This window comes from Leopardus geoffroyi, chromosome A2, assembly GCF_018350155.1.
Source record: "Leopardus geoffroyi isolate Oge1 chromosome A2, O.geoffroyi_Oge1_pat1.0, whole genome shotgun sequence".
In the NCBI taxonomy this organism is placed as follows: domain Eukaryota; kingdom Metazoa; phylum Chordata; class Mammalia; order Carnivora; family Felidae; genus Leopardus; species Leopardus geoffroyi.
The window spans coordinates 114,750,095-115,027,547 of NC_059331.1; the positions used below are offsets into that span (position 1 = coordinate 114,750,095).

The 277,453-nt window shown below is 41.0% G+C and overlaps 1 protein-coding gene across 2 annotated transcripts; it reads right to left on the minus strand.

Annotated features, from left to right (window-relative positions):
• Positions 1–2,076: 2,076 nt before the first annotated feature.
• Positions 2,077–235,856, minus strand: RAPGEF5 (Rap guanine nucleotide exchange factor 5). 2 transcript variants are annotated; one of them, XM_045495057.1, is made up of 26 exons: positions 235,512–235,856; positions 197,347–197,397; positions 195,279–195,385; positions 189,703–189,824; positions 187,879–188,047; positions 171,147–171,213; positions 143,078–143,126; positions 117,832–117,905; positions 104,521–104,646; positions 76,484–76,611; positions 75,950–76,038; positions 51,078–51,156; positions 45,944–46,088; positions 44,668–44,765; positions 42,488–42,518; positions 41,444–41,522; positions 38,965–39,114; positions 34,924–35,021; positions 31,619–31,741; positions 29,224–29,402; positions 23,804–23,894; positions 21,617–21,667; positions 20,733–20,820; positions 15,273–15,337; positions 10,066–10,120; positions 2,077–6,160 (listed from the first exon to the last, which is right to left on the minus strand). In XM_045495057.1, the coding sequence occupies exons 1-26, from the start codon at positions 235,740–235,742 to the stop codon at positions 6,042–6,044; spliced, it is 2,664 nt and encodes an 887-aa protein (XP_045351013.1). In that variant the 5' UTR covers positions 235,743–235,856; the 3' UTR covers positions 2,077–6,041. The 2 variants fall into 2 exon arrangements, with proteins under 2 accessions (XP_045351013.1, XP_045351014.1); XM_045495058.1 differs by lacking the exons at positions 104,521–104,646; positions 117,832–117,905; positions 143,078–143,126; ... (4 more) ...; positions 197,347–197,397; positions 235,512–235,856 and adding exons at positions 83,012–83,014; positions 85,057–85,062.
• Between the last annotated feature and the right edge of the window lie 41,597 nt (positions 235,857–277,453).

Here is a 277,453-nt window from a genome sequence, read left to right on the forward strand (position 1 = left end):
GACAGTGTGGAGCCTGCTTGGGATGCTGTCTCTCCCTCTTTCTCTGCCCCTCCCATGCTTGCTCTGTCTCTCTCTCAAAACAAATAAACTTAAAAAAAAAAAAAATAAGAAAAACTTTTTTAAGAAAGAGAAAATTGAAAGGTGCAGTTGGACCCTGGGTGTGGCTGGAGGAGGGATCTCAGCTCATATCCCCAGGACGGACTTCATGCTTCTGATAGTGCCTCTGTCTTGCTTATTGGGTGTGCCTTTCTTGTGCTGGGAAAGGATGCAGACTGCTCTCGGCTAAGAGATAACTGCAATGCCTTCTTGAACAGGAATACTTTACTAAAGAACATTAGCAAGTCTAAAGCTTTAGGAATCTTGTTTGTTTCAAGTAGTAAATGGAAAACAAACACACTGGGCAGCTCAAGTGGGGATCCGGAAGATCTCAGAGGAGAACCAAACCAGCCATGGAGCTCTCTCCCAGTCCCTAAAATAGGACTTTGTAGCTAGCACACTAGGACCAAGACCAGAAATTTCATTCCCAAGTTTGCTAATTTGGGGGCACCTGGGTGGCTCAGTCGGTTGAGAGTCCGACTTTAGCCCAGGTCATGTTCTTGTGGTTTGTGAGTTCAAACCCTGCATTGGGCTCTCTGCTATCAGCACAGAGCCCACCTTGGATCCTCTCTCTCCCTCTCTCTGCCCCTCCCCCGCTTGCACTCTCCCAAAAATAAATAAATAAATAAATAAATAGGAACCTTGACAAAAAAAAAAGTTTGCTAATTTGAACAGGAGGCTTGTTCCTCTTCCCAGTATGGGCGATCCTGGTAAAGAGAATTTCCCAACTATCTGGAGCAACGGGAATTTGGCTTTCTTCTGTTCCCTTCTGAAGCTGGAGCCTGGGGCTTCCGTTCTCCCTTCCTCTGCTGCTTTGCTCCAGATGTAGGCCTGCCCCACAGAGGAAGTGATTATAGATGAGGACACAGGCCCTACAACCCAGTGGTCTTCCTCTCTCTGCTCCCTGGTTCTCTCAGAGGCAGTGCCTATGCTCTCACCTCTCATTTTCCCTTGTCACTCAGAACTGCCACTTCTGGGTGACAAGAGCCTGAAAAAATCATCTTCCGGTCTTTACCTTTTCCCATATAAAGACAAGGTCTTTTCATGGATGTGTGACAACAGGTAGCTTCATCCATCAGGTACTCTGCAAAGCCAATACTACTGCCCACACGGACTGAGGGAAAGGGCAGTTTATCAAGAAAGAAGTGCCTTGGGAGACTTTATTAGCTTAGGCTAAATTCTTCTGAGGTAACAGCCCCAAATACCAGTGGCTTCTAATGATGATGTTCCGTGTCCTTCCCAAGCTGGAGACTCAGGTGGATGGAAACACCTTTTCCCGGAACATTGTAGGCCTTGTGGCAGAAGTGACATGCCAGCATCCGCTCCCTTGTAAAGCTTTAGTTTACAAGCTGCACAGGTCACTTCTCCCCATTTTTCACTGGATGCAGCAGGACATTTGACCACTCCTGAGTTCAACATGGTGAGATATACAATCCTCTTGCGGGAAGGGATTAATTACCACGTGCCAAAAACCAGGCTTGACATCAATGAGCAGGATGTGTCATCCTCCCATAAGAAGGGGTAGAGATTTTGAACAATGACGTGGTCTAGTTTTTCCACTTTCGAGGAACATCAGTATTACCCTGCTTTACCATCCCGCCCGCACCTCTTCTGGGGTCAGGGCCTCCCTTTGAGACCTAGAGCACTGTCGCCAGGGCCGTGAGCTTCCCTCAGTATCTGGGCTGATAAGGCAGAGTGGCTGATCCCAGTTGAGTATGGTGGGGGGGGGGGGGAGGGTGTGGGGAGGACAGAATCGGAGAATCCTGATGTGATTTCCTACCCAGGGTCCTTAGGTTCTCCAATGGCTCAGGGGCAGCATAAGTGATTCAGAGCTTCAGCGGCTGCCTGGGAATCCCTTCACCTGCCTGTAGCTCTCTCGGTGAGCAAATGAGTTCCACACAGTGAGAACATGCTGCCAGACATAGGCTATGGAGCCCACGAACATCACAGACACAGCAAGAAGCTATGAGGCATCAACAGTATCTTTAACATAATCTTATATTTGGAAAAGCAGTTTAAAAAAAAAACACTTGAAAATACAAGGTAAGGTAACAGTGACTTATAGAAGTGTTCACCTTATATTGCTTGGCCATTTTTTACATATAAATTATTGCTTACTAGCTTCGATAAATACACAGCACAGTCCTATATACAGAAGCAGAAAGCATGACATGGGAGAAAGAAAATACTGTTAATGGCAATTCTGGTAATTCCACAAATGTTTCATATTTACCAGCTCTTATAAATGGTGGAAAACTACGAAGTGTAGTCCCTGAGAAGTTAGGTAGACACCCTGATTGTGGGTTTTCTATCTTCTAATTGTTAACGCAAGCTGACAATGTCACAGCAGTCCTAATTAATGATACATAAAAAGGCAAGAGTCCTTGCTTCAGGGCATCAATTTCATCCCAGTATTTAATAACCGTGTAATACGAATACAATAAATAGGCTATGCAAATAAATATTCCTCTGCTAAAAAACGTTTAGTATATACAGCTTTGCTTTATACAGTAGTACATTTTCATCTAACTTTTTGGCAATTTTTAAAAACCTTTCTTCCCCCTACTACTTTTAAGCACAATGGCCCGCTCATTAATGAGCAGGCTGAAATTTTAAGGACATGTCTTTGAAGCATTTAAAAAGAACGCTGTGTTAGATAACTGCAGTGGACCTGATCTTCCCCCTTTTTAATGTTTCTGTCTAGTTTCTTGAGCAGCTTGGATCAGCTGTGCCATTTCAGAACACGAGGTTTGAGATCTGCGATGTGACAGCCATAACGAGCCAAAGGGGCTGGGGCTGGGGCAGCGGTGAAGCCCAGCTCCGGGCATCAGAAATCACCAACCCCCTCTTCCCTGCAACTGTCTCTCCCTACCCAGAGGCTAGCCTCCAGGATGCAACTCCTTCTGCCTGCCAACTGGGACGGCTGGCTTTTTCCTTTATCCTCATTATTCTGAATTCAATGCACGCTCCACCCAACTTGCCTGTGGATATGGGTCTAGGGAAATGCATTAATCTAAATAGAATTAATGATACTAAAATAAAGTGAACGTGGGTCATAATACTTAGCACTGTAACCATTTGGCAATTGTACAGATGATAACAAAAAGTGAACTTAAAACACTGTAGCCTTTGGAGCATCTGGAAATACGTATGAAAAAAATGTTCAGGAAGGTTGCAGTTTTGCCCACAAAACTGGTCCTGTGCTACCTTGTAAGCAGGGCCGGTTTGCCGGGATGCGGACGAATCCATGAACCCACAGGACTGCCTGAGGGTGGTGCCGTAGCAGAAAGGACCCACTGAGAAGTGCTGGGGCACCACTTGCTGGGGAAGTTGGCAGATTAGAGATTTTCAGAGTGAATGGAGATTTTATGGAATCGCAACACTCTTAGAGCGGGAAAGGAGCTTCGACATCTTGGTCCACCCTTCTAGCCAGAACAAAATCTATTTCAAAGAGGCCTTGGCGAATGTTTGGAAAGGGAATCCCTATTCACAGGGAGCCTCACGGCCAGACAGCTCAGCTTTGTTCAGGAAAGTTTCATGCGGAGCTAAAGCCATTCCCAGTTCTGTCTTCAATTCTTGAGTTCCTGATTTACGTCTTCACAGGGCTTCTGAAACTTTTGAGTTGCTGACGCTTGGGAAATCTCTGAAGACGGTTGTTAAATTTCACATAGATTTGGAGATTCTGACATTCGGGAGACAGGAATGAAAAAGCAAATGTAAACTAAACCAAACCCTCCCTTCCCTTTGCTGCCCTGAGAGCCACATGGCCATGGCTGGAGGAGACTGGGCGAGCCCCACATCGTCCCTGGCTTGTTTCTATCCACGACATGTGGAATACTGACTACACCATCAGAATGAGTTTAAACATGATGTACGTGTGGATTCATTTGGTTGTGTACATATTTGGATTGGGATCTAAGCAGCAGGTGCTATGTTGAAATAGTCCTCCACTGAAAATTAGTCCTCGAGAGGTCATGTTCTGGTTGGAGTAATGGAGATCTCCTGTGAACAGACACTTAAATTGTAAAACGTGGAGACAATGTCAAAATGGCCTTACATGATTAGACTGACCAAATGATCCTCCCCAGCACAGAGAAAAGGTGAGAACATGGGCTTGTGCTGTACGCCCATGCTGTCCCCAATAATTGCCAAGGGGAGAGCTTCTCCAGTGTTTGATCAGCCATGAGACGAACCGGTTTTTCCTAGTCCTGATGGCTCTGGTCTCCTCCAGGGGGTCTCTGTCCATTCCCAGTAGCCTGGAGCTTTTCTTTGAGTGGACCATCCCCGGATGGTCCCTTTCTGTAAAACTCTGTTAGTTTTCAGGATTGAAGTTTACACGTGCTGGGACAGACCAAATCTCTTTGAAAGTCCTACCCAAAATTTCCTCCACATGGTACCTTCCAGCACTCTCTCAAGCTCAGTGTGGTTCAGGAAACAGCACTGCTAACAGGGTATCAGAAAGCATTGGATACCCACAGTAATAAGGTGTTAATGGGCCAAAAGGGAGCAGTTCTGTGCAGACACCCAAGAGATGAACAGGCAGGAGAGAACTCACACGTGTAGAAGATGAATGGACTGAATTCATGAAGGAGGGCCCTTGTATTTTAGCAATGCCCACAGGCTTTTTTTGTTCATTTTAAGCTCGGGGGAAATTCTCTAACCAGTTCTTGAGAATAGCATGAGGTTTTCTCTACTGTAGGAGCCCCCGTCTCTAAAAATGGGAATAAAAAGTAGACTCGAAGACTCTGAGACTCTGGGGGATAAAAGACAAATTACAGAAGAGCTCTGGGCCTTGATTAGGAGTGGACTGCAGGACTTTGAAGTGTCCAACATAATCACACATTTGGGTATTTTGGGGGTTCTTGGCATTTGCTGAGAGATAGGCAGTCACTACTAAATACCTTGCTCTTCTCTAGGGAGTGCTAAGAGCTTCACACACCAAATCCCACTTCACCTCCCCGTGTTGGCTGTTACCGTTCTCTGCTGTGGGCAAAGGAGCCTGCTGGAGGATGCCAAACACTAGGGCATCGCCAGGCACAAGAATGTAGACCTCTGGGACTCTGTTCCCTTGATAAACAGTTACTGAGTGCCTATAATCTATCAGGCGCTGTGCTTTTTCAAAAATCGTATTGTTCCCGTAAGAAATGCGAATCTTCTTGCACACGTAAAGAAAATCTCCAGAAACTGAGCAACGAGTCCACTTCTTAAAGATTACTATTTTTCCTTACTGGTAAAGCAACGTACTCTAACTGGCCTATAGTTGCAAATTGGTTGTGCAGAAACGAATTTCACCTGCAAGCCTACATTGATAAGTGATTGTGGATGCAAAGAAATGCATGCCTTGACATTTCCCTTTTGGAAATCAGAGCATGGATGCCAGCTGCAGTCCTAATTTCCTAGACACAAGTGGCTTTTGGTGATGTCACAGTTTGTACTGACAGCGGCCACTCCTTCTCCCTGGAAATCTAGAGATGCCATCACTGTCTTTAGGTGTTCAGATGAGCTGCTTCTTTGACAGCCTATAAATAGTAATCTGTCACCAGGCAACATAAAACTCCCGTTTCGTGCACACTCGTACTGAAATATTGGGTCACTGTAGGACAAGACACGCTCTCGTCTTGACGCGGGCACATCTCAAGTTGAAAACTGGGTTGGATCAACAATGCAGTCATAAGAAACCAGACTTCTCCATTTCAAGAATGCTTCTGACGCTTTCTTTGCCTTCTCATTCTGAGAGCAGCTAGGAGAGGCCTCTCCCCATGTCTGGTGGCTGACATCAACTTCCTGAACACGCTTTGCTGGGCTTTCCGGTGGGTGTCTTAGGATATACTGATAAAACTCAGCAACTTCTTTTCTCACAGGAAAGCAACGTGCTCAGCACTGACATTCCCATAGCTCAAAGTGCTGCAAGTTACAGGGGAGGCGAGGCGGTGGGCTGCTGGGGCTCACACCCGAGGCTCGATCCTGTGTGACAACTCAAACAGGGCCTGCTGGCTGTCAATGACATACAGGTGGTTAACGTAGGATTTTAACTCTTGGTGTTCCTTTGGAGACATGTCACCTCCTGGTTTTTGGAAGAAAAAAGTCTCATGAGAGCAGAAATGCTACTTCTTTTTTTTAAGTATACAATTTTTTTCAAGCATAGAATTTAGTGATTCGTCACTTATGTATCAGACCCAGTGCTCATCCCAACCAGTGTCCTCCCTAATGCCGTTCACCCCTTTAGCCCTTCCCCCCGCCCCCAACATCCCACCAGCCACCCTCAGTTTGTTCTCTGTATTTAAGAGTCTTTTATGGTTTGTTTCCCTCTCTGTTTCTATCTTATTTGTGCAGAAGTGCTATTTCTGAATACCAGTGACATCTCTCATTAAGGCTTAGAGTAAATCTAGCAGGGGGATTCTTATTAGTCAGCATCCCAGAGAGGGGATCTTTGTCCTAACAGTGGAGATACTTCTCCAGCTCAGACTAGGGCCTCAGGTCAGGTCATTAGACTACAAAGGTGTTTGTTTTATTAACATTTATGTAACATTTATTACCTAATGTTATCTAGTATTTAGTGACTGTGTTAGTATCCCCCCACTACAGAGTCGGAAATAGCACAGACACACAGCAAGGGAGTGGCAGAACAGGTCCGGCACCCAGACCATGTGATTCCTGAGTCCATGTCTGAGGTCCCATGTCACAGCAACGGCCATTTAAATAGCTTTCACTGGCTCTTATATCTCAGTCTGGAATTGTCAGAAACCACTGCTAATGTGGTCAGTGCACAGACGAAATGGTTTGTTTTTAGAATTTGTATAATTCTTTGGTGTCCTTAGTTTTTGAAAAGGTAAAAAAATTAAGGAAGCATTTGAATGAACAGATATCACAGAACTGAACTTAAGGTATACTTAACAGGCAAACAAGTTCCAGAAGCATGTGGCTGGGCTAACATCTACCCAGCAAAGGACAAGGCAAGGTGGTTTTCCACTCCCAAATCCAGGGTGGTTACAAAACTGAAGGGCCACAAGAAGCTTTTAGTGCCCTGTGAACACATATGTGCCATGCTGGTGACAAGTCTGATAAGGAGCCTGATAAAGTAGCCTGGACAATGGGGCAAGCCCACTTCCCATAGGCAAAAACAAACACAATCCAAAAAAAAAAAAAAAAAAAAAAAAAATCCTCCCAAACCTCAAGGCACTGGGAGCCTGGCTAAACTGCTATAGAGGGACAATGTCAATGTGAGAGATGGTGACGTCACATCCTCTTGCTTCACGGAATTTTGGATGGGAGCAGCAGGTTTCAGCTTGAGTAGAGGGGACCAAAGGAAGCTAAGCATTTCAATGCAGCAATTTCTTCTCTTGGTGAAATCCATTTTTTCCTCCTCTGTGACAAATGTGTTTTATAACTTAAGGCTTGCATGTCACGGGCTTGTAATTCTTAGGCTTAATAGCAAATAAGGCTTCCTGGTTTCAAAAGGCAAAAATACCAGGAATTTAAGTTTTTACCATCCCACTTGTTTGGAAGTGACCAAAAAGTTGTATTATTCTAGAACACCTTCTCTGTAAGACACTGAGAGACTGACTGCTTTTGGTTTAGCAAATACTGGTTTCGAAAACATAATCGTACAAAGATAATTTTTTTAATTTTTTAACCTTAAGAAGATGGCAGAATGAGTGGTTCCAACCATGACAAGTGACACCTGCATGGCACTTCCAAAAAAAAAAAAAAAAAAAAAAATATATATATATATATATATATATATACACACACACACACACACATATATATGTTTTAATGTTTATTTTTGAGAGAAAGAGTGAGCGAGTGAGCAAGGGAGGGGCAGAGAGAGAGAGGGAGACACAGAATCTGAGGCAGGCTCCAGGCTCAGAGCTGTCAGCACAGAGTCTGACGCAGAGCTTGAACCCATGAACCACAAGATCATGACCTGAGCAGAAGTTGGATGCTTAATGGACTGAGCCACCCAGGGGCCCCTTTTTATATTTTATTTTAGAGAGAGACAGCATGAGTGGGATAGAGGCAGAGGGAGAGGGAGAGAGAATCTCAAGCAGGCTCCATGCTCTGCACAGAGCCCGATGCGGGCCCTGATCCCACAAACCTGGGATCATGACCTGTGCTGAAATCAATAGTCAGACATTCAACCAACTGAGCCACCCAGACTCCCCAGAACTTCATAATTTTTAAGTGGCTTGATTAACATTATCTTATTTTATCCCAAATGCTGACATTGGTTTACTATTCCTATATAAGCTATCAAAATGGATTTCACTAATTTCACTAATAGAACACAAAGAGTTATGCTTTGTGCTACGAGGACTTACTCTCTAGTGATGAGAGGTTCAAGACAGTGTTAAGGCCACCAGGCCAGTATAACCTTCCTGTCCACACTTGCAGAGTCTCCTGTCAGTGAGACCAATATCTTAGAATCGGGTGAGTGTGCATAAATACTTGGGAAGCAAAGGTGGATAAGAGAAATATGAACCCAATACTCAGCAGCATTATGCTTGCACATCTGAATGAATCTCCGTGACAATATTATCACTGTTTCTACTATAAGCACACTGTACTTGTGTTCCTAATGGAGAAATACATAAGCACATATCAGGTGGTAGTAAGTGATGTAAATATTTAAAACCTTAGGTCCTGGGATGCCTGCGTGGTTCAGTTGGTTGAGTGTCTGATTCTTGATTTTGGCTCAGGTCATGATCTCATGGTTCATGAGACTGAGCCACTCACAGGGCTCTGCTCTGATGACATGGAACCTGCTTGGGATTCTCTGTCCCTCCCTTGTTCATGCTCTCCCTCTCTCTCTCTCAAAATAAATAAACATTAAAAAAAAAAAAAAACTTAGGTCCTGTATTTATAACTCTCCCTTTCAAGCACAAACTTTGTAATTCATACAGAAGTTCCGTTGCTCCGTAGGGGACAATACTGCCAGCCAAAACTAGCCAAACCGAAAAAACTTTCTTAAGAATATGCACTAATCCTTAAGGAGTAGGACTTTGATCTTTGTACTTTATACATACTTCCGTATTGTTGAAAAAATTATTTTACAAGGAGGATATATAAAGCAAGTTTTATTTAGTGGTCAGCTTTGATTGATTTATAATTACTGAACTCAACTTTCTTTTTCTTTTTTTTTTTTTCTTTACTGCCCTTTATATCTATAGAATCTGCACAAGGCAAAGAAAAGAGTATGGGTCAGGAAATCAGGCAGGCTTGGTCTGAATAATGGCTGAATGGGTTAACTCTCTGAGTCTCAGTTTTCTGCTCTGCACCACAGGGTTAATGATCTCCATGCACCAGTCACCAATACTGGTATCAGGATGCCACTGCCCGTGTGAATGCTCCTTGGACTCAATAAAGCTGATTTCCTTCCTTCCTGCAATGTTTTAACACTATTTAAACATGGTGTAAATTATGCCTGAGGTTTAAAAAGGAACAAATATTCCTACTTATGTTAATCTCAGCAGGGAATCCACAAAAGTGCTCAGAAAAATACCTATTCAGTGAAAGGCAGCTCTGGACAGGAAGTTTTTGTTGGAGAGGAGTAAAGATTCTGGAAGGCTGCTTCAGGCACTTTTACAAACCATATTCCAATTCCAGGAAGGCTCTAAGCAAGAAGTTTAGGGACAGGGTCACCCCTGATAAACCCACTGGTAATTCTGAGCCAAGGGGCAAGCAAACAGACTTTCAGGCTCAGGGGTGTGGGGGTGTGGGGGGGGCCCTCTGCTCATCGAAAGTCACTCTGCACAGTGTAAACTTGCTGCCAAGAGAGGATAAAAAAACTGCCATATCTTGTTTTCCTTTGCATCCCAAATATGCAGTGAAACTAAGAAAGAATATAGTAAATGCATATAAGACTTTATAATCTGTTTCAGTTTCTTACCACCAAATACTTGTGATAAGGTCACAGTCTGTACCAATGTAGGGTGAATTTACATTCCCTGGCCAACTTCAATTACTCACCAAACTGGTTAGTCCTGCAGTGCCTCAGGGTCCGGACAGTGTCTGCAATCATATGCTGGAAGGCAGAGCAGAAAATGTATCGGTGGAAGGGTCATTTAGGGTGTTTCTGAAGTATGCCTACTGGGATGAAAGCAGGGTGCACCCTTGGGTGCAAACGGAATTGCTGCATTTGGAACTGGACTTGACTTCCACTGAGAATACTGAGCTTGGATTACAAAACGATATTCAGTCTTCATCTGTCAAAACAGTGCCCCCAAACCTGGCTGCACAGATTCTAACTGGGTTTCCTCATGCCACGGGGTCTAACAGCCCACCGTTTACACACCGTAAAGAGGTACGGCATTCCCACCCCATCTGCCTGTCCAAACCTGCTTAGGCTTTTCCCTTCCAGGGATGTTTTGCCTGCTCTCGGTGAAGCCTTTCTGAGATTTCCCTTCTGAACTTGGGAGGCTCCCTTGTACAGTACACACTGGCCTCGTGTGGTTGGCGCTGCTCTGGATCTTTGCGCCTCTTCCAGGCCGGGTGCCACTAGAGGGCTCCGCATGCCCAGCACCTGCCATATGTCACACAGTGATTCCGGTACTTGCTGAATACAGATAGGAACTCTGGTGGCATCAAAGACTCAAGTATGCAAATCGCGACAGGAAATGACACAGTCACAAAAGGCAAACATTTTCTAAAACGCCAATATCTTTAAAGAGACCGTTTTTGGTTTGGTTTATATTCTCTCCTACGGTCTTCAGGATTCTGCTTTAATCTGTTTCTTCGAAGTTCTCACTGATCTCTAGGCAAAAGTCTTCTTAACTTACAGCTGCCTTTGACAAGATCCCATTAGCTCATACTTGGGTACCTTCAAGAGTCTTCTAGCTCTATCATTTCTAGTTTCCCGTGACGAAGAAGAAAGACAGCATTTAGGACAACACCATTTTCCACTCCTGTTTCTCCCCTACTGTTGCCAGAATCATCTCCAAACACTGCTGCCATTGTGTTACAGTCCTCTGGAAAATCCACGTTGACTTTCTAATTTGTTTCATATCAAAATCCAAACATCGCCCAACTATTCAAGAAATCAACATTATTCATTATCTGCTCCTCCAAACTTCCCCAAACGTGTCAACATCTTTCACATCCCACATGTACACACCAGTCAAAGGCTCATCCATACACAGCAAGCCCTCGGTGAATTATTGCTACAAGAATAATTTTGGCGTGAAAAAAATTTTTTTCACTTAAAATCTGTCAGAACTATAGAAACTTTATTTGAATGTGACCTACTTATTAAATTGTTCTCAACTGTATTTCCAATGTATTTCTATTCAATAGTGGAAAATTAAACAGGACAGTGATTATAGCAGGACCTCAAGTTGCATTTGTAAAGGAAATGAGATGTGACTCACGTCTGTGAAAGTATTGTTATGTTTCCTTCCCCAAATATTACCACTACTCCCAGGGCAGCTCTCTCGTTCTAAGCTATGGCGTCACACAGATTTCTATCCTCTGCCATTTAGGCAGCTCACGGGAGCCTTGAGCTGATGCAGGGTTGAGGGCTGAGTGTGGCAGTGAAACCTGAATCCTCCCCATCTTCAGGTTTTCTGAAGGGGGGAGGGGGAAAATGTGGTAAAGGATGAGGCTCTCAACACTGAGGAGTAAAGAGAAGAAAGAGGGAAAGCATTTGTTTCTTCATTATTTAATAGTTCGCGACTGAAATGTTTAGAGCTGCTGAGACAGCAGAGGGAACAATGGAAATCTTATTAGACCCAATGAGTGCTTCTGGGCCTTCGTGTCATCTGACTTAATGTGTCGGCCTGTATCAGCCAGATAAAGAGAATACACTGAATGATTTGCTAGCTGGCTTAAGCTAATATCCATCATGAGGCATTGGCTTCTCCCAAGTTAATTCAGTTAGGTTCTATTGGTTCATTATTGTGAAAGATGATCCTGTTTTAGCTTAAGTGAAACTCTGTCCCTTGCTAAGAAACATTCCTTGAAAACGCTGACTTTATTAGGAAATTCAGTCTCATTCTCCAGCATCCAAGTATAACGTAGGGCTATGTACATTGTATAATAGGTTTTTGTCCTTTGAAAAAATTTGAACTCACCCTGTCTTCTCTGTGCAAGGAGGGGGTCAGCAGTAGGTGTGCTCCATACCCAGAGCCATCTACTGTGTGAGGACCAGGAACTCGCTCATGTTACAGAACCTGATCTGTCTAGAAATGGTGGGCTAGCCGGCGTCTGATGGATGTATGTGGGTGTTATGGCCCGCTGTGTACATGCATAACTGCATTTAGCTTCTAGTTGTCTTTTTAAAATAAAGTTCTCTTTGGGAATTTACAACTTAAAAGAGAATATTATTACTTATTTATGCCATGTTATTTCCTTAAGGCATCTTAAAGGATTAAGGGGGCACAGTTATTGACACTAAAAGAAGTACTATTTGTTAGACTACGTTTTGCTCCCAGAGGTTAATCTGAATTTTTTTTTTTTTTTTTTGAGAGAGAGAGAGAGAGCCTATGTGTGTGCACCAGCAGGGAAGGGTGGGAAGGGGGAAGAGGAGAGAGAGAGAATCTTAAGCAGGCTCCACACCACCCAGTGTGAAGCCCAATTCAGGGTTCCATCTCATGACCCTGGGATCACGACCTGAGTCCCAATCAAGAGTCAGATGCTTAACTGACTGAGCCACCCAGGTGCCTCAGTCTGAAGTCCTGACACATCTGAAAGCAAGACCCTAGACAACATTAGCTGTTATCCAAAGGCATCCACTGGATTGTTGGAGAAAGTAGCAGAAGCCCAGAAATGCTGGTCAGAATGAGAGACAGGGATGTGGGGATCTTTCCATGGCTTTTTCCCATTTGTGCCTTTATCGAATCTTTCTCTGACTTCAGTAGCACTATCAGAGGGGCAGTAACACAAGGAACTTGACCAAACCACTGGCTCACCTGGGGGAGAAGGTCAACTGCTGGCCTGCTCTTAACAACAGACAACAGTTAGCTTTATAACAAGCGCAACTGTTCTCCCGTGTTCCGTCTAAGTTAGTCAGAGGGTAACTCACTAGACCTTTGTGCTGAATTCTACTTAGAGTGACACCCCTCCTCCCGCATCTCCACACATGCTCTCCAAAGCTTGTTAGGCATTCTTAACCAGATGTGCTGGCCAGGATTTGAAGTAGATATTGACCAAAGGCTTCATCTGCCTGAAATCATTTCATTAATATCCAACACTGGAGATTAACCTACACAAAGTCTAGAACGTTAGTGCCTATAGTCTTCGGTTGCAAACAGGTACCCTGGGATCTTCAGAACATGATACAGTGAGGGGCACCTGCCTGGGTGGCTCAGTCAGTTGAGTGTCTGATTTTGGCTCAGGTCATGATTCGTGGTTTGTGAGTTGGAATCCCACATCAGGCTCTGTGCTGACAGCTCAGAGCCTGGAGCCTGCTTCAGATTCTGTGTCTCCCTCTCTCTGCCCCGTCCCAGCTCACACTTGGTCTCTGTCTCAAAAATAAATAAACATTAAAAAACATTACAATTATCTTTAAAAAAATAGAACATGACACAGTGATACAGAACAAGTCTCTAAAGAGTACGTACAAAAAAACCTCACTCTGAATATCTACTTCTAGCTGTGCTGGTTTGACTGTAGCGTCTAAAATAACTAAGCTCTGGAAAGCCTGCTTGGCTCAGTCAGTTGTCAGTTGAGTGTCTGACTCTTGGTTTTGGCTCAGGTCAGGACATGATCTCACAGTTTTGTGAGTTCCAGCCCCGTGTCAGGCTCTGTGCTGGCAGCACAGAGCCTGTTTAGGATTCTCTCTCTCCCTCTCTCTCTGCCCCTCCCCTGCTTGTGCTGTCTCTGTCTCTCTCAAAATAAATAAATAAACTTAAAACTTTTTAAAATAGCTGAGCTCTGGTTCCAAAGCACTTAGCACAGGGGGATTTAAAGAGTATAGGCACATCCACTTTAAAAACAACTTAACCAGATGTGCTGGCCAGGATTTGAAGTCAAATCAGTCATTCTCAAGTGATTAAAATGGAGCTACGGCAGGATATCCCAAGACGTCTCTCTCCCAGATTCTAGGTGCTTGGATTTTCAAGTGGCACAGCGGTCCTCTGTCATCTCACCCCATGTGTGGTGAGTTAACCTGACGATTACAGCTGGGCACTTATGAGGCAAAGGTCAGATGCCAAACCCCGCTCGGACTCATCAGTTTGTACCGTTCTTTGGTCATGGTCTGCAACCCCCGCCTCACTCAACCTTCTCTCACATGCCTGACCCAGTCTCACAGGGAACCGGGGGTCAGTTCCTGAAAGAGTTCATACAAATCCATTACCATTACTGAAAAGGTCACTCAAAGGTCAGGATCTACGGACAGGGGTCACTGGTATCATCTTTAACCATGAAGGACAGTCTAATTTATAACACTCAAGTTCATTTGGGGACAGATCCATTCTTGCAGTCCACGGGGCCTCTCTGGAGCACGCCTCGTTTACACTTGCTCAGTTCTCCCTAGCAGCTCCTCCTCTGCCCTAGGCCAGTCTGAAAGGCTAGGAGGAGCTCACTACAGGAGGAAGTACCTGGGAAGGTCTTAGAAATACTTCAGGAAGGAGAATTTCAGTAACTCTTAAGGGAGGACTGATTGGGAACCTTTCACTTGAGAGCAGGGAGTGCACTCTGAGCTGCTGTCTCCACAGTCCACTGTGCTCCACAGGCGGACAGAGGGGTCGTGCTTCCTCTCAGGCACAGCCTGCGAATTCCAACTTCGCATCCAGTGGGGAGCACTGAAGATGAACGCATCTCCCCAGAAGCAGAGCTTTTTCCTGGGTCCTGGAAGCAGTATACACTGAGACGCAGAGCGATGCCTTTCAAGCAGTAAAGCTTAACCTCCTGAGTGTGAACTCTTAGTGACAGAACCTTACAGGTTTTATTTCCGGTTTAGTAACACACACACAACCACTGATATTAATTGAATGAAGTCCCATTTTCAAAAATAAAAAGCAGACTTTCATAGTTGGTCCTCAAAACCTTGCTAGCACACTTATTTTTCACTGGAATACATTTTATTGACAATGCTGAACGTGCAGCAAATAAGCTCCTGGAAACCACCATGTATTCACAGGAGAAAAATACTTAAACCATTTGTTTCTTAGAACAAGAAGGAAAAGCATGCACTTTCCTGACAGTGGGAAAAGGGAGAAATAATGAAATGTACGTACCAGTTTTTCAAAATTGACAAGATTATCCAAAAATGTTTTATTTCCTTCATGAATAAATGTTACATCTGAAAATTAAAAACAAAAAGACATATGTGCCATTAGGAATGGATCATGAGTCAGGGCTAAGGAGGTCTAGAGGCAATGCAACTTATTAATTTTTCTTAAACATCATGCATTACTCCATGCATTTGACAAGGCAACTTGAACCTGAATCTGTATGGTATTCGATGTGAAAAGGCATAATTTATAAGTGAGGGGGAGGAGAGAATATTATAACATTAATGCAGTTATATATTTTGCACTTCAACGTGCTTGATAGAAGCTAACACTATTCTATAACTTAACCAGTCCATTATGTTTTTTTGACCAGAACACTGAGCAGGAAAGAAATAAATACCCAGAAACAAAGGAATTTTCATATTTATGTGTTTACTTTTTAACAATCCCTGGCAAAGTGTATGTGGCCTGCTTTATCTACATCAGAAGATTTAGATTTAGATGTTAAAATGTAGATTTTTCGGTCTCAAAGCCAGTGCCTGATTGTGTATCAGAAATGAGGAAAGGGATGGGTTAGAAAATGGCAGTTTCTGGCCCTACTCAATGGGTGGAAAGCATCACTGATGAAAAGAACATACGGAAATTAGGAAGAAGGTACATTTTCAGAGGAAGGGAAAGTTACATTTGGTTTGAGCCTCACCTGCACGGGAAGTGACAGAAGATACTCAAAGAAAAGCCTCCTTTTGGTTGCAAAAAACCTGAATGCCTCCTCCAGAGAAAGGGATTTGGGAATTAGTTACAATAAAGACAGCAGCTGAAGCTCAGTGAGTGGATGACTCAGAAACTCAGATCAGAGGGTCAAAGACAGAGCACTAGGGAATCTTCACAGATAAGAATCAAAGAGCCTGCAAATAATCATGTCGGATCACAAACATGGAGGATAAACCAAATGAAAATTATCTTGTTGAAATAACCTGACATAAAAGAGGCAAAAGAACAGCTTAAGATTCCTATAAATAGAAAGGGAAAGCATTTGCATTTAATCAAGACTTTCATCCTGCTGGTCCCTCTGGGGCAATTACGAGGTAGGTGCTGGAAACCTGCCTGCAAGACACTTGGCTGCTGAGCTCTGACTGCCCACCAGGGGACGACACCAGCCACAGACCTACATGATCCCCTGATCCAAACCTTTCCTCAAGGAACCCCTTATAGACAGCTTCTAGCACCGACTGCAAAGTTTTCCTAAGCTTTTTCCCCCTTTACTAAAACTGATGTTCTAATAGGAAAATAATTTACAATTACACAGTTGTCTGAAAGACTCTGGTTATTTTGTCTTTCATGACTTTGCTTTCAAAAAAGAACCATAAGCTTTCATTCTGTGACACGATACTTAGAGTAGTCGGCGCATGAGCTTTTCCTTTTTTTTGTGTGTAGCAAATAAGCGCGTGTGCACTCTACCTACATTACACACCACCTAAAAGCCCAGTCTCCCCTAACTCCCTGAGACCTTGGGTTACAAATGCCCTCTCTGAGTCACTTGGGCCATTTCCCCAATGTTACATTATTGTCCTCTTCTCCCTATGTTCCCGAGGATGATGATGAGGGGTGATGACAATAATGGCACTTATCTCTATTAACAGCATCAGAAAGGGCATTAACAGAAGACTGTAAGGTAAAGCCTTAGCAGGACAGAATGTGAAGAAACTGTGAGCCAAAGAACATGCACAGCTGGCCCAGGATCACAGCTCTGCTCCTCCCAGCCAGGGCTCAAACCCAGGGAGCCTGCTTCCTCTTCCCCACTGTGCCTCTCTGGGAGCTCACATTGAAAGGACTTGGACATTTCTTACAGCCCGTTACAGTCGCCTGGCTAGATTTATGGCATATGGGGTGTGTCTGCAACTTTTCAAATCTTTCCTTTGGTGGCTCCCTCTCTTTCCTCCAACCTAAGGTCTCTTCACTTCTTGGGTGGTCTCAACCCCCACCCTTAGGGCTTGGAGGTCAGGCTGATGAGCATGAGAATAAGGCAGGGAAGGTGCTTGGGGCCGGGTGGAAAGGGCAGAGAGGCTGGAGGGGCTGCCACTCAGGAGAGGGGGTTCAAGTGGCTGAAGGTTTTGATGCAGTTGAATGGCAGGTGATGCAGTCAGAAGGGAAGGGAAGGAAGGGGGGGAGGGAAGAAAGAAAGTTGGGAGGGAAGGGGACAGAGAGAAAGAAACCTGGGACCTCAGAACTTAAGTCGGGGGAGGGGAGGGGAGGGGAGGGGAGGGGAGGGGAGGGGAGGGGAGGCGAGGGGAGGGGAGGGGAGGCGAGGGGAGGGGAGGGGAGGGAAGGGAAGGGAAGGGAAGGGAAGGGAAGGGAAGGGAAGGGAAGGGAAGGGAAGGGAAGAAAAGAAAGTTGGGAGAGAAGGGGACAGAGAGAGAGAAAGAAACCTGGGATCTCAGAACTTAAGTCATGGGCTGTGAAGCAATTCTGGGTACCCACCAGGCTGAGTGTGTGAAATGAGTACCTTTCATCTGGAGACACCTGAACACTCTCCAAACACTTCATATAACAGAAGTGCCAGACAAAATGACTCCACTTGCTGATGGCAATTAAAAGAGGAGGAAGAAACACCAGTTTTCCTTTTATTTAAATACACTCGCAAACCTGCAATAATCATCTCTTCTCTAAAATACATACACAACCCACCAGAGGACTTCAGTTAATCTTCAAACACCTGTTGATTATTGACTCTACTGGAAAGGACTACCATCTTCAAAACGCTGAATGAAACAGACTATTTGGCTGCTTTGGACTTTAGCTTAGCTGGATCCTTTCTCCTACACTTATTTAGGGTTTCCTATTCATCTGTTTTCTGAACAGATTCCACACCACAGTATGGGGGCAACTAAATCAAAAGGCAAGAATTCAACTGGGAAACAGGAAAGCTGAGGCCTGGAAGGATCCTCAGATTACCTGATAATCTCCATGCTTACTGGGAACTGTCTCAACAAAAAAAAGAAAGAAAGAAAGAAACATGGGAGGCCTAATCCTTCTTAACATCCAAGGGGTTCAATTTGGTCCTTTTTCTCTAACTAATAGCAACCCAAAGCGGGAGGCACAAGGGGCAGAACGAGTTTTCATTAATAAGGTGGTTGTTCTAAAGTAGTTTATTACAACTTAAAAAATTTTTTGCAATTAAAAAAACCCCCAAATTAATGTTATTATTTTTTTTAACGTTTATTTATTATCGAAAGACAGAGAGAGACAGAGCATGAGCATGAGAGGGGCAGAGAGAGGAGGAGACAAAGAATCTGAAGCTGTTAGCACAGAGCCCGATGTGGGGCTCTAACTCACAAACCTCAAGACCATGACCTGAGCCGAAGTCAGAAGCTTAACCGACTGAGCCACCCAGGCATCCCAATGTTATTTTTTCCAAAATGTTTTGTTCCAGGCATGATATATACATATTTTAAATTTCACATTATATTCCTTTGGAAATTATTTCAGACAAAATGATAATTTTATTAAATTTTTTTTTTTAATTTTTATTTTTCAGAGAGAGAGAGAGAGAGAGAGAGAGAAAGTATGAGTGGGGGAGGAGCAGCAAGAGAGGGAGACACAGAATCCAAAACAGGCTCCAGGCTCTATCAGCACAGAGCCTGATGCGGGGCTCGAACCCACGAACTGTGAGATCATGACCTTAGCCGGCATCAGACGTTTAACTGACTGAGCCACCGAGGCATCCCAGAAAAAAATGATAATTTTAAATAAAGTGTTAATGATGTTTATTTTTATAATCACAAAATATTTAAAAGGGAAAACTGCTTAAACTCAAGAAAGCCTCTAATAAAAAAAGAAAAAAATGTTTAATTTACTAGAGTGAATGAATGTATTTTCAGTAGAAAAAAAGGGAAATTCGTTTTGCTGCCAACAAAGAGGTGTAGATAAACTCAGTAGAGCAGAAAATTGCATCTAAGCTAAGATATAAGTGTGAGACACTTGGCTGCATTAAATATTTTTTGGGGGGAAATCAAGAATATACAGCAAAAAACACTGCTCATATTTAAATAAGCTAAAGGGACATTGTCCACTAACTTCTCATTACCTTACAAATTTTGTTTCAAATTGTTTTCTGCTTAAAATCAATTCCTTTCCCAGATCTGTCTTCATTTCCTGCTTCCTATTTGTGTCTAAATGATTCTAAGTGTTATGTCCTACCTGCCACCCACACTGTCCAGGTGAAGGTGTTTTATTTTGCAAATAAAAATCATAAGCCTGAATAAACATTTAAATTGCTATTTTGGCATTACAATCCCCCCTTATTTCACCCATTTACATTTAGCAGAATCTTTTCAGCTTGAATGCAGCATCTATATGCCTCTCAGTTGTGCTAACACAGTATTGTTTCACAAAGATTCTTGCTCGATACTAGATGCAGGCTAGATGAGGAGCTGCAGGGAATCACAGCGACTCAGAAATTCTCCAAGCTCGGGTTGTTCTGGAGAGAAGCTGAGGAAGGAAGATCAGCTTTATTGTCAGTGGGGGTAGCAATGGGGGGAGAGGAGGCAGGGAGCCTGGCCAGGCCATCCAACAACACAGTTACTAGGTAACTCATTTCCAGAATCACATTTACGAGTCCAGCTACTGGGGCCAGACCTAGCAGAAGTTACATGCCTCTGAAGGGCACAGGCTATACAAAAGAGTATGCCTATAAAATCCCTTGGGAAGAATCAAAATATGGCCAAAAAAAAAAAAAAAGACCAAATCCCTTTTCCCTGGAAAGCACCTAGGTAGAATATATACTGAATGTTAGCAGAATAGGCCAGTATAAAAAGAACTTCCTTTTAATTAAACCTCTTGGTTTGAAAGAGACCACTGAGATCTCATTAACAAATGTAACTAACATGTTTCAGGATGAATTATTTGGTGCTCTATAGGAGAAGTCAGGGGACTAGCTTGCAGCTGTAACATATTTTCCCAAATGGATTCCATTACTGGAAAAAGAAAGTATGTCCTCCACCAATAATTTTCATCCACTATATTGCCTGTGTTGACCACAGGTATTTCTCACACAGCAGCAGCCAGTCAGGGAGCTCCCTGAAATTTAAGTTGCAAATGTAGAGAGCATGATCACTGTTTGGTTTCTTTATCCCAGCCTTATTCTTGGTTGAATTAAGTGGACGGTAAACTCTAAGAAACTAAGACCATGCTTAGAAGCAGAGCAAAATAAAAACACATGTTTCCAGTCCCAAATTTTGGAAGTCAGGTGAAAATGCTTTATCTCTCGAGTACAATTAAGTATTTCTGGTACCTCAGAAATAATTGAGCATTTGAAAAACAATCACAAGCAAACACAGGTGTAATGTCAAAATTAGTCTCACAAAATACACCTAGAGTCCCCCCCCCCTTTTTTTTTCAGCCCCTCATAGTTAGAATGACACATTTCTGAAGATGGAATTGCACAACATAAAACAAAATTGTTACCTTTAAGCAACAGGGGCATGAATGGGATTTTGGGTGGTTTCATCTTTTTGAAAGCATCTCTGTAGGCTTTGTGATTCAGGGAAGGATCCTGCCAAACCAAGCAGATGACAAAGAGAAAGAAAAATCAATGTGCTACAGAAACAATTCTAAATCCACTTTTGCTATACAATTTGAACATGATTTAGATATTGAGAGGTTCTTCTCAGAACAAAGTAGATAAGGGTTTGCTAGGAGAATAAACTCGCTAAATTAGGGCAAGAAATGTAGGCAATGAACGAAAGTCAACTTATTGGTTTACAATAATGGGAAATGACTGCAAAAGAGAGGCACCTTTTGATTGCCCTATTATTTTCCTCAAATAGGTTTCTTAAGTACAGTTTCCTCTGCATAATTTCTATCATGAGGTAACCCCAAAGTCTTTTGTTAGGTACACTGCAAAGAAACACCTCCCTTATAATGCACAGACAATGCACAGAAAGTAAGAGCACATTGTTTTATTGTGTTCTGAAAAGAAACATTAAAAAAAAAAACCCTAAATCTAAGAAATGGTAGAAAGGAGAAAAAGGAGAAAACAGTAATGCATAAGACACTGACCACACACTCCATTTATACCAGTTAATTCTGTAAGCTTTGAAATGGACTAGGTACTTAAAAATCTTCATTGTCCAAATGAGGTCAAAAGGACCATTCTCACTACCTTCTTCCATGGAGAGGAAGAGGCATTAACTGTCCATTCCTTCATTCCTTAATAAGCAAAGCTACATTTTCATACACAAGTGATGTAGGCTAAGCTACTGGACAACGTGCTGGCCATTACAATCTAGAAGGAAATTTGTTACGATCCATTAATTTGAAGAGTAAGTCCCCTTTGGCTCGCTACTTACTGTTAAACTTTCGAGTTCAGAGAAAAGTTTCTTAAACTTCCCAGGGATTTTCTAAAATCAAACAAACGAAATACAAAAAGGAAAAGGTCAAAGAAGTCAGTTATTTTCAGAGGCACTAGGGGGAACTTTTCCTAAGCTGTGCTGGCATGTGTCCCATTTCTGAGCATAAATACCTCTATCATTTGATTCTACGCCACTTGCTTCTCACTAGGCAATCTTCATCATTCCTTAATGTGACATTCTTTGGGAATGTTGCTCAAGACAGTTTAAAATAATGCACAGCTACATGACTCAGGAATCTAGCTGGTCACACATTCCACACACGGGTGATTTTTTAATACAAACTTGAATTTCAGCTCCATATCCCACCTTCGGCGAATGCTCTGGTCTTCTTATAGAGTCTTGCTGAGTGGGAAATAATATTGGCTGACATTTTTTGTCTAAATGATAGAACTGTGTTTCACAGCAGAGGGCTAAATGGTGAAAGGCCATAAAAACCCTAAGTGATGAAGCCTGCACGTCAGTGGGAAGGAACTACTGAATAGTAAAGAGCAACCACATCAACATCATAGAGGGTAGAAACATATGCCATCCTCCCCAATAAAAATTTGGGCCCAAGCAAGAAGCACCTGGGATTTTCCAGCCTAGCTCTGACACGATTAAGGGAAATACTGGATACCTTCCATACTGACTTAGTAGTGAGTTAGTCTGAATTTGAATTCCGACTCTGCCCCTTTCTAGCTGCGTGGTTTGCTGTGAGTCCCCACTTGCCCTTCTGTGGTCCAAGTGGAGCCGGTCCAAGACCTTCTTCTCGTTTGCCCGGCCCATTATCTACCAGCCACGGCACTAATGAGTGCCCTGTACATGGTAGGCAGTCAACATGTGCATGAAACGCATGCTGTTGGAACTTAATTATTTCTCCTCTCAATTTCTGCAAATCAAAGCTTCTTTCCAGGTTTAATTCAAATTCCACTTTCTTCTGACCCTTGCTGGCCTTTTCCCTCCTGCTCTGATTGACTGTGGCCTTTGTTGGCCATCTCCTTTCATCTCACAATGTGTGTGCAGGTCGTGTTTGCTTAACCAGGGACGGCAGGCCTTTCGTTTCTTTTCTTTTGCACTCCTTTAAGGGGCGGTGACCCTGACCCTCAGGTCACCACCATGCATTCCAATGAAGTATGGCCCCTGAAGCAAAGACAGTGAATCCCCGTTATTCAGAGCTCTGAGCTGAGATCTAACGTAAGAAAAAGCTAGCTGGCCTAGGTTGTAGGAGTTTGAATCAGGGGACCATCAGAATGGAGTAGTGACAGGAGCTGAATCAGAGAGGGCTGGAGAGAAACTGAGACCACAGGAGTCACATGGAGCTCAGGGTCATAAGGGAGAAAGAAGCCTGAATGGTTAAAGAGAAAAAGATGAGGGAGAGAAAAGGTGCATGCAGTGCGGTAGACAGTCAGTAGGGAACAGAGAGGCAGAGAAAGAAACAAAAGTCCAAAAAGAAGGTGATGGGGCCCGGGGAGAGGCTGAGAGCCCTGTATCTGTGCCTAGACACATTTAGGGGCATCTCGGTTTCAGTTCTTTTCTCATAGGCCCATTATAGTCTGCGGTTCAGAACTTGGACTAACTTGAGTGGGCCTCTCCACCTTAGAACCGGAATGGCCATTATCACACAACACTGACAGAGGCAGAGCCCTGACTTGTGAAGCCTGAAACATACTACTTTGCGGGCCCCTCTTTGGAAAAAAGAATACAACATTACTTTATGTCTGCAAATTTTACAAAGATACACATCCTCCACTGAACACAATGCCAGGGGCAATGCAAGAGAAAGGACCAGAAGCTTAAATTCATTAGCATCTCAACAAATCTGCTCTGGACATATGTCATCACTTCGAAAGGACTAGCATGGGACTGTAACCACACTATCATGGCAGCAGGGCAGAAAACAAATATGCATGTGTGTACAATTTATGTTCTATTATATATATAATAGAACCATCCTGAAGACCATGTGATCAAAATAGTTCTACTTGACACATTCATTTTTAACATTTTTTTTGAGTGGTACTTAACCTCATTTAAACCATTTAAGTCAATGTATTTTAAATAAAGGCCTTTTGTTGGCATGTTTCCCCTTCAGTTTTATTTGTCCCTATCCCACTTCCCCCTTTCATGTGGGCCCCCAAGGCTCACCTCCCAGGTCTGCGACAGCCGACTCACAGAAGCAGTGTTGAGACCCATCACAATAGCAAAGAAAGAATTCAGGTTTCTCTGGGCTTTGCAGCTATGGAATAAAAGAAAGTACAAGGTACTTGGAGCAACGTGCTTTTGCCAGAAGGCCACAAAAGATAAAGCCCAAAAGACTGTCCTAGGCCACAGAGTTCAATGTCCAGGGCAGGGCTGAACTCTGCCCCATGGCCAACACACATTGACCGCCCCTATGGATGGGGAGTGGTATCCCCTCCACTGTTCCTAAAACAGGGGACAGATTCCAAATGTTTGGGCTTATCCTTACCTCTAGGGAAAGATCTGTGCTCCTGACGCCCCCTAGACGCCTCAAAAGATTCCTCCTTTTAAAATATCTATTTTGGATGACGCATTTAAAATTTCAACTGAAAACTCATGAATTCGTGTTTCTTTATATATAGCAAACTCTCATTATAACAGCTCTCTTGTCCATCTCTTTAATCAGGATGCAGTCTTTATGTTTTGACAGACAAGCCCCTCCCACCTCAGTGGTCCAAGCTTCCCCTCCCATGACATTCAGATGCATTTTCCTTGCTATCAACAAAATAGCTACTGTATTACATATCTATATAAAACATGGCATGTATCATGGGGGATACTGTCCCACATTTCTCATTTAGAGAAAAAAAGGAGGAAAAAACGCAAAATAAAATCACATTGAGCTCCATTCACTCTGTAAGCTTATCTGTTCTGCATAACGTCAGTCATGCCCTTCAACCTAATTGGTTAAAATTCCACTAACTCTCAAAACCCCCAGAGGGGGCTTGGTCTCCCAGTTCAGCCAGGACAGCCTGCGAGTTGCGGACACTCCTTTTTCTGGGGTGCATTAAAAAAACACTTCTCTGAGACTAGTTTTTAAAATTAAGAAATCACTCTGATTTGATAAATATGAAGAAATATGAAAATGCTCAACAGTAAGCCAGTGCATAAAAACTACCTGGTGTATAATAACTTAGCTTGTACCAGATGCTGTCTCTCCCATCACATCTTCACCAATATCTTAGATGGAACTTGGGAACAGTGTATATATAACTCTGTATCCGGCTTCTTCAATTATACTCTGATACAGTATATATTATGAATTCTTCCCTATCATCAATGGTTCTATAACTTCATCAAAAATATATTTCATGATGTGTTTACTTATTGCCCTATTATTGACATTTAAGTTATTCTCAATTCAATACAGAATGCAACAATGAGTATCCCTGTGTATAAAATTTTCAACTGTATTTATAGGTTTTTTGTTGTTGTTGTTGTTGTTGCTGTTGTTGTTTTTGTTTTGAGAGAGAGAGAGAGCATGTGCACAGGCAGGAGAAGGGTGGAGAGAGAGGGGAGAGAGAATCCCAAGCAGGCTCCAAGTTCTGTGTTGAGCCTGATGCAGGGCTTGATTTCATGACCTCACTGAAATCAAGAGTTGGATGCTTAACCAACTGAGCCTCCCAGGTGCCCCTATCTATCGTTTTTTTTTTTCAATATATGAAATTTATTGTCAAATTGGTTTCCATACAACACCCAGTGCTCATCCCAAAAGGTACCCTCCTCAATACCCATCACCCACCTATCGTTCTTTTAATTAAGTTAGACTTCCAGTCATTACATGATTGGTCAAAAGCTATCCTTGAACTTAAAGGTTCTGGTAAAAACTGTCCCCAGAAACTGTACTGCTTTCCAGTGACACAGACTGGGTATAAAAGTATCTAGTTTAGAACCAGAAGAATGCTTGGGGTTGTGGCAGGACCCCCATGGGGTTGTGTATGTGGGGCACATACACAGCTGCGTGTGCCCTGGCAGGTCCTCCCTAAGTGGCCTGCTCCTAGTCCCAGCCCCATGGGCTAGATACTGCCCAATATAGCTGTGCCTGGGCTCCAGGGCAGAGAAGGTCAATCGGGGAGCATTTCGAAGTTCTATCCCCATTAATTGTGGAACCTGGAAAGGTGCTGCTGTCTCCATACCTAGGGTCCAGAATATGTGGGGTGGACACATTCCTGCAGGACCCCCCACTGCTGGGTCTCCATCGGCCCAGTGCCTGCAGTTAGAGGGGAGGCAAGAGGACTCAAGACTCAGTCTGATTGGTCACTTCATCCGGTTTCTGCCACCATTCTCCTGGGTGAACGCTATTTGGTATATTCCATGATAAACAAATAAAGATGCCTTCTGGTCAATGATTTAGAAATCCACCTGTTTTTGTAAATCATTGGTGACTAAAGGCATCAATACTTTGACTCTGCTTCCCTTCTGTCATCCACTTCCCTCAGTCTACCCTTTCTGTTTCATCACACCCCTGGAAAGTTCACACCAGCCAGGACAGACTTGAGTCAGCTCCATTCCTCTCTCTCGCTTTTTAAAGATTTAAGTAATCTCTACAGCCAACGTGGGGCTCAAACTTACAACCCTGAGATCAAGAGATCAAGAGTATGCTCTATCAACTGAGTTAGCCAGGCATACCCCCTTCTTTTTCAGTCAGCTCATCTCTTGAAGTGTTGATTTGAGGTGAGAGGCTCCTGTGGTCAGCAAGAACTCTCCAGCCCCTACATCACAGCACGTCAGCTGGAGGCTCTTGCTTACTCCCAGGTCCTCTCACATTCCCAGGCTCCACGGTTCTGTGATTCCTCACTAGACATTAAGTTCCTTATGGCTTGAGTATGTACGTATTTCATTTTTATATTCTGCCCGTCACTGGAAAGCCTTGTAGACAGGCAGCTTTTCACACAGCACTTTCTGGAGGTGAAAACAAGACTCTTGGGGGAAATGGTTTTATCGTTATTCATTATAAAAAGGTTTATTGTTCCTCATTTTATTCAACACCATTTATCTATCTGCAATCTTAGATAGAATTCTCATCTTTTTATCTTTAGCTCCCATAAACAATTGTCTTCTTTTTAAGTCATCCTTACAATAATAATTTTAAAAAAAGCACATATAACTAATGTCTGAACCTATAAGTAGAAAAAATGATTTCTCTAGAAGACAAATTGATACAGTACCAACGTTGGATACCAATCCAGTCTGGAATCCTTTGTTACCCAGGTTCATTCATTCCATGATGAGAATAGACTGACACTGAAACATTCCAGTTTAGCAAACATTCCTTTGTCTGTGTGAGGAAATAAACTCCACTCAAACCACAGAAGTGGGGGATGGGGTTGGTGAGAAGGAAGGGAAACATGAATATGCAAATAGATGCCTTAGGCAGGGGAGACACTTCATGATCATGGAAATTACTGTTTTCCCTTGGTTATTCCTACTAGTGTGATTATGAGGAATTTAACTTTATGTTTCTGTTGGCATTCTATTCCATAGGCTGGGGACAGAGAGACCAGTACAGTAAATAATTCAAGAGCATGGGGCCATAAGGAGAAGATGTGAATATATTTCATTTCCCTGAGGATAGATATAATCTTATACTGGAACTAAGCTGTGTGGTGTCATTTTACTCCTTGGGACATTAACATCCCGTTTCTCCAAGTAACTGGCATTTATAAGAAAGCTTTTGATCCAAAAGAGCCTCACCTTTATGAATTGCACAGGCTGTTTGGAATACACTGGCCAAATCAAAAAAAGGAACTTTCACCATAAAAACCATCCAAGATGTAGGCGTCTCTGTTATTTCTCTCTCCTCCCATTCTCAGTAACACCAAACACCAGGCTAGGTACTTCCATCATCTCTTGCTGGGTGAACAAAATATCATGCCTGTGGGGTCTCTTTGCCTACGGTTCAGTCTATGTGCTACTTCCAGATCAACCTTCCTGGGGGACAGCTCTGCTCCTATGGGTCTCTTGCACAGACACTTGGTAATGAATCCCTGTCTTCTCAGTTCAGTCCAAACTCTTTGACCTGAAATTCAACATCCTTCACAGTTTGGTTTTATCTTCCTTTGCAGATCAACCTCCTGCTCTCCCACACCTTTCTTACAAATACCCCTCCACTCTGGCCAAAGTGGATGAGGTTCCTTTCCTTGACCATATGTGGTCTGCCTCCAGTGAGCCCCTCTAACACCCTCTTCCAGTGAGGTTCACCTCCATGGAGAGTGTGAACTGTTGGCATCTTATCTGTCCAGTTCACCCAGATTTCAAATACAGACTTGAATGCTACTTTCTTCATGAATGTTTTTCCAATCTTCCTTTTCCACATTGTTGGCCTAAGAGCTTCCCTTCCTCTAAGGCCCCCAACAGAACTTGATCTTGGAACAGGGCACCCCCCCCCCCCTTCTCTTCTGCACATTAGCCATTTTAATTCTCAAAGCATCCTTTCCAGCACATTGCAGACTCCTCGAAGCCAGGGATTGTGCACAGGGTCAGTGCAGCATGGATCTGCACATGTAATGAATGATCAATATATAGTTCCTGAACGCATTACAGGACATATACTCCAAAACGGTGTGATGTAAAAACTATTTTCGGAGACAAAGGAGAAATAAGATGGGAGGCAGAGGGAACTGGGCAAGATTCTGATTCATGCTGCCTACTTCTGTTGGAATCTGCCTCAAGAGCAGTCTCAAGATACGAACCTGGTATTTGAAGAGATGCTCCCAGCAAGTTACTCAAATGTCATTCAACTAACCTTTACTGAGTCACTGCTATTTACCAAGTTCTGCCCCAGACATCTCAGGTACAATGTTTGCTTAGCAATGGTCCCTGCCCTCTGGAGGCTAACCCAGCCAAGTGAAGGGATTCTACCTAAACACAGAAGTTAAAAAATGTAATAAAGAAGCTAAAAGCGAAGAAGCATGTGTGTGAGGGAGAGTGGGATAGGGAATGGCTGATCCTGCATTTGAAAGTCAGGGATGACTTCAGGAAGGAAGCAACATTTGACCTAGGTCTTAGGAATGGCAGCCATTTGTAGGGTGGAAGGGGTCATTCTGGCTGAGCCAACAACACATGTCCAGGTTTGGAGGATGGTGTGTATGGGATAGACAGCCATTCACAGTGGCTGCACCCAGGGGGTGCGGCTCAGAGGTCAGGTGGGACTGACCAGTGCAGGGCCTGCTAAAGAGTTCGCCAAGTTCACACCATGGGCATCAAGCAGTCAAGAGCAGAATCCTCAAATGCACCTCATTTGCAATGATTCTCCCTGCTCACATCACCTTCCCCGTTGTCCCAGGATGGAGCATGTGGGCGCTGTGCTGCCTGCTTAATCATCCTGCAGCACAGAGCAGACTGCTTTAGGCCGGTGTTTTGACACTGTACAGCAGGAATACTTCAAATGCAAAGACATAAATATTCAAGAAGAGACCTTTTCCATTATTTGGTCACTTAACTCAGTATTATACGTTTACCTCCTAACCCTTCTTATCATCACAAGGAAAAAAATGTACTCTCTCAAGGAGACGAGAGGAATTATGCTTTTCAGCGCCAGAACTCACTGCGCAGCGATTTTGATGAATTTCTTCACCAGCTGCACTCGCTTGCCCAGCTGGCCGCAGAGCAGAATCTCCGTGGCCACCCACAGCTGGACTTCATTGCATCTCTGAAGCAGAAGGCTGAGGTTCACGGTGTGCTCCCCGCTTCCTTGTCGGCTGAACGTGAAGTAGATCAGCTCTTGCTGAAAGACGGATTCGTACCAGCATTTATTTTTAGCACAAACACAAGTTGATACAAAAGTTAGTTCATTTTTCAGAGCTACTTCAGGTAGCAGCTCTCACAGCATCACAGGTCTTGAGAATAATAACAATATATTCAATTTGAAACAACGGAGTTTTAGAGAGATCAACAACGTAGTTTTAGAGAGATCTTATTAAATAATGTTCACCTGGAATCTGCCCATAAATGTTATTTTTAGAATGTGCAGATGATGCCTTTTTACATGAAAATCTAGTAAGTTCTAAAGTTTAAATCATAGGCTGAATCAAATCCAAACTTCCTGAACTCGCTCTATCGGCAAAAACAAGGGAAATGTTTGTCACTAGTATTTGTTAAGATGCACATTAAACTCTCACAGGTAGAGTCTTCTGACAAGGTTCTCAAATTTTAGTGTGAATCAGACACCTAGAGGTCTGTTAAAGCAGATGGTTGGGCCCATCCTCTAAATTTTCTGATTCAGTATGTCTGTGGTAGGGCCAAAACCCTGCATTTATAACAAGTTCCCATGTGGGGCTGATGATGTTGGTCTGGGTACCCACTCTTTGAGAACCACGGATATAAGATATAGTAAAATCATATACATAAAGAGAATGATAAGATGACGGCAACGTCCAAAATTTACAAAACTGAGTTAAAACCAGCAACTATTTATAGAGACTGACCATGTGCAGAGGAACAGGGAGATTTCCCTGCAGGGAAAGGAACAGGGATGCAGAGAGAAACAGGGGTGCGTCTGCACTGTGTGTTTTGCAGAAGTAAGGCCAGTTCTCACACTGAGTAAGCAGTACAAGCAGGGACATGTCCTATTCTATTAACATTTCCAAAGGCACAAATCATTTAGCTTGAATGAGTTCACTACTTGCTCAAACTTAAATCATAGGGGCACCTGGGTGGCTCAATCAGTTAAGTGCCTGACTCTTGATTCTGGCTCAGGTTATGGTCTCACAGGTTGTGGGTTCGAGCCCTGCATCGGGCCCTGCACTGACGTGTGGAGCCTGCTTGAGATTGATTCTCTGTCTCCCTCTCTCTCTCGCTCTGCCCCTCCCCTGCTCACGTGCGTGCACAGGTGCACGTTCTCTCTCGCATGCGCGCAAAATAAAATTTAGATGACAATAATGTTGGAATTGTTTTTAACGAGAAAATATGAAGACATTTAAAAGACATTCCAAAATGAAAGTGAAGCTCAAGTCCTCAAGTTGCGCTAGTTTCCTCAGAAGGAAAGGCTGTTTTGTAATGAAACATTTTACTACATGGCAAAGCAAATGCAACATATGGTTGCAGAGGGCTGTCTCATTTTTCATCTCCTGATTCCTGTGAGCCTTTTCCACTGGCTACATTTATTCCTTAATTGTCAGTAACATTTTGCCCCTACTATTTTATAAATGTTTAAGCTGTCTTTTAAAGGGAGGGTTGATGAACATAAAAATTTGAAATATATCTCAAAGTTTTCAAGAAAGTACTTTATGTCCTGTAGCATAATCTAAATTTATAGAATGTTTTTGAGTAAAAGAATGGCTGTATGTGTATGTAGGTAAGTACATAAATATGGTTCTTGTATACATACAGTCGACTTTACAGAAAAAATAAAAGGATCAGTATTAAAGTCATCAAATGTAAAATGGCTCTTCAACCCCCTTAGAGCTTCATAAACATGCAAAGACATATATATCCATACATATAAAAACATAGCATATTTATACTACAGTACACGTATGGTTATATAAGGAACAAATAAAGCATGATCATGTATTCTGATTTTCCTAGGTTTCTGTCAGTCTTTCAGTATATTTAAAGTCCCCACTGGGGCACCTGGGTGGCGCAGTCGGTTAAGCGTCCGACTTCAGCCAGGTCACGATCTCGCGGTCCGTGAGTTCAAGCCCTGCGTCGGGCTCTGGGCTGATGGCTCAGAGCCTGGAGCCTGTTTCCGATTCTGTGTCTCCCTCTCTCTCTGCCCCTCCCCCATTCATGCTCTGTCTCTCTCTGTCCCAAAAATAAATAAACGTTGGAAAAAAAAAAAAAAAAAGTCCCCAGATATCTCTGGGCTATGGTATCCTAAGCATAACTGCATCACCAGATGATGGATCTTCTTGAAACCTAGCCACACACAAATATTCTCCGAAGAAGAATTCACAGTGAAATAAAACTACCATTTATTTTATCTTTTCACTACTCACTTACCTCATGGATTGAATTGAAGAGACTCCAATCAAAATTCATTAATTCCAGAGCAAGATCCCAAGTGTTCATTCCCAAAATCCTCATCGACCTTTGCTGTGATTCCTCATTTTCTGCAAATGGGTTCTAAACCAACAGACAGAAGCAAAAGGACCCTCAGCAATTCCCAAATGTTTGGCACTGAACTGGCTGGCCACAGAAAGGCACTAGAAACCCAGATTGGGAAAGGCATCTTGTCTGGGTACACTTAATATTTTCCCTAGTCTGTTCATCTTTGGTAAGATGCAACCAAATTGGGAAACAGCCTTGGAAACAGTAGAATGTGATCAATGATACTTCACTGAGTTAGCCTGCCCCTCCCCCCTGACACACACACATACACACATACACACACACGCGCACACACGCACATGCGCACGCATCTACAAATCTGATTATAAAACACTGCCCCAGCAGACAGCATAATGAAAGCGAAAGCCCTGAAATCACTTTGGCTTCTGGTAAGAATTAATGTGCCAGCAGGTTAGTATAAAAACAAACAAAAGAAATGTCATGGTGCACTTCAATAAAGACAGACATGGCTTTTACAGGAAATATGTTTAACAAGCCTCATCCCAGACACACATTTACAAGTTTTATTAAAATGCCTGTGGAAAGCGATACAAATTTAAACAAGAAATAAAAAAATAAATGTTACTTCATTTACACCCCATGGTAGATGATTATTTTAAGGATCTGTTGCTTTCCCTACACAAATAGGTATGAGTCTGGTAATACTGTTTCCTTAAAATCTGGCATGAAATTATTAAATGCCACCACAACTTTAAATCTTTGGACACTGTTAAATTTATTAAAAGTTATTTGGCATCTTTTCAAAATATTTGATATTTTCTAAATAAAATGTAAATTCTCCAGGGGCATCTTGGCCGGCTCAGTCAGTACGACATGTGATCTCATCAGGGTCGTGAGTTTGAGCCCCATGTTGGGGTTAGAGTTTACTTAAAAAAAACACACAATTTGAATAGCTAATGATGTTAAAATTGTTAATGACTTGGGAAAAAAAAGAATGGGACTTTGCAAAATTTAAGGACATGACAGGACGAAGGGAATTCAGATTGTAAACATTAATTCCTATTTAAAAACTGCAAAATTATTGGCATTTTACAAGGTTTACTGTTAGGAAAAGGTTTCCTAATTTGAAAAAAAAAAACAAATGACAAACGACTTTCAGAGAGCTTTTCCACAGATGTGATTCTCTTCAGAGCAGGGCAAGGTTCAAATTGTGCCCGTAGGCCAGAGCGGGACACAGCGTGGTACTTGATGAGGGCGGACTGAGAAAATGCATGCAAATACTGAGGTGCTGAGAGAGGGAAGCCCACCTTTCTCAGGGCCTGATTAGTCTGGAATCAGCCAGATGCCACGCTACACTGTAGGCATTCACAGGGAGAGCCAAGAGCTGGGAAATAACATAAATCTCGGCATACTAATTTGGAGATTTGGCTTTTTATTCCTCCTCCTTCCTCCCTAAATGCATCCCTCACCCTGGTACTGCCCTCTCGTTGCCCAAGGCTGTCCACAGCCCTCTCCAAGAAACACTTTCTATTTCTCTATCCCACTCATTCAGGGCTCTAACTCCTGCTCTCCAAGAAGATTAATCAATATGTAAACATAGTGCATGCTAGTGGCTCCACATGTTATCCTACCCTTATTAATATTCCGTTTCAACTGAACTCTTTTGGGGATAAAATGCTGAAAGCTGGGGTTCCGACAGGGCAATTTTAGGTGGTGCACAGAGGTGGTGGTGGGAAACATGAGGGCAAGATGGCACCTGGCTCATCTCGGAACATACTTCAGAGTGAGCACCCACTTATTCCACTAAGACATTGCTCAGGCCTGCCTCCCACTCTTCTGAAGCTGGCTCTGGCCCATGGTGGGAGACAGCTCTAGGTGTGCATGGCAGGGAACTGCAGCCAAGTCTATGGGGAGCACGAGGAAGAAGGGCATGGGAGACAGGGTGTAGGTCTCCTTCGTCACCAGGAGCTCCACAGCAGCCGCAGGGTAGATGGTCCTCCTTTACAGTGAGGACTAAAGTCAAGCCAATCTCATTATCTACTCAAGGATGCTGTGCAGCATTGTGTTTGTCACAGTTCATTGACAGAATTACATCATGTACAGACACAGGACCCGCGACCTGCTGAAGGACACTCAGAAGTGGAAAGACCCTAGTAAGACAAAAGTTTTCCTTTCCTTTGCTCCCTCACCACCTACAAAGGAAAGGCATGTGTAATAGCTTCAGAGCCAAATATAACTGGAGTCCTAGCACTTTCCCTTCCTTGGCTGTAGGAAGTGAGAGTAAGTTACTCAGCCTCTCTGAATGTCACAGGATTATTGACAATGTTACATGAGATACTGTATGTAAACTACTCAGCACCTGTCTGGTACTATGTGCAAAAACTATGATTAATATTATGGTAGGTTGATACTTGTAGGTAATTTCACATAAAATATTTCTATTATAAGCAGTTTTGGTTAACCAATATGGTATATACATTCCTCAATTATACATACAACAGGAGTCAGCTAGAAAGAACCAGCTTAGTGATGGCTCCTTGAAGTAGACTGAGACCAAGAGTCTAGATGATACCACCACAGTCTGGCAGAGCCTGTCTTTTATGGGTGATGGATCCGAGGCCTGATCCTACCATGCAGAAAGCAACCATAACACTGAGGGTTTTAGGAACATAACGACAAATCATCTGCTTAGGCATAAATGTGCTTAAGTTTGAAATGAAAATAACTTACAGAGTGGGTTCTACGTTTCTTCAAACTCTTACTCCTCATCTATATCCAAAGTACCATTGTTAGGAGCCTACCTTACATGGGGAAGGCTGATAATCTACCTTTTCTTCCAGGAAAGGGTACACTCAAAGTGCACCAAATGGACTGAAACAAGGATATGGAGTCTCTTTCTCCTTAAATCTGCACAGGGTACATTTCTCAGCCTAATCTCCACATACCCACCCAAAAAGAAGAAATAGAATTAAGATTCTGTTGGAGAGGAGGGTCACTTCTTTCATATCCCTTGTTTCAGGGGCCCAGAGAGAAGCAGGGTTTGACTTCAGAAGGGTTTAGGATTCCTGAAGTTGTACTTGCCTTGGATTTGCAAAAGCAGTGTTATTTGACAAGTGTATTGTTGGCCAGGGGAGGGGGTGGTTCAATGCACTTTTATAACATGTATTACAAACATACAAAAAAATATGATTTCAGTGTGCCATTTGTGTTTCAAGTAAAAGGCTCAAAGTCCTTACCAAAGTGTCAGCCAGGTCTTTCCGGTAGACATATATCCGACCAGATGCTTCAAGGGATTTGGAGATGGCCAAGTCATTTGGCTGAAGTTCATGTTTTTCTTTATTAAAAAAAGAGGGAGAGAGATTAGACACACAAGAACAGTGGTAGGCATACACAGTATATCTAAAAAGTGAAAACTGCCAAAGAAAAATATTTAAAAGCAAACAATATAGATTTAATTCAGTTCTGCATATTCTGTGCAATGGCACCAATGGGAGCATGGACATCACTGCTCACCTTCCATAAAGTGGAAACCTCTTATCATTCCTTCTTATAATTTTCAGTCATTCTTTAAATACAGACCAGTTTAGGGAAGAAAAAGTAAAATTCACTCATAATCCCATCACTCTGAGATAACCATATAAAGGCTATTTTGATAACACTTGGGTCTATTTTTGTTCTGATCTTCACATAAATGTGTATAACCAATACCCACACACATATATAATTGCAATTATTTATACATATGTGTTCAAAATTAGTATGGATACATACACACATATACATTTATAATTATTCTATATCTGGCTTTATATTCTGATTTTGCTATAAGCACTTACTATAACCACTTGTCAAAAATATTTAGGTATGTCATGTTTAATTGGTATATAACAGTCCATTATACCATCATTTCATCTTTCCTCTATTGTTGACCAATTTAATAGTTTTCAATATTTTTGTTATATAAATTAGATGGCAAGATATATGTAAATACTGGCACAGGGTGTGGCACATAACAAGGGCTTGATAAATGGGATCTATTATTATAGCAGTCATATACTCCTAAAGTCAACATCCTTATGCATAAATTTTTGGCTGCTTATAGATGATTGTTTAAAGATAGATTGCCAGTAATGGAATTACTAAATCAAAGGGAATGAATATTTTTTAAAGTTGCTGATACAGGGGCGCTCGGGTGGCTCAGTCAGTTAAACGTCCAACTTTAGCTGAGATCATGATTTCATGGTTCTTGCGTATCGGGCTCTGCACTGACAGCACAGGGCCTGCTTGGGATTCTGTCTCCCTCTCTCTCTGCCCCTCTCCACCTCAAAATAAATAAACTTAAGAAAAAATAAAGTTTCTGATACAAACTGCCCAATGGCTTTTGAATTCTTACACACTGATCAACACTGATCATTACTGGTGTTAAGTCTGCTATTCAGCTAAAACCAAAACTAGATTCTCAGTTTATTTTGTATTTCTTGACTACTAGTAAAGTGGAGTATTTTTCATATTTCCCTTATTACAAACTGTTCCTGTCCTTCAGTCATGTTTCTACCATCACTGGAGCTCTCTTATAACACAAAAGCCTTCTTCATAGAAAAAAGTCCTCCTCGTAACTACAAATTACAGATGGGAATTGACTAAGCCAATCTTCGAGTTCAGTGCACTTAAACATAATCAGCTTCTAAGTCAGCCTTTTCGTTACCAGCACGGTGGGGGAATGCAATATTCCACATACGTTTTTCTAGATAACTTAATCAGTTCAAAGGCCAAATTTTGTTTTGAACATTTCTGCTTAATACAGAGTACACAAATGATAATCCAATATATTCTTTATGGCCCAGCATTATAAAGATCAATAGCACTTTCATGTCAGGCTGCTGACGAGCGTGGTAAATGGTCCCACTTGGCTGGCCTCTCAAGTTCTTCTGTCTCCCTCTTCCTCCGGCTGCAGTTTCTTACAACCTGTGTGTTCCTATGTCCACCTTATATCTGGATTTATGAGAGCCATTCTGCACTTGCTACGGAGTCAAATGCCATGGCTTTCTGATAGTAACTTTTCCATTTCCTGAGAAATATTTTTTTTTCTTATTTTCAGGTTTGTCACTATACTATAAAAGATTAAGGGTCACAGAATTTTAAGCTCTGAATAACTAGGTAGGCAGATTTCTGTTACTACATACATATACCTTTCTCTAGGTACAAAATGACCCTGAAAGCTAGGAGGATAACAGCACTAGTCTTTTTAGAAAAATCCACAAAACCTACAACATTGCAACGTTTTTAAACTTCTTTTGACAAAAGAAAGTAAGAGTAGATCTCATTGTCATTTCATTTTGAAGTAGCGTTTAAAACAGTATTCACTGGGGCGCCTGGGTGGCGCAGTCGGTTAAGCATCCGACTTCAGCCAGGTCACGATCTCGCGGTCCGTGAGTTCGAGCCCCACGTCGGGCTCTGGGCTGATGGCTCAGAGCCTGGAGCCTGTTTCCGATTCTGTGTCTCCCTCTCTCTCTGCCCCTCCCCCGTTCATGCTCTGTCTCTCTCTGTCCCAAAAATAAATAAACGTTGAAAAAAAAAAAAATTTTAAAACAGTATTCACTGAAAATCAGGGAACTAGAGCAAGGAATATATTAAACTCTTCCCCCCTGCTTTTTCATAAAGCATTATTGTTTGGAGAATATTAAGCTACAGGCAGAAAGGTTCTTAACAGACAAAAGTACTAACTGATGGAAAATGATGGCACAGTTCCACATCTGTGGGATAACTCAAGAGATAAGCTGATATTTCTAGCGAAGATTAGCACTGAGTCTATACACATTACGACGACACTGGCCTCCCTGATGAATCTAATTTAATAGAGTGTAAAAATGGTATTTCATGGCCATCAAATAGATACTGAGTATTCAAAGAGCTACTCATTACTTCCCAGATTCACGTGTGGCCCTGGGTTGACTGTGAGTCACCCCCAAGGGAGATGGGTCTCAGTTGTGCTACCAAGTTCCTTCAGGGTCCTTCCTCCTGCAGAACGGGGACCTGGTGACTACTTTCTGTAATGGTACTGTCTTGAGGGAAGCTCAATACTGTCTGGAATAATTTAATATTTTTGGTCATTTAAAATGAAACATAATACACATTTATCACATCTATCTGGAATGCCTGAAATATTTTATTAAAAATTCGACCACTCTCCGATTAAAGTTCATGTAGTCCAGATGTTTCTCCCCCTTTTGCTCTTTTTCTCTAGATAATGTTTTGATGATGGGATGCACAATGAGGGCCCCTTGAGAGGGAAGGAGAGACTCTCATTAGGCCCAGGCAGAAGGCTATATTGGTTCGCATATGTAATCCACTAGCTTGTAGGACCATTTTACCTGCTTCTGAGTAACAAAGCAATAGAAGATTCTGTCACAGCAATGCTGTAACACCAGGTTAAACTCTGACATTCTTGTCTTTCCTCTAGGATGATAACAAAGGGTAAACAGGAATGCCAGTTATCTGCTCCCCCTCTCCCTCCGGCCCTATCTCTGGCTGATTAGTTCACAGAGTACTTCCATTTTTCAACTACTGATGCTAAGTCACTTTCTTTTTATTTTTCTCAGGGTTAATGAGATATTAAATAAAGACTGTAAGCCAGATAGGGGGCCAGCAACATCGAGATCTGACCGGCCCCAGTGAAAATGGAGGGGTCTGTTCAGGTCACGTAGATCGATAGTGTGAGCTTGTAATCTCTGTGATCTTATTCAAAACAGACAATAAACCATTCTCTGAGGATAAATAAGGCCCAACAGAAGGAAAAGCTATAACCAGACCTCACTCCCCACGTCCACCTGAAGGAACATTGCCTGGGAGCTTTCAGCTTAGTGTGGGTTTTATTTCCTTCAACAGGGAGTCTTTTTAAGTATTAAACTGTCAGCCAGCAATATGACTAGGCTGTCTTTCTTTTTCCTTCCTAAAGTAATTTCATCCTTTAGCAATTTCCCAAGTTAATTTAAATATGAAAATAGAAGGCTTATCTAGAGTATAAAATATGAAAAGCTTTATATTTCACAACAGTGGCATGCCTCTTTATTCAGTTCTTGGGGAGGAAATTCAGTATCCAACAGTACCCCACCGTTGTCATGGAAACACCTCTGGTAGGCGGCTTCTTATTGTTACTGTGGTCATCCAGCTGCGGACCCAGAAGGGGCAAGCTGCACACTCACTCTATAAAAATGTCGACTCTCCTTTCAGAGGAGATCCAGGGAAAGATTAACATTCCAGGACATGAAATCGTTTACCCCCAGAGAATGCGACGGCCACCAGAGCCAGATCCTCTTCTGCGTGCTGGATCTTTTCTGCCACAACTTTCAGGATCTCATGTGCTGTACTGGAAACTTTTGCCTTCACACTTACGTAGGAGTGCTCTGTTATATACACATGGCAAAAAACTGCACACAACAAAAGAAGGGTTAGTAAACAGATAACTGTAGTCAGGTACAGACTTTTTTCAAGTGAAGTCATCTACCTTACTATTCTCTTTGGTAGCAAACATACAGAACTAGATTTACATATTTATGTCTGCACCCAAGTGCCTGAAGGCATACATATATAAATGTGTGCTTGCACACACATGAGATGCAGACGTCATCAAGACCTGGTAAATGGACTTAGGCTTCCCAAACTGTCATGAGAGACCCATGTGATACAAGTGTGTGCTCATGGTGGAGATGGCCTGACCCCAGCACAGTAGCATTTGTGGTACACAAAGTGTAATTTCTTTCAGCACTACTGAGCTTTCCCAAAGCAATATATTAAGGTACCTAACTAATAAATTTTTATGTGACATTCCACTTGTGGATAGTCACAGTGGCTCAATCGGGAATACTGCATTTTGCTGTTAGACTTCTCACAAGCTTATCGAAAAAAATCTGCCGGCTTGCCATGGTTTTTGTGCTCAGGTTTCTTGAGCAGTTAATAAGGATGTCCCTGAGCAAGATGGTGATGAGTATGGTTTCCAAACAGAAGTCCGGTTTGTAGCCCTTTAAGTTTCATTTTATTGTCTGCAGTGCAAATAATTATTACTAGGACATCATCACTATCAAGGTGAATCAGGGTCCTGGAAAAAAATTTCTTTATGATTTGATAGCAGAAATTGCTTAATAATAGTGGAGATAATTGATACATTATTTGCTTCTTATCCCAGCTCTGAATGTATAAAACACTAGCTTCTTTCAAAAAGATAATACACTTAGGTATTCTTCTCTACCACTTTGCAAATTATTTCCACCATATTGCATATTATTTCTCATTTTATGTAAAAAAAATAAAGGGGGAGGGTGCGTTTCCTAGAGAAATCTTATAAGCAATTTAAATGGCTCCACAAAAATAAACCCAGGATTGTTTCCACAGAAATGCAAATGAAGCAAAAACAAACAAACAAACAAACAACTATGAGTTTATGTGTATAAACCTCAAAGTAAATACGCCGCCAGAAGGCACTGACAACATTTTGGTTTGGGTTCTGTTGGGTAGGTCACTAAAACAATAGCATCTAACAAATAGCTGTTTTATATATGTTGTCAACAGACTTGTGAGAGACACAAAGCTTTTTGCTTTCACAGAAAAATAAAATTTTTGAACCAGACAAAATCCTGCAAAACTGCTACATATGAGCAAAGTTTACAGCTTACTTATTAATAAACTGACAAACAAAAAGAGGCTGGGGGTCTGGAAATACTTAACGCTCTTTGAAACTCAGTTTGGGAAATTTTACGATTAAATTGTAAGACAAACAAGCATGGAGGGCCTGCAACTAAGGAATTAGGAGGTAAGCTAATTTTTTTTAAGCTTCCACTTGTTATAGACCATACTTCTTATGCCCCATTACCAGCAGCATTATATACTAACACTACATAGCACAAGAAGCATCCATGTGACGTTTTGTTGTGTGTTGGAGAAGCTGAGCAGATATTAAATGTGCACACATAGAATTTCAGCACATACTGAGAAGTGGGCTAAAAGAGAAAGTCTCCCAGTCACTATAGCATGAATGTTTCAATTATGTTTCCCCAGGTTCTGTACTTCACTCAACCTTGGTGCAAACGGGAGGAAACCATTTCCTGTTCTGTTACAAGAGAGTAACACAGAATAGTGTGTAAGCACCTTCTGGGGGCTGCAAGGCTGTCTCCCCTGATGCTGAGCGAGCAGCTGCCTTCAGGGTGGGTCACAAGCCCTCTCACTGACCCTCTCACTGAGCAGCGCTGGCACAGGGCGCACGGGGCATGCGGCACTGCCCGGCACAGTCTGGCCACGCAGGGATTTCAGTGCATTTCCTTTCCTTCGCTATGCTCGCCAAGAGTTTCTTCTCTAAATCCCAGGGAATGACTCCGCCAATTCCCTGCACGGTAGCTTTAGTGGACCTTCTAGTCAGTCACAGGCAGTGGGCTGACAGATTATGGGAGAAAGCGGCTAAGAGGAAAAGGAAAATTCCCGGCAATTTTGCGCCTCTCCCTAAGAAAGTTGGGAAGCTCTTTTGCAGGCTCCTTTCCTTCCTTCTCAAATTGAAAATGTCCTTGGCCCCTGGGACACTGCTGTATGGTCAAGACAACTGTAACACTCAAAGCAAGAAAATAAAAACCATCCTGTGGGGTCCTAAGGTGCTTGTCACAGGGTGTGACTGTTGGAAACGCTAAGGGCAGGCCGATGCATTACTGCTGGAGAGTGAGGGTGACTGACCTCTGCTCCACCCACCCCAAACCCTCACAAAATCATACTCACTTTCCTCTGTTTCAGTCACAGTTCCTCTATGCTGGAGCCAGTTCTCCTTAAGACTGAATTGGTGGAAAAGGGCTTTATTCTGTGAGAAGTGAGAAAGAGAACAATGAATGAATGCATTCCTGCCCTTTGGAAAAACCACAGCTGCTTACAGCATGTTCCAGAAGAGCTAGCCAATTTTTCTTTCCTTCTTTCTTTTTTTTTTTCTTTTTAATATGAAACCCACCCATCCAATCTTAGAGGAATAAATAGGGAGTTGCCTCTATTAACGCATGTGGAGGTGGAGATTCTGAGCAACAAGACAGATCCGGCCAAAGCCAGAAGCAGGCAAAAAGCCCCTATAATTATTCTAGCAACATGCTGGAGAGGGGTGGCATGATTTTCAAACTTTGGCTGCTGCAAAAATCCATGTATACTTCTCTAGACATCCCAACATCAACCGTGCTTGTGGATCAAGGAGTTCTGGATAAAGCAGGGGACAAAGTTGCATACTTCTGCTGTGGCACTATGACTTGCTTAAGGGAAATAAGTAGATTATTCATTGTAATTCTCCACTTGATAGATCAGCTTCTACAAAACCTGTGCCCGACAGTTCTTGGTGCATTTCCCCTTCAAGGTGAATAGGAAACACGTTCTTTCTTGCTACCATTTCTCCTTTTGTTGGGTTGAAAAGGGCAAAGCTTTTGCTTACTCGACTTCCTCATGCTTGCAGTCAAGATTCTTGCCTGCATTTTTTTTCTTTTTTCTTTTCCCATCAATAGTTCAAATTCAAATTTGTATGATTCTGGGAACAGTGGGGCAACTCTAAGACTCCAAAAATACTCAGAACGACAAGTCAAGGGCATATGGGTACAACTGGATCTGTACTAGCACAGGGAAACTGAAGTGAAGCAGGAAGGTGCTCGCAAGGTCTAGCCCCAGGCTTCCCTGCCTGCCCCTGTTCTGCTGGAGGCAGCACTCATTTTCATTATGAAGAAATGCCAGTGAGGCAAGGCAAGGTCTCCAAGCTTGATGGCCCCATTTCAGAGAGAGAGAGGTCTGCCTCACCTTCCTTTGTGGTGAATATTCATCTACAGTGCTGAAAGGAAAAAGGACAAGAAGTCAGTCTTTGTCCCAAACCCTGTGTAATGCAATGACTGTCACAGAAGACTACTTTTCAGGTACTGGGCAGAGGTTTTCTGCTTTTCAAAGAGATAAAACCCAGTATTCATTAGGTCACTAGGTAGAACACCCTTGACATTGGGCTCTGGATTTTAAGCGAACCAGGAAGAAAAGATGCCATCTACTCCACAGGCATATTTTACTTTCTACCCACAGAAAGTGAATGCTGAGGGAAGAACTGGATTTATTCAGTCCACAGAAACTCTTAAGTTTTCTCATATACTGATGGATTTTAAGTGAAATTATTGTGCTTCAGATAGTTAAGTCAACGCAAGGAGCATCTTTTCCAGAATGTTTCCCTGTGTGGTGGACATCCAGCAGGTCCCCAGCTCAAATCTTCTCCCAGAATTAAGAGATCATCTTCTACCAAAGAGGCAAGAGTCATACCTTATATCGTTTTCTTATTTTAATTAATTATTTCACATTTTATGTAAGTTTTTTTAATGGGATATATCGAGTTCCATTAGTACATCTAATGCATGTAAATGTATTAAGCCATGAATTAAAGTTTCTCAAGGGTAACAAGGCCTGTCTTGCAGCAAAGAACAGCTTCCATGTGGAGGATTATTCTGATGTAAAGGTTCTTTTTCTTTTCTGTTTCATGTGTTTGTTCACAATCTCATACTGCTCTTAGGTGATGGGGGCTTCTTGTGGTGTAGACTGTGACAAAGGAAGACCACCCAAATTTACAACACGTGTTTCTAACACCGTCCTAAACTGCATCTCATTTCTGAATTTCTAAGTGTGATTTTCACGATTGAGGACGAAAACTTCCACGTGATTTGTTTGTGCCCTAAAATTAATTTATATAGACACTTAATTTGCAACAGGATCTCTCTTTACTAAAATTAGGTCAGGCTTTAAATTTCAAATTAGTCATCTGAGAGGCCTGAATTAACATTTTCTCTGAGAAGTGCCTTTGTGACTTCTGAAATCTTAATAGAAGTTTCTCACAACTTGACACACATGTATTTCATGTTTACTATGTACAAACTACACTGTAAATCAGAGAACAGTTTTTCCCTTCAGATTAACGTTGCAGCTGTATCTGAAAACTGAATAATGACTTGATGCTTTCATTTACCAAAATTAATAAGGAGGGTCAGTGGTTAAGTCAGGTATTGGCAACTTGAAAGACTAATGATAGATACCTCAGGGATACTTACACATGCCAAAAGTCATTGAGTAAATGTTTTTTTTTTTTAAATCTTTCTAAACTGATAAAGAAACCTCAGGGAATCCATAAAATGGAGCTTTAAACATGCTTCGTGACTTGCTGAAACCTGCCTATAAAATTTTTTTCCTTATTCCATCAGACATAGCTGTGAGCCCCCAAAACATCAAGTTAAATATTTATATTTTTAACATTAAATAACTTATTAAATAATTGCTTTTATGTACGAAGGTTGTTATGGTTTCTATCGTATTAAAGAGGGTTAAACAACATAGTCAACCACCTTAATTTTGTGTTCATTTTGATATAAAAACAAAATACACAATTTACTATAGAAAAGCTAAGGAATCAAGAAGGAATCCTGATTCAGAATGTTCAAGATGAATTTTAATGTTTTTTTAATGTTTATTTATTTTAGAGAGGTGGGGAAGGGGCAGAGAGAGAGGGAGACACAGAATCCGAAGCAGGCTCCAGGTTGTGAGCTGTCAGCACAGAGCCCGATGCGGGGCCCAAACACACGAACCATGAGATCATGACCTGAGCCTAAGTCGGATCCTTAAGCGACTGAGCCACCCAGGCATCCCTCAAGATGACCTTTTTAAGACATCCAGGGTGCCTGGGTGGCTCAGCTGGTTAAGCATCTGACTTCGGCTCAGGTCATGATCTCATAGTTCGTGGGTTTGAGCCCCACATCGGGCTCTGTGCTGACAGCTCAGAGCCTGGAGCCTGCTTCGGATTCTGTGTCTGCCTCCCTCTCTGCCCCTCCCCTTCTCGTTCCCTGTCTCTGTCTCTCAAAAATAAATAAATGTTTAAAAAATTTCTAAAACATCCAAATTTGATCACACTTGCTGCTTTCTTTTATTAATGGCAATACAGAAAATTAAATACTCACTGACGACGGTGCATTCCAAGTATCTTTTGAAATTCTTTCAGTTCTTTTTCAAGTATTGGATATTCATACACATCATCCAGTACATTCCTGTATATGGTCTGGGGGGGAAGAAAAGTGGCAGCTGAAATGCCTATTCTGTAAGGATTAAGACTGAGACCATGGTTACCCTGCTGAGGGAACAGGTGGAAAGCAGGGTTATACAGGGGGTTAAACCAGACATCTGTGAGATGCTACGTGGGATTCTACCTCCTAGCCCCTCACTCAATTGTGTGGCTCCCTCACAGCTTTCAGGGGCTTTAAGTAATCAATGCTGGAAACTTACAGGTCTCTGGAAGGCTACTCAAGAGTTCCGTGCCTATTCTATATTTAAAAAAATAATATCCACATCGTCATTTAGGAGGGAAAAAAATCGATTAAATTCTATTACCTAGTTGTTTTGAAAATAACATTAGTTTAGGCAGAGTTGGTTAAACCAATTTTTAAGTGGATGTCTAAATGACATCTGAATTTTGAAATCAAAGTGATTTCCTTCATGAGAGGCAAAATCAGTTTGAACACTTGTCTGAAATAGACCTGCTCCCTGCTCGAATTTCCATTCTACTCCTTCTCTGTGTTAGCCTGTACAGCTAATATGGCTTTGGTGGCCAAGGAATCCAATGGTCTACATATTGTCTCCAGAGAATCATCTGTGTGGAAAAGATATGGCAGCCTATGAACAATTAGAAAAATATATACATTTATCTAATTCCAAATGTAAGTCTAGGTTAGTACCCATTTTGCAAATTATTAGTGCATAAAATTCTCAAAATACACCATGGTCTGAAAAACTTTCATAATGCATGTATTGTCAATAGAGTTTTTAAATGATAGATAATTTTTCTTATCCAAATATTGTATATGTGGGACTGGTTAGTTCAAACTTAGAGTAAATCTCAACGTGTTAATACGGTCAAGTTTTCAAGTATGTTTTATTTTACCTACCTTAATTATTTCATCTGGAATCAAAATTCCCATGAATCATATAAAATAAACTTAAATGAGTGAATGTAAAACTAGCCCTTTCCATTTTTTCATAATGAATTCTTCACCATTAAAAAAATTTCTATGTGCAAAATACCAGGCCTCAAAAATCAAGACATTAATATTTTGAGTCACAGCTTGAACATTACATAAAAGTTGAATGACTACAATCTACAAATGAGATTTTTTGAAATGCATAAATGAAAATAAAATCAGTCATTTGGCATCAAAGAATATCTGGAAGTCACCAGATTACCTTTAAGAACATTTTGGAATGTTCGTCTTCATGTAACCAGTCTTTGTACAGAGCAATCCACTGGGACACGAGATGTAAGACCTTACGTTTCCGACAAGGAACATCTGAGTTTTCTTCTTTGCCTTGATACTTCTTAGCAGAATAGGTGCAAATGGTTAAGAAAGAATATTGCGTTCTTGGAAGTAAAAATATAAAGAGATCTATCTACTGTTCTCTCAAAATATGCTAAAGCGTTTTCCAAAGAATCTACAAGTATCTAAGCATGCCAGAGGAAAAGTATATGTGTAGGAAGAGCAAAAGTTATGCACTGGAAAGAGCTAAAGTAAGTAAACCCAGGAAATGATTTCTATGCGCTTGGTGGCAGGTCGTGAAGGTTAATTAGATGATTTGCACTGATAGCTGCTGACACAGTTCCATACAGAAGCATGGGTCAATGTCACCATGAAGAGATTCTAAGAGACCAATGAATTTCTTTTTTTTTTTATTTAAAAATTTTTAATGTTTATTTATTTTTGAGAGGGACAGAGACAGAATGCGAGTGGGTTAGAGAGAGGGAGACACAGAATCCAAAGCAGGCTCCAGGCTCTGAGCTGTCAGCACAGAGCCCGATGCGGGGCTCGAACTCACGAACTGTGAGATCATGACCTGAGCCGAAGTTGGACGCTCAATCGACTGAGCCACCCAGGCGCCCCCTTTAAAAAAAAAATTTTTTTAATGTTTATTTATTTTTGAGAGAGACAAAGACAGAATGCGAGTGGGTTGGGGCAGAGAGAGAGAGAGAGAGACCAATGAATTTCAAGAGTGGCTCCAAGAGATCTGGTGTCACTACATAGGTAGACACTTGCCATAAAAGTTGGATCAGAACTAGACCAGGTATCCTCTGATCTTCAGAAATCCACAATTTATAAAACCAGTTACTTCTCAAGTAGTCCCAAATGAGCACAAAGTTCTGGAGCATAATTTGTGATATGATTTAAATGCCCAACCCCAGGAATTTTCTTGGAAAAAAGGGACTGGATAAATGTGCAGACACAATTAAAAAGGACTGCTGATTTTCATTTTCACTGGAATGAAAAAAAATACAACAAGAACAAACTAAATGCTTCAAACTCTGTGGATAGTTAACTAAATTATCACATATGCATTAATAGGCTATTCTACAGCCATAAAACTGATGACCTTATAGTGCATTTACTGACAGTGGATGTTCACAATGTATTGTTGGGCGCTTGGGTGGCTCAGTCAGTTAAGTGTCCATCCGGTTTCAGCTCAGGTCATGATCTCACTGTTCGTGAGTTCAAACCTGGCATCAGGTTCTGCACTGACAGTGTAAAGCCTGCTTGGGATTCTCTCTCTCCTTCTCTCTCTGCCCCTCCCCCACTTGCTCTGTCTCTCTCTCAAAATAAATTAAAAAAATTAAAAAACAAAAAACACACCATGTATTGTTGAGTACGAAAGCAAGTGAGAAAATATGATGGGATGATCCATTTCTGTTAACTATGCTTATTTATATGAAAATTTTCATTACCTGGAATAATATATATTGAAAGTTAACAGTGGCTTCTCAAGGTAATGAGATATCAGAGTACCTTAATTTTTATTATACTCATAAATATTTCCTAATTTGTATACAGTGACCGACCATGTGTTAACTATGCTGTTAAAATTGTATAAAAAGAACAACCTCAAAAGCAACGTGTTTAAGCCACAGGAATGAGACAGAAGCTTCGCATTTTCCAAACCAATCTAGTGTTTTTATTCTCCAAATGATCATTTATGACTATCTTGAATACAATGGAAAGTTAAATCAGAATAGGAAATGCTATGATTCCAAGGACAGATAGGCTTTGGGGTTGCTAGACAGGAATCTACACTCTTTAATGCTGATACATAATTGCAAAATAGAAACATCTATTTCAGCCTTTGTAAATATTTTAAAACATATTTCAGCCACTGTCTCCCAAGTCTGCAAAAACACATTAAGGACATTTGATTTTTTTTTTTATTTCTATCTGTGAAATAAACTCAGGCAAACACACAACCAGTTAAAGCTTCTATTTTTTCCTGGTTTTTCCCTAAAAAGGCAAAATATAATGATTTATATCCTTCATTATTTTCACTTGTACAGATATCAGGTTCTTCTTTTATTGTGACTATCATGGCCTGACTAATATAAAGAAAACCTAGAAAATTAGGAAGTACTAACAGCTTCTTTCTTTTAGGTCAGCATGTGTAGTCAAGAGATGAGCTTTTTAGTACCACTGCATCTATGTTCTACAATTATGGACTTGGAGGACAAAGCAAGTTCAGGGACTGACAGTTCAGCTGCTCCTCTCCATTCACAGTTACTACCACTTATTTGCTTAATCTTGTTCTTTCTGCAAGATATATCTATATCTATATCTATATCTATATCTATATCTATATCTATATCTGTCTAGATATAGACATAGATAGATAGATTTTTTTTAATGCTTATTTTTCACAGAAAGAGAACAAGCAGGGGAAAGGCAGAGAGAGAGGTGACGGAGGAGCTGAAGCAGGCTCTACTGGGACAGCAGAGAGCCCGAAACAGGACTCGAACCCACAAATCATAAGATCATGACCTAAGCCCAAGTCAGACACTTAACTGACTGAGCCACCCAGATGCCCCAAGATATATTTTTAAAAATGTTTACCGATTAAATTTAACATTTGGATTATTCTGTTTTCTGTATCAGGGTATATTACTCTTACACATTTTTCCCATGCTAGATTATATTGATTTATAAATGTAGCTGGAGGAAGGGAATAGTGGGAAGGCACTGGATAAGATTTACTTTCAGTGTAATGCACTGACCATTAGCTAGACTAAACCTGTGAGTTCACATAATGCCCTTGATGATGATAAAACCTGAAAAGTATAAAATTCTATCACTGTAAAAGTACCCATCTAAGATATCCAAAAACAGTATAAATGGCTCTAATCTGTAAATAATAGTTAAAAAACATGGGGGACAAACAAAATATAATTCAGACCACTCTTAGAAGGTGATAGGAGGATATATAAGATATCTTCACTAAGGTGTACCAAAAAATCTCTTAAATTAAATATGGATGCCATACTTTTGTTTGTGGTTCGTATTATTTCACAAAAAGCAGAGTCTGCAAGTATACTGAAATAGTCATGTAGGAAGACTCCTGACTTTAAAATGTTATGGATTTCATAAGTTTTGATAATTAGTAACAAGACTGCTAAGAATCTGAACTAAAGTTTCATATACAATGTCTTAGTGACCTCTGGGTAGCTCAGCTGGTCACGCGTCCGACTCTTGATTTGGGCTCAGGTCATGATCTCATGGTCGTGAGATCGATCCCTGCATCGGGCTCCTCGCTGAGTATGGAGCCTGCTTAAGATTCTCTTTCCCTCTCCTTCTGCCACTCCCTGGGGCACACAGTTTCTCTCTCTCTCAAAAAATGTCTGTCAAAGACTCAAAACATGCTTATGGTAAAGTTTTAGAGATTCTTCAGAGAAATTTTATGATGCATTATATTACTTAGTAACAATCACAAATTATATTAGGATCATATTTAAAAACAATGATTTGAAGGCATTTATTTGCTATAAAACAAACTATGTTGTTTAATAGATGGTAATACTTTTGGGAAAATGTTAGCATTAAAATGTAAAAGAAACTAGCTCATTGATATTTTCCTAAAACACTTTTAATAATTTTTTTAATGTTTATTTATTTTTGAAAGAGGGCAAGCAGGGAAGGGGCAGAGAGAGGAGGACAGAGAACCCAAAGCTGTGCGCTAAACAGCTGTGAGCCTGATGTGGGGTTCGAACTCATGAACCACGAGATCATGACCTGGGCTGAAGACGCTCAACTGACTGAGCCACCCAGGTGCCCCTAAAACACTTTTAAAGTGTAATTCTGAAATTATTACAGAATTTCTTAGTAATACCCACTTGAGAGCTGTGGAAGAAATCTGGTTTAGAAATTTTCCAAATTCAAAACTGCTAATTTTTCAAGATCAGTTTTATGAACTAGTTCTATAAAGTTCCACAAGATCTGTAGCTTTGTGTGCTCTTATGATAACAAAGCACTAAAAACGAACCACCATTTCTAGTTAACGTATTATTAAGAGAGATTTTATTTCAATTATGCCCTTTATGGAGTTTGAAGGTATTCTCTTAAGCAGGAAAAGGCTGTAAAGTAGGGGAGAAATAGAACAATTATTTAACAGGAAAAGAATATTGCTAAGACCATTACCATCGAGGGCTCAATAAAACCTAGGTATACACACACACACACACACACACACACACACACACACACACACACACAAATCTGTCTTTCCGAAAATGTTCACATGGGCTCAAGTGGAATCTTCAGTTTAGTTTGGTAAAAATCTGACAGTTACCAGGCTTCTTAAATGCTTCTGAAGCACCTTCCTTGAACATTGTGAGTCAAGAGGCCTGTGTGGAAACTCTTGAGTAAATTTACTTGGCTTGGCTTTTTGGCCTTTCCTCTGTTGCATCCCTTCTAGTTAATGCATCAAATCATAAAGCTTCCTTAACTGGTCATTAACCTTCTAATCCCATCCATCATTCTAACAGCACATGTCTTCACAAAGCTCTGAAGAGACAGCAGTTGATTCCAGGGCGTAGTTTAGACCTCCCACATGGGGGACAGCTGGTCTGATCCCGGACTTGTGGAGAAACGTGCCATCATGTGTGTACATTCTCTTGCACAAGTCCTCTGGCACTAACCGCTGGTACGAACCTCTGGCATGAACTCACAAGTTCACTTACTGCCAATCCGCTCAGCCTCTTGACTCTGGGGTACACCCACTATGCTAAACTTACCTCCAGTTCTCTAAAGTCTTGAGACCTATGTTGGAAGAAAACATAATACAAACAGTACAATTTACCCATGACCTAGAAGGTGAAAACAGCAGCCCTGCTTTCCAGCTCCCCCTGTCAATTCTGTCTTGTGTCGTCTTTTACCTTGGATATCATTACATTAATATTTAACATATCCACACTCTACAGAGGGGCTGAGGAAATTAGGAAAGGCAGTTAATTACTAATGCGAGACATCGGTCTGAAGGGAAGCCGACACAGCATCCTGAAGTTAATGAAGGATATTGCCTTAGTAGCGCCTGGCACAGGTCATCAGTTGTCATGAAGACCGTGTATGTGAGAAGGAAGTCATCAAGGAGGGTCTCTGAGAAGCAAGAAAAACAAACACAAGGTAAGCAAACCAGTGATAAGAGGGACAACTGCTTCTCCAGCCTCTAAAACAGTGTGTGGCAGAAACATGATACGTGGTGGTGGGTGTGGGAGGGGTTAGGACAGGAGAATTTTAGCCACAAAATACATCATTTATTCAAGTTAAGATTTTTTAAACTCCTTACACAGAATACCTCAAGCTATGAGGTAATTTTTTTTGCAAGGCTCTCTAAACATACTTTTGTCATCTTTTTTTACTCCCTAAAACATCATTTACTTCTGTGGGTAAAGACGTTATGGAAAACCAATACATAATAAAGTCTTTTGAAAAATAAATTTTACAATATTTCTGGGGTATATACTCCAATCCTACAGGAAATGAAGCCTGCATGTTTTAATAAATTAAGGTTTTCTATTACCTAAGTCTAGGGCAAGAACAATGGATAATAAATTGGATAATAAACTTAGAGAACACAGATCAGGTTCCAAGACCATTCACCTTTCTCTTTCAAAGGCATCTGTAAGAAGTTGGGAAAGTGGCAGGTGATGTTGTTACTGCTATGGAGAGAGAGACAGAGTTAAGTCTCACTAAAAATGGGAACAGGTATAATGTATCACAATATGCTCCTTCCCAATCCCTTTCCTACCTCCTCAACCAATAAAAACAAGTTTGATTTGTTTTTCTCTCTTGCCTCTTGGCCGTGAGTGTTCTAAGAAAAGTGCAGCTTACATGTCATATGGAATACCTAAACAGGCAAACTCTCATCCCCCAATATCACTTCCAAATTGATAGAAAAAAGATTACATGTAGAATGCAAAGTAGGGCTCTGGCCATAATAGTCTTTATCCACCCTCCTTAACTTAAAATTCATTTTACTATATGATTTCATTTTCATGTCCGTTACATTCTGGCCATCAAATTTCTAGATAATTGAAATAGCATTAAGTTGTGAGACTAATGAGCCTGTATACTCAATAGCATTTAAGCTCTCTAACTGCTACTCTTAAGTATGTAAGTAGAAAGAATTGCCCAGTATAGAGCCCTGTAGCTCTATGTTGAAGACTGGAAAAATTCCAGAATTTTTATAAATAACCAATAACATTTACTGTAAAAGTTGATCCATGTGAAACAACAAAGTTTACGAACACAAAACTCTGCTATAAAGAGGTAGTAAATGACATCTACAGTCCTATATCAGTTGTCCCTGCTTCACTAATTCTGTTTTGTTTGGTTGCAGAACATCAAGATAATCCTGATTTACACAAATAAGTGGCAAATGGTAATGTTTAAAAAAAAAAAAAAAAAAACAAGCTTGCTTTCTAATTGCAAAATGCCCTTAAGTGAAATGAACCATAGATGTTAAGGAAAAGTATTAAGAAAGGTTTTTTTCAAAGATATTTATTTACTTATACTAAGTAACACTATTCTTTATTAAAAAATGAGTTTGACAAATGGCGCCTATACAGTAAAATAAGCCTACACTTATAATGTTGTATCACACTGCAGTATGTTAACAATCACTGTTCCAACTTACTATTTCCTGTAAAAGTAAGTTCTCAAACAGATGTGTCTGGGCCTCAGTAGGCCTAAATTAAGATCTATACACTGTAAGTGTGTAAGGGGAAAGAACAGCCCAGTATAGAGCTTTACAGGCAACTGTGGCGATGTGGCTGGTTGGACGATTTAGTGTGAGCGCACACACACATCCTATATTCACAGAAGAGCCAGGAGCTCTCCACTAGAGCGCCTGCTTACAAAAGTCACTGGCAAACTCTGACTTTCAATGTAATTTCCAAATTCACAGAAGAGATTCCATCTCTACACGTGCATCTACGCATACACAACAAAGGCGGGAGAAGGTTTACTCTAAGACCTGCCCCAAAACTAGTTAGTCTGGCAGCGTAAGTTCATTGCTTGGTTATCCTAATGGAAAGTTTGAAATATACTTTTGAAACTCTGCGTCCTTTATCACGGTTTTTAAAATAGTTTCAATAGGGGCGTCTGGGTGGCTTAGTCAGTTAAGTGTCTGACTCTTGATTTCAAGCTCAGGTCATGATCTCATGGTTTGTGAGTTCGAGCCCTGTGTCTGGGTTTGTACTGACAATATGGAGTCTGCTTGGGATTCTCTCCCTCTCTCTTGGCCTCTCCCCTGCTTGTGCTCTCTCTCTTAAAAATAAACAAACTTAAACAAAATAGTTTAATGGCATAATGTCTGAACCCTAGGATATTTTGAAATACAACTTGAGAACTATCGTATCACTCTGGGACACTATTGAACAGGGATGTTCCCAAAGTCTAACACTGCTTTGTACTAAATGTAGTTGATGAAAATCCTCAATGTCTTTGGTCTAATTAGAAATGGGAGTCTTTTTTTGCATACAATGTTAGATACAGGCAGCAAGAATCACAGAGTAGCCTAGAATCTATTTTAGGGTTCTCTGTGGGCCCTTATAGATCAGAGCCAACAATATACAGAAAGCACTGGGTGAGGCCCTGAGAACCTCATACACTCAGCATTCAAAATGCAGGTTCAGTCTCTCTGGGATGTTCTTACACTTAGCTAATTTAAGGAGGCTGGAACTATTCTCTAATCAAAATTTACTCCACTAGCAACTGAAATTAGAATGAATGCCATTAAACTTTGACATAACCAATCATTCCATTCTGGAACAGCCTTAGATAATGAACTGAGTGACTCTAAGATTCTGGTTGTATGGTGGCGAAACCATTTGGCATTCAATTCAACTAATCAGCTCACACATGACAATATTTTGTTAAGGGCTTTGACCCAGAAATGCTTTCCCCTAAGCTTCTGCTATATTTAATATTCAACAGCATTTACCTAATTATCTCCTTGCCATAGAAATATTAATTAAAATAAAAACAATGAGGCTACATGAAAACATCTCTGGTTAAAACCCTACTAAATAGCTAAAAATCCTAATGAATACAACAGTTTCTCAATACCCTTGATTCACATCTTTCCCTACATAACATATTGTTATGAAATTTTTTTTTATGTATAAAGATCTTTCCCTTCTTTTTCAGCATTGGTATTTTTTGCTGCACATGAAAGTAAATGAATGATATAATCAAAAGGACACACTTCAGATAAAAATGCATTTTATAACAGCCATGTTTCAAAAAAGGCTGTCCCATGGCATTTAGGGCTATTTTTAGAACCACAATGGCTACATAAATGATCCCCTGAAGACTATTAGCCAACAATAGCCATTTAGAAAGAGTAGCAAATCCACTGGCATCGACATTAAAACACTATAATTATCTATTATATTATATAATGCTTAATTAATAGTAATTTAAGACTTAGGCAGAAAAGCACCTTTGTGTATAAAAATATCTCTCATTTAAACAATTTCATAGTTGCCATATACACTAACATTCTGAATAAAAAGATATATTCATTTTGCTTTCCAACTCTGTGAATACCTAGGTATTAATACACAAAAAGCTTTCCTTTGAAATTCTAATCATTAAATCAATCACTAAACCGAATCCCAAATTCTTAACTCATCACTGACAAAAATATTCAGCCATCCTTTTTGGAATACTACCCCCCCACACAACATCCCTCCCCCCAAATAAAAGAATATTTATGTTGTGGCTTTTTTAAATATAGGAAGTACTCTTGCAGTATAAAAGAAACATACTGATAACATACTTATGTTATGTACTTATCATAAGTATGTATGTACTTATCATACTTATCATACTTATTGCTGGAAAGCAAATACTATTGCAGTTTTAAACACTATGTTCACTTGAAATAAAATATGTCAATGTGTGGTCAAAATCTAAAGCTTTGATAGAAATGTCTCTAATATTCATGTCTATTATTCACCATAATGATGTTAATATGGGACTTTATCATCTGTTACTGTTTTCATTTTAAGGTGTAAGACAAGAATTGTCTGTTTCTATTTGATCTTATTTGAATTTATTTTTTTCTTTTAAATTTTTTAAATGTTTATTTATTTTTAAGAGAGAGACAGAGAGACAGAGTGTGATTGGGGGAGGGGCAGAGAGATAAAGAGATACAGAATCCGAAGCAGGCTCCAGGCTCTGAGCCATCAGCACAGAGCCTGATGTGGGGCTGGAACTCAGAACCACGAGATCATGACCTGAGCCGAAGTCGGTTGCTTAACTGACTGAGCCACCCAGGTGCCCCATGAATGTACTTTTCTTTTATGCAAAAATTAAAGTATTTTCTCATTCTCATTTTAAGTGTATCAAGCACTCAAAATTTTCACTTCTGTAAAACATAAATGTTTCTAGAGCACCCTAAGACTTGTGTCAGGTGGACTAGTGATCAGTTTGGTACAGATCCTTTTTACAGGGTTCTGTTATGTAAATGTAGTCAAATAAGAGAAACTGATCTAAATGTCTCAAAAAGGTCTAAGCTTAATGTTTTTTTCTGGGGGTGGGGGGTGGGTATAAGTGAATAGCCAAGAAAGCAAATGATAAAAATTTTGACAGACAACTGCCTTTAGTAGCTATTTAATCTAAGTATGGTAATGTGAATATTCAACATTTCTATACTAACCCATATTCCCTAAGTACTATTAGCAGTTTTGTTTCACATGTATTTCTACTTCAGATGCAATGGAATTTAAGGCACTTTAAATATGTTCTACTTTAACCTTGATTTCAAGAAGCCAAAAAAACTTTGTACATAAAAGGTCTCATTTCTGGCCCTGGAATGCTACAACTTGCCATTATTTTTTGAGAAGCAGTGCCAAAATGTACCATGTAATTTGATTAAGCACAAGTTAAAAAAAAAAAAAAACTAATGTTCATGATTGAATCACAGGTTAAAGTGCTATGCTGTTAAAAATATGCTTCTCTCTCAATGAATTTTCCATTTCTGAAAGCGATATTAATGACCTCAAATGCAGCTGTTTACCACAGCTTCTAAACTCACTCAATTCCTATATACTTTTACAGTTCTACCAGAGTATTCCTTAACTATTCTAAAGCCACCAAATCTTGAGCTCTAATTTTAGTTTTCAATATTGATCACACAAGAAACGCTTATTCACTTAATGCTGTTTCTATATCGAATCTGTCTGAAAAGTCACCTCTTTAATGACAGGAGCTTCCTCCAGACAGAACTTGGGTGGCACTCTTCAAGTAACGAAATCTATTTTACCTTGTAAAATTTGGTTTTGGAATCCCATCATTCTTTCCTAAGGAAAGAGTATACCAAAAATTATGTTCTTAACTGTATTACATTGCACATGCTGCCTTTTACAAATGTCACTAAAAGGAGCATGGACTAATCAACACAGGGCTTGCCTACCTTCTCCACACCAAGGGCCATGTTTGCAGGTCACCGTGGGGGTAAGGGAGGTGACAGGTCCCATGAGCTCCTACTGGTTCAGCCCTCAGCTGCTCTCAGTGTCCAGGCACAATTATAATTATAACCCATTTGTGGCTTGTGCATGCATGTGTCTGCTAAGCCTGCTGGGAGCTTAGAAAACAGTGTGAAAAATACAAAGGGAATCGGAGAGCTGAATTTCTACCCACTGTATGGCCTTAGGCATTGTACTTAACCTCTCAGGGCCTTAGTTAAGGCAGCTGTAAACTGGGTATCACACCCACACCTAGCAGAACTGCAGCCAGGATGAAACCGAATAATTTATCTAAAGCATCTGGCAGAGAACCTGAATACATCAGGCACTCAGTAAGTCCTGTCTGTTCTTTACTGTCATAAAATAGTATTTAGATCCTGTCCCAGTTCTCCAAACGCCACCCATCAACCAAGAAAAACCAAGTATTGAGAACTGACTATATATAAGACATTTGTTAAGAAGGGACTAGAGGGTAAGAGACAGGACAACACAAGAATGACCCACGGTTTCATGCTCATAATGAGTTAGGGAGTTGAGACATGTATCCCCAGGAAGTAAATTTAAAAGGTAACATTTCAACAGGGCAGCACAAATCATAAATGTTGCAGGGGACGAAGGAGACTCCAATATCCCAGGGAAGGTTTTACCAAACAGGTAGCATATGGGATGACCTCTGCACGTGTAAGAAGTATGGAGAAAGAGGTGAAATAAACATAAGCACGGAAGTGACTGGGGGTGGATCTGTGGCTGAGTCACAATCTTATGGTCTCTGCGCCTTCTCTAGCCCTTAAAGATGTTTTTTTGTTGTGTGACAGTATTTAAAAATCAGAAGATCTGGCAACACCAGGTCTGCATGTCCTACAGCAACCATGCTTTAGAGCTGAGTTGCCTTTTTCATGCTGGGCGTACCAGTTTATCATGGCTCTGCCCTCACTGGCTTCACTTATTCATATTAGCTGTCTGTGGACAGGCAAGTTCCTAAGTCTTGGTCTGGGGTATAGTTGTGAAACAGTAATGGAAGAGATCACATGGCCTAACTGAGAAATAAAGCTAGAAAGTAGGTTGGAGCCAATTCTGGAGGGTGTTTGAGCCTTAGAATAAGAAGCCTGGGGCTTGTTTTATAGAAAAGGGGAAATGAATGGAAATTTTCAAGAGGAGAAGTGACAAGAGATAGAGATTACACTTGCTCTATCAGGACAGTCAGGACAGTCACACTGGATAAAGGAAGAATAAGGAGAGGGAAGTTTACTTTAAATGCACTGAGTTTGAGTACTCTAAGGCTACTTTAAACGTTTATTTAATTTTGAGGGAGAGAGAAGGTGCACACGTGCATAAGAACCCGAGAGGGGCACAGAGAGGGGGATAGAAGATCCGAAGCTGGCTCAGCACTGACAGCAGTGAGCCTGATGTGGGGCTTGAACTCACAAACCATGAGATGGTGACCTGAGCTGAAGTCGAACACACAACCAACTGAACCACCCAGATGCCCCTACGGCTACTTTAAAGTGAAGATACTGGGTAAAAACATCAAAGACCAGAGCTTGCTAAAGAGGTCTGGATGATTATGAGAGCTACGGTAGGAAAAGAGTGGCTGGGATGACATTAAGTGTCATGTCAGATCCAGTGCGAGGGAGTTGTAAGCAGGGGTTTGAGGTGAGCTGGGGTGGATGTTCACATTTGGGCAATGCTAAGAGAATTCAGGAAGGAGGAAGAGAAGAAAGACACAAACAGGAGAACAGGGAGACATAAATGTCATAGAAGCCAAAAAGAAAGGACAAGTGGAAGAGAGCACAATGTGAGTGTCAAAAGTTGCTGGAGGGAGATTCATCAGCCTGACCATTCAAAGGTCACTGGATTTGGTGTGTAAATGGTCCCGGTCTGGGACACAGGGAGAGATGCCCCTTGGAAAACAGTAGGGGCATGCCCTTTTAGTCCTTTAGACTGAAAGGAACTACGGATAGTCAGATAATCAGCCCTCATACCATCTATCACACTGTTTTCCCCCAAAGACTCTTCTCGCAGTTATAGCTCATTGATCAGTAACAGCAGTTGCTCTCACAAATAAGCCGGGAGGAAAAATTTCTTCATGACCAATCCAAGTATCATTTTATTTAACACTATAGATTAGAACGTGGAAGTACCATGGGCATGGAGCTTTCAATACCTATCTGCCAGCATCTACCAACAAAAATTAATATCTAGTTGCAAGATGCACTCAGTCTAACATAGTCAACTGTTGGAGGTGCTCCATCTCCTATGATTAACATCACACAATACATTCTTAAAGATACAATCTAGGTTACTAAGTGCTTGTCAACTCAACATTCCAAAATTTCATGAGACAAAGAAAACACTAATTTAAACATTAAATCTTAAATTACAAGTCTGGGGCCTGGTTATTTCAAGCAATAACTCTAATACTGGATTCAACTTAGGACAAGGTATGATTTTTTATCTCCCAAGCACCAAGAAGAATCTCTATTACCAGCTTTCTTCCCAAACTTGAAATATATCACCATTCTGGATGTTAATTTTTCCACTCTGGAAATCAGAGGAGTAAAATTTTATTTATTTTTTTGTTTCTGCTTAACAAAAACTCTAGAGATACGAGAGAGAGAGCAAGAAAGAGAGAGGAGACAGAGAGAGAGAGAGAGAGAGAGAGAGAGAGAGCAGGGGAGGGGCAGAGAGAGGGAGACACAGAATCTGAAGCAGGCTCCAGGCTCTGAGCTGTCAGCACAAAGCCTAATGCGGGACTTGAACCCACGAACCACGAGAGCTGACCTGAGCCGAAGTCGGACGCTTCACTGACTGAGCACCCAGGCACCCCCAAAAATATGATCTTTAAGAAATTAAACACAATTAAACATAACTAAGCCTCTTTCTAAACAATCTGGCACAAGATCTTATATAAATTGAAAATGTCTAATATAAGAAAATTTACTTTACTCTAAAATTTCCTTTACGGTTTAGTCCATGTTTAAAAATGTTCCTAAGACAAATATTTCAACCAGTGACTGACAGCAGGGACACCTGTGTGCTCTGGGTTCCAGACCAGCCAGTGGAGCTCTTTTCAGTAACATATGGCTGCTTTCTTTCTCACTCCAGTGAAAGGGAGACTGGTGCATTACGGTCACCAAGGAAGGTTTGGTCACAACTGTTGAGTGAACACCTATGGCTTGGGGTTGAGCACTGTGCTCGCTGCTATGAAGAAGGCCCAGTTTTAAGGCCTCAACTTTCACAGGGTTTGGAATTTAATCAGTGACATCATAAAAGGACCACATAAGGCAGCCCACTAGCAGCAGATGAATATCCCATTCATGGGAATGTCTGACCAAACCTCCACCCTCTCTCCCATCATCCCCCACCCCCATCCAACACACGTTTTAGCCCTAGAGAACCCCAAATTTGCTTTGAACCTCACCTATTCCTTAGTGTGCCCCAGGAAGCCAAGGGTAGCATCTTTCTATGGGCAATGAGGAAAAGTAGGGAAGAGAAGATAGCTGTTCTGTTTCAACATAATGAAACAACCACCCTCGACTGACCACATACTGGGGGCTGTACCATGAGCTTTACCCACATGATCTGTGCTCCTCAAATTCTTTCTAGGAGGCAGGTCTTGTACTCTCTTTTGCAGAATGATGACATCGAGTCTGAGGTAAGTAAGGTGAAAAACTACTAAGTTGTTTCAAGTTAATATCAGAAGTCCCAAGGCAGGCTGATCCCCAGCACAGGATTTCACTGAACTCTGCTCTTCTGAGGCGTGAATCCAAATGGTCCATACTGGGGGTAAGGGAAATGGATGCACATGAACATCCACTGGACAGATGGACAGACATAGGAACTTGGCCTTTTTATTGGCCTTGAATTGCCAAAAATGCCCCTATAAAGTCATTTTCCATCTATGTGCCAGTATGCTGGAGTTCCTTTATGCCTACCCGAAATTTATTTTGTTTTTATTTTTTTTTTTTTTATTTTTTTTTTTTTAAATTTTTTTTTTTCAACGTTTATTTATTTTTGGGACAGAGAGAGACAGCATGAACAGGGGAGGGGCAGAGACAGAGGGAGACACAGAATCGGAAACAGGCTCCAGGCTCTGAGCCACCAGCCCAGAGCCTGACGCGGGGCTCGAACTCACGGAACGCGAGATCGTGACCTGGCTGAAGTCGGACGCTTAACCGACTGCGCCACCCAGGCGCCCCTTGTTTTTATTTTCTAGTGAACACCTGACAAACAGCAAATAGCTATATGGGATCAGCCAATTTCCTTTTCTAAAGGCAGAACTGACAATCACACGGGAGAATTAAGATAGTCCACAAACTTGGGGCGCCTGGGTGGCGCAGTCGGTTAAGCGTCCGACTTCAGCCAGGTCACGATCTCGCGGTCCGTGAGTTCGAGCCCCGCGTCGGGCTCTGGGCTGATGGCTCAGAGCCCGGAGCCTGTTTCCGATTCTGTGTCTCCCTCTCTCTCTGCCCCTCCCCCGTTCATGCTCTGTCTCTCTCTGTCCCAAAAATAAATAAACGTTGAAAAAAAAAAAATTAAAAAAAAAAAAAAAAAGATAGTCCACAAACTCCTAATGTTCTTAAGATGTTTTAATGGCCATTTACACATAATTCTATTTTAAAAGGTTGAAATGTAAAGGCAGAAACTGAAACAATGTTTTAAAATGGTCAAACCATAGGGGCGCCTGGGTGGCTCAGTCAGTTAAATGCCGACTTAGGCTCAGGTCATGATCTCACGGTTTGTGGGTTCAAGCCCTCCGTCAGGCTCTGTGCTGACAGCTCAGGGCCTGGAGCCTGCTTGGGATTCTGTGTCTCCCTCCCTCCTGCCCTTCCCCCATTCACACTCTGTCTCTCTCTCTTTCTCTCAAAAATAAAATAAACATTAAAAAAAATTTTTTTTAAAGGTCACACCATAAAACTCTTCCTTTCTTTCTAGATGAACTTTTCCATATTAAACATTACAAATACTGAGAATCATTAGTCACATTTTATTTTGTCCTTTCTTTCTTAAAAGAAAAGAACTGACTTCCACATCAAAGTCTTGGCTGTTCCTCACCTCTGTGACCACCTCTGCCTATCCCTCCAACATCTGGGTAAATAAGCCATTAAACATGTACTAACTGCCACTGGTTAAGATATTTTTGTCTTTCAGCTAAAGGCACTCATATAAATTCCTTTGTCTAAAATGGTTCTAATAAGTTAGTTTTATTTAGAAGTAAATATACTACTCACACATCTAAGAACACCCTTAGGCCTTTCTCACAGCATTGGAATCACAAGATTCATGGTGATCTGACCCACATCGAGCAGTTATGTTACAGGCACATAAGAGTCCTGAAATATCACCAAGAATATAGTAATACATACTATAAGCTATCTTTAGGAGAAGAAATTTAATGTGTGCTATTGTTAAACTTCATTGAAACCATAATATGTGAAATTTTTTTAATATATGTTTCATATGCTTTGTGAAAAATATTTCTAACAACTTGTAGGGAGAATTTTGGTGTGAAAGATGTAGAATTCTCAAACATGAATTCAGTGGCTCAAATCAGATACGAGAAAGGTACTTACTATTAAGTACTCTTTGCACGTTAATAATACATGAGATCACTGTCAATAGTCAGTGTTGAGAAGAGTACAAGAGCAAATCCAAACTATTTTATAAGCTTTAAAAAATGATCACACAGTGCTTTAAATCACAATACATTTATATTCCTTTGAAGAGAAGAAATATATAATCATGGGTGCACCTGGGTGGCTCAGTCAGTTAAGCGTCCGACTCTTGATTTTGGTTCAGGTGCTGATCACACGGTTCTGAGATCAAGTCCCCCATGGAGCTCTGTGCTGACAGCACGGAGCCTGCTTGGGATTCTCTGTTTCTCCCTCTACCCCTACACCCTGCTCATGCATGCACTCTCTTTCTCTCTCTCTCTCTCTCAAAATAAATAAACTTTAAGAAAAAAATATATATAATCATGGCCTGGGATCTAAAGTATCAAAACAAACTAACATAAGCTTCCATTTATTTATTTATTTATTATTTAAAACAATTTTTTTTAATGTTTATTTATTTTTGAGAGAGAGACATACACAGAATGCAAGCAGGGGAGGGGCAGAGAGAGAGGGAGACACAGAATCCAAAGCAGGCTCCAGGCTCTGAGCTGTCAGCACAGAGCCCAATGCGGGGCTCGAATCCACGAACTGTGAGATCATGACCCAAGCCAAAGTCGGACGTTCAACCAAATGAACCACCCAGGCACCCCCATAAGCTACCCCTTATAAAAATTACATACCACTTTTCATTTCTTTAGGAATCAAACTTTGATTTTTCTTGGCCATATTGCTCCCCAGATATTTTAAAACCAAACAACATATTCCTAGCTTCACCTGCAGCTAGATGTGGCTATGACTAAGATAAAAGCAGAAGCCGTGTGTGATGGGCACATGTCTTCTTGACCTGCTCCATCCTGCTATCTGGACTGGGATGCTAGCATCCCTCTTGATTTTAGGACATAAAGGCCAGACTCCAGGGACACTGGAGCGAAGAGCTGGAAGGAGTCTCAGTCCTGGCTGATTTCAGAGTGGCCTCACTAGTTCTACCAGCTCTATACTGCACTTATTTTTATTTTCACATGAGAGAGAAGTACCTTCCACCTTAAGTTACCATCCATCAGTTTTTCTGTTACATACAGCCTTCCTAATAACAAATAATAAATTAACAAATCATATACACACAAAGAGCATTTTCAGGAACTCAAACACATGATAAGCAGTGCTTCTCACGTTTCTCTATTATCAAAGCAGGAAAAGCACATTTAAGGAGAGATAAGTATTGTGAATTTATCCTGACCTCACTACCGTGGATTTCTAGAATATGCTGATGAAGAACACATTTGCCTTGCATGTTTTCCCCCCCCAAAAGAACAAACACACTCCCTAGGAGACTATAATAGAGCAAATCGTCATAACAATTCTGAGATGTGTGCTAGCATTATGCCAGTCAGCACTGGCAGAACTTGAGCTAACTAAAGAATTTTAAGGAAGTCAACGCAGCGGTAAACAAAATGGCTTGCAATGCCTTTAAATTCAGATCAAATTGCAACAAGACACAAGAGGGTTCATTTTCTATGTCCAACTCTGGAGAAGAGATTCAAAATTAGCGCGAAAAACTCTTCATCATGTTCCTTATTTTTTCTTGACAAAACACGTTACACTATATTGACGGTATCTATATCGATATCAAGCAAGACAAGAAAATTTAGGGGCAAGAATTTAACTCGCTTTAAGTACTAAGCAAATCTCTCTTTATAACAAGTATATTAATTTAAGGCACACTGAAAGGCACGTAATTACTGAAGGAATAGACCAGGTGCTTTAATATTAGAACTGCTACCTATCATGAGTCCTGATACATGTAGCCCTTGCACCAAAAACGACATTCACTTAAGGCTGAGAACTTAAGTAGAGATACCCAGCCAAGTATGCAATAGGCAATTTTAACGTATACTTTTCATCTTCACTCTAAGTGAAACTCATTTACAGGATTAAAGGATTTAAAAGATTCATAAAGTATCCTGTATGAAGACAACAGACAAGAACAGTTAAGTCTGAAGCAGAAAAAGATACAGAATTGCTCTAAATATAATTTTCTATCACTATTCAGATTACAATAAGATATTTGGGGGATTACAAGATATTTTAGTTTTCTACATTTTCTGTTCACTCATATTTAACCATTCCCTCTAATTTCATATTTATTGAAAGATTTGGGGGAAGGCCTGCCAGCCAAGAAGCAGCGTTATGTGTAAGGCAAAAAGCTGCAAACAGAATGAAAAGAATGGTTTCAATTGTAGAGCAAGAAAGCCCCAAGGGCAGAAAATGAGGATAATGGGAAATGGGAGGGGAAGGTTATAATGAGAAAGACTGCAAAGAGAAATGAGAAAAAGCTCAATTATAGGTATGTTAAAGGCAAAAATTCTCCTGCTCAAAGAATATCCCTTTCAGACATGTGGTTGTCAATTACAGCAATTCTGTGGCACTGCACCCTTTCAATGAAGCAATAATTCGATTGAAACATGCTGTGAGATTAACATGCGGTGATTATAATCAACAAATTGCCATTCACTAACATTTCTCCCTCACACTTAGGAGACTACCTCAAGTACACACTCTTATACAGAAAAATCACTTAGAATTTTTTTTTTCTGATAGAATGCTAGTTTCACTTGAGGAAGATGGCATAGCATTTTATGATTAGTTTTTTAATGTTTATTTATCTTGAGAGAGAGCAGGGGAGGGGTAAGAAAGAAGGGAGAAGGGGAGAGGGGGAGAGGGAGAGAGAGACACAGAGAGAAAATTCCAAGCAGGCTCCATGCTGCCAGGGCAGAGCCTGATGTGGGGCTCAACCTCACAACTGTGAGATCATGACCTGAGCAGAAATCAACAGTCAGTCGCTTAACCATCAGAGCCACCCAGGCGCGCCGACACAGCATTTCAAATAACACAAGGACATCGTATGATCTCACTTCAAATCTTTCAAATGTCTGGGGAGGTGACACACAAGATCTCTGAGAGAGAGAGAGAGAGAGAGCGAGAGAGAGCGTGAGAGACACGGAGAAAGAGAAAAGAGGTTTTTTCATCCTTTGACATTGACTTAGACTCCAGTTGGTGATGTTACAGTAAAACTATGGCCTTGCTAAAATTACTAGATTGCCAATTCTATTGACACGGTATATTTTATCTCCATGAATTTTAGAATCTGTTGCTCCTTCCAATTTGCTACTCCAAACACGCCTGTGTTATACCACACATTTAAACAAGTATCTGGAAATTCAGGGGGACACCAACAAAATCATAAGTGTCTGCAGTGCAGTATTAAATATACCCAAAGACCCACAACTAAGAAAATATGTTAATTTTACAAACTTGGGAGATTTGGGAAAAGCATCACTTTTTTAAAGGAATAGAAATCCATTTTCTTTTTAAAACAACAACAAAAAGGAAACAACAAAATATAAGAACAAAAATCAGTACCGAACTAACTGAAAATCTGTACTATAGAGATTCTTACTAGGTACATATTAGGGAGACAGAATATGAGAACTAAACAAGCTGTTACCTTTCTCAAACTTATTTTTATGAGAGAAAATTCAAGTTATACTGAGGATCTGTGTTTCAAAAGCAACCTGCATCCTGTATCAAAGAGACTAGATAGATTTAAGACAGTATTTTCTTCCTGTAATAATAAAGCTGAAGACTCTCAGGGCTTCATGATTCTACATGAACTTTGTGTCTTATCAGACAGGGCCTTTTATATAATTTATATTTCAAAATAGATTGTAATTTTATATATTCAGATTCTTTGAAAACTGACAATTTATGTACCAGAGTATTTTATTATTTGTAATAATTTATCCTCCAGCCATTCTAGGAAATTAGAAATTTACTCAACTGTAAAGAAATACCTCAGGTTCCTAACGGTGTCATCAAATTGGGCATCTGAGGTGAAGGGAAAGCAAATAAAATGTGAATAAGGAAAATAAAGCAAATAAAACATGCAGCAGTGAATGAAAGAGAAAGCCCATTCATTTCTACATCTCTCACACTGGCTGCAGTTTACACAGAAAACCCCTCATGGTTCACGGTTTGAGAACATCACCATCAGGACTGACTTTACAGAAACAGCAGTCCCATGTGAATTTCATTTAGAATTCGTGTGAAGGAAACTCTGAAAGACCCTCTGCTTCACCTCCAGGCTCTAGGATAAGAACTTCACTCAAACCATCAGAAAGTGGTGATATTTTCCTTAAAAGTATTCAAAGAAGAAAATCTAGAAGCTTGTTGAGATGTCCAGGTTTTTCAACATCCTTAGACTCAAGAGGCTTAAGACTTAACGTGTCAGGTAATTGTTGCTCCATATGTATTTCATTTTCCCTTTCTTATCTTCAGATCCTCTTGAAATTAATTTTCCATAGCCTACGATATTTTAGTTTGCTTCTAGTGTGCTATAGACTATAGCTGAACACAAAATATGGGAAGAGGTTGTGTGGATTCAACATGAAAACGATGCAAATTAAAAAAATGCGTTCCAGTGATCTGTTCGCATTCTAAATATGAATTGTATGCCTGGAAAGTATGCTGTACTCCTACTTATATCTTCATCCATTACACACCTTCCTTTGCCCATTGGTTATGCGGTAATGAAACGTTCACATTTCCATTATTAATCAGTGTATGTTAATGACCTTATGCTTCAGCTCTGTCTCACTTCATTTCACCTTGCTTCATTACCAACAAGAGTATTAATTAACCCACGATCTACTGGCAGCGTAAAAGCATCAATTCCCTTGTTATCATACATAATATCACATGTTTAAAGGTGGTGTGAATAGATTAGATCAGATGATGAGTACCTCAAATGAAATCCACGGTCAAAATATGATTTTTAAAAAAATTTTTTTTTTCAACGTTTATTTATTTTTGGGACAGAGAGAGACAGAGCATGAACGGGGGAGGGGCAGAGAGAGAGGGAGACACAGAATCGGAAACAGGCTCCAGGCTCCGAGCCATCAGCCCAGAGCCCGACGTGGGGCTCGAACTCACGGACCGCGAGATCGTGACCTGGCTGAAGTCGGACGCTTAACCGACTGCGCCACCCAGGCGCCCCCAAAATATGATTTTTAATCACTTCTCATGTGAATGTTCTGACATAGCATCAGCTAGTATTAGGGTCTCTTCCTTCCCTTCTTTTGTAACCTTCTTGAAGCCCTTAGCTCACCCAGTGGCCATCCCGCTCACAGCTGGAAACGAAGAAGCAGGTCTTTGTGCGGAGATTAGAGCACTCTTAAGTAGCTACTGAAGCACCTGATTTGGGGTTTATAGCTAGAGTTGAATGGTATGTTTTTACTTCCATTATGCCTTTTATCCATGACTCTATTCACTAGAAAAAAATGATCTCTGAAATAAAGCTAGGGATACACCTGGGTTCATTTCCAGATTCAAATGATCATTCTCTGTAGCAGTTTAGTTAACTTCTACCTTACCTTCTATGTCCATGAGATGGGGATAATTATCCTGTAAAAAGATCCATCTGCAGGGCACCTGAGTGGTTCAGTTGGTTGAGCATCCAACTCTTGATTTCAGCTCAGGTCATGATCCCCAGGTCATGAGATTGAGCCCCACATCGGGCTCCACACTGAGCATGGAGCCTGCTTAAGATTTTCTCTCTCTCTCTCTCTCTCTCTCTCTCTCTGTCTCTGTCTCTCTCTCTCCCCCCCTTCCCTCCCTCCTCTACTTGTGCATGCTTGCTCTTTCTCAAATAAAAAATAAAAAGTTTATGAATAAAATAATCCATCTGATGGAGAGGATGTTTGGATAAATGGAGGGCTATCTTGAGTAATTTCTAAATCCTGGCTCCCTAATCTGGAAGGGACCTCAAACATCACATAGCCTAAGTCCTCTGCTTTCGTTAATGAGGCAACTGAGAAGAAAACTTCTACATAATTCTAATTATCTCATTATTTGTCAACATTAATTTACAAAGTCTCCCAATGCTTCAATTATGGTCTCCGTAATAATTCTGCATATTAGTAACAGGGAGGGAAGTTAAGGGAATTGCCCCCAAACCAAACCAAAACAAAACCCACAGTACAGAGTATACAGCAGAGCAGAAACTATATTTTCCCATGAACACTTTTACCTCCAGCTTTGTCTCAACAGCACTTTGGGGATTTTCATGGTAACTGTGGATAGCTATCTCAAGCCTTGGCTTTATCTGGCAAAGTAAGCCTTCACTGAGCAGCGATGCTCAGCATCTCAGGCATACCCACGGGGGCTGGAGTTGGTGCTAATGAATTTATTCTGCTGTTGACTTTTTTATTAAAGCATGTATGCAAACAAAATTAACCTCATATTTAAATATGGCAGTTTCATAAAGCTGAAAAAGACCTCAAATGGCAGCCTATCTAGTTATATGTGTATGAAAAAGTTATTTTCATAGGTGAAGATGTTAAAAGATGGTATCAAACATTTCCGTGGATGCAGATTCTACGGCTTGTATTTCCAGCTACTACCATCTGGGGACACCTATACCTATTTCAAATTTCTTTCTTTCTTTCTTTTTTAATCTTTATTTTTGAGAGCTAGAGACAGAGCATGAGCAGGGGAGGGGCAGAGAGAGAGAGGGAGACAGAGAATCGGAAGCAGGCTCCAGGCTCCGAGCTTTCGGCACACAGCCTGATGTGGGGTTCAAACCCATGGACCGTGAGATCATGACCTGAGCCAAAGTCAGTCACCCAACTGGCTGAGCCACCCAGGTACCCCATCTTCTTCTTCTTTTTTTTTATTTTTTTCTTTTTAACGTTTATTTATTTTTGAGACAGAGAGAGACAGAGCATGAACGGGGGAGGGGCAGAGAGAGAGGGAGACACAGAATCGGAAGCAGGCTCCAGGCTCTGGGGCTCGAACTCACGGACCGCGAGATCATGACCTGAGCTGAAGTCGGACGCTTAACCGACTGAGCCACCCAGGCGCCCCTGTCTTCTTCTTTTTTATTAATGTTTATTTTTGAGAGAGCAAGAGAGCTTGTGCACACCCGTGGAGGAGGGGAAGGGAGACAGGGAGACAAAGGATCCAAAGAGGGCTCTGCATTGACAGCCTGACAGCACCAAGCCGGACGTGTGGCTCGAACTCAGGAACCGTGAGATCATGACCTGAGCCAAGAGTCAGACCCTCAACAGACTGAGCCACCCAGGCACCCCTCAAATGTCTTCCTTTCTCTTTTTTCTTCAATTAAGTCTATGTCCTTTGGTTCTGAACTTTGTTGAAAATAACCAATAGTTTCACGTTAATTCTCTAAAATACTTTAATACATCAAAATTTCCTCTAGCTTATTTTTAAAGACATGTGGATATAGTGATCCTAAAATAGTGCCTGTAATGATACTGGTTAACATTTAATATCCACTATTTTCCTATTTGCTTTTTTGTCTGAATCCTCCCACTGGAATATAAACCCCATGAAGGTAAGGAGTTTGTTTACAACTGCATCCCCCACATCTAGGACATAAAGAAGTTAAAGATATTTGCAAAATGAAGGAATTAATTATTCCTAAGGTATTCATTCATGGGCATACGGAAATTGAGTAATTAAAAATGCACGGTTATATTTTATCACAGAATTAGTGTATAAAGTTAAAAGTAAATTATGGGGATGGCTAGTATAAAAGATAGGATGTAGTATATTTCACCACTGGGGCAAAACTGCCACTTTTCCTTGGCAACAGACTATTTCTGAATATCCCAAGATGGCTTGGTAATAAAATTCTATAAATGGATTTTACTAGTAGGTGATAAATCAAAGCCATTCTTTGGAAATGTTATAGTATATAAATTCTCAAAGGAACTTAAAAAGTTTCCCACTGAGCAAGGTTATACACAAACACACACAAATCACCACCAGGTATGGCCACTGAGCATGGGTTCCAAGCTTCCTCCCCCATCAACATTCTAACTGCTTTGAGTCCAAAGACAGGCAGCAATAATAGAATATGAAGGTAGACTAAATAGCTAACATCCTTGTACAATGGGTAAGTGATAGTGATTTCAGCGTAAAGTGACCACAAGCTTCCGGAAACTGTCTGCATGAATTCTAGGGTCTCTCCTCCAGATCTGGAATTCTATGGTTCTGTGACATTTGGAAAGATGTTCATTAGATCCTTTTGAGTGAAGGTGTTTTAGTGATGAAAGATATCTCAAAGACCATCTTTCGTATGGTTTGCTCAAGGTCTCAGGAGCCCAGATCTGGGGGGGACCCCAGACTTCAGAATCTCAATTTAGTAGCCTTTCTACTCTGCCATGTGCAGAGTTTTTCTGCTTCCTAAAACCACTATTTCTTGCAGAAGTAAGCATCTTGGCTGTGAGACATAAGGGCCACCCAGGGATTTTTATGGTGTGACAGAATCCTGCCAAAAATCCAAGTGGGTTTGGTTCACTCTATCATCACCTCCTCATTCCAAACACTGAGAAGTCGAATAAACAGCTGTGTGTCCAGGACCTCCGTCTCCCCCGATTCTTTTCCTTTTTTAAAAACATCACTTCAGGAGCGCCTGGGTGGCGCAGTCGGTTAAGCGTCCGACTTCAGCCAGGTCACGATCTCGCGGTCCGTGAGTTCGAGCCCCGCGTCGGGCTCTGGGCTGATGGCTCAGAGCCTGGAGCCTGTTTCCGATTCTGTGTCTCCCTCTCTCTCTGCCCCTCCCCCGTTCATGCTCTGTCTCTCTCTGTCCCAAAAATAAATAAACGTTGAAAAAAAAAAAAAAAATTTAAAAAAAAAAAAAATAAATAAAAACATCACTTCAGTGGATGGACCAATTGGGTAGGTTTGTAAATTGTGAAATTCTTAGGCTGCAGAGGCTCAGGGACAGAGACTAGTGGACATGAGGCTGACCAGTGGACATAAAGCCCCGAAGAGGGGTTGGAGAGTAGAGGGGAAGTGGAGGAAAGGGGAAATGATGCCCCTCACTCCGAGGCAAATATATATTTGAAACTATTAGAAACTTGGAATAAATCTTAAAAAGCTGCTGGGGGTGGGGCGGTAATGAGACAAGGTCAATGTTCTATTTCCGTGGCTCTCATATCTGGCTGCATATCAGCATCACTTGGGGAGCTTTTAAAGCCAGTAAAGTTTAGGTCCCATCTCAGGCCTACTGAATCAGAATCGCTGGGGTGGGACCCAGGTGTACCACCATCTAAGAATTTTCTATGCCTAGTCTCAACAAGTTTTAGTTCTGCAAAAGCTATGCTTCACAGTTATTACTGTCTTCTTCTTCTTCCCAGAGGCAGCCTGGCACAGAAGTAACAAAAATCTTTCCAGAAATCCTAAAAGGTAAGGGAATCAAGGAAGAAGTTCACCTAAATTATCTCCTCTCTTTCCAATGACCGGGAGAAAGGCATTCTTAATTTTTCTTCCCAAGAAATATGCATCAAGTGCTTATGACAGGCTTGGTGCTAGCCAGGAAGAAGATTAAAAGAGTTAATAAAAAATGAAGTGCCTGCCCTAGCTTTCCTCAAGGTTCTACCAGTGCATTGCCCTAAAAAAAGCCATTAAGCTGGCAATGCAGATTAACTTCTGGACTCTATCGATGGGAGTGAGACACCCCTAAATACAAGCCAGGTACTTTCATTGTTGCCTCACTACAAAGATAAGGGACTCAGTTCCTCAATGATGTGCTCAACCTCCTAGGTGCTGCTGAAAGCATAGCACCAACACTGAGGCAAGAGTAGGCATTTGCACACCGAGTATCCGACCACAGACTATGTGAGTTACTTGTCAAGTAACCAAACCAGCCACACTCTGAAGAAAGCAGGTCAAGCCTAATAGGATTGAGCTGGTCCCAACCATCCTATTCTCTGTTCGCTTTTCTTAAAAACCTGTAACCTTGAGTGCGTTTGCTTCAAAAGGACGCATAAAGAATAAGGAAATGGAAAAAAAGAGGGGAGCAAATAATGTATTTCCCCTTGTGTTCTCCCTGAGGTAGATTTGTCATAATGCAGATTCAGAAAGAAAAATCAATAAGAAGGTTTTTCTTGATGTAATCCATCCAATACATAATTTCCCCCCTACTTTGAACCAGAAGCCATTATTCCCAACAGTAGCATCCCTAAACAAAACATATTGTATCCTTTCCAGGGAGGGCAAAGAATTAACTAGGAGCAGGAACCCTGTAGACCTTATAGACCAGGGCTGGCTGGGGGGTGGAGGGGGTGGGAGGACTCGCTCTTCTATCCCTCCAGCCTCTACTCACAATTCCTTGTTTTTCTTTCTCCTTGCCTGCTTTGTCATTGTCCTGGGCTGAGAATGCTCAGTGATGTCTACCCTCTGGGAAGATGAAAGACAGAGCTGCTTGATTTTTCCCTGTCATTCCAAATGTTTAAGTCAGAACCTGAACCTTGACAGAAAAGGTAATCTTTGAAAGCTGCTTCTGTCACTTTCCATGTTCAGAAATAGATATCCAGTGGCCGGTTTTTCCATCTGGAACAAGGAAGAATCATTCATTCATTCATTCTTCATTCTACAGATAATCGTGCAAAGAGCCCTTATGCCTAGTTCTGCAAGGGAGGAAAGGCACACATAGAGGGGATTATGAGAAAACACACATGCTATGTGTTGTGTGGAACTAACCATTTAGGGAAATCATTAGTAGGCTGCTTTTAAAGAAGCATCTCTGACATTATTTTTGCTTTTAAAACTCAGTTTGACTTCATTCATACGGTGATAGAACACTATATATTGTTTTCTATTCTGGACTCAGGTAACAACAGGAATACATTAGGTCAACAGCTCTGCCATTCTCTTTCCTAGTCCATTCAATTAAGTCAACGTTTTTCCACTTGCACGTTAACATCAATTAGTAATCACTTCAACTGCTCCTCTGTGAGTGCAGAAGGTCTTTTATTGGGCCTTGCACTTACATTTTCACAACCAAGTAACTTTTGTGGCAGAGGGAGGGGAAATTCCATCTCTTGCACCATTATTTTCCCCAACCTCTGGTGGGTGCAGGAATGTAAGAACCCAGAACAGACTTATCCCAGTCTCCAGGAGCACTTTCGCCCTCCCACCTGCCCTTTCCTCCTCATTGCCATCAAGGCCATGTGGACGACCACCATATGGCCCCAGCTGGCCCCATATGGCTCCCTCTCTCTAAAAGGGGTGCTCAAGAACATAAAAACGCTGCTGTATACTTTTATTGCAGCCCCTTCTCATTTTCCTCCATCTGTCTTCCATATGTTTATACGATGCTATTAGGCTCTTGCACACATAGGCCTTTTATGATAAGGGTTGCCAGCCTGGCCAAAATAACTAAAATTCACCTCTGTTGGTAACAAGAGGCCTCGGTTACTTTCAATATGAGATTCATCTAGTATTCAAACTAGAACAAACTAACAACCACTATTCTTCAATTTGCCCACGAAATTTATTTTATTTATATATATATATATATATATATATATGATATTTCTTTTTCATTTTAGCAACAAAAACCACATGCTGGCTTTTCTGTTGTATTTTCTCCAAGTGCTGTATGTGAAGTTTTGAAGAACCACATGGGACTTCACTTAGGCCTCCCTATTACACACCCATCAATCTCATAGGTTTGACTTTTCATTTTCATAAAGTTCTCCTTGAATTTGAGGAAAAGTTGCTACTATGCTTTCTTCAAGTGTCACTACAAAAATCTGAAGTCTCATGCATCCTCTGAAAACTCTGAGGAAATGCGTAAAAATGAGGAGAGGCTGAACTTGACAGGGGTCTTCTTGCCTGGCTTAGGACAAGCCACTGAGCTCTGGTCCTCTTTGCTTTGCTTTGCTTTGCTGAGCACACGGCTAAAGTGACATATTTGACCCCAGTGTTGGTATAACAGTCACTAGACACCACGCACAACATCATTTCCAGCAGTGGCCAACTCCTAGCATTAGTAATCAGAGTGATTTCTCATTCCCAGTGTTAAACAGTGGGAACTTGTTAGTTGCCACCTAGGCCGTCTTTATCAAAAACCCAATGGGGATTAGAAAGAAAGAAAAAGGAAATCAAATTAGGATTAACACTGGCTGTAATAGTTTTTACACTTATCGGGGAGCCTGGGTGGCTCAGTCAGTTAAGCGTCCCACTTCGGCTCAGGTCACCATCTCGCGGTCCGTGGGTTCAAGCCCCGCGTCGGGCTCTGTGCTGACAGCTCAGAGTCTGAAGCCTGCTTGGGATTCTGTGTCTCCCTCTCTCTCTGCCCCTCCCCTGCCTGCACTCTGTCTGTCTCACTCTCTCAAAAATAAATAAACTAAAAAAAATTTGTAAATAATTTTTACACTTACTAATATGACCTAGACACAAATTCTCACATTATAGAGAACTGTGGGTACTATTAAAAAGAAGCAAGCATTCAATCTCCCCAAATATGTATCCACATTGAAAGGTGTCTTTTTGCAGATTATTTCCTATAACCTAGTCCAAACCACCTGTGTAAACCAGTATGGTAATCAGTACATGGAAAATTATGCCCAGTTCCATGATGATTGTATCTGCTATATATAGAACATGGGAATAGTGCTCAAATGCACAAAATATCAATCAATAGACATGCAAAAACAAATGCCAGCAAGTGCCATGAGAATGTTTTTCTTTCAGCCTGTGTATAAATGACAACTAGTGATCCCCCCACCCCCTGCCAAACATATGCAAAATAAAGTGTCTATTTGAATACTGAGATCAAAGTGTAACATTACTGTAGGATAGGAGATTAGGTCATTTTCCTTTTCTTGTTTTTAACTCACTTACACATTTCACACAACTTTGTTTCTTGTAATGTCCTTCACAATGCAATTTAGAGCCAGACATCAGGTTCGGACAAAAGGAGAAGAGAAAAACAAAACAAAACAAAACTACTGGGACCTAAGGAAACTTGCTCCCACCTACGCTGTCATTTTACAATCTTTCCTACAAGGGAAAAACCTAAGGTGTTACCCTGCAGGAATTCAACCTACAAACACTTTTTATTGATGCAGTCAGTATACTGTAAACTGTGGGTATCCCAAGTGCTGTGATAACAGCAAAAAGTGCATTTTAGTCAGGAGATCAAGTTATAGACAGAGGCCTATTCATTGGAATGATGTTCCATGCTGGAACAAATTACAAATTTGTTAAGAGAATTTTGGTTAAAGGAAGTACGTACTTGCCCTTTGGTGATAAAGGAAGCATGATTAGGTTATTTTGTAAATGCAAATGATAGTGTTTCCCAAAATGCAAGGGTGACAAAGCTAAATGGGTATTTTGCTCCCAGATTAAAGAGAAAGGACAAGAAGTCTGATCAATAAGCCTTCAGTGAATTATAGTTTCTGGTCTGCCAAGCTATGAGGATGGTATTCTGCACAGCAGGGCTTGCTCTGAGCAGTTTGTAAATCACCTGGAAAAAGGCAGAAGTTGCTGCGAGGCTTATAGTTGCTGAGTAGTTGCATTAATTGTTGACGTTTCTGCAGGGAGGCTGCTCCCCTCAGCTCAGCACTTCCCACAGGCCAGGTGGATGCTTGTCGCTTGTATTTCTTCCCAAGGAACACTGGCTATTAAGATGCTGGCCTCTTGCCAACTGCCTTTAGGTAAGATTCGGTAAAAATTGCCAAAGATACAAGAACATCTGCCTTCTTACCGTTTTCTTTGTACAGCGACTTCCCAGGCAGCCGCTTGGATCTACATGTGTCCATTTACTGGATTGAAACAAAACAGCACGAGGCCAAGGGGGGAGGCGCACAAAGCATATGCTGTTTCTGCCCATGCTGATTTAGGCTACAGTGGGAGCCTTGCCCCTAAGGATACTGACAAGGGCAGCCACAGCTGTGAGTCTGGAAGCTGGAGACACCCCCCCCCCCTTACCTGTTTCTTTGTCCTGGACTTCTTCCAGGTGCAAGTCATTCAAAAGGTGCTCCAAAATCTTCTCGGGGGTCCCGGACACGACCACGTATCTGTCAGAGAGCAGAGAGTCCACGGAGTCATCCTCGGTGGAAGACTGCGAGCGGCTGCTCCATTCATCGTCCTCATCCTCCTCGTCAATGTATTTGAAATAAGGCACATCGAAGGTAGGCAAGGGCAGCTCTCGGTCTGAGAGCGCTGCGGATTCCTTCCTCTCTAGATGAGGGTCAAAGACCCTCAGCCGGGAGCTGCCCATTGTGAACGACTACTAACAAAGGCATCCCCTAAGAGCTAAAAGATCTTGCCATCTCTGTCCTTTCGCTGGGAACTGAGTCCATCTGGCTGCCAAGAGCTCTGCAGTCAGCTAGAACGCTCGAGAGGCGGAGAGAAAAGAGGGAGGGAGGGACGGGAGGCAGCGGGAGCGAGTGAGATGGAGCGAGAGAAGGGGAGGCAGGCAGGGCCGAGGAAACAGGAGCGCGTGCCGCGGTGCGAACTCACCTCCAATCACTCTCGGCGCTGCCGCTGCCGCTGGCCAGGGGGGCTGGGCCACAGCACTGCACCTTCTTCAGCACCAGGACGTTCCTCTCCTGCTCCTTCACCTGGACCGTGGCCACTTCCTCATCCAGCTTGTTTGGGGATGGAGCGATGGATGGGAGGAAAAAGGGAGAGAAAATTACACAGGCAAAAAAACAAAACAAAAAAAACCAACACAAACAGAACAAAACAACCCCCCCACCCCCACCCTAGAAAAAACAGGAGTAAACTGAAGCTGGGTTTTCTCAAGTTGCTTTCCACCATGATTTCTTTAAAGATTCTGTAAAAAAGAGAAGTCTGCTCAGGAATCTCCCTCTAATGGTAGAGTGTCCAGGTTCAAGTTCTATGGACACATAAAGCATTTGGGAGACATAGATACTGTAAAGGAAAAGGGAAAAAGTAAATAAAGTGGGGCTTGGATTCAGAGAGTTCACTTTTAAAACTACCTGAATGATTTGAATTAAGGAATCCAAAGTTCAAAGTTTCAGAAAAACACAACATATTAATTGCACGTGTCTTCTCTTTTGTCTTGTCAATGCTTATTAAACATTCGCCATATTAAAACTGGCAAGTCATAAATCATTTAAACACTAAAACAATGAGCAAGCTATTTAGTAGTTATAGTGAACACATACTATATTCATTTACGTCACAGCCTTACTTTAAAAGGTGGGCCAAAAACTGCCCATTCTATCATTTCGTTCATTATTTCCCCCCCCCCGGACATAAGATGGTCTTCAAATTTATCATGTACCAGTTTTGCGGGAATACAAGCAAAAATGGATCTCTAGTTAAAATCTCATCTAGGCTGAAATTCGCATGTCATGGGTGAGTGCACTGACTTTCTTCACCTCAGTCCCTTTTAAAAAGGAGAGAAGGCTGAACAATCACTCATTTCTGCACACACAGCTTCCACAGCCCAGAGCCTGCATGGCCCGCTGACGCGGCTCTCTGTTGGAGTCCGGCTCACTGCTGACCCAGCAGTGTAGAGCCCGACCCTGAGGGATGAACACTTCCAGAGCACATCGTGTGAAATTCTCCCAGTGTGTGACACCCAGCAAGGGGAAGGTAGTCCAGGAAAAAAAGAACTGTAAAATGCATGTCAGAAAACCTAGCTTCTGTATTTCTGAGGATTTGAGCAAAAGATTCAAGCAAGAAAAGTTGATAGTAAGTAGGCTTCACCTTAAAAATGATGTCACCTCTTTCAAAAGGGAAACTTGCCCCAGAGTTCCTACCATGTTTCTGCCGCTGGCAGAACCTAAAATTAGGTGCAAACATTAAAAACAAAATTTTCCCCAATGGGTAAAAATGTACTAAGTCTGCTATACTTTATTAATCAGCGCCATAGATCTAACAGGGATGTCAATGTATTTTATTCACCTTTCATAAGGATACAAAGGCACTTATCTTGCCTTAAGTGTCAACCAAATCATTGATAAAATTATGGTTTCAACTGTTGATGTCCTGATTCCCAAGAAAATGTAGAGACAAAAATAAAAAAATACGGGTCACTGTAAACATTTTATGATAATTAAAAATATCTTTTAGCAGCAAATAATTTTACTATGTAAAACTGGTGTATTACATTTCAGCAAGGTCAGACGCTCAGTTACTGTGGCAATTAATGTTGGATATTCATTGTTAAACTCCCTGAGGACGGCAGTGTGACTCCTGTAACATGAATACCAATGTGTAATTGCTATCTTTCATTTCTCCAAAGGGGTTCTTTTGTTATCCATGTAGTTGAAGTGAAATAAGGTGGCTGGAGAGAGGGGCATATATTGACCAAAAGAGAAAAAAAAAAAAAAAAAAAAGGCACAATATGGGTCTGAGATACCGAGACAAGGAAACAAATAATTCACTCAACAGTAGATCTGAAAGGACAAAAATCTTTCCCTGGTTTTCCTCTCATCGTAAGCCAATATTCATTTTATATGAGCCTGCTGTCATTCTGAAGTACATTTTACATTCTACATGCACGTGATATATGGCATTATTAACTTCCATGGGTCCCGCACATACATATGGATGGGAAGGGCTTCTCTAATGTCTGTGTAACTAATATGTATTACAGGGCTGTGCACAGAGCAGCCACACTCTGCTGGGCAGGGAAATAGCTGAATCATATTGATGTACTATCAAGAGCATCTTATGTCATAGTGATAGCTTCCATTTTGAAAACCTGTTAAAAAATAAAGGAAAAAGCAGAAAAATCGATGTATAAAGGGAGATGTAAGTTATCTAAAATTGCCATGAAAACATAAAAATCCTATGTATTATATCTGGCTTTCAAAAAAGAAGAGACTATTAATGCCTCATGACCCATGCACTCTTACCTAATTGCTCTTCCTGAAAAAGAGCAGAAGTACCATGATTGAGGTTCTGAGGATGAAACTTCCTTCTGGTGCTTGCTTGGTCAAGGATAAAAGTATTTGGAAGGTCTAATGATGGAAAATTGATCAATGACAAATAGTTGGTCAAGTGTATGTAAAGGATTAAAATGGTTAATTTATAGTCAGTCATTCAACAAATAGAGGGTCTCCTATGGACAAGGCAGTGGGCTGGATACCGAGTGGCAGGCAGAGATGAGTAAGCCAAGTCCCTTCCTCTTAACTAACAAGTTAACAGGGTCCCTAACAACATAACTGTAACTTTATAAGCACCCTAAGATGAGGCCAAATACAAGAACACACAAAGATCGAATACATGGGGTGTGATAGTCCAAGATGACTCTGGGTGACAGGGAATGGGAATGCCATGAAATGGGACAAAAATGCAGAGAGAAATGGGTTCTGGTGCGACTCGTGAATCTAGTTTCAGCTAAGTGATGTTTCAGAACTGATAATACATCATGCTATAGATACTTAGCAGGTAGATACTTAGAAATAATGAACCAGGCTTCTGGTAGAGGTCAAGGGCAGAGACAAATTTGTGATTTATTCAAGTTTTGGGAGTGGATGAGATTGTGAAGGGAGAAAAGGAAAAAAGGGAAGTATAAAGATGGGGCTAGGGGAAGAAAAAAACACAACGTAGGGGAAGAGGTGGAGGGTCAGAGTCTTGAGGAAAGCTAGTTATAGAGATTATGAAGAAGTAAAACCAAGATGAGCCCGAAAATCTGAAGGGCATGGTCTCAAGAGACTCAAGAAAAAAGGTGGTCTGTTGCTGTAAAGTTTACAAAGATATGTCTAAGAAAAAGAGATGACAAGATCAGTTTGGTCCAGGGGTGAGAAGAAAGTGTTAAGGTGTGAGTGAACAGGGAGGAGGTACACGCACGTACACACACACACACACACACACACACACACACACACACACACACACGAAAGAACACTTCCTGGGAACTGAATTATAAAGGGAGGGGGTCAGATTGCAGAGGCTGTGTGGCTGGGGAAGGAAGCAAGGAGGGGGATACAGGAAAGAGGGGACAAGATCAGGAACACAGTGGTGGGGTTAGGCTATAAGAGGATTGGCATTTCTTCCCCTCAGAGAAGTTCAAGGGAAGAAGCATGGATGGGGACTTAGAAAAAAATAAAGTAGGGAAAAGAAGGAAGTCAAAGTAGAGCATACGAGGTGACATCTATCTTCTTAGCAGAGTGGGAACTGAGATTGTCTTCTGGAAGGAGGGGGTTCAGCCTAAACTTGGTGAAAACATGGCAGACAGCAGGACAGACAACAGGGGGAAAACAAGTTATGAAAAAGAGGGTTGTCAGGCAGCTTTGTAGACCATTACGGTAGAAGCACATGTTTATGGTCATGTGCCTTTCTGCTGAAGTACTCAAAGACAGAGGGGAACAGCCAATGATGGGGCACACCTGAAGAATGTGCTGGCCAACAAAACAACAGGAGGTGACAAGAGAAGGGATTCGGGGTGCTGGTCAGCATACCATGAATGCAGTTCATCACCCCATAGTATCTGTCTGGCCAGGGAAAGGAGCTGATAAACTGAGAAAACATGGAGGGGCTGAGGATAAGTCCCCAGAGAGCTAAGGGAGCAGGGAGGTGGTGGGTGAGGAAGCAGGTGGCAGTTTTGATCAAGGAGGCAAATATGTAAAGTGGAGCAGTTCAGAGTGGTAAAGACTGAGAGAGAGAAAAGCAGCCTCCAATATTCGGGAGCTGGCCTGGCACTCACAGTTCAGCTTGGGGTTCTCCTGTGAGCATCAGTGACTATGCAGAAAATCGACATCGGACAAGGCCACTCTGTGACTGTGATGGAACAAACACAAGGCCACAGGGTACACACATCTGAGCGCAGACAAAGCGTGAATGTTGGCCAAGCCGGGGGGGGGGGGGGGGGAGCCCAGATAACGAGCAACTGCTGTTTCTTTTCCAATTACCACTTTAGTTTTGCTCTAGTCTGCCTTCCCTGTAGATAAGACTTAAGATATCCAGTTAGAGAGTTACCCCATTTCCTGACTGTGAAGCCCTGCTTCTTTAAACCCTCCCCCAAATCACTGGACACAAACCCAAGTCCTAGTAGGAGTCCTTTCTCCTAACCCCTAACCTCCCCTCCCCCCTTCACACTGAGTTACCCCACAGCTCCCTCTGGTGTGAGGTCTCCGCCTCAGCAACAAGCAACAGACCCAGCTTGTCCGCCTACAGGTGTGTCCCTGGTGGTCTCTGGTTAGAGGACACAGACAAGCGTTAGAAGATGCTGCCTTGCCACTGATCTGGAGTGGTGTGGAGATGGTGGTTACCGGATTCAAGGACAAAAAACCAGAAACAAACATGTCCTTGTCAGGGTCATGAGAGAGTCATACACCGGAGTGTTCCTGAAAGTGGGAAGAGACTGCAGGGAACAGGGCTCATGACATGGTAAGGTAGGAGACAGGTAATAAAGCTACTGAGGAAAGTGGGGGAGCGTGTGCAGTGAAGGAAAGATGACCTGCGCAAGTGGCACAGGCCTCAGGAGAGAAGGGGCTTCCGCAGGTGCCACAAGATATGGGAGGGGAAGAGCGGCAGAGGGTGGATTCCCAGAGGGCACCAGGCTCCTTCATGCCTTTGCTTGTGGTGGTCAGCCCTGGGTTGTACATGGTCAGTGAAAATGTCCACCTCTTCCCAAAATGCACTTGAGCCTCCAGATGAGCAGAAAAGAGTTCTTTCCCTACTCTTCTGAATTGATGATGGGAAGAACAAACTCCAAAAACTGAGCCAGATGGATTCTTCACAGCTGTGCCTATGGGATGCAGTTTGGGAAGAACAGGGAGGTGGGGAAACGGTGTGTGTGGGGGGTTCAGGGCAGATAAATGATTACAGGGAAGGCTTATTGATCACAGAATTATAGGACCAGTGAATAGAGCCCATCAGGGTCATGAACACAGAGGAGGGCTTTCCAAGTTTTCCCTGCTCCTCACCTTTGTTCCACTCTTTGGACAAATAGCTCTGATTTATTTCCTTTTTCTGGCGACACTGCTATCTTGCCTATGAATTCTGAAAGAATTATAGAACCAGTACCTTTGACTTACTTTAGATTACCTTCCTTGATCATGATCAGCTTCTGCACTTCTAAATCAAACCTTTTCTTTCATTTATTCCTATGAAAGATTTATTTTTAAGATGAAAATACCTGGTAAATAATAAAAGTATTGATTTTTAAAAAATAAGGTAAAGAATTGATGCTCACAGTGTAGCGGGTCTTAACATATTATTCTGAACTAAGTTTCTGATTGTATTTATATTTTCACTTATCACCAGCCCTAGCAAGAAAAAGTGATTACTAAGGGATTTCTCAGGCCTGCTGCAATTGTCACAACTACACTTGATTTTTCCATTATCACAGATAATGGAAAATGGCGTTCTCCCAAATACTTACATAAAGCATCCACTGGTGTTATCCCTGGTGTCATGTCCCTGCTGCTCTATGAGCATAACCTCTTACAAGAGTGCTTAATTGGGGGGTTCATGGATGGGCTTTAGGGTCTCAGAGAACCCTCTGAAAGCATGTAAAATTTTTATGTGTAGGCACACTTTTCCAGGCTGAGTCCAGAGTCCTCAGTCTCCTTCAAGTCTATGAACCCCATAGAGTGCAAACCATTCCATATGATGGAACATCTATTTCTCACCTCACCTAGTAAGCCTTCTTTGCAAGCCCTGCCACTAACACCCTCCATCCAGATGAGGTGCCCAAAGAACCCTGTCATGATGCCCATCACACTGACCTCTAATCATCTGTCCTGTGTTCTCCACTAAATGATGACATCTTGAGGGCAGGGACTGTGACTTCTATTTCTCTTTCTAACACACAGCTCAGAGCATGTGATAATCACTTGATAAAGGTTTGCTGAATATGCAAATTAATGAACCAGCAACAGAGCAGAGCAAGTGAATTGCCTTTAAAAGGCAGAATCCCTGCTCAGGTCATGATCTCAAGGTTTGTGAGTTTGAGCCCCACATCGGGCTTGCTGCTATCAGCCTGTCAGTACAGAGCCTGCTTCAGATCCTGTGCCCCCCACCACCACCTCTCTGCCCCTCCCCCGCTCATGTGCATGCACGCACGTGCTCTCTCTCTAAAAATAATTTTAAAAACATTTTAAAAGGCAGAATTCTATGTTGCAAGGCTCAAAGGTTATTCTTACTGTGAGGTTTCCCTCCCTCTCCACTTAGTCACATTCCTATTTTACAATGCTCATCACAGGAGCTAGTTGTGTTTCAAATTTGAATGTTATAATTATTTATTCTCTCTACCAAACTAAGCCTCCATGCAACTAACATATAAGAGACCATGTAACTAACACAGCACTAGGAAGGCATTCACTAAATGGTATTGTCCTTGGGTCTAGGGCACATAAAAAGGGGGTGGGCATGAAGAGATCAAATTGTGGGCTAAATTATGAACTGGGCAAGATGTATATTTTGTACTGTCTAATCTCTTCCTGCTCGGCCCTAATCGAGATCTTCAGCAACTTCTCATGGCCCAGTGTTTCATCATCAAACCTGTCTGAAGCAGGCAGCATCAGATAAACTTTCAGATGGAGAAAACAAAGAATCACCAGGCTTGATGCCATGGCATTCAAGAAGTCATACAAGCAGCACAAATTGTAATGCTGTTGCCCCTCAAGTTTTTGAAAATAGTACTTAAAGATCTTAACTTATTTATAGGAAGGCATTTGCTATGGACTGAATGTGCCCCCCTCCCAAAATTCCTATGTTGAAACCTAATCCCCAGTGGGAAGGTATCTAGAGGTGGGACCTTTGGGAGGTGATTAGGTCATGAGGGTGGAGCCCTCATGAATGGAATTGGTGCCGTTCTAAAAGAGCCCCCAGAAAGTTCCTTTGCCTCTCCCACCACCTGAGGACACAATGAAATGATGGCTATGAACCAGAAAGCAACCTCTCATTACACCGTGAATTTGCCAAAGCCTTGATCTTGAACTTCTAGCCTCCAGAACTGTGACAAAAAAAAAATCTCCATTGTTTATAAGCCACTCGGTGTGTTGTGTCCTGTCATAACAGCCTGCATGGACTAAGACAGCATGCAGAGCCAAGAGCTTGTTAGGGCTCCTTCATCGCACGGCCTTCTTGGTCTAACCTTGAGCCTATCAGGCCCAGGCAGCTAATGCACTGGAACTCTAACCTAACTGTTGGAGGGGACATGGTTTACCCTCATGCTGGTAGCCAAAGCAGGCCAAACTGCTTGGTGGGTCACACAACAGGTGTGTCTAAGTTTTGGTGAGGCTCAAAACTACTAGGGTAGCCAGTTTTCAGTCCTAGATGGTCTGTGTGGTTTGGAAAAGCCATCAAGGGTCAGAATTAAAAGAGAAGGGGGTTGGGAAGGGCTGAGCATTGTATCAGGACCACAGCTAAACCAGCTCAGGCCGAGGCAAAGCTCAAGAAGCAGCAAAGGAAAAATGAAGTGCTGGCAGGAACAGAGTTAAACATGGCAGGGATCAGAGGAGTCGGTGAGACTGTGGGCACCTGTGCCCACCCAACTTGGGTACACAGAGACAGGCAGGTTAAGGCTTGTGGGACTTCTAGTGCATTAGCTGACTGGGCCTGATAGGCTCAAGCACTGGGCAGATACTGAATTGTATTCTTTAAAATGTGAATTTTACCTCAAAAACCAACCAACCCACCCCCAAACCGGGCTGTGATAAGCCTGTGGGCACAGGATTTTGCTGACTAGGGTACACAGGGCCCTATGCCAAGGAGCTACAAAGAGTTTTGAGAAACATGCCCTGGGAGGTATAGTTCATGTAGCTGGAATGTCTAAGAAAGAAAAGCTCAGGAGAATGAAATCCTGGTAGGTAATTTCCATTCTCTGAGCTACCCTTCCTGTGGGAGAGCAAGCCATAGGATTACTCATGATGTTCTGGAAAGGTGACCTTCCATTAATGGGTGGCCAGATAAAAGAGGCTGATTGTGTTTCAATTTAAGGAAGTACTGACAACAGATACGGAATGAGCTTTCCCTTAAGCTAGAGCAGAGCCTGTCAACAGTATTATGCAACAAGGGAAGATGGTTCTTCAGTTAGAGTGGGTCCAGACAAGATGACCTTGGTGTCTTATCCGATACTAAGATTCCACAAAATTCACTGTTTTGACTTCAGTTTTCTCACAAAAGCCCAAAGTATTAGCTCTCCTAAATAGCAAAGACGCACATGATTTAGCAGTTAGGTATCTCTTCATCTTGTGCTATGGAAATTCACACACAGCTTTGAAAACCAAACCACCAATGCCCACATCTATTCTTGTACCGTAAATGTGGGTATGGCAGAATTAAAATACTTATCAGAAAAAAAATCTCCCCAGCCAGAAACAATTTTGTCTGAAAACAACCTTCACAGAATTTGCTGACAATGTATCTCATGATTCTTTTTTCTCATGGAGAAAAAGTAAAAGTCTGATGAAGAGAATACACTAAGAAAAAGATTAAGTAAGCAGATGTGTGTCAAGGAGAGCAGTGGTTTAGACTTCCTGGACCACGAAGCACTGACCTGACAATTACATCTTTGCACAGGCTACTCTGGCACAAAGAGTAAATAATGATAACTGGTTCCTTTTTTTTTTTTTTTTTTCCCAATCCCACACATACTGAGATTAAAACTCAACCAAAAGCCTAAAGAGAACTAATAGGATTCATCATCCCCAAACTCACAAAATCCAGGTACAGTCTGCTTTTCCATAGGTATAAAAGCAAACACAAAGTTGTTAGTGAATATGACCAAACTCTCACAGGATCCCGGTAAACATGTCTGGATGGAAAGCTGTGGCTGCTAGAGAAGAACGGTATTTATTAAATTTCATTGCCTCTAGTAATTATTATTATGTACAACAAGTTGTCTAAGGATCCTAATATCAGGGCAAGCCTAGGAATTTTATCCCGAGGTCAACTTCAGCAAGTCAACCTAATGAACAACTGAGAAGAAGAAATAGGAATAGGCTGAAATATCTTGAAATATAAAGTCATTATCTTTTCATCCCAACTATACTGCAATACGCTGTATTAGCTTGATTGATTACTCTGGCAAAAAAGGAGAGGCACACTCAGCTAGAGTTCTGCAAGTGTTTAATGAAGGGATTACTTACAGAAGTGCAGGTAGCCTGGAGGAAATTAACCAGAAAATGGTGACATAACCAGCAAAGAGGGAGATCTTAACCACCCTTGGGCTTTCAAGCAAGAGGAGGTAACAGTGAGGGCTGGATCCCACCGGGAGCTGGGGATGTCAATGAGAGGCTCCCAGGGAGGAGCTATAGTCATGGAGGGGTGCAGTCATGGCCACAACTGTGGGAGGAAGCAGGACAGAGGTGGGAAGAACCACCACCCTGACCTTCCTTCCCTTCTGTGCTCTGATCTCCTGTGGGGGCCCCCAATGGCCACATCTCATTTGGAGGTGGCATCTAAGAGAGCCTGGGTGATACAGTTCACAGGAGTCAGGACTCACTGGCCCACCAGCACAGAGCAGAGGTACAAATGGAGGAGAGGATGTAATGTAGATGGTGTAGCATGTCTGGCCTTTCCATTTTCAGAGAAACTTGGGTCAACTTACCATTAACTTAGATGCTTCCACATAGGTCATGGAGTCCATCATCTCGTTGTCAGGAAAGCAACTCAAAAATCTAAGAGCTTTAGAGTAGCGTATGTTAGTATTCCCCTACCTGACTTCATCTAATCCCTGCATGCTTTAGCATCTTAATAGTCTTCCTACATGGGTTTACTACAATTCAGATTCCCCCTTGCTCCATATCCAACATTCCCTATGTGATCCCTGAGAGCTGTTAAACAATAAAGATGTCATTTTTATCATAAAAGCTTAAATTTTTTAGTTTATTTATTTTGAGAGAGAGAGAGAAAGAACATGAGTAGGGCAAGGTCGTCTAGAAGAAGAGACAGAATCCCAAGCAGGCTCCACACTATCAGTAAAAGCTTATATTTTGTTAAGTATTTCCCAGCAAGTCCTCCTCTGGTTCCAGTATAAAAGTTCTTGGTTGAGGACCAGATTTGGGGGTGAGGATGAAGGGGAGAAAGGAGAGGGGAAATGGCAAGACAAGTTCTACTCTGATATTAGCTGCATGAGAACAGGGGCTTGGTTTTGTTCTCTGTGCTGTTGTTACCATTCGGAACAACAGTGCCTGTAAATCAATGATGGGCCTGGTGAATTATGGATAAGTGGACAGATACTGTCCATCAGAATGGCCCAAGATTAAGGACAGAGAGATAGGGGCAAGGAGGCAGGGGTTCAGCCACACAGGAATTCAGTCCAGATAGCAGACTAGGGCAGAAAGGAGAAATTCAAGTTATAAGCCTACAGAACAAAAGGACAAGATCTAGATCGCCTGTAGCTAGGAACTGATGCCCCAAAGTCAGATGTAGGCAAAAAGTCTGAGTAATGGACACAGCTCACCCATATGAGAAACGAAGCTTGATTCTGACTCCGAGACCTTGTGAGCCACTTCTCATCCAGGGACGGCCCTGTCCTCACAGTGAGTCTGGGTTCACAGCTGCAGAGGCAGCCGCAAACTATCCTGAGTGGAGAGAAGTTACAGGGTTTGCCTTATCTAAAGTAAAATCCCACAACCATTTAATAGCTGTGTTCTGGGAGGAAAATGTACTCCCCAAATCCCAAAATGTCATTTGAAATATGAGGATTTATGCTTCTCAGAAGGTTCTTAGGCACTAAAAAAGACTGTGTATGCAAAAGGCCTAGCATCGTACCACCAAACTACCTTTATCACCACCAATTCCCAGATAAAATAATTTGCTGAACAATCAACACACCTTACTAAGCTCCCTTCCACCAGACCCCATGCCAGAGATATGGTCCATTTGTATTTCATTGGTAATAACCAATTCTTAGCACAAAAATCAAACTCAGATGATGGCAGCCCTTCAAAGAACCTATGACCTGAATTCAGTTAAACTGATAGTCACCAAAGTGAAGACAGACCTGCCTGAGTTCAAATCCTAGATTTGCTGAGTGGTCTTAACGGGGCTGTTCAATCTCTCTCAGCAACAGTTTTCCTTCCTGTGAAATGCGATAATACCAACCTTACTGACCTACTTATGAGTGCTGGGCATAGAGAAAGCACTCAATAAATGGATGCAGAACAACATAAAACTATACCGTAAGTGTATGCCATCCAAGCATATGAAGGACAAAATGTTACAAACTGAATTTTTATCAGGGCCTTGCTACAATTTTGTTCACATGTATGTGTTTAAATATCATCCATATTTCAAGAAACACAAATAATGTTATCAAACTTTTTCAGTTGCATTGAAAACTACTCCGTCTGGTGCTGTATCTACCACAGAGAGCCAGAGGCCATCACGACAAGTTAATTACAGAGCTCACTGAACTTGGAGGAAAGAAGGCTGGATGCCCTCTGTTAGAGAACTGGGATGGGGATTGAGAAACTTCATTTTCATGGGAGTGCAAGATAGTTTCTCTCTGGCATCTACCTCACCCCTCAAGCCTAAGTCTCTCTCACCAAAAAGCCATATACTTCTAGAAGCTAAAATCTAAAAGAAGGGAGACAATGAATTTCAGTGGTCTCTGACTTTTACATTTTTCAAATAAAATTTGAAGCTTTTTTTTTTAAGGAGCTTTATGAGCTCCTCGTCTTTGGGAGGGGTTCCTGACTATCTGTAAGGGAGGAGTCAGCATCTTTTAGCACGAGCAAGTCTAATGTGTAAACACGAGAAAACATCAGCAGCAATCAACAACCTGTGATATCAGCCATTGTCACTGGGGTCAGGCCACTGAATCCCCCTGCTTCTGTCGATTTTCTGCCCCAGACATGATGGTCATTTCCTTCTGAGACTCATGAGTTACATACACTCACCCTTGTTAGTGGACCCAAGGAAATAAATATACAAAGGATCAGCTGGGAATCACCCAAGTCTCACCTCTTAGCTTCTCTGGAATTAAGACGTCTAGGTCAAAAGGCAATTGAGGACATTGCCTTGTGCATATATGACCTGATAGAAGCCTACCTGAAGGTAATTCAGAAGATAGGAGGATGCTTCAAATCCTAGATCTGTAAGCATTTCCTAACATGCAGAAGAACAAAGGGGAAAAAATTCAACGACCAGGGTCCCTGGAGAAAAACTGTCAATATTTTGCAAATGTGAATTCCGTCAATACGTGGCATCCACGCAGACGGATACACTTGCGACGTATCTGTGAAAACCTGAGATGATTTAGTGCCGACAACAGCTCTTATTTCTGTCTCTCATTACTGGTTTATCCTGACGGCCCTCAAAATACAATACGTGTGTTACCGGAGACAGAAAAAAAAAAAATCTGAAATCTTGTTTCCTAGATTTTACAAACGTGACAAATATAAATGTTATCTAGAAATATCTTCTAGTTTCCAAGTATTCTCAAATAATTTCAACCGCGTGTGTGTGTCCCTGCATGTGTGTGTGACATACTTGCAAAGTTATTCTAAAGGGAAAATATCTTGACACTCTCCCCAAGCAGCCGAGAGATGGGATGAAAACCTATGCTAAATTATGACTCAAAGTTTCCACATTTTAGTTGTAGATATCCTTGTCACTTGGGGTTTGAATAAGGCACAGTAGTTTTATAGAAGCCTTTAAAATCTGAGTAACAAGAGGACAGTAGGGATTTTTAGCACAGTACTTGATAAGCTAGCCCTGACTGTTCCCTATAGCTTTGGCTTCTCCTTCCAAATTCCTCCTGTAGGAAATTCAGTTATTTGAAAATACTTTGCCATTAAGTGAAAACCTAATTATCAACTGAAATTACTTGAAAAAGCTAGCTCTGAACAGACTCAGAAGTATTATTCAAATTTACAAAGTTGTGAATACTTGAAATTTGCTACGAGTAGATCTAAAGTGTTCTCACCACACACAGACATACACATATCATGTGACTGTGAGGTACGGATATGTTAATTACCTTGATTGGGATAATCACTCCAATGTATGCATACATCAAAACATCCCATTGTACACTTCATATGTGGTTTTTATTTGTCAATGATATCTCAGTAAAGCCAGAAAACAAGTTTTAATAAAAAGTAAAGAAAGTATAAAGTAATATGCTTGGAAAATGGGAAGGCTCCAAGTCAAGGAACTCTGTAACTCTTCCCAAATCTCTTTTGCGTTTATGTAAATGTGTGTTTACATGTGTGTGTCTGCATGTGTGCACACATATGCATGCATTTTTAACTTTAGAGAGGGCAAAGCAGTAATAAAAGAGGCAGCCTGAGTACTTACGCAAGTTAGGGAATGAAAAATTCCTAGTTAGCGTACCAACTGCTAGATCATATGGCATGGAGACAAGGAAACACAAGCAACTGAAAATATTCTTGTTTTTTCATGTTTTGTACATTCCTTGGTGTTTTTAGAGAGGCACACCTTTGGTCTCCGCAGTAAACATCTCAAAAACCTCATTCCCCAGCTTGAAAGCAGACTGGGAGAAAGAAAGATTGTATTACTCTTGGTTCATTGCAAAAGTATAGAAAGTTGGTATTAAAATAGGTCAAGAGAATTTAAAAAGCAATGAAATATTGCTAAAACTATGTGAGAGGCATACAAACAAAATTAGAAGGTAAAAAAAAAGAGAGAGACATGGTTAAAATAAGACAAAAATAAATTTGGTTGCATAGTATTGGTCTTTCTCCCTCTTTTTCTGGGGTGGGGGATGGGTGTGTGTGAAGAAAAGATACACTGGAAAGAAATGGAAGTACTTCAATGATACAATATAGATAAAAATACTTTCTATTTTTCTGAATATTAACTTGTACTTGGGTGCCAAAGAGGATCGAAATCATCATAGACAAACCTGCCTAGGGTAAAATCCTTGCTCCGTAAACTGTGACTCAAGATTCAAAGCTTTTGTCTACTTTTTACCAAGTATGAATTCTCCCAAAGGCTTGTCTACACTTACAAACTGACTGTTCGTGATGAATCTCCCGGTCTTTTCTGCCCGCTTTTTCAGGTAAATTCCCTATAGTACAAAATCTTTCATTGAAAGCTGAAAATCTCCATAGAACTGGAAACCTGGATCTGGTAAAACTTCGGATTTGTACAGATTTGGTTTGGTTGAACTTGGGAAAAACATCTCAAACCACCTACAAATGCCTTCTCTGTTGGATTCAAACATTGATTGAAAGCCTAGCGCTAGACACTGGGGATGAAAGTCCAAATAAAAATGGGGATTGCCCTCAAAGAGTAAATTCTTTATAGGAGAGCTATAAATCTGCATTTTTTTTTAAAGGAGTAGTTTGGAGCTAGGCTGTGGATAGTGGTTAGTTAATGAACTTATTAGCCAGTATAAACAGCTAGTCCACTTCCTTGTTATTTCTAAGAGTTCAAGGCAGTAAGATCTAACATTTTTTTGGTTTGTTATTATTTGGGAATTGCATTTCTCAATCCTCTTCAGGACATTCTGAACTCAGGAAAACAATTCCAAGTATTTAATGACTTGACATGAAATATAACTATAATACCCTGATAGCAGAGGTACTTGTAGCTGGATATGCTCGATCAGCCATCTGTCCCATATCAACACTATTTCACAGAGAGTAAATTTTTAGAAGTTCTATCCACAGGAGTATTTTTAGAACATAAAAGAACAGAATGATTCTTGGCATTGATAGACATGTTCCATCATAGTAGAAAATGCCTACTGAAAGCCTCCTGGGTAATCAATTGTTATCTGCTATAAAATGGCAACAATTTCCCAAGAAGTACCAACACTCAAAAGTAAGGATGCTGATGAATTTGGGGGAGGGGTGGTGTCTTCAAGTTAAGAAAAGAATTTCAGAGGTAGAAGAAATCTTAGAGCACTCATCTCCTAACTTTATAGATGAGAAAACTGAAGCTCAAAGAGGTAATGTGACTCACTCCATTTGTACTCAATATATTTAATTTGGAGGAAATTTGTTAACAGAATTTTAATTCCTCCAGAATAAAATGGATTTTTTAAACACTGGTAACAAAATAGTAAATCAACTGAAGACAGAAGTGAAAAGTTCAATTCTAGAAGAAATAGAAGAAAATAAAATTGAGTATCTGGCCACAGAATGGGGAAGGACTTTTTCATTTTCACGGTATTTTTAAAAATTAAAAAATGTGAATCAACTGTTTTGCTCATATACATATAAAAATAAGTAAACAAGAAACAAATGGGAGAAAACTACATACAGCAAATAGGATGCATATGCTTAATATATAAAGAACTTATTCAAATCAATGAGAAAAATTCCAATGGAAAAATGGGCAAAGGAGGTAAACAGGTTATTTATAGAAGAAAGATAATGGATTGATATAAATTGCAAATATCCAACCTCATAAGAAATTTGAATTTGAACTAGGTAATACTTTCCCCCCATCAACCAAAAAAAATAATTAATTTTTCCCCCTGAGAATCACAATGTTCAATGAGGGTAAGGGTGAGGACATTACAAAACAAGTACTTTCACGTATCACTGATGTAAGTGAAAACTGGCACAAGCTTTATGGAAAGTAACTGAGCAAAAACATAAAAGAGATGAACATTTCATACCTGTAAGTAGAAATTACTAAGCTAGGAGTTTATCCTTAAGAAACATAAAATTAGGGCGCCTAGGTGGCTCAGTCGGTTAAGTATGAGACTCTTGGTTTTGGCTCACATCATGATCTTGTGGTTCATGAGTTTCCAGGTCCAGCTCCATGATGACAGTGCAGAGCCTGCTTGGAATTTTCCTCTCGCTCTGTCTCTACCCCTCCTCTGCTCACACACACACATACACACACACACACACACTCTCTCTCTCTCTCTCTCTCTCTCTCTCTCTCAAAATAAATCAAACTTTATTTTAAAAATTTAGGTAAAAAATTTTCTAGAGTTGTACATGTCAGATCATTTATAACAGCAAAATTTGTAAACATATTTGTGCCCAAACTGAAGGGTGATTAAGTAAAGTACGCCACGAAAACATAAGGCAAGACTCATAATGTATATACTGACACACTGGGCAAGGTGAGGGACAATCATGGTTGCCCACTAAATTTTTCTTCCTGTAGCTTTCTAATATTTCTAAATTTTCTGCAAAAGCCGTGTATTACTTTTGCAATCAGTAGAACAATTTTAAACCAAAAAAAAAAAAAAAAAATCTTTCACAGAAATGTGCTATAAACTCCAGCAAGATGCCTAATACCTTGCTGTCGATTGTTAAAACACCTATAACCTCTTCAAGAAACTTGTTTTCAGAAGGAAATTCAATCAGTAAAACAGGCCCCAAACTATAAACAGTATACTATTTTAAAAAGTGTATTTCGTAGCTAGCACATGGGAAGAGGGGAAAACAGCAAATGCCAACAATATGTAACTTTCTTTAGATTTGAGAAGTATGACCTTTGCCTTTTGTGATTTATGTCCTTTCCCGGTCCTAACCCAGGAAGTACAAAATGATGCTGAATTTAGCAAATGCCTCACAGGAATGTGAAGTAACAATTTTCTGGAAACAAATACCTTATTCAAAGTATGCCCCTTTCTTCGGTGTGTAGGGTGGTCCTCTTCAGTCTCCTATCTTTGTTCTCTCCCTCCGTAGAGAGGGGAGGGGGCCTTTGAGGCTCAAATCAGATCTTGCTCATTCCCGTCTCTGCTCTGTTTTGTGTGGTGCCTGGGTCAAAGGTGCTCAACAAATGTTTTTCTTAATGAATGAAGGCAAGACTGAATTAATCTTAGCCAGGTATTTGAAAAATCTGCTCTATATATGAAAAGGAGAAAGTTCTACTGAGCTTAAAAATTGGGCCCTCAACCAAGTTAATTTTATGTGTAATGGCTGAATGATCACTACTGGCAGCAGCAAGCTGAATAGCTATTTGGCTGCCACCCATCCTCACCTACCAGGATTCTTTCTCATCATGTCTCTGAGCTCAGGCTTGGGAATCCGAGATAAGCTGCTAATGGTAGACAAACTCAATGTCTGATGAGGGATGCTGGCTTCTGTCTGAAGATCTCAGCGCAGTTAGGTAAGTGACCGAATTCTCCAGCGTTGGCAGGTCACCACATTCAACCAAGGAATGCACTGTAAATTCCCTCCGGGTCTCCCATGAGCCTGTGTTACCCAGCTCTTCTCTTTAGGGCCCCTCAGACTGCTATGCCTGCAGCCTGCCATCCTCTGTCACTCAGAAGGAAGAGACACCATTTCTGGCTTTTCTCTTCCGGATTGAAGGAGTCTCAAAAACTTAGGTTTAGGCCAAAATGGACTAGCAAAATTTCTTCCACCATATTCTTCACCAGAGGTTCTGGAGTCACCAGATGTGATACGTAAGAGTAGAGATCAGGGCAAAGATGCCAAAGTGGCAAGCCTTGCAGAGGCGTGGGGGGTGTACAACAAGAGAAACAACAGCTGCAGGTGTTGAATACACCTAGGGCTCTCTGATCTTTATGAACAAGGATTTTTCCAGGGTGTGGTGAACTTTCCTCAGGTCTGTGCAGATCTCTGCTCTATGCCAAGATTATGAATAATACTGAAGGACAGGAATCTGAGATTTACCGAGTTGGGACGGAAATGTGATCTACTTAAAATTGAGATAAAGTCAGGCTTGATTGCCAAATTATAATGGAAATGGCATTTAATAGTTCAACAAGTCATGAAACGTTTCTGTCCACAAGCATCTGGCATTCAAGTATATTCCTCAGAAGACAATCAGAATAAAATTGGCTCTCTGCTTCGTTCCAAGATTTCTTCTCTTGGATTTTAAGGTTAGTCAGAATTCTGCCTCACCCACACTCAAAATCTTCCCTTTACCACCTTGGTTGGCTTATCCCTTAACCTCAAACCTGTTGCTCTAAATCAGCACCAACTGGGGCCATGTGTGCTACCTGTCTCTGCCATTTTTATATTTTGTAGTTCTGTTCACTTACATCTTTTAAAGTTCCAGTCATACAAATTACTAGAGGACACAGTATTATCTCCATGGCTTCAATTACCCTCTTGGTTCCCATGTTTTTAGAGTTATCTCTGAGTATTGTTTTAATACTGAGATAATTTTTTAGAGCTCTGCCTCCCTATGGCTATTTGATGAAAAGCACTGAATGATCCCATTTATTTTTTGTGGACAAAATTGCTTGTGCCTGCTTTTGGGAGTTGCTGGGTTAATTTTCTGATAGGGAAACTGGTAATAAATAGGGGAGAAGCAGTTCATCAGAAATGTTTTATGGGGACAAAGGTCATTTCAATCAAGCTAGCCTCACTTTACGTCCCCACAAACTCCATTTTTAGGAACACAGATAAAAACACCAAGATTGAATTATAACTTTCTCTAACAAACCTAAAAGATCTCTAGTAATTATTATTTTTATTGATTTTTTGCTTCTGATTACAGACATTAAAAGGTATCTATTTTTACAAGAAGAATATCATTAATGGACATATTTCTAACCTTTTCTTGTGATTAACAAACTTCCAACAGAATTAATGGACTGTATAGTATTTATTGCCCATTTTAGAGGAACACTTTATAATCCTATTTAGCAGGTGCCAGTTTTTGATTGAAAGTTTTTCTTACCCAAACAATCAGGACACAGGATATCTCAAGTTCTTCCCACTGGCTATGACTCTCAGAGGAAAACTCCAGGATACTCAGACTGATTGCAAAAAATAACGCATCATCACAATCCCCCAATTTGTAATAACAGTAAGTTCAATGAGCAGCAAGAAAGTGATAGCATCCATCAAGCATAAAATTCAGTTTAGGATTTTATTATGCATTGCACCATTTGGGGATCATTAGACTTCTGTATTCATAAGAGTGTCAATATGAAGCTTGTTTTACCTCTATAAATCCTAGCCAAGGCAAGATCATGAAAGGTTTAGGGACTCATCTGTCTGAAGTACCATTCTCTCTCCTCATTGACTGCAGAGGGCCAAAATTTTACCTTATTTCTATCCTACCCCCACTTTTGCAATCACCAAGATATGCTCTTATGACTCATTAAGTTTTCATGAGCCTCCCTACAAATCCCTACCCCCAAGCCACTTCCTGCCATCTTAATTGTCTTATTATCACCATTAGTCTCTCCCTCTATGTGTTTCTTGGATCTCGAGGAGCCCCTAATCCTTTATTCTGACTCAGCTTGCCTCAATCATGCCCAGCCATTCCTGGAACCTGAACAAAGAGGACATTTACAAGGGCTTCTTAAAATTGTTGAGCCTTGTTCACTTAATTATGGACAAATGTACAGTAAATGAATCTACATGCCATACCTTATTTCTCCATTTTTTTTTTTAATATAGGAGGGAAATCCTGGAAAACAACAACCACCAGAAAAATTAAGAAATCTATTCCAGGTAAACCTAAGGGCTGTAGCATCAACTTCTACAGAAAAAAAAAAACAAACCTTTCCTGCTTGAGTAATGGAATGGACTTTTTTTTTTTTAATTGAAGACAAATTTTTATGTAATGAAAAATAAGAACATGGTCATGTTTTAAGTAAAATGTGGGTATTTAACATGATTTATCAGAGAAATATGTACTGCACACTTGGCCGCAGTCTGTTATGTTCTGTTATGGTATTTTAAGCAGTCTTCTATTTTTGCTATCTTAAGACAACATTTAGGGCTGTTGTATGCCAGATGGAATCCTCCTTCAATCCATTTCCCATTGCAAAAGGAAAAAAAAATTCTTTCCATCTTATATGGAAATCTTTTATACATTTCTTTTCCTCATCTTTATCAACTGAAGTATTTGAATCACTCAGAAATCACCAAACTTTGGCTGAATCAATATGAGGCAAACATTATACCACAGAGTAAGTATTTTTAAAGTGAACATATAAGCTTATGTCATTAACAGAAAGTATTCACATGACACGCAAGCGCAAAATTCATTTCTATAAAAACAGGACTGAATCACAGCCAGCGTTTTCAAGAAAATGATAGTGTCGTGGTGTATTTTAGGGTAAAGCTAAAGAATCAGAATTGAGCTATAATTGGACATTCTGCCTTCCCAGGGACTTTAGCTCAAGTTCACGGACTGGAGCTCCTCACACGAAATCCTTAGTTTATGCTGGTGACTGCTTCTGTAAAACCAACAGAGAAGCCTGTGAAAAAAGGAAGCGAGTGGGACCCATCTTCCTGCAAACCCATTCTGGCGCTGCAGCAGAGGAGTCTCAAAAATTCAACTGTAAATCACCTTCTTCTCTCTTGCTTATAAAATTCTTCACGAGAGCTCAAAGCTATCTGGCTAGGAGCACACAATTTTTGGCTAAGCCTGTAAGGTTCTGCATCCTCTGGCCCCCGTGGCCCTCCCCCTGCGGCCATGCCCCAGCCACTTGGTTCTGCCCCCAGGGCTGCAGCATCATCTCTTGGCATGAGCCGTTCACAATGTCATCCTCACTCGTGTTCCCTCATCTGCCAGCAATGCCTGTCTTTCCTCAGTTCTCCTAGTGATGCCTCTGGCCCTTCCGATTCTCTCTTCCTCAGGGACGTATGCATGTCTCCCTAGACCCCTGTGACAAACTTCCATAGCACTCTGCAGAACACTTACCACACAGAGAACTGTGAATTCAGCCTCTGAATTTCTTGCAGTGTAAGCTCTCTACAGGCTTTGATGTATCAGGACCTTCCACAGGAATGAAAGCACTTTATAAGTTGGTACCTAGGTCTTCCTTCTCCCTGGGATCTCTTCATGTTCTTATTTCTCCAAGCCTCAGTGGTACACAGTTGTCATGAAATACTGTCCATCTGTCTGTGAAGGACTGTCCATCTGTCTGTGCATCTTTTCCCTACCTTTTGGTGTTAAGGCATCCATTATGAACAAAAAATGAAACCAAACTACCAAAGATTTCTAGTGTTACCTAATCAGACAACAATCTAGAAGGTAATGATATTGTTATATTATTAGCAATAATGCAGATCAGGCCTTGATGGGGGTAGAAAGGAAAATAATGCAAGGTTGTCCAGGGTCTGGAGTAACATATACCACTGAGGCAGGGGGTGGAGGGGGGTGGGTGAGGGCATAAACAAAAGAAAAATAACCTGATTCTCAATATCTCATTTTAATGATTTCTCAGACGTTTTATTTAAAAAAATTTTTCTAATGTTTATTTATTTTTGAGAGAAAGAGAGAGGCAGACAGAGAGGGAGACACAGAATCTGAAGCAGACTCCAGGCTCTGAGCTGTCAGCACAGAGCCCGATGTGGGGCTTGAACTCATGGATCAGGAGATCATGACCTGAGCTGAAGCCAGACGCTTAACCAACTGAGCCACCCAGGTGCCCCTATCAGACATTTTAGAGACGATACAACTACTTTAATTTTATAAGAGTAAGAACTTCATCAACCTAGGGAGCAGCATCTGTCCCATGGGGAATACAAGATCTTTGAGAACATGATCTTGATAAATCTAACTGAGCCAGTATCACTTTTCTTAACTGGGCTTTTTAAAATAAACTTGAGTATTTAAAAAAACAAATGCCATAATGACAAATTTCTCTCTTTAAAAACGTTGAAACTCATTAAAAAAAAAAAATCAGTGTCGGGACTTGCAATGGGCTTCTTGTGAGAACTTAAAAACAGAGCTAATGAGCAGATGGCTCCACCAGACAGCATGAGCACGCCGCTTTCACTGGCAGCTCAGCTGCCATTTTCCTGGCAAATAAACAAATAAATAAATAATTGCAACAAACCAGAATTTAAAGAGCACGGGAAGCGAACCACACTTGTAAGCCTTGCTGTGGAATGCAGAGGAGCATGGGCTGCTGCAGTTGTGAAATGTGTTTATCAGGGGTGTTTCCCTCTCTCAATGTCTGTCACAGTAGTAAAACACTTGAATAAATACCGTCTTGGAGACTACTTGTTTCCATGTGTGAATTTCCACCCCCCCCCCCCAACTCACTTGTAAACTTCTGGGAGGCATGAACCATCTTCTACCATTTTTTGTGTTACTCTGTGGCCATATTAATCCTGATCAAAAATGAACTAGAATCATTCATTCAAATAAGTCTCCTTCCTATGAAAGGGGACCTTAGCATGAAACCAACGCAAAGTCAAGTTTTTGTTATTAAGAAAAACATCATCATGTCTACACAGTGGTTTGTCAGGCAGGCAACTTAACATATTATGAATTGCCCATTATATGTACCTGAATTCTGGCTTTCATTATTAAGCAATAATGTTACAAAATTCTGTTTGTAGTTAAGTAGTTTCTTGGTTAAACTAAATTGTTGATAAACTTTGAGTAATGCCATGGTTGCTCTAAACTTTACTTGCCTTCATACATAATGCAAGTTTGAATACAGAATGATAAAACCACTTTTGCTTTTAGTGTTTCACGTAGAGTAAAAAGAGGGCTTTCACCTTATGCTTAGCCTTATTTTTAAAACAAAGTAATAGACCAAAGAGAAGTTGGAAAAGGGCAGAGACTAACTTTTAATAGGTGAAATAAGAGGGACAGCAGCCAGAATACCCTAGGTGTCCCCTAGTCATCTGTGAACAAGGAAGCCTTTGACGTAGGCAGAATTGCAGGATGAGGCTGCAGGAAACAGGGAAAAGGAAATCCTGGTTGAGGCTGAGTGACAGGGACGCTACCCTGGCAGCAGACTACGCCAAGGTTAAGTTTCAGAATGTGCAAAACCCCCTTCCCACCCATATTTCATAAGTGAATGGGAAAAGGGGAAGGAAGTAGGGTGGGTCCTCAGTCTCAACAAAGGAACTGGAGAAAACCGGTGGGGAGAGGGAGGGCTATAGACAGAGTCCCTAGGGAAGCACCGCTTAGCAGAGCTCTCACACACATTTTACAGACCCACATTTCTGCACTTCAGAATTTAGGAACTCACTTTAGCAGCCACTACTGCCATGTATACACTGCAAGTCAATACGCTACCAAAGCTACAATTTAGGAATAGTTTGGTTCTTCTGGGCAATAGTACCATTGTGTCCCAGAAAAGTATCCACCTCTAGATATATTCTTTAATACAGCTATTTCACGGCTACAAAAGTATGAGCAGTTTACATGCTGTTCAAATCTAACTTAGGACTCGAACAAAGCAGGCACCTTCGCATTCTCTTTTATCCTTCCCACATCTGCCACCACCATCCCTTCCTTATGTAATTGTTCTGTCTGTTCCATGCAGGGTGGTCCTGGTCATTCCTCTTTCTTGAGATTATCATGATTCTGGATGTCCCAGGTTCCTGTCCTTCTCAGCCCTGCCTCCTGCAATGACTGGGGAGAGAAGACGCAGCCAGAAGCCATCAGACTTGAGTCCGCTCTAGCCCAGCTCTCACATCACACTTTACCTCTGCTGTAACAGAGAATCCTGTTTCCCTGGGTGTAAATTCTTCTTCTGACTTCTGTGTATCTCTCTGCAGATTATCAACACTGTCTCCTTATACCTCAGTTATCTGCGTCATTGTCTTCTTTCTACACCTGACTGTACTTCTTCAGGGTAGAAGCCACCATAGTTATTCTGAATCCCCTAGGACACTGGCCTTAATAAAGGTATATGGAATGAATAAATGATCAAGAGCATTCTAAAATAACAGCTTAGTAATGCCAACTCAGATTACATGGGTCAACAGAGCATCCCTAAAATCACAGATAATTCTGAACAAGGCGCACACATCATTGCAGGAAATGCCAAAGCTTTGGCTAAATTAATTTTAATTATTAAAATTAAAATCAGTTAATTTTGTAGCTACCAGAGACTCTGTCTGCCCAAGGTATTTTCCAATGGTCTGGTATGAGAAGATGGTTTATGTGGTTCCCATGCTGTAAGCCAGAACCCTGACCCGACAATTTGCCAGGGAGATAAACACTGAGTGCTCTAGATACTCAGGTGTCTGTGTCTCAGACACCTGAAACATACTGCAAGGAAACAAAGCAAGGTAAATGTCTTGTAGCTTTTCACCAAAGGTGACCAACCATTCTAATGCTAAACAGAACATTCTTATGTCTACCACTATACCAAAGAAGCCTTAATAAAAACTTAAAAAATGCTTAATATAACACACATTCTTACCCCGCACCCCTCCCCATCACCAGCCATCAAATACTGCCAGTTTTACCATCTCAGTGACTCCTGTCATCTACAGCCTTCTTATTTCCCAAGTTACCACCTTGGTTCAGGCTTTCACCTTTCACTGACTCACTATCATAGTTTTCTAAGGATTCTCTCCAACACTTTCCTCTTTTCCACTCATTTTTTCCTCTAAGCCAATGCCGGAAAGATCTTAGGAAGACCGCACCTGATTGTGCCACACTTCCCTTCATCGATGGCTTCCCTTTGCCAGAAAGGCAAGCCTAAACTCCTTTCAGTGCCTTATGAGGCCTTACACAAATGAATCATAACCTCTCTTACAGCCCACTCCCCTTCATTCCCCATGAATTGCCCAGGGCTCAAGTCATGTGTCTTTTGCTAGTTCTGTGACTTCGAGGCTCTTCCCTGTCAAACTGTGCTGTGACCATTAGCCTTCCAGGTCAAGCCTGAACGTCCCCATTTGGTAACATGTGCCCCTTCCTCTGTTAATATAATCAGATTAAGATGGGGAAATATGATGTCTACATAAGAGGTAATTTCTTTAAAGAGTTGATGACCCAATGTTAATCCCACTATCATCATGTTTAGAAGAAATAACCAACTTCTGTCCCCTTCTTCAAGTTCTCACATCATAATTTTCAACATTTAGTAATGAGCGTTGCTTAATTTTACCTACAGCTTGTTAATATAAAATAAGAAAACCAAGTGCTTCCTGAGAAACTTGTGCTGATTATACATTTAAATATTTTTCTTTCAGAAATACCTTGGCAAAAGCACAGTGAAGTGTTTCTCTAATTGCATGCATTTATAATAATGGCATTGGCCAGTTTAAGAAAATATTAGAAATGCCCTACCCAGAAAGCTCTAAGCTCCTATTTGTAACAAGATGTGCCAGCAACAAAAGCTTTATTCTTTTTCTATTCAGTAGTACTTTAAGAAGGAGCTGTTTCATTTTGGCACTATGCATTTAAAGGGATGTGGTATTCTAGAAGTGTAGAAGCAGTGTAGTTTAGTTTAAAAAAAAAAAATCAATGGGTAACTTAGATTCTAACTCAAATTTCACCATTGTCTACTTAAATAACTTTGGCCCAGGAATGGAAGATGACGTAGCTGAAGCATTTTAAAATCGTAAAAGAAAGGAAATCTGTATCTAACTCCGGGGCTTGGTCATTATTGTTACTGTTGTAAAAGAAGAAACTGCGGGCCTAGGTTTACATTAAGTAAATGACCGTTTCCTCTGTACATACTGCGTGTTATCCCCGGGTTTTCATGAGCCAGAGCAGATGACTGCCACTGAAAAGAGATTGAGGGCAGGGAGCACAGTGAACTCAGAGTGCAAGCCAATGTGTATACAGCTCTATCAAATGCTCAAGACGTAAATGAGCAAGATAATCGACCAGATGGGTTTTTTTTGCTAATACATTACTGCAAAAAGTATAAGCATCTAGTGTCAAATAATCCATAGAGTAGAGCCCTGTATAAATATCAGCTTGCAGAGCAGATCAGTTCAACTGCTGTCATCTTGCATGGAGGGACATGGCAGAATGGCTGAGATTATGTTCGTCACTAAGGAGGAAAGATCCTGAATAGTCACCTCTCCTTACTCTAAACTGCAGTAGGTGAGGTCTAGTAGCAAAGGCCATAATGCCAATGTTTATTTATACACCTTTTTTCTCTCAGGAACATAAGTACTTCAGAGCTGGTAATGCATCCATATTACGACATTCATGCAAAAAGTAACAAACCTTAGTGTTCTATTTTACGATCTTAAAATGAAGGATTAAAGAGAACAGAGAGTAGATAACCATAAGCAAAGCTGTAAATCTTATACCACTAAATTTCTATCCTAAGTTACAAGTCTTTACAACTACCAGCACCAAGTTCAGATTTCACTTATATATTTAGAGGATATGATAGTCTCATTAACTGTAACTATAATATTCTGGATTCAATTAAATGCAAGGCAAATGCAATACAGCTATCTTTTTAAATAAGCCTAAAGTTGTTTGAGGCATAAGGCTGATGATTTCTAGCCGTGATTAAGTGGCACTCTATCTGTCTGACTTTAAAAGTTCTTGCCCTACCCTCAGGCTGTCGCTGTTCCACTGAACTGAATATGCAATTCACTGTAATACATATCACTCATTTTAAGGACCACTAGGAAAGATAAATGCTCACAGTTAAACCAGGTTGTGTTTTCATATGATCAATCATTAAGACTTATCCTGATTTCAGAGATGCTAAAATGTGGAGGAAACATGCAATTTGAAATCAACAAAATATGGTAAATGAAAACTGTTGCTCTTCCAATTTAAATCAATCAAAAGGAATAATGTTTTGAGAAGCTTAAGTCACACACTAATCCCAAATATTCTAAGGACATGGCGGAGATTAAGAGTCAGTCTTTGACAGAATCATCCTTCAGGGTGCTTTTAACAATTTAAACAAGTCCCTGAATTTTTCAATAGTCCCTAGTGAACTGAAGGCTCCTGACACGTCCACTCTCACTTAAAGTCAATGGTCCCCCTGAATAGCTCAGTTATGAGGCTTTGAAAGTGCTTAATCATACTCCCCCTCAAGACACCACTTGTTATGATGTGATGTTGCAGTCAGAGATGTGTTATGTTGACCTAAACAGCCTCCCACGCTTGAACATCTCACCTCCTCTCCTGCTCAGTAAAAATCTGACATTTGTGCTCATGGCCTTGGAGAAGAGAAGGCATGAAGCAATTTTTCCCCTTTGGAAAAGGTTGAAAATAAAATTCCAAGGGAAAATTAAAATCAGAGGGAGACATGTTTATAAGCACTGAGGAATTTTCCCCTTCATGAGCAATCCCGGATAGTTGAGCACTGGGAGCGAAGTCTTACAAACAACAACACAAAGTCAGCAGACAACAATGCGTAGCAGAAGAAAGTGGTGCCATTGTTGCCCTGGCCTGACGGAAGGCATCTCAGTTCTAAGGCTCAGTCTGAATGACGGCTTTCAGGAGAACCGAGCACAGCGTCCCTTTCCTCCAGTTTAACTACAACTGAACAGTGTAACTTTTGTTGGAACACAAACATTCAGAAGATACTGGGAAAACTCTTCTTCTGACTCCCCCACTCCGGGAAAGCATCTATAATCTGTTACTCTGCTTTCATTTATTTCTACTAACTCAGGATACGTCTGTTTGCTAACTAGAGCCACCCCAGACTCATCATAGAAGTACATAGGAATATACTTTCAAAATTCATACCCCACAAACTATCTGATGGGCTGACATTCCCAAAGTCAAACTCGAAAGACATCAAATCAAAATCATAAATAGACATGCATTTGTACTTGCTTACATGTGTTCTTATATTTCTATGTGATTTACTTTTGGGAAGAGTTCTCTTATAAATCCAGTGTTATGAATGGCTGGCTTAGAGTTTTGAGCAGCTGTCATTTTTACCAAGGAGTATGCTTTTGGGGGAAAAAAAACAAAACTAAAGAATTTAAAATATTTTTTCCTTCAAACATACAACGAGGCAGAAACATTTTTCACCCCTTCAAGCCTGCATCCCCAAGAGAAAAAGGGCTTACGTGTTCAGATTTCTCCTGTTCCTTTTTGTCTGTCTGCAAAAACTGACAGTTGTCTCTTGCCAGCTTCTGAACCAGTTCAATTCGTCCGATGTCATCTCTCTCCTGGAGTTTGCACATCACTCCTGCCTTAAGAGTTGGAGAAAAAGCGAAGATATACTTAAATCCACAGTCCCAGGACATGACACCACTGGAAAATTCGCTTTATGATAAGCTCATCTCCTCTGTCGCCTGGAGTAAAGCATGGTCTTGGTAAAATATTTTGCCTTTGCGAAGTTGAAACTGTATTATTTTAACCTAGGAATGCCACAGCAAAAGTCTTCAAGTTGAGATCGGGTATCAGTCTACTTTAAGAGAGTGAAGGGCAGAGCAAACTAAGTCATTTGCTACTGAAGTGTGCTCCTGGTATGCCACTATTTGTTCCTGACAGCCCGTTTCCTGTTACATAAGCAAAGCCTCACAAGAGGTTAAAAACTCATGGGAAAGTTAGCCAGGAACCACTCTGACAAAAAAGGGTGAAATGATACAGAGTACTAAAAATACCAGTACACAAACTCCTAATTCTTTTACTCCACCAGATTATTCCATGTACAAACACACGGTGAATGAGAAGATCACACGATTTTTTTTTCACAGCTGGAAAGTTACTATGGGGCATTAGCAAAACATCTTCAATGTCGCATGAAATATGGTAAAAAAAAAGTTTATTAAAAATAAACTGGAAAGGGGTGCCTGGGTGGCGCAGTTGGTTAAGCGTCCGACTTCAGCCAGGTCACGATCTCCCGGTCCGTGAGTTCGAGCCCCGCGTCGGGCTCTGGGCTGATGGCTCAGAGCCTGGAGCCTGTTTCCGATTCTGTGTCTCCCTCTCTCTCTGCCCCTCCCCCGTTCATGCTCTGTCTCTCTCTGTCCCCCAAAAAATAAATAAACGTTGAAAAAAAAAATTAAAAAAAAAATAAACTGGAAAAAGAAAGCTTAAAATGTCATCAGGGATTGGAAATGATCCATAAAGTATCACATTTTTTTTGCCAAAGTGCCTAAGTAAAAATAATATGAAGCAGGATAATCTAGGACTTTTATTAGAAAACAAGTGTATTCATTATAACACAAATTATGAACTGTTCCTGCTCAAATTCTTTAAAAAATGGTTCATAGTGACATATCAGAAAATGATCTAATGAAATCTGAAGTTACTCTTGGCAGGAACAATCAAAATTTTGGATTCTTGTTTTATCTAGTACAACCTACAGGATTTGAATGGACTTAGCAACAGGACCAAATATGGAGAAGGGGCCAACAAGGATGCTCAACCTTATGGTCTTCATGGTTTGTGCAAAAGATACCCATTTTGTTGAGTGGGTATTGAAGACATGGGACTATCCATGCCAAACAATGACTACATCTCTATTCCCACAGGCAAGGATAGCTTGTTTTCTAGCAGTTTCTCCAACAACTAGGAAGGAAACAAAAAAATCCTTCACGTGGCCCAAATCAGATTCCCAGGGGACAGCAAGTGGAACTGCTCCACCAAAGTCAGCGATTTATTTTTAAAACATCCCTCACAAGTGGTCCTCCAGTTCATTTCCAAGACTTCCTTGCACAGGGATCGCTGGTTATCTTCAGACAGCCTTTGTACTGTTAGAGACCCACAACTGTTAGAAAGTCCCTTACCACACTAAACTCTGAAATCATTCAACTTCAACCCATGAGAACTAGTTTTACCTTTAAAAGCAACCAAAACTAGGTCTATTTCTCTTTCTTTTTCGACAGAGACAGTGCAAGCTGGGGAGGGGCAGAGAGAGGGAGAGAGAGAAAATCCCAAGTAGACTCCCCACTGCCAACACAGAGCCCAACCAGGGGCTCGAACTCATGACCTGAGCCAAAACCAAGAGTTAGATACTTAACCAATTGAGCCACCTGAAACTAGGTCTATTTCTTATCCAATATGACAGTCTTTCAAATACTTAAACACCAGTATTTATTATATCCTTTTAATATTGTCCATATATAACCTCCCCACCCCCCAGCTCCTAATTTTATTCATTCATTCACTTACCCAACAGTAACTTTGTTATGTGAGTAACAAACATAAGTCAGGAACTACAAGTGCTAGGAATATAGCACTAAACTACCATAACAAAAAAGCCCCACAGGCCATGAATCTTACATTCACTAGGGGATGAGGATTATGTAACATATATCAGATGGTAAGATACGATATGATGGAAAATAAAGCAAGGCAAGGGAGTAGAAGAAATGACTGGAGGTGTTATAAAGACAGGTGTGTCAGGGAAGGATTCTTTAGTAAAATGAGATTTAAATGGAAATCTAAAAGAAGCAAGGAAGAGGGGCACCTGGGTGGCTCAGTCAGTTGAGCATCTCATTCTTGATTTCAGCTCATGTCATGATCTCACAATTGGTGAGTTAGAGCTCTGCATCTGGCTCTGTGCTGACAGTGCAGAGCCTGCTTGGGATTCTCATCCCCTCTCTCTCTCTCTCTCTCTCTCTCTCTCTCTGTGTCTCTCTCTGCCCCTCCCCTCCTCACACACTCTCTCAAAATAAACCAACTTAAAAAAAAAAATAAAGGAAGCAAGGAAGGTTCCAGGCAGAGGAATACAAGTGCAAGGTCCCTGAGGCTTGGATGTGCTTGGCATGTTGAGGGAAAAGCAACAAGAATGGCTTGTTGTTCAGCATGGCCGAAGCAGAGCTGGTAAGGGGGAGACTTACCCCCTCTGAAACTGCCAAAGAGGTGATGCGGGACCCCATCACATTGTTTCCATACAGGCTGGGTAGGGGGTTTGGTTTCTTTTTCTGAATGAAATGGAAATCCTTTAGAAGGTTTTGAATGTAGGAATGGCATCATCTGACTTACATTTTAACAAGATCATCCTGTCTTTTGGGTTGAGAAAACACTGTTGGGTGGGGAGAAGCAGCTGAAACCAGAAGACCCATAAGGGACTGGTTTTCAGAGAAGAGAAGTCTTGGAAGTTTTAGTGGTGGAACTGGTGAGAAATGGTTAGAATTCGAGTATTTTCCAAAGGTAGGGCAGCAACTGGGTTTAGCCTGAGCAACTGGGAGGGTAGGGTTGTCATTTACTGAGATTGGGAAGACTGGGGAGGAAGATAGCCCTGAGGTATCTAAGTGCTGTTGCCTGGTTGGCCACTTGGTGGCTCAGAGGGGAAGTCCAGGCTGGTGACAGGAATTTGGGAGACATCAGTGTACACAGTATTTAAAACCCGAGGAATAAGAGAGGTTACAATGCAGTGATGTAAACAAAGATAACAAGGAATCCGGGAACTGAGTCCCATGTTTGGATGCTGGAAAGATGAGTAGTCAGGAAACGGGACTAAGAAGGACAGGCTCCAGGAGGAGACCCTGGGGAGTAGTGAAGGGGTTTCAAGGAGAAGGCAAAGAAAAACTGTATCAAATGTTGCTACAATATCAAATAAGATGGATTGAAACGGACACTGAATTTGACAGCAATAATTGGTGACTTTGAATATAGCTTTTGTTTTGTTTTGTTTGTTTTGGTTTTTGGGGAACAAAATGGTGGTAGGGAAAGAAGTTGTATTAGCCTGGGTTCAAAAGAGAGTGACAACTCTTCTGAATTGTTACAAGCAACAGGATACTAGCTAAAGAGTGATCGCTTGCTTGCTTGTTTACAGTGATAGATATGTTGGCCTTTTAATCTTTCTTAGAAATCATCCATCATGGAGGGAAACTTGATGATGCAGGAAGGAAAGAGGGCATTTTTAGGAGTCGTGTCCTTTAGACACGAAGGAGCATCACGATCTACTCTCAGCGGGAGGATGGTGAATATGTCACTCACCAACACAGGAGGGCAGGTGAAGTACAGGGTAAATAGGTAGGCTGGCACATTTCATAGTGGGAAAATGGGAAAATTCCTTTCTGAAGGCTTCTATTTCCCAGAAAAATAAGTCAAGTTATCGGCTGAGAGTAGGGCCTGTGAAAAGATGTGGAGGCATGATGAGAAAAGAAAGCATGGGGCGCCTGGGTGGCGCAGTCGGGTAAGCGTCCGACTTCAGCCAGGTCACGATCTCGCGGTCCGGGAGTTCGAGCCCCGCGTCAGGCTCTGGGCTGATGGCTCAGAGCCTGGAGCCTGTTTCCGATTCTGTGTCTCCCTCTCTCTCTGCCCCTCCCCCGTTCATGCTCTGTCTCTCTCTGTCCCAAAAATAAATAAACGTTGAAAAAAAAAAATTAAAAAAAAAAAAAAAAAAAAAAAAAAGAAAGCATGTAATGGTCATTTCAGTTGCAAAGTTTGGCCAACTTTTTTTTGTAAAGGGCCAGAGTGTCAATGTTCCAGGCTTAGTGGGCAATGTGGTCTCTGATGCAACTACCCAATTCTGCAGTTTTAGTGCAAAAGCAGAAGACACAATAGGTGAGTGAGCACATCTGTGTTCTAATAATGCTTTATTTACAAAAACAGGGAGCAGACTGTAGTTTACCCACTGACTTAAGAGGAAACAGGACAAGAGAGGCAGAATCAGACAGCCAAGCATTGCAAAGGGCCCCCTTGATTTTACTGTTAGATCCTTTTACCCATCCTAGCCATCCTCCTTGGAGGATATTTCTGTTTGTCAGGATTTTAATGGAGCCCATAACCTGACACAACACTATATGGGCTGATCTTGAAGAGGCACTTTTAATCAATAACAGAGAAAGTATAAGAGGATCAGTGGTGCTAAATATCCTCCTTTAAACTAAAAAGAAAAGGAAACTTTGGGGGGAATTCCTATACACAAATGATTAGCGTCCTTTAAATGCTTTGACACTTAAAGGACTAAGTTTGTGTTAGTTACAAAATTCATTTCTGTTAGCCAGCTAGAATTTCTTCTTTCTCCATCCACATCATCCTCACGGTGTTTAACATACTGTCTTGTTAGTGGAGAGAGGCAGGTCATGACCCTGTGACATTAGGACCTGCCCTGTGGTTGTTTATTCAGTACTATGATGGATTAATCCTAATCTTTCTCTGCTCCCCAGTGCGGTGCCCTGTACAAAAGAGGGTGTGTGTGCAAATGGGGCCAGGAAGGGGGATACACAAGAGGAAAATGTCTTGGGACTAAATAGACACACAGGACTGAACCTGTTACTTCTTCTTACCAACACAGGTGCCAAAGTTAACTGGGCTAAGCTCCCATGTGCTCTGATTTGAAGAGTCTTTCCTTTGTCTGTGGGTCCCATATATGTTTTTTAAATGACTGATAACATCAGGGTGGAACCGTGTAGAGAAAACTTAGAGACCTTGACTATTTCTTGGGGTTCTTGGGAACATGAGTTTTTAAGCAACTCTGAACATTTTTTATCATATGCATAGGATTCTAAATACAGACTTTTCTTTAATAAGTAAATCTCATTTTTTTTTACCTTTTTTAATTAAAAAAAATTTTTTTTTAACATTTATTTATTTTTGAGACAGAGAGAGACAGAGCATGAACGGGGGAGGGTCAGAGAGAGAGGGAGACACAGAATCGGAAACAGGCTCCAGGCTCTGAGCCATCAGCCCAGAGCCCGACGCGGGGCTCGAACTCACATACCGTGAGATCGTGACCTGAACCAAAGTCGGACGCTTAACCGACTGAGCCACCCAGGCGCCCCCTTTTTTTTTTTTACCTTTTAAAAAATGTTTATTTATTCATTTTGAGAGAGAGTGTGTGTGACAGCAGGGGAAGGGCAGAGAAAGAGGGAGAGAGTGAATCCCAAGTAGGCTTCAAGCTGTCAGCACAGAGCCCAATGTGGGGCTTGAGCCCATGAACCATAAGATCATGGCATGAGCCAAAATCAAGAGCCAGACACTTCACCAACTAAGCCACCCAGGTGCCCTTAATGAGGAAATACATTTTTATTAGAGCCAGATACTTGGGTGCAGAAATTATGTATTTTGAACACAAAATGCTGTTACTTAAGAAAATGGGTTCCTAAGCAACTTAATTATTTCATATTTATAATTAAAACATCATATAATTAAAAAAGGAATATTGATGTCTTGATTTTCTGCTTTCTGCATAATTTCTAGGTACATTTTCGTAAAATCATCAATTCTACAACAGTGCTTCCATAACTGTCAAAAAAGGCTTTCAAGGAAGGTTATGAATGCTTCTTCATTCCCTGGAGAACTTGCAGCTCTGAGGGATGCCCATATATTCTAGATAGTTTCTAAGGTAGTCTTCTTGGGAAGTACCACACTATGCCAGATGTTCTCTGGGGCTCTCTTTCACAGCTCTGTAATTTAGTAATTTAATTCAAAAAACCCCATGAATTTATTAATATATTTTGGGAGCTTTGTTATGGCAGGAGAAGCAAGATAAGTAACAGCCCTTGATCTAGACTTTCACATTCTTGAACTACTTAATTTGTCTATATGAAATTAATTATAAACAGTTTACCTAACATTGCTAAAGCAGAAAAAAAAAAGATTAATCTGTAACCGTCAGAAGAGTTATTTAAAAGTCTTATTTCAAGGTCTGCTTTGAAAAAAAAATCTCTGTAATGTATAATTAAAGCTATTCATATGATTTTCAGTATTTGAGGAGAGAAATGTTATGAATGTAAATTAAAGTCTGTTTCCTTTGCAAATGGAGTCCTAAAAATGTTAGGTCCCTTCTTTCAGTGGTAAAATGAAGCTTGGACAGGATTCTGTCAGGAAAGGTTACAAGGATGATACATGAATAACCCACATGACAAAAGGTGAAAGAGCACAGGTTACGTATGAAAACATCATCTGCATTATCTTGACTTTAAAAATTACTTACTCTAAAACACTGAGATCAAACATCATGCAAAAGAGAAGGAAAACCAGGATCAAAGAGTCCACTTTTCAAGTAAGCACTTTTGCAACGCCAGAATACTACTTAATATGAATTCAAGGTGTTTGGATAAATACTTATTCATTACTACATAATACGGTCATTTCTTTAACAATTAAATGTCACATAGAAATTCATAAAATAATTTTTTTTTGCTACTTTAAACAGAAAACTCAAATGATAAAACACTGATGGGTTGGGACAATATAGTACATGACTCAACTGTACGTATCTATTTCCTAAACAACAAATATTAAGAATCCTTCGGGTGCCTAGGTAGCTCAGTTGGTTGGGCGACTGACTTCGGCTCAGGTCATGATCTCACAGTTCGTGAGTTCAAGCCCCACATTAGGCTCTGTGCTGACAGCTCAGAGCTTCAGGTTCTGTGTCTTCCCTCTCTCTACCCCTCTCCTGCTCACGCTCTGTGTCTCTCTGTCTCTGAATAATAAATAAACGTTAAAAAAATAAAAAAATAAAAAAGAATCCTTTCCAGGAAAATTCAGAAGACAATTCACACTAAATAATAATAGTAATAATAATAATAATAATAAGATTAATAACAAATAAAATATAATAAATATATATCAATACTGTAACATAATATGCAATATATAATAGAATATATTATATAGTAATTAACTAATTATAGTATTTATTATATAAGGATATATTAAATATCCTAATAAATAACAAATTTACAAATTAATGATAATGGTATTTTATTTTGTAGGGCAGCAGGTATTCATTTCTTAAATTCAGAGAGAGAAAGAAAACTATGAAAATTTCTTCTTTGTTGGGATAGAAAAATCTATCTTTTTTAAAAAAGTGTATTTATTTATTTTGAAAGAGAGACAGAGCAAGCAAGCAGGGAGAGGCAGAGAGAGAGGGAGAGAATCCCAAGCAAGCCTCACACTGCCAACTCAGAGCCCGAGGCGGGGCTTGAATCCTCAAACCATGAGATCATGACCTGAGCTGAAACCAAGAGCCAGATGCTTAACTGACTAAGCCACCCAGGTGCCCCTATCTTTTTTTTTTTTTAATGTTTATTTATGAGAGAGAGAGAGAGAGAGAGAGAGAGATCGATCAAGTGGGGGAGGGGCAGAGAGAGAGGGAGACACAGAACCCGAAGCTGGCTCCAGGTTCTGAGCTGTCAGCATAGAGCCTGATGCGGGCTGGAACCCCTAAACTATGAGATCATGACCTGGGCTGAAGGCAAATGCTTAACTGACTGAGCCATCCAGGCACCCCCCAAAACTTGTCTTTTGATAATATAAAAACACACCCTTTCCTTTGGGAAAGGGCCAAGCTGCATCCACAGTGAGAAGTGCATGTGATAGAAACTGTGAGGCAGGTTTACAAATGCCCAGGGCATCACTAGCACAGGCCTGAGACCCCATGCTGGGGCATCACAGAGCCTCAGAAATGATTCAGTAACTCCTGGTTACTGTACAGGTGATACACCAAGTTCAGAGAGGTTCATTTCTCTGGTCCTCCTCTTTTCTGCAATTACATGTGTTAAAAAAACACTTTTTGATTGGACAGACCCATCCTATACAAACACTATATGAAACTACATCCTGCCAGAGCATAGTGCGAGTAGGGAAGGAGGCAGAAACCTTATTATATGGACTTAATAACTATTATTTCCCTCAAATATTTTCAGGGGCACCTGGGTGGCTCAGTCGGTTGGGTGCCCCACTTTGACTCAGGTCATGATCTCACGGCTTATGAGTTTGAGCCCTCTGTCGGGCTCTGTGCTGACAGCTCAGAGCCTGGAGCCTGCTTGAGATTCTGCGTCTCCCTCTTTCTCTGTCCCTCCCCCACTCACACTCGGGAGCATGCACACTCTCTCTCTCTCAAAAATAAACATTAAAATTTTTTTTTAAATTTTCTTAATCTGTTATACTGACATAATCTCTTCTGATAAAATTAAAAACTACATTGTCATACATTTACATAGCTGATGAAGTCAAAGATTCATTGATTTCATATACTTGATTCCTTGAACTTTCAGGCTAGAGTCGGGAGGACACCAATATTTTGTCTTGTTTTGACCTGAAATTAAAGCTCCAGTTTGTAAACATTACTGACCATACTGCTAAGCTGGGCAGCAAAGTAGACAAATAACAAAGAAGAAAAAAAGGCAAATTCTAATAAATTTCAACATAAAGGATTTTCAGTGGTCATCTGTTTTCTATAATAGCTATCCCAGCCTTAAATAACAGCTTTCTTCAGTATATTAAAAAGAAGTCACATTTTGGCTATTGGAAAATTAATCATCAAATATTTGGCAATTACTGTACATAATTAACAGTTACCATGACTTAATATTAAGATGATTGATACAAATGGGAGAGAGGAGACAACAAAAATAATTCCTGAATCCAGGGGTCAATGGCGACCTGAAGCAAAGCAAGAATTTCCAAAGTTCAATACATTATAAATTACTCATTGAAGATCTCATTAAGAGCCAGAAACTAGAACCTGGCAAAAATTCTATACATTTTGATAAAAATTCTTTAATCCTTTAGTCCTATATAAAGAGTGATAAAGAGGGGCGCCTGGGTGGCTCAGTCGGTTAAGCGTCCAACTTCGGCTCAGGTCACAATCTTGCGGTATGTGAGTTCGAGCCCCGCGTCGGGCTCTGTGCTGACTGCTCAGAGCCTGGAGCCTGTTTCAGATTCTGTGTCTCCCTCTCTCTCTGACCCTCCCCCGTTCATGCTCTGTCTCTCTCTGTCTCAAAAATAAATAAACGTTAAAAAAAAAATTACAAAAAAAAAAAAATAAAGAGTGATAAAGAGGGGCACCTGGGTGGCTCAGTCGGTTGAGTGCCCGACTGCAGCTCAGGTCAGGATCTCACGGTTCATGAATTCGGGCCCCGCATCGGGCTCTGTGCTGACAGCTCAGAGCCTGGAGACTGCTTCGGATTCTGCGTCTCCCTCTCTCTCTGCCCCTTCCCTGCTCATGCTCTATCTCTCAAAAGTGAATAAACATTAAAAAAAAATTGTATAAAAAAATAAAGAGTGATAAAGAATCAAGAGTTTAGATTGTTTCCCTATGTGTATGTATGTGTGTGAAGATAGCATATATAGAGAGAGACTAATACTGCAACCCAACCATGTCAGATGCCTTAAATATTCAAACCAGAGAGCAATGTGATAGACGATGATAATGGTAACAACTCATAGAGGCTCACTTGTTTGAGTACTTACTATGTGCCATGCACCACTCTGTCTCACATATATTCATCTAATCTTCAACTCAGCAATCATCCCCATTTTACAGATGTTAGAAAGGCGGTTTAGTATAGGCGTTGAAAGCCAGGATGTCAGAGCCAGACTGTCTTGGTCTGATTCCTGGCCCTGCCACTTACCAGCTCATCTGTGAAGTGGTGGTCAATACATTCCCTACTTCATAGGGTTCACTGTGGAGCGGAGAAAACAAAGAGCGTAGGAGAGTGTTTACGGCATCCGCATTGCTGCACGAGTGAACTCTCAATGCTATTTCAGTACAGGACTCTCTCGCCCAGGAGAGGAGAATAACCTGCCCAAGGTTACGGTGGCAGAGCCCAGAGGAGAACCCAGGGGTCTGGCCCCAGAGGCTGCACTCCACACCTCCCATGTGCTGCCCAACATAGAAACTCTGATGTGCCAGGATTCCAGGCATTTTCTGTGCGGTATCATTTCAACCTCAAGACAACTTTATAATATCTCTGCTTTACAGAGGCGAAAATCAAGCGTGCCGGTCACTTGCAGGGACTCTGCATGCAGGGACACTATGGTGACAACAATGCTGATGCTATACCCTGCAGCAGCCCACAGGTTTAGCCGCTAAAGAACTTGTGTAAAAGCACAGGCTAGGAAGAAGGGCTGGGAAGCAAACCGGAGTCTCCGTGCTCCCTTCACTCCACCCACACGTCACTGCATTAAAGTGGGAGTTTCTTAAGCAGGAAAGATATTTTTAGTGAGAAAAGGAGGAAAGGAGCTAACACATGAGGAGAGAACTAGAGTTTTATGGCAGGTGGGAAAGCTGTATACAAGACCCAGTCTTGCCATCTTAACCCTTTACATACCCAAAGTTTTCAACAGCGTGAGGGCATTTTTCCCATAGTGGCATATTTTGTCACAGATGGGGAGGGAGTCAGAAACCAATTTCTACTTAACTTGCTTAAAATATGCTCTGGAGGGAAGACTGCAATAAGGTGAAATGGCACATAGATGCTCAATCCATTATATGTACATACACTAAACACCAAATTAATAAATTTTGGTGTCAAGGGCACACATGTGCACACACATACATTTATTTCTAACTCTGCCTCGCTGTCTGATGGTAAAATTCTCAAAGTTTTCTTTGAGCTCACCCTACCTGACGTGAACTACTGAGGACGCTACTCAGAGCATTTGGAAAGACGGACCCGCAGATTCGAACTGAAAACTGGTGCTTGTACAGTGGTGGCAGGTCAGACTTTCTTAGACACATCAGATGAGGTGACAGCTGCCTTCCTTCCTCTGTGGCCCTGGCCTGTAACACCCACCATCCTGCTCCAGCCAACTTAACCTTTGCCTTTCAAACTAAACAGAATCTGTTCCTGATCTAATCATCAATTCACTGGTTTCTTTTGGTTTCATGATTTCATTCCTCTGAGTACCCTGCAGATGCGTAGTTACAACACTGTTAGAGAAGAAAATCACAAAATCCCAAAAAGCCAGCTCTGCGTATCCTCTTGAGACAAAGAAATAAGAAATAAGATTGCATTAAAACAGACCTTTGCCCACAGAGTGAGTTCAAAAACAAAAAAATGAACAACAGTTTATGTTTAGAAATATCTGTCCCACTAATAATTTAATGATTTAAGAAACCTTTGAGGAAGTGTAGGATACACTAAGTTGGGGAATCCCTGACCAGGTTTCTCGAAAGCCTGAAATGCAATTTCGGTATGAACTTGAGGACTACAGCATTTTCAGTATGACCACATCAAAACAATTCCAAACAATTCCCTATATAAACTTACTGACACAGTACAGCCTGTGCCATCTTGACTGAAAAGGCTAACGTAGTTATTTTTTTTTTCTGTGGGAATGCAAATTGGTGCGGCCACTCTGGAAAATAGTGTGGAGGTTCCTCAAAAAAATTAAAGATAGACCTACCCTATGACCCAGCAATAGCACTGCTAGGAATTTACCCGAGGGATACAGGAGTGCTGATGCATAGGGGCACTTGTACCCCAATGTTTATAGCAGCACTCTCAACAATAGCCAAATTATGGAAAGAGCCTAAAAGTCCATCAACTGATGAATGGATAAAGACAGTGTGGTTTATATACACAATGGAGTACTACGTGGCAATGAGAAAGAATGAAATATGGCCCTTTGTAGCAATGTGGATGGAACTGGAGAGTGTGATGCTAAGTGAAATAAGCCATACAGAGAAAGACAGATACCATATGGTTTCACTCTTATGTGGATCCTGAGAAACTTAACAGAAACCCATGGGGGAGGGGAAGGAAAAAAAAAAAAGGAGGTTAGAGTGGGAGAGAGCCAAAGCATAAGAGACTGTTAAAAACTGAGAACAAACTGAGGGTTGATGGGGGGGTGGGAGGGAGGGGAGGGTGGGTGATGGGTATTGAGGAGGGCACCTTTTGGGATGAGCACTGGGTGTTGTATGGAAACCAATTTGACAATAAATTTCATATATTGAAAAAAAAATTATTTAATGTTTTACTCATTTTTGAGAGAGAGAGAGCGAGCACGTGAGTGGGGGAGGGGCAGAGAGAGAGGGAGACACAGAATCAGAAGCAGGCTCCAGGCTCTGAGCGGTCAGCACCAAGCGTGATGTGGGGCTCGAACTCACGGACCCTGAGATCATGACATGAGCTGAAGTTGGACACTTAACCGACTGAGCCACCCAGGTGCCCCATTAATGTAATTATTCTGACTATAATCAACAGATACAGAACTTGGAAGGTGAAGTGCAATGGGTCAACCAAGCCAAGAATCTTCAATGTTCTGATTTACATCAAGTTAGCAGTGGAGAGCACTAGGGTGGCTCAGGTCTTTATTCCTTGCGTTAGATGCTGGGCGTTGGCACAGAAAATTTGGCAGGTGAGGCGTCACACTCCTCTGTCTGGCCAAGCCCTGGCGGTCGACGCTGCCAGCTCGCAGATTCTTCTCCACCATCTCCAGGGGGTGGTGTGCTCCAAGGTGATCTCTCCCGCTCCTTCACTTACTTTCCTTGCTTTCTATGGGAAGTGGAGTATGTCTGCCTGTCTTTCCCTCCCTCATGAGTCAAATTATAAGTATCATTAACAATTTAGGGCCCTTCTTGTGAAATGCCTCTTTATCAAAAGCAAGCACTTTGTTCTCAGTAGTATCACTATTTACAGAACACAGAAGGTCAAGCCTGTATCATTTGCAAACCCCTGCATTATCTCACAACTGTCAATGCAGACGACAAGGGTAACGAGGAACTGTCACAGAACTGATCATACCTGAGAATCTGGAACACCTTCAGCTTCTGCCACAATTACGTGTTTGTCACCATTGTCTTCATCTTGTTCAATTGCTTTAAGCAAAGAAAAAGAAAAGAAAAGAAAAGGAATGTTAAAGACAATGTAGCATCATAAGAAAGCAGTTTTAGATAATTTCCTTTCAGATGGCAATTTGGCAAGAAAAAACAATGTTAGGGAGATTCACAAAATGTAAATATCAGTGCTATTTTTAATTATTTGGATGGAACTTTAATTGCGTCGGGCACTTCTCATGTACATTTTCTTGTTTATTAAACCAATGGCAGTGGAACAGTTTGCTCTCGTAGGTTCTTAACCTAAACCTGACCAGCATGTCAGTACTGTGCTTCATTCTAACGGGATTTAGGGTGTAGTTGAAGGCTTCTACCAAGTTGATCTGAGAACAGTAATTTTTTTTAAACAATGTGGGTTTCTTGGCTGGTAGTTTACAGTCATATAATAAAGAAAACATAATTGTATATTTAGACTGCTCAGTGCATTGTTACCACAAAATTCCAAACTGGGGAGTCTTGAATCTACCTCTGCTCCTGTATCTTCCCAGCATCTCCCTATCCAAGTCCTTATCACCCCTTCTGCACTCAGGCAACAACCTCCTAACATAAAGCTCTTGATTCCACCCTCTCCTTCATACAATCCAGCTGGGGCACAATTGCTAAAATAATCAGTCTCAAAAAATATAACAAGTACCATGCTTTGGTCTATATTATTGCTTATCTTATCAAGTATAAATTCCCTGTTTGTCATTGAAGATCTTCCTTGAATTCTCTAGCTTCCTCCTAACCTGCAACTTCACACTGACATTCAATACAACCCTGATCCAGGCAGACCGACTTGATTATTTTGCTCTTTGTACAGTTGGCTCTTTCACCCTAAAAATATTTCCTGAGTGGTGACTGTGTGCCTGGTACTGAGGCTACTCCTGCGAGCAAGGCCAATAAACCCTGACTTCATGAAGTACACATCCTGGTTGGGAAGAGAGACAATGAACAACAACAACTACTACTACAACTAACAATAACAATAATGATAATGGTAACGATGATAACAGTAAAAATAGTAAGATGGCATTAGAGATCATGAGAAATGGGACAATGACAGAAAACCGACAGGGAGAGGTCACACTTGAGGGAGGGAGGCAGGGATGGCAGTTCCCTGAAGAAGTGACACTTGGGGGGAGACCTCAAGGTTGAGATGGAGCCACCCATGGCAGGTGAGAGTGACAGGAGACAAACCCAGAGAAAGCACAGCCCAGCGTGAATCCAGATTTTAGCCTAAGCACATGGGAAAGCACAGTGGAATTTTAAATTAGAATTGCATGATTTGATGTGTATTTTCCAAAGTTCTTTTTGACTTCTTTGTGGAGAACAGACTTAAGAGAAGCGAGAGAGGAAATAGGGAGCCACTTAGGTGACTCTTGTCAACATCTTTTTTTTTTTAAGTTTATGTATTTATTTGATAGCTAGAGCACGAGCAGGGTAGGGGCAGAGAGAGAGGGAGAGAGGATTCCAAGCTCTGTCAGTGTAGAGCCAGATGCAAGGCTCAAACCCACAAACAGTAAAATTATGATCTGAGCCAACGTTGGACACTTAACCAACTGAGCCACCCAGGTGCTCCCAACTGCCGACATCGTGACTAGAAATGACAATGGCTCAGACCGGGGAGGTGGCAATGAGCTGCAGAAACATGGAGGATTTGAGCTGACTTTTTAGACCAAATGGACACCACTTGCCAATGAACTGAATATGGTTGATGGCGGAGAGAGATGAGGAGAAGCAGCAATCAAGGATGACTCCTAAGTAGAATAAGTTATTCCTATCTTCTGTGCCATTTATTCTTTTGCACTCTCCATCAAAAGCAGGGCAAAAATATTACCAACCTTACTGACAGTGAGGTCATGCACTGTACTTATGGGTTCACTTTGCATGGTTTTGTGTACCAAATACTGTGCTTTCCGCTCTACAGTTTTTAAAGTACCGTTTCATATTCCCTTTGCTTTTGTATGCCTTTTCTGCCTGCTGTGAGGCGCTTACCACAGAGAGCACCTAAAGTGCTGTGCACACCGTATGAGCTCTGTAAAAACTAACTGGATCAACAGTTCCCTCCCCAAGTGCCCCCAACGGCATGGCTTGACTATGCCTACTTACATGAACTACTTCTTTCATAACTATTTACGAAAAAAGAGGGGAGGGAAATTCTTGTATTAAACTCCATGAATAACTAGCCTAACGCCTATCACTGAGCATCTAGGGGCAAAGCAGCAACAGCGGAAGTGGACAGAAGCTTTTCTTCTCTTTCCAGCAAAAAGTTCCATTTGTGCTTGTTCCAAGGGGCTCCCCTATTGCTACTGCTGCCCAATTATGAAGAAAGTGAAGACAAAAGAAAAACTCTTATGTTTTCTCTGAAAAACTAGAGGTGAGAATGCCAAGGGAAAAATACAGAGTAACATTATAAATTCCGCTTAAAAATGCAATGGCTATGGAAGTTTTTACTTCTATTTGCCTTGTACTCAACTAATTGAAACAAGGGAAGTCTTTACCTGTAATGGGGAATAATTCTTCTTGAGGGCAACTAACATGGGACAAGTGCATCTACATGAAGTGTGAACCATACCTTGGCACTTGATTTACACTTTAATTTCAACATTTGCTCTTTGAAGTTTTAGTTCTTAATTTTTAAAAGTTTATTTATTTTTGAGAGAGAGGGAAAGAGAGAGAGATCACGAGCAGGGCAGGGACAGAGACAGAGGGAGATATAGAATCTGAAGCAGGTGCCAGACTTCGAGCTGTCAGCACAGAGCTGGATGCAGAGCTCGAACCCATGACCTGAACTGAAGTCAGACACACAACCGACTGAGCCACCCAGGTGCCCCGTGAAGTTTGTTTTGATACAAATGAAGAAAATTAAATTTTTGAATATTTTGCCTTCTAAATTCATGTTTTTGTTTTTAAAACAATATTCTGGTGTCTAGGCATTTATTATTGCACACTGACACGCAGGACAATGAAAAACAATTTCAGAATTGAGGGCTAACACTATTTTTTAAGATTTAGGCATGATTCTTAGTACATATACATAGAAACAAAGGAGAGGGGATTAGCATCAAAGCATAATTGGGATAAAGATTCAGTCCTGTATTTCTAGCTTATTCCCACGCAACAATACTCCATTTCTCATCACATCTTTGAAAACCTCAAAATTAGTTGCACAGCAATACAGTTCGATTCACAGAGCAAGAATCACAAATACAAGGAAATTCAGGGACTTGGCAAGGTAATTCAGCAATCCATCTCAGTGCGCACCATGGAGACTCTCAAAGTTCTGGTAGACTCTTATCTTCAGTATCTTGATGACAAGGAAGAGTGTGGTCTTTTCCAACACATAGATAACATTATTTTCTTGGAAGCACTGAAAAAGTATGATTCCAAGAATATATTTCAGCCAGTAGTTCATATACGCCATTTGGGAAGAAAAGTGTATTTATTCTGGACTTCGGAGGATTTATCATCACCCTGGGAAGCGTCCCATATGAAATACAGTTAGTCACCTAAAAAGGAGTCTTCTAGGCATCCTTGAACATGAAGATTGAACATGTCAGGGAATACATACAAAGACAACTTTTCTCTTCACGCCTCCTAGTGGTGTGGCTCATGTGATAGAAAGAGGAGGAAGCAGTTATTTAGATTTTTTCAGCTGTATTTTTCTTTTATCTGGTCGGAGTAAGAGTAGGTTGGGGAAAATTTTCCTACACAAATATTGATTCTGGGACATTTCCCTCCAGTGGAACACGTACACAGGAATGACAGCTTCTGGGACCGAGGGAGGCTGGGAGCCTCACTCTCTGCCAACACAAACCATCTCCTTATCTCTCAACCCAGAGTCTGAAAGCAAGAAAAGGCCTTTGAAATAACTTACACAACAAAAGTCACAAGCACAAGATCTAAAGCATATATTTTCAGTAGTAAACATGAAAATCCACATGTTTTATGTGCTAAGTATATATGTGGATTACTTAGCACCAATTCACATAAGAGTACTTAGTTTAAATGCACCTATTTGTAAGTTAGCCAAGAGTCATTCCAGATGGACTACTGCAGACAGCCTTCAAGATTTCAGGGCTTGCCTTAATATCACTTCCTTGTTACCTTCAGGAGAACAGGTTTTCTCTCACGACTTACTAGGATGGTTGCTAAGACAACTTTCTTAATAACTCTACTAATATTATTATTTAAACACAAAGAAGACGGACGTCCTTTCACAACAATGCTTATTTAATTTCTAATCAATTTTGCAAAGGTAAGAAAGAGCCGCACTAGCACAAATTAAACGCAAGGATTGCGATGTGCTAGGTGACTATACTTGAGAGTGTTCTTTACAAACCATTTCCAAAAATGTCACCACACAGAGAAATTTAACATTTCATGTCCCAATGTGAGAAATCACCAAACACAGTCAAGAGAAGTAATTCGCTGAGTATTTTGCCAACAACTAAAGTTGGGGCAATAATACCATCTTTCACCTTTGGAGCATTTTTTTTATGAAGGAAGGTTTCCTAACGGGTCTCTCATTTGAGGTTCATACATCCTGAAGACATGGACGGGGAAAGTCATCGCCATCTTATACATGAGGTGAAGTAACCTGTGCCAGCCCTCCCGGGATAAGGGATGTTTCTACAGTGGTGCCAGCCTGTGTCTGTCAAGGATGCAATGGTACCGTGCTGGTCAAACTGCACATCAACAAGTCCATTCATGGGGGTCCTCGCCAGTATTTCTTTTTTCTCTTTTTTCTTTTCTAACGAAACAGAACAGAATAAACTAGAACAGGAAAAAAAATGTAAACGTCAAAACGCATCGCAACCAGTAACGTCAGGTACTGTTCACAAATGCCATCAGATGTGTACCAGGTGGGGCTGTTTTGTGTGTTCAATGGGTTGTGGACTTTAAAATGTTAGGAAAACACTGAGGTGCTTCCAGGCCATGGGAGGCAGAACCCAGTTCCTCATTATCTAAATAACCGGCTATTTTTTGTACCATTCCTGGAGAGGGGCCATAATATTTATTTTAGGAGGCCCCTCAACAACACTCCATCCACATTCAGCAAGTACTGCATTCCCTCGGAGCCGGCATGGAAACGAGCTGGCGGTGAGAAGTGCTGATAGAGTCTATTTATTTTTGGTTACCAATATATAATCACAAATGCTTCAAAATGCTCAAATCTTTTCTATTTTTTAAAAAGTAAGGGGAAAAAGCTGTTGCAGCCTTCACTTCATCACTTTTTTTTTTTCGCGTTAAAATTTGAAAACTACTGCTCCGTATTCACCATCAAGATTTGTTGTAGAGTATTATCATCTGGCCCATCCAGAGTGCCCTTTCAACTTCTCTTTGAAAGCTGACCAATGCCTACAACATCTCTGTCCCAACTGCTTTTTCTCAGCCCCCACTGGTTTAGCCTGTGAACTGAACTTGAGACTGCTGTTTGAAAACTCTCTTTGCTGGTCATTATCATCCTTGAATCCTCTAAAAATGCAAGTTTCCCGCAGGCTCTCTTTTCTCTCTCTGCCTCTTTCCTCGGTGATCTTATCTGTTCCTCTGGTTTCAGTTTTCATGGTTATACAGGTTATTTCCAAATCTGTGTCTCCATCTCTGCCCTCTCCTCAGAGTCCCAGCCCACATCTCCAGTTACACTCTGAACGTTTTCATTTTGCAGACCATTGTGCACCTGCTATGTACAAGCAGCTATGATAGCGTGGTGGTACCGCTTCTGTCCCCAAGGTGTGAGGACATGAAGGTCTGAAATCACCAGCATCGTGTCCACTAGGTTTCACAAGCCTCCTCTTGTAGTATTTTAGTTTATGTCACCACCGGGTGTCTTCCTGTTCTTCCCTCCCCTTTGCCCTCACATCAGTCTCTCACTAAACCTTGTCACTTCCACCTCCGAAATGTCTCCACCTTCCTTCCTCTCTGTCAGGATCAGAGCTCAGGACTGCACCACCTCTCTCCCGGGTCACTGCCACAGCCTCCCAGCAGCCTCTTTTACAGTTCGTTCTCTCCTCCACAGACTTGGTAAGTCCGATCACAACAGCCCCCGATCCCTTCAGACTCCTGCCTCTCCCCACTCAGAGAACAGGAGAGTCACACAGGGGCCTGAGTACCAAGTCAGACTCCAGGGCCCCATCCCTGGCATTCCTGGTGCAGTGGGGCTCAGCATGGGGCTGCGCCGTTTGGACAGCTTTGACACATGTGATCCTCGCTCCGTGAACCATTCACGCTGAAGCCTCTGATGCTCAACAGCTGGCCCAGAATCACACAGGAAGTCGGTGGAGGAGATCAAGTACCCAGGTCTGACTCTCTACCTGCTCCAATCCACCATGAAGACTTAAACTGTCCAAAATGAAACTGAAAAGGAGTGAGACTGAAAACAAAGAACACAGGAAGCTTACAGTAAACAGTCTAATGAAAATTGACTTGAATTTCCTACCAGGAGTTAGTTCAGTCTGTAAAAGTTAGGGCCATAATAACTTACTCATTGCTAAGTGCTCCTACATACATACCCCTTTCCTTCAACTCTCACCATGCTTCCTAAACCCTGCTTTTATAGAAGAGAAGATAATAAATTGTTTGCTGCACAAAAGAAAGGTATTGCTTTTACTAACATGTGAATATAGGTGTGTTGATATTCTGGAAATGCACAGCAGTCAGGCAACATAATAAATCCACAGTGAGGAGGCTAAAATGAGAGGTAGCTGAAAAACTGCCATTTTCCCCATCTGATGCTCCAAGCTCTGCATACTTTGCTAGAAGCAGCTCATGCCACACAGCGACCAGGTCTGGACTGCTTCCCTGCTGCCCAGCTGCCTGCATGATTTATCCTCCCCTCAGGCAGAGAGGATCCCCCTTCAATTCTTATGCCTTTGTCATGTAGCCTAGACTCTTCAAATTTCTTCTCCCCCACTTTGTAATAGGTTTTTATAGTGTTTTCTTTTGAATACCATTTAATACATGTCCAGTCAATGGAAAAGTTATTCAACAGAGAAAAATGATAATGTCAAAAGAGCAAAGTGCATCCTGTATCAAATCTTAATTAGATCATAAATACTTGCTCCGTTGGCCAGAGTAATAAAGAACTAATCAGTACTTGAGCCCAGTAAGCTCTATGGTTGCCCTTCTTTTGAGGAAACATACCAGAAAAAAACAAGTTTCCTTTCAATGCAAAGATGCCTTATACATGATCCAATTAAAATAAAACCTCAATTTAAAAAAATCGAGTTAACCTTAGCTACCATTTTTCTTCAGTGTTTATCTCCAGAGACAGAAGAGCTTTCATTTTTTAAGTGCCTTACAAGGATATGATCTGGTGACAGGACAGGTTCAGGCTAATCTGCTATAATCATACGGTAAAGGTATGAGCAGAGGTGGTACTGAGCTGATACAAGATGATTATTCATTTAAAAAGACCCTAGTGCACTTTTTTACTCTGTATCTCTCTCAGGAATTAAAATTCTAAAAGATTGATCTCAGGGAATAAAAGAAAAGTAATTTCTGAGTCTAGCTATTTGCCGATGTGAAGCTACATGCTTTATGGCATCTCCTTTAACTGCCCCGCCCCTCCAATCCCTAACAAGCCCCAGAGGCATGTGCTCCATTTCGTAGAGTAAGAAAATGAGCCTCTGGAAGCCACTAAGCCAAGTGGCTAATCTAGAACTGAAACTGAGTCTCTGGATTTGGCTTTTCCTGGCTATACAAATCTGCCTCTAGGATTGTAAAAAAAGAAAACACAACAGGTTGTATCTACAAGGACACTTAACTAAGGTTTTATGGTAGACCAGCAATCTACTTTTTAAAAATAACGTAAAAGTTTTCTGCCACTCATATGATGCTCATAAGCTTTTTTTTTAACTCCTGAATTGTCAGTAATGCTACTGCTAAATCTTCTCATTGACATTACAGGGAAATTGTAAAACATACAGAGGAACCACCAAGAATTCCCTAAGAGTCCTTGTGTTTGCAAATACAAGCGAAGACACCAAATAGTTCAATCAATATAGCAATCGATGGAAGGCGGGCAGCTCAAGAGGAGGCCAAGGAAAGATGTGAAATTTTCCATAACTCTCATCTAATCCATCCAGCTAGAATTTAAAGAAACTTCCTTTTATTACACATTTGGGGAAAAATACGGCACCATTCCTACAGTCCTTCTAGCACATGACCTTTGTCAAGTTATATCAATTCACCAAACTTCAAGTTCATTACTTGAAGAAGAGAGATGTTAACAATCACCACCCTATAGGCTGGGTATGTGGAAGAAAGGATGGACGTAAAGTGCTTGATCAAGGGTAGCTACCTTACACTCCAACATGGTAATGTGTTTTCCTTTTGCATTTTCATCCAAGGATGGGGCCTTTCTTCTCATCAGACCCACCCACTATTGGGGTAGAGTGCAGGATGAGGAACATAGAAACAAAGTCATTAGTATTTGTATTCTGACATCCAAGTTAGGATTTTGCCTTGAAAGGGCAAAATTTACAAAGAAATGTTACCTTCCTTTGCACATCAAAAACCAACTCTGGAAGTTCAAATCTCAAATTCCTCTCTCCTGAGCCAGATAAGCCACAGGCTTGTCCCCCTCAAGGAGCTGTCAGGAAGTAATGGGCTAGGAAAGCTCAAGGCTATTCCCAGGATACTGCAAGTGGACTGTTGGGTTTGGGGGACAGGGCACTAAAGATGGTAGACCAGATGTCTACAGATGGCAGCAGAGATGAAAGGTAAGAGCTATGAGCCTCATCTTCCCTGGCTGGGCTTGGACTCTCAGAAGGTGAGGCCAGGTAGATGGTTGAGGGGACACCGAAAACAGGAGTGCAGGTTTACACAAAGATGGAGACTTAGCACACAGGGGAGGGAGACTGTATCACAGTCCGCCGCCAGCCCCATGTGGGGGTCAGCATGCTCACAGTGGATTCAGCAGTGAGCACAGTAAAGCTGAGGGCAGACAAGGGGTAGATGAGGTATGGAGCTTATCACTCCTGAGTTGTTCCTCTTCCCCAGGATAGGAAATCTGCAAGGTCTCACAAGTTTTATATGCCCTGGGGACAGAGGCCTGCAATGGAGCCTATTTTATAAAGGGCCGTAGGCTAGATGGAGTTTGCAGCAGTCAACAGTGGAGTTTACAGCCACTGCAAGAGGTAATATAGGGCAAGACAAGCAGAAAGGCCCAGAGACCATAACCTCGCTGAGATGGGCCCCTGACGGTCATGGGCACCTCTGCAGAGACCAGAGAAGCCTAGGAGTACCGTGGGGATCCAAAGACCCTCCCATGCCAGGGACTAAGTGATCCAAAAGGGGGTATTTTAAACTCAGCCCAGGCAGGAGCAATATCCTGAACAGACCATTTATCACAGAAAGAGTTCAAATCAAAAATAGCTAAGATATTACTTTCTGGCAGTAGGTAGCAGCTTGTTGAGGACCAAAGAGCTGTTGTCAAGAATAAAGAACACAGCATTCCCCACCTACATTTCAGTATAAAGAATAATTCTAAGAATCTGTTAATGAGCACTTTTGAGTATCAATATAAGGACTTTAATGGCTCACAAAATAATCTCCTAAGATTATCAGCTAACAAAACCAAGACAAAATACATGTGGGAAAAAAACGTCTTGATACAGCACCCAAACTATCTTTCGCATTCATGCCAAAGGCACTGAACTACATTTCTTCTCAAATAGAAGTATATGGGGGCGCCTGGGTGGCTCAGTCAGTTGAGCGTCCAACTTCGGCCCAGGTCATGATCTCACAGTCTGTGGGTTTGAGGCCCACATCAGGCTCTGTGCTGACAGCTCAGAGCCTGGAGCCTGTTTCAGATTCTGTGTCTCCCTCTTTCTCTGACCCTCCCCTGTTCATGCTCTCTCTCTGTCTCAAAAATAAATAAATGTTAAAAAAAAAAATTAAAAAAAAATAGAAGCATATATATCTTGAGTTTTCAGATAAAACTGATAAAACTATTGGTTGTTTTATTTGTCTTTCTTCTTGAAATACCAAGGTAACAAAAAACTGTACTTGAGCAGGTCCCATGAAAATGTCCTTGAAGGGACCTGAACCACCTAAATAGATGTGATCTTTAGACGAAACTGTCCATCTGGTTTTATGACTAACCCTGAAATTAGTGAATTCATGTAGGCTTAATGTTACCCACAAAAGGAAGTAAATTCAGTCACTTGGACTTAGGTACAAATGCTAAATGTGCATTCCATGTCCATAGTTAGTTTCAGGGATGGGTCTAAGAGAACCAGAGGGTCCGAGGGGTCCACTGTCCAAGCCTACAGCCCAGATGTGTTGCTTGAGCACCATGAAGCCTAGTAATGGAATCTGCCCCTTCCCTGACTAGATAACGTACACACAGCACCCCCTGGGGAACCCAGGCTGTTGAGATAATGCTCCCCTACCCCTACACTGTCAGCAAGAGAGGCTCTCAGCCAGGGCTTATTGATAATCTCCAAACTCCCCTTAAGAACCCTATCTGAAGGGCGGGGAAGTTGGTTTTATTGCTAATGTGTGACAAATCTGTATTTACTGTATAAGGCCCCTTTGGAGAGGAAAATCACCTGCACCTAGCTTCACCTTTGGAACTATAATATTCAAATAGGCCTTTTAAACATACAAAAACAAGGCTAAAAATAAATATGAAGAAAATAAGAATACATAAAACTGAGAAGATGATGGCATCTGTCATGCTTTGCTCTCTCTCAAAAGTAGAGCAAAGTTTAAAGGCAACACTCCTAAAAACTACCATCTGTTCCCAAGGATAGATACCAAGTGACCTCAACCTCACATTTCCCACAATCATTTTTCTACCAGAAAGCAATTGGATGATAAGGTGCAAACTTCCCCCATTGATTTTAGTAAGTCTTAAAGAGAATGCTTTGCTTTTACTAAATGTTTGCATTTTCAGTAGATAGAAGGCAGCCATTTTTTAGCAAAAGGGGAACCAGACAAACTCATTGGTTCTACTGACTTGGGATCAGCCCACAATTTACAAGGATATGGCTTTGGTTCAGGAGCACTTGTTTGGGGCCAGGGTTAAATTCACTTCCCCTATAAACAGTGCCAACTACCCAGCCCCCCACCCCACCCCCACCTCAAATGTCTTTCTGGTGAATTTAGTAAGTAAAACTTTAGTGAGAATGTTCACTTATTCCTGTGTCTGCCCAGCAAACAAACCTTGGTAAAAATTCACTTCGTTTATAAAGCTTTTACTGCCAATGACATGAGAGTGTTATAATTCTGTTATCATCCCCGAGACAAAATCTCCAGTCAGGCAGAGAAACACTGAAAAGTTAGGCAGTTGTCCAGTAAATGAGTTAGTAGCCAAAGTATAAACAACAGTTTGATGGTCTCTACCATGCTTGGATCATTAGACCAACACCCTTCATAGAACACCAGCTCACTCTCTGAGACAGCAGATCACAAAGACTTTGGAAAGTGTCTGTCAAAGTGTGGCATCTAAATCACCTAGAAGTGAAGGCTGGTTAGAAATTCAGATACCGGGGCCTGCAATCAAGCTTAACTTGGGTGTAGGGGGGCAGTGAGGAGCAGGGCAGGAATTATAAGTGCTACAAATTAACTGCTATGTAAATTAAATTTGAGAACCACTGCTTTAGAAAAACAAAATTCCCTTTAGTCAGGGAGGAATTTTGCTTTTGGAAAGAAACCCAAGATTATTTCTAAAAGTATCTATCCATTCTCTGTTTCCCCATCTCCAAATAAAAACACTGTCAAAATGTACTGTTGATGGGGCGCCTGGGTGGCGCAGTTGGTTAAGCGTCCGACTTCAGCCAGGTCATGATCTCGCGGTCCGTGAGTTCGAGCCCCGCGTCGGGCTCTGGGCTGATGGCTCAGAGCCTGGAGCCTGTTTCCGATTCTGTGTCTCCCTCTCTCTCTGCCCCTCCCCCGTTCATGCTCTGTCTCTCTCTGTCTCAAAAATAAATAAACGTTGAAAAAAAAAATTTAAAAAAAAAAGTACTGTTGAAGCTGAGCCTGTACAATACAAGACTTCATTGACTCTGGGGTCAACATTTCTATCACCCATCTCATTCCAAAAACAGCTCTCAATCACTGTATGCAGCAATAAAATGCAGTATTTTTATAACCTATCTGAAAAAGGCAAATAGTTGGAACCACAGTCTGATACAGAAATTCTCAAATGTTAAGTATTCATGTGTGTGTTGCATAAATGGAAAGAGTAGTATCTGAAGCAAATTTCACTTTTATTACAACAGCATTACTCATTCTGGTAGAATTCAGCTAAATCAAATTGCTTGCTTTGTGTATGTACTATGGAGCATTATTTACTTATACTCACACACACTGTGTTCATGTCATTGCAGTTTTACTGAGAACAGCTCCATTTTCATGGCTGTTTATACAATTAGACTTTTAATGTGACGAATGCTGGACAATAGCTGGGTCATGTGGCCAAGACAAAGATTTCCCTTGATAGCTCTCACTTGTCAATACAAATGAGAGTTAGAAAATGTCCCCTGAAGAGGAGGGCAGTGGGGAGGAAAGGGCCTTCTGCAGATTTTCAATGAGGAAAAAGGCAATGAATCAAAAAGTTTAGAAAGCAAATTAAATGATAAAAAGTGGTCATCCCCATATTCTTATTGAATAGACATCAACGTATAATTAGAAGTAAAGCTGCCTAGTACTTGGTACATAGGACATGACCCGCAGCCTTGGCATGGCACTTTGGGCATCAACCAAGCCTTTTACCAAATATGGAAACTAAGGCTGAAAGAAGCCAGTTGACTTACCAGAGTGAAAGAACACAAGAGAGCATGGGGGTCAAATTTCCTAATTATATGCCTAGGACTGCTGGATTTCAGAAGGAAGGTGTGTATACCAGACTGTAGAACTTCTTAACTTTATAAAAACAGCATATGGCAAGGATTCTTCTTTTTAAGGAATATTTTTGGTTCATAAGAGAGATGATTTTAGCCATTAATACAGATTTCCTTTTAATTATCTAATCATCTTCTTTAAATATTTCCTCAAATCTTCCAATATTTCATATTTTAAAACATCTACAGATTGCTTTTATTTTGTGCCTTGAGGCGTATACACAGAAGCAGTCACAGAATTATAAATTCTGAAAATGGATTATAGATCAGTCCTCCTTCCCGCTCTCACCCGGGCACCCTTCAAATGTAAACCTTCATTCGTACACAGAGGATTGGTCAGCCACAGGGCTTTAAGCGGATGCGTGGCCTTTTAGGGCACTTGGTAATTAGCAAATCAGCCTCCCAGGCTGGCCTCCAGACACTGGGTGGCATATATCATATGTTCATCTGGGAAGCAGCTCCCACTCCCCAGACGCCTGAGAACAAAGAAGCTGGCAGGCTTCGGGGAGAAGGTGCCCAGTCAACAGTGGATTAAAGACACCCATTAGTTGCCTCAATCAGCTAATTAGCTCAACAAATGCAAAACCCAAATCATTAAAGAAAGTGGCCCTGATTGCGCTGTGGGCTTCTGATTTGGCGTCACCAACCCAGCAGAGTGGGAAGAGGGTAGTGCCACAGAAAACAAAACAACTGTCCACACTAGGGAACTGCAATGGGATGGGGCTCAATTTTTTACAAAAGTCGAGCCCTGCCAGGAAGTTGCACTGACAAGGAAAGAGTACCAGGGAGACCTCTGTGTTTATGCTTTGAAATTTAAATCAATTTAAATATAAATTGCTCTCCTTTTCTGCCATTATGAGACAGGAGTAAAATGTGGGTTTCAGATCTCTGGTGTGCAAATGGTCATTAACTTTCATTTGACCTTGGGTGTAGAACTAATATTGAATTTATGCACAGGGTACACTCATTATACTCATCTAGTTTCCTCACAGAAAATAATGCTCCCAGGAGCTGCAGTGCTAGAAGCCGTTTTCCGGCACTCAAATAGAAAACTTGATTCTTCCTTGAGAGCCTCTCTCCTGCCTTCCACCCATCTCTCTGCTCCAAACCTCAGAGAGGTTTGGCAACATTTATAAAACATAGGCACTAACAGGTAAAAATCTGAATGACATATAATTGTTGTCCTGGACCCCAGGAAACAACAGCCTGGTCTGTGAACCCTCACATTTTGGGGGACAGGGGCCATCAGTGCTCCATTAGTTCTCCTTCCCAGTGTCTGATCTCTAAACCAGGGACAAGCACCCATTCAGAGATAATTACCTTTGTCTATGGAGCCTTATAATAAGCATTACATACCGTCACTGAAGTGACCCACAGCACTTTGTTTTGAAAATGAAAACCTAGCATTCTGGGGCACACTCTGTTGTGGTTTTAATCATTCACCTCCTTGGCAAACCAGTTTCACTTACTATCCTAATAGACACGACCATGTTGAAGGATGAAAAAGAAAATCCACTTGCTTGCTTTCCTACATTCTAAACAATACTCAGGGTTAAAGGAGCCCAACCTCAATACCCTCAGATCTCTTGCTATTCAAGGAGAAATCAGGGCAAAGGGCTATTTTCTTTTATAGTATGCCATCGAATGGTTATTTATCATTTCGACTTAATAGCTCTAATTACAAAAGACAGTGTCACGGGATTTTTTTTTTAAAGGCAATTTTCTTTGTATCCCAGTGGGAGAGTTAGAAAAATTTACAAAGCATCTGCTGCAAGCATTTTCAATCGGTCCTGGGTTTTACCAATGCTATTATTTTCTTGATTGCAAGAGTTTTACATTTTCAAAGATCCTTTAACTTTACACTGCATTAATAACTACCGTATTAAGATTCTTATTATGGTTTTATGTCTTTAAAAAAAAAGGAATATATAACCTGTCAACCACCGAATTGATCTCTGATAACATCATGCACTAGTGGAGATGGGATGTGAACATACAAAACCTGTCAGCAAGAGGGACAGAAGAACAGTGTCTGGAAATGTTAGAACAAGGAGTTATTATAGCACCAAAGGAGGAGAGAGATTTTACAAGCTTCAACAATCAGTATGGTGTTAGGCAAAGCACTCTCTTCCAGGGAAAACATCCTACATCATCAATCAATCAGGAAGACCACAATGTTGTGTTGACTATTTTAGGGGAAAACACATACTGCTTCTTTCCTCTTGGTTGACAAATGCTGAACACCACATTCAGTGGGGTTACCAGACAGTCAGCGTAGGTCTGTGCTGACCACAAATGAGAGCGATGGCCACTGGCCGGCATAGCATCCAAGAGGTGGCAAAGAAGAAAAGGACAAAAAACCAAACCATGTGGAAATCTCCACTGTGAGAGAACAAGGTGCATCCTTAGAGGACAGGCAATGGAAAACTTAAGAAAACTTCAGCAGTTGAAACTATCAGTAAAAACTAAGAATATCTTAATTACTTAAAATATAGGCAACAGACTTCTGTCATTCTAGTCCTTTTTAGCTCAAACATTCATTATTAGAGCACTCAGAGATGAGATGAAAAAAACAAGTAAGAGAAGATCACTAGAGATAGAAGGTTTCAATTTTCAACATAAAATATCACAGAAAACCAGAAAGGCAGAAAGAGTCTGACACAGCAAAAACTGTGTACTGGGATGTGAAGCGGTCTTTGCTGGCCCCTGACTTTATTATTAACGTCTACCCTAAAGTCCCATTTTATCGTATGTTCTCTTATATATGAGCTATGTGTTTATAAAAGGGAAAGGGTCAAGTCAAGCAAGGTTCTCTATTAAAAGAAGAAATCTGTCAACTAAAAATGCAAAGTGAAAATTTAGAGGACCATAAAAGTCAGAGCCATTCCAGAGGTTTCATGGTTATTTTTTTCTTCTAAATGTGCCAAAGGAAAAGCCTTATTCTCTACTGTTAAAAAATAATCAATCTATTTCACTTCTCGTGACAAAGCAACAGGACTATCTGGTCTTTGTAATGCTTCAGCCCTGAAGGAGAATATGTCTTTTTAACTGTAGTAGACCTCAAACCTCACATCAGAGCTTCTTGTCAACATTTCATTTCCTCCAGTTTTACAGACATATTCTTAAGAAGGAGGCTTAAAACTGCTAAAATTTCCTACTAAGTATGGCCGATGACCAGTGATTGTTACTAACAGTAGGTGTTCAAAGTTGGCAATTGAACCAGATTACCAGAGTGATAAAAAGACCTTCAACCCGTCTGACCCGATTACCTGACCCAGGGGTTGCCCACTTGAATGCGTTCTGCGCAGAGTTCATCGCAAGGCGAGAATAATAGTAAGCAAGTTGTTGAAATCACACACCTATTCAAATGCCTAATTAAGCTTGAATATAGTATCCAAAGATGATAAAACAAACATGAAGATCCAAGAAGGCTAGGTGAGACAATTTAACTTCAATGTAAAACACTGGCTTCCCTTTCATTTAATTCTATTAAAGCCTATTAAAAATGTTTATTAAAAAGCTAAAATTAAACACAATAGAGTGTAGCTATTTTATCCTATTTTATGTTATATATATTTTACTCTCCCAAAGAAATCATACACTATCTCGGTACACAAATAACACCTCAACGTGAATCCCTGGCTGATTTATCCTGGAAAGAGACAATAAAAAATGCTATCTGCTACTTGGAAAGTGTATGAGCTTTTAATCGGGTCTTTTCCATTCCAGGAACAAACATGGAAAATGGGAATATCTTTTCACAAATCACATCTTTACTCTCATAATCCAGAAAATTCCTAACGAGGAAGGGGGCATAGTGTAGCTGGAAAACCTAGAGACTGGTTGTTAAAAAACTTGGGTTCTTCTGACTGCATTCTGACTGCAGGCTTTCCAGCCTAAGTGATCCCAAGCACATCATTTCCTCTCTAAACCTTGAGACTGAGATGCAACACCAACAATGCCTCCTGTGGTGAGCCCATGTTGTGCTTGCTTACCAGCCACTCCTGCTACTGCTGATTTTCTCTGAGGGGCCACATGTATCCTAGCCTCAGTCCATGTGTCTTGGGTGGGGGTGTCCTGACCTCTCCAGCCACCCCTGCCATGCTTCTCCTGTTCCAGAGACAGGCATGTCATTCTTCCAACAAGGTCCCCACCAGGACTTTGGTTGGGACTACCAGGAAAGACCTTCTCCCTTTCTGCAATTAACTCTATAGATCCTCTAAACCAATACATTCCCTTTGTGGTTTTCAGTCTGTTTTTTAGCACCTGCACCCAAGAGTCCTGAATAAAATATTTCCAAGGTTGTAACTCCATTAAGGATAACTAAGGTCATTAATAAAAAGAGTATTTATCGCTAAATTAAATATTAGAGCTGAAAGGAATCTCTAAGGTTATCAGATTGTATGCCAATCTCTTCATGGTACAAATTGCAATCACTTTGCTAAGGTCACAGTGAGAGTCAATGGCATAAACAGAGCCTAGAACCCCTTTCTTTCTTTTCCAAACTTTAATATCCTAGATACTTAGTTTTAAAGCACTTAACTAGTGATGGACTAAGTAGACAGAGTAAAATATAACAACTGCCAAGGAGATTTACCAATATGGTATTTCTGGCTTTCCAGAAATAGAAGCCCACCATGGCACAATTTCCTATGATCTGAAGATAATGAGAGCTAAAAGTGCTTTGGCTGTGGATTCCTAGAAAAGGGAAAAAACATATCTCCCAAGACTCTAATTAGCTAACATTAGCAGCAGAAGAAGCAAGTGAACAAAAAGTGCAAGGATATCTGGGCTAATTCTTGTAAATCTCCCGAAGCCTTAAAATGCAATTCACGCTTGCTAAGGTTAGCATTTGGAGAAAACTGTTTAAAGGCACATCCTAATGCCCTTTTAGAAAATTACAACAAAATGGATTTTTTACTAAGCTAGAGTCTTGAATCATTTATATAATCTATTGATTGGCCGTTACTTTTATTTCTGTTTGTACAGTTTGCTGAAATCAAAAACTTTTGCTTTATACGAATTCTTGTTTTAATAGCCCTTGCCAATGAGACATAAATCTGGTATGACCACCTGAGCCCTAATTAACAGTTTTACTGCAAGACATAAGATATTAGGGTAATCAATTCCTTCTGTCATGCCCCAGATGTGTCAACTCTCATTTTAATATTTTTGTTAGATATATACCAACTTCTTTTTTCTTCTTCCTTAAAAAAAGAAACCCTCAAAATAGTTTTAGAAAACAACATCAAGCATACACAGAAAGTACCATTCTGCAGCTGGAACTCTATTTTAATTAAGGCTATGCTTAGTGTCTCTGCATTTTTTCACCTCCTAACTACACAGTAATAAGTTTTTCTTTTTCAAACAGTGAGTGACTCATTAATGGTTTTCATTTATGAAACATGTTGTAATTTAATAACAGCAGGGGCCATATTTATCTTTGCTATTGTATCCTCGCATCTTACACTGTACCTGGCATACAGTAGGTGTCAAATTAGAATCTGCAAAAGGCATGAATGAATGCAACACCTAGGACAGCCTCTCTTATATCTTGTCATTGTTATTTTTCATCTACAGTCAGTGCCAACCCAAGAAGTGAGAGTATAGAGTGAAACAGGTAAGTATCTCTACTACTTTCATATTTGGATTATTTGAATATTTTAATATATAACTTGTTGGTTATTTATGTCCCAAGACTGCTTACCAAATTTGTTTGAGGTGTATGAGAGAAACATCTTTGCTTTTCTCTAAAACAATCTCGTTCACTCATGTTACTTTTCTAAGTAAAAAATATTATATTCAGTTAAAGTCAGGGAAAAGGGCGCCTGGGTGGCTCAGTCGGTTAAATGTCTGACTCTTGACTTTGGCTCAGCTCATGATCTCATGTTCATGAGTTCGAGCCCTACATCAGACTCTGTGCTGATGGTGCGGAGCCTGCTTAGGATTCTGTCTCCTTATTTCTCTGCCCCTCTTCTGTTTGCACTCTCTGTCTCAAAAAATAAATAAATAAAAATAAACTTTAAAATAAAGTCAGGGATAAAATAAGAATGCCAACTACCAACGACATTAGTCAGCCTTATACTGGAGGACACTGGCTAATGAAATAGTACAAGATAAAAATGGGTTATTTGGACTGGTGAGATGGAGACAAACTAGTCATTATTGATAGGTGATGTATTTGCCCATATAGGAAATCCAAGATCATTTTAAAACAAGCTATTAGAATTCATTTGAGTTCAACACTTTTGCTAGACACAAAATCAAGGGTTCTCATGCAGCAAAAAATACCAATTATAAAAGACAACAAATATAGATGTGGATATCAACAAACTTATTCCAAAGTTTATATGGAGGGGAAAGACCCAGAATAGCCAACACAGTATTAAAGAAGGACAAAGTTGGATGACTGACACTACATGATGTCAACACTTACTATACAGCTATGGTAATCAAGACAGTGGAGTATTGTCTAAATAATAGAGAAATAAATCAATGGAATAGAGCAAAGAGCCTAGAAATTGACCCCCACAAATCAATATCTTTGACAAAGGAGCAGAGGAAATGTAACAGATAAAAAAGAGTCTTTTCAACAAGTGATGCTGGAACAACTAGACATCCGCATGCAACAAAAATGAACCCAGACACAGTCCTGACACCTTTCACAAAAATTAACTCAAGGGGCACCTGCGTGGCTCAGCTGGTTAAGCGTCCAACTCTTGGTTTCGGCTCTGGTCATGATCTCACAGTGCGGAGCCTGCTTAGGATTCTGGCTCTCTTCCCCCCCTCCACTCACACACATGCTCTCTAGCTCTCTCTCTCTCTCTCTCTCTCAAAATAAATAAATAAACTTAAAAAAACTCAAAATGGATCAAAGATCTAATAAAAAACGCAAAACTACAGAATTCCTAGAATAAAAAACGCAAAAGTACAGAATTCCTAGAATGTGACATAGGAGAAAATTTAGACGACCTTGACTATGGTATGACCTTTTAGATACAACACCAAAGACATGATTCCATGAAACAAAGATAAGCTTGGCTTCACTGAAATTAAAAATATCTGCTCTTCATAAGACAATGGAAAGAGAATAAGACAAGCCACAGACTAGGAGAAAATATTTTCAAAACAGACATCTGAAAAAGAACTGTCCCTCAAAATATATAAAGAACTCTTGAAACTCAAAAAAAAAATCTCACTAAAAAGTGGGCCAAAGACCTTAACAGACACTTCACCAAAGGTATACAGATGGCAAATAAGCATGTAGAAAGCTGCTCCACATCTTGTGTCATCAGGAAAACACAAATTAAAACAACAACGAGTTGCCACCACACAACTATTGGCGTGGCCAAAGTCCAAAACACTGACAGCAACAAAATGCTGGTAAAGAACGGAGCAATGGTAACTCTCATGCGTTCCTGGTGGGAATGCAAAATGGCATTAGTCACTTTGGCAAGCAGTTTGGCGGTTTCTTATAAAACGAACCATATTCTTTCCACAGCATCCAGAAGTTGTGCTCCTTGATATTTACACAAAGAAGTTGAAAGTCTACATCTACACAGAAACCTGCTCAGTGATGTTTATAACAGCTTTATTTATAATTGCCCAAACTAGGAAGCAACCAAGATGCCCTTCAATAGATGAACAGATAAATAAACTGTGGAAGACACAGACAATGGAATATTACTGAGTGCTAAAAAGAAATTAGCTATCAAGCCATGAGAAGTCATGAAGCAATCTTAAATGTGAATTACTAACTAGGCAAAAGGAGCCAATCTGAAAAGGCTGCACACTGTATGAATACAACTATATGACATTCTAGCAAAGGCAAGACTATGAAAACAGTAAAAGAGGAGTAGTGGCCAGGGTTTGGGAGAAAGAAAGAAATAGGTGAAACACAGAGGATTCTTAGGGTAGTGAAACTATTTTGTATGATACTGTAATGGTAGATATGTATGATTATACCTTTGCCCAAACCCATAAAATGTACAATAGAGACTGAACCCTAATGCAAACTAGAGACTTTGGGTAGTAATAATGTATCAGTGTGGTTTCACCGATTGTAACAAATGCACCACTCTGAGCTACTGATAGTAGGGGAGGCTGTGTATCGGCAGGGGTAGAGCTCCCATATAGCTCTGTGTCCTTTCTGCTCAATTTTTCTGTGAACCCAAAACTTCTCTAAAAAGTACAGCTTTTAAAACACAAGTGTCATGAAAGATAAAGACTTGAGAAACCATCATAGAAGAGAATTGAAAGAGAGATACAGAGAGAAATAGTTCGTTTACAATAGTAACCAAAACCACAAGGTAACTAAAAATACAAACAAAATGTGCATGGCCGGCCTTTATGGAGAAATTTTCTTTAGCAGGATTGAAAATTTGAAAAAATGAAAAAAGATATCCTAAGTTCTTGAATGGAAACGCTTCTTTCCAAAGTGTCAAATGTATCTAATGATCTATAAATGTGATATACTTTAAAATATTCCTGTATCAGATTTCACGGAACCTGGCCAAATAAAACTATGAGAACAAGAAAGGTAAGAAGAGATTTGCCTTATCCCCACCCTGGAAAAAGTCTTATTATAAAGCTTTGATAACTGAAACAATATATATGAATTTCATATATGATGGAGTTGGCATCATACCCAATGGATGCTACTGGGGTGACTGACTTAACATAAAGAAAACAGAAAACTTGATTTCTACCAGACATCATATACAAAAAAAATTCCAGAGGACTTAAAGTCCTGAATGTGAAAAACCAAACTTTAACACTGTCTACACCTAGCTATCAGCCTAGCTATTCCATTTTTAGTAATTTATTATGAGAAAATAATTAGAAAAGGGAAAAATGATACAAGTCTAAGAATATATCCTTAGGTCCTTCTATTGTTATTTAGGACAGGGAGAAAAACCCTAAATATACAACCAAGAATTAGTTAAATGAATTTTATAGTATATATAGCTAATGAAGCTAAAGATGTAGATTCATATTATTGACATGCAAATGAATCCTGTACAAAGTAGATTATATATAGCTACAGTAATCAAGCCTGGTGGATACCAACAGAATCTGTTCAATGGAGAAGAATAGATAACCTGGAAATATATCCACACAAAGGCGTAAAAGCAATTCAATTTAAGAAAGATGGTCTCTTCAACAAGTGGTGATGGGGTAACTGGACATTAATAAGCCAAAAAAACAAAACAAAACAAAACAAAACAAAAAAAAACAAAAACAAAAAAAACCCAAACCAAACCAAAACAAAAACCCTCCAACCTAAGTCTTACATCTTACACAAAAACTAAAAAATTAGCTATTAGGGAAATGCAAAAAGTGAGATATCACTTCATGCCTATTAGAATGGTTAAAATAAAAACCAGTGACAATACCAAATTCTGACAAGGATGTGGAGAAGCTGGATCACTTATACATTGCTAGCAAGAACGTAAAATGGTATAGCTGCTCTGAAAAACAGCTTGGTAGTTTCTTAAAAAACTAAACATGCAACTACCCAACAACCGAGCGACCGTACTCATCGGCATTTGTTCCAGAGAAATGAGGACGTAGGTTCACATAAAAACCTATTCATGAATGTTTGCAGATGCAGTTTAATTGTTAATAGTCCCACACTGCAAACGACCCAGATGTCCTTCAATGGGTGAATGGTAAACATACTGACATACACTCCTATGATGGAATACTCTACAGCAATAAAAAGTAATGAACTACTGATGTACAGCAACCTGAATGAATCTCCAGAGAATTATGGCAAGTGAAAAGAGATATTTCCAAATGGTTATATCCTGTATTATTCATTTATATAATGTTTTTGAAGGGACAAAACCTATACAAAAAGAGAACAGATTAATAATTGCCATGGGTTAAGGGGGTAGAAAGGGTAGGAGGGAAGTCAGTGTAGCTACCCAAGAGCAACAAGAGGGATCCTTGTAGTGATGGAAGAAATACTCTGTATCAGAGTCAATATCCTGGTTGTGATATTGTTCTATAGTTTTGCCAAATATTATTGTTAGGTGAAACTGGGAAAAGGAAATGTGGGGTCTCTGTATTATTTCTTACAGCTGCATATGAATATACAATTACCTCAAAAAAAAGAATGCAGATAAAATGATCCCAATTTTATCAAATCTGCATATTAATATATAAAAATATAGTATCTACATACTAATACAGAAACATCTGGAAACATATACAAGAAAAGTAACAGTGGTTATCTCTGCTGGTGAGATAATGAGTGATTTTTCACTTTATTCATACACTCATTTATTAGCAAAGTTTTTTCAATGAGCATGCTATACTGTAATAGTAAGAAAAAGATAATCAAAACTATTTTTATTATGAAAAGAAGTAATGTATGCTCATTACATATAGTTTTTTGCAATGAATACTGTATCAATTCTTCAAAATATCATTTTACAAGCTGTTTAAACATTCCATTGTACTGATCAATTTTCTTACTTCTTTATTATGAGGACTTAGGGATTGTTTGTAATTTCTTACTTTTTAAAAAAAAATGCAATGGATTCCTTCTACCTGAATCTTCACATGCATCGTCCCCACCATTTGTGCATGTGTGAAAGACCATTTCACTGTCCTGAGCAGTTGCCCAAGTTGTGTTCACACTCCAAGCTCCACACATCAATTAAGTAAGCAAAACAGGTCCAACTTCATGCAGCCACATCAAGGAATAATAAAAATAACTTCACACCAAAACTTTTATTTTGTACAATCTAACCTATAGAGGTCTTGCTTACTTCTCTTCACCTCCAGAAAATCAAACTTCTTAGCTTGACATCCAAAACTTACCTCTTTTCTCCTTGTTCACCTGGCTCCAGCCACTCACACCTCTTTACTGTTCCCCAAACACATTTTGCACCCCTGTGCCCAAAGGCACTTGTTCCGATGGCCACATGCCCCACCCCTTCACTGCCTTCAGGTCTTGCTCAAATGCCCCCTACCAGAGGCCTTCCCATCGCACTTTGTGCAAATTAGCAACCCCTCTTCTCCAGCCTCCCTATCTAGAGTTATTTTTTGTCTCCAGCCATGACACCCTGGAAGTTAATTATTTCCCTTAACTTTTTCTGAAACTTGAAAAAAAAAAAAAAATTGCCAACACTGCCATTCCAACTCAAACAGACTGTAAGTTTTGTCTTCTTATGATGCCGGGAAACAAGAACAGCTCTAGCACATTAATTTCTAGGCCCTCCCTCCCAAAACCTTTATATTGATGTCTTTTCTCCATCTTGGTCTCCACCTATGCAAATAGCCAAGTTCGGATGCCGGCACTTAGGAGCCCTATTCAGGCTGTACTTTCTGTTCACTATCCTGGGGGGTCAAGATCACTGTTCTTTGCATCCTTCTCTCTACCCTTATAGCATGCAGTCTCTGTGTCCTCCACATCAGCCAAATCAGCAAAGAAAATGGTATAAATATAATAAGCTCATTCATACTAAGGTGCGTTTGATTCAAAAGCTAACTGTGAGAAAAGCAAATTCCTAGAGTTTCTTTTTTTTTCTCCTTAGAGTTTCTAATTGGAAAAAGAAAGATGTAAAATGGATGGTTTGTGTTCTCACAACATTTCTGTTCCATTTATTTATTCAATTGTTTTCATAGTCTTTCTGTCTGCAAAGTCCTATTCCAGTTTACCGTGACCCAAGAAGCATCTCCCTTCTGTTTGTTTGTCATGCTATTCAGCATTGATCTCCTCCCTCTGAACAGCAAAGGATGCCTCCTTCTGACACTCCTCTTAAGTGTTTTTCTACTTCAGCGAGTCTCCATCTCATATTGAATTTCAGCAGAGTATGGCTTTCTCCCTTTCAAAATGTATTTGAAAGCTCCCTTTTCCTCTCCACATATCGCTTCCACTTCATATCCTACAGGTATTAGGGATCAGATCCACTCAATTAGTCTTACATGAAATGCTTGCTTTTAAATGGCATTACACAAATCTTTTTAGAAGAAACTACTTTGAGATGAAAAACATACCCTTAAACAGAGACCACCTTTATGTTAGTTTACTCTGTCATTATGGTAGGTAAATACAATGTGATTTGCTTTCTTGGGTTGTGTACTTACACTTTTTTCATAGTTGCAATGGACTACAAACATTTATTTTTAATTTCATTTTTCCTTGAAATATGAAATAAAACAAGGCAGTAAAATTTTAAAGAACGACATATAGTAGCTTATGCTGTTTCAACGGGAGAGTATATAATTTTGAAAACAAATAGTGATACTTTTTTGCATTCTGTATCAAAACTTCCTGAGATTAGCTCAGCCCCAGGAAGGACTACTCACCAGACTTCCTTGCTTTCAAAGCAATCACAGCTGCAAGCTCTCTCTGCACCTGATATTAGGGGGGTAAAAAATCAAATTAGGACAAGAAAAATGAAGCTATCAAAAGCAGTACTTTGTGTTTGGGTATGTACCAAAATTAAGAGTTATTGCAATTAAAGTTATGTTTGCTGTCACTTTTTTGGCTTTTGTTTGTTTTTAGTAGGATGGAAAAACCTCTGCAAAGGAATTTTAGGTCAAAAATCTCAAAAGAATCATATTGACTTAAAATAAATTACACAGTTGCCAGAATGTATACATTGTAAAACATTGGCATTTTTGCTATGATGAAGGGAAGAGCCTCAAAACTGTAATTATAAAACATTCAGAAATAATTCAAATAACAAATTATTAAAACACACAAGATACCTTGGCGAAGATACTAAATACTATTTATCCCTCAAAGATTCTAGCTTACACAGAAATTCTAGAAACATTAAAATAGATGATCCTGGTGTAATTGGATCTCTACTCAAACACAATCAATGTTCACTTCAAGTCTGACAGGCTTACAGCAACCATTTTGGAAAATATGCCACATAAAAGTAAGTGCCATTGACTCAGTGAAATGGAAATAGACAAAATGAACTTTAATAAGTGCCTTCAACCCCACTTATTTGTCCAGATTTTTGGTTGCTCACTGTCTCTCTCCACCACCCCACACTTTGAATGCTTAAGTCCTTTCCTAAAAGCATTCTCAAAGAGGAACATAAAACCAAAAACGATAACCACAGTTACTTTTGGGGCACCTGGGTGTCTCAGTCAGTTGGGTGTCCGACTTTGGCTCAGGTCATGATATCATGGTTTGTGGGTTCAGCCCCACGTTGGGTTCTCTGCTCCTGGAGCAGAGGCCATTTCAGATCCTCTGTCCCCCCCCGCCGCCCGTCCCCCATTTGTTCCCTCTCAAAAAATAAACATTAAAACAAAAATAACCATAGTCATTTAAAAAAAAAATTTTAATGTTTTTATTTATTTTTGAGAGACAGAGCACGAGTGAGGGAGGGACAGAGAGAGAGGGAGACACAGAATCTGAAGCAGACTCCAGGCTCTGAGCTGTCAGCACAGAGACCCATGAGGGGATCCAACTCACAGACAGTGAGATCATGACCTGAGCTGAAGTCAGACACTTATCTTACTGAGCCACCAAGAACCCCAACCACAGTCACTTTCAAAAATAACATTTTCACTTTAACTTCACTTCACTTCACATAACACTTTCAAAAATACCCCCCCCCCCAAAAAAAAGATACCATGAAGATAATCTTTGGGATATCTATGTTTAGCAGCAACAAAAATTCCATAATGAGCAAGCTCATTCCTCTCTAGGATTAAGCTTAGAAGTGTATGTGCATTCATGTGTTTGGAAGTGCTGGTGAGTTTGGAAGTGTCCTGCAGCTTAATACATTACACTAACGACATTTTATAGGGAGAACTCACAAGTTCAAGGTTACAGAAGATTTGCTATTAAAATTGATCTAATATGTATTCATTTATTTGAAGGCGAGAGTAGATATATACGCTATACTCTGGGACTCCACTGTGAACTGCTTTCACGATGGCTAGGCATCACCACGAGAGGAAGGCAGCTTCCTTCACTACTGCTTTACCACTGTGTTTTCCCTGTCTGGCTAGTACACCGGCCATGCAAAAAGGGTATATTCTTGATTTAGCCCCTTCTATGATACCTTAAGACTCTCTCTGGAAAATTATTCAGTAATGAGAAGACCATCAGTCCCTCTCCAACCATGGGATGTCAGCTCTGAAAATGCTCACAGTGGGAAAATTTGCAGTTGAAAAATGTAGGGAATGGGCACCTGGGTAGGTCAGTTGTTTAAGTGTCTGACTGTTGACTTTGGCTCAGGTCATGATCTCGTGCAATTCATGGGTTTGAGCTCTGTGTTGGGCTCTGAACTGGCAGTGCAGAACCTGCTTGGGATTCCCTCTCTCCCTCTCTCTCTGCCCCTCCCCTGCTTGCACATGCTCTCGTTCTCTCTCTTTCTCATGACATAAACAACAAACTTAAAAAAGAAAAGAAAAAGAACTTCAGGAGAAAAAGAGGGCCAAGGGGAAAAAGGATATGTGACCCCCAAAAATCCTTTACAAATACTTGCCTGGGTAGCCAAATAAAAACAGTCACAAATGAAAACATCATTTATTGCATCCTTGACATATTTGAAGTTGTTTATAAGTTTTATTGTAATATGACCCTCTCTATTTGGGATTTTCCTCTCTCACAGTGTCACAAATTCTCAGGGGTGGGGGCAAAGATGCAGACAATAAACTGGGATCTTGTCAATGGCTTCCTGATTTTACAACCTCCCAGGGAAGATCCCAACGTGGCTCAGGGACAGGAAGTCAATTTTCCATACCTGAAATTCACAGATATTCAGTTTTTCTTTCTCTAATTGGAAATCTCAAAATATAAAGAGCTCAAAAAAAGAAGGGATTAGATTCCCAACTTCCTATGGTATCTCGTCTTTTCAAAGATTTGGTGGGATAAGAAAGGGAGGAACAGGGTACGTAAGAAACTGACACAACACTTTGGCAGAGCTGGAAGGGAGGAGAGAGGCCAGTGAGACAAGAATTTCACAGGTGAATGGAGAAGAAATCTGAGTTAAAAAAAAATTTTTTTTTTTGGGGGGGGAAGATGGCGGCGTAGGAGGACGCTGGGCTCACCGCGCGTCCTGCTGATCAATTAGATTCCACCTACACCTGCCTAAATAACCCAGAAAACCGCCAGAGGATTAGCAGAACGGAGTCGCCGGAGCCAAGCACAGACAAGAGGCCCACGGAAGAGGGTAGGAAGGGCGGCGAGGTGGTGCGCGCTCCACGGACTGGCGGGAGGGAGCCGGGGCGGAGGGGCGGCTCGCCGGCCAAGCAGAGCCCCGGAGTCTGGCGGGCAAAAGCGGAGGGGCCTGACGGACTGTGTTCCGACAGCAAGCGCGACTTAGCGTCTGGGAGGTCATAAGTTAACAGCTCTGCTCGGAAAGCGGGAAGGCTGGAGGACAAAGGGAGGGAGAGCTGCTGAGCCCCCCGGACGACAGAGCTCAGTTTGGTGGGGAACAAAGGCGCTCGCCAGCGCCATCTCCCCCGCCCATCCCTCAGCCAAAATCCCAAAGAGAACCAGTTCCTGCCAGGGAACTTGCTCGCTCCGCGCAAACACCCAACTCTGTGCTTCTGCGGAGCCAAACCTCCGGCAGCGGATCTGACTCCCTCCCGCTGCCACAGGGCCCCTCCTGAAGTGGATCACCTAAGGAGAAGCGAGCTAAGCCTGCCCCTCCTGCCCCTGTGCACCTTGCCTACCCACCCCAGCTAATACGCCAGATCCCCAGCATCACAAGCCTGGCAGTGTGCAAGTAGCCCAGACGGGCCACGCCACCCCAAGTGAATCCCGCCCCTAGGAGAGGGGAAGAGAAGGCACACACCAGTCTGACTGTGGCCCCAGCGGTGGGCTGGGGGCAGACATCAGGTCGGACTGCGGCCCCGCCCACCAACTCCAGTTATACACCACAGCACAGGGGAAGTGCCCTGCAGGTCCTCACCACGCCAGGGACTATCCAAAATGACCAAGCGGAAGAATTCCCCTCAGAAGAATCTCCAGGAAATAACAACAGCTAATGAGCTGATCAAAAAGGATTTAAATAATATAACAGAAAGTGAATTTAGAATAATAGTCATAAAATTAATTGCCGGGCTTGAAAACAGTATACAGGACAGCAGAGAATCCCTTGCTACAGAGATCAAGGGACTAAGGAACAGTCACGAGGAGCTGAAAAACGCTTTAAATGAAATGCAAAACAAAATGGAAACCACCACAGCTCGGATTGAAGAGGCAGAGGAGAGAATAGGTGAACTAGAAGATAAAGTTATGGAAAAAGAGGAAGCTGAGAAGAAGAGAGATAAAAAAATCCAGGAGTATGAGGGGAAAATTAGAGAACTAAGTGATGCACTAAAAAGAAATAATATACGCATAATTGGTATCCCAGAGGAGGAAGAGAGAGGGAAAGGTGCTGAAGGGGTATTTGAAGAAATAATAGCTGAGAACTTCCCTGAACTGGGGAAGGAAAAAGGCATTGAAATCCAAGAGGCACAGAGAACTCCCTTCAGACGTAACTTGAATCGATCTTCTGCACGACATATCATAGTGAAACTGGCAAAATACAAGGATAAAGAGAAAATTCTGAAAGCAGCAAGGGGTAAACGTGCCCTCACATATAAAGGGAGACCTATAAGACTCGTGACTGATCTCTCTTTTGAAACTTGGCAGGCCAGAAAGAATTGGCACGAGATTTTCAGTGTGCTAGACAGAAAAAATATGCAGCCGAGAATCCTTTATCCAGCAAGTCTGTCATTTAGAATAGAAGGAGAGATAAAGGTCTTCCCAAACAAACAAAAATTGAAGGAATTTGTCACCACTAAACCAGCCCTACAAGAGATCCTAAGGGGGACCCTGTGAGACAAAGTACCAGAGACATCACTACAAGCATAAAACATACAGACATCACAATGACTCTAAACCCGTATCTTTCTATAATAACACTGAATGTAAATGGATTAAATGCGCCAACCAAAAGACATAGGGTATCAGAATGGATAAAAAAACAAGACCCATCTATTTGCTGTCTACAAGAGACTCATTTTAGACCTGAGGACACCTTTAGATTGAGAGTGAGGGGATGGAGAACTATTTATCATGCTACTGGAAGCCAAAAGAAAGCTGGAGTAGCCATACTTATATCAGACAAACTAGACTTTAAATTAAAGGCTGTAACAAGAGATGAAGAAGGACATTATATAATAGTTACAGGGTCTATCCATCAGGAAGAGCTAACAATTATAAATGTCTATGCGCCGAATACCGGAGCCCCCAAGTATATAAAACAACTACTCATAAACATAAGCAACCTTATTGATAAGAATGTGGTAATTGCAGGGGACTTTAACACCCCACTTACAGAAATGGATAGATCATCTAGACACACGATCAATAAAGAAACAAGGGCCCTGAATGAGACATTGGATCAGATGGACTTGACAGATATATTTAGAACTCTGCATCCCAAAGCGACAGAATATACTTTCTTCTCGAGTGCACATGGAACATTCTCCAAGATAGATCATATACTGGGTCACAAAACAGCCCTCCATAAGTTTACCAGAATTGAAATTATACCATGCATACTTTCAGACCACAATGCTACGAAGCTTGAAATCAACCACAGAAAAAAGTCTGGAAAACCTCCAAAAGCATGGAGGTTAAAGAACACCCTACTAACGAATGAGTGGGTCAACCAGGCAATTAGAGAAGAAATTAAAAAATATATGGAAACAAACGAAAATGAAAATACAACAATCCAAACGCTTTGGGACGCAGCGAAGGCAGTCCTGAGAGGAAAATACATTGCAATCCAGGCCTATCTCAAGAAACAAGAAAAATCCCAAATACAAAATCTAACAGCACACCTAAAGGAAATAGAAGCACAACAGCAAAGGCAGCCTAAACCCAGCAGAAGAAGAGAAATAATAAAGATCAGAGCAGAAATAAACAATATAGAGTCTAAAAAAACTGTAGAGCAGATCAACGAAACCAAGAGTTGGTTTTTTGAAAAAATAAACAAAATTGACAAACCTCTAGCCAGGCTTCTCAAAAAGAAAAGGGAGATAACCCAAATAGATAAAATCATGAATGAAAATGGAATTATTACAACCAATCCCTCAGAGATACAAACAATTATCAGGGAATACTATGAAAAATTATATGCCAACAAATTGGACAACCTGGAAGAAATGGACAAATTCCTGAACACCCACACTCTTCCAAAACTCAATCAGGAGGAAATAGAAAGCTTGAACAGACCCATAACCAGCGAAGAAATTGAATCGGTTATCAAAAATCTCCCAACAAATAAGAGTCCAGGACCAGATGGCTTCCCAGGGGAGTTCTACCAGACGTTTAAAGCAGAGATAATACCTATCCTTCTCAAGCTATTCCAAGAAATAGAAAGGGAAGGAAAACTTCCAGACTCATTCTATGAAGCCAGTATTACTTTGATTCCTAAACCAGACAGAGACCCAGTTAAAAAAGAGAACTACCGGCCAATATCCCTGATGAATATGGATGCAAAAATTCTCAATAAGATACTAGCAAATCGAATTCAACGGCATATAAAAAGAATTATTCACCATGATCAAGTGGGATTCATTCCTGGGATGCAGGGCTGGTTCAACATTCGCAAATCAATCAACGTGATACATCACATTAACAAAAAAAAAGAGAAGAACCATATGATCCTGTCAATCGATGCAGAAAAGGCCTTTGACAAAATCCAGCACCCTTTCTTAATAAAAACCCTTGAGAAAGTCGGGATAGAAGGAACATACTTAAAGATCATAAAAGCCATTTATGAAAAGCCCACAGCTAACATCATCCTCAACGGGGAAAAACTGAGAGCTTTTTCCCTGAGATCAGGAACACGACAGGGATGCCCACTCTCACCGCTGTTGTTTAACATAGTGCTGGAAGTTCTAGCATCAGCAATCAGACAACAAAAGGAAATCAAAGGCATCCAAATTGGCAAAGATGAAGTCAAGCTTTCGCTTTTTGCAGATGACATGATATTATACATGGAAAATCCGATAGACTCCACCAAAAGTCTGCTAGAATTGATACATGAATTCAGCAAAGTTGCAGGATACAAAATCAATGTACAGAAATCAGTTGCATTCTTATACACTAACAATGAAGCAACAGAAAGACAAATAAAGAAACTGATCCCATTCACAATTGCACCAAGAAGCATAAAATACCTAGGAATAAATCTAACCAAAGATGTAAAGGATCTGTATGCTGAAAACTATAGAAAGCTTACGAAGGAAATTGAAGAAGATTTAAAGAAATGGAAAGACATTCCCTGCTCATGGATTGGAAAAATAAATATTGTCAAAATGTCAATACTACCCAAAGCTATCTACACATTCAATGCAATCCCAATCAAAATTGCACCAGCATTCTTCTCGAAACTAGAACAAGCAATCCTAAAATTCATATGGAACCACAAAAGGCCCCGAATAGCCAAAGGAATTTTGAAGAAGAAGACCAAAGCAGGAGGCATCACAATCCCAGACTTTAGCCTCTACTACAAAGCTGTCATTATCAAGACAGCATGGTATTGGCACAAAAACAGACACATAGACCAATGGAATAGAATAGAAACCCCAGAACTAGACCCACAAACGTATGGCCAACTCATCTTTGACAAAGCAGGAAAGAACATCCAATGGAAAAAAGACAGCCTCTTTAACAAATGGTGCTGGGAGAACTGGACAGCAACATGCAGAAGGTTGAAACTAGACCACTTTCTCACACCATTCACAAAAATAAACTCAAAATGGATAAAGGACCTGAATGTGAGACAGGAAACCATCAAAACCTTAGAGGAGAAAGCAGGAAAAGACCTCTCTGACCTCAGCCGTAGCAATCTCTTACTCGACACATCCCCAAAGGCAAGTGAACTAAAAGCAAAAGTGAATTACTGGGACCTTATGAAGATAAAAAGCTTCTGCACAGCAAAGGAAACAACCAACAAAACTAAAAGGCAACCAACAGAATGGGAAAAGATATTTGCAAATGACATATCGGACAAAGGGCTAGTATCCAGAATCTATAAAGAGCTCACCAAACTCCACACCCGAAAAACAAATAACCCAGTGAAGAAATGGGCAGAAAACATGAATAGACACTTCTCTAAAGAAGACATCCGGATGGCCAACAGGCACATGAAAAGATGTTCAGCGTCGCTCCTTATCAGGGAAATACAAATCAAAACCACACTCAGGTATCACCTCACGCCAGTCAGAGTGGCCAAAATGAACAAATCAGGAGACTATAGATGCTGGCGAGGATGTGGAGAAACGGGAACCCTCTTGCACTGTTGGTGGGAATGCAAATTGGTGCAGCCGCTCTGGAAAGCAGTGTGGAGGTTCCTCAGAAAATTAAAAATAGACCTACCCTATGACCCAGCAATAGCACTGCTAGGAATTTATCCAAGGGATACAGGAGTACTGATGCATAGGGGCACTTGTACCCTAATGTTCATAGCAGCACTCTCAACAATAGCCAAATTATGGAAAGAGCCTAAATGTCCATCAACTGATGAATGGATAAAGAAATTGTGGTTTATATACACAATGGAATACTACGTGGCAATGAGAAAAAATGAAATATGGCCTTTTGTAGCAACGTGGATGGAACTGGAGAGTGTGATGCTAAGTGAAATAAGCCATACAGAGAAAGACAGATACCATATGGTTTCACTCTTATGTGGATCCTGAGAAACCTAACAGGAACCCATGGGGGAGGGGGAGGAAAAAAGAAAAAAAAAAAAAAAAAAGAGGTTAGAGTGGGAGAGAGCCAAAGCATGGGAGACTGTTAAAAACTGAGAACAAACTGAGGGTTGATGGGGGGTGGGAGGGAGGGGAGGGTGGGTGATGGGTATTGAGGAGGGCACCTTTTGGGATGAGCACTGGGTGTTTTATGGAAACCAATTTGACAATAAATTTCATATATTATAAAAAAAAACAAAAAAAAAATAAAAAAAATAAAAATAAAAAAAAAAAATTTTTTTTAAGTAAATGAGACTACTCTATAGAACTACACTAAATCCCCTGAATGTCTGCCATCAGGGAGGATGTAAGAGTGTTTTACATGGAGTGGGGTGTGTAATAGCTTCCCTGTTTCTGCTCCAGGATGGAGGTTTTTGATAAAAAACCCAAGGGTAGGTATTCTTCCTACAAAACAAAAAGGACAAAGTGCTGATCAAGCAAAAACACAAACTAGCTAAGATCTTATTGCAGCTTCCTATAGCATCTTAACAGAACCTTTTTTTTTTTTTTTAAAGCACACTGGCATGTATTTAATCATTTTCAAATGAATGACTAATTCCTATCTTCTGCATGGAAGTTCTACTGAGGCAGGGACCTGTTTGTCTTTTTATGGTATCAAGAATCAGCAATCATTCATTGACCCACAGGAGGTGGATGCATAAGTAATCTTTAACAAAAAAAAAAAAAAAAACAAAACAAAAAAAAAAAACAAAAAAAACCCAAAAACCTAGAAAGGACCTAGGAGAGAGAAAAATGCAAAGAGAAGACATTCCCCACTAATAAGCTACTCCCAGCAGGAATTTTCAGAAAAGAATATGAGCGGGACTCGGAGCCTCCTATGCAAGTATTATTGTATTGAAAACTAAAACTTTGAGAAACTGCAGAAACAGAAACTAGAATTTTATTTAAGTACTAATAAAGGACTGGTTGGCCCTGAACAAGCAATCCCATGTTCCAGCACCAGTCTAGGCTTCAGATGGCTAGGACCCTAGCCCACATTTGGACAACTTCCTGAGAGATCCTGAGCAAAAGCCATCCTGCTCATATTATAGCATCCAGCTATAATATGCTCCCGAATTCCTGACATTCAGGAACTGGCTTTTTGTGGGTTTTTTAATAATGTTTTTTTATTTATGTTTGAGAGAGAGACAGACAGACAGACAGACAGACAGGAGTAGGGCAGAGGGAGGGAGACAGGGGACAGAGAATCTCAAGCAGGCTCCATGATGTCAGCATAGAGACCAACACTGGGCTCAAACACACAAACTGTGAGATCATGACCTGAGCTGGAATCGAGAGTTGGACGCTTAATCAGGCACCCCCAGGAACTATTTGAGATAATAAATGTATAGTTTTAAATCACTAAATTTTGAGGCAGTTTGTTATACCCAGGAGTCTTTTACAAGAAAAAGGTTACTTTTTTAATTTATCTACTTGTGTTGTTAGTTAACCTTAGTTTCTCTCACTGTGACTACAATGAACCCTTTTCCTATATCAGGCTCAAGAAATACACTTGCAGGGGCACCTGGGTGGCTCAGTCAGTGGAGCGTCAGACTCTTGATTTTGGCTCAGTTCGTGATCTTACAGTTGGTGAGCTCGAGCCCTGCAATGGGCTCTGTGTGACAGCATGGAGTAGCTTGGGACTCTCTCTCTCCCTCTCTGCTCCTCCCCTGTTCATGCTCTCTTTCTCTCTCTCTCTCCCAAAGCAAGTAAATACAAATATAAACATCAAAAAAATACAGATACACATGCAGAGCCAAGAGCCACATTCTGATACACGTCATTGTTTTTATTTAATGTGGGCACTAAACCACTGCCCAGGCAGCAGAAGTGTACAAATACTACCCTGGCCTTGTCTATCGTAACGCTTCCCCACTATGACCTGAAGCCCTTGTGGCGAGATGTACTTCAGAATTGAAACCTTTATACATTTCAGAAAGGGATCCTATCTATGTCACATCCTCAGCGAGGTCCGGGGTGGCAACATGTAATCAGAAATCAGACGCACGAATATATATCTGCAATGAAATGCATCATTATTCATACCAAATGAGGCAATGGAAGATTAGAAAAAGCCTCAGGATGTTCGGTGCAGTTTAGACTTTGTCGCCCAGTTATGAGAAACTTGTTTTTCAGAGCTTTTATATTTCAGAACTGAGTAATAGATGATACACCTCTACGAACTGTACACTCAAAGGTTCCCTCCCTCATTTTTTCCGTCGGGTTTTCTCTTGTCAAACAGCTATGGAGTCACTGCTTTATTAAGAAATGCTTTAACTAGCTTGGCTTTTCATCGATCTACTTCAGCAGTTCCCAACCCTGACTGCATACTAGAATCACCCGGGGAGCTTTAAAAAAAAACTACTGATACTGAGCCCCAGCTGAGTCAGAATCTCTTGGGGAGAGTCCAGGCATCGTACTTGCTGCTAGTGTTGTTTCAAAGGTCCCTAGTGATTCCAGGCTGTTTCCGAGGCTGAGAATCACTATTCAGTAAGGTATCTCAGTTTTCCCAAGACTCAACCTTTTAATCTTATAGGCATTTCAACTGGCAGTCCATCTTTCCTTTTTATGTTATTCTCCTCTAATATAATTCCACTGTAAAGGAACATGGCCTTTCCTGTATTTTAGGTATAGAACCATGCTGTAATCCAATCAAATGATAAAATTCTGTTACTACGTCAGCAGTTTCACAGACACGAACTACTCAAGCACACGGAAAACTGCAGGGACACTTTTTAAAAACCTTAAACTTTAATTAAAATATAGTTTACTCAATACACAAGAGCACTAAATAATTCAAAACTCATCTGTAGCTTAGGGTCTGTTTGCTCTTGTGAATATCTACATCAAAGGTAATTAAGGGACCAAGATATCTCAAAACTTTCCCTCTCCCCTTGTTACTCATCAGAAACATGTTGCAACATTTTAAATGTTTATTTATTTCGAGAGACAGCATGTGCACACATGAACAGGGGAGGGGCAGAGCGAGAGCGAGAGCGAGAGAGAGAATGAATCCCAAGCAGCCTTTATGCTGTCAGCACAGAACCCAACATGGAGCTCGATCTCACATGAACCACAAGATCACAACCAGAGCTGAGAGTCTGTTGCTTAACTGCATGATCACACAACCCAGGTGCCCAAGCACTGTTTTAAAGGTCTTCAATAACCAGCATGGCTGGTCACAAAATAGTCCTGAAATTCAACAAGAATGTGTCTTCTCTTCTCCTTCACACTTTAACAGTGCCTTCAGCCCCCAAATCCAAAGGAAGCTATTTTTGTAACAATGCCAAGACTCAAGAGGCAACAGAAAGTGTCAAATGCAAACTCTGAGTGCCAGGGAGCATCTCTGGGAGAGGTTAACTGAGAAGACATGGAGGAAGAGACCCTTGAAAACCAAGCTGGATAGAATGAAGCTCATTGTGAAAAGACAGATCAATTGTGGCAAAGGTCTTAGCAAAGCAGAGGGTTGTCCTTACAAACTAACTTTCAATAAATCACCAATTCAAAGACTTCCTAAAGGTTTTTAGTAAATCTATTAATTTTAGAAACACTTAAATTTTTATACCATGATAGAAATGTTTTTAAAAGAGGGGAGCTGGGGTGGCTCAGTCGGTTAAGCCTCCCACTTCAACTCAGGTCATGATCTCACGGTTTGTGAGTTCAAGCCCCGCAATGGGCTCTGTGCTGACAGCTCAGAGCCTAGAGCCTGGAGCCTGCTTCGGATTCTGTGTCTCTCCCTCCCTCTCTGCCCTACCCTGCTCGTGCTCTGTCTCTCTGTCTCTCTCCCTCAAAAATACATAAAAACATTTAAAAACACAGAAACCATTTTCTCAATTTCCTAAATTAAATGTAAGAAGAAACAGTATCCAATTTTCTCCCCTGTCATATTCCCAATTATACTCACTTTTAAACCACTATAAAATCTTAAGCTAGTAAGGACGTTAAGGACTCCAGAAAAAAACAAATATGCTTCTTGAAGTAATTAACACACTTTTAGATAAGATACAAACTGAGCACTGATGCTGGCTAGACTTTTGTCCTATGAAGGAACTCCCAAGAACTAAGTTACAATTTTCTTGGTTCTTTCCTCAGAGGACTGTTTTCCTATTTCCAAATTCATTATTTTGTTCTGAAGAGCTAATATTGCCACAAGCCTGACATAAGGATAATCTTGTGATTACCTGTTATTAGAAAACCAATAATTAGAAACCAATAATTAGAAAATTAAGGTTATTTATACATCTGTCTAGACACTACTCCTGTCCACCTAATAGTTTATTTACAAATAGTTGTTTTCCTGGTCATTTTTGTCACTGTATCAAAGATGTATTTGTTAAGCATGCTGGCATGATAAAATATGCTTACTCATCTATTTCAAGTCCATTAGGGATATATAAAAAATCTTTTATACACAATTTTATGTTGAACATACACAGATATGCCTATTTATTTTATTATAACTTACAACAACCGACCATTCAAGAGACCAATATGTATGGAGAAGTGGCCGGAAAACAACAAGATGCACTGGAATCAAGTCCTTCGCTTAGGTTTTTAAGTCTGTTATTTAAGTCTGCTACATGTGCATACATCTGCTTTCACAGAGGTTCACATTAAAAAGACCTGGCAATTTTTAGATGGTCACAAGCATGGTGTAAATTAACAACAGAAATGAGGTTACTCAGAATGAGTAACAATGTTTTTAGGAACATTACAAGAAGGATAACATTCAGGCCACCAAAAAAAAAAAAAAAAACAAACAAAAACAAAAACCCAAAACCCAAATCTGATAGAATCCAGAAAGACCAACATCTGGAATGTATTCGGTGTGGAGTATCATCGGTTTAGGTTCATGAGGAGTAGACAGTGTCCACAGGAGGATAACTGGGGCATAGCCACCTCCTTGTAGCTAAATGTGCGAATGCTGCACCCTTTATTCCCCTGGTCCTCTCTGCAGGATTTGACGCTGTTTCCTATTCTCTTCTTAACCACCGTGATTTCATGACACCACATACTCTAAGGTTTTTCTCTTTCCTCTCTGACTGCGATTTCTCTTCTCTCAAGGCTCTCCTTTTCTTCTACCTTTACATGTTGATGATCCTTCATGACCTGTCCTTATCCCTCTAGATCCTCCCTTTCTGTTCATTCTCCATAGGCAATCTCATTTACTCACAGTGCTTCAATTCGATCTGCATCTCTAGGGCCTTACAGGCCCATATCCATTCACCTCCTAGACCTAAATATCCCACAAGTAGCTCAAACTCAACATTCCTAAATATGAAGTCACTTTCTTACCACTTTTTCCTATAAAATTTTCTATAAAATTGCTCTATGTCCCATACACCAAATCAGTGAATGGTACCACCATGCCCCCGGGGTCTCAAACCAAAAAGTAAGGTGTCCCTGACTTAGCTCGGCCCACCATGTTTTTCCATTCAGTTAATCCCTAATTTATCTCTCTTCAAACCCCATCATTCTTTACAGCAAGACTAATCATCTTACAATATAAATTTTACATTACATCTCTTGCTAAAACAAATTCTTCAAATACTTTCCCACGACACCATGACAGAGTCCACTGTCTGATATGGAATATGTAGTAGTCTTCTGATCTAGTCCTCAGTATTATCTCTGTCTCCATGCCTCCTCTCAAAATCTATGTTTGAAAAAAAGAAAATGCTCTGGCCCTAGTACAACAGAACTTTTGCAATTCTCTGAAAGGGCCATGCTCTTCCTCCAATCTGGGCCTGTGCCTTTTCGGATGCTCTCTGTCTGGAATGCCTCTCCAACTCCACACTTTGTGTGACCATGACTTTCTTGTCCTTCAGGTCTCATCTTAGGTACTGTCTTCTCTTGAGGGCTACCCACCTCCCCCAGTGGCACCAAGTCCTCCCTGCCTATACTCTAGTAACATTTACCTCAATTCTAGCACTATCACAGGCTAGTGAACTGGGGGTCCCCAATAGTTTATTACAAGCCCCCTGAAATGAACTCCTTTGCTCATCATTCTGAAGCTGGCTCTTGGTACCACCCCTAGTACATATGTTTGTGATCAAGAATAGAAATGAAGTTTTTGTAGTTGCTTCAGAGAAGAGAAGACTTAGGCGGAACACGATCATAAGCTTCAGATATTTCAAAGGTTGAAGGTAAAACTGAGACCAATGGAGTGAAGTTACAAAAAGGCATGCTTTAGCTCTAAGAACTTTCAAATAATCAGAGCTATCCACAGCGGAAATGGTCTACCACATGAGGTTCAGCTTTATAGGGGAAGGTAAAGATCAAGCACTCAGACCAAAGGATTGTTCCAACAATTTGTTTTGCGAATGTCTCCTTTCAAAATCACTCACTACCAAAAGTGAGTAAGCATAAGCCTCCTGCAGGTAGTGGTGTCTGTGAGTTCAACAGTAGGTGATGTCACAGTCATCTAACCCACCCAACAGAGATAAAGGTGGTACAAATCTTAACAAACAAATGAAAAATAACTGTTGGGGGCCATTTCCCGGAAATCTCATAAATTTCATAGTGCAAATCACAGGAGAAGCTACAGATATACAGGTTGAAAGAAATCTGAAAAGAGCAAGCTAAGAACACTGACACCTTTTCAGAAAAGCATGTGTATCTACTCCTTCAGTTTTCAAAACTGCTCTTACTACTTCTGATCAGATTTCCTCAAAGCTCTAACTGCTGGTCAATACGAATTTCTTGACAAATAAAAATATCACATATATCAAATATATTTTAAGTAAACAAGTTGGACATTCTGATTTTAGTTATACTAATGAAATAAAACATTACGTTTGCTTCATTAAATATTTAGTTTTTATGTCTCATTATTTTTTCCATTTTTTGGTAAGTGCAGAATATTTTCTTTCTTCTTTTTTAAAAAAATATTATTTATTTTGAGTGAGAGAGTACATGTGTGCATGCACAAGCGAGCGAAGAGCAGAGAGAGAGGGAGAGAGAGAGAGACAATCCCAAACAGGCTGTGCACTGTCAGTGAAGAGCCCAAAACAGGGCTCGATTCATGAACTGTGAGGTCATGACCTGAGCCAAAATCAAGAGTTGGATACTCAACTGAGCCACCCAGACACCCCTCATTGTGTTTTTTGGAGGTGAGGTTCTCAACTGCAGATATAGTAGAACTGTCAACACCAGTCAGGTCCCAGAAATTCTAGGGGTCTCCTATCTCTACAGGTATTACATTGGAAAGACTTGTATTTGGATGAATTCAGATCAACTAAAATTCCCTCCAATCAGAAAGTCTACCTATAAAAATTGCTAACGTGGGAGGGCTGCCTAGAAGAAAAGATTCAGAGCTCAACATCCAAAGGCCTAAAACGGCAGAAGGAAATCTTCATTTATTTTACATCAACTTTGAGAAGAGTTCTAGGATTCCAGTTGGCAGGGTGGAGTAACAGCCCTCTACCTCAGAGGGCTGTTTTTAATTTTTTTTTTTAACGTTTATTTATTTTTGAGACAGAGAGAGACAGAGCATGAACGGGGGAGGGTCAGAGAGAGGGAGACACAGTCTGAAACAGGCTCCAGGCTCTGAGCTGTCAGCACAGAGCCCGACGCGGGGCTCGAACTCACGGACCGCGAGATCATGACCTGAGCCGAAGTCGGCCGCTTAACTGACTGAGCCACCCAGGCGCCCCAAGAGGACTGTTTTTAGAATTACACTAGTTAACACCCAAAGCATCTGGAACAGTGCCTTACACATAGTGAGTGCTATGTGCTAGCTACCATCATATTATTATTATAATTAATATAGTTGAGCTTAATAAATATTATATAAATAAATACCTAGTCCTTAATTTGTTTAATACTCCATAGGCTTAAGCCCCTTCTTCCCACCTGAATTATACTCTTTGACAACCAGTATTGTCTCTGCTTTATTATATTCCACCCACCTAGTTCCTGCTCCTTTGCAACTAGCATAAAAGGGACTGATAGGTTTCATCAAAAAGTTGTGAAGAGTGTTTAAAGTGCTTGTATGTTCAGAATTCTTCAAGTATTAAGAATAAACTTTTAAATTTTCACAGAATTCTGGAGATTTCATAAATGTACGAAGGACAGAATTTTGTTTTAGAAATGTGCTTCCAAACTTCAGAGGTATCCAAAAACTTAACTAGCTTTGAGAGATTAACTGCTACTTTATGATCAAGGAATTATGGGTATGTAACGAGGAATGTGTATTTATTTTATATTTCTGTCATTGCAAACTACCACCTATTTACTGGCTTAAAATGACATCCATTTATCATCTCACACTTCCATAGGTCAGGAGTCTGGGTATAGTGTAGCTCAACCACTATACCACAGGCTATGCCACATGTCTCCTTAGAGACTCACAAGGCCTAAATCAGTGTTTGGGCACAGCCGTGTTATCACAAGCTCTGGGGGACAATATGCCTCCAGGGTCATTCAGGTTGTTGGCATCATCTAGGTCTTGTGTCTGTAAAACTGAGGTGCTTGTTTCATTGCTAGAACGTGGCGGGCTGCTCTGAGTTTCTGAGTCCCTTGCACATGGGATCCTACTTCTCACATCTAGCAATGCCACACTTAATCCTTTTCGTGCTTGGAATTCTTTCTTACCTTCTCTTCTGCCATTTCTCTTTGACTACCGCCCAGCCAACTTATTTGTTTTTAAGGGCTCATGTGATTCAGATTGGGTCCACGCAGACAATCCAAGTCTGAAGACTTACTCATATCTGCAAAATATCTTTTGCCATGTAATGCAATGTTTGCAGATGCCCAGTAGTGTATTCATCTTTGGGGGACCATTCTCCCTACTACAGAATAGTAACACAGATCCTCACAGCCTTCTAAAAAAGTATCCATGAACACCTCTTTAGGGCCTTATCATCACTTGCTAATAGAGCCTAGTTCTGGAAAATGACTTACCTGCTATGAAATCAGAGTATGCCTCTGAGTTCACACAATGGAACCAGAAGAGCTTACGAATCAGTCTGAATGAATTTCTCAATCACTAAACCATATGCAGCCATGTTTACCAGTATTTAATGATTCTGAACAAGTTAAAAATTAAAATACTATTTAATGTAATTGTTCAAATAAGAAGAGAATTCTATAATCAAATCCCAAACCCAACTTGCAGAGACCTATTCAGTAACTATGAAGTATTTTAAGTGAAGAGAATGTGGCAAATTGCTTTTTGAACCCTGAACTGTTATTTTAAATCTCATTTGGACTCTTAATTAATACTTCCTATCTCAAACGTTCCATCTTTCTAATGTGAAGGACAACACACTCAGCTCTGGGGGATTGAAATGTGACAGGGCACGAAAAGCATTAGCAGAATGCCTGCACAAGATAAGAACTCAACAAATATTAGCCAGTCTTAGCCCTTTACCGATGTCTTCCTTAAATCAACAACAGGATAATAAATGGGATCTGCAAGAAAATTTCTTCAATAATTTCCCCCACCAAGAAGTTCATCTCTGTGTTGTTTATAATAGCAAAAGATTGAAAGTAACCACAATGTTCAAAAATAGGAGATAATGAAAACTCCATGGAATGTGATACTTTGGAAGCACTACAAATGCCATAGGAGCAGCTTTTCAGCACTGAAAACATACTCCGTAAAAAGTACAGATCACAAAATAAAAGAGTCTCTCTTTTTTTCATAAAAAAGTATACACACAAGAAAAATAACCTAGGAAGTAATCAACTTAAGTTAATAATGAGTTACTAGTGAGTAGTTTCATTACAGAAATGTTTTCTATTCTGAAATTACTTTCAATTGCGAAGTCTTTATGTTCAAACCAAACAATCCAAGTGTCAGATAAATAAAAAGAACTGCAAACACAACCCACAGTAATGACAACTCACTACTGGCTTTACCATCATTTTGACACTTACAAACATAAGAGTGGAACTCACGTGATTTCTACCCAGTATTCACATAAACTTTCATTATATACTAAGTATATACTAAGTTCTACAACAATATAACAGAAATTAAGTTAAAATCTACCTTATTCCATCACCACCAAAAACTCAAGTAATTTTCATTTTTTTATATGTCTCCTGGTCCTGCTGCATGTATGGACATATTATAAGAAGCTATTACATTGCCTTAAGGATGCAAAACTACATTTCATGTAAGCAGCTATAAGAAGTTCTATTTTAAACAAATGCATGAAGTTGCAGTCCAAGACGAAATGTTCATGGATCATTCTTTTAAAACTCTTTCAGCTTCCCTCAGATAAGTTTTCACAGTAACACTTTACAAACACATGAGTGTCAATATACAAATCGATAGCTGAATAGTGTATTTCTATTCCTTGTCAATTAAAAATGTCTTCTGTGTGTTTTGCATATCAAAATGATTTCATTCATCTTTGCAAGAGATACCCCAATACCATAATATACATGAATACACACATGCACACACATACAAACACACACACTTTACTCCTATTCACAGGGATTTGTTGAGACCTCTTTTATTCTTGAATGGGTTCTATACACTCACACTTTCTGAACAAATGCTTTTAAATCAATGTTCCCTCACTGGCATCATTTCGATAGGTGAAACAGCATGTATTATGCTGCTTATCAAAACCAAATTCTCAAGGCTAGCGTTAAATGAGAGTACCATATAATCTGAGTATGCACAGATGGTTTCTTTGGAAACAGAGATAACTTAGTAATTAACGTTAAAAGTTGGTGTGTGTGTGTGTGTGTGTGTGTGTGTGTGTGTGTGTGTGTACATGTGGCATTTGGGATTTATTCCCAGGATGAAGAAAACCATTCTGATATGCAATAGATATAAAACACATAAGCATTTTTTATTGACATAGGATAGGAATCTATCATTTGGCTATCTGTTCAAATATTGAGTCATGGGGGCACCTGGGTGGTCAGTCGCTTAAGAGTCCGTCATCACCTCAGGTCATGATCTCACTGTTGGTGAGTTCAAGCCCCACATCAGGCTTTGCACTGACGGTGCAAAGCCTGCCTGGGATCCTCTCTCCTTCTCTCTCTCTGCCCCTCCCCCACATGTGCTGTCTCTCCCAAAGTGAATAAATAAACTTTAAAAAAAATCTTAAAAAAATATTGACAGTCATGGGTTAGTGAAATGTCACTGAGATCCTACCTGAGGAAAATGGAAGGAGCTTTACTAGCTGTCCAAGTGATCCAAGAGACCTACCATCCACAGCCCAAGGCCCTTTGGACACTCTAGCTGATGAGGGTAGTTCTAAAGAACAGTGAGGGAAGGTACTAACAAGTCCCTCGGCTTCTTGTAAATGACAAGAACAATGAAAATACCATGCCAGATATGTGCTATAATTCCTCTGGTGCCTTTTTGATGTTCTTTGAAATCAGGTCTGCCTTCTAGGGCCTCATTTGACACTTTTTCTCAAAATTCAATCTACTTGGCTTCTCCCCAAATCACACGGTAACTCTTAAACCCCTGGAAACATTGGAGCCAAGGTAATGATTCCAAATAGGAATTTTATGTTCCCTACAGATAAGAAATATAAGGTAACAAGATGTTCATGATCCTGTAGCAGCCAGACAGAACGTTAGTCATTCCCGGGGGGATTAACTTACTTTTTATTCTCTGAGCAAACACGCCCGCTCAAGTCCCTGATAGACTAAGAAAAGGGAGATTAACTACACTCCATTTCTCCATTCCCCAGAAAGGAAGAGGCAGATAGCCAGGAAAAAAGGGTGAATGGAAGCTAGCATTTGAGTGTTTGAAAAAATCTATTTCTAAATATGGTAAAAATCATCACTGGATTGTGCTTATCATGTATTAAATGTGACTTAATCTCCCCACTCTCACTAGCCTAAGATTATTCCCAAACCTTGTTAACTTGGCAACAGTCTCTTAAGTAGATCTCCAAAATTCAAGTTTCTAAAGACTCCTCAAAACCCAGATCCCATGCTACTTCTGCTCCCTCAACTGGTACCATTTTTAAAGTTTCCAATTGAAAAAGTTGTCACTGTTATCTTCAGACACTACTGTTTAAAAGGGAATTTCTCCAATGTACCAAACCCAACGTGCAGATTCAAGTATGAACAGAAGGAATCCTAACCACATCACGTGCTTCCCAAAGCCTGTGAAAGGCACATCCTTATAGAAAAAGACTGACGCTTCAGGTTAAAAGACTGGACATGGCAAAGGAGAGGAGATCCAAATGTGCAAAAGTAGAACATAAGAATAGGCAACAGCAAAGGAAGGAAAGAGCCAGCAGGACAGACCATCTCGAAAAGTTTGCATCCTTGAGTTCCATTGTGTACTTGATGATACAGGACAACTGCCTGTTCATTAAGACCCAGTTCCTTGTACCTCCATAATAAGTATTTCCCAAGAACTCTAAGGAAAAGACAAACTGGGAGAAGAATCAGACAAAGGCCCAAGTTAGGTGCATGTCTTAGTGAATGAGACTCAGCTAGGTCTGTTCTACCTAGAAAGCAGGATCCAAAATGGAGAAAAAGTGAAAACAAGACTTAAATTACAAAGAATGCTAGAAATCATGTGAGAACAAGTTCACAGGTGATGTGAAAACTGATGGCGTTAAGTCACAACTTCTGGACACTGAGCAGGGAAAAATGTTTTTGTGACAGTGACAAGCAGTCAGTTAAAACCATGTTTTTTGTTCCTGTAAAAAGAAAGTTCATAGCAGGTTTCTTTTTTTCTAAACTTTCACCCAACATTATATATCCTAGCATGAATTTTTGCTTGGAGGGCGGGGGGTGGGGGGAGGGCGCTTCATTTGCTTCAAGGTCTTCTAGAACTTTTAGCAGACACTCCATTTATAATTTGGGTTTGGTTGGTGAGATTTTTTTTTTTTTTCAGCTCAGTGGTATTTCTCAGAGAATGATACTGTACCTGAAGACCCTATGAGAAGGAATTTAGAAATTCCATTAAAAGCATCATATGTAGGGGTGCCTGAGTAGGTCAGTGCTTAAAGGCGTCAACTCTTGATTTTAGCTGAGGTCATGATCTCACTGTTGTGAGATTGAGCACCATGTCAGGGAGCCTGCTTAAGATTCTCTCTCCCTCTGTCCCTCCCCTACTCATGCACATATGCTCATTCTCTCTCCTCTCTCTCCAAAAAAAAAAAAAAAAAAAAAGCATCATATGCAGAGCTTTTAGGATAAAGTTGGATGAACTGAAGAAAATGAACAAATGGATAGAGTAGAAACATACAGAGAAACCATCTAAACTGGTAAGAATGATAAACTAAATTAGCTCTGAGAAGGAATACAAGGTAGTAATAAGAGTGTCTAGTTAACGGTCCCAGAGTTTTAGATTTTGTCCTTCTCCTCTTTGATCTCTTCCTAAACTTGCAACACTTGATTTGTAATTTTAATTCATCTCTCAAGATATGGCCACAAACCCTCCATCACTACCACTACCAGGTTAATGTTTTATTGCAGACTCAGCCCTGTTCTTTTTCACCATCTAAGTGATGGCTGACTTCAGGACCAAGCAGCACAGAGTACCACACCACATGCCCCCTCTCCTTTTGTAAGCGCCACTAATGTAACCATACCACCAAACAGGCATCTAATATACATAATTCACAACCTAGCCTAACTTGCATTACTTCAGTCGCTTGACAATTAGACTGTGTGAACAAAAATCACAAATTTCACTCAATTTGTGTTTTCTTATCTCTACAATTTCCATCATGAAAATTATTCTAAAGAAAGAGAAACAGCCTAGTAGGGTTTGTTTTGGATGTTGGTCTTAAGTAAGAGATAGAAGCCTAGAATCAGCTTTATCTCTTACTCAAGGATGCTCATGTTTCCATTTCCTGTCTTTGAACGTTTCCAAGTACTCTTGGTTCTTCTCAAAATTTAGCTTACTTCATAAATTTACATCCTAAGAACTATGGCTTTCACACCCATACTTAATTCACTATAAATTCTCCCCTACATTTAGTTTACCCTGGATTGTAACAAAAACATAAAAGCTGTATCATCAATTCTGAATGCTTTTGTCATGAACACTGTTAGAATTCATGTTTAAAAATAAAATAAAGTAACATAATGCTGAGAACTTCAAGGATAGGAGCAGGTAGGTTGTAATTCAAGGGCTCTTTTTAGTTGTTCAGCTTTATCAAACCAACAGAGACTCACAGTAAATGAGAAAGAAAAGATTTTCAAGTTATCAAAGTTTGTAGGGTCAGAAGATATCAGAAAAGCAGCTAAGGTGCTGAGGCAGAAACCATATGTACAAACAGGGAAACTCTTTCCCGATAATAATACCCAGAGTGTTTCTGGAGACATTCTATAATGCAAGGAGTCTACTCGAGCCATGTTCTTTTCCCCTCAACTGAAAACCTCTTACAGAGTCTTACTGTTAAGGTTTTGGGATGTTAGGTACTTGGGAGAGTAGCTCTTTCCTGAAAATCACCAGAAACATGGCTAGAACATTTTTATCATTCATGTTTATGTAAATTTAACAACTGTAAATCTGAGTCATCATGACAATTTTATTTCTACATATGCACTGTCTTATGTTCCTTTAATATAAAAACTGACTTGTGAGATTTTCTTCCAGGGTAGAATATCAGGGTAGGTATTGTTTTTTTTAGAGGACGGGACCTTTCCCTTGAACAACCGAAGGTGGAATAATAAACTACTGGGTTAAAGAAATGAACGATTTCTTATAAGATCACATATACAAAGCTCTCAAGTTTGATAACAAGAGAATAAAACAGCACAGAAAATTGTACTGCTGGAGATTACCACCCCCTTTGTAATACCCCCAGACACAAACCCTTGAAGAGCATATTAAATTCCACATTGCGTGTCACTTTTGCTCTTTAATGTGTTTGGGGGTTATGGTGGATGAGAACTGATGTGCATAAATATTCTCCTTCCTACATGGTGTCTGCACCTATGTAACAAAGTTTTCATACCACTGACAATAGGAATGACTACATTGTGAAGACATGAGGCACAATGGTTCCTTCATAAAGGCTTATACAATGCATGGAGGACTTTCAGAACTTAGATATGGTCCAGTCCAACCACTTAACCAATGACACATTGTTGGAAGAATTAAGAATCAAGGTCCTCAATTTCAGTTCAATGATATTTTCACTATCCTAGACCAATGACCCATGGATTTAAAGAGATGAAATTTTCTTCTCTGTCCTTTATTCTCATCGCTAATTACCACTACACCTATACCTTACCTCAATCCATTCAATCTTTTAGCTTGGAGATTATTCCAGTAAGATCACTTCAACCAAATATTTAGCAAATGCTTTGCTGTCTATCCCACCTTTTCAGAGGCTCTCTTTTAAAAAAAAATTTTTTTGATGTTTATTTATTTTTGAGTGGGAGAGAGACAGAACACAAGCTGGGGAGGGGCAGAGAGAGATGGAGACACAGAATCTGAAGCAGGCTTCAGGCTCCAAGCTGTCAGCACAGAGCCCAATGTGGGGCTCAAACTCAGATCATGACCTGGGTTGAAGTGGGAGACTTAACCGACTGAGCCACCAAGGCACCCCTGAGTGGCATCTTTGAATTTTATTTTCATGGTATAAACCATTCAGTTATTTCTCTCTCATGGTCCTCTCATCTTCCTACTTACCGTGGATGCTCCCCAAGACCCTACCTCCCACCCTGCTCTTCAAATGACAACCTTTCTGTGACTGGTTCTTGTAACTTTAGCCCCAACCTCTCTAAGCTCCAGATTCACATGTCCAGGTATTTCTTGAATATTTATATATTTTATGTTTCTATGTCCTCAAACTCAGTATGTCCAAACTCTGTTTCCTTCCAAGTATTCTACTCAATTTCCTATGATTATCATCACTTTTCCATTCATTCTGACTCCTCTTCCACCTTCACCTAGTCCTACTGATTTTTTAAAAATTCTCCGTGGTCGCTTTTGAACTCATTTTTCTTTTGGTTCCCACAAATACCACAAGTAGGTTTTTGTCAGCCTTTCAGTCTCCCCTCTTCAACTCATCTCTCTTTTTTTTTTTTTTTTTAAGTAAGCTCTACACCCAACCTGGGGGCTTGATCTCACTACTTTGAGATCAAGAATCTCATGTTCTATCAACTGAGACAGGTGTCTGTCATCTTTCTTTTTCCTTAAATGTCTATTCCATAATGCTAATCTGTTGTTCAAAATGTCTTTCACTTTTCTTAGCTGGGACTTTCTTCTCCAGCCAGTTGGTGTCTCAGTATTCTCCCTTTCTACTTTCTCATCCCTCCACCTGCACACAATAAACCCCACGGCTAGAGTATACATCTTCCTAATTACCACATGTTCAAACCCTGACTGTCTTCAATGGTAGTTCAAGTCTCTTCAATGAAGCTTTCTGTTACTGTTCTTGAATCTACTATCTATACACCACTCTATTCAGTACTCAAATGCCAATTGCTTTGTACCTTAACTCTCTGTTTTTCTTCCTGGTATGGCTGTAGGAAACATCTTACATATCTTTGCTGCTTCTGCAACTATCCCAATAATATATTACATTACCAAGAAAATGAGGCATGGTAGTTAAGAAAACATAATTAGGAAGTAGAAAATTCCAACTTTAGATCCTGGCTTCGCTCCTTTTTAAGTGAGTGACCTTCGGCAAGTTACTTAACCTCTACAAGCTTTCCTATCTATACAACAGGGATAATGCCACCTATTTCATAGGGTTGTTGTGAAGTTGAACAGAATGTGTATGTATGTGTATGTACAAACAAACACAATGTTTGACACAGTATCTGGTCCATAGTGAGTGCTTTTTAAACAGATGGCTATAATGATTTTGCACACAACAGGCACTCCTCTTTGGTCAATATTTTAAACTGCATAATCTACAGTTTCAGTGTAATCCCTGTCAAAATTCTAATGGTATTTTTCACAGAAATAAGAACAAACAATTCTGAAATTTCTATGGAACCACAGAAGACCCTAAAAAGCCAAGGCAATCTTGAGAAAGAAGAACAAACCTCGAGTCATCATGCTCCCTGCTTTCAAACTATTGACAAAGCTATAGTAATCAAAACACTATGGTATTGGCATAAAAACAGACACACAGATCAAACGAAGAGAATAAAGAGCTTAAATAAACCAATCCATATATGGCCAATTAATGTACAACAAAGAATATACAATGAAGAAAGGATGATCTCCTAAATAAATGGTGCTGGAAATACTAGACTGCTGCATGCAAAAGAAACTAGATCACTCTTACATCATACACAAAATTCAATTCAAAACAGATTAAAGACTTGACTGTAAGACCTGAAACACCATAAAATTCCTAGAAGAAAATATAGGCAATAACTCCGTTGACATTGGTATTGGCAATGATTTTTTGGATATAATACCAAAAGCAAAAGCAACAAAAACAAAAATCATTAAGTGGAACTGTTAAATTAAAAACCTTCTGCATAGCAAAGGGAAACCAACAAAATGAAAAGGCAACTTACTGAATAGGAGAAAATATTTACAGTCATATATCTGATAAGTATTTATAAGTCACATATCTACCAAAATATATTAAGAACTCATACATCTCAACAGCAAAAAATCAAACAATCCAACTAAAAGTGGGCAGAAGACCTGAATAGTAAGACAAACAGATGGTCAACAGGTAATTGAAAAGATGCTCAACGTCACTAATCGTCAGGGAAATGCAAATCAAAACCACAGTGAGATATTACCTCATACCTCTCAGAACAGCTATCATCAAAAAAAACAAAAAACAAAAAACAAAAAAAAAAAACCAAGAAATAACAAATGTTGAGAGGATATAGAGAATAGGGCACTGTTGTGCACTGCTTATGGGAATGTAAATTGGCATAGCCACTTTGGAAAACAGTATGGAGGTACCTCAAAAGATTAAAAATAGAACTACCATATGATCCAACAATTCCATTTCTGGGTATTTATCCAGAGAACACAAAAACACTAAAAGATATGTGCACCCCTAAGTTCACTGCAGCATTATTTACAATAGCCAAGATACGGAAATAACTTACATGCCCACTGATGGATGAATGGCTAAAATAGATGTGGTATCTACATGCAATGGAATACTGCTTTGCCAAAAAAGGATGAGATCTTGCCATCTGTGACAACATGGATGGAACTTGAAGCATTTTACTAAGTGAAATCAATCAGATAAAGAGAAATAGCATGGGATCTCACATATACGTGTAATCGAAAAACAGTAACAGAAACAACAAAAAACAAGCTCATAGATACATAGAACAGATTGGTGGTTGCTAGAGGTGAGAAATTCGGGGGTGGGAACAACAGGTAAAGGGAGTCGAAAGGTACAAATTTCCAGGGCACCTGGATGGCTCAGCCACTTAAGCATCTGACACTTGGTTTCAGCTCAGGTCATGATCTTGTGGTTTGTGAGTTTGCGCCCCACATCAGGCTCTGCGTTGACAAGGCAGAGCCTGCTTGGGATTCTCTCTCTCCCTCTCTCTCTGTCCTACCCCTGCTCACGCTCTCTCTCAAAATACACTTAAAAAACAAAAAAGGTACAAACTTCCAGTTATAAAATAAATATGTCATGGGATGTACTATACAGCATGGTGACTACTGGATATATGAACAGTAGCTAAGAGAGCAAATCTTAACAGTCCACAACACACAAAAAAAATATTCTGTCACTATAGATGGTGATGGATGTTAACTAGACTTATTGTGGTGATCATTTTTCAATATATGTATACAAATATCAAATCATTAGGTTATACACCTGAAACTAATGTAACATTGTCTGTCAATTATACCTCAATAAAGAAATTTTAAATAAAAAACAGCAAAGGTCATGTTAAATCTTTTTAACATGCTTCAAGATTCCATTTCACATGAAGTTTTTACACTACCAATCACTGTATTTAGTCAAAAACTACTTTTTTAAGCTATATTCCAGAACAGTAGGAAAGGCAACTTTCAACTTTCAAGCTGTGTGCATAGATGCTAAGGCCTGGTGTATAAAACCCTGTGAAAGATCAGTTTCATCCATGTACATAATCCAGCATAATTTTCGGCAATTACCATTTCAATAATGCAGTTAAAGCACAACTAGAGAATCTTTGGGAAGGCTAGAAAAATTTCCAGAAAGCCAAACCAATGGATAAAGACTTTAACAGATAGGATTACTAGAGCCTGTCAAAAACTAGGACTCAGTGATCAGCAACCACAGCTTGCTTTTTGTGTTAAGAAGGGCATGCATGACCTTTTCTTCAACTAACAAGGCAATTACCCACTCTGATTAGTGGCTTTAGAGAACAATGAAAATGTTGCAACCTAGTACATTAGAAACCAACCTTTTGTTGTTTGAGGTAATTTTTTTTTTTTTCTAATGAAACCTGTCGTCTTTTCTCCTTTGTGCAACAGGTCACAACATTCCCTAGGTTAAGTCATACTGTATTTTAAAAATCAACTATCACGCCTCCACTAAGGTTCCAGGAACTTTCCACTAGGAATATGTATGATCTTGCTGGAGAAGTTGCATTGAGGGTAGCAAGTCAAAGTCATGTCTCCTTTTGCCTTGATGTGGGCCTGCCACATCGATGTGCAACCACAGAGCAAGTGTCTTTCTGTACTGCTACCCAAACTGCCTCCCTTTGAAGATCCTGGCCCTCATTATTTTCTGCACCCTTAGGCAGGGAAACTGCAAGGCCTTACCGCAGACGTTAGACGAGCAAGAATTTCATCACTGCTTTCTTCTGAGTCTTCAATTTTCTGATGAGACCTGTGAAAAACCAAGAACAATTTACTCTAAGCTCAAATTTATCTACCAAGTTATGGAGAACACATGACAAATAAGGACATTATTGTATAATACATTAGTGAAAGTACCCATGCAAATAACATGGTGTCAATAATGCCCGGGGACACAACTCTGTTGCAGCCCAACTGTTCCTTCAAACTCAATTAGCAAGAACCTCTTTATAATATACCAATTAAACCCCGAGGATAGAGTATGTGTTTCCTAATGATATCACAGAATAGTCCTGACATGATAGATTTACAAATGTGGGCATGCACGAAGCATATGCAGATGTGAATGGGAGGTGGTTAGGTACTGAAGTTCCCTCCTAGTCTAAATCCAGATTTTGAAAATCTGAAACATGCATTTCCCACTACATTTGAGTTTCACCCAAAACAGATTTGTTTTGAAATGGTCTATTACAGACCTAATACTGTGACAGGAATTATGTGGAATACAATAGCAGCAGAAGTACGGCACTCCTTTTTAATATACCCAAGCCCAGTTGAGAAGCCAAGAAAAATATGCATATGTAAATAACTAAAGAGACATACAACATATGATATAGTATAAGATCAGTTTGTTTAGGAAAATCACCTTTGCAAGGTAATTTGTGAAAACATTTTCACCACATAAATGTATATACTAACATATAAAATTACCTATTCCTTTTTTAATTGAAGTATATTTGACACAATATTACGCCAGTTTCAGGTGTACTAAAATTATCTACTTACAGCAAACTTTATAAAATGAAATTTTTTCTTCCTGTTTGGTCAAAGAAAAAAATTAATGCCAACTGAATATATGTAATTGTCTCCCAGATCTATTTCCACAGCAATCCCTTTCACCACGTTCTGTGGATTTGGAGGGATTGGTGGTAATTGCCCTGCAGGGCAGTGTTATCAGAACGGCAATCCAATGATTGATTTCAATCTTGAAAACTGCAGTGGGCCAGCCTAAGCACTTGCCTCGCAGGGCAGGAGGGCTAAGGAGAACCTCTTTAAGAAGGGAAAAGCGAGTCGGATCAATTTTGGCATTGGCTTCCTGTTTCTACGTTTTTAAAACCTTTTACAGGAAAAAAAAAAAAAAAAACAAAAAAACAACCCTCTAAATCAGAGCAGTGAATGAAAAACTACCACCTTTACAAGAACTGCATGATACAGGTACGAAGCGGTGTTGATGTTGTCAAGTAACTTAATTACCTGTGCTGCAAAGTGTTTGAAATGTTAGCTAATAACCTGCCTACTAAAAACAGTGGGAACTGAGCATTCTAACTTCCCTTACTCCCAAAAAAGCAAGTTACCCTGATAATGAATACCTAGAACAATGAACTCCATTATTAAAATGATCTATTCACAAGGTTTCCACATACACGAAGTTATACTAAGAGACTCGTAACCCTTTACAACCTAAGCCAACAAACCAGGTTTCTATGATTACGCTGAGGTGACTGAACATATGTGACAGGAAATTAAGAGCCAAACGCACTGGGCACAAGAGCACCAAGCAAGGGCTTCGGCACCTGTCTACACCTGCAGTGAAGCAGGGGCTGGTCATGCCACCTCACGTTTCTCAGACCCCAGCACATAGCTCAATGATTAGTTCAAAGGCATGAGGTATTTTGCACCAGCACAGATTCCGTCATGAAGGTGTTTTCAACAAACTGCTGAAAGGAACTCAAAATTCCAAGGCAAGTTCTTATGTGTGTGACTGATAATGGCTGTTTCATGAGTAATGGCTGAGCCATTGCTGGCTTATTGACAAATAATCGAGTCCCTGTTCAGGAGCAGAACTACCTATCGTCATTCTTCCAGCACAAAACATACCTTGGCAAAATGAGGTTTGTTTGTTTGTTTTTTAATGTCTATTTATTTATTTTTGAGAAAGAAAGAAAGAGAGAGAGGCAGAGAGAGAGAGAGAGAGAGAGAGAGAGAGGGAGACAGAGAATCCAAAACAGGCTCTGCGTTGTCAGGGCAGAGCCCGATGCGGGACTTAAACTCACAGACCATGAGATCATGATCTGAGCTGTGACCAAAAGTCAGACACTTAACTAACTGAGCCACCCGGGGACCCCCGACAAAAATTGTTTAAGAAATATGTATGGGAAATATATGTAAGAAAGACAGATAGATGACCTCCCAGGAACTGTCCTGCAGCCCTAATCCCATTGTTATCACCACAACACCACAATTTGTGACCAGAGCTCCCAAGTCTTTCTCCAGCCCCTGTACCTCCTGTGAGCTCACCTTTTTTTTATCATCTGCCTTCCAAGGGGCAGTGGGAAGCAATTCCAGGAACCTTATTTTCACCCACTTGGGGATCTTACAGGCTCCTTGAAGTCAACATAACTTCCATTGTACTTCTATTGCCTCTTGCCTTCACTGGTTCTACAAGCACCTCTCACGACTCAGCTCCATGCTCACTCTGTGGCCATTCCCTCTGTTTCCTTCAGTTCCCCCCTGTTAAGCCTCACTGACAAGGGAAGTAGAAGCCCTCTACTTCTCTTGCACAAACTTTTCTTATCTTCTAGCCAACTTTTTTGTCTCTGGCTTCTCCTCTTGTGCCCAATCTGCTATAGATACTGGGATTATCTTTCTATAACTCAGACCTGGTCCTGCTCTTCTTAGAGTCCAAACCAGGGATTACCCCACTGCCTACTGAAAGCTCTAGAATTCAGAAACACTCTTCCTTTCATGCTAATGGGCCCCATCCCCCCACCACCTCCCATACCATCAGGCACCTGCATCTGACATGGCACAGAGAAAGGTCTTAGGAGCAGGTCTGGTAGTAACAGGCCAACAGTGGAAGAGCTTAGAAAGAGGGAAGGGTAAAATTAAATTAAAAAAAAAAAAGGAAAAAAAGAAAAAAAGAAGAAAGAGGGAATGGTAACACCTAACCACTCTCCTTCCTCACCACTTCCTCTCATTCCTCACCACTATGTTCCCTCCCCAGCTCTATGCCAAAATGCCCAGAAATACCAGACTCTCTTTGCCTAGCAAATGTATTTTTATGAAATAAGACAAATTCTGATTTTACGTGTGTAAATACAGGTTAGTGCAACCCAGTGAGGACAAAGTTCTCACACATCAAATCAAAACAGGTAGTAAATACAGGCTAGTGCAACCCAGTGAGGACAAAGTTCTCACACATCAAATCAAAACAGATAATGAAACAGGGCAAGGGAGAATAAAGAAAAGAATCTACTGTAATACTTGTACAGTTTCCCATTATTATGAAAAGCGATCAGTGTACAGAAGAGGAAGAGAGAAGCTCTGTGTGGTTTGTCAGTGCTTAGAGATGGGAAGCAAAGAAACCCTGGCTAGAATCAGCAGGCAATGGCAGTGACAAGTGACAGGAGACAGAAAGAGAAAGGGAGTGACCCCAGGAAGGAAGACCCATCCCAGAGTGCTTGGGCCAGCAGGAAGCTCGGGCCCATCACGCACTACAAATTTATGAATTCCCATGGCTACTTCTCAACGTCGCTGCTTACCAACAACTTAAGCCAGGCCCAGTAATTCTCCAACAGAAAGTACTGAGTCCTGCTACTGTGGGCAGATGTCCTCAGAAGTTTTAGAGGTCTGCAGTATCTAAGGGTGCCAAGATGAGGACACAGGAATAGCAAAAGCTGCCTTTGTCCCTTTAAGCATCCAACAGAACACATGATCATTCTACCCAGTCCCCACCGAAAACAAAACCAAACCAATCCAATCCCTGCCCTCTCTACAATCTTCCTCACCTTAATCAATGACAACCCCATCCCCCCCAGCTGTAAGTCATGCTTGATCCCTGCTCTCTTGTACTCCACACTGTAGGCATCCTAAAATCCCACTGGCTCTATCTTCAAGGTGTACCTCCCATTTGACCACTTCTTACCACCTCTATCACCATCACCTCTGTTGTCCCAGGCACCAGATCTCTTACCCAGACCCAGGAGCCAGAGTGGTCATGTTAGTATGTAAATTAGATCACGTTCCTCTTCTGCTCAAAATCCTCCAATGATTCTCCATGTCCCTCAGTATAACACACAAGTCTTGACATTAGCTGACACTTCTCCCTCTCTTCACACTTGCTTTGCCTTCAATGCTTCCGCCTTAGACCTCTGCACTGGCTACCCTCTAGAATCTTTGCACTGTTCCCCTAGAACACTTCCCTCAGATATCACCTCATGTATGCCTTCACATCCTCCAGGTCTCTCAGCTTCTTGAAGAGGCCTTTCCTGACCCATATCGATATCCCTCATTTCTTACTTTATGTATCTTCATAAAGTTTTCTACCTCTAACCACATAAATCTGTTTATTTATGAAATGTCTGTCCTCCCCTACTAGACTATAGGCTCCATAGGAATACAGACTTCTGTTTTGTTCACGGTTACATCCCCCAACACTTAGAACACAACCTAGTACCTAAGAGGTATTCCGTATATAACTGTTGAATAAATGAACTGAGTACCTGCAACTTCAAGAAAGGCTCTGCTACGAATCACCATCCTGGGACAACTGCTGCACAAGGTATTAGCTTGTTATCTATGGTCGGTGCAGCTGAAGAACCCTGCTTATACTCAAGAACACTTTCCCTTAGCTGCTCTATCATTCTCCCAGCTCCCTGCAGCAATTCTTTCAGTGACCTGCTATTCATTCAAATTCAACAATGACTTTCTTAATTCAAATACCAAAGATCTAGTGACTCTGAAAATCTCTTAAGTGAAGTAATAGCAATAAAGGTGAGGATCACCCCCACCTCCTCATCTTCCTCTAACAAATAATTGGTGTAGACTTAGTGACAGTTTCCAACCCAGCCAACTATTTGACAATCATTTGCACAATTCATCCTGCAGTAGCAAAGAACAGGAAGTCTCCACCCAAGAATGTCTCCCAACACAAACTCTCAGCTCTGAGGGTTAAATAGTCACCCCGTGTTGAGTTCCAATAAAGAGTCTTAGGAGGGATCACACAGGGCCTGTTATCTGGGCAATGGAATTTGTTTTATACCAGTCAGGCTCAAGATAATTTCTAACAACTTGGATTTAACTAGTACCTGTGCAGGACTTCCCAAAATTCCCTTAGTGAGAATTCCTTCATGAAAATTAGTATAATGGATTTGAGATTATTCCAACTAGGTTTTTGTTTTTTTAATTTATGTTTATTTGAGAGAGAGTATGAGTGGGGGAGGGGCAGAGAAAGAGGGAGGCAGAATCCAAAGCAGGCTCCAGTCTTGGGGCTCGAATCCACGAACCATGAGATCATGACCAGAGCCAAAGTCAGATGTTTAGCCAAGTGAGCCACCCAGGCTCCCTTAATTAGGTTTTTTAAAAATATGTCTTCCTCTCTCTCTGACCCTCCCCCATTCATGCTCTGTCTCTCTCTCAAAAATAAATAAACATTCAAAACAAAAAATTAAAAAGAAAAGGGGGTGCCTGGGTGGCTCAGTCGGTTGAGCCTCCAACTTTGGCTCAGGTCATGATCTCACAGTCTGTGAGTTCGAGCCCCGCGTCGGGCTCTGTGACGACAGCTCAGAGCCTGGAGCCTGCTTCAGATTCTGTGTCTCCCTCTCTCTCTCTCTCTGACCCTCCCCCGTTCATGCTCTGTCTCTATCTCAAAAATAAATAAACATTAAAAAAACGTTTAAAAATAAAGCTTGCTAAGGGTGCCCAGGTAGCTCAGTAGGTTAAGCATCTATCTCTTGATTTCAGTTCCAGTCATGATCTCACTGTTGAGATTGAGCACTGTGTTTGACTCTGTACTAACAGCATGGAGCCTGCTTGGGATTCTCTCACTCCCTGTCTCTCTGTCCCTCCCCGCCTCATGTTCTCTCTCCCTCTCTCAAAAAATAAACATTAAAAAAAAAAAATAAAGCTTGCCATACATCTTCTATATAAGAGACAGAACCCACATTCCTCAACCAGATTTTACCAAAACATTTTGTGCCTTAAGATTCAAGAGCAACCAACACCACCTTGGAGTTAGAAAACCCTGCTTTATTTTTACCTGGAAGAAGTTTCCTGGTATTTCAGGGTGGAAAACTGGAAGCATTCTATTACAGAAATAGTATCCAAATACTACCACTTTACATTTGCATGTTGATACAACTTCAAAAATGCACATGTTCTGTCTATCCATCTAGGTCTCACTACTGAATAGCATATGTGGGCTCCCAAGAGCTACCACAACACAAAACGCTGCTCCTATAGGAAACTGTGTGAAATGTCTATTTTATGGTTGTTGGAGTGCAAAGATTTGGAGTAATTCAAGAAGTGGAGACTGCGTAACTAGCACGTGCCAAGCCAGCTGAGGTGTTATCCATGACCTTCCAGACATACCTGTGCCAACACTATATTGAGCACAGGCATGATGCACATTACAGAGGACCCTAACAGGAGATGTGACCTCAGCCAGATTTCCCATAAAATGCTATTCCTGTCCTCCCAGGGGTTTCATTTGTGTCTGGGTGTTTCTTATACACACACAACACCTTGACCTTCACACTGAACTGAGATATTCTAGATCAGGACCTAAGGAGGGTGCTATCTCCAAATCAGAATTCTAACAGGGCAGAGTCCATTGTAGGGGGATGTCAGACAGGCCTGTTCACTACTTCCCACCATCGCCCCCCAACAAAGCCAAGCTGATATTAAGTTGCCCTGTGTTATTTGGTTTAGAGAAACTAGAGGGAAATACAACATTCAGGATGGACCTGAGACCACCTTTTGTTAGAGTCTGATGAAATTATAGAGCATGGAAAAAACCAACACAAGGGAGTCACTTAGCCTGATCTATGATTGTCAGAGGCCACTTCTTGGGAGAAGGGATAGCCAGGGTGAGATTCTGATGCATAATGAGTGGCGCTGAAACTGCAGCAGGGTTATCAGGACCAGGAAGTGGGAAATGGCAGGAGACAGAGCCAAGGCCAGACTAATCAGGGCCTCATTTGATACTGTTAAAGAGTTTTTGTTTTGTGCTGAGGGTTATGAACTTTGGCTATAAAGCAAATAAGCTGGATGGAGAAGTAACTAGAAGAGGAAATAAGATCAAAGGTAGGTTGGTTTCTTGTTATTATGATTGAGGGAATCATTTGTTTGCTGAAGGTGAATAGCCAACACAGAGAGATGGAGAAAGCAGGAAAGGGAAGTCTCCACGGAGATATAGGACCCATAGCCCAGTGAGAAGAAGGAGTCTTGAGTAGAAAGAGGAGCTCTTTCCTCCACCAACCTGAGAAGTCAGCTGATGATACCACAGCTCATATTCCCCAGGGACAACCCAGAGTTGGTTCCATACTTGCTGTCAGGCAAGGAAACTTCAGGAACTTTCTCTTACAGAAATATTTCCTGGGCTAGATTTGAAATTTTTCTTCCTTAGAAATCATTGACACCAGGGGCACCTGGGTGTCTCAGTCGGTTAAGTGTCCACTTTCGGCTCAGGTCATGATCTCACAGTTTGTGGGTTCAAGCCCCACGTCGTGCTCTGGGATGACAGCTCAGAGCCTAGAGCCTGCTTCAGATTCTGTGTCTCCCTCTCTCTCTGCCCCTCCCCTGCTCATGTTCCATCTCTCTCTCAAAAATAAATAAACATCAAAAAAATTTTTTTTTAAGAAACCACTGATACCAAATCCTAGACACTACCAAAAGGAAAGCTCCTCAAGGATCACAGACTCACTCGCCACCATATCTAATATCTAGTGATCCCAGGAGGGTAAAAAAGGTGTCATACTGGACACTCAAGCACTGTCCCTTCTATAACATCTATATTCTGGACATACCTGTTTTGCTTAACAAAGCAAATTCATATGACAAAGAAAAAGTGGGATGGTCGAAGAATGAGAATTCGATTTTTCTTGAGATCTTTGATGTCATGAATACAAATACCTGTTCAATCTTCTAAAGAGAACTTAATTTTTCATAGGCTGGGGCTACTAGTTGGGCTTACAGAGGCAATTTGCCAAATACTACTAAAATGTGATTGTGACAGGCTTCACTGAGGGTCCAGGATATATTTGAATAAAATTAGTTATTACTAATATCTATTTTTTACATTTTACTTTATTTTTAAATTTTATTTAAATCCAAGTTAGTTAACATATAGTATAATAATGATTTCAGGAGCAGAATCCAGGGATTTATCACTTGCATACGACACCCAGTGTACATCCCAACAAGTGCCCTCCTTAATGCCCATCACCCATTTAGCTCATTCCCCCACCCAACACCCCTTCAGCAACCCTCAGTTTGCCCTCTGTATTTGAGAGGTCTCTTCCTGTTTTTTTCTTATTTTTCTTTCCCTCCCCCTATGTTCATCTGTTTTGTTTCTTTAATTCCATACATGAATGAAATCATATGGTATTTTTCTTTCTTGGACTTATTTCTCTTAGCATAATATATTCCAGTTCCATCCACATTGATACAAATGGTCTTTTTGCATTTCATATTGAAGATTTCAGGATTAATCGGTTAATATTTAATGAAACAGCCAAATTTCAAATGCTAGCACAACCAGGCCTAAAAGTTCAGTTTTTCTTAAAATTCCTGTACTACTTTTAAATAATGATGTTCTCTGATAAAAATATGCAATCTGTTCCCACACCTACAATAAGCCTTTTCTGTAAACAATGGAAATTTTGGAGGGCTTAGTGTTTCCTTGGGAGAGGGGGTGATGAGTAATAACAAAGACTAAGACCAGCTGATCTTATAGCATTTTTTTATATAAACAATTTAAAATAGTAAATGGAAATTTTCTTCACCTATGATCCTAATACAAAACTTATGCCAAGTTCCATCATGAAATTTTTTTGAGAAATACTAAAACAAGGTTTCCTCATCCAGTATTAATTTCCTCTTCCCCAAAGAGCACAATATGAGAATCTAATTAGGAAAAGTCAGGAATACAAAAGGTAGGTTTGGGACATAGGTACAGGAGACTTGAAGTTGATCTCCCAGTTAGAAGGGGTCAATCCAGCACCACTTCAAAAATCAAGGATGCCAATGCATTTCTCATCTTGATTCTACATATCAGGTTGAAAAGGTAAAGTTAGGCAGGATACGGAGGTGACAGGGTAGTGGGTGGTGGTAGCATTAGTGTATGTAGGGTGCCAAGGGGAGACAGGGATCCATACTTTGGTAAGTATTACTGTGCAGCTGGTATTAGGTACATGACTGAGTGAAGGCACAGTCAGAGTGAGAGTAGAGAAAGAAGTCTGGAGCTCCCAGGACACTCCCTGTTCATGGGTCAATGCTACCAAAAGCAGGTTTTATTATTATGCAGGTATGGTGAGGTCAAAAGATAAGGAGATGGCTGCCATTGAAAAGATACACGACAGTTTGGGAGGATTAATGTCTTAGTAATAATGAGCCCTGGGGCACCTGGGTGGCTCCGTTGGTTAAGTGTCCACCTCTTGAGTTTGGCTCAGGCCATGATCTCATACTTCGGGAGATCGAGCTCCAAATAGGGCTCTGTGCTGAGGGCAGAGCCTGCTTGGGATTCTCTCTCCCTCTCTCTCTGCTCCTCCAACCCCCTTTCAAAATAAATAAACATTTAAAAAAACAGATTAAGTAATCTAACCCACTAACATGGAGAGATCCTCTACTTAAGCCTTAATTTGTTTTTTGGGCTTTTTTCCCATTAGACTGATGAAGTATTTCACATATAGCTCTTGCACACTTTTTAGATTTGTAGCTAAGAATTTCATAACGTTTTTTTGGGCCAGCATACAGAAACATAATTTTTGTATATTGACCTTGTATCTTGTGAATTTACTAAACGTACTACTCATTAGTTCTAGTAGGTCTTCTCTAGATACCCTGGGATTTTCTATCTATGTATCTGCAAAAAGAGGTGGCTTTAATTCTTTCCTTATTTGTATACTTTTATTTATCTTGCCTTATTACACTGACTCGTGAAGAGAAGTGATTAAGAGGAGATACATTAGCCTTGATCCCAATCTTAGTGGGAAAGCATTCAGTCTTTCACCATTAAGTATGATATAAGCCATACATTTTATGTAAGGTTTTATCAGATTAAAGAGGCTTCCTTAGATTTCTAGTTTTCTGAGAATTTTTTTTTTTATCATGAATGGATACTGAATTTTTTTTAAATGTGTTATCTGCATCTATGGAATTTGTCATACAGTTTTTCATTTTAGATTAAATCTGGTGAATTACATCGATTGAGTTTTAAACTTTGAACCATCCTTTTATTCCTGGGATAAACTCCCATTTCTCATGATGTATTATCACTTTTATATATTGCTGGGTCCTATTTGCTAATACTTGTTGATGAAGATTCTGTTTTTCACATTTGCTTCCCTTTCTGAACTTTGTCCTAATAATGCCGGCCTCATAAAAGATGAGACATTACTTACATATGGTCGTATCACCACAGAGTCAAGCACAAATTTGTACCTCGCACAAACCTAATGGACAGTAAATGCCTGTTGAGAAAGAGTTGCCTTTTCCCAGACCTTCTTCTCCCTGTCCCTTCTCCTTACCTAAGCAAAGGAGCAAATTCAATTATCTAGGGACTCCAGACTCTCTTCCAAACTTAAATGCTCATGAAGCTAAATGTATGCAATTTCAGAAGTGTCAGTCAAGCAGCGGTAAGTACCAAGTTTGATAAAATCTTTGTCATAATGGTATTGATCTGGCTTCTTTGCATAGTATTTTGCAAATTTGATTGAATTAGCTTTCACATTTCTTATGAACCAAGCTCTTTCTGTATGGCTGACTTTTTGGAACTGCAGACTTCAACTTTGGTGTATATGAGCCTTACTAGAAGTTAACAAAAAGTACTAATATGTGTCTCATCTGTCCATCCCAAGCCTGATTTAGTAGATCTCAGCTTATACCTCCTTCTTTTTGAAAGGATCATGGTTGAGAACCACTGCCATAGAGGTCACTTCCAAGTTCAGCTTCTGCCTTCTATTCACCTACCTGCCACCAAGTACAGAGGCCTGTCCCTTTGGCAAGTTCGGTAACCTTCCTTGCCTCAGTTCCCTCATCTGTAACTTCACACTGCCGTTGTGAGCAGGGAGTATTAACCATTACTGCTACTATTGATTTCATTGTTGTCACTGCCAGGGCAAGCTTAGGCCAAGTGACTAAGCCAGCTCTTCCCCAGTTTTTAAGTAGGGGACGCTTTTTACATAGAAATGGATCACAGACCCATAAACTCTATACATGTTGATAACACCAACACATGACATAAATGTTACTGTGAATTCTGGTAACCAACTATTTTGTTTTGTATCACCCATGTAAAGTCATTCTCTATTCAATGTAAAGATAATGTTGGTCTTTTCTATAGGTTTAAGACACCCTTGCAATCAATCTGAGACTTGCTCCCCACCCTTCTCAAAGTCTGAATTCTTCTCGCTGTGACTCACTGCTTCAGCCACATCAAGCTACCTTGCACTGCCTCAACCTGCCAACGCTCTCCCTAACGTCAATGCCCTGCACGCTGTTCTATCTCAAGTATCCTTTTGCTTCTCTGTCTAGAACATGAAATCATGAATGCTAATAAATTCATCTTAACCCCTGGACTGAGATTTCCCTACAGTTGGCTAGTTAAGAATCTGAAGGTTAAAATACCATTCAATTAAGCACATAGCTAAATAACAACAATAAACATGTTTTTGTTTGTTTGTTTTTAAATAGTTAGAATCAGGAAGAGTCAGGCTAGGGTGCCATGAGAGAGAGAGCTGTTTTAACAGAGGCCAAGTGGCTGAATAGGGGGTCTGTGGAAGCCACAGCCAGACCTCAGGAGCATCAGCAGTGCCAGTAGGCACTCAGGAGGGCACATCAGCCAGGCAGGACCAAGAGGCACTGACCGAGCCAAGATGGACAAACCCAGTTTATACAAGTCCCAGGCTCCTCAGCAGATGCCAATACAACACCCCAGTTATACCTCAAGGGCCATTAGGGTGCCCATCTACTAGCAAAATCACTGGGGACGGGAAAGGGCCCACCCTGAGAAGAGAGCCTCCTCTACCAGGTTTAAGAGACCCATACTACTCACCACGTTCCAGAGGCTATCTTGATGAGCAACAGGGAGTGGGCCTAGACTGAACCTTTTTACCAAAAGGTGCCAAACACCTTTTAACTTATCTAATTAGAATAATTCTACTGGATTAGACTAAAATTGTGGGGTTTCTTTTCCTTCTTTCTAGCTATCTTACAAGACAGAGGCTCACGTGGACAACAAACAAGAGACTGCTTAGAGGAAAAATGAAGACATTACATTTTTCTTTACATGTCTGAGTGTAGGAGGAGTAAAAGTTTAGCAATCCTCTAGAACTCTTTCAACAACAGTTTAAATGTTAACTGCCCTTTAATTGGAGACTACAGTTTCATGTATTCGAGGTTCATAGGCTCCGTCCATTCAGACCACTCCCACTCCCACCCATGGTGAGCTGGCACCTGCTGTAATGGTGGCTGCACTGGAACGGCCATGCTTCCTCACAGCCTACATTCTAAAATTTCTCACTAGTTCTTTTTTTTTTTTTTTTTTAACATCTATTTATTTTTGAGAGACAGAAAGAAACAGAGCATGAGCAGGGGAGGGGCAGAGAGAGACAGGGAGACACAGAATCTGAAGCAGGCTCCAGGCTCTGAGCTGTCAGCACAGAGCCCAATGCGGGGCTTGAACCCACAAACTGTGAGATCATGACCTGAGTTGAAGTCAGATGCTTAACCAACTGAGCCACCCAGGCACCCCACAAATTTCTCACTAGTTCGGAATCAACTATGAGGCCGCCTTTCCTTGTGCTGTTACTTCAGCATCCCCAACCAACACCCTGCCCCAATCACCTACCCACACCCACACACACACACACACACACGAGTGAGAAAAAAGTCACTTATAGGTCACTTGATTTGGCTTTCGTTTTGAATAAAATACCATGACTGTTATTTTTTCTCCCTAAGATTGTACCTTCGACAACCTATTCACTCACTTCATTCAAATTATCTATAAAAGTTATTTTGTATAGAACAGGAATTTTGTTTCCTAAAATTAGCCTAGAAACCTGCAGCAGCTCCATTTCCCATCCTGCTTCAAATATTCTTCTCTAAATGGAAAAAAAGATCCACAAAATGCATTTACACAGAACTGCGTGTCATAGAGATACTAAGTGGCTTCCTTGCATAATTTTACAGAGACTTAGAAGATAGCACATTAGAGGGACCCGACGCGAAACCACATACAAAGACCAGAATAGCCTTCAAATATCAAAAAGGCTATTAAAAGAAACATAGGACAGGATTTTCAGCTTGTGAATGGACAATGCAAATTAATGAATCAAGAGGACTTTAGAGGGCATTTCAGTAGAATGGATAAAAATGTTTTAACAGAGCAGAATGAACAACACAGGTCTAAGAATGACAGAGAAGAATGGAAAAATTTTTTGATGCAAACAGGAAGATACCTAAGTTACAAACACTAAGACAGACATGAACTGGAGACATTGTGGAAGTTTTTGGTCAAGGTAGGACTTGGGCTCCCCCTTGGGGGTGGTGGGTAGAATTTGACTAGAAATGGAAAGAGGAAGAGGAAGGAGCAGAATATCACAGGGGCATGAGGGAATAAAAAGGTGTGAGGTGGAGGTGAGAATGAATGGAGATCACCAGATGAGAGCATAAGTTACCGTGGGGTCACATGCATCGAGCCACACGAAGGCTGTGCCATTACCGCTTGAAGAAGACATTGTCCTTGGGCACCTTTTCTCTGACCAGAATTTTTTTCAAGTCTGGATAACCTAAACCTAGCCTTTCCAAAATATGGCCAAAAGTTTTACCCTGAGAGGTAGGCTTAGAATTCCAGCATAGAAAAAATGGTACACACACACACACACATTACATATATATATATATATATATATATATATATATATATATACACACACACACACACATTACATATATATATATATATATATATATATATATATACACACACACACACATATATACATATACACATACATACACATACATATGTATCTCCCTCCAGAATAGACTTGCAGTGGTTCATTAATTTTATCTTTTAATAGTTAGTACTTACAATATGGGACAGATGGATCCATAGCTCCCCAATGACAATTTCCCCAGAGGAATTGCCACTCCTAATGTACATGTTCACATCACCACCAACAAAAAAATATCTGCTGATAAGACATGCTCCAGCGATTCTCAACTCCAGAGGCATGACATTTGTGTACAAATGTGTTCAAAAAACTGCAAGTAATCTGGAATTAATATTAGGAAAATTTTGAAAATAATTTTTAGAACTAGAGTAGACTCAGGCTTTCCCCATAATAAGGTCATCTCCGATCTGCTTGCTAAGTCGGGAAGAAAGTGCTGGAGCTGAATCAAGAGGAATGCTTGCAAGTTTATTTCAGCTGCCCTTATGCCCCTGTTAACCTATGCATGCCCATGTGATTGCACACACTTCCATGTTGGGTTCAGGATGGGAAGTGCTTAAGAAGAGCTGCTGGGGGCGCCTGGGTGGCGCAGTCGGTTAAGCGTCCGACTTCAGCCAGGTCACGATCTCGCGGTCCGGGAGTTCGAGCCCCGCGTCGGGCTCTGGGCTGATGGCTCGGAGCCTGGAGCCTGTTTCCGATTCTGTGTCTCCCTCTCTCTCTGCCCCTCCCCCGTTCATGCTCTGTCTCTCTCTGTCCCAAAAATAAATAAACGTTGGAAAAAAAAAAATTAAAAAAAAAAAAGAAGAGCTGCTGGAGAATGCCAGTCCCACAGAGTCCAAGCATGTCACAGACCTTTCTAGCTTCAAAAGCACAGCACTCCCTCTTGGAAAGCTTGTTAAAGTTTATTAAAATGTTCTTTGAGGGGCGCCTGGGTGGCGCAGTCGGTTAAGCGTCCGACTTCAGCCAGGTCACGATCTCGCGGACCGTGAGTTCGAGCCCCGCGTCAGGCTCTGGGCTGATGGCTCAGAGCCTGGAGCCTGTTTCTGGTTCTGTGTCTCCCTCTCTCTCTCTGCCCCTCCCCCGTTCATGCTCTGTCTCTCTCTGTCCCAAAAATAAATAAAATGTCGAAAAAAAAAATTTTTTTTTAAAAATGTTCTTTGACTTTGCTCAGGAAATTCTACCTCCATTGAAAGCATATCATGGCTAAGGAACATTTTCCGTACTTAGAAAACTCAGTGAAGAATTACGTTTGAATTTTGCTTCACCATTCCAAGGTCCTCTATACACAGTGGTGGTGGTAAATTCACAACCATTCCCAAGTCAGTCTAACATTTTTATAGTTTCTGTTTACAATGTCTTAGAAGAGGGAGGTAGAATGGCCCCCTAACTCCTGGAACACACTCGAGCAAGTGTTACAAAGCATGGGTATTTATAGCTAGACAGACATGGATTCAAACCCTACCACTCAACTCACCACTTGTGTGACCTTAGACAGGTGACCTGACCTCTGTGCCTCAATTTCCTCACTTACAAAATAGCGATAATAAGAACGGTGTTCTAGAATTCATCTGACGATGAAATAATAAATATAAAGCAGTTAGCATAGTTCCTAACATAAAATGTGTTTCTAATATCAGCCTATTAGCACAGTGTCTCATTAATATTCTAACACTTATTTCTTTTCTAAAAGCCTGGATTAACTGTTCAGTATTAAGTGTCTTTGTTTTTTTAACAAGAGCAACTCATCTTTGTGATGATTGTTTCTCTTTGAACCTACTCTTCCTACCCATGAGATGAGAGTAATACCTCTTGCCCTGCCATCTCAAGACGGGAGAAGTCAACCGTAAGTATGGGAACACATTTTGAAAACTGAATACGTAAAAGTTATTGATGGCAAATTTTAATCTGAAATACATTATTCTGAAATAGGCATATCATGAATGCTGTGGAGAAACAAAGACATGTCAGGCAGCACCATATCAGGACTCAAGACCTGTTCCTAAGCCTTCTCTAATGAGTTTTAATTCATTTTAATCATATAGTGATTCAATATCTCCATGTGATAGTGATTCACGTGTTTTATTTGCCAAATGTTGCTTCTTGATTATTTTCAGAAAGGTTTTTGAGCTCTTTCTTAGGAAAGTCATGACTTGAAGAGTGGATTATATGTCAGTTATTATTTTAGTCCAATCTAAGCCAAATCGTATTTATTCCTAATCTAGATCACTACTCATATAGTGATGATTAAATCAGAAGCGGCTCGTGGTACAGCTGGTGAGGCATGAACTTCTGGGATTTGAATACCAGTTCAGTCATTTATTAGCTGGATTTAATTGCCAGCAATTTCTTTTACCTTTCTTTTTTAAAAAATTTTTTAAAAATGTTTATTTATCTTTGAGACAATGTGAGAGACACAGTGCAAGCAGTGGAGGGGCAGAGACAGAGGGAGACACAGAATTCGAAGCAGGCTCCAGGCTCTGAGCTGTCAGCCCAGAGCCCGACGCGGGGCTCAAACTCACGAACCATGAGATCATGACCGTCGAAGCCAGACGCTTAACCGACTGAGCCACTCAGGCGCCCCTCTTTTACCTTTCTGAACTTGCATCTGAGAAATGGGAATGGGACAACTATCTCCTCAAGGAGATAGTGGTCTTCAAGAGCAGGGCACGGTCCCTAGAGACAGTAAACATTCTCTGAATGAGTATAATTTTATAATGGAACAAAAAAGAACATCTACTTACAGCTCACAGATGCCAGCTTTGGCAGGAATGAGAGGCACAAGTTGCAGTAAAAGTTTGACACCATTCTGCCATTCTTCTTCTCTTTCAAATTCACAATACAAATAGCTACATTCATCAGATGAAAACTGGTAGAAAACATAGGTATCTTGAAAGTATAAATTCTGGTCCACTGTTGGAAACAAAAAAAGGGGTGGGTCCGTTTCTCAAAGTATATTATTAAGAGAGTCATAAACCAAATAATAAATTGAAAGCCCTACTAATTATTATGAGAACCCAGGGGAAGGACTATAATTATATATTCTAAGTCCATCCATGTTTACAATCCCACTGAATTAAAGGGGACTTACTGACCAACCCGATTTTTATTACTTGAGGCCTTAGCCAGCATCTTCACATGTATTTTATGACTTATGTGCTTCAGAGACAGGTGAAATCAGTAGCAATTCAAAAAAGAATTTTTTTTATATGTCCCAAGGCAAACTAATACGTTTAATTACGTTAGTGATATACAAGTGTAACACTATGACAAGTTTCAAACCAGTGGTTCTCAATTGGGTGGGGGGGGGGTGGGTAATGACTGTGCCCCCAAGGGACACTTGGCAATGTCTGGAGACATTTTTGGTTGTCATTACTAGAGGGTGCTACTGGCATCTGGTGCTAAACATCCTGTATATACAAGACAGGCCCCTACAACTAAGAATTATCTAGCAAAAAATATCAATGCTACCAAGGTTGTTTTAAAAGAAATCAAGGACTGATCCAAAAATACATTAACACGTAATTTTTTTTGCGCACCACTAACATGAACCTCACAAGCAAGCAGGTAACATTCTTCAAAGATAGTCACTGATTTTCAATGTGAGAGTATCAGGTGCTAGGTGTTAATAATGCCTTGAAATTACACCCACATCCCCATCTGTACTCCTGTTGCACACTGGCACTTGGGGTATGCCTTTCTCAACCTTACTATGTTCTCTGACCCTCAAGATTTATTACTTAGAGGGAAAAAGGGGCTTCCTAGTGACTAACTAGAACCTTCATGATAGAGCCAAATAAAGAATCTGGATTGCTTGACTTCTAATTCTTCAATTCCCAGGGCTCAATTAGGAAAAGAGATATCTGCCATCTATTTTAGTTGCTAGTTAACATCAATTTTGTGCTCTTTTTAAACAGCTAATTTTCATAGGTCATATCTCTAATTGTTCATGATTAGTCAATTAAATGGCATACACATTCCACTCATAAAATCAGTTTCTGATAATGATTCTAAGTACACCTAGACAAATCACACATTTAGAGCAACTAAAGATGTCTCTGATTAAAAAAAAAATAACAACTGAGGGGCACCTGGGTGGCTCAGTCGGTTAGGTGTCCGACTTTGGCTCACGTCATCATGTTGTGGTTCGTGCTCTGTGCTGACACCTCAGAGCCTGGAGCCTGCTTCAGATTCTGTGTCTCCCTCTCTCTCTGTCCCTCCCCCGCTCACGCTCTCTCTTTCAAGAATAAATAAATATTTAAAATTTAAAAAACAAAACAAAAAAATCTGTTAGGAGCCTTTTGGGTAGAGGAGAAGGTAAGGGAAAAACTCTTACAGGTAGTAGTCTGTGAATCAGCAAGTACCTAATTATTTTTATAAAAGATGTGCAAAATAACCGTCAAAAGATGACTGGTCACTTTTATTTACAAAATATGAGAGAATGCAAACATTTACCTGCAAAAGCAATTTCCATCCAGATTGTAACATCCTCTAGAAAATTCAAGTAAATTTTGTTCTGGTAGCTTAATAAGATAATGCTCTGTGCTTTCAAAACATATGATACTAACCTGATAACATAATTCCCATATCCAGTAGGAGCTGCCAGACCCCTATGGCCATAGATCTGCACTGGACAAAGGGACAGTGTTCTAGAAGCCAGTCTACCAGCTCTGACCCAACACAGCTCCTCCTGAACAAAAGGGAAGCCATTCATGGTTAAGACATTGTTGCAACTCATTTGCCAAATAATTGATATTTAATATCATCCGTTTCATAAGCTTTTTTAAACAAGCGACTCCATAATAATGAATCGGCACCTCTTATTCATCTTTCCAATTTCAGCTGAAATATCACTTCCTCGGGAACACTTGGAATCATATCCTCTTATACTCTTGCTTCAATCACCCAACGTTTAGTAATTGTATATCTTTCTGAATGAATACTATCTGCTTTCCTCACTTCAGAATCATTTTCAAGATATCAGCAACTATGTATATACCTCACCGTTAGACCCCAACAATTACAACAGTTCAGATACACAGGTAAGCTCTCAATACACGTTTGAATAAATGAAGGAATAAATTTAGCAATCCTTTATATAAAGATAATGCTTCTGCCTTGGTAAAACAAGTACCTCAAAAAGTGATGGCGATCAACTTTTGTTCAACTCTTTATAGATTCTTATTTAGTCTTTTTGAGAACCAATTCATTCCAAGATTACTCAAAGTTGGGACCATAGAGAGTGCTAAAGAGTTTTGTTTGCTACTCTACAGATTAAATCCTCAAATTTGTCTCCAAGAACAATAAATATGACCATTAATCTTCTCAATATAGTCTAAGTGATATGGCCATGCAGCCTAGATCACAAACCCATAAACCCAGCTGTGCGTGATAGACTCCACTCACCACATATGCAAAAATATCCTCTGCAACCTGTTTTAAGATCCACAACTGCATTTGAAGAATGCCCCAATCTGGGCACTACAAGCAGTATTTTCATGCCACTTTTCCATCTTTATCAGCCTCAAATGAAAAACCACAAGAAGACAAGTTCCTGAAATAGGGTTTTTCATTTGCAAAAATCTCACTGAAAATCATTCTCCCTTAAAAAAAAGTCACCAAGATGTTTCTTTTAAAAAAATGTATCATGTATGCATAGGGGCACTTGTACCCCAATGTTCATAGCAGCACTCTCAACAATAGCCAAACTATGGAAAGAGCCTAAATGTCCATCAACTGATGAATGGATAAAGAAATTGTGGTTTATATACACAATGGAATACTACGTGGCAATGAGAAAAAATGAAATATGGCCTTTTGTAGCAACGTGGATGGAACTGGAGAGTGTGATGCTAAGTGAAATAAGCCATACAGAGAGAGACAGATACCATATGGTTTCACTCTTATGTGGACCCTGAGAAACGTAACAGGAACCCGTGGGGGAGGGGGAGGAAAAAAGGAAAAAAAAAAAAAAAAAAGAGGTTAGAGTGGGAGAGAGCCAAAGCATAAGAGACTGTTAAAAACTGAGAACAAACTGAGGGTTGATGGGAGGTGGGAGGGAGGAGAGGGTGGGTGATGGGTATTGAGGAGGGCACCTTTTGGGATGAGCACTGGGTGTTTTATGGAAACCAATTTGGACAATAAATTTCATACATTATAAAAAATAAAAAAAAAATAAAATAAAATAAAATATATATGGTTAAAAAAAAAATGTATCATGTAAATGGTTATCTTTATTCAATGTTTGGTATTTAAGAACCAAAACATGTCAATATTTTATTCCTAAAACAGAAACGTATTGCGATGTCGTATTTTCAGGTGTGAAGGAAAAATAAGCTTTTCTTACTGAGATATTTGGTTTTGGGGTTTTGAGTTTTTTTTTATGTACAATGTGGGGCTTGAACTCATAACCCCAAATATCAAGTCACAAGCTCTACCAACTGAGCCCCTCTGCTAAGATATTTCAGCAAATATCCCAGCTTCGGTAAGTCTAACTTTTTTTTTGGTAAAGTGCCACTATTTGAAAGGTACTCTAAGGTGATTAGGGCAACACCAGACATGTTCACTTGCAGGTTAGCTTTAAGACATTAGAAAGATTAACTGTCAAATAAATGGATGTTGTCTGAAAAAAGAGAAAACAGATTGCAATAAACTAGGCAATTAGACAAAACAGTCAATATTAACTTCTAATTCTATAAGACACCTTTTATGTTAAAGGCTCATAGTGTTAATTAATTCCTCAACGCCTCTGTCAATTAGCCAGCATCTTTGGGCTTGTAAAGTACTTTTATCCCAGGGATTTAAACACTGTATTACTATAATCCTTTTCTCAGAACAATCCAGTCCTCAGTCTGTTCTCACCCGGAATAGGACACAACCAAACATTTACTAACAAACTAAAGAGGCAACTTGCAAAAGGTGACTAGGTGGATGAATACGTTTGCTTGCTCGCAGATGATGGGGAAGAAGTTGCTTAGACCGGGGCTTCTCAAAAGTGTGTTTAGAAGCACATGGGTGATTTGGTTAATGTGTAGATTCTGAGGCAGTATGGCTGGATGGGGCCCAGGTGATGCTGGGAGCCCCAGTTCCCCAGCTCTACCCTCTCCATGGGAAGGGCTCACTCTGTCTTGGGCAGCGGGGCTGAGTCTATATTCCCAAACAGGATATTGCCATGACAACGCTAGTTAATAAGAGCTCCCCCAACCCCCAGCCAGCAAGCTATGGTTTCAGTTGCCCATGATCCCTTTCTTCTCTACCCCCAACTTTATCAAATTATGTTTCAAATATCCTTCATTAATCCATCTACACCAGGGAACACACCATTAGGGATAGGGATAAACACTATTAACATCACCAAAGCAAACAAAATGAGGTGAGGTGCCCCTGCATTGAACTCCTACTCCCCTGACTTGCTGGCCAGGTCTGCAACAATCCAGCTCCCATACCCAAACCTACAGGACTTAGGGGAGAGCAGCGAGGAAAAAAAGGTATGAGTGGAACGCAGGCAATCTCAACACCCGCAGCAGTTCTTACTCCAGTCTTGTACTGAATCCAGAAACCGTTGGGGGTACATGTAGATCTAACTACAGTTGCAACACTAGGTGGGAACATTCGATATGGAGGTTATTAGCTATAAGGCCAGTGTGGCTGTTACAACAAAACATTAATTTGACCCATTTCTGGAGCTGAAAATTTGATTTCTCCTGGTCTCCTTCTGCCTCCAGTTGCATTTTTAGCAATTAATTCACAGTACTGCAGACAGGACCCTAATCTCAAATGTAAATGGGGTGATGGTATTTAGAGACCTATTTGAAGTCTCAGAAACCAATATGATTTTTCTTAGAGTGCAAAAGCAATAGAAAACGTCTCAACATTTTGAAAGTAATTCTCATGTAGTACATGGGGAACACCTTACCTTGATTTACTACCAAATGAAAAGGACTCATCCTAGGCAACCATATTAGCACTTTATCTTTAAACCCAAGGCACTAATTAAATCCTTGGTTAATTAAAAATAAGAAGTTCTGGCCCAACCACTGGGAATCTGAAATAGCACAGCACATGCTCTCTCCCCTTTCTACTCCCACTGAACCCTAAATATGTTCTAAGTGGCATGGACGGTTCTTTTCCATGAACCTTATTAATGTATATCTCCCAATGCTTTTTTCCCTTCTATATCCATGGAGACCACATAATGAACCTGAGGACAATGACAGATCTTACACATAGCCTTGTGTGGTAGGTAAAATGAATCCTAAGAGCCTGCTTAAGACTAGACCAAAGACTTATCCACCCTGTTTTAGTTTTTAAAAAATGAAAAAAAAAAAAAAATCAGATGGATTTCAAATTGATATCATATCTGTTAAAAAAAAAATTACAAAGGCTCTATGTGAAGTAGTCTAGCCATGACTGCAGCCTCTCTTGCCCCCTGTTGTTGTCTACTTGGCCTGGGCTCTCAACGAAAGGTTCTCAGACCTTGGACTACGACTTCCTTATAGGGGGGAGGGGAAGCTTTTTTCAAGAGGTTCATGAGTCCATATACACAACATGTTTTGTCAACAGAACACATCATGTCTAACGTGGGTCATGTTTTTCAAGACCTATGTATATACTAATGTGGTTAATTAAATATGGGATTTTAAAGTAATAATTCATTATAGTTTTCCCACCCTCCCTCCTACCCTTGCTCAATGGTGCCTCAGAAAACAGTTTCTGCCAAGTGTCTGACTAGAAAGAAGTTGGTAGCATGGGATAGTTAGTGACTAGAAAAGAACATGAAGGAACTATCTAAGGTGTGGATAATAGTTACATAGGTGTATATAATAATTAACGATTCTCAAGCTGTACCCTTAAGAATTGTGCATTTTCAGTCATGTCTCAATAAAATGGGAGTCTTCTTACTCAAACAGGTTGAGAATCACTATCCCCCAAACCCATGCCATGATGAAATTTTTCTCAACTGTGACAAATGGAAAAAACAGGAATATTACAATGAATTTGTGATAAAGCTGAGTTAACTTAAAGAAATATCCTTTATTCTGAGGATCTTTCCTACTTTTTTTTTGGTAACATTTTTTATGAGTACTCTTCCTGTTCTTTGTGATATATTGCAATCTTTTCAGTAAGAAAAAATAATGGTAATAAATGCCATAGTTTTCTCTTTTTGTTCAATTTTTATCATTTTAATTTGGTATTGTTTGATATGGCTTAATACCTTTACTTGACAAAATAAAAAGCTGACAATTTACTTTTGTTTTTTCTTCAAATGGCTCCATGAATGAAAACGTGTTCTAAACTTACTAAGTGACCATTCTTAGTCCAGCTGCTTTAAAACTGACCATTAGCCCATCCATTTACTCTCATACCCCCACCCCCTTATTCACAAGCCAAGGCAGAGAAATGCCAGCTCTTTGGACCTGCCCTTCCCCCTCCTTGCAGGGCCTGAGGAGGGGCTCATCCTCACCTGGCAACTTAGAGCACAAGTTCCCCTCTCCCATGGGCCCCCAACAAGTCCTCAAAAAGCCTTGGTAAGATTCCTGAAGAGGGGACCTATATTTACTGAAGTCGCATTATAGCACATGCCCAATAAAAATCTTATAAAACATCACATTTCAGGGGCGCCTGGGTGGCGCAGTCGGTTAAGCGTCCGACTTCAGCCAGGTCACGATCTCGCAGTCCGTGAGTTCGAGCCCCGCGTCAGGCTCTGGGCTGATGGCTCGGAGCCTGGAGCCTGTTTCCGATTCTGTGTCTCCCTCTCTCTCTTCCCCTCCCCCGTTCATGCTCTGTCTCTCTCTGTCCCAAAAATAAATAAACGTTGAAAAAAAAATTAAAAAAAAAACCATCACATTTCAGAGGAAGCAGAGCAGAGAGTCTCTGAGGAACTCATCCACACCTGCTGCTGGAGATTCCACACCCTAACTTCAGAACCAGGAGTCTCCTGTTAGCAAATACTCAGCTGAATTTAACTAAAAGAAAAACCACCACCAGTACCCCAAACAGACACTTCAAACAAACCCTCCCAGTACTGATATAGCCCATCTCTCTGTGATCAACTTTATCATTTTATCACATTTTTGGGTTTTTTGTTTTTGTTTTTTTTCTCCTCAAGGAGAATTTCTGACAAGGTGTTAGAAAACTGTGTTACCTGTAAAATCCCTTCAGGTTCACTCTGTCTTTTATCAGGTCAGCAGCCTGAACAATAATAATATTCCTCAATGCTCTTCCCGCACAAGAAGAATTCTCTCCATAAATCTAAAATGGAAAAGGACAAATATTCTCTGTAGATTCAGAATAATATAATTTGTGAGCTGCCAAGAGCATACTATACATGAAAGAAAATCATGACCACCTCCCTAAGTTTAAAACATTTTAGCCTACGTAGCTACAAACAACTGCCTATTTTATTTTTGCAATTGGTCCACTTGTGCTATTAAAGCTACAATAACTATTTTCCAAATGCTAAACTGCTTTAGCCATGAATCATCTTTTATATGAAGTTTCCAGAGCAAATTATCAATTTTTTTAAAAAAAACACTTTCTATTAATACAGCAAATGGAAGAATATTTATAACATATGACTCTGCCATATTGATAATGCATTCATGTAAAAGTCTTGGAAGAGAGGATAGTAATTTTTTCCTATCTGGTGAACATCTCACACTGTGACACAATGCGATAGGGCTACGGTCTGCTTTGCTTTTAAGCTTCACTCAGCTGCAGAGCTCATAGTTAATTCCAAGCATTCTGGTTTCACTTACTTCATGATTCCACCTAGCTGATGAAAATTTTATTTAACTTCCTTTTGAATCTCCTAACACATCCGTATGTATTTCCGATTCTGGGAGGTTGAAGGAGGCTATTCCTTAGATCTAGAGAGCTCTACGTCCTACTTTATATACCTACCTTCTTTCTCTGTAATTGGCACCTTCCTGCATAGTACAATGCTACCTCACAAAAGAAGCAAAGTAAAAATGAACAGTCTTCATAAGTAAAGGTTCTTGAAAATCAATGTATACTGGGGATGCGTGCTTACATGTGTTTACTTGTGAACTCTTTCTGCACCTACACAATTGTACATCTATAAAATATTTTACATCTTCTCTTGAAGCAAACCGATGGATAATATATTGACTATGTCTTGACAGGGAACACTTCAACCCCATCTTATGCTTCTCTAGTATTCCTATTATCACCTCCCAAATACAACATGATGACAAAGTGAGAATGGCAGGAAGTTATTTATTTTTAACATGTTAAAACTGTATATTAAAAAACAAAAAAAACATACGAAAACTCTACACCAAGTCAGATGACAGACAGTACTTCCCTAAAAGAGGTACAAGTCAGCTGACACTTGATGGGTCCTGACAAGGTACCAGTATTCATTCACTCAGTCATTCAAAAAACATTTGATGAGCAGCTACCAGGCCCCATTCTAGAAGCTGGAGATACAGTAGTGAACAAGGCCCAAAAGTTCGAGACCTCACAATGATCACAAGTCTCTTGTTACTCTTAAAAAACAAAAAACAGGGGCGCCTAGGTGACTCAGTCGGTTGAGTGTCCGACTTCGGCTCAGGTCATGGTCTTGCGGTCTGTGAGTTCGGGCCCCGCGTCGGGGCTCTGTGCTGACAGCTCGGAGCCTGGAGCCTACTTCGGATTCTGTGTCTCCCTCTCTCTCTGCCCCTCCCCTGCTCATGCTCTGTCTCTCTCTGCCAAAAATGAATAAACATTAAAAAAAGAAAAATTTTTTTAAAACAAAAAACAAAACAAAACAAAAAAACCTCTGCCAACCGATTTTTAAATGTAACACAACGAAGTCTTCCCCATCTTTTTCCAATGAGCAGACAGAGATATTATATTATTTGGTAACTATAAAGATAATCCCCTTTTACACAAAGGTTTTAGTGTAAAATAGACACACGGTATTTTTAAAATAGCGGATATCAACACAACAAATTGAAAAATATATATTATGTATTAACTCTGCATTTATGTAAGGACTTGGAAGATGGGAAAATACTTTTTTCCTATCTGGTGAACACCTTGCACCATGCCACAATTATCAGAGCATCTCAAACACCTTCAGTTGTGTCATCCCCAGGTGAGGGAGACGGCCTGACCAGGAGCAAAGCCAAGGGCTGTACCTAGAAGAGTCTACACCAGGATTTATAAATCATCGTTTCGGAAAATGCAGTAAGAGAAAAGAATCATACCTGGGAAGGAGTGTGCTCAAGGTATGGATTGGAAATTCTTCTCGATAGAGTCTATTTTGAAAGAAAGAAGAGGAAAAACAATTAGAACCAAACAAATCTTTGTACTGTAAGAGACTATGTCTGCAACATGGCAGGCCCAGCAATTGTCCAAGCCAAAAAACGTGTTTAAATCTCAAGTCATAGGCCATAGAGGATTAACGTCTTTATTCTCATTCAGTGTAACCATCTGGTCGGCATTCATTCAAATGGGACAGATTATTCCATTTGAATAGCATCTCATCTAACTTTAAGAAGCACATTAAAAAGACTGGGATGTTTTCATACTTGTCATTTAATCTCCATGTGATATTGATTCTGTTTCTCCTTTCCTTTTCATTTCCTCTTTCACCCACTCACTCAGACGTTGACCACTATACATCTGAACTGCTGCCTCAGCTTCTCAGTGGATCCCCCTGCCCTCTGGTCATGCCCCCGCAGGCCATCCTGCAAACCTCAACTCAACAAATGCCCCCAAGTTGCCCCCTTGACTTACAGTGCATCTCTAACTGTTTATGTGAGTTAATCCAAACCAGCACAGTCTGCCTCCAACAGGTTTCCAGGATTCTCCTTCCACCTCCCTCCATGACAAGACCCACTCATCAGGAGAGGCCCCCATTCCTACTTGCCTGGGCTCACACCATTCTCCACATTACAGAGTCCTCCACCTTCTTGACACTTCCCTGGATCCCACTGGACTTAGTCTTTTTTTTTTTTAATGTTTACTTATTTATTTTGAGAGAGAGAGATAGAGAGCAAATGGGAGAGGGGCAGAGAGAAACAGACAGAATTGCCAGCACACTCAGCGCTGTCAGTGCAGAGCCCAATGTGATCTCATGAACCATGAGATCATGACCTAAGCTGAAATCAAGAGGTGGACACTCAACCAACTTAGCCACCCAGTGCCCTTTTTTTCCCCACCTGACTCTGAAGTCCAGGTTTCATGCAGTCACCTCCTGGATGAAGCGCCTCCCCCTGTCCCAGTCCACTGGGGTTTGTCCCTCTTCACAGCTCTGCTTCTCTCTACTAGTCATGTGGCAGCTCCCGGATGCTCTGGGCTGTTGGCTGTCGTTCTCTGTGTGCATTTGCCTAACTCATCCTTAAGCTCTTTGAGGGAGTGCTGGCAGTTTATAGGGCTTTGCTTTCACAGCACTAGCACACAACCTTGCACACAAATAAATCATTTCTTTCGAGATGTTTACATCTATCCATTAAGTATCTGCTGAATGATTTGAATGGTGGGAGCTAATTTTCCCTACCTAACAATCCAGTAAGTCGCACCATCACCCACATATGCTTCAGCACAATAGAAAACTATTATCATTTCCCATTGTGGTAGGAGAAAAAGAACAGAGCAACTAACATTTACTGAGCTCCCAACCTATGTTTAAAAGCTCTTTACACCTCTATTCCAAGGCTTGCTGCCTTTTCAGATCCCATAGTCTTTAGTCTGCCGCCTCCAGTTCTCAGGATCATTTGCTAAATTACAAAACATTCCCTGCCAGTCATGGTTTTCCAGCATCCAAACCTTAACCTAAGACAGAATTCCCATTCTGCATCTTCCCCACTGCACATGCCTCCCATATTACTTATCTTAATTAAACTGAAATGAATATATAGACTCTATTCAGAAATGCCAATCGGTATATTCTGTTAAAGATTTGCTGCGGCTTCAAAGGAAAGGAAATTCACAAAGGTAGATAGGCCATTTTTAACCCCCAGGTCTTAAAATAAAACATCCACCCACCCCTTCTGGTGTCGTCTATACACGCTCCAAATCAGCCCTTCTCAGGCCTTCTGTCGTCTGGGCCTACGTAATATATTCACTTATTGAAATACCAAACAATTTAAAATTTGCATATGCACTAGCTTTATCATTTCAAGATGAATCATCATAAGTGATTTTTTCTTTTCCCCCTTAAACAGACTTTTAAAAATCAATCTGGCAGGCCAGGACTGACAGTCTTTGTTACTCATCTAATTGCCTGAATCAGCTCAGAAAAGCAACTACTTCACATGATTTAGTTTTTAAAAAAAGAAAGAAAGAAAGCTTTTAGGTAGAAACAAGTTCTCAAGCGCTAGGTAGGGACACATTCAGAGGAGAAAGCAAACCACTTCCTTTCTTTCAGCTGCCAACCTAAATCTGGCGTCTCAACACTAGTGTTACACTCACACAATTCTACTTCACAGAAACTTCCCGGTGGATGGCTGGTTTCAAAAGATTGGTAAGGTGAGTAAATAAAGCCAGGAGATTCTTCCATGCTGACTAGATAACAGTAACAGATAAGCTACTAGTCCACAGGGAATCGACAAGAGCAACTTAACAAGAACTGCCTTTTCCAGAACACAATACCTACATTTGTTGTCAGCAACTCCTATGAAGCACTCTCTTAACTGGTCCCAGGAGGGCTTTGTTTCATTAAAGCTCTGAGAAAGCTGTTCTCAAACTCAGCTGGGCTCCAGGAAACCACAGAGCTCCTCATAACACTCTAAAGTTCTGAGGTGTTCAACTTAAAACAACTACCATAACTCTGTACTTCAGAGACTGCTTTTTGTCAGTTGCTGGTATTGACCCAAAATAACAATTGTCAAAGACCTATAGAAAAAAAAAACATGGAATAGTCTATCCATTACCTCATTAAAAAAAAATTTTTTTTTAATGCTTATTTATTTTCGAGAGAGAGAGAGAGAGAGGCAGAGCATGAGCAGGGTAGGGGCAGAGACAGAGACAGACATAGAACACGACGCAGGGCTCGAACACAGGGACCATGAGATCATGACCTGAGCTGAAGTTGGATGCTTAACCGACTGAGCCACCCAGGTACCCCTCCATCACCTCGTTTTTAAGAGGTATTGGGAAATGATGTAATTTTATCAGAGGAATGGTGGGGACAACTTCTAGGAATCTGAGCATCACTGCTCTAAATCACCTCGTGGATTGCTCTCCAACATCTACCTGAAAGAGTATCTGTCACAAGAACACCCTTAAAACTGCACCCCTCTCCATTTCGATATTCTTTGCCTAATATACCATCAGCTGTTTTCATTCCATCTTTGAATCCCTTGGTTTTATTTCTCCTCTCGGAGTTCCAGGGCTTTATCGGACCCTTCCTGTGGCAACTAACTTCCATTCATTTCTCATTTACAAAGCACCTACTGAGCTCCTTGCCAGGCATTGTGGGAGCTTCCACAAACATACACATGTACATGATATGATTCCTGATCTAGAAATCCACTTACCAGAACACATAAGACCTAAAGAATACTTTCAACCCATAAATTCTTTTCCTTGATCCTGATTTTCTCATCAACTTACTCTATAATCTTGGATGGATGGTCCCATTGATACAGAGCGTCCTCTTTTAAATGGCCCTCTCTTGGGGCACGTGGATGGCTCAGTCAGTTAAGCATCTGACTCTTGAGTTAGGGTCATGTCATGATCTCACCATTGTCACACTGAGCCCCACGTTGGGCTCTGCACTGGTCGTGGAGCCTGCTTAAGATTCTCTCTCTCTTTCTCTCTCTCTCTCTCTCTCTCTCCCTCTCTCTCACTCTCCCCCTCCCTCCCTCCCTCTCCCCTGCTTGTGTGCACATGCTCTCTAAATAAATAAATAAACAAATACATAATAAATAAATAAAATTCGATTTTAATTCAAATTTATTTCTTCTCCTTCCCACTTTAGTGAACCATGGAAAATGATTCCCTAAATGATTCCAGGCAGATACTTTTCATATTTTAAACATGTATTAGAAAACTGCAACCCTTTAATATTCACAAATGAACTTCTACTAAAAAAATAATGGCATAACTCAAAAGGGTAATTGGTTAGCTATCATGTATTACCTTCATTTTTTTTCAAGTTAGGTGTTCACTAAAGTTAAAGTATAATGGCCCAAAATGCTGAGTCTGAACCAAGGACAGAACTCATTCCAGAGTCAGTGAAAATATCTTACTATACTGTATGATAGACTTACAGCACATTTTTTTTATCATCTCTTAAATGATATGCCTTAAAATTCTCCTTAGATTGAGGTGAAGTGCTTAGGTGACCAAGGTGAGAGAGAAAAGAAACGAGAAAGAGTGAATCATTTCAATCCCCACAGAAGCACGACCTGCTCTATTTCAAAGAGGAACGATTAAGAGCTATCAAATGTATTAATGCCTTGAGAATTCAGTTCCTGACATAAGTTTCTGTCACCTTCAACCATTGTCTTTTCCCTATTCTGGGTGATCAAGTAGAAGATGAAGACATCAAAGTGGAATGAGCACACTTACATTACTTAACAATTCTAGGAAACCAAAAAGCTTCCTAAGTTACCGGAGGGTCCCTACGTTAAGAGACTACTAGTGACTGAAACAACCAGAGCTGTGACTTAGCAGGCTGTCCAGTAGAGTTCTAAGACTGTGGGTCCTTTTTAAGCCCCAGGGTAACAATTCCAGGTCAATCAAAGCCCGATCAAGGTAAAAGGGACAGAACTCCAGCCAGTATGTGGGCTTGAGAATTACACAGCATCACAAGTTAGGCATTATGCAAGCTGGAGACACGAGCCAACTGCTGAAAGAGAAGCATGGGGAGGGCCCAACACCATCCTCTGCAAGCTCTGGTCAAGGGTCAGGTCCACAACCATTTCTTCAGGGCTCCAAGGGGTGTGCTCCCACCAGTCATTTACAGCCACAAAGGCCATTTGTAATAGCACCTTCTCAACACAGTCAATAATGTTTTCAAAACTGTATTATTCCACAAGGCCCCGTGAGGTGTTAAGAAAGCAGAGTGAAAGGAAAAGTGACAGAAACACTGAGCACCTCCTTTGTCTTGAGCTCTTTCCTTTAATAGTAACTGCACCCACCTATTCATGTTTTTCACAGAAAAGAGGCCTGGCAGAGAAACTAAGAAATTTACTTCAAGTCCCAGAGCTGGAAAGTTAGAGTCAGGACTGAAACAAAAGTGACTGATTTCAAAGCCACCACTCTGCTATAATATGCTTCATGCTATTCAATAGTAATTGAGTTTCTACCATATGCTAGACATTGTGCTAAGTATTTTACATGCAACATACCACTTAATCCATGAAAAACTATGAGGTAGATACTATTAATTCTATTTTGCAGATGAAAGAACTACTCTTAAAGAGGTTAAGAAATTTACCCAAGTTCGCAGCCCACACCCGTCTGTAGTCACTGCTCCATAGGTGTCTCTTATAACATAGACTGTGATGATTCAAAAGTCACATGACAAATGAGTGCATCTCACTGCATTTAGAAATCACACATTGCACTAGATCCAATGGTTCTCAACTCTGGATGTCTACCAGAGCCATCTGAGAAACTAAAGAGAAAAATGAATCAGGTGTTCATGTCCCACCGCAGACCACAGAATTAGAACCTCTAGAAGCCGGACCTGGGTGGTTTTTGCCAAGCTCCCCAGGTGGTTCTATTGTGCAACCACTGTGCAAATGAGTGGCTAGAATTGGCGATGTGAACCTCTCACCATCCACTTCAACTATGAGACTTGGAGCACTCTTCAAACATCACCTCCCTCGCAGGCCCGGCTGAGTTTAGAACATAGTAGAAGTACAAGTCTTTTGACCAATAGCACAGGCATCTCTGGGTGAGCTTCTCTGTCTGGCTCATGTAAAAACAAAGAGCCAGTGTTTCTGGAAATACCACCTTGTACCCGTTTGTGTTATGTGTGTTATATATACCCCATCTCAGACACAGCCCTGAGCCAAGTTACCTTCGTGGCTGCAGAAAAGTGCAGGACCTACACCCCTTCTGAAAAGAGACCCTTTAAATGGCATCTGTAGCATTACACTTAATTTTTACTTCCCATTATTAAAGGACTCTCTTCTAATGTAAACATGTTTGCCCCACTTAAAACCTGAAGGAGAAAATTAAAGTGGGTTCTAGGAATACTTATAAATATTTCAAAATCTTGCCTGCCTAGGGAAATAAATCAGCAAGAACCAGCAGCTTCTGGGAAAACATACACAATAGGTGCAACAGAAACAAACCCTAATGTGTCATCAACTTGGTTTTTATTCAGTTCTTGGGAAAATCTTTCTTCTTGCTGCATTTACAAGAAAGGGAATAGTTCTACCTAACACGGTGAGCTTTGGTTAATGCAATCACAGAAAAGCCTTTAAAATTTAGGAATCAAGTTCCTAACGATTTTAGAACAGTTAAATTAGCAAGCTTACTTATCTCCACTTGTTACTGAATTCCCTCTTGTACTAACATCAACCCCCTGAGTCACATCTGGACTCCAAGATGAACCCTTTCCCCAGCAGCCAACATGAAGACACTCCCACCAAGACAACAGGAGCAGCAAAATAATCAAAGTGTTGCATTATAACCCACAGAATAAATACCCACGAGTCCATATGGATATAAATGATTGAGTAAACAAATGTTGAGTCAAGAGGGGTGGAGGGAGTGTGGACAGTCTTCCTTACAGAATAACTCCAATTACTAAATTCAGTAAGAGGAAAACAAAATCACCATTAGGCAAATACCACAGTACTGAATGTTGCAGAAAAGAAAGAAGTCCAAAATTAGTGGACACAAGTGTGATATACAGGCTGTCTGCAAAGTGTCAAAGTGGCTTCTCACAAGACACTAATGAGTATTGAGCAAAAAAAGAGTAACTTTTCAGGAGCATAGCAGACCTGACCCAAAGTTATAAAAGTTATCACCAATCATGAGACATATTGACATCATTTGCCTGCTGAAAGGATACACTGAGGAAGGCATTTTTATGACATTTTTGTAAAACTGCACACCTGAATTCAATGTGAAAACAACTCCAAATTGAGGGACACTCTTCAATTTACGACTGTAATTCCACAAAAATTGTCAAAACTATCAAAGACCAAGAAATACTGAGGGACTCTCCCAGGTTGGAGGAGACCAAGGGAAATACAACCAAAGGCCATGTGTGATCTTGCACTAGGATAAGGACCATGGCTGGACAACTGGAGACCAAAATGAGGTCTATTTTGAGTTGATTGACTAGGAATGCTGGTTTTGCCAAAAGTACTATGGTTACATAAAATGTTAACATTTGGGGAAGCTGGATGAAGGTTATAAGTGAACTCTTTACACTATTTGTAGAAATTCTGAGTCTGAAATCATTTCAAAAGGCAAAGTTAAGAAAAAAAAAAAAGTAATGGCCTTCTTCCTTCCCACAAATAAAGTTTCAAAAAACAATCCAATATTATTTTAAAATTAAGCTTCTATGTCTTTGCTAAATGCTATATGGCCCTTACCACCGATTATCTCAGGCTGCACAACAGAATGAACCTACTTGTCTCCCTGCCGACTTGGACCCCTAGCACCTTCACACAAATCAGATTCGTCTCCCAAAAACATCTTGCTTGGGGCGCCTGGGTGGCGCAGTCGGTTAAGCGTCCAACTTCAGCTCAGGTCACGATCTCACGGTCCGTGAGTTCGAGCCCCGCGTCAGGCTCTGGGCTGATGGCTCAGAGCCTGGAGCCTGCTTCCCATTCTGTGTCTCCCTCTCTCTCTGCCCCTCCCCCGTTCATGCTCTGTCTCTCTCTGTCCCAAAAATAAATAAACGTTAAAAAAAAATTAAAAAAAAAAAAAACATCTTGCTTATCACCTTATCTTTATTAAATACTTATTTAAAATCCACATCTTAGTCTCCCTGAGTGTTCAAGCAGTGGGTACCATCGATGATACCCTGCCACACTTCTCCCCTACAAACCCTCTGCTCTAGCCAGACCCACCATTCGATTTTTACTCTGCCAACTGTGCACATTCTCACTTTTGTGTCTAAGGCCTTGCCATGACCTCTCCTCCCCGCATTTCTCTGCATTTCCACACCTTGCTCTTCCTGTGAGCCACACAAATGCCGGAGGAAGCCCATGTAAGCCCCGAGCCTCCCATGACTAATCTCTTTCCCAAACCTTCTAACACTTGTCTTTAGCTGCCACTAGATACATTGCCTCCTGCCTCCATTTGTAGAGGTCTCCCATCTCTTCTCAACCAGCCTTGCAACCCCCACTTACTTAACCCTTCTGTAAATCAAGTCCTTTCCACAGCGTGTCGCAGGGGCTGACCACCCAGTGGTGGCTCTTCCCCTGGTCACCGTACCTGATGTTCCAGAATCTCAAGCCAAGTGGTAAATGTGCTATTACCACCTCCAAATCTATGAAACCCATGGCCATCTCTGCCATGCCACTGCCACCAACCTTCCTTTCTCTTCTCAATTCTGTTTTAAGTGGTTTACTATGCAGCAAGAGTATATACAGTGTGTGTGTGTGTGTGTGTGTGTGTGTATGTGTGTGTGTATTAATGTTTACTTTTGAGGGAGAGAGAGTGTGAGCATGAGCGGCAGAGGGGCAGAGAGAGAGGGGGACACAGAATCTGATGCAGGCTCCAGGCTCTGAGCTGTCCCCACAGAGCCCCATGAACCCAAGAACCGTGAGATCAAGACCTAAGCCTTAGTCAGATGCTCAACTGATTGAGCCACCCAGGAGCCTCCAGAGTATACTTCTATAGACTGGATTCTTCATGTGCTTGTTTTAAAACTTAAAAATACACTGGAACACCAATTATTTCTTTGTAGTGAAAAACAATGCCATTAAGTCACTTTGTGTGCGGTCTTCAAGAGGAAAAAATGTTCAGTTTTCTTTTACTATGTCACTGGCAAGTCAGAAATGTGCGAAAGAAATACACCTTGGAGCAGCCACCTTTCTTTCCCTCTTTGGGAATAAATTGGTCTCTCAGAGGTTTCTTGTTAATTCACACAGGAAGTTTTGAAAGCTACAAAGTAATAAAGGTGATTATGTAGTCTTCTGGCGGAAGGGCAATTTCGAAAACCTAGTCTTCTAGTTTTTCTTTCTCACTCATACAAAACACACCAAAACCCTCAAAACTAAAGCACCAGAAAAGACATCCTAAGGTCACCTGGCCTATTCCACAGCTTTCGTCTATACTATGAATCAGGTGGGAATCTGGATCAGGAATCCAGAAACTACAGCCCGCAGACCAAACCCAGCTGCCACCTGTTTTTCATAAAGTTTTATTGGAACACAGCTGTGCCCATTTGTTTATATACAGTCTCCTGCCATTTTCCTGCCCAAAATATTTACTATGTAGCGCTTCACAAAAAAATGTAGCTCTACATTATCCAGTTTTGCAGAGCAGGAGGTGCACTATAAAATCCCCAGCAACACATTCCCGCGCTTTATTAGTTATGGGTAAGAATTGGTTTTCATCTGGAACCACATTATCTCCCGCTGCCGTTGAAGATTATTTCCTCCAAAGATGTTTAAGGCACATTTCCATCTTCACTTACATGTTACATAAAAGCAAGAAATAGGTCAACACAATTTTTGGCTCCCAAGATTAAAACAAACAAAAAAGGAGCAATTAGTTTCATGATCTCCATTTTTAAAAATTTTTTATTTTTGAGAGAGAGTGAGAGCGCATGCGTGAGCAAGCAGGGGAGGGCAGAGAGAGAGAGGGAGACACAGAATCTGAAGCAGGCTCCAGACCCTGAGCTGTCAGCACAGAGCCTGACGAGGGGCTCGAATTCACAGATGGTGAGATCATGACCTGAGAGAAAGTGAGATGCTTAACCGCTTAACCGACTGAGCCACCAGGCACCCCTGACGAACTCCATTTAAATTAGGAACTTGCTATCTATACTATAATGTAGACAAGCCTAGACTACACAAGCCTGATGTCAAGGGTCAAATATACAAAAGTTCTAGTAAATACAAGAATATCTCGTTTCAAACATCTGAACTTTGCAGAGTAGTCTCTCCGCTTGGAATGACTTCCTCATACATTTCAATTTTCATAGAGTTTATGTTAAAATGTATTTATATGCTTAAAAACTCCCCTGTTAGAACTTCTTATGTACTTCCAAAGTACTTTAGATTCCAGATATTTATATTTGGATTCCCCCTAATTTATTATTAGAATCTTAAAGGTAAGGCCTATATTCTGCTCATGTGTATAAACATCCACGGTATCAAACATGATTGTGTACAGTTACTTCTCACTGAATGCTTGTCAAGGAAAAACAAATCCAGCTCTTTAAATGCTTTCCTCAACTCTTCTCACCGTTTAGAGTTTATAGCTCCTTCCTCCAGGCCCTGCACCTTCTCCTGGGAGGCAGCCTTATGTGGTGGTTCCAAGCAGAGCTCTGAATTTATAGGACTTAGATTCAAAGCCCATCTGTATTATGTGTCCTTGAACAAGTTATTTAACCTCTGCCTCTCTCACCACCTGTTTAAATGGGAGAAATACAATCTACTCAGAAGGTTGCTGTAAGAATTAAATGACTTAAAACAATGGTTCTCAAACTTCATGCATCTGGAGGGCTTATGCAACCAGACTGCTGGGCCTCATCCTCAGAAGTTTTGGGTTCAGTGGGGTGACAGTGGGGGGGGGGGAGCGGGGGCGAAGGTATGAAACTGCATTTCTAATAAGCTCCTAGAGGAAGTTAATGCTGGCAGACTACACTTTGAGAACCACTGACTTAAAATATGCCTGCTGTGTATATAGAGTAAGTGTTCAGTGAGTGTTAACTAGTCCTGTTGAGCACTCAGCAGACTTGACTATTATGGTGCCCGTGAATGTGGGTCTCCCCTCCTACACTGTAAGCTTCTCCAAGGACAGCACTGTATGTTTTTCATCCACATCCCTAGGACAGGACAGAGTACCCATGATAAAGCAAGACCAGTGGAACACTGACATAATTTGTCTGCCTCCCGCCCAAGATTCCTCCTGGTTGGCAAAGAAAACGGGATTTGTGGAGAAGAAAACTCTCCTACTGGCAACATTCCCAGGGGGTTCACATCAAGCATGACCCATGAGGGTTAGGTCCCATTTCCTGTACTTGGGACCTTTGAAGAGCAAACTCAGAATCAGTAAGCTTTTTACAAGGCTCTTGGGACCAGGTCTATTCTCAAAAGGGTAGAGAATTTCTATGGGCTTCTGTCAATGATGATAACCTGCCATCACTGCTGTTTAAAATCCTAGGGACGGTCAATTCTTATACAAACAAGAGTTGTATCTGGACACTGCTAAATGGAAATCCTGTCATTCATTCAAAATTTATAATCATCTGGTTATTATACTTACCTTCTTTAGGATTCCCAAATCTTTTAGTTAATAATTCCTTTTAGAATTTGAGACACTCAGTATGAACCTCAGCAGTCTACGACTCCACATACATGGCTTACAAAATTCAGGACACTTGCAATGGTAGGGTTAGGACACAGACCCTCCACAATTTTGCAAATGATCCCAACAGCAGTGTTGTGACCCCATGCGCAGACTTTTGGGATCAGGGAAGGTCATTTTTCTAGCTCCCCTAAGTCATTGAAAGCAGTTGGGAACTATTACTGCCTATCATGTGCAATTCCACTTTGAAGAATCATTCTCTTGATGGTCAAAGAATAGTGTCATCTCCTTGGTCAACATCTTCCCATTGGCCACCAGGAGCAGGCCTCTGCCTTGTCTTCTGGCTCTAAAGGTAACAGGTCAGCTTAGCTGGCCTTCACTCACTTCACAAGCACTCGGTCAGCCGGCACGTGAGTCTTACAGGCTTGTGAAACTTTATTTATCCTGGATCACATGTCCTCCTTCCTCTCATGTCCTTGACTTTGTAAAACCTGAGGTCTACTGAAGGCTCACTTTATAGCCACACCAGTTTCTTTCACTTCCTCTCCTTTTCTAATACCTTCTAATGGTAATACTACAGACCCAGAATTTCACCCACATCTTGAGCCTATTTCCTTTTAAGTATTTCCAGCTATCACATCCTAACTATCACTTCTTTTAATTTGTTGAAATCAGATTGCATAAAGTGCAGGATTGACCACAGAGCCACTTTCTCCCCCGGTCCCCAATCTAAATCAGGCAGAGCCCAACCCGTATCATGCTGTATTGTTGCCACTGAGCTTCTTGTCCTGACTCTATGCAAACACCTTCCAATTCCTGGACTCTGATTTAGATGTCCTTCTACCTCTGCTGAATCACCTTCTTTCTTGCCTTCCTAACAAATTATTTCTTCTAACCTGTCTACACATCCTTTTCTTTCCCTAGTAAGTCATCATAGAGAGCCCTTCTTCAAACTGCTTCCCTCCTCCCCCAACCTTCTACGCTGACACAAAGGCCACTACAGCCCTGGCAAACATAACCAGTGATCCTTCCGCCAGAAGGAGAATATGGCCCATACCTGGCAGGTTGCCACAGCAGTGTTCAGGTGTTCTGAAATTCAAGGGGAACTTGAGTTCTCTGGTTTCCCCCTGGAAATTTCCCTTTCACCATAACAGACACCAGCAACTGCCAATCAGTTCTCCCCGCTCATTACAGGCCTCCCAACTGAATCTTCTGGAATGCTACTGCAACCACCTGGCAAGTATTATCCTCCTTGGGCCTCATTGCACATAACCTCAGATGCTACCAATCAACAATTACCTACATCCTTCCACCAAGTGTGGTCTATGGAGCAGCAGGGGCACTAGCATCACCTGAGCACTGCTGGGAAATACAGATTCTCGGGTTCCATCCCACACCAACACAGATGAGGCTTAACAAGATCACCGCCAGGTGAGTCATACCACAGTAAAGTTCAAAAAGCATTCACCTATACTACTTACATACAAAATCACACTTCTGCTACAAATGTTTCTAAGGTCGCAAGTGTCCGACTCCTGATTTGGACTCAGGGCATGATCTCGCGGTTCATGAGTTCCAGCCCCAAATCAGACCCTGTGCTAATAGCACAGACCCTGCTTACGATTCTCTCTCTCCCTTTCTCTCTACCCCTCCCCTGTTCATGCTCTCTCTCCCAAAACAAATAAAACTTTTAAAAAAATCATAAAAAGCCCTTCAAGGTATCAACAAAGGTCCTCCTAAAAAAGGAATATATGGGCAAAATGAGTTTTAAAGATGTTGCTTATTTCACTCTCTCCTAAAAGATGAATAAATGCACCTAAGCATACTGAAAATATTAAAGAACTCCTGCAGTAATCCAACATCTCTCAAACACATCTGACCAAGGAATTTTTAAAATTTACTTATTTTTATAAACATCTGTTACCATCTCTAATCACGTTTATTGCAGTACATTAAAAAAGGGTGACCCAGAGAATAAACACCTCCATTCGAAAGTTACGAAGTGTGGACCTTACTTCTCTGGCTTGTATACCAATGACCTTTAAGTACATGTATTAATCAAGTTCAGGTGTGATGTTGCCTCCTCCCTTCACGGTTGGGGAGGTCAAGCAGAGACCAGGCTTGGCCTTAAAGGCAGGATGTTATACAGCCAAGATGAACAAGAAGGGAAAGTGGCCAAACACCAGTTACCAAATAAAGAGGCCTGCGGGGCGCTTGGGTGGCTCAGTCCATTAAGCGTTCGACTTCAGCTCAGGTCATAATCTCACAGTTGTCAAGTTCGAGCCCCCCACTGGGCTCTGCGCTGACAGCTTGGAGCCTTCTTCGGATTCTGTATCCCCCTCTCTCTGCCTCTCCCCTGCTCGCACTCTGTCTCTTTCTCACTCTAAATAAATAGACACTAAAAAAGAAAAAGAAACCTGTGATTCCTCCAAACTTTCTGGACACATTTTGCCTCTTCTCTTTACTATTTTTCACCATCTAAGAGGAAAAAGTCGCATCAGATTCCTATTTACCTGTATTCTGATATATAAGATCCAAAAGCAACTTCCAAGTTTTTTGTGTTAACTCTCCTCTTTCAGCATAATTACTGCAAGGGGTATTTATAAGGGGTTCCATTTTTAGAACTCCCTCAGTTTTTACTTTTAATCAAACTTCATCTTAAACACCTACAACTGCACTCTCTCTGCCTTCTATGTAAAATCGGGTAACAAAGTTATTATCTTCGCTAACTTTATTTTGCTCAGCTAGAGTCAATCACAACCCTAATTTTTGAAGAGCTCCCTTTCAAAGTATGTTAACACTGATAATCTGTTTCTAGATGAAAGATGGAAAGTTAGTAATGTGCCTTACATCCCAAAAGTAGGTGACTGAGGAATGAACTGACACAATGTGTATGAATGATCGAGGGGAGACCTTTTGTCAGGGTGTTTTTGCCACTCAGAAGGATTTTACAATCCTTGCTTATCTAAGCACAACACGCCCCCTCAATTGCCTATGCTCCTATTCCTCCTCTGCCCATCTTTCTTCCCTCCCTTCCTACTCCAGGTACAAGATGAAATATTATGCAGCCATTACAAATTTTTATTTTATTTATTTTATTTTTTTACTTAGAAAGTGTGTGTGTGTGTGTGTGTGTGTGTGTGTGTGTGTGTGTGTCTAGAGGGAGAAAGAAACAGAGAGAGAGGGAGAGAGAGAATATATCCCAAACAGGTGCCATGCTCCCAATGGAGTCCAACACGGGGCTCAATCCCATGATCCTGGGACCATGACATAAGCTTAATTAAAGAGTTGGACACTGAACTGACTGAGCCACCCAGGTGGTCCACAATTACAAACGTTTGAAAGAACTTACAATACACGAAAGTATTTTGGTGAAAAGTGAAAAAAAAAAGTAAAACTGAATAAATAGTATAAGGTCAAATACACTTAAAAACCAAATGGAAAGGAGTATACAAATGTATACCCAATAGTAACATAACAGATTACTATCAGTGACAGAATTGTGTTTGTTTTCCCAAAGCTCCCATTTTGCTATATTCTTTATTACTTTTATAACCAGGGAAAAAAAGCTACTGTAAAAGGTAACACCTCCACTCATACCATTATGTTCCACCTCCAACCCTACAGGGACCAGGTTACACAGATGAAAATGCTGACTCTTTATACATAAAGGATTAAGAACATGTCTACAGTCAGAAAGAAATCCAAGCTTAAGTCAGCTCTAATATATTTATGGATTTGGGGAGAGTGAGATAAACCTCTAGGTAAAAAGCCAAGAAGACAAGACAAGGTTAAAGATTCCAGTAGGAAGGATGTTTTTACTCATTTCCCCTCTGCTCAAGGACTCCACCATCTCTGCCTCCCCTAAAGAGAGGTGACCAAGAGGGAGGCCCATGGAGGTGAGTAGAAGGAGGCCTCTATGATAGGAGACAGGGACAGTGGGAGACTGCAGTGGCGGAATCTCAAACAGCACAGCAAGACAAATGGGACCGCCCTCCCGTTTCTAAATACCCTTGGTGGGTCTGCCCAAAGTTCCTATTCTGATAACATCAGTGTTCACAGTGTCTATTTTGTGGCCAATTTGCTCAAGTATTTGGGAGCACTTTCTCTTGCCATTAACCTCTGAATACTCAGAACTAACAACATCTAAAAGAAAACAATTCAGGATGTGAATCCCCCCAAATCAAATAGTAATTTGTGGGTTCCCGGTGTTTGGATTTGTCTGTACACAGCCAGGTTAAATATCAGCTTCCAAGGAAAAAATGTGAGATACATCATGCATTATGATATGACAGCAACATTTAATATGTGATATGAAGCCACATGGTCAATGTAGTTTCTAGTAAAATCTAAGCTCCTCTGTCCCAGAGAATAGGTACTACTCTCAGATATGCAAACTGTACGTTAATTTTTTAATTAGCTGTGATCCTCATATATAGAACACTTTTCATCAGAGCCATAAGCAAGAAGTTAAGTTTTAGTCCTGGCCTCATGGTCTGCATTGTCCATCACACTCCTTCCCAAGTCCTCAGGGACACCTCTCCAGTTTGATACAAGCTAGTGTCACTGAGTATTGACTCAGATCTCAGCACATAGAGACAAAGCTCTCAACCCCTGGTAGGAAAATGGGTTTTAAAGAGCCTTCAGGTGGTTTTTCACATAGATCTTTCACTAAATACTCAGATCTCAGCACATAGAGACAAAGCTCTCACCCCTGGTAGGAAAATGGGTTTTAAAGAGCCTTCAGGTGGTTTTTCACATAGATCTTTCACTAAAGGTACAATTAAATTACAAAGATAGTTATGTTTACAGCAGTTCCTAAGTTAGAATGAAAACTATTTGAAAACTCATAGATGGCTATAAAATGGAATTAGACCAAAATCTTTGCAAAAGAACACAAAATTAACACTATGAGCTATGCCCCTCTTCAGGGTAGGAGTCCTGCAGACGCTTGCTATTTCTACACCATTTTGAAGTTGATACACTGTGTCCCCTGGAATAAAAGACCAAGACTTCTTTAAAAATAGTTACAGGAACTACTGAGTTGACCAAGAACTTTCAAGAAAGAAGGAGTACATTCAGTAGTGAGCAAGTAACCAAGATTTTCCTTCTATTACATCTCAAAAGCCATGAAATAGAAAACATTTGTTTAGAATACTAAAGTATTGTTAAAATCCTAGAGTAAAAGCAGACTTATAATAAAGCTTTTCTACTCTCTGGCATTAAACTCATATATGATTCTGGACATTCGTTGCACAACAATGTGAATATGCTTAACACTACTGAATACTTAAAAAAGGTTAAGACGCTTCATGTTATGTGTATTTTACCACAATTAAATATTTGAAAACATTAAGCCATATTTGATAGATTCTAAAATTCCAAATTTACTTAGAACTAATCGTCTCCAAAACGAAGTACATAAACACATAACAAAAGCCATACTATCCAGGTTGATGGTTCTCTTCCAGCTCACTCTGGCTTTGCCTGCACCCCCCATGCCATGTGGAGGTTTAGCCTTGTCAAACCTAAGTCTTAATTTCAATGATGGTTTAAATGGCAACGTTGGAAATGTAATCACAAGCAAAGGAAGCTCCAGGAGTTAATTAATGCAAGTGTATGCCCATGTTTTTTTCTTACAATTATATTTAAATACAGCACAGGAGTCATATTAATAAAGCCTCACAAATGAAGGTAAAAATGAGGACCGTTCCACCCACAGAGTACAGAACTTTGCTCTTTCCTGGCGAAGCTCACCCACATCTCTGTCCTCAACATTCAACGCTATCAAAAGGTGTTCAAAAGGCGATCCCCCATTTCTCATTACTGGCTATATCTGACACACATGGAGAAACTTATTTTGAAAGCTCTTCGATTACAAATTAATGCCGTGACTCATGGCAGGCAATTCCTTTCACGTAGCTCTCACCGAATGCGTCACAAGCTGGACAACAAATGCCTCGACACAACCACAGTCCTAATAAGCATCAGGTGATTCATTAAATCTTGAACCACCTTCTCTCTGGCTTTCTCACACTCTTCTATGCCTGTGGGAGCAACCAACCCACTACAAGGAGAGTAGAGACATAAGTGGAAGAGGCTGTGACTGGTTTTTCAGACCACCGCCTTTCAAACTGTTTTGACTGCCACCCATATATGTATGTATGTGTACAACTGAAACAAAACACTTTTATTCACTCTCTTATACTGCCTGCCAAAGGAGATAAACTCTGAGCCTGTTATTTTATATACATTCATTAGAAATATTAATGTATATTTTGTATACATTCATAAGAAATATTATGATTCTACAATTCTCATGTTAAGTTGCCAATGAAAAAACCTGCACTTTTTTTAGCCACTTGAATCTTCAAACTATTCAGCAGATAAATACTTAAGTACTTACATATTTATATATTCAAAATCAGGCTGAACTGCAGACTATATACCCAGATATTACATGTGTGTTTATGTGGAGACAGAGAAAGAGACTAACCAACTAACCTTGGAGCCCCGAACAGCATATTCAACACACAAGATATATTAAATCATTTATTTTTTTAAAGTAAAGCTTCTCTATAAACAATAAATATTACAAGTTAGTTCTCTATAAGCAGACCATACTCTAACACTGTTTTTTTAATGTTTATTTATTTATTTTGAGACAGTGAGAGGGAGTGAGCATGAGTGGAGGAGGGGCAGAGAGAGAAAGAGAGAGTGAGAGGGAGGGAGAGAGAAGGAGAATCCTAATCAGGCTCCACACAGTCTTCGCAGAGCCTGATTCAGGGCTTGAACTCACAAACCGTGAGACCATGACCTTAATTGAAATGAAGAGTCAGAAGATTAACCGACTGAGCCACCCAGGTGCCCCTGGAATAAAACAACACTCTTAACTTCTTACTTAAGCGAAAGACTATTTCAACAAAAGAACGGATAATGTAATTTTCTTTGCACCAAACTGAAAAGGGAAAACAATATGTATTGTAGACATCTGTTCTTTTAAAAATAATTATTAGTATTATCAATATTAAATAATAAATAACAAGGTCAATTACTAAATATTACTATGCTTAAATATTAATGTAACATTTTTAAAAGGAGGGCTGTAAAAACCTTCATAGAGGTAGGATGGTTTATCTTCTACAAGAGCTTCCATTTTGGCTGTTTCTCATTTAACAAAATAACACAAGGAAAGACTAAAGCAGATATTAATAATGATCGTGAAAACACAGTATCAAAAAGAAAAAGCAAAGTGGTAGAAAAAATTTACCATACTATCTATCCCTAACGGTAGTAAAGTAAAACTAAAGTCCCACAGGTACAGACTATGATCATTACGTCTTCTGTTGTGAATAATGTTCCAGAATCGAGTTTCTGAGGGAACCACAAAGAATCGAAGCAAAGCCCTGAACAAAGGTTGGCAATTTGTGATAAGGGAAAAGCCAGTCGGAGCAAAGAACGGGTTGTGGGCATGGAAGGAAAGTCTGTAACCTAGAGAGCAACCTGGCATTATGTTTAGCAGTTAAATGCCAATACATATACACGTACACACACATTCAATTAAAAATACTTATCAGACATTAATATATGTTTATTATTTATCAGTCACCGTTTCAAGCACTTTTTACAAACATTAATACATTTATTACTCATAACTATCCTTGGGAGCACAGAATGGTGATGTAACTTGCCTGCGGTCCATTCAGTTGGTGAGTGGCAGAGAAACCAGCCTGGTTGGATTCAGTGCTTTTCATCCTTACATCCATGGCTTCTCTATAAATGTCTTGGGGCCCTGCCGCTTTTGAAACCTACCTCTCCAGTCTTCCAATAATTCTGCAGGCAGACCAGCACTCCAACATCCTTCTAGTAATTTCAGAGTTGGTTTCTCTTGTTTGCAATCAAGACCCTTGACTGACTCAGCCCCAAATCCAGTTATAGAGACAAGCTTATGTGAACACAAAAGCCTTCACTATACTCTGGCCCACTAACAAGTCAATTACCTGAGGAACACGGAAGGGGGCGGGGTGCATATTTGTCATGTAAATGAGCCAAATCCTCACCTTACAGGGTAGGAAGCGACAGCCTTGGTGAAATTCAGGAAAGGGAGAAACAGGGGTGTTTGTTATTGTCAATTTTAAGCAGAAGGAGGTGCATTTCATGTGTAGAGCTACAGAACTTCACAATTCTCTACCTGAGTCCACTGTGAAAAGCAGCTGTGAGTATCTTCGGGCCACAATTCCCTGGGCTTCACACACAGAAACTTAAGAACTGGAAGAAGTCAGGACTGATTAAAGGAGACAAACACTCCCCTTTATATCCATCCAGTCAGCTGCCTCTCTCCCCACATGGACTATCATCTTCTGCCTTATCTCCCCCGCCTAACCCAAGGTTGGGTGTGAGGGCAGCTGGCACAAAGCTCTTCTGGCTTTGAAGGCGGAGCCCTGGCACTGAGCAGATGCAGCCTAAGGACAACGTGTTGGGGGGGAGGGAACGTGGCAGGGGGACATCTTTCCATTTGCCCAGAGGCCATAAGGCAGCACCTGTTCTGACAGGACCACGAGAAAGGGAGCAGACTGCCATTCAGTTCTTCCCTGAACCAACCAACAAACTTCAAAAAATGTCCTAAAGACAAATACTATCCTTTGTCGTTGAAAAAGCATCCCCTTTCTTTCTTTTTCCTCTACAGAAGGTCACTTACCTACACAGAGACAATTTTTCATCCAAGCAGGCCAGCGTGCATGTATGCTCTCTTTTCCTCCCTCTCTTAACTTCTGAAATAAGAGTCTTGGGAACCTAAGAGATCTTATGTATAGAATACAGATACACGTTGGTCATATTTCTGACAGAGTTCTATTCCTCTCGAAACCAGGAATTTATTTTGAATTCTTGCTGATTTTAGCTGCCCATGAAAACAGAAAGGAAATCACTAGATCCTAGCCCCTATCCTCCCCACTCTTAGACTTCTCATCCCCAAACCTCTGTGTTATGTCAGGCTCTAGCCTCTGTCACCTGGCCTACAGCCTCCTACATGGCTCCCCTGCCTTCAACCTCTCCTTCCTCCATTCTGCACACCACCCACTTCCACTGATCTCTCTGAAGAAATGCTTTTATCAACTGAAAGTGACTGCCACCTTCCATCTATTAGATCGTGTCTACCGATAGTCTCTACTTAATTCTGTCCCCAAAACCCACACATGTATTGTATGAACTAGTTCACAAACGTTAACGTGAGGCACCCATAAGGACAAGGCAGTTTTCTATAAAACTTTATTTATTTAATTATGATGAGCAGTCCTTTAGTAGAGGGTTGTGTCATTTTTTTCTTTTGTGTTAAAATGTCTTTCTCTTACAAAATGTAAGACCTATTGCATTTTCTTGTGCCCTTACTTGGCAAAATGAAAGTATGAAGTCATAAGTTAGTTCTCAATTTTTATTTTATTTTTTAAAAAAAATTGTAAATGTTCACCTACTTTTGAGAGAGAGAGAGAGATAGAGAGAGAGAGAGACAGAGTGTGAGCAAGAGAGGGGCAGAGAGAGAGGGAGACACAGAATCTGAAGCAGGCTCCAGGCTCCAAGCTGTCAGTACAGAGCCCGATGTAGGACTCGAACCCATGAACCACAAGATCATGACCTGAGCTGGAGTCAGATGCTTAACCAACTGAGCCACCCAGGTGGCTTATTTTATTTCTTTAGAGGTCAATCTTTGTGACATTTTACTTGTTCTTAATTTGCTTTATTTGACTACATTTGACACACAATGTACATTAGTTCCAAGTGTGCAACATAGTGATTCATTTTCTCTATACCTTACACTAGGCTTACCATTCTTTAAAAAAAAGGTTTTTTTTACAAGGAAATTAAACACAAAGTCTTGAAACCTCTATAGTATAGAGGTTTCCCTGAACATTTTCCATTGCTGATAACAAGGTTAATACAAAGACAAACTCAAGATCACCTATCATCTTCCCTCAATTTATAAGTCCAACCCTTTAAGCCTGCACCTGGCTCCGGCCAGACATATTCCTCAATGTCCCAATCACATGCCATGCTCCCTTCTGCCCTGACTCTCTCCTACTCTCTTCCCTACCTATTATTCTTACTAACTAGTTAATCCTCAAATCCTACCTCTACCAAGTAGTTTCCTTAAATCTTGCTAATCAAGCTCAATCTCCTTTCTCCTCATAGTATGTATCATCTAAACCAATTATTCTTAAATGAGCCATCACGACACCTTTTACTTAGTTGCTATGTGCCACGAGAACTTTATTATTAGTAAGAGACGTACTGAGGCTTGTGAATAATTTTTTTTTTAATCAAAGCACATTGGTTTTCCCAATATACTTTCCTGAGTGGGCGAACCAAAGGTGAAAAGCAACCTCATGTATAGCTTGGTGGGATTCCTATGAGAAAAACAATCCAGCATTTGTTGACCAAGAATTCAACATACTGCTGGAATGGTCAAGCAGATGAGCACCACCATCACGCGTCATGTGTCTCATGACAGAAGAAAAATCTGAGAGCCACTGGACTCTACCAAGCAACATCATGGAAAAGCTACTGATGAAAGTTCATGACACAGACAAATCTTACGTCCTGGCATGTCACACTTAAAAACAGTAACCTTCTTGAGTTCAGGATTCCCATTCAATATCTACATGTATTAGGCACTCCAAATCTTGCTAAATTTAATTAAATATTACAAGCAGAATCAAACAAGTTTCTCCACCAAACTATGAGCTCCTTAAATGAGCCTCGCTCTTGCTCCCTAGGGAAAGGTAGCTGGCACATTATAAAATTGAATTTAAAAGTGCTCATGGTTTACAGGAGGAAATTCATGTAAGTATACAACTTCGTGAACAGTTGAGAGGAGCTCTAATGCAAACCTCCACCATGCATTTAACCAGTATTATTGAGAACCTACTATGCTCCAGGCAGTAGTCTGATCGAAAATACAACCGTGTACGAAACAGGCAATAATCCTTGCCCTCGGGTAGCTTAAATACTTGCGGAGGATGATGACCATAGACAAAACAAATAAGCTAATTGTCAATTATTTATGTTATAAGGTGGAATAGGAAGGGGACATGGGAAGGAGACAGATGCTGCAATTCTAAATAGGGTGGCCAAGGGGCTTCAAGAGAATGGTCTTTGAGCAAAGACTTGAAGCAGGTGAACGGTTATCTGAAAAGTGGGTTCAGACAGAGAAACCTGCAGGTGCAAAGGCCTTGAGGCGGGGGCTGCCCAGTGTGATGGAGGATCCCCAAGAAGGCCAGGAGGCCTAATGCAGTGAAGGAGGGTAAGAATTCGACTTTCTGAAGATCCGAGGATGAGATTCTTCTTTTGTCTATGAAGCAAACTCTTTGCACTCTTAACACACCACTCACATTTATCTCCAATGTAAAATATGTCAGAATCTCTAGGCAAATCAAAGTACTGTATATGCAACCTCTGTTGCCTAATAACTAACCTTGTTAGTTGACACTTGCCTTTATTCCTTTCACACCGTGACGGCAAGTTTAATGTTTGACATCAAAGAACTGTCAGCAGCATAATTGCTCAGTAAAAGAAGTTTTTGTTAAGTCTTCATTGCAAGGATACCTTTGTGTTGCATTTCATATGAACTAGCAGATCTATTCTACTGCTGACGGCTTTCATTTCTTCTTTGAGGTTCTTACAGAAAAAGAAAGTCTGTTTCCTAGAGCTGTATCCCAAATTATTAGTTTAGATGTTATACAGCACATAAAATAAAATCAGAAGCCGCCCTTACCAAGGCAATGTAGATCTAAACCTGGCAAGTGACAAACCCCAGCCCTTACGTCACCTCCACTCTGAAGTTTTCCTCTCATCTCCAGGCTCAGGGAGGTGGGTTCTCTTCCTTTGTGTCCCCAGGTGATTTCTGTTCTATCATAGCAGTTATGATGCTATGTATTTTATAATTTGTCCAGTTCTGTAAAACTAGATTATAATACTATTAACATGTTTATCTCCCTTGCTGGACTTAAGACTGGGATCATGGCTGTATTCACTTCTGTATTCTCAGCTTCTGATGTCCAAGGTAGATGTTACTAATATTGACTCTTCTCTTCTTCTTCAAAGCTCCCAGGAAGAGGATACTTCCCCAGGAAGCAGTAGGACTTGCTCTGGCCAATGCAATATGAGCAGAAGTCACTTCAGGTGGAAGCACTTAAATGCCCATGTGAAATTTCCCACTCTTTCCTCACATGTTGTAGTCACTGTGGAGGGTGATGACATAGAAATGTCCTAAGATGGAAGCAGGGCCACCACACAGAGGACAGCTATGCTGAAGAGCGCCCAGACACAAGAAGGTCTTTTTTTTTAATTTTTTAAAATCTTTTTTAAATTTATTTTGAGAGAGAGACAGAGTGTGAGCAGGGGAGGGTCAGAGAGAGGGAGACACAGGATCCGAAGCAGGCTCCAGGCTCTGAGCTGTCAGCACAGAGCCTGACACGGGGCTCGAACTCACGAACTGTGAGACCAAGACCTGGGCCAAAGTCGGACCCTTAACTGACTGAGCCACCCAGGTGCCCCAAGAGGGTCTTTTTGTAAGCAAGAAATAAACTCGGTTGTGTGAAGCCACACAGATTTTGGTGTATTTTTGTTACTGAGGCAAAACCTAGATCATCCTGACTGACACATGAGATAGTTCTGTATAACACAGATTTTTAGAAGGAAGAAAAGTACCAGGAAATGCACAGTGGGGATGACAGCACTGGGTGGCAGTCTGGGATGGGATGAGCAGGTGCTACATTACAAGAAGCTGCCTGCAGTGAAAGAACAATTAACAAAATCATTAATCCACTATACTTTGTCTTCTGTCTAGCCATGTACTCCCAAAGCTAATTGCTTACATAGAAGCTTCTACAATTTAAAAAATTTTCTTAATGTTTATTTATATTTGAGAGAGAGAGAGAGAGAGAGACCGAGCACGAGTGCGTGGGGAGGTGGGGGGCAGAGAAAGAGGGAGACAGAATCTGAAGTAGGCTCTGGGCTCTGAGCTGTCAGCACAGAGCCCGATGTGGGGATCAAACTCAACAAGCCATGAGATCATGCCCTGAGCTGAAGTCGGACACTTAACTGACTGAGCCACTCAGGTGCCCAGAAGCTTCTACATTTATGACATTAATGACAGAAATGAAACTGATACTGAATTTCACAACCTTACTTCTTACCAGACCAATACCTTCTCATATACATCTGTGGACTAAACCAGAAGTCCCTATTTAAAGGATGTAGTTTTGAAAATGTAATGCTAATCAGCAATCAATATAGTTACAAATTCTTCATCCCATAATGTATACCAGTTAGATAGTGGTTACATTGCAAAAGTTCTACTTCTTTTGGGGTGGGGAGGTTGGGGAGAGGAGAGAAGGAGTAAAGGAAGGAGGAGGAGGGAATAAATCCTGTAAATCATCTAAAAAAAATGTCAAAGGAGGTTGTATGAGGGCTTCCTCGAGAGTTTTAACATAATTCTCTTCAACATGCAAAAGTGGGCTGAATCACTCCAAGTCCTGAGAAGAGCACCCTCTTCCATAGGAAAGAGCCGTCAGCTGAAGCCAGGTAAACAGTAAAGGATGAAGAAACAGGGCCGTGCAATGAAGCAAGGAAAGCAAACAATAGGATGAGCTGGTTCATAGAAGACGTTCTGGGCAAACAGCCCACCCGCAAAGCCTTAAAGGAACAAAGGTTGGGAGGGGAGGAAAAGAAGAAGCCACGGATGGTAAAGCCACAGGAAACCAGACCCAAAGGATGGCTCATTCCAAGGGAAGTGAGTAAGGAGATGAGTCTTCAAAAAACCAGGAGAAAGGCTAACCAGAGATTTCTTGGGGCCAACCGAGAGGAGAAGATACTAAGAAAAGGAAACGCTCCTTCCCCAGTGAGGGGGATTGGGCAGACTCAGGCTCTAGACTGAGGTGGAAACAAGTGTTGGGGACTAGAAAGCCTGCCTGACTGGGCCCCAGCCAGCCCACTCCTCCACACTGAGCTCCTCTCTACTCCCTAAACAGGATCTGGACTCCCTCACCAGGGTCATTTGCACTAGAACCCCTCTTACTCCCTTTGGTCAGTTTGCACTAACAGGTGAACCAGGTAAGGCTCATACACTTCCACTTCTGGGCAGCCCTCACCTAGGGCTCCATCCCCTTCCTGGAATAGCAGGGCTCAGCCACCAAGCCGCCAGAAAGGAGGGGAAATTGAGTAAAGACACAGGGCTCATATGCCTTGAATCTGTGCCACAGTAGGTAACATGGGATGATTCATCATGATTTGCCCCAATTATAAGAGGTCACAGCCTGACTCCATCACATACCCATGTTTTCCAACACGTAAATATATGAAAACCCAGAAAGAGAGGGGAAAAGTTCTAGAGTTAATTTTGCTTCAAAGAGAAATGTTTTTTTTTTCCTTCCTAAAAAAATGTTAACGATAGAAAATTTGACATCAAGGACCTGTTTTGTCTCTAAATGTTTCATTTATTAAGACAAAGTATTTAGACATTAGTAGCACTCAACTTGTACTACCCCAAAACTATCTATCTATATAGGGTATGAAACAGTTTTATCCTGAGGATAACATCTCGGTATAAAAGAACTGATAAACACACAGAATTGGTACGAGTTTGTATTGTAGTCCTGCTTCATGGTGAGGTGACTGTAGAAGATGACTTGGCTGAACACCCAAACCAGGAAAAATGGTTTTTATCTTATTGACACACCCACCCCTGGATCCCATGGGCACAGGAACTGAAGGTGTAATTATTCTATTCAACTGTTTGTTACTTTGTGAATGTAGTGTTCCCAGGCATTTCAGAACACGTTCAATATACTGCAACAAAATTAACCAAGATCAAAGTACCACATAAAGGTCTTATAACTCCTATGTATAGACTAGCAATGCTAAGAGTGTCTGGGAAAAAGGCAAGCACGGGGCGGGGCGGGGACCCAAAAAGAAAACTAAGGCAACTGTAGAGAAGGGATGCAAATCCCTCATGTAAAAGCTTCTCTGATTATGAACCCTAGCCATCAAAGTTTGTGCATAGGAATGATGCAGGAATGGCACTCAGTCACATTCTAGCACAATTTCTAGCTTCATACCAGGGACTTCTCAGGACCTTTTGTTAATCCCAGCATCACCTTAGAGGCCAGGCCCTGTCCCTGCCCTCCTTAGCCTCATCTTCCACCTAAACTTCAGGGGCTAGGCTGGATTCCTTGCCTCGGCTACTGCCCATGTCCACTCCACTCATGAAATTCTTCTCATCAGGACTATATCTTCCTGTCACTCTTCCCAACACTGCCTTTCCTTGGCCTCCTATAGCAGTCAAGGGTCCTCTCAGAAAAGAGCCTATCAAAGATATGCAAGAAAGATTCAGAGACCCAAGAGGAGATGCTGCAGCACATAGGAGCTAGTAATGACAAGCCTTTAAAAGCCACAAGTGGGTAAGTCTAGGAAAAGACATAGGTACCACAAACTCTTTATGTTTCAAATATTCATCACTTCTTTTTTAACTGCCACTCTATAGAAACCAATAAGGGGCAGTTCCCAAAATTATTAATTCAATAAAATTCTCATAGTCATGGTCGTCCATCTTGATTTGTCCTTCTATCATGGCGGTGACAAACAGGAAACCAGGTAGACTCCTGCCTCAGTAATTTTCTGATTTTGAAGGCCACCAAACTTGTGCGGCCTTTAGACCAGTGCTACTAAGTGTGGCCCATGGACCAGCAGCATCACCTGGAACTCAACAGAAATGCAGATTCTTGGGCCTCACCTGTAAGCTACTGAACAAAGTCTCTAAGTGTGGGGACCCTGGAATCTGTGTTTTCACAAGCCCTCCAGGGATCCTCAAGTATGCTAAAATTTTAGAAGTCTTTTAGTTTTAGGGAGCTAAAGATAAGGACCTTAGGAAATGCACAGATAATCTAACTAAGACCCTTGGACTAACCAGGAGTCCAGGATATAGAGCCCCTCACTCTTTTAACTTCCTCACTATGACCTTCATTAAGACAGCAATGTTTGAGCCTCAGTTCTTCCACTTAATGGCCATCAATATGACCAGTAAGACCTCTTTCAGTTTTTCAAAGGGATTTTCAAAGGGACCTTGGACTCCCTCAGATCTGTCACTTCAGACAATGATGATGATGTTGACGATGATGATGGCAATGACAACAGAAGCAGCTATTTCTCTGCATAACTACCTCTGTCTTAATAGCCTTCACATATTAATTTACTTAGTCTCACCACCCTATCTTTGCTTCACAGATGGTGAGATTGTGGTATATAAAAAAACTCCGTAACTTGCCTTCAAATCTATATAAGAGAAAAATACTTTATTCCAGAGTTATGAAAACATTAAAATAAGAATGTATGTGAAAGTACTTTGTAAATGTAAATCATTATGTAAAAGACAGCAGAGTGAACAGCCAACTACTAATGAACTGAATTTTTTTTTTTAAGCTCAAAACTCATGAGATACTCAAGGTAGATTAAAATATGACTAGGCTGCTTTTTTTAAAAGGAGTTATGTGCCAAGAGGAATAGGAAATTTGAATGCGTCAATGGGCGCTATTTGAATATTTGTGATAAATTTAAAATAGTAGAGGAAAATAAATATTGATGTCAATTTGAGGCGAAGAAACAGCTTTCAGTGAGAATAAGAAATAGCAACAAACCTCTTATCTAAAAGAAGATAAGGCTACCTGGTAAGATCTCCCAGGACACAAAGGGCTGGCTGTCAAGTTCTCTTCTGACACCTCGCACAGAATTCTGTTTATGGCCAAATAATTTAATCTTCTAGAAATAGATTTATAGATATGTTCTTTCTACTCTTTTCATATGACAGATTCTTAATTTAATCAGATTCTTCCTGCAGTTCAAATGCTCTTTCTACTAATGCATTATCTTCCCCCTCAACAACTCAAGGGATGTGGTGAATATTAATGACCCCTCTTTTCATTTGTCTAAGATAAGTCCCAAAGTGCTCCAGGGTTGAGGCTGCATCTCAAGAGAGAAAGACCACTTCTCAGACCTTGGGGACACAAGGAGCAAGAAATGAAAATCGGACCTCTATCCCACTATCACTTCTCATGACAGAGCAACAGTATTAGGGATAGAGACTCGGAAAGGTTATTTGTTATTCCATGTCACACAGTTGCTAAGTGACAAACATATAGAAAAATATTTACTGTATTACAGCCAAATTCTGTTTTTTTAATTCATTTTTGAGAAAGAGAGAAAGTACAAGTGGGGGAGGAGCAGAGAGAGAGGGAAAGAGAGAGAATCCCAAGCAGGCTCCACACTGTCAGTGTGAAGCCAGATGCAGGGCTCAAACCCACTAACTCTGAGATCATAACCAGAGCCAAAGATGGACTCTTAACCGACTGATCCACCTAGATGCCCCCAAATTCTATTTTAATAGATTGAAACAGGCATAATACTTGCCCTAATTTCTAAAAGGTATCATCACACATCTTCCCTACTTTTTCTACAAAAGATTTCATACCTATATATAAATTCACAGCACAAAATCATTTGTGGTGTTTGTTCATTACAGTCAACATTTAGAGTGTTAGACCAAACAGCAGTGATAAGCTGTTCACTTCCCGCAATAGTAACACACAAGAGTAAGACAAATTTACAGTCAGCACCAAAGGTGAAGTGTTGGGCAATCACAAGTATTTGCATGTACACCTCAGAACAGCTGCAGGTAAATGATTTGACAAGGTCAAATTTAACTGGATGACAAGGCCACCAATGGGGCTGGAGTTTAAGTTGCCAGACCAGTTAGGAAAAAAAATACGGGAAGACAACCAGCTGGATTGCAGAAGCCCTCTTTTCAGAACTCTTCAATTTAGTAAAGGTTTTTCTCCATGGATAACACAAATAGTGCACAATGAAAGCATGTTGTAAGGGAGAAGCCAATGTCTCATGAACAAAGCAGACAAAATTTTAAGTTTAACTGACTCACAGAAGGTAAAATCAGCCAACTCTCTACACAAAATAGTGACAAAGACAAGTCTACATCTACGATCATTTGGGTATATTCATAGTTTTTAGTTAAAAAAAAATAAATTTATATAAGATTAACTTTTAAATCTTACTGTTAAAAAACCTGTGAAGAAACCAATAAATTATATCATAAATTATATATCTGATTATATAATATAAACATTGCATACAATAAGTTATAAATTGAATTTAAATATAATTTAAATTATACATTAAATTTAAATGCAATTTTAAAATAAGTTATATAACATTATATATGATGAATTATATATAATCATGCATAATATAAACTTATGTTTGTTGCTATATAAATTATATAAATTATGTATAATATACAATATAAAATATACATATATGTAAAATTTCGCATAGAAGAATGTCAGTTTCTTCAATCTTCAACATTACTCTGAGGCTATTCATGCTTTTTGTAGGAAAATTTTGAATTTATTCTCCTCTGACATTTAAATTGTTACCCAAGCAATATCAGTGTTCATATAAATTGTTAATATAATCTTAACTCACATTTTTCACACTTCATAAATAGACATGGTTGTGTTTATATGCACTGTTTTAAAGCTGTGATTTACTTTGATATTTCTACAAATAAACTATGAAGCTATATTTAAAAACTAAAACATAACTTACTATAGTTCCTTTATTCTAAGGTACCACAATTTTAAGACATACCATCAATTTAATAATAGCTTTACAGGGGAAAAGAAAAATCCCACTAAATGATCACATCAACTTTAATACACATCCCTATTTCTAAAGCCTTCAAACAAAAAAAGAGAGACCGTAATTAAGACAATAAATTAATTATTTTATTTAGCGAGAGGACACAGCTGAATAGGTAGACCTCATAATATGGAGCCTGACTTCCTTGGTTCAAATCTTGGCTCCTCCACTCCTTGGGTGACCTCAGGCATCTTCCTTAGCCTCTCTGCACCTCATTTTGGGGAGTAGCAAAATCAATCCCTTTGTGCCTCTCTGTTCCCCTCTTGGGGAAAAAACAGGACAAGGAGAGTGATCTGCCACACGTGTTGTTATGAGGATTAAATGGGTTAATGGTCTTAAAGTACTCCGAATAATCCCAACACCAAAAATGTGATAGGATTTGTTCAACAATAATAGGTTATCACCACCACCACCACCTACCAGGGATCACTAAAGCATTTGCTACATTCACAGACAAATAATTTCTAATTCAACACACCGAAAAAATACATTAATTCAAGGAACTATTCAACTGACAACTGAATGAGGGCTTGATGCTATGCTAAAATGTTTAGAAGGAGTAAAGATAAAAACTAAAATAAGAGAACCATGGTTGTACCCTCCAGAACACAGAGTAGGGAATGGCTTTTTAATTAGAGGGTCTGTGGACCAGGCTTCAAAATATCCATAAGCCCTCTGAAATGAGATGCAAAAATTACATCTGCATGTGCATTTTTCTGGGGTGCATCCTTTGATTCTTAAAAAGGTCTGGAATTAAAAAAAAAATTAAGAGTCATTTGCCTCAGGTAGTAACACCATATCAAAAGGTAAATATATCTAAGTTTAATTTTATTAATACATTTGTGTATTCTCAATGATTTTATTCAATTGTAAATGGATTCAGTTACTTTGACAGGTATGCATACTTCTCACTTCTTGAAGTATGTTAAATAGCAAACAAGTTGCCATCAGGAACCCAAGTCCTGAGTTACAACAAACTCCTCCTTTTCTTATCTTCTAGAAACACCAGAAAAGGAAACTGCTTGCTTTATAAATGTCCAAGTGCGTTTGTACTATGGAGCTAGTCGGGCTTCCAAACCACCTGGGAAAACAACGGCTTCTGGGATGAGTCATGCCAAACCTTCTTTCTTGTACAATGGCTGGTATTGCTGGGAGATGAGGAAGAGTTGCTACCAAGCCATTGTCAACCTTGTGAATAATTAAAGACTGATCCTGGAAGCCATTACTGAAGACGCCGGAAAGAAAATGAGCTATGTTTTGTCCTGACTTGAAATGTCCTATACATCTACAGTTTCAATATACCACAGGCTATAATTATGTCAAAATCTTAGACAACATAGCATTGAGGAAAGGCCGTAGATTTTGGAATCAGACAATCTTGGGTTCCATTCTGCCTCTACTACTTTCTAGCTGAGTGGCCATGGGAAAGTTACTTAACCTCTCTGGACTATAGTTTCCTCATAGATGAAAACACTTCCTCCCTTTAAGAGACTATTGAAGTTTAATCTGATAAAGATGTGCCAGTATTCACAGCAGTGTCTGCAGACCATCCCTTTTCCACATCCATTTATGAATAATTTATCACAATAACAACTCACCACAAAAAATTAAGTCATTGATTTCAACTATTTTGCTTTTGCATGAAACTTTCTAACTTCTCACGAACTACTTCCAGATTGCATACCATTACTGGGATTATCAGTGTTCCTAATAAAGGTTGTTATGCAACATTAAGGCAGAAAAAAAAATCACAAGTACTCAAAGTCATCACCAGTGACTTATCTCCCACCTTTCCATCTATTTTCAGCTACACAAGTTACCAATTACTGCCAAGTCAATTTAAGAAACAGTGCAAATGTGAAGCTGAGGATATTTTGTTATGGTACCAGTATTTAGATAACACCTAAGATATTACTAAATGTTAGAATATCATGTTTTTAAAAAACATGGAATCTGACATTGCATGCGAAAGCAAAAAACGTTTGTTACTAGACTCCTATAAATGTCTATGAATGTCAATTTGCCCAGAATAAGCATCCGGCTGGGGAAGGAAAAATTTAAGTTCCAACATACCCCAAATTTTCCATACATTGTCTCTATTCTCTGAAAACCTGGTCCACGATGCGCATCATTCTAGAGGAAGAATGGAGGCTTGGAGAGCTCCAAGAATAACTCACGGAAGGCTACAAAATGATGGCACTGAAATCCAAACCCAGCTTCTGAAGCCATTGCGCATGTTCTTTCCTTGGGATCTAATTTTGCAACCGAACCAATGCCAGGGGTCAGAGGAGAGAGAAAGGAAGTAAATAGGGCATTAACTTGCCATTGAGGTCCTTTACTAGAATTTACATGAAATTCAAGTAGAATAAATGAATCTATAATTTCTTTTTTTTTTTTCATTTTTAGAGGTGGCATTTGTGGAGTTTCACTTTATTTGTAGCCAGGTCCCACACTGTTTTATATTATCAAGGTTCGAGCTGTAAGAAGTCAATGTTTCTCAAATAAGATCATCAAATGTCCCTCCTATCTGATCTGACTCACCTTCCCTGGAAAATGCATGCCTCCCTTAATGGCCCTTATCTCTGACAGGCTACCATAAGCAGATAAGAAAAGAGTAAGGGAGCGAATTCACAAATTTTTGTATTGGCCTTGATCAAGGTGGGCCTGGGTGATTTTTGCTTATGACACACTGAACACTACTTTTAATTCTAGTCAATATTCGTAGCCATTTAACAATATTTCCCCTCCCTTCCTGCCCCCACACCCAGTACATCTATCACAAGTCTCAGAGTGCTCAAAGAAAGAAAGATTAACGGCTGGCATTATCAACAGCATTTACTGACCACTCTCCGAGCTGTAAGGTAATATCAACAGGTACTGTAGGCTAATTAGTTTAGACTAAAATAGACCCTTTGTCCTCAGTGCATTTGAGGAAAACCAGAGAGACAATTCAGAGCAGGGACAATGGAACCAGACTGGCTAGGTTCAAACCTCCTTCAGCCCCCACATTCTTGGGCAAGTTACATCTATGTTCCAGTTTCCTCATCTGTAGAATGCAAACAATAGCAGCTAACTCACAGGCTTGTTATGAGGATTGAAGTTTATATCAGAACATGCATGGCACATAATTAAGTGCTATGAAGTGTCAGCCACTGATTTTAATTTAAATACAAAGAACAAATTAAAATTACATGCTTTGCCTGTAAGGTGTGTGTACAAAAGGACTGTAATTCAGGCATACTGGTACAACTTGAAGCAGTACATGTTTCTCAGTCAACAAGGTCTTATTTCCAGCAGAGGAGGGTGTTAAATCACACCTAAAACACTCCAGCTTGGACAAAGGAAATGGGCTACCTTGTTCCTTTTTTGAGAGGGAATCATCTGGGTCGAGACTCCAAATGAAAAGAGAGAACCTCACGCAGAGAGCCACTAGCTGTTCTTCCACTTTTCCAAGTTTCAAGAGCACCTGCCATGCCACAGGGACTCTGCCTGAGTGAGAAGAAATCAGCGGAGAGAAGTCTAATAATCCGAAGGCCGACTGTCACTGTTTGGTGAACAGTCAATTTGGCACAATTGGTGAATCATTCTGCCTGCTGTAAATGAAACAGATTCCGAGGAGATGAAAGAGGTAGAACGCTGCAGAAAAGATCACAGCCGCCAAAGTCCGAAATAAGTCAGTCCCAGCAATTTGACAGTATATATAGAAAAAGGGAATGGTAGTTACCAGCTATTTTATTAGAGGGAGAAAATGACAGTCTTAGAAGCAGCCTGATGAGAAGAATTTAAGAAGAAACAAAAACTTAAGATGGAAGGCCTAAAACCAAGGTAAAAAATACTGCAACCACCAAGAGAGGCAAAGGGTGGGGGGAACGAACAGCTGTCAACCAAAAATTAGAGCCCTTTGGGAAAATGGCTGATTTCAGATCTGAAGCAGGAAATGGACAAGGTAAGTTTAGCATATCTTGTGCCAGAAAGCAAGAAAGGTTATCAGAGACTACTGGGGCCTTGTAAAAAGCATACAACAGATAAAGACAAATTAAGGGTCAAAAAGAATATTGACTGCAATGGACTGAAACAAATACATTGAGGTCCACAAGTTCTTAGCGACACTTAAAAAAGAAGAACTCATTGATCATGAGAGACTGTTAGGGCACCAAATCATTACTCAGAAAATTGATAAAAGGGAAAAAAAATGAGCTTTCCTTGTCTTCCCCACACAACTTGAATTTCAGGAGACCCATACAGCTTATGAGGGTAAGTTCTTTACAGACAGAATACCAATTAATAAATGCAAGAGAAGTGATAGATTCAGATCATCACCCTTTTGTAATCTCTAATGAAATGGATCTAGGCTACAACCATCTATGGATGCTAAGATCATTAGGTGAAAGGGAAGTTGACTCTACCTGAACCCACTAATCAACCTTAACATCTCAGAGAGAGAGAGATTCAGACATCATGTGTCTTGTGATTATAATACAACAGATTTTACAAAGCACCACCTACGAAGGATGCTTGCCTTTGAATCTAAATGTAATCAGGCCTCTACATCCAACTACCATATTACAGGAGACATGGGGAGGAGAGAAACAAGCTAAATGACACCAGTGAGAAATTGGCCCAGAAAACAGATCATTCTACCAGATCTGTGCTCTTTCTCTCCACCAAATCAAAAAGAAGGGAAGGGGGACTATTATAAAATAAAATAGATTTAAAAACCTAACAACCTAATGTAATGTGTGGACTGTGTTTAGTTCCTGAGTCCAACAAATCATAAGTAAAAATACATCTTTCAGAATATGTGACTATGGGAATCATATTAGGAAATCACTGTTAATATATTTAGGTGAGAAAAAGGCATAAAAGTCTTTGGGTTTGTTTGTTTGTTTGTTTGGTCGTTGTTTCAAGAAAAAAGAAGTCCTTATCAGAAATGTATACTGACACATTTATAAGTAAGATAACAGGATGTTTAGGATTTAGCTTAAAAATACACTATCCCTAGGGGTGCCTGGGTGGCTCAGTCAGTTAAAGGTCTGACTCTTGATTTCAGGTTAGGTCAGGATCTCACAGCTCATGAGTTCAAGGCCCACATCAGGCTCTGCACTGACAGCACAGAGCCTGCTTGGGATTCTCTCTCTCCCTCTCTTTCTGCCCTTCTCCCCCCAAAATAAATAAATAAACTTAATAATAAAATAAAATGGGCTAGCCCCCATGAGAAAACTGGGGAAGAGAAATAAATGAAACAAGACTGACAAAATGTTAATAACTGTTGAAGGCTGGGTATTTATCATACTATTTCTCATAATCTCCATAACACAATTTTTAAAAATAACTAAAGGGTTTTGGTGGGAATTCAAGCTGTGCCTTATTTTACTACTGATTTTAGGAGGTAGGTAGGGTCCCCCCACAAAGGAAAATTTAGACATTCTCCACTTAGCAGAGTCTTAATCAGTTGGTATTCAATATGATCAGAAATGACTGAACCAAGGAACACAGGAGTTCTGCAATATTAACCAAATGTCAGCATAACTTTTCCCAGTAAGAGACAGCCTACCAGGCACCTGGGTTGGGCAACACAACCTACAAAGAGCTTACTTGATGACAGTTGATGTCAGATTGTCCAGATTTGTGAGGGCCCACGGCAGCACAGACAAGTACCACAGGTATTCCTAAATCAAATCTTGGTCAATACAGAAATTGCAAACTTTCTTACCAACTTGTGTAATACCTAGAACTGCCTTTTTTAAAATCCAGTGGTAACGAATTTGTGTTAATTTGTCCCTACAATCACTCAGCAGTAATCTGGAGGTACAGGCCATAGAATACAAAATTTTAAGTCCACCAAAGGATCTAAGCCATGATTTGTTCCATGAGCATCACTGCTTTAATTAAAGAGCTAACCAGATGACCCCAGATGCTCACAAGTCACTAACTGGTTTGGTACATATCTCCTCTGTTTTTCTCTTTCCTACATATACTTTCTGTTATGGACTGAATGTCTGTGTTCCTCCAAAATTCATATGTTGAAGCCGTACTCCCTACCGTGATCGTATTTAGAGGTAGAGCCTTTGGGAGGTATTCAGAAGTAGACTAGGTCATGTGGGTGGAGCTTCCATGATGGAATTAGTAGACTTATAAGAAAAGGAAGAGAGAGACAGATCTCTCCTTCCATCCATGTACACAGAGGAATGGCCATGTGAGGGCACAGCAAGAAAGCAAGCCAGGAAGAGAGCTGTCACCAGAAACCAAATCTGCTCGCACCTTGATCTTGGACTATCCAGCCTCCAGAACGGTGAGAAAATAAATTTCTGTTGTTTAAGCCACCCAGTCTATGGGATTTTGTTACAGCAGCCTGAACAGACTGATGCAGGTATGTAGTTCACCTGCTTTTTTTTTTTTTTCTTTCAAATTCCTTCTTATCTCTTTGTTAGGGAGGGTTCCAAAATCACAAAGATGGCTCCAAAACCAAAGGAAGGGGAAATAGTTGAAAAGTATGGGTTTTCAACATGGGAAAATTTGACAATCTTTCCCCAGTAAGAAACTAGCCATGCACTTAGGAAATGTGTTTGGAATATCCAAAAGCAATACAGGATTGGGATCAAAGAAGGGTTAATGAAGTATATATTATTGGGAATAACCACATTCAGAATAATTACGAAGAGTAAATATATATGTTGGCAAGGCATACAACATCATGCCAGGCAACAAGAAACACAAGGCCTTATGCAGATGAACACACAGATCTATTTATACAGGAACCTTCAGCAATTCCCGTCACAGATTGCCTGGCTGCCCTCATGTCTTCAGTATTCTGTGCCATGAAAAAGTATCTGTCAAGGATAATAGGAACACGATTTGACCTACTTTTCCCTAGATTCCCGCAAAGTCTATAACTCTGGTTCTTGCATTTATTCAGCTACCACGTCTCTGGGACACATTTCCTTGCTTTCTTTGCAGACAATCCCGTATGTCCCACGTTAAGGTCACTTGTGGGCAATTCCTCGACTCCACTAGTCATGGACTTTAAGATGTCCTACATCCAGCTAGTCCTCTGAATATCCTACTGAGGTAGATCACATCCAGATATCCCCTACACTAGAAGGAAAATGCTTTAGAAACGAGGAACACAACCTGGACAGGCTGAAGACCTACACCAATTCAGATCCTTCCTTGCCAAAGAAGCCACACCAAAACAAAATGTTTCTCCCCAACTCTCACATTTCCACAAACCTGTCTTTGCAAGAGCTAAAAGTCTTCCAGTAAGGTCTCCTTTTAAAGCAGACAACCAAGATTCAGTTTATTACAGCACCACCACCCTCCTTCCCAAACTACACTGTTGCAGCTTCTCGTAAAGCCTCCTTAACAGCGACAAATCCTAAAGAACTGAGTAGAACCTACCAAAGTTGCCCTAAAGCCCTGGTGGGCAGGGAAACCTCAGTAAGTCAGACCCTTGGCCTGAGGCCCCATCAGGGCCTCCTGAGTGGCTTGTGAAAGATCCCAAGAGAAAATCATCAGGCTGTCCTGCTTTTCTTAACTAACAAAACATGCCCGACCCGTTCAGGCCATTAAATGCACTTAGATGCACAACCAGGGACACTCCTTCACCAGGAAATCATATCTGAACACACCATCAGGAAGTCAATATTTAAGATTGAGGGGCGTGCACCCCTCTGCTCAAGGGGGCGTCACCAAATACTAAGTGCTGGAGTCTCCAGAACCCCGGAGATGGAAGCTCGCCGGGGAACTTCCAACTCGTGTGCCTCCACCTCGCCGGTGGCGGTGGCGGCGGCCAGAGTCCCGATGCCCAGAGCTTGCCACGGGGCGTCCCGGACATGCTCACACGTCTCACACCTCCAGCAAACTGGGCTCCCATTTGTGGGGACTGAGGCTTGCTGTCGGGACAGGGCTGGCCGACAGTTGGGTACGGGACACCTGCAGCTTCCCCTCAGGGGAGACGCCAACCGCCCTTCTTCCGGCGATGCCCACGGTCCGCCGCTCGGAACCCAGGTGCCCCTGGGTTAAGTCAGGTGCAACTAGGGGAAGGGGAAGCCGTCACCCCACGACCCCGTCGTCCCCGGACCCTGCACGAGGGCGCCCCTTCCGCCACCTCCCCAACTTCCAGATGTCCCCTCTGCGGCCCGGGAGGGTGGGCGCGGGCTCCACGTGCGCGCCGCCCGTGCCCACTGGGGCCCGGCCGGTCCGGGCCACTCACCCGGGCCCCGGCGGCGCTCCGCTTCCTCCGCAGCGTGAGCCCGCTCCGCAGCAGTGCTGGTAGGTCCCTCAGCCGCGGCCGTGGCGGCGCCGGCGGCTGCTCGCGCTCCTGCTCGCGGGCGCTGGGGCTGCGGCGCAGGGCGCCGTCCGCCGCCACCGCCGCCGCCGCCGCGGCCAGGGCCGGGCTCTCGCACGGCGGCTGCATCTTGACGGAGCCCACGGCCATCCTCATGCCCTGACGGCGGCTGTGGCGCCGGCAGCTCGTCTCCCCCGCGCTCGCCTCCGCGCGCCGTCCGCGCCTTCGCCAGGCAGCGAGAGGGCGCGACTGCGGCTCGGGCGCGGGGCGCGCTGCCAGCCGCTGCCCATTGGCGCGCGCCGCGGTCCCCGGCAGACTCGGCCCCGCGCGCCTCCCCCTCCCCGCCCAGGTGCGTCGGGCCCCGCCCCGTCCCGCCCCCCTCACCCCTCCCTTCCCCCCCCCCCACCCCGCCCCGCGCCGCTCACCTCCGCCCGCGGCCTGGCCCCCCTCAGCCACTCCCCGAACCCTAGAGGAAGAGGGTGGGACACCTTGGGCACCCGCTCATCCACAGGTGCGGATTCCCAGAACCCTCCACCAAACCCACTCTACTGCCCATCCCACCCCACCCCCCAATTCCCTTTAGGCTGAAAGGTCCCCCTTCCCTGCCTTTTACCTAGCAGCCAGGGTTGATTTGGACTTCGGCCATGTGAACTGGGAAGTCTGGGACACTCCTCCCTCCTCCAGCCCCTCCTTGCTTTTTTCACAGCCTAGACCCAAATCATAATCGCCATTCCTCCAAACAGTTTTTGCTAAAGAACTTCAAAATAGGCTCTCTATTCTGCTACAAGTTAAACACCATTGCCCCCACACTGTCCTCTCTTGGGCATATTCATCACTGAAGAATAAAGGAGAAAACTTTTGTTGGCCATGATAGGTGTTTAGCAAATAGATGCAAGTCTGGTGACCTGAAGGTGAATCTCAGTTAACATGTTGGAACCTGACCTTCCCTGAAAGCCTGATGCATGTGATGAGTGTGCTTGGTAAACTGCATAGGCCTACCATGGTGTGAATCACTGTTTACATCATTCCAGGAGCTAGGAATAGTAGAGCATCTGGAATGAAACTATTCCAGCAAGGCCTTAAAATCCAGATGGCTGTGAATCCTCACATCCCCACTGAGTCTATCTTCAACGAGGGCCAGCTAGGGCTTTTACTCCTGAAAAGGAGGGCGCTGGGGTCCCCATCTTTGCCCAAGACTTTAAGAATTGAATAAGTTTATTCATGTTACAAAAAAATTGACGAATAAGGTCAGGGCTCTTAGTTGGTTTACCACTGTACCCTCAGCCCCTCACATGGTAGATGCCTGGCAAATGTATAGGGAAACACGACCACGTAAGAAAAGAAAGAATAACCTGTGATCTCTGCCCACGAGGAACTTATGATTTTGCCCAGGAGTAGAAAAACATATAGAAAAACAAAGATACTGCCTTGTACTCTTAGTAATTGCCAAGTGAGTGTGGATAATGAGCATTCCAGGCCACAGAAGCGAGAAATGTTTCTGGGTTGGGACGGGCAAAGAAAAGTCAATGAAGGGAGTTTCAGCTGTGCCATAATGCCGAGTGTGGAAGATTCAATCATGCAGAAAGGAGGGTGAGGATCCTTCAGGGAAGGAGGAAAAACATGAGAAAAATACCAAGGTCGAATGACACAGAACCTATTGGTCACTGAATATGTCATACTAGTGAGAGAGAGAGAGAGAGATAGCATAATGGAGAAGCAGGAAAAAATATCAGAATGGATACTGGTCAGACACTGCAGAAAGGCTTAAATGCTGTCACCTTAGGTTGTGTGTGTCTACTGGAAAGATCTCTGCAATAAACTATAGATTCCATTTCAGTTTCCAAATACCTATCACATATACTTATTCCAGGCGGAAATCCCCCTTGTATTATCATATAAAACAGCACCAGTTTATAATAATGTTTAAATATGTCAGTTCCATTTGGTGATCATTGTCTTGAGCCCCAGAATACCACCCCATACTCCAAATTTCCTCCTGAAACACCAGCTAAAGTTCCACTAGATCTTTAGTCCTGGCCCAGTAGAGGTCCTCCAGGAGACTTTTGGTCAACAGAACTCTGTGATGGCTTATGCCAGACCACCCCTAGTAATACATTTTGAATCACACCATAAATCTACTCTGCTCCAAAATAGAACACATGTGTTCTGTATCCCAGTTTCTTGGTCTTCACATTCTTTTACATAGCTTCTCAATGTAAGACCAAGGAGTTTAGACTTTATCCCGTGATTCTATGGCATTGATCAAGAGTGTAAAACTCAATATCCAGAAGGGCCTTTGGAAAGTTGGCTTGGGGTAAGGTGATAAACGTCGATTGCCATACAGCCATAGTATAGGCAGACAATAGTTTAATTAAAATTAATATATATTTAGTTAGCCACATATGGCTCTGGGCTACTCTATTGGAAAGCAAGTTTCTAGAATTCCATGTTTCCCTTTACATATTCCTTAATTTTTTTTTTAATATCTCCATTTCAGTGAGGCCTTCCATGACCATGTGATTTAAAATTATAGCCCTTCCCATTCACTCTTCTGTCTCCTTCTAACCCTCCACAGAGCTTACTGCCATCCAAGATTTTATGTATTTTACTTATTCATTTTGTCTAGTGTCTGTCCACCACAAAAATGTCAATTTTACAAGGGTCTGGACTTTTTTTCCCTTTTGTTCAGTGTCTAGAGAATGCTAGTTGAAGAATTGAATTTTTTCACATATGAGAACCCAGTTTTTCAAAAGGAGCTTAATCTGGATTTTTACAGAAAATCTTCCAATTTTGCAATATTGGAAGTTTGTTATTTATTAAGTTTCTAATGTTTATTTTTGAGAGAGAGAGAGAGAGAGCACACCCATGTGAGTTGGGGAGGGGCAGAGAGACAGAGACAGGGGACAGAGTATCCGAAGCAGGCTTAGCACTGACAACAGCGAGCCTGATGCAGGGCTCAAACTCACAAACCATGAGATCATGACCTGAGCCGAAGTCAGACACTTAACCAACTGTGTCATCTAGATGCCCCTGGATGTTTTTTCAAAAACATGTAAATCCTATACATGCCGACATCACCCAGGTCAAACAGAGCTGCTCAGGTACCAAAGCCAATTTTTACTTAGGAGAATGACAATCATCAAAGCTAAAGTTTATGGAAATATCTATGTAAGAAAACAAGTTTTATTGGCTATTTGCAGGGAGGGGAAATGGGAGACCAGGAAGAGACATTTAACTAGTTACAAAGAGATGAGGGTCTGAATTAGTGGGGCCGGTAGACACGGGGGGAGGTTAGATGTCAGACATTGCAAAGAAAGATCCTCAGGCCTAACATACGTTAGGAGGAGTAGAAAAGTACTTCAGGTGGTGTTACAGATAGTATTCTACAAAGATGACCAACTCAGGACCTCATATCCCCCAAGATCTCTTCTGCAATATGATCTTTCCACTCCCCCATGACAAGACAGGGTTTATCACCCCATCCCCTTTATCCCAGCCTAACCCTGTGACTACTTTGGCCAATAGAGTACAGCAGAGGTAACAGTGCCAGTTCTGTAAGCAGCCCTTAATGGGCCTGGAATGCTCACTCTTGGGGTGCTCCCACTCAGAACCCAGCTCCTTGCCGTGAGAAGCCCAAGCCACCTGGAGAGACCGTGCGGAGGTGGTCTGGCAGCCGAGGTCCCATCCAACAACCTGCATCAGTAGCTGGCCATTTGGAAGCCATTTCGGACACCAGTGGAGCAGAGCCTTCAGGCCATCTTTGTAGAAGCCAGCATCTGCCTGCAACCACAGGTATGTAAGAAGAGAAAGCAAGAACTACCCAGGCTGAGCCCAATCAACCCACCGAACTATGGGAGACAATAATAAATTGTTTGAAGCCACTAAGTTGAGAGGTATTTGCGACACATTAGATGACCAGACACATGGTTCCGAAAAACATGAAGAACATACTATTCCCTTGTGAATACAAAGGAAGGAAATTTACATTCACATTTGTAGATGTGAAGAAACTTGAAATTTCTCACAAGTGATCAGAGTCGGCTACACGGGGAAAGGAAAGAAGGGAGATTTTTCACGTATAAGTTTTTATGGTTTTTGTTTTTTAAAAACATGTGACTGTACACCTATTTAAAACAAATCTTTTAAGTGGCTCTGGATTTAGAAAAGTCAGGGAAGTGGGAGGAGCTGGTTTTGAGGATTTCGTTTATCACGGCCGTTTAAGTGACTAAACTAGGAGGCACCCGAGTGAAAATCTGGCCAGCAGGCAGAGGGTGAGCTCAAGAGAGAGGCGGGAAAGATAGATAAGCCAGTGCCAGTGTACTAACAAATCTGATAGTAAAGAGCGGAGCTAACCCAAGATGCTCAGGGCACAGAGGAGGAGCAGAGACAGTTTTCCCCTTCCTAAGCTGGGCCCTTGGAGAACACGGAGCAGATGACTTTCCATTTCCAGTTGCATGAAATTTGGAGTAATGATTCTCATGGCTTTTCCTCCTTTAATGTTTGTGGTCCCATATGATTACCAGGAATACCAAGGACAGTATCTATTGGCTGAGCTTTCTCTTGTGCTCCTCCACACCCTGTGCACCTGCTTGTCTCCTCACAAATGTACAAAAGGCATGTCATGCTAATAAGTCTCCTAACACCATTGCTATTAGGACTTTGATGAGTCTTCCTTGGAGTTCATCCCTTCCCAGCATCTCCTGTGTTTAATTTTTCCTCCATTTAAGATATTTTGCATTGCTTACCAGCTCTCAAAAATTAGAAAACCTAAATACAATTTTGTCTCCCTGTGGAGGCCTGCCAACACTTTACTATGTAATGATCAAAATGGGTTGAACCTGACCTTCCCAAAGGCCAAGGTTGAGCAGTGGGAGCTCCGAAGCCAGGTCTTGCACAAGTAACCCAGTACTGAAGTCCGGATATAACTGTTAGTGTGCTTGATACTAACACTATTTTTATGTTTTCTTAAGGAATGAATATGCAATTGGGAGAAATACAGCAAAATTATGAAACCTGTTTCAAAACTAAAAATATTAAGCCTTACTTTATTTTAGTTTTCAAGAATCATAAATAGAACTATATGCTGTCAGACTGTTCATGACAAACCTGTGTGATGCTGTGCTATTATTTTTGTAGTGCATTGCACACAAGTATTTCCCTTGTGAATTAGACATTTTCCTTACAGTATTTGCATTGGTGGCTCTAGCCAGAGACTGGCTCATAAAGACGGGTGCCATTATAAGTTCTTCTTCCGTTCATTATACTCATAATCTTGAAACAAAATCTATTTCTGTCCTTTCATATGCCACTTACTATTATCATCTTGGAAATTTCTTTCTGTAAAGTCAGGTGTGCAAGTTTACCAGGACTTTTGGTACTTTGGACACTTTTGAAAAAAAAAAAATCATTTGTGATCAAATGCTCAAGAAGACAGAGGAAGAGGCCAGTAAGAGACCTAACTTGACCAGTAGACAGCTAGAAAGGCATGCCAGTCTTGTCCCAGCATCCCTGCTCTGCTTACGGAAGCCTTACACAGATCAAACAAAACCTCCTCTTAGAAGCCTTTTCTGCTCTTCCCATTTGGAATTAATCCTTCCTCACTCAGTTAACTGTAAGGGCTTACCTACAACTGTGAATCTACTTTTACCACCTCTCCTATAACAGTCTGTCTGAATATCTGTCTTATATTTGAATTGAATGTTTACATAGAAGACCTATGTGAGGTTACAAAGTTCTTGAGGGCAGAAGGGACCCATCTTTGCATTCCCCTCTAATGTCTACAGCAGTGCCTAGCACATAGTAGATGCTAAGTTAATGAATGCACACATGAGTGACTGCTGGATGAACAAGTGAATAAACAAAATCATGATTAGCTAAACACTGCCATCCTAAGTAGAAGAAAGCAAGACAGAGGTCTTAGCAGATGCAGAGGTCGCAGGAAAATACATTATCCCAAGGGTGAGGGGAGGCTATAAATGGACTCCAGATGGTGGCATGTTCAGATCAGCAGAGAAGGAAGATGATTTTAGCATCAGTATGTGAAGTGCTTCAGAATAGGGAGATGCGGAAAGCTGGGCAGCTGGCAAAGCAGGTTACAGGATCCTGGGCATGAAGTATTAAAATGATAATCCATAAAATTGAGTTGATGGAAACTTTGGTGTTTTCCTTATGCTATTTGCATGGGTGCATTCTGTGCACAGTGTCTGTGCTAATTAAACGAGCTGATGTTTGTAAAGCTGTTTGCACACTTTAAAGTTCTGCGTAGAAAACACTGCCTTTCTGTGGGGGTAGAAGAGGAGGGACAGATGAAATGACGTCTTGGAAAAAGCAGAGCCTGGACTAGGATGACAGAAGGGAGCCAGAAAGGAAACTGTGTGTCGAAGACCGTGCCCAACCACAAGACAAAGACTGTTGAGAATATGTTGCTTCCTGCTTGCGAATATTAAGCATTTGTAGCATTGATCCAAGCCAACTACAGAATAAGCCATAAGAAAATCTGCTTTAGAGGTTTCTGGCAACATTGTATGAGCTCAAATTGGCTTCTAAAGATATAGATGTGGGGGCGCCTGGGTGGCTCAGTCGGTTAAGCCTCTGACTTTGGCTCAGGTCATGATCTTGTGTTTTACGGGTTCAAGCCCGTGTTGGGTCTGTGCTGACATCTCAGAACCTGGAGCCTCCTTCAGATTCTGTGTCTCCCTCTCTCTCTGCCCCTCCCCCCTCACGCTCTGTCTCTCTCCTTCAAAGATAAATAAACATCCAAAAAAAAAAAAATTAAAGATATAGGTGTGGGGCTAAAAACTAGGAAGAGCTAGGGTTTCCTGCGGGAGCAAAAATGTCTCCAAAGTTCTTAAACACAAAGAAGGTCCTTAGCTTGAAGATGATAACAGCACTCAAGGGACAGTAAGGTAGCTGTTTTCAAATATTTTGAGTGTGTAGAAGAGAAATTGGGTGCATCCTATACATAGCTAAGACCAAAGAGGGAAAGAAGTTTCTTCTTATAATAAAGTCTCTTCTGTCCATTTAAAGTCCTTTCGGACATGAAATTTCCTTATCTTTGCAAAATGGGAAGGTGAGACCAGACTTCATGGGATTTCGTTTCATCAGATTAGACTCAATGACCTGTAATGTTCCTTCCAACCCAAAGACTCAGTTATTTCACTGGCTGGTGTGCATACTGAAGCAGTTGTAGGGCAGCAATTCTCCAAGTGTGGTCTGGAGACCTCTGGGCCCCCACAAGACCCTTTTGGGGATTCCACAAGGTTGAAACTATTATCTTAATACTTCTAAAATGTTATTTGCTCTTTTTGTTGTTATTCTACATGAGTATACGTTGGTATTTTCCAGAGCCTACAGACATGATGTTGCAACCAACAGAATGCAGGAGCAGATATGAGAATCTAGCCACTTCTATTAAGCGAGACATTAAAGAAATTAACAAACATGTAAACAAGTGCCACTCTTCTCACTAAATTTTGTTTGCTCTGAGAAGTTATTTTTCATCAAGCCCATCATAATATATAATCAGTTTATTATTAAATGAATTAATATTTTAAAATTTGGCTGTTTTGGGGCACCTGGCTGGCTCAGTGGGTTAAGCATCTGACTCTTGACTTCAGCTCAGGTCATGGTCTCAGGTTCCTGAGCTTGAGCTCTGATAGCACAGAGCCTGCTTAGGATTCTGTCTTCCTCCCTCTCTCTCTGCCCCCGCTCCTCCACTGGCACTCTCTCTTTCTCAACATGGATAAATTAAAAAAAAAAAAAAAAAAAATATATATATATATATATATATATATATATATATATATATTTAAAATGTTGCTGCTTTGAGATTTAGCATAGTAAGTATCCATAGATATAACCCATATAAACAAAAGCTCTTAGGGTCCTCAATAATTTAAGAGCGCAAAGGGATCCTAAAACCAAAAAACCTGAGGACTGCTATTATGGTGCATGGTCAGACAAGGATTTATCTTTAATATTAGGAAAGGAGGAAGATGTGAACAGCTTTCTGCTTTGCCCACTGCCCAAGTACATTGATTGAGTTAATAACACTTTTATCCTGACACAGAGAGTGATTCCCTCAAAGGCAGCTATGGTAGGGACCTGGATGCTGAAATGGGGAGACCCATGCTTTGGAATCAGATGTGCCTGAATCTAAACCCAGATTTTTCTATCCTCTAGGTACGTGGCCTTAAATTACTTGGCCTCTTTCAGTATCTATGTTTCGTGCTGTGTAGTACTTATAACACCAGGTTGTTGGAAAGATTAGACAAGATACATAAAGAATCTAACACAACGTAGTGCCTCTTAAATTGTAGCTCTCCATGTGGCTGGAGGTGCGATCCCCACAGAACTCCAGGGAGACTGCATGATGTGATGAACAAACAATGGTCTAATTAGGATTTTCCCCAACATTCCCCACATATTTCCTCTCTTGGCAAACTCTAAAGCTTTAGATTGGTTATTCCTGAAGCAACTTCTTTACTGCCAGCCATCAAAATATAACTTCCTCATCCTTTATATTCTGAATACAGGTGTCGGATAGTAGAATAAACATTGAACATGGACTTTAAAACCCAGGTCATGTCCCACATTGATTGATTGATCAATTGATTAGCTCTGTGATCACTGATTGGTTGATTAGCTCTGTGAACTTAGCCAAGCACTTCACCTCTTTGAGCCTGTTTCCTCATCTATAAAAAAGGGATAATAAAACCAATTATAATGTATATAATAGTTACAACCAATCTGTGGGGTGGTTATAAAGGCTAAAGTAAAGAATGCTTTTAAAAACATCTTGTAAATTGTCTGCTGTCATTAATAAATCTCATCTATTCTGTGTTCAAAATTGGTCTAGCCTAAAAAATTCCACGATGAATATTTAATTCAAATCATCTACACACACACACACACACACACACACACACACACACACACACACACATTTGTTGGATATTAACATGAAATTTACACTTATTTTTTTTTTAAAAAAATTTTTTTTTCAACGTTTATTTTATTTTTGGGACAGAGAGAGACAGAGCATGAACGGGGGAGGGGCAGAGAGAGAGAGGGAGACACAGAATCGGAAACAGGCTCCAGGCTCTGAGCCATCAGCCCAGAGCCCGACGCGGGGCTCGAACTCACAGACCGCGAGATCGTGACCTGGCTGAAGTCGGACGCTTAACCGACTGCGCCACCCAGGTGCCCCTTTTTTTTTTAAAAAATTTTTTTTTCAACGTTTATTTTATTTTTGGGACAGAGAGAGACAGAGCATGAACGGGGGAGGGGCAGAGAGAGAGAGGGAGACACAGAATCGGAAACAGGCTCCAGGCTCTGAGCCATCAGCCCAGAGCCCGTACACTTATTTTTACAAGCACACAAATGTTGTGAATGTGTTCTGGGCAACCCCCCCAAATTTGTTTTTCTATTCTAAAGCTTTATGTCAAACCCAGATAAAGAGAAACTCGGAGGCAAATCAATCTTTACTTTTAAATAAACCTACTTAAAACAGGTAATATTGGTAAGAGAAACAAAAAAGTAATTCCTAAAAAATTAAAATGTGATGCTCCTCTGATTCTCTCCCTATGACCTGATCTCTTGGGAGGGAAAGGACAGCTTTGAGACACTGAAGAGTTAATAATTCATAACTGCTATTAGTGGACCTGCTGGCTAAATCCTAACAGGTGCTGTTTTATGTCTATTGATTTAGAAGTAGGGAAAGCTGTTAGTCATAAAGTTTCTGTTTACTCCTGGTGAAATGTCAGGGCTGAGGGAATCCGACTCAATTTTCCAGTCCATTCAAGACCAGCCAGTTTTGGTCACAGTCTACTAGAGTATCTGCATATTTGTTACCCTTGACTCCTCTTTGGCTGTGAAATTCCTAAGGACTGATGTCAGTCCTTCTGAGTATCAGGTAAATTCCCCATGCCTTATTGTAGTGCTCTGTGCATGGTGGACATCGTGTGGAACTGTGATTTTATAATTCCAGATTAAAACTGATAATGTCTCACTTTTCAAATAGGTAGATTTGAAACATTCTTTTAGATACCATTCACAACGATAGCAAAATTTCGTATTTATTTACGCAGGGCACTCAGAGGGGCAATAAGCCTTAATGTTTGTGGAGTTTTCATAATTATTCCCAAGATATGTGAACAAGGTGATTTTTAGATCTCTATTTATGATGTAGACATTAGAAGAGACCATGAAATCAAGAGTCCATGAAATCATAGGAAAGATTTGGAAGCATTGGGTGTTCTATCTTCATAACTCACTTATCAACTTTCCTTTTGGTTTCTAATTCAGGAGTCCTAGACGAGCGCCGGGGTAGTATGGTGGTCTCTGGGGAGAGGCTGGCTGGATTCAAATCCTCCCACTGCCTTTACCAGTCCCAAGAAGTTCCACAGGCCACATCTTTGGCCTCAGTTTCCTCATTTGTAAAATGAGGATACACACAGGACCTGCCTCATAAGACCCGTGTGGAGAACAAGCAAGTTATTTTGTGTACATAGATTGGTGCTGGCAGGAGGACAGATGTGTCAGAGATTATCCTTAGTGTTCTTTTCAATCAGGGGTCTATAGGCTTTAGAACAGCAGGGAACCTCCTGAAATTATATGAAAAATGTCGTGCACTTTTCTGATGAAAGAGACATAGGCTTCATCAGATTTTCAAAGTAGGTCATCTAGTAACGGCATCTCTAAAGCCTATGGCATTTGGATTAGAGTCTGACTTTTGAAACGTGAGCATGTATAGAGAGAGCAAAAACAGAGATGTAAACTGCCCGTTTACACAAGAGGCATCAACTACGATTGAAAGGCTTGCTCCTTCTCTTAGTGAGCACCTAATTAGGACAGATTGGTGCCCCTCCACCCCTAAAACATATAAACCTGAAAACAAACAAAGGTTCACACACCATGGGGGCCTGTGTGACGTAGACCAACAGCTCCTGGCACAGAGATGTTTTGAAGGGATTGGAGGCGGTTTGGAAAGGGGCAAAACAAATGGAAATCCATCACATCTGTTTATGCTCGACTCCTAAAAATACCCTGCAGACGTGACAATCATCACAGGATCAGATAGGAAGAGGTAAATGCTAGAGGAGAAAATGCCGGGAGAAGGCATTTGCAGGAGGCAACTTTACTTTCTGTTCTGGTTTTGCATTTGTCTTCCTGAGGCAGCACAGATCCTCCATGAAAAGAAAAAGACAGATGGGATGACAGAATTTTGTGGCTGTGTTTTCTGGAGCATTTACTGGAGAATTTACGACTCCTCATAGTTACCATTGGATGTGTATTTAGGATAATTTTCTGCCATGACAACAGGTAATCCTCATAAAATTTCAATCTCTAACGAGAGGGCAGACATGTTGCTTTCCTACCTTTTCTGCCTTTCAGTTTGCATATTAATAACCTTGAATAACTCGTTGTTCTAAATAATTGAAGCTGCCTTGCTTGAAATCTCCTTTATTATTGTTAGTTAAAAAATGATGAATTCATTCTTCTCTCTGGAAAATATCGACAACTTCCTGGAAAGGGTCTTACTGCTTCAAGATCACATTTTTGGTTCATATTAGATATCTCTGGAATCAAACTAGAGATGATGCTGGTTTTGCCTTAAGAAATATATCATCCCTTAAAAAAAAAAAAAGAAACATATCAACCCTTGATGTTCTTTTCTTTTTTTCTTTTTTTTTTTTCTGGTTTAATCACAGACCATGTCCAGGCATCAGACAATCAATGTTTGTAGACTACCAATCCTGTGCTCAGCACCATGCCAGCTACATATGTGGATGGCAGCATCCATTCCCTTAAGGGGCTCAGCAACTAACTGGGAGAGTGAAAACAGTCACATGTGAAGAAAGAGGAAACTATTCAATAGCCACTAAGCCCCACTGTATTCTGCTGTAGAGATGGAAAGATGAATCAGAAAGGGTTCATGCCCTCTGTAGCAGCGGTATTCTTACTAGGATCTGTTTTGGGGGTAAAGGTTTATATGATTTCTAGAAATTCAAAGAAGGACGTGAATGAGAGTTGGCATAGTTAAGACATCATTGCCCCCTTCCCCACTCGTGCTCTGTCTCTCTCTCTTTCAAAAATAAATAAACATTTAAAAAAAATTTTTTTTTAAGTGGGGGTGGGCACTTGGGTGACTCGGTTGAGCGTCTGATTTTGGCTCAGGTTATGATCTCGTGGTTTGCGGGTTCAAGTCCCACATGGGGATCTGTGCTGACAGCTTAGAGCCTAGAGCCTGCTTCAGATTCTGTGTCTCCCTCACTCTCTGCTCCTCCACCACTCATGCTCTCTCTCTCTCTCTCTCTCCCTCCCTCTTTCTCTCTCTCTCAGAAATAAATAGACATTAAACAATTTTTTAAAAACAGACATCATTGCTAAGGTACACTGTGAAGGATGAGAAGGATGATAAGGGTGGCAAGCAATGGGAAGGAAAAAAAAAAAAAACAGGCAGGGGCACCTGGGTGGCTCAGTCAGTTGGGCATCCAACTCTTGATTTTGGCTCAGGTCATAATCTCATGGTTGGGGATGGAGCCCCACGTTGGGCTCTGTGCTGAGCATGGAGCCTGCTTAGGATTCTCTCTCTCTCTCTCTCTCTCTCTCTCTCTCTCTGCCCCCCCCCCCCGCCCCGCTTACACACACACACTATCTCTCAAAATAAATTAAACCTAAAAAAAAAAAAAAAAAACCCAGGCAAATAGAAATGATGAACATTGCATGATGCACAATGCCAGGGGCTATCATTTAGGTAATAATCAATGTGAACAATGCCCTTGGGCCCAAAAGTGTACATGCTGTACGACCATACCCATTGGCCCTGGAAATGATCATGGCTTGCTCGTGGTAAGTGGAAAAAGCAAAACATGTTGAGTAGTGAAACACGCAAGTATGCTGGGATGTGTGCGGCAGCAGATTGCAGAGAGCAGCAGAAGTCAGGCAGAGGACATTGGATGGTGCACTGTAAGCCATAAGGAGGATGGCAGGTTTCTGAGTTGGGGAGGGACCTGGTGGGAGCATGTTCAGGGATGGTTAGCCAAGAAATAGGAGGCAGAGTGGCCTGGAATATGGAGAATTAGCATCATGAAGGCCAGCTTGGAGGTATCATAGTGACACTGGGTGAGGTGATGACTCACAATCTAAGCATGAAGAGAGAGGAAAAGAGCAGTTGGACATATCGAAACAAAACCTAATAGAATGATGATATGGGAATGGGAGATGAGAGAGAGAAGATTCAGGGAAAGAGGACACCTGCTTTTGATGAGCTGTCCAAAGCAGTTTTGGTGCCCAGTGCCCTTCTCTAGAATAAGATAATGCCAACTCTTCAGTCCAATAAATTGCCTTCCCATTACAAAAGCAAAACAAGAAACAAGAATATTTTTATCTTCTAGGAAGCACATTCTGGGAAACCAAACAAGGGATTTTGTGTGTCATAGTTCATTGCTAACTCTGTTTGCATCAGGGCCAACCTAATACCCCAACAGGTTGCTAGGAGAAATTATCTTACAGAACATGTTTAAACTAAAGACAGGATTAAGGCTCTCATCATTTTACAGAATGACCTACTTCAAAGGAAGTCCATTTAAATGTAATGGGTGGATTTACACAAGTTAGTAGGTTTACTCAGAGCCTATTTGGAATCTTCTCTTTATTTAATACTTTCATCAGTTCATAGGGGAGGCTTTTCTAGATAATTAGATGGAAAATAATAGAGTACCACACACTTTTGTAATTTCCTTTTTTACTGGTAAATGCGCAGAAGGTAAATAAGTTGTCTGAGATGCGTGGAGTGAGTCAGCCACAGCCCTTTAAAACTGTGGTTCTGGCCTAGAGTCCTGTGCTGATGACCACGTAACACTGACTGCTGCTTCAACACTGAGATGGTAGAGCCCTGAATGTTTCATGGAAATCCCTTAAGCCAGAAATGTTTCTTAGGATTCATCACTAACGCAAAAAACTCACAAAAGATCCAACAACGACAACAACAACGACAAAACCCAGCTTCTATGACAAAACATAGAAGCAAAGTAGCAAAGATGAGTGATCTCACTGGCAAAACACCTGAGAAGCGTAGTCAGGTGAGGCTTCGCTAATACACTCATCAACAGCCTTGTCTCAGAGCCATCCTTAGTCCAAAACTATGGGGTTGGGTGCAAATCGTTTGCAGAAGGTTAAGGGAGCCCAGAATGCTGCAAGTTACTTAACGTGGAGTTTCCTTAGCATTGTCCCGAGTAGTTGCTCAGGAGACCTAAACCTTCTGACATACCTTCCATCAACCCATAAGTAAAAGAGAAACAACCTTAGGGTTGGTGGTTTATCGGAAGCTTTACTGTTCACCGAGGGTGGTTTGCCTTGTTCCTAAGAAGTGTGCTTCTGTCACAGTCTCTTGAACTCCTATTCAGAATCAACCTCCCCACCCGCTATGGATGAACCAAACTGCAGGGCAGTTATCGAGGCCATCCATACGGAAATACATGGCTTAGCTATAAGACGATCTATTAAAATCTTACAACGCTGACGCAAACATACCTGCCAAACATACAGATATGATGCAAGAGTGCAAGCTAATAAAAGCCAATAAGCATCGAAAGGATTGGGCTTTTGTGTTTATGGAAGAAAAAAATGCAGGGTGGTTGGCTTGAGGCAAAGGCATGTACACTGCAAAGGCAGGACTGGAGAGCACCCCTCCCTGCAAGGGGAGGCTCCAAGAGTTCACCAGTGGGTAGACTACCTATCCTGGGAAGAACCCAATGCAGTGTGTCAGCTCATTAAATTAGAAACTGCAGCAGCAGCTTTAAGTATGGAGGTTTCATATGCACACACAGGTAGCCAGAAAGCAGGCTGTCTTGAGTTCTGCTAAACTAAATCACACTCTGAATCACACCCTGAAATAAGACTTCTAGGGCATGGAATTTACTTGGGAGATTCACTCCCCAGTGAATAATGGAGTAAAAGAATGGAGAACTTCAACAGCGATAGGAAGGGAGCCAATAAAAGGTGCATTATCAGGAAAGATTAAGGGAACTTAATCCTGCTGGAGAACTCTGGCAGCCAACGTAGAGTTGTTGGAGTTATCCCATTTAAGGATGAGGGAGCTGGGGTATTTATACTCCCATTCCCATCAGTCATCAGGCATCAATTCTCTGGCATTGCTAGTGTCCGCTGAGCACTGATAGAGAAGGTTTCGGGCACCAAAATAAATCCTCCACACAGAGATGTGGTGCAGGCACTTTAAAGTCTGGCTGGTGTGTGTCACAGGGACAAAGCCTGAGGGAACATAGGTGGGGGATGGACAGGATCCGCCACAGAGGTCTTCCTCAGAAAATCCCCCACATATTAGGCCAGGAGACAGAGTTTTTAGGCAAATATGCTCTTTTCCCCCAAAGTACATTTTTTTTTTCCTCCACCTACTTCAAACAGATGCCCATCTCCCATTTTCTGAAGTTACGTGGCTGAAAAGAGGCAAAGATCCAAAGGAGCAAGCGTGTATTAGTTTGTTAAGGCCACCATAACAAAGTGTCACAGACTGGATGGCTAACACTACAGAAATCTATTTTCTCACAGATCTGGAGGCTAGAAGTCCAAGAACAAGGTGTCAGCAGGCTTCTCCTGAGGCCTCTCTCCTTGGCTTATAGATGGCTGTTTTCTCCCTGTGTCTTCAGAGGATCCTTTCCCTGTGCCAGTGCATCCCCAGTATCCCTTTGCATGTCCAAATTTCCTCTTTTTATAAGGACACCAGCCGGATTGGATCAGGTCCCACCCATTGGCTCTCATTTAGTCTTAAGTATCTCTTCAAAGCCCCAAACTCCAGATACAATCACACTCTGAAGTCCTGGGGGCTAGGGCTTTGTGTATGAATTTGGGGGAAGAAAAGCCAGGACAGAGAGTAATTAACACATTCATCCTTTAGATTGGTGCATATTTCTGTTAAGAAAGAAAATAGCGTTAACTAGGTTCAAGCAAACTATCAGAGTTAACAAAAGTGTATGTGGGACTTCAAGTTTTGTCTTAGGTTGGAAGACGCCTTTTACACGTTCCTCTAGATCTTAACCCACGATGTTAGGACCACTTGCAATGGTACCCCTAATGTTTAGTAAATCCTTGCTTTATTGTTTTCAATCCTATGTACAATTTCTGAAACTTACGTGACAACAGTGGGACCCGACCTCTATCAGGGGTCTCTATTCAGCAGGTGCTGTCCTAAGCAGTCTACACCTCTTAAATGATTCTTGTAGGGTAGGTACTGACTGCCATCTCAAAAATGAGAAAACAAGCTTAAAGAGGCAAAGTCACTGTATTTTTAGTTCTTTATTAAAGCAACTGAACCAATCTCCTAGCTAATAGAATACAAAGGCAATCTTCACCTGTACTGCAAATTTTATATTACTTCCGTGAATATTTGAAAGGTTACCTTTTTTTTTTTTTTTAATTTTTTTTTTCAATGTTTATTTATTTTTGGGACAGAGAGAGACAGAGCATGAACGGGGTAGGGGCAGAGGGAGAGGGAGACACAGAATCGGAAACAGGCTCCAGGCTCTGAGCCATCAGCCCAGAGCCTGATGCGGGGCTCGAACTCCCGGACCGCAAGATAGTGACCTGGCTGAAGTCGGACGCTTAACCGACTGCGCCACCCAGGCGCCCCGAAAGGTTAACTTTTAAGCACTGAGCTCAGGCTTGGGGGAAGGTGGGAAGGGTAGGATAATTAGTAAGACCTTGAACTTGTCCCAAGAGGTTGACTGCGCAAAGAAAGATGGGAGACAACGTGCTAGGCAAGGGGGAGATAGAACACAACCCAGTGAAGGTACAAAGCCTCATGAGGACTCAGGCCAAGAGGACATCAGTCCTCGCCAAGAGGACACAAGAAAGCTTAAGGGTGTGGTTGAAATTGTGCTGAATAACTTGCAGTATGGAGCACTGAATTGGGCAGGATCACCTACTCTTTCTCCACTCTTCCACAGCATGAGCTCAGAAAGTTGAACAGAGGACGAGAGCTCAGAGTCCAGGAGCACTTCCACGCAGAAGGCTGCTACTGGGGAGCAAGCATGTTCAGTCGACACACTGTGCTGTGGGAGCCCGTGTAGCAGGGGTGCAGGATGGCAGCACGCGGGGTCAGCATGAGCTGCAGGGGTCTGCTGTCGGCATGCAGGCTGCCGTTATAAAATTAAGTACCAATGTTTTAAGAGTGGGAGACTTCTTCTTTTTTTTTTTTTAATTTTAATGTTTATTTATTTCTGAGAGACAGAGAGAGAGACAGAGATGAGCAGGGGAGGGGTAGAGAGAGGGAGACACAGAATCTGAAGCGGGATCCAGGCTCCGAGCTGTCAGCACAGAGCCCTACGTGGGGCTCAAACTCATGAACCGTGAGATCATGACCTGAGCCCAAGTCGGATGCTTAACCGACTGAGCCTCTCAGGCGCCCCTAAAAGCGGGAGATTTCTTGATTGTACTCCAGCTTCCTGGCTGCCCTGGACAAATCAAATGGACCTGACCACCCTACCCTGCACACCTGCCTGACTCTTTTTCCCCAGGTCGTGCTCTCTCCATTTGTTCACAACCCTGTCCCTCCCTGCCATCCTGTACCAGGTCACCTCATTCCTCTCAGTTGCCTGCCTGGCCCTTGTGGCAGCTGGGCTGTCACTTGACTGAGAATCATGGTGATTAAGAGGACTAAAACAGTTCACAGGATCTGTGTTTGGATCTTGGCTCTACAGCTTTACCAGCATTTTACTAGTGTGTGAGTCTCCTCTCTATACTGCAGTTTCCTTACCTGCTACATTGCTATAACAGTATACTCAAATCTACAGCAACCATTTACTACGCCTAGTTTGCTTAGCACAGCACCTGACCCATAGAAAGCTCTCAATAGAGGTCAGCTCTTATTATTGTTACTGTTGTTCCAGGGTTTTGTCAGTGTGTAAATTTGTCTTTGGAAAATTACCTCCGTAGAGAAAAATGCTCATGTCGGGGGCATATGTAAACGATTATTTTTGCATTGTTCTCAGAGCAGTTCTGCAACCTCCACTCAGCCTGGCCAGTTTTTGAACATGTGTCACTGTTCACAAAAGGCACCAGGAAAATAGTCTAGAAAAATGCTTCAATGACCAAGGAATCAGTGACATCTTTTTAGTAGATCAGGTATAAATATTTTTCTTAAAAAAATCAATCTCTATTGTAATAAGGATTTATGACATACCCACATTAAATCGAAACAAACAAAACTCTATTCTAAAAGATTAGGTTGTAGACCTCAAAATGACCTTTCACAATAAGACTTTAGACAAGATTAACACAGGATCACAGGAAAGAAATATTAACACTTCTACTATTTACATACATGAAATGTATATATATTCATAATCATTCCTCAGCTAACAATAACCTGAGTTTACATTCCTTGAATAGACAGGCACTGATTACGTGAAAATGGGAGGAGGATGATAAGGTGTCAGTTCCCAGATTAACCCACAAGGCATTTCCAGTTTGCTCTGAGTAAAGCCTGCAGGAGATGATGGAGACTGGTCTCCCCTGAGAAGTTGCATGACCACAAAGTGGTACCCGGGATGGTACCTCCTCTATTCCTTTCCCTGTAATGCAGAGGCTGAAAATAGGGACCAGACCACCCGGTTCCAAATTCTACCCATGAGCAAGTCACTAAATTTATTGAACCTCAGTTTCTCATCTGAGGGAAGCATTCAATTAATGCCTCTTACATGGGGTTGTCGTAAGCGTAACATATATGCAAAGGATATGTGCATGTGACATACGCAAGCACTTAATAATGTTAGCCTATTGTTAATTAAAAGTCAGTCTATCACCCCTTTAAACAAAATGTCAGGAATGTTCATGTTCACCAAAGTGGAAGACATTCTGGGTCTCTCTATTTCTCTCTTGAGTTCACAGTCACCTTTGTGCCTGGAAAGGAGAAGACACGCTTGTTTTTCCTCCTATAGGGAAATGCAGATTTGTGAAGGTGAAGAGGTTACATAGGTTACTGGCTTGGTGGGTCCAATGCAGGAAAAACAGTAAAAAAGAGGACAGAGTTACAGAGCTGAGACAGCGACAATGATGGCTGTTCTGGGCAGAAAGAGAAAACAGAGGACACCCAACGACCAGGTTGGTCTTTCCCTTCATTCCAACACAACACTGAAAACATAACAGTAGTTGTTACTGGGCACCCAAGCCTCCATGTGGAGTGAGTTACGATGAATATTTTTTGTATTGTTTTGAGTTGTTGAGCTAACATTTATTTATAGGGAAGTATACAGTCAGACTAACCTTTCCGTATCTCATCCAACAGTACACTTTCCAATCAGGTACAGTTAACCATGCTAAGGGCAATTTCCCATGACTTAGAGAAAAATTAACATGACGTTCTTCCTTCATAAACAACTTTCAATATTTCAATATTCTAGATTTATATCAGACATGAGAATAATAGGCCCATGGAGACTTTGACTATTAAATTTTTTCCCCTAAGTCTACTTGGAGAGCTCCCTCCCTGTCACAGGCAGGATGTACAGGCCCTGGAGTGAAATCCTGATGGGCCCCCAACAGACAAGCATTCTTAGCTAATGATTCTTCTCACCTCTCTCTTGACCCCTGGACTCCTGGGCAATTCTGTGGGTGAATTTTATGACTGACACTAATTTATACAGGCTTAAAAAGGGTCCTTTGCTGCCTTACAGCCTCTCCTCAGGAGAGTAAAACATAGGAGCTGTAGCAAGAAAGTAAAGACTTGAGTAAAATGCAAGGGAGGGGCACCTGGGGAAATCTGACTTGGAACAAATGGATTGTCGTGGATAAGCACACTATTACTGGACTGAATTAAGATGTCAGCTGCATCGGAGTACAGACTGTCCTTCCAGCACCTGGAAAATAGCTGGGGAGGCAGGAACAAAAGAGAACCCAAGATGCTTGCTGGGCATGACAGGGTAGGCGCCTGAAGAGACAACAGTTAGCAGCTAAAAGCAAGTGGACCAGGGTGGAGGTGAGGAGCAGGCCTCCTTGACACCATTTACCTTTTCCTGCCGGTATCTGAAATAGCACTGATGATTGTCATGCTTGAATCAACAGTGCTTAATTGGCCTATTCAACTAGAAATGACCATTCTGAGGTTTTGAGGACTTTATACTTTTGTCCTACGTTCCCTTCACATGAGGTGCAGGCATGGGCTTAGCTATTACCTAGACTGCCTCCTGTCCAGCGTGGGGCTTCATGGAGGGAATATCCCTAGGGCTTAAGCCAGGATGTCTGAGAAAGGTGCAGGGAAACCCTTTATCCAGTTCTGCTGGGAGACAGAGACTGAATTCATGCCACTTGCTACAACCTCGGAAAGCTCTTGAGCATTTGCATTTGCTTATGAAACATGGTCTTGACTTGATCAAATGAAAAACAATGTGAACCCTGCCCACGGGTTATTTATCCCAGCAGCAAATGCTCAGAGAGTCTGAGATTCTATTACCGTGGAAGCCCCAGTAGACCTGAGGCTCTTTTTCTCTGAATTTAAATAAGTGCAGTGCCTTTGCATTTGTCCTCAGAGGTCATATTTTTGAATGACAGAATCATTTAGAGGCTCTGCTCTGGGCCCTCTGTAAGAGGGGAGGTTATGCTAACTGATGAGGTTCAGCTCCCTAAGCCAAGGGTCAGCAAACTACAGCCAAGGGACCACGTCCAGCCTGCCACATAGTTTTTTAAATAAAGTTTTACTAGAATTCAGCCATGCCCATTCATTATGGATCATTGATGGCTGTTTTCACACTACAACAACAAAGTTGAATAGTTGCAACAGAGACCATGTGGCCAGCACAGCTTAGGTTATTTTCTACATGGGTCTCTATACAGAAAAAGTTTGCTGACCCCTGCCTTGTGGCATGGCCCCTTTTCCAGACTTCAGTGGAATGCTTGGTAGAGGGCAAGATGGAGGAGGACGCATGACTTAAGCAGGTCCCCTTTCCCCTCCCTGTGCTCAGGGACCTGCCTTCTTATATCTCTCCTCAGTCCTACCACAGGAATCATGAAGTTTTGTTCTTCTGTTATCTTTGACCCTCAGGTTCACAGAGGTGAGTGAATTATTCTCTTCAGACTATAGCACAACATCCTTGGTCTATGCCAGGTCCTTGCTAGCTTATTTTACTTTATTTCATTTAACCCCTTCATTTCCACCCCCCCCCATTCTTCTTTCCCATAGGCATGTCACTCTGAAGTGTTCGACATGCATGTACTCTGATAAAATGTGTAATGTTGTTGGTTGCACGTTTGTGGGTTTTTTAAATGTGTATTTATTTTTGAGAGAGAGAGAGAGAGAGAGCTTGCCTGCACGTGGGAGTAGGGGAGGGGCAGAGACAGAGGGGGACAGAGGACCCAAAGTGGGCTCTGTGCTGACAGCAGCCAGCCTGATTTGGGGCTCAAACTCATGAACTATGAGATCATGACCTGAGTGAAAGTCAGACGCTCAACGAACTGAGCTATCCAGGGGCCCCAAAGTGTTTGTGTTTTTAATGTGCATAAATGATAGTGTTCTGTAGATCTCATTTTATTTCATTCTTTTTCACTGAAAACCATTTTAATTCAACATCATATATTTAAGGTTCATCTATGACTCTTGTATACATCTAGTTCAATGTTTCTAATTACATCTCAAACATTTTTGGGGGGAAAAGGACAGTAGATTCTTTTCTCAAAAGGTAGGGAACCTATGGTGTATGAGCTCTTCATAAAAGTTGTGACATAGTAGCCCCCCAGAGAAGATATACATTTTTTAAATGTTTGTTTGTTTATTTATTTATTTAGAGACAGAGAAAGAGAGAGAGAAAGCACGAGCAGGGGAGGGGCAGAGAGAGAGGGACACAGAATCCCAAGTAGGCTCCACACTGTCAGCACAGAGCCCGACATAGGGCTCAACCACACCAACTGTGAGATCATGACCCGAGCCAAAATCATGAGTCAGTGGCTTAACCAACTGAGCCACCCAGGTGCCCCAATACAATTTTTAAAAAGAGCTTGCCACACATAAAACACAATAAGATTTATAACAATCGGTAGGGTCCCTGAATTCTTTAAAAACATTGGTGTGAAACTTAGTTTTAAGGTAATATTTCTAGTAAACATTCAGCATATTCTCTATTAAACACCACCCCCCCCCCCGGCCCCCAATATATCCCTACAAGCTAATTTGTGGCCACTCATTTCCAACTATACATTGTCTGTATTGGGTTCTGAATGAAGGCAACCAAGGTGTGGGGTTCTCAGAAGATAGAAATTTAGGTAGGCCTATCCCTAAAGAGGCAAGAAAGAGCTAGAAAATATTAGTCCCCTGACAGCTGCTAGATCAGGTCCACTACACCCCAACCATGAGAATAACCTACCAGGACCTCAGTTCCTGCTTCTATTCCTATATCATGCACCATCAGGAGAGTAGATTTGGTTCACAAGCCTTCCCAACCCTTTTGTGTCCCTAACCTCTCAGTAGGTGGAGAATGAAGAGCAGAGAATCTCAGATTTTCCAGATAAATGGTATTCAAACAATGATTTTGCATTAGATTCAAGGGAAGAATATTCAGCTTTGGGCAATCATCATTCCCACAGAATACTGTAAATAGTTTCCTGGCCAAAGTTTTTAATCTTAGCTATCAAGTGCATTCATACTTTCATGTTGTTTTTTAAATCATTTAAAAAAAAAAAAAAAAGGGATGGTCTTTTGACATTTGATACTTTCCCAATATAAGAGTAGGCTATAAATGGTAGACTAAAACTGGGAACTTGCATGTACATTTACAGTAATGTTTGAATTATAATGATGTTAATGTTGTTAGTTTCCTGATAGAGTTCCAGAAGGCTTTTGTGAAGTACCTAATGGACCATTCAATTACTACTCTTTACCTACCTCCCAATTTTAGGGCATTCCTACTTTGCATGGAGAAGGGGCAGTGGTGAATTAAAACAGGGACTGATCTGCTGCGGGATGTGCTGGAGTAATTGATTTCACTGGTGCAGACAGGTGAGGCTCTGTGGATGATTGTGGCAAGGGACCGTAGTACAGGGCTCAGCACAGATACAACTGTCTCCTAAGTTGCCCAATAAGGTCCAGACCAATGCCAATGGCAATTCTGATCATTAAAGAAGGGTTCTTGATGGACCATAATTCACTGCTTTTGTACCCAATCAATACCTCCTTCAACTCAATTTCCTAAACTTATAAATGGAATGGAGGACCTGTAGTTCAGCTCACGGCTGATTTTTTTTTTTTTTATCTGAACAATGTTTCCCCACTAAAAAGCACACACACATGCAAAGCAGTCTTGTCCAAATAAAATAACACAGGCCAAGTCTCTGCCTTTATATTTCTTTATGAATCTAACTTCTTTCCATACACATCTGTAGGCAGATAAGCAATCTTCTGAATCTGCAATGAATAAAGATGAAGAAAACCTCTCTGACGTTTAATCAGGGAAGAGCTATACTCCTAGTTTATAGCTAAAGAGATTATACACTAATTAAATTGGAGTGCTTATCAGCATTAAAGCAACAAGTTCCATAAAAGGAAAAGTCTAGAATGCATCAATGAGGAAGCTGTGAAAAATAAAATTATTTTAAAAGTATTTTTTAAGCATAAATAGTTACAACAATGAAGATTTTCACACAGGAGATGACTATCTTATTAATCTTAATTGGGCATCTTTTTTCTTTTTTTTTTTTAACCTTGAGCAAGAGGCTGCTTCAATCCCATGTAGCATCCAAGCACTTTTAAGCACTTCAGCAGTCAGTTATATGCACTTCTGCTCAGCTGCTAAGCAATCCTCCTTTTTTTCTGCCTCCATCCCCAACACACGTTACAGAGTGTGAAAGTGCCTAACCATCTTCGTTCCACTATTTGTCATCTTCCCACCCACATTTGAAAGACACAAAATGTCAACTGTCACTTTTTTTTTAGAAAATCAAGAAAATTGTAATTTCCTTTTTTTTTTTTTATTTGAGAGAGAGAGAGAGAGAGAGAGCACATGAGCAGGAGAGAGGGGCAGTGGGAAAGAGAGAAAATCTTAAGCAGGCTCCATGCTCAGTGCAGAGCCCTATGTGGAGCTCAATCCCACAACCCTGGGCTCATGACCTGAGCTAAAATCAAGAGTTGGACTTTCAACCGACTGAGCCACTCAGGTTCCCCAGAAAATTATAACTTCTCATGTCAGCTTGGCCCAATGAACAACAACTTCTTTAAAACTTAAATGATGGCACAAGGGAAGCACCAAGTAGCATTTTTCTATATGAACAAACTACACATAGAACATGCTGAATTTTTTAATTAAAAAATACACAAAACCTATAATTATCTCAAAATAACATTTTTAATTAAAAAACTTCTAACTTATGAGTCAGAACTTTCATGAAGTTAAAGCCATAAATACATCAGCTCAACATTTTCACATTTGCTTTTTAAAATATACTTACTCTTAAGGGATACTAGCTGGTAAATTTTATACTCCAAGCTGGAGTAGGGCCCAAATGGCAGGAGAATTCAGAACCCATATTGAGTTTATAAGAATATTTCCTTTTAGTATTCCTTACTCAGATTCCTTGCTTGCAGATACGGTAATACAAAGGCTGTGGTTAGAAACAAGCTTTACATCAGAATAATGTAATGTGTTCTACTTCCCTTAGAAAGCAACACGTTTAATGCTATTAATATCCGAATAGTAAAGTACCTTCAAAGTTTCTACAATGTAAGCTTCTAGAAGACAGGGACTCTTATCTGTTTGGCCACTAACATATCCTGAGAGATCAGAATAATGTTTGCATATGTTAAGGGCTCAATAAATATTTATTGATTGAATAAATGAAGTTAAAAGATAGAGCTCAGCTGGATGTTTTAGGAGTCTGTATTTTGGAAGGGGGATAATGAAGCAGTTAGGATCAATTGTGTAAAGAGATGCCATTGGCTCCTAATAGATATTGATAGAGATGACAGGGTTTGACATTATTAATTTCCAAAAGGATTAGATTTTCCTTTTAAGTGTAACTGTCTCACAGAAATGCTGGCTGGGAAAGGAGAGATAATAGAAGCAAAAGCAGAAACATTTTATTTATTTATTTATTTATTTATTTATTTATTTATTTACTTACTTATATTTTTTTATTAAAAATTTTTTTTAACTTTATTTATTTACTTTGAGAGAGAGTGAGCACAACTGCAGGAGGGGCAGAGAGAAGGAGAGGCAGAATCCCAAGCAGCCTCCATGCCATCAGTGTACAGCCTAATTAGGGCCTCGAACCCATGAACCATGAGGTCATGACCTGAGCCAAGATCAAGAGTCAGACACTTAAGGGGGCACTTGGATGGCTCAGTGGGTTAAGTGGCCAACCTCAGCTCAGGTCATGATCTCACAGTTTGTGGGTTTGAGCCCCATGTCAGGCTCTGTGCTGATGGCTCAGAGCCTGGAGCCTGCTTCGGATTCTGTGTCTTCCTCTCTCTCTGCCCCTCCCCTGCTTGTACTCTCTCTCTCTCTCTCTTTCTCTCTCTCTCTCTCTCAAAAATAAATGAACACTTAAAAAAAAAAAAAAAAGCATCAGATGCTTAATGGACTGTGCCACCCAGAACCCCCAAAAGCAGAAACATTTTAATCTGCATGTCTGAAATTCTCTAATTCTAAAATTCAGTTAACAGTGGGCTTTTCCCAACTTGGAGAAAATAAAGTTAGTGAATACAGCATGTCCAACTGTGCGTTTTTCTTCACAAACATTTTCTTAAAAACAGTTCTTATCAACTACGAGTTCCATATGTAGGAAACTAGCATTCAGTGGCTTGGTTTTTTCCCTCATGGTGCTCAGCCTAGGTCAGTAAGACACCTATTGCACGTAACTAAGAACCTCTGTAGAGGTACCTCTGCGTTGTCACGACAGTCAGCAGCCTAAAGATGAGGGTCCTGGGATGTAGCGCCCTTTCAGCCACAGGTCACCTGTGATGTTTGAAAAGTGGGTTTCTCTGTATCTTAACTTCATCGTCTATAAAATGAGCATAAATTCATCATTCGCCAGAAGCCAGAAGGCAGGGGGGCTTTGGTGTAGTGCAGATCAGCCTCTGTACTAAGAGGCAGAGCTGGGTAGGGTAATGCAGAGACCGCATGTGGAAAGGCAAATGGAAAGTATCTACCATTCTATTATCTTAACGACTACTTTATGCTCAATACAATATCTAGGACAATGATGATAGATAATTCCTGCTTACAAACTTGAATTTTTTTTTTTTTTTTTTGCCTTATATCTTAAAGCAGAAGTCAGGATCAAGCTTATGAACTACCTATTTTACCTACAGTTTCAAAGATTTAATAATAGACAACCAACTACAGACACATCCCTGCCATAATAGACAATTGTTATGCCTTTGCAAGTATCACAAGGGCCATATCATCATCCTCCCCACCCCTGCCACCTATGCACAAGGTCAATAAATGGATAATTGTTAAATTTGGATGATGGGTAGTCTCTCTACTTTTGTGTATATTTGAAATTTTCCCTAATAAAAAGTTTATAAAAATAAAACAAAGCCCCACCACTGACCACGTGAAGAAAGGGACAACCCACAGTCTTATATACCCATCTGTTTTTTCACTAGGTAACTAATTTGGAATTTATGAGTAATTGTTATTCGATTTTTTTTCAGTTATACAATTATTTCTGTAATGACCAATGCTTAAGGCATTTTCTTCGTCAATGATATATAAACATAAATTGCATTACAGGTAATTTTATATGGTGAATTTAAGTTGTGCCTCTTATTTGGTGAGTACACAAAATAACATTTAGATAGCATTTAAACACCTCCTATAATTACACTGAAAAAGAATCTTTCCCAGTGTTACTGAAATCAGTTGCAAATTTTGCTTCCAGATACATAAAGTACTAGAAAAGTAGCCAAAAAGAGACATGGACTCAACATGTTGCCAAAAATAATAATAGAACTTTAAATGTTAAGCAGTTTTTTAAAAAGCTCTTCTCTGGAATGAAATGCGTTTACTCAAGTTGTTTTTCCCTCCATCCTCCTGTTTCTTGTTATAGAAGTGCCTTTCCGGCCAGCTTCCCGATCAGTTGGTTGGCCCAGGCCGACTGAGTCAGCCAGTTGCCGCTGTTGATATGGATGTGGAGCTGGTGGAGGCCAAGATGGAGAGTGGAGTGGGGGCTGAGCACTCTGGGGCATTTTAAATTGGAAGAAAAAAATTGGGCAAGGCTACTGATGCGCTGTCATGAGCGCAGGTTGATTGCCCTTTATCTTTTTGTAGACTCTGTGAAACATACTTAAGGGTGGAGGCCCAAATCGGCCCCTTTGCTTGGTTTCCTGGGAGAAAAATGAGCAGATCAAGGATTGCCCTCTGGTTAGCATCATGTTCCTCCATGCACAGCTTATTTTTTCTTACGAATGGTTTTGTAGGTCATGCAAAGGGTAATGGGCAAGAGTTCATTTTTCCTTCGTCACTTAGAAAGCTTATCAGGACATTTCGTTCCCAGCCATTCCTCTAAGTCTGGTTGTCCCTATTCATGTGCTCAAAGGAAAACTGGTAAGGGTATCAAGACACAATTTTGGGTGTCATGATTTTCCTGATAATCCTTGAGATCCTCAGCCTTTGTAAACCACTTTGTGCAGAAGGCCACTCAGTGCTTTCCTTTAGGGAAATGTCCTGAAGTCAAGTTTGGTTTCAGTCAGTGTTTCATTCTATGAGTCTGGAGTTCTCTCTTGTTAAGTAAGAGAGTGGACAAGAATACAACAGAGGCTAATGTCCAGGAAGAGACAAGAGCCCCCAACAGGGGTTTTGTCTCCATACCTATTGAGGTCACAAGATATTACCCACATGGTGAATGTGAAGAAAACAAGATCTTACGCACTTGAATATGGAGAACACAAACAGACAGTAATCATTAACTTGTGTGTGTAAGAAGCAAAGGGTCTGGGGGTGTTTGTGATCAAGGTACATTGGCGCCAGATGGAAAGTAATTTCCTGCAGATGATATAACAAGTTACTCGTGATCTCATTACAATATCTCGCTCGCTAACCCCAGGCGCTTTCACCCCGTGGTGGTGGCTTTCCACCCTAAGCTTTTTTCTAACCCATTTATGTAAGTAGAACCTATTTCCACACAAGTCAGTTTCCCCAGTTTTCAGAAGATATAATTAATGCCACAATCTCCAAGCAGTCAATGCTAGTGCCCACTTTTTGAAACTGTAATAATAAAAAATTAAATGCAATGAGACAATGTATATAAAGCCTGTGGCACAGTGCCCAATACTTGCTAAAGCCAGTAAATGTTAGCTCTTACTGATGATTATTATCCTTGCCATAAACATGGCAAACTCTGTTCTAAATGACTTACTCATTCACTTAGCAAACAATTGCTGAGCACCCACTATGTGTCAAGCACCATCGTCGGTTACCAGAGAGGTAGTGGTGTATATTAGCGGGGCCAGGTCCCTGCTCTCATCAAATGTACATGCTTTGGGAGGCAAGTCAGACTATAAGTTATTGAACTAAATAATTTAAGTTACTAGTTCCACGAGCAAAATAAAACAAGACCATGGGACAGAGAATGACTAAGGGGAATGGGGTGGGAGGAAGGTTGATGCTAGGGTGACCAAGAAAGACTTCTCCAAGGATGAAACTTGGATGATAAGACGGAGTCTGCTTGGTGAAGGTTCAGTGGTGGAGACTCACAGGCAGAGGGAACAAGAGCAAAGGCCTTGAAGTGTGCCTGTCACAACACAGTGCTGCGTTGCCATATGCCATGGATGCAAAGCCACATTCCTCTTTGCTGTCATGTAGCAGTTTCGATTTCCAAGGCATCTAAATACTCAACCTATAATCAGAATAAACTGCCACCAGGAGAGGTGTGGTACTTTAGTGAGACTAACCCATTTTTACAAACGGTGTAGAAACTTTAGTTTAACCAAGCATGAGAACTGACTTCTTAAATCAATATTGCTTGATGTTCCTATTGCACATTTCACTGGGAGAACCAACCTTTGATTTTGGGGACCAGACCCATGACTCATTGCTACTCAAATTCAAAGGTCTAAGAACCAGATTATGAGATGGGATGGCTCCTGCTGTGCCAGTGACCAGCTGTAAGCTCTTGAGTAGGTCATTTAGACTTGCTGTGAATTAGTTTATATATAAAACAAAGCAAAACAAAAAACAAAAAACAAACAAACAAAAAAACAAGAGGAATGGGGTAGACTGGTGCATCTAAAACCTTCATGTGCCTTCCAGCCCTGGGGATTTTGTTACATGCAGACTCTGATTCTGTGGTCTGGGGTAGGGCCCGAGGTTCTACATTTCTAACCAGCACCCAGGTGATGCTGATGCTGCTAGTCCTTTGGACCACCCTCTTGAGTAGCAAGAGTTTAAATAATCTCTAAAGTGCCTTCTAGCACAAAATCTATGACTCTGTGTTCTAGGTTTACTATGACTTGAACTTCAAGTCCTTGATAATAATCTTCATCACCTAAAAGATCTGTGATAACCAAGATACAGGTGATCTTCCTGTAATACCCAACCTGGGCTTCCTTCTGGTTGTCTAAGGCTCACAAGTCAAGGTCGCTGACTCACATCAGCTACCTCCTACTATAACACTTATGCATTTTAGGGCAGAGACCAGTGAAACTCCTTATCACTCATCCAGTCTAATATGGTGAACTAAGGAAGCTTCAATTTCATAAGTGTGCCAACATTCAGGCTGGAATGGAATGGTTGCTTTCCCAGAATAAGCAATAGTCAAGGAGCACACTCTTCAAATTTACATTATTTAATTAATGAAAGAAAACCTTGGTTAGGATGTTTTTAAAAATACACAAAATTCCATATAGTACTGGAAGTTCAGTGAAGGATATTATTGTCAATCTTACCTTTATTACCCCAGCTAGGTTTCACCTTGAGGGGGTTACTAGGCAGGTAAAAACAAACAAACAAACAAACAAACAAAAAAAAAAAAAACTAAACCAACCAACCAAACAAACAGAAAAATCCCCTAGATTCTTAAAACTGAAAAAATTCTCAACTTTTTTTCAGGAAAATCAGTTGGCCACTTTGCCTCTTTATCTCTGGAAGGGCTTTATCTCTGAAAGGGTTTTCTAGGGCTTGTCAGAAGATCTACCTCTAATGGGCAATGTGAAGGAAAAGCACAAAGATAACTAAAGAAATTACTAGCTCTTGAAGACACTGTTCCACTATTTACAGGAAGGTAAAGTAAGGGAAGATCAAGGAAAGGGAAGAAAGGGGGCATAATGGCGCCTATGTAATGGTGATAATGATGGCCCACATTTGAACGTTGCCTCAAAGTTTTCCAAATGTTTTCAGGAAGTGACTACACTTATCACTATTGTATGAGGAAGGAGACTGAAGGCTAAGAGAACTACAAATTGTTAGCTAGAGAAACCAGGGTCTGAACTCCCATCTTTCATCCATTTGTTATTTTCAGTACATAGCTCATGCTCCTATTACAGAACATTAACCCAGTCTTTGCAAATGTTCTCAAGCTCACAGAGCATGGCACATAGAGGAAGAATAAAAATCTGTCCGGTTTCTGTTGACTCTGATTGACATCCTCTACTGCCAAACCCAGGACTCGTGACTACCTTTTTGGATAATTAGGATCACAAAATCTATACTCCCCACCAGATGTACTCCCCTGTAAAGAGTCTCCTAGGGATAGATTGACCTCGCCAGGATGTCAGCAAATGCCATGATGGAATTATCTGGCATTTAATTCATCCCTCAGTGTTTCTTCTGCCAGACATCAGTCTAAGGGATCATACTGTCATGGGGCATCCATCAAAAGAGAAGCAAATAAATGAAATAGGACTTATTTTCCCTAATCCTTCTTAGGCTATTCAGAGAACACCCTGGTATATAGCTGGCCATTTTAGAAAAACAAAATGTTATAAATACTGGTTAGTTTGTTCCTGGATTTTCAATCAGGCTTTATATATTTTTATTTGCTATTTAGGAATACTTTGTACCTGAAGATGGTGAGCACACATTTCTAAACAGATGTTTGAAAGAGCTAATAGGACACAAATAGCAGATGACATTCAACACACCTCTTGGGCAAGAATTGGTATCAGTTCAGGGCAACAAAAAGAAAGGGAGGTATTTATATAACCCTGATTTCTACCCATTGCAGGCCCTTTATACGGTTCACAGGAACCAAAACAAATATTTAGAAATGATCACGAGACATAGATAGGCAACAGTATTACCAGACAGCAAAGTCTTGGTTAGTGCTGCTTTTATCAACTTCTCAGATACAGCAGGCACTTGTAACTTATAAATTGTGTCCATACGTGGGAGTCTGTTAGTGCTATTATACATTTAAAAAAATCATTTCACAGGAATGAACCAGACCAAATCACAGGCCAGTATCCTGCATGACACAGGGTTAAATATCCCAGTTTTAGATACAATGGAAAGCCAAACATCAGCAGAAACACCTAGGATTTCCTTGTATATCTTTTCTTCTCATTTTATTTATTTATTTATTTATTTATTTATTTATTTAATGTTTATTTATTTTGAGAGAGGGAGCGAGTGAGCAAGCATGAACAGGGAGGGAGGGAGAACAGAGAGAGAGGGAGACAAAGAATCCAAAGCAGGCTCCAGGCTCCTAGCTGTCAGCACAGAGCCCAATGCAGGGCTCAAACTCATGAACCACAAGATCATGACCTAAGCCAAAGTCGGACGTTTAACTGATTGAGCCACCCAGGTGCCCCATATCTCATTTTTTTTTTTAATTTTAGAGAGGGGGTTACTGGGTGGGGGAGAGGGGCAGAGGAGGGGAGAGAGAGAAAGGAAAAGAGAAAGAGAATACCAAGCAGTCTCCATGATCAACGCAGAGCCAGATGCAGGGCCCAATCCCATGGCTCTGGGATCATGACCTGAGCTGAAATCAAGAGTCAGACGCTCAATCAACTGAGCCACGCAGGTGCCCCTTTTCCTCTCATTTTAACCAGTCCTTTGTTTTCACTAAGATGATACTAGCTTCCACAATGGGCATGCTACATTGAACTGAGGCCCTAGCAAGTGTTAAATTGGCCACACCCACCTATCCATTCTCTCCTCTCCATCTGGATGATGGGGCCTTGGCTGAGGAAAATGGTGACTATGTAGAGCTTCTCTGTGGTGGTGGTGGTGATGGTGGGATTCTCCAGGGGATCCCAGCCTGTGCTACCAGTGGGTCAACCCTGCCACACCTATACTTGGGGAGGATGAGAAGCAGCACCTGAGGGCATCCTCAGGTGAGGCTGAGTGGTGAGGAGGTGACTTCCCTCATCTTTTGATGACTCAGAACTTGAAGGTGATGACCTCTCACGTTTCTTCTGTGACTCCAAGTGGAGTTTATGACCACTTCCTCTCCTATTTTATTGAGAGGTTAGAGAAAGCATTTGTGGGAGGACTGGGGACTGGCGGGATGGGTGACGTGCTGTATGGAAGAGGTATGGGAAATGTCCTGGCAAGACAGCAACCTTAAGAAAAAGGCAGAGGACCCATCATTTGGACCAGATAACCCTGTTTCCTCATCCCCAAAGCTTTCTTCTCCTCATTCTCTTAAAGGGCAGCAGTTACTTATTAGGGACTAATACAGAGATCTGGGGCCTCATAGCTGTCCACTCTCCAAATGGCCAGTGGGCATTGATGACCACAGCAGTCAGTCTTGAAGGAAGGGAATCCTGTTATCACAGGAATGTTCTCTCATTGAAAAGACCTAGATTCCCTTCCCTGCCTTCACACTCTGGTTCATCTCCATTTGATCTGGCTGTAACTGGAAAGATACTTTTCCAGAGAAGTAGAGGCATGAAGGAATGGTGTTCCTTTTCAATCAAGACTTCTGGCCTCCCCTATTGGTTCTAACAATGGACTGAGGGTTGTCTAATACCAGATACCCCTCTAACGTCCTGTCTGGGCTATAGAGAAGGGATCTAGTTTGGTGAGAAGGGCTTCTTCCCCCCACACAAGCTCTCACCTGACAGCCACAGGAGACTGTGCAGTACCTCCAACTTTCTGTACACTTCCTTAGAAGCCCCTGGCAAGAGGGAAAAAGTGGCTGGAAGCATCTGTAGTCTACCTTCTAGAACAGAAGCAACTATGAAGAAATTCTGCTGCAACTCCTCACCTTGCCTGGCTGCAGGCTGCTGACTCTTGGAAACAGAACTCGTCATGGGGCACGAGTCAAAGATGTGACTGTTGTCCCGGAAAGATCTGATGACCCATTAGAATTCTTGCAGGCATCTCTTGGCCTTCATGCTCTATTTCTTAGTTCCTCCCCTTGCTTATCTTGGGTGACCCAGAAAGGAGCTGAGAGATGTAAATAATGTTTCTGATAGTGGAGATCTGGGGCCCAATGGGCAAGCAGGGGTGTGACTAACTCCAGGCTGACTCAGAGATGGCAGGAAGCACAGCAAGGACCGCAGGCGTCTGCAAGGACTTGAGCAACCCACTACGGAGGTATTTTAGGAACAGAACAGGGAAAAGCTGTGGTGAAAGCTGGTGCCGAGGCTTATGAATCCCCCCCCCCCCCCCCACCAAACCAGCCTTTCACTCTGGCAGTGTCTGAAGATACGCAGTTAGATAGATCCAGCTCCTGGGTGAGAGAAACAGAGTGCAGCAGGGCTCTTTCTGTGTTTGGGAAAGGAGGGACTAAATGTCATTGCTAACAGAGTTTTATTTCCATAAACATTAATTGAGCTCCTATGAAATCCCAGGCACTGTGATCAGAGAGAAGACAGAAATGAGAAAGAAACCATCTCTGTTCCCAGTGACGGCACAGAGCTGTATTAGATGTAACCCCAGATCCCTGTAGTAGCTCCTGACAAGTAATCAGTGTTCTTTCACAAATGAGAAGCAAATGGTGGTCTGAGCTGTGGAACAGAGAGCCTGGCTCAGCACAGTCCAGCAGCCTGCTCGGTCAGGTGGCAGCACAGCCCAACCGTGACCAAAAGCCATCAGGGACCCAGGGCATCCACGGCTGTGTTTATGGTTGTGCCATCAGTCCATTACAAGCAGGTGCCTAGGATACATCAGTGAACACGATAGTATAGTAAACCAAGAAGGCAAAAACCTTTGCCTTGTGGGGTCTACCTTCTTGCGGGGAAGAAACTCATCAGTAATAGTCCTAACATGAATTAAATTATACATGTTAGAAATACATGTGTGTGTGTGTGTGTGTGTGTGTGTATACATATACACACATATATATGGAAATAACTAAGAAAACAGAGTAGTGCAAGAGGATCAGAGGTATAGCAATTTAAAAATCGGGTGCTCAGGGGCACTTGGGTGGCTCAGTTGGTTGAGGATCTGACTCTTGGTTTGTGTTCAGGTCATGATCTCATGGTTTGTGAGTTCAAGCCCCACATGGGACTCTGCACTGCCAGTGCAGAGCCTGCTTGGGATTCTCTCTCTCTGCTTCCCTCTCTCTCTCTCTCTCTCAAAATAAATAAATAAACATAAAAAATCGGGTGCTCGAGGTAGGTCTCTTTAAGAAGGTGACATCTAATCAAGGACTTGCAGGGAGTGAGGTCCACTCAGGTAGATGTTAAGGGTCCTGAGAGCAAACCCTGGGCCCTCCTCAACGTGAGCCAATGAGGCCAGCAAGGGCCTCTGCAAAGGATCCCCTATGCAAAATGAGGACCTAGAAAGTGGGCTCTGTGTACTCTTCTCCTTGTATGCCCTACTCTCATAGGGTCTGGTAATTAGTAAATATTCAGTTAAAATCTAGAAATGAGGCGCATTCTGGAACAACATCTCAGGCTTGCTCTAGAGTTAGGGCTCCTTTCCTGGGCTGAACAAGCCCCTGGTAGAATGGTAAATACAGACAAATCAATAGTGCACAGTTACAACAAGGGAAAATATTGAACGAGGCCTTCAAAATAACTTCCTATCTTCAACTCTTAGATTAATGTCCCTGCCTAAGTCACAAATGGGATGATGTTCCTCAAACCCAGTCAACTAAGAGACATGTTGTAAACAGTTTTCTAAAATGCTTAACAATTGTTACATAATCTGGCGAGAAGCATACATCTTCATAATAATCCCGTGTCACCATCTTTGGCTCTGCCCATATCAGACACAGCTTACATGCCTCTTCAGATGCTCTCAGCCTCACCTGTGTCCCAGAGCTTCGGCCACTTGCTTTGCTGCCACAGCTATTGCTGAGGCCGATTCTGTGCAGACAGCAGACATCCACGGGATAGATGCCCAGAGTCTCCACCATCTCTGAATTCCATGAAGCCCAGGGCCACGGGGCACAAGATCTGTATCACAACCTGGCCAGGTGTTACAAAGGGAAGTTCTGGGAACTGGAGGGAGGGAGTATGTAATTATACACCCTCTTCCTCCCTCTCCTGGTCTGTTCTAAGAATAAGGAACACATAGCAGATAAAGGTATAATACAATTCTGCTTGCTACCCTGGACACGTGCCCCCAAATGTATTTCAGAGGTCTTTGTTCTAGGTATTAGATGTAGCCATAAAATTTCAAGATTAAGTCCTACCCATGAGACCCAATGCTTCACCTTTTTCAACAATAACTAACATAGGAGACTCAGGCTCCCCCCAGTGAAAAAGACCATGATTGCATTTATTCCTGGAGTCTGTTTTAAAATTCACACCTCTCAGTGGCCCTCCACTTCCCTCTCCCTGTAGGAAATGAACAATAACTGGCACTACTTTAAGTTAGAAGCACTGTCTGAGAAAAAAAAACACACACACACACACCATTAAGGCACGAATTGCCATTGTGTGTGTGCATACACGTTATTTCCCGACTCGCAAAAGCCAGCTAATGCTTTTAAGCTCTGCTTTGAAATTTTTTTTTTTTTTAACTCAGATAATTTTCCAGGATTTTATTCGGCTGAATTCATCAAATGCACTTTGTTTTTTCCATCGTGGATCGGCAAAGGCAATTTTCAGAATGACTCTGGAGGGATTATTTCTCTAATGTGTTTTTTCCCTGAGACCTGTTTGCCTCCTTATGAGTTGAATGCACTTCCTTCGCCCTGTGATAAAAGGTGGCGGGAGCGAATACCTGGTCTTTTCCACAACAAAATAATAGGAAATCTACTTTTCACAACATGTTTCCTTTACTTGGTGCAAGTTCCTGGATTCATGTGTTTAAATGGGACCAGGAATGATTATTCGTGAAGTTTCGATGCCTTAAGGCTTACCGTGAACTCCTGTGGTTCTGGCCTAGACTCGATAAATATTTCTTTGTAGAGCAGAAGAGAAGGAAAGAACTCGTTGCTCAGAGAGCATACTTTTGCAGGCCTCTGGGGTTGTCAAGTTCTGTTCTAGGAGTGTCACTTCCTAGGCCTCATTCTAGGCAAGCTTGTTCATGGAGAGAAACTAAGGATAAAGGCTGTGTGGAGGTTTTCAGAGGGGGCCTCTGTGCTCACTGTCAGCACACACGACTCCATGGATGCTACCCTCCCACCATATTTTTGGGTTATCTCCTTTGCAAGATGAATAAACGTAAAACTCCTCAGACTGGTATCCAAGACCCTTGGCAGAATCACTGAAGATCATTTCTCCACCTTTAATTCCCTTCCCTGAGCCACGCTTGTCCATAAGCAGTGAAGCTATCCCAGAGAAAATTCCAAATCTGCCACCCACCTTCCATTTGCCCAAATCTGGCCCCTTTTTTTATGCCACCCACCTTTCCAGGCTTAAATGAAGTGGCATTTCCTCCAGGAAGCCTTCTCAGATAGCCCTTCCCAATTGGAATTCATTTTCTCCTTAGTTCCCTCCAATATTCTGTGCCTCTATTTCATGGACCTTACTAGGAGTATGGGTAAAGGAGGGTAGTGCAGCAGATGTTGGGGGCAATTAGGAGAAACTGGGGCAAATCACATACAGGCATTTTGAATTTCACTTCCCTTTTTGTTGAGGGGGGGGGCATGCTTGTGTAAATGAAACCTAATGGAAGTAAAGTAGGCAAGGCTGGTGGGCTTGAAGGGAACAAAGGGGATGAAGTATTCTGGAATATTTTAGAATATTCCACGGATGAATTCTCCATGGGAGAACCAGAGAATGGGGCCAAGGTTTTAAAATCCAACGTATAGAACAAGAACTGAAATCAGCACCTGTGTGGGTCGTGATGCTTACTGAACAGCTGTAGAGAGAAGCTGCTTTACATAGGAAGTGCTGTCCGAAGACCTCTGTGTCTCTGCGGTCAAGACCAGAGATTAAGGTGGCCAGAGTTAAGAGCATTACTGTACTTATCACAGACAGCATGATGGGTCTGGCCTTTGTGCCTGTCTCCTTCACTTGGCTCTGAGCATCTTGAGAGCAGGGATCAAGCCCTACTCATCTTGAACCCTCCACACACTGGCACTAAGTAAGTAATGGTCATAAAATAGAAATGAATTAAATTACATGAGCCCTGGTAAAGGTTTCTATCCAAATGGTGTTTGAATAGCATCCATCAGAAAACCAGACTCAGTTTTACATAGCTTTAAAAAATCCTGGGGCTCCTGGGTGGCTTAGCTAGTTAAGTGTCTGACCTCAGCCCAGGTCATGATCTCACAGCTCGTGAGTTCAAGTCCTACATCGGGTGCATCAGGCTTTCTGCTGTCAGCACAGAGACTGCTTTGGATCTTCTGTCTCCCAATCTCTCTCTCTCTCTCTGCCCCTCCCCTGTGCTTGCTCTCTCTCTCTGTCTCTCAAAAATAAACATTACAAATTTTTTAATTAAAATTAAAAAAAATAAAAAATCTTATTTAGCCTGAATCAGCTTCAAGTAGGAAAATGCTTCTTCCAAATAGGTATATTTGTCTGGAAATATAAAACCACACAGTAGGAAGAGCCTTCATCTGAAACACTGTCTAAGCCCTAAGCAATTCAGTCTATTTTTGTGCCAATCACATCAGGTATCCTTTCTGTACTCTTTGCTTTGAAATGTAGAATCTTCCTCAAATGTTAAGAAAAATCTGATACATTAAATTCATATCAATTTTATACTTGAGGGAAAGTAAAAGGATGCACACAAAAAAAGAAAAGAAAAATATTCATGCCACCTACAGATAAATGCTTTGTCAACATTTTGGTGTATGATTTTCAACCTTTCCCCCAGTATCTCTGGACCACACTTGGGATCCAGCAACGAAGATGTGCAGAGCCCCTACTCCAGGACCGTGGCTGACAGAACTTCTGTACGGTCATCGCCTGTACCTTACCTTGGAGATAACTCTACTTTCTCCTTCTGGGTCTCCCCCACTCGTTTTAGATTCACATGCTATCTGCCTTCTTTCCTTTCCCTGTTAAATCTGCTCTCAGGAAAATTATAACTCACACATTCCGAAGTATAAATGGCAGATGAGACTCTGTGTGCAAACCACTGCAGAAATATTTGCATTTAATTAGAGGTGCAAACCTTAAATGAAAGAACTATGTCCCCAATTTTGAGCTATGGAGGCCTGAGAAAACACTGTAATGTTATCTCCAGGGGCATATTCAGGTTTTTATATCCTGAAAAACCTGCCTTCTTTTCTTTATTATTTATATTTATTTATAAATTAATAAATATAAACATCAGTTTCCATTTATTATATATTGATTGTTTTCTTTAACATTTAGGACATTCCTTTTCTTTTCCTAAGAAACTGATGGAGTCAGAAGTATAAATACAAAATTAGGCATAAAAACCTATTTATCTAAAAGAAAGCCAAGCAAGTGAGGTGTCTAAAGTTCAGTCCTCAGGAGCTTGATGGTAAACTCATTTCTCATTTCTTCATTGATCCTTACCATCCAGTGAAACTGCCAAGATAAGTACCATTAGCTCCATGTTACAGATAAGGAAGCTGAGGCCCAGAGGAGTCACACAGTTAACAGAATCACACAGTGATAGATACCGGAGGTCCCCACACTAATGAAATGAAGGCAAGATGCCTTATATGATGTGTTATAAAAAAGAAAACATTTGTATATGAGATCCAAACCCAGATCTCCTGGCTCCAAGCCTGCTGTTCTTTATAGTACGTGTGTTATCTCACTGAACTGAGCCTATACCTCACATCTGCTAAAACTTTGTCCAGTGCTTTTTTCCTCAGCCTGTGTGGAATGACCCCTAAAAAGAACAAAAAAATAATAACAGTGTTATTGTTGCAGATTTGGTCTTTTCATATAGTCAACATGGTTGAAAAGCAAAACTAAGAGAATCATCTTAATACATAAGGAGTCCAGAGAGAAATATGGATATGTCACATTTCATATGATAAGCATGCCCAGAAAATTTTCATGCCAAATTTATGGGAAGTAAATTATATGGTAAATAGAGAACTCACTATTTCAAGGAAATCTATAATAAAACCTTTGGTTAAAAATTAAAAGAATTCTTGTCAATCAAAGAATAACATTCTAATTTCTCTTTTGACAGCTTGAATGTTCATACCCAGGGCTTTCTTAAAGTAGAGCACAATGATTCACACTAGGGAAAATTCTGGAATTTGGATAGGCTTGTGAGGTGGACAGAAATCAAACCTGAGACATGTTTGGATTTATTCAATAATAAGAACAAGCTTCAACACAGTGAAAATACCTATCAGTCCTGCAGGTTTTGTTTCCATCTCAACCATGTGAATGATATTGTCAATAGGGTTTCCTGACCTATCTTTAAAAGACAATTATTCCGCCTATTCTCTTGGAAACTCTGCTAGGTTATCTTGAAAAAGAAAACCAAAGCTGGAGGCATCACAATCCTGGACTTCAAGCTATATTATAAAGCTGTAATCATCAAGACAGTATGGTACTGGCACAAAAACAGACACTCAGCTCAATGGAACAGAATAGAGAACCCAGAAATGGACCCACAAACATATGGCCAACTCATCTTTGACAAAGCAGGAAAGAATATCCAATGGAATAGAGACAGTCTCTTCAACAAGTGATGCTGGGAAAACTGGACAGCAATATGCAGAAAAACGAACCTGGACCACTTTCTTACACCATACACAAAAATAAACTCAAAATGGATGAAAGACCTAAATGTAAGGCAGGAAGCCATCCATCAAAATCCTCGAGGAGAAAGCAGGCTTTTTGACCTCAGCTGCAGCAATTTCTTATTCAACACATCTCCGGAGGCAAGGGAGACAATAGCAAAAATGAACTATTGGGACCTCATTAAAATAAAAAACTTCTGCACACTGAAAGCAATAATCAGCAAAACTAAAAGGCATCTGGGGCGCCTGGATGGCTCAGTCGGTTAAGCATCCAACTTCGGCTCAGGTCATCATCTCAAGGTTCGTGAGTTCAAGCTCGACATCAGGCTCTGTGTTGACAGCTCAGAGCCTGGAGCCTGCTTTGGATTCTGTGTCTCCTTCTCTCTCTGCCCCTCCCCCTTTCACACACACACACACACACACACACACACACACACACTCTGTCTCTCTCAAAAATAAATAAACATGAAAACTAAAAGGCAACTGACAGAATGGGAGAAGATATTTGCAAATGACATACCATATAAAGGGTTAGTATCCAGAATCTACAAGGAACTTATCAAACTCAATACCTAAAAAGTAAATAATCCAGTGAAGAAATGGGCAAAAGACATGAATAGACACTTCTCCAAAGAAGACATCCAGATGGCCACCTGACATGTGAAAAAATGCTCAATATCACTCATCATCTGGGAAATACAAATCAAAACCACAACGAGATATCACCTCACACCAGTCAGAATGGCTAACATTAACAACTCAGGCAACAACAGATGTTGGCAAGAATGCGGAGAAAGAGGACCTCTTTTGCATTGCTAGCCAGAATGCAAATTTGTGCAGCCACTCTGGAAAACAGTATGGAGGTTTCTCAAAAAATTAAAAATAGAACTACCTTACGACCCAGCAATTGCCCACTAGGTATTTATTTATCCAAGGGATACAGGTGTGCTGTTTTGAAGGGACACGTGCACCCCAATGTTTATAGCAGCGCTATTAACAAGAGCCAAAGTATGGAAAAGAGCCCAAATGTCCATCGATGGATGAAGTAGATGTGGTATATATATATATATATATATATATATATATATACACACACACACACACACATATATACACATATATGTGTATATATATGTGTGTGTGTGTGTGTGTGTGTGTGTATATATATATATATATATATATATATATATATATATATATATTCACTATACCAGCCAGCTCCAAATCGACCTATCAGGGCCATGAGCAAGCTCAGTCTATATCATTTGAACCTGGCCTTGACCACAAGAACCACCTGGGTGAGCTAAATCAATAATTGTTTTAAGGCATTAAGCTTTAGGGTGATTTGTTTTTACAACTAACTGACACAGAAGACAACCATATCAAAAAATTAGCTACTTTGACAGCATTTTCTGCTTAAATAACAACTGAAATTTTAGCGCTGGTGGTTGATATCACATCCTTCCTCTGCTTTAATGTCATGGAGAGACCCCTGAACTCTGTGGAGCCTGAGCTTAAAAATTTCTCCACTATGAATATATTCACATGGAGTCACTGACACATATGTTTGGCAAGAACATTGCTCTGGCAGAAAGCAGAAAAAGCAGAGTTTTCAGAACAAAGCGAACTTTTTTTGATGAATAGATCTGGCCACACAGTCTAAAGATTCAGTGATTTCTCTTCTGGCATGTCATCAAATAATTAAGACTTTTTAGATAGGCTGTAATTATTCAAGAGAATAGAACTTTGGCAGGCTGGACCCCTATTTTTGTAAATAAAGTTTTATTGGAACACAGTCATGTGCAGTCATTAGCATATTGCCTGTGGCTGCTTTTGTGTGACAACTACAAAGTTGAGAAGTTGCAACAGAGACCCCACAGCTCATAAAACCTAAAATC

Excerpts from the sequence above, each read along its gene's own strand:
- RAPGEF5 (XM_045495057.1), bottom strand. The coding sequence starts at position 235,742 with ATGAGGATGGCCGTGGGCTCCGTCAAGATGCAGCCGCCGTGCGAGAGC. Across the intron at positions 41,523-42,487 it reads AATATTCACCACAAAGGAAG|AATAAAGCCCTTTTCCACCA; the intron begins GTGAGGCAGACC and ends CACTTCTCACAG. Across the intron at positions 6,161-10,065 it reads CTGCAGGACTAACCAGTTTG|GAGGTGACATGTCTCCAAAG; the intron begins GTGAGTAATTGA and ends TCCAAAAACCAG.